The sequence below is a fragment of the Microtus oregoni genome, unplaced genomic scaffold (genome assembly GCF_018167655.1).
Source record: "Microtus oregoni isolate MIOR12 unplaced genomic scaffold, Mior012 000052F_ref0000163, whole genome shotgun sequence".
NCBI lineage: Eukaryota > Metazoa > Chordata > Mammalia > Rodentia > Cricetidae > Microtus > Microtus oregoni.
The window spans coordinates 14905747-15194104 of NW_024543828.1; the positions used below are offsets into that span (position 1 = coordinate 14905747).

A 288358-nucleotide genomic window follows, 5' to 3' on the forward strand; every position below is an offset into this window, starting at 1 on the left:
TCCGGTTGCCTCTACGAGCCAGGACCGAGAGTGCACTTCAAAGATCTGGTAAGATTTACCTGAGAGGGAACCCGGACTGTTCTGTGGACTGGAGAGGGAGGGGGGGGAGAGGAGTGGGGGGAGGAGGAGAAGGGTGGGAGGAGGGGGAGAAGGGTGGGAGGAGGGGAAGGGAAATGGGAGGCTGGGAGGAGGTGGAAACTTGTTTTTTTATTTGTGTTTTTTTCTTCTTTTCGCAATAAAAAAAAAATTAAAAAAAAAAAAGATTTACCTGAGAAAGGCTGTTCTTTCCTAAAGGCAAAGGGCACGCCAGAACAAAGAGCGGTGGACCTTTATGACGTCAGGCGAAAAATCTCAATCCTATCAGGGAAAGATTTGTGCTATTCAAACAATGCCTTCTGCACAAGGTCTAAGTAGGTGTTGGGGGTTTTTCTTTTTCTCAGCAGACAACAATTAGACTTGGCAACCTCCAACCTACCCTGTTATCCGGGGGTCTGACTTTTTGACGGAGCCCAAGGGTGTTTATATGCAAATGTGTAGGGGGCTCAGGAAGTGTGCCAGACGCGCAGCAGAACTGGGGGGGGGGGGGAGGGGCGGGGACGGAACCCCTCCCCGCCCAGCAGAGGTCCCCGCCCCCCACCCTGCAGCCGGTAGTCATGGGACCCAAGGCCACAACGGCTTACTCCTCCCACTCCCTTGCTCGAGCCGACATTGGCGTAATTGGCTGACGTCACGTCCGCTTTAGGAATTCCGAATCTGGAACCCGCGCGATGAAGAGAGCATTCGTGACTGTTGGGACCACCAGTTTCGATGACCTCGTCGCTAGTGTGGCCGCTCCGGACTGCGTCGAGGTAAGTCCGGCCCAGGGCTCGGCTGTCTCAGCTCCGCTGCCCTTCTCTGGCCGCCGCGGTCAGAAGGAAGCATGGCAGCTGTTTCTCGGGTACCCGGCGCCCTGCCCCAAACCTCTTTAGTCCCCCTCGGGTTTCCTTCTCCGTCCCTCCGCGACCTCAGTGTCTCGTCCCCTACAGCCAGCTCTCCACCACCGCCAGGCCTCCTTTCGCTCTTTGCTGTGTTCTCACAGCCGTTCTCCACTCGACAGGCCCCATCTCAGCCTCTCTCCACCACCGCCGTGCCCCAACCCCTGCGCTATCTACCGCTGCCCTGTCCCACTCCCGGCGCAGTCTCCCCTCTTCCCCCACCGGGCACCCTACCCCGTTCGCAGTCTCCCTCACCCCCAACCCCGTACCCCTCGGCCAGGCCTTGTCCCCTCCACTTTAGTCTCTACTACCCACGCCTTCGCTCCCGTGGCTGGGTCGCTTCCCGAAGCCCTGTCGGGCCCCTCCGGACACCTTGGTCCGCGACCCTTCACCTCTCTGGCTACTAATGGCTCATTCCTTGTTGCCTCGGCCCGCGGACCCCACCCACAGCCCCTCAGACTGGACACAGGTTTTCCTGAGGCGCCGGCCTGTGGACCTCACCCCTGTCAGGCAGGGTACGGTTTTCCCCTTGGTGTCTGTCCAGGCTTCTTCATCTTAAGCCGATTATATCGTTCCCAGACCCCCAGCGCCTCAGTTCCGAGACTCCCGCCCCTCCACGGCGGGTAATGGTTTCCCCGCAGTGTCTTTGTGACACACCCCCAGGTTGATAATGGTTTCCCTGCCACATCTACGTCTGCGACCCCCCTCCCCCAGCCAGTAATGGTTTGTCCGCAGTCTGCAACCCCCCTCCCAGCTAGTAATGGTTTGCCTGCAGCGTTTTTGTCTGCGGACCACCCCCTCTCGCCGGTAATGGTTTGCCCACAGCCATCTCTGTCTGTGGATCCCCCACCCAGTAATGGTTTGCCCAATTTGTCTGCTGACCCCCCCCCCGCCGGTAATGGTTTGCCCACAGCCATCTCTGTCTATGGATCCCCCCCAGCCAGTAATGGTTTGCCCAAAGCGTCTCTGCGGACCCTGCCACCAGTAATCTCTCTTTGGGACCCCCTACTCCAGCTCGTAATGGTTTGTCCACAGCACCCCTAGTCTTCTCTCTGTCCCCAAACAAATTGCCCCGACTCTTTGAGCAGGTAAAGAGGGTCTTCCCCTTGGGGTGGCTCCCTCCGCCTAGTGGCTCCTGTCCTACCCTACTAGTTTGTCCCGTCCCTGCTCAGCTTGTGAGACAAACAGGCTCTTCCCAGCCAGGCGGTGGTGGTGGTGGTGCACACCTTTAATCCTAGGCCTCGGGAGGCAGAGGCAGGCTGATCTGCAAGAGCTAGTTCCAGGACAGGATCCAAAGCTACAGAGAAACCCTGTCTTGAAAAACAACAACAACAACAACAACAACAATAAATGAAACAGGCTCTTCCCTTGATTCCCGCCTGGTTTCCGACTCCTCATTCAAGGTATATTGTTTTTTTCTGCCCTCTGTGAGCTGGCTGGCAGTGAGGTTCCCTGGTGGTACCTGGACAGGGGCGGGCAGGGAAAGGACTAATTTTGAACGCTAACTGGTCAGCCACAGTTAGGTTTTGTATAGTTGCGCCCTTCACTTGAGCAGCAATTTGGAGGTTGTTTAACTGCTGTTCATGAAGGATTGATCTCATTTAAAAGGACTGCATTTTCTTATTTCCTGTTCTAGATCCTCAAGAGTCTCGGTTACAACCAACTTGTCCTCCAAATTGGGAGAGGCACAGTGGTTCCTGAACCATTCAGTACTGAGTCATTCACTCTGGATGTTTACAGGTATAAGGATTCTTTGAAAGAAGACCTTCAGCAAGCAGATCTTGTCATCAGCCACGCAGGTAAAATGTCTGAGCATCTTGGGTTTTTTTTAGATTTATTTATTTTCTGTATATGAATGTTCTATTTGCATGCACACCTTTAGACCAGGAGTGGGCATCAAATTCCACTAGAGATGGTCATGCGCCACCATGTGGTTGCTGGGAATCCAACTCAGGATCTCTGGAAGAGCAGTCAGTGCTCTTAACTGCTGAGCCATCTTTCCAGCCCCAGAATCTTCGGTTTTTATCTTTGATTAAAAAAACACTTACCGGGCGATGGTGGTGCACTCGGGAGGCAGAGGCAGGTGGATCTCTGTGAGTTAGAACAGCCTGGTCTACAGAGTTAGTTCCAGGACAGGCTCCAAAACCACAGAGAAACCCTGTCTCGAAATACCAAAAATAAATAAATAAATAAAATAAAAAACAGACACTTTAACCTTTTCAAACTGAATTTACAAGGACTAGAGATCTAATTCAGGGTACATGTTTAGCATGTGGAAAGACCTGGTTCCAGTTCTTACCACCACAATTAGGAAAGCCAGGCCCCATGGCTGTAATTCTTGCCCTTGAGAGGAAGTGGTGAAGGCTAGCCTGGGCTACTTTCTTAAAAATCTGTAAGTTAATTACACAGAATAATTCATAGCAGCTTCATTTTAATATAATTATTTGACTTGAATGTATCCATTGATAACTTTAGTGGAGAGAAGGATATTTCTAGACAAGAGTGTATAAAGCTATTTTTGTCCACTTTTATAGTACAAAACTCTAAACAGAGGGGAAAGATAATGTATTCAATGATCATAACAAATTGTGAATTTGTTTTTTTGGTTTTACCGAGACAAGGTTTCTCAGTAGCTTTGGAGCCTGGAACTAGCTCTTGTAGACCAGACTGGCCTCAAACTCACAGAGATCTACCTGCCTTTACCTCCCAAGTGCTGGGATTAAAGGTGCATGCCACCGCCTGGCCAGATTGTGAATTTAAAATTAGTATTTAGGCTTAGACCTAAAGGACATTAAGCCTTTTCAGTGGTAGGTGTGGGTTGTAGTAATAACCATTTAAGGATTGTCTTTTTAGCACTTCTGTTGAATATATGTAAAATAGATGCAGTAAAATATTATTTATTTTTGAATAGGATATGGTAAGAAAATTAAAAATTTTAGAGTTATAAATTGTGTATTCAGAGACATAAGCTAATAGATTTAGAAAGTATATTGTAGCCTAGCCTTAAGAGATCAAACTAACGGAGTTCCTGAGATTTCCAGTACTTTTAGAAAAGATGTTTTGGGGGAACAGTGCAGTTTTGTCTGCTATGGGTATTTGTGGGTGACATGCTGGTTTTTCTAAAGACTTGATTTGAGGAGAGAAAACTCCTTAGAGATAGACATTACTGCTGGGCAGCGGTGATTTAATCCCAGCACTGGCAGAAACAGGAGTTCAAGGTCAGCCTGGTCTTTGGAGGAGTGAGTTCCAGGCTAGCCAGGGATACTGGAGAAACCTGTCTCCAAAACCAGAAAAACAAGAAAAGTCATTATTAACATCCACATTTTGTTAGGTGTGAGGTAACTGAGACACATGGATGTTCAGTAATTTGTAGTTGTAGAATATAACAATTTAGCAGCAGAGTCTGTCTTAATTACTACCCTAACACTTACAAAAAGGGTTTATTTACTCTAAATAATCTCTAATAGTCCTCCTAAATGTCATTTACTTGTGTGTATGGTTGCAAGTGTGCCATGGCATGTTATGTGAAGGTCAGAAGGCAACTTGTGGGAATTGATTCTCTTTACTCTGGGGTTTCCATGGTGGGAGCTCAGGTTTTCAGGCTTTGTGACATGTGTCTGCTCAGCCTTCTCCCTAGCCCTCTAAGGAATTTTAAATCTCAAAGTAGAAGTGATCATAAAATTTGCATATTTGTGGTGATCTAGTCATGACTATCTTGGGAATAGCCTTCAGGGGTAAAAGCATAAGGATTGTTTTCTGTTTTAGTACTTGTCCTATTATAGGCTAGCCTTTAAAAATGTAAGAAAAATTTAGTGCATTTATTTGTTTTCTTCCTCTACCTACCTCTCTTCCTCTCCCCTGTCCTTTCCTCTGTGTGTGTGTGTTGTCTTCTACCATGTGGGCTCTGGGGCTATCTTAAAAACTCAATAATTTTTAAAAATCACCTTTATTTTTTGTATCTGGTATGTGTGTGTCTGATGTCGGTCCGTGCATGTGCATCTGTGTGATTGTGTGTGTATGTGTGAGTAATACATCTGTGTGTGTTGAGGCTAGAGGTAGACAATGGGTGTCTTACTGGGTTGTTCTCCACGTTTAGTTTATATATATAGTCTCACTATGTAGTCCTGGCTTGCCTAAAATTCAATATGTAGACCAGGCTGGCTTTGAGCTCACAACAATCTGTCAGCTTCTGCCTCCTGAGTGCTGGGATTAAAGGTTTGCTCCCACTGTTTTTTAATATGTATTTTTTAGTTGTATGTATTTGTACACCCTGGATGGAACTGGAGTTACAGGTAGCTATGAGTGACCCAATCAAACTTTGGTTTTCTGAAAGAGAGCAGGACAGTATATGCTCTTGATTTCTGAGCCATCTCTAAGCTTTCCACATTATTTTTTGAAACAGGGTCTCACTGAACCTGGAGTTATCAGTTCAGGTCACCTGATAGGTTAATGAACTCCAGGGATTTCCTGTCTCCTTCCTCCCTTAATTGGTGTTACAGATTGAACTCAGCTTTTAATATGGGTGTCTTCAGGGCATAAACCTGCCTTTTCTGTTTATATTTGGATAGAAGTGAAGTTGTTAATGGTAGCAGCTAGGGATTTGGTAATCTCAGAGCTCTGGAGGTTGTATGTATACAGGACAGTATGGTAATGGTAAGTTCAATGTCAGCCTGGACTTTTTGTAGCAAGTTTCAGGCAAGAATAGGCTGTAGGCTTTCTATTCCCCTCCCCTCAAAAAACATTAGAGAAAAATTAGTTGGTACGTTTTCTTTTTGTTGTTGATACAGAGTCTGCTTGTGTGACCCATGATGCTCCTGCTTTAATCTCCCACATGTTGGAATTTGGGGCATGTGCCACTAAACTTAATGTTTGTCATTTTTATGAAATAAGTAAAAGGTTTGGTTTTATAATTTTACTAATTTTAGAAATAAAACTATGATAGTGTACCATAAGTTAAAAAAATTGATTTAATAAGTTATTTTTGTAGGTGCAGGAAGTTGCTTGGAGAGTCTGGAAAAAGGCAAGCCACTTGTGGTAGTTGTAAATGAAAAGTTAATGAACAATCATCAATTCGAATTGGCAAAGCAGTTGCACAAAGAAGGACATCTCTTCTATTGTACCTGCAGGTATACTAGAGACTGATCAGTTGAACTCTTGCCTTTAATTCCTTCCCAGCTGTTACCCACCTGTCTAACCTTTTGACTTTTACACTTTTCACACACTAACCTCTTATTTGTCTTAGCTTTGACTTGGTTCTGTGTTGTCTTTTTCTGTATTCATGGCCAACCAACTCTGTGTATGGGAATTTGAATGTCTGAAAGTGCGTATGGGTGTGCAGATTTCCAAGAAACAAAGTTTTATAGTTCACTATTCAGGTTTTCAGTGTTCAAAGAAGGTGTATGCTTATATTAAGGACTAATTAATTCAGTTATTTGGACAGTTTCATATATATGAGTTTTAGTTGTTAAAGTTTGACTTTTAGTAAATCCACTGGAAGCCCATATATTCATTCACATATTCTCTTTTATTTAATAAAAAGTTGGTACTTTTTTAAGTGCTTGGGTTACAGTGGCAAACATAATATTTACATTATGGTGCTAGAGTTTCACATGATGAACTATGCTAGAAATAAAAGACAGGACAATATTGTAGCTGGGATAAGTAAGAATTAGGTAGACTTCAGGAGAGGCTTGACAAATGACCTGATGTTTGAGGTTAGTCCTGAATTAGAAGGAAGAACCAATCATATGAAATTTAAAGACAAGGGAGCTTGAGTTACAAAACCTTTAATTTAGGAATGAACTTGGCGTTTGGAATGCTTGAGGAACAGGGAAGGTTGGTATGGTAAAAGCATAGTGACCAGGGAAGAATGAATATGAAGCTGGGAGGGCATAAGCTCATTTAAGAGTTCTAATTTTATTTTATGTTTAATGAGAAGCCATGGAGCACTTTAAGCAAAGGGATCTTTGGTAAGGAGTATTGTTTTATCAGCATCACAGTAGAAGCTTGAAGAAAAATGCTGTTTTTCTGTTAGTTCTTCTTTGGGACACTAGAAGCTTGCCAAAGGGCCAGGTCAGTAATTCCCAGTTGCTTAATTTTAAAAACTTTTCTAACTTGATATTTTAAAAAAAGTAATCTCATAAAGAAATTAATTGTATGTCTATGTCTTATATTAAAGTTAGAACATGGTAAGTGTGTCTTTGGATTTTATTTTTGTTTCTTTCAGACATTTGGTGTATACCTGTGCATTCATTAAGTATGAAACACTTGTTATGACATGCTTTTTTAGACATTTGGTATATACATACATATATATCAGTGAACTAAGCTTGATGTTTTCAGTGGGAGAAGACAGATTTAGTCAGTGATTAGTATTCAAGCAGTAAAACTGGTAGTGTGCTTAACTATAATGATGAAAGAAAGGAAATGTTGTCTTGGTAAAATGACTCAGAAGAAAAGCTAGAAATTAGTAACAGTTCAGATAATTGGTGTATCTGCCTTTAAGTACTTGATACTGTTAAAAGATGACAACTTCATAGGAACAGATCTTCCTAAACAATGTATCAAAGTTAATATTTCTAGGGGCTGTTGAAAAGGAATTTCATTCAAAATGTGTTCACTTCTATTATTTTTGGAGATGATCTCTGTATAGCACAGGCTAACCTTGAGCTCCTGATCCTTCTGAGCTTTAGTGATGATAGATAGGTATGGGCTACTGTCCCCAGCTAGTTAGCTCTGAATTTTTTTTGTTAGTATATTATAAAATACAAAAAATAGATTTTTTAAAAAATATGTATATAAAGACATCCTAACTTTTGCAGGATGAAATGACTGTATGCTTCCTTTTTTTTTGAAAAAAAAATATATGTGTGCTGTATTGTGGGCCTTAAAGACAGAGGACAACTTTGAATTGTTCTCTCCTTCTACCATGTGTGTTCTGGGGATTGATTTCTCCGTTATCAGGCGTGGTGATAATTACTTTTACCCTCAGAGCAGTTTCTTTGCCCTCCCCCTATCTTTTAAACATTTTTAGAAACTATTAATTTTAGAAAAGTCATTTCTGATAGTATCAAGAATCATTGATTATATTTTACCCAAACCTAGGTTGGATGGTGGTATGTCTGTTCAAATTTAGTTCACTTGTTTAAGTTTCTGAAGTAAGTTTTATGCTGTTTAGAACCTTATTTCCAACATACATGATGACTACATATTGATTAGTTATGAATTCATGGTAATTTTCAGTAAGTTTTCTTACAGTCGATATGCATGTTATTTAGTATAATAACTCTAGCTTTCTTTTCTGATACCTATTGTTTTGGTTTCATTTATTCTGTTTCCATAAATTTACTTTGCTTTATTTTATGTTTGTGTGGTTTTGGAGAGTATTAAAAAGCAGTATAATTAAAATTTCATTGAAACAACATTTCTGAAACACTTCATTTGACTGAACTAAAAATGTCTATTCAATTTATCCAATATTTTATGGTACTCTTTGTGTTGGCAATAATAGTGTGTATATCCCCATGATATTAAAATTACAAAAATTCACAGTTCATTCATCAAATGGGCAGCAGAAAAGCTAGGGAACTTTCTCTCATGCTACCTGATATTTTTCTTCTTTTGTTTTAGCACGCTTCCTGGGCTGTTACAGTCAATGGATTTATCAACACTGAAATGTTATCCTCCTGGCCAGCCAGAAAAATTTTCTGCATTTTTGGATAAAGTTGTTGGATTACAAAAATAAACTCTCAACACTTTAAAATACCCCTAAATCCAGTTCATGAAATGTGATAAAATCAAAATAAGTTTATGAAATGCATTTGTAGAACAATACAAATTAATATATTTACTATAAAAATAGAATATATAGAGAATTTTGTGGCATAAACATTGCAGTTGGGTCCAAATCCTAATCAGTAAATTTATGAAGCTTCTCTAACATTGAGTATGTAGTGATGTAGTGAGTTCCTAACTTTGAAAATGTAGTCTTCACAGTTTTGTCCTAGAATCTTAAATGGATATCTGATTGCTTAAGCAACAACAACAAAACCCAGCAAAAACAACCTGGGCACACCTTTGATGAGGCTTAGGCAGGTGGATTTCTGAGTTCAAGGCCAGTCTGGTCTACAGATTAAGTTTCAGGGCAGCCAGGGGTACACAGAGTAACTCTGTTTCCAAAAACTGAAACAAACAAAAACACAAAACTGAAAATATTGAAAAATGTTAATAGAAATCAGATATTAGTAACATGTTACTTTGAAGAAAAGAATAAAATGCTAACAATGTAACATTTGGTGAGAAAGTCAGCATCTGTTGGTTTATAATCTTGAGACAGCTTTTTTTGTATTATGCAGAGAAAAATGGGTTTACTTTGTGGGAGCTAATAGTTATCTGAAAAAGATGATCAAAGTAATTGATCTACTGTACTTCAAGTAAGTTTTATTCTGAAGAATAAAGTAGATATAAGTTCACCTTTTGAACTTCTGATCCTTCAAGTGTTGAGATTACAGGCACACACTACCACACCTGATAATATTTGTTCCTCTGAGAAGGGCTGGGGAGATGGCTCAGTGAAAAAAGTGTACTTGGTGCACAAGTGTGAGGACCTGAGTTTGCATCCTCATAATCAACATTAGTCAGGGATGGTAGTGTATATCTAGAATCCCTTTGCCCAAGATGAGATGGTAGATGGAGACAGAATCCCTTGAAGATATTGGGCTAGCCAGCCTGGTGTTCACAACAGTGAGTGGCAAAAAGAGATCCTGTATCAAACAAGTTGGAAATTAACCATTGAGCTTGAGGTTTTCCTCTTATTTCCACCAGCTGACCATGGCACACATCCCTACATTCACATGAATGAATGCATACACACATGTAAGTAGAATGTGATAATCTTATCAGTGCTTTAAAGAATAGAGAATAAATCCAAAGATATAACAGTATGACTTGGTTGTTTATTTACATTTTTAATTTTGTGTGTGTATGGATATGTTCATGTGTAAGTCAGAAGACAACTGGGATGTTTCTGTCCTTCAGCCATGTTAGTCCCTAGGATCAAATGTGGGTGTCTAGGTTTGGCAGCAGGACATTTGCTGGCGATCCATGTCATTGGTCTATTCATTTGGATAGACATAGTAGGGTTTGAACTTACGACCTCACACATGCTGGGTAATAGGCTCTACCACTGAGTTACTTTAATTCACATCTGGTGGCCGAAGCGAGCTCAGTAGTTGAGTTGTATTTCAGAGGACATAAGTTTGGTTCTTAAAATATATGTTAACTTAGAGGGCACGGGTTCTATTATCAATATCCACATGGCGGGGTATCCTACCCCCTCTGCCTTTGTGGACACCAGGCGTGTGTGTGGTGCACAGGTATACAGAAAAATAACTATATGAAAACCCAAAATTAAATACCTTCTACAGTGATGAAATGTATGACAGAATTTGGCAATATTTATGTTTTATAAAAATTTTACATTGTGTGATATGTATAATTGCTTAAATGCATAGTTTTTAAATTACAAGAACTCAATATATAAAATTTCTGAGTTTGGTCTCAGAACTTTTAAGATAATATATTTAAGACTAATAGTTCATTGGTAGAAATTTTAGATACAGTTTATCCATAAAAATAGAAATTTGAGAGTTTGGCATGATGGTGCTGTAATCCCAGCACTCTGGAATTCAGCTGTGCTACATAGTTTCAGGTTCTTCTGAGCCTATGCAGTAAGAAATTAAATCAGGTGAATAGATGGGATCGTGACTGTTAAAGGCATAACTTTTGTTTCAAACATTTTACTTGGCAATGTATTTGCATATATTAGACTTATTTTCTTGATTGTCCCTTACTTGGGTTAATACTAAATTTTACTGATGGTAAAAGTAGGTTCTTGAGAAAATACTCTGAATTAAAATTTTGGTGAGAATTAGATATCTAAGTGTAAATAGTTCACATTTCACATCTTCATAGGTGAGAATTAATAGTAATTATGCCTTTATTATATATAGTTATCTTTTTTAAGAAAATGTGCCTATTTATTTGCATGCCTGTGCTTGAGGAGGCCTGAGAACAAACTCAGGGTTTATCTCCAAATAACATCTACTTCTAAGTTGATTGCTCCCTGGCCAGGTCACTTACTAGACTAGATGGGCTGGCCAGTGAGCACCTTGTTTATACCTCAGTTTTGAGCTTATAATCCCATTGTATCATGTATTGCATTTTTATGTCCTTGGTGGAGCACTTGCTCAAGTCCTTGCAAGGCACACACTACTAAGTCACATTCTTAGCCTTTCACCAGCTCTATACTAATTTTTTTAATAAATTTATTTTATTTATTATGTATACAATATCCTGTCTGTATGTATGCCTGCAGGCCAGAAGAAGAGGGCACCAGACCTCATTACAGATGGTTGTGAGCCACCATGTGGTTGCTGGGAATTGAAATCAGGACCTTTGGAAGAGCAGGCGATGCTCTTAACCCTCTGAGCCATTTCTCCAGCCCCCTATACTAATTTTACAAAAGGTTTTATTTAACATCTAGAGATAAAAGCCTAATGTTTAATTGGTCTTTTATTTTTTTTTTATTTTTTTATTTTTTTTGGTTTTTCGAGACAGGGTTTCTCTGTGGTTTTGGAGCCTGTCATGGAACTAGCTCTTGTAGACCAGGCTGGTCTTGAACTCACAGAGATCCGCCTGCCTCTGCCTCCCGAGTGCTGGGATTAAAGGCGTGCGCCACCACCGCCCGGCTTTAATTGGTCTTTTAAAATACCTTTCTCATTTGAGAAAATTGTGGTCTGATGTTTATGTTGGTCACAGCCTTTTAAATGACTTTGTGGCTTGAACGACTAACCATAAAGAATCAGAAATAGTCTATTCAAATATACCTGGAAAAGCAACAGGCTTCCAATTCTTTAATACTTAATACTAGACCACATAATGTAGTTTTAGTTTCTCAACAATCCTTTGTGGTATGTGGTAATATTTCTGACTATACCTTTGGTATTTTATATTATGAGATTTTAAGTCAAGATAATTTGAATTTTGCTTGACAAAATTTTTCAACATTTTAAGTTGTGTATTTTCTCAACTGAGGAAAAATACTAGAGGTGACAATTTGCTTAAGAAAACAGCCTTTTGACAGAAATACCATGAGAAACAACTTGATTGAGTCCTGCATTTTTTCTTACCATGGCATAATATTCGTTTTAAGCTTTTATTTGTTTTGTTTCATAGCTAACCCAGGGATATTTTTAAATTTAAATTGTTAAAAGTTATCCTTTTTTTCAGTAGTAGTAATTCTATACCAGGAGTTTCCTTGGTGCATGATAACCCTACTTAGAACTAAAACTTGGGATTTGCATTTTGAAATTTATAAAAGTTCTCTGAGGATCAAGGGCAGAGGATTGTCTTATTTTGGTATTTCAAAGCAGGGTTTCTTTGTGTTACAGCCCTGGCTCTAGCTTGAACTAGCCTTTCTAGAAATGGCTGGCCTTGACTCAGTGCTGGGATTAAAACCCTGAGCTACCACTGCCCGGCTTAGAGAACTGTTTTAATTGACTTAATTCACTTTAAGACAATTATATAGACTTTTAGAGATAAAAGATATTTGAAAATAGTACTGGTGTGTAAAAAAGGCTATCAGGTTTATATGTTACTATTTCTTATAAAAAACGATTTTACTTGAAATATCTTTGAATAAAGTTAATTTTAAAGTCAATGGATAAGTGGAATGCTGTTTAATACTTTTTTATTAGTGTTATTTAGATTTCTAGATATAAGGAGGCAAAAAAAATGATTTTTGGGAAATTGATGCCATGGACAGATTCAGAAGTGACTTTTCTGGTCCTACAAAATTGAGCATATGAGAGGTTGATGTTATGAGATGATCTTGGAAACTGGGAATTTTAGATTTGATGGCTTATAGTTGGGAGTGAATGAGCTGGAATGGTTGGGAGGTCTAACCAATGAACTTGTTACAAGGTTCTGAAGCATAAAGTAGTCAGGTGTTTGTTGATTTCAGATACAAAGTTAAGTCAAAGGGCAATATAAAAAAAAGTTAAGACTAAAGTCAGGAATGACTAAAAGTACTGTAGGCATTTTTCTTTTGCTGTTAGTGAGATAATAGCACTCAATTCATGTTCATGTAACAATTCGCAGAGATGTCTAAATCTGCATATGCTCTGGTAAATGATGTATGGGCAGATTATTTGAAATTGGCTTTTGGAGAATATTTGGGAACATGTAATGATGATAAACGTGATGAGCCAATTTTGTGCTGAACAAAATGATACCACATTTTTCTGGGGAGACTAGGGAAGAAAGAACAATAGTTATGTTTAACACTTGTTAAGTGCTTATATATTGGTACTTATTCAGTTTACTTTACATTTGAATTTATTTAACCTCTAGTAATCCTAAGAAATAGTTTCATTTTGTTCCATTTTGTAGATGAAAGGATCCAAGCAATGGGGGATAATCTGGGAATGGTAATTGGAGCACTGAATTCTTAGTGCATGTTCATCATTTATTGGTATAATAAGATAGTATATTAAATTATATCAATATCCCCCAAATTGAACATTTATATTAGTTATAGACACAGGGCCTGTTTTTACATTGCTATTTTAAAGTGTACTATTATTCATAGACTTCATGGGGAAAAATTCTCCCAATTGGTTTACCTGATTACAAGTAAGTTATATGCTGTTGTTTTCCTTAAATATTTGTGTTTTGAAGTTATCTTCTGATACTATTTCCTTCATGTCTTTCTTGGTATTTTCATCATTCTCAAAGTCTTTATTTCTATATCTTCTGATAGCTCAACAAGCTTTCCTCAAGCACCTTTAATATTGCTTAAATAGGGATTGTGAATTTTAATTTAAGATGGCAGTGTTTATTAAAGTTTTGGATTTGCCCTAAAATAATACTTCAAAGAATTAGTAATAACTTGTAAAACACCTTGTCTTAGAATGATGGTTTTTAAAATGAACTCTGCTAAGTATAACAAGTGAGGGCCATATAAAAATGTATGGTTACATTTATTAGAAATGTTCAGAATAGGTAAATCTAAAGATAGGCAGGCAACTACTGAGCTGGTGAGATAGGGTAATTAGAGGATAATAGCTGTAAGATAATAGGGTTTCATTTTCAAGTGACAGTGTTCTCAAATTGTGATGGATGTGTAACTGAATATATGAAAAATTATTTTAATTCTACACTTATGATGAATATTAGAAATTAACCAGGTCCTCCCCTCAGTGTTTGTGTAGCACTGGTTGTCCTGGAACTAGCTTTGCTGGCCTCGAAATTACAGAGGTACACCTGCCTCTACCTCCTGAGTGCTGGAATTAAAGACATGTACCACCACTTCCTGGCAAAATTAACCAGTTTTTTAAAAGAGTATAATTCCGTAATTTTTAGTGAAACTGTTGGGAAAGATTTTCAGATTTTTATCTTTCTAAATGCTTGTTTGTTGCCAATGCCTGTTCCACCACAGCCCCAGGTAACTACTAATGTGATTTTTATCTAGATTTGCCTTTTGGCATATTTCATATCACACCTTTTGTATCTGGCTTTTTAGGGCTGTTTTTTCCACACTCTTGTTCACAGTTATTTTATAGCCTTCCCAGTACCTGTGTAATTGTCTCATTGTGGTTTTAATTTGCATTTTTTATGACTAATTATGCTGAACATCTTCTAACTACTTATTAGCCATTTTTACTCATTTCGCTTTTTAGACAGAGACTCTAGCCCAGATGGGCCTCAAACTCTTGTTTAGTGGAAAATAACCTTAAAATCCTGGTTTTACAGCTAGCTTCTAAGGCTGGGATATTATACACAAGACAAGCATTCTGCCACCTTAACTTTATTGTAACTTCCCTTTCATTTACCTTTAGTAAAACATTAAGATGTTTTGCCCATTGAAAAAAACTAGATTGTTCATTGCTAACTCTACATGTGTAGTAGAGACCAGCCTCAAACTATCTATGTAGCAGCAGGTGGTTGTAAATGTCTGAAATCCTGACTCTACTACTGGAGAGCTGAGGTTAAAGCCTTGTGCCTCCATGCCACTTTTATGTTTTCCTGAGGATTGAACTTGAGGTTGCTAGCATGCTAAGCAAGCAGTGTATCAGCTAAGCTACATCCCTAGTCATTTTTTAATAATAATATATATATATATATATTCAATACAAATATTTCTTTGATAAATATATGATATGCATGTATTTTACCCTAGTTTGTAACTTCGGTTGTCACCTGTCTGACAATTTCATTTGTAGAGCAAAAGTTATTTTGTGAAAGTACAATCTGTATGCTTTTCAACAACTTTACCTAACCCAAGGTATTGAATGTTTTTTCTTAAAATATTTTTAAGAACTTTGATTTTATGTATTGATTTCCAAATATTTGTAGGTCAGAAGCTAAAATATACAATACAACAGGGCACAGAGGGGCTCCCTTGCAGCTTTTCTCTTACTGTCTTAACCCTCCCTTGGGAAGCAGCTATCCGGATAAACACAGAAACTTTATATATCTAGTCTGCTTTGCATTAATAAAACAAAGCCTGAGATTTAGGTCTAGGGTTAATTTTTGTATTACAAATGGCCAATTCTTGCACCACTTGATATAAATATTGTATTATTTATTGTATTGCCTTTGTTCCTTTGTCAAAAATAAATTTTGTCTGTTGCTTGGTTTCCTAGGACATACTTTTCTTTCTCTTGTCTTTTTGTTGAGGATTTTTCTGGTCTTTGTTTCTTGGTTTCCTCTATATTTTTATTGTCTTTCTCACCCCTTCCCCTCCAGTTCTTTTTTCAAATTGAAGTATATGAATGAATAGGATTTGTTGAGGTTTTATGTATCCATGTTTAAAGTTCAGAAGATGTAAAGAATTTGTATTTTGTCTTTACTTGTAAAATATGACAAAATGAATCAACTTTTTAATTGTAATCCTAAATATGTCTTTCTTACTTGAACTAGTGATCTTAAAAAATGATGGTTTCCCTATAACCAAACAGTATAGTTCAGAACTTGTACAAAATTCCTGTATATTATGGTTTCTTTAGAAAAGAAACAAGGTAATATGAAATTGGTATGGTAAGGAAAGTCAAGATTTTATTCCTTATCATGATTTTATTTCTTTCTTAAATTATAAGTGATGGTCCCTGTTTCTTCTATAGATAGCAGTCTTAATTACTGCTGACTCACATAGAAGAATAACAGTTTTGATAGCTACTTTACGTTACGTCTTTAAAGTCAACGTTTTTCTTTGATTTAGCGTATACTACTTTTTTGTCAAACCCATGTAGCTAGGACCTTACATATTTAATTTAGTGTGTTATCACTGTACAAATAGGAAAAGTACAAGTTTAACATTTCTAGATCAATAGGAAAGAAAAGCTGTTGACTTATTTATTTGGGATGCTGGTATTGAATCTAGTGTACAAGAACCTAGTATGCAAGCTTTATTACTGAGCTGTATGCCCCTAAAACTTACTTTTTAAGGGTTGTATTTTGGCATTTAAGTAAAAATAGTACTTGATGTCAAAACAAAATAATAAAAATGGAGCCCCCCCCATGATTCAGAATTTTTTCTGCAAAGTACACTAACATGTAACAACATGTCAAATATGTTAATGTGCCATCAAATCCTAAATGTACATTTTTAAAAGTTTCTGTTTAAGGTATTTCATTTCATGCTGCTTTCATTGTTTCCATTTTTTGAAGATTTATTTTTTAAATACATATATTTGTGTGGGTATGTGCACTGTCTGAGTGCAGATGCTCATGGGTACCAGAGGAAGTACAGGTGGTTGTGACCCACTTGGTGTGGGTGCTGGGAACTGAACTCTAGTCTTTTGCAGCACATGCTTTTAGCTGCTGAGCCATCTCTAGCTCTCATTGTTTTCAGTTAAAAACTCCCTGTTTTTGTTAGTACTCTGCAGCAACTTGACATTCTTCAAGAATTATATCGGGATTTCCTAGTAGTATGAGTGGTAGACAATTTTTTAATCTAGAATTGACTGAGTTGACTTTATTCTTATACCTGAAACAGTTACTTGGCATTTTTACTTTTCTTTTAAGTGATCTTTGTCCCAGCAGATGGAGGTCCCTCCTCTTCTCTTTGTCTTTTAAAAAAGATGTTCTTAGTACTAAAGAGAATTAGTTAAATACCCCACCCTTACTTCCTTTAAACTCTGGAGGGCTTCTGAAGGACAGAAATTATTTGGAAATTCTGGGAATGCTCTCAGTACTTTTCGTGGAGTAAGCTGTTTTACACACGTGAGGCTTTTTATAATCTTTGCAGCCTCCTGAAGTAACTTCCCCAAGTTTTTCTTCAGATCCCCAGAGTTCAGCTGCTTAGTCACTTTTTATGCCTTTAGCTGATTTTGATAGTCCTACCTTTCTGTAACTGTTTAATTTTTTTCTTCCCTTGTTTCTCAAGTTTCTTATTCTTTGGAGCATCTGCTCTTCGTTTTGTTTTTCCACAGGGTCCTGTCTTGTCCTGCGCCAGTCAGCCTCTTGCTTCTGCTTCTGGAAATTGCCAAGATTCTTCAGCCCTGCCGCACCTGCCTTCTGCCTAGACCTTGAGCTGTTTCGGATACCTGCCTACACAACTTGCCGCCATTGCCTAGTCCTCCCTGCATTCTGTGTTTTCTTCTTTTTCACCCCTCTGTTCCTTTCTCCTCATCCCATGCACAATGAATAAAGGATGGAAAAACTGCGGCCAGAAGTCTTTGAGTGAGGCATCAATGGATGAATATTTAGGCAGTTTAGGGCTGTTTCGGAAGGTGATTGCCAAGGATGCCTCTTGCCTTTTCCGGGCTATTTCCGAGCAGGTAAATATAAATATGACAACTGGATAATGTCTTGTTTGTAAGTTTTCAGAGTGAGATGTGCCATGTTCGAGTAGCTCCATCTGTAGCATACTGAAAGAAACAAAAGCGTTACTTTTTCTGTTTTTTCAGTGATAATATCCAGGCCTGCCTGAAAAGTACAGTGAAATACTGTGCTATTGCTGATTAGAGCAAATACTGTTTTCCTGTGCCTACTTTTCTGCTTTTCATTTTCAGTTTGTAATGGGGGAGGGGTAAATTAATGTGGGGTTAAAGAAAACTTTGAAATGAATCTCAGTTGTTTGTAAGCGTGTCCTCCCTTTTGTTTTATGCATAAGAAAAAGATTAATAGGTTGTACCATTATGGAGTTGAAAGTCTAGGAGAGAATTATTAGCCTTCAATCTTACTAGAGATGACTATTTGTAAGATGAGGCATGGCTTCTTCGCCTTTGGTGAAGACCAGGTGTAGTAACAGATGGACTTAATTTTTCTGTTTCCAACATGTGTTCTAGATTAGGAAACTAAATGTCTAAGTTCATTGTGTTAATTGAAAAGCTTCTATTTCAAATGACATGACAGTGAGCTAGTCTTATCTTTTATAGCTGTTTTACAGCCAGATCCATCATTTACAAATCAGGAGAGCTTGTGTCTCATATATGAAGGAAAATCAAGAAACTTTTGAGTCTGTAAGTAGAATATATGCACTGAACAGAGTTGTTGGTAATGTGTATAATAACTGGGCAATTTTTTTTTTTGCATATTTGCCTCCTGCTTTTGGAGGTTTGTTTTCAATTTTCTCAACAGGTTTCAGTGAACTGTAAAATAATGTAAAGGCTTCTTTAAATCTTGTTGATCAGTTTTATCCACACCTGGGAGAAATACTGTTCCTGACATTGAGATGCAAGACTTATGTTCTAATGCAGCATATCTCAAGTATTTTGTGCATACACATAACACTGGGGCTTTTGTTAAACTATACATTCTGATGCAGTAGGTTTGAGCAGAGGCTTCAGATTTCTGCATTTTAATCAAACTTGTAAATTAAGGGTGCTGTTACTTCCTAGACCACAGTTTGCTTAACAAAAGATGTGTTAAACATACTTTTCAAAGCTTGATCTTCCTCTCCCATCCCCCTAGAAAAGTTTATGCTGTATTTAAGTGTCTTTTCAGTAAAAATTAGAAAAAAATACCAGCCAATTTTAAGGGCACAAGGGCACCTATGAGTGCGATAGATAAATTCATTATCTTAAATCTCTGTTATACATTACAGTGTATAATAATATGTATTATTATAATATAATAATAACTGAAATACATTACAGTTCATGGTCAATTTGTGCTATTTAAATTACTCTATTTAGTTCATGCTAGGTATATATCAGAACTATAGAGAACGTGAGTTTTAATTCAGTTTTTTATGGAGGCATATTTTACTTACAATAAGATCATTCATTTTAAGAATAACAGTTTTAGTTCTGAGCCATTTTAAAAGTCATTGCAGCTGCCATCAAAAGCAAGGTAGACCATATCCACCACCAGCAAAAGTTTGTTGTGCTCAGGGCTTTTTTTTTGATACCAGTGAAATTCTCTTTATATTAGTTTAACTTTGTATACATGTCTCTTATCAAGATTTTATCCTTAATGATTGTTGGTCTTGCTTAATTGATTAAAATTGTAAAGTTACATAAAGTTGACATTTTATGGGTTTTTTTTTTTTTCCCGAGATAGGGTTTCTCTGTGGTTTTGGAGCCTGTCCTGGTACTAGCTCTTGTAGACCAGGCTGGTATCGAACTCACAGAGATCCGCCTGCCTCTGCCTCCTGAGTGCTGGGATTAAAGGCGTGCACCACCACTGTTCGGCTAAAGTTGACATTTTAAAAGAAACTGGAAGGTAAAAGCATTTGATGAAATCCACTAATATGTAGACAGCTTCCGAAATACCTTTTTTCACTCAACTTTTGTGTATCTGTTGATCTGGAGGTGCTGTGAACTAGTCATTTAATCCCATGTACAGACTGCAGATTATATTTAAGACTATATATGTCTACATACATATACATAAGAATGTGATAAAAAAGAAGCCATGAATTTGATAGAGTGGGAAGGGGTATATGAGAGGGCTTGGAAAGGGAAGGGAGAAATAACCGAAATATAATATCAAATAAAAGTCATTAGATACTGATATCTGTAGAATATAATCAGATTGCAGTAAAATCATTTATTTGGTTAAGTCAAGTTTTTTTTTTTGTTTTGAAGTATGTAGAGGGATCTTTTGAGAAATATCTTGAACGGTTGGGAGATCCCATGGTAAGTTCAAATATGAGAATATCATCTTTTCGTGGTTGTTTGAAATAGTAAGCCAAACATACTTTTAAGTCTATAATGCCTCAAAGTATTTAAATATTTAACTGTATTGAATAACAATTATTGGATAAGAAGCGATGGCCTGTTTGTGTTGATTATTGAGAATTGTGTTGACAGTTTCTGTAGCCTGTTGAGTGTACACAGTGCTTGGGAGGACAATGTTGGGAAACACTTAAAGCCTTTTCGCTGTAATGGGAAAGAAGGATGGTAATGTTTACTAATTTTTAAAAATTAAAATTTTCCTGATTGGTAGTTCTTTTTTGCAGAAGGAAGATTCATAATAATTTAGAAATACTTTTATTTGATGATAGTAATCAATTTTTAGTTAAATGACATTTAGTAAATACTCTGCCACCTTTTTTAAAATAGTAGTTATACTTTTTATACTTTTAAAATCATGTAGTTATTACCTTATGGCTAAGTAGAATTTTGGGTCCATTTGAGTTTATATCATAGAGTTGCTAGCTTTCTTAATTTTCTCATTCAGAACAAATTACAGTGTGTTATACAAATACTTTACTTGAAATATCAAATAGCTGAAAAATGTTGTAAACACTACTTAAGAGTTCTGAAAGTTTATCAAAATTCTGTATTTATATTTAGGAGAGTGCTGGCCAGCTGGAATTAAGAGCTCTTTCTCTAATTTATAAGTAAGTTGTACCAGAGTGAAAATGAAAGAGGGAAAATATGAACATGAGTGAGAATGACTGTGTATAATTAAGATTTCTGTCAGGGTCCCTTTAGGACAGGTTAAATTTAAAATCCATTTGATAGAGTTCTTGGGTGAAGAACCTTATTACTGGTTCTGTCCTAGAGTTTGTGTCTCTTTGAAAGGAAGATTAAATGTAAGCCAGGTGTCCTGGGACTTGCTTATAATAGTAGAACTGAGCAAGGGAGGCTGAGGCAAGATGATGCTGAGTTTAAGACCACCTTGGGGTACACAAGATGTTATCTCAATACAAACTAAGAGGCTAAAAATGCTATACTGGTAATATTTCCAGTAGGAAACCAGGATAGCTGTCTTTTAAAACTTATGAATGCTTGACTTTTTAAAAAATATGTTGTCACTAGGGTAGTGTCATTTCTATTGTAAAGTTAGAACGAAAAATTTTAGATACTTCAATAATTGAATGATCCTTCAAATGTTCACATTAGGTTTTGATAATAAAACTTCATGGGTAAATTAAGAAAAGTCTTACAGTTATAGCTATCTTATGTATATACTAAGTAATCTCTTCCCACCTACCTTTGTTTTCTACCTGTAGTCGAGATTTCATTCTTTACCGGTATCCTGGAAAGCCACCAATACATGTCACAGATAATGGCTTTGAAAAAAAGGTAAGAAAATGAATGTTGACTGAAATATAGTTGAATGATGCTGCTGGTTTACTACAATACTAAGAAATAAGCCTTCTGACATAATTAGTGAAACAGTAAACCTAATCTTGAAGCCCAATGTGGTACCATTGTGCTATTGAGTCACCTAATAAACATTGTCTAACTGGTAATAATGTATGCTAGCAGCCTTTTCCTCTTTAGTTTGTCATTCTCATTGGTATTAGCTACCTTTTAAACAGATTGTTCTTATCACCCACAAAACTACATAAAACCCTAGTTGGCTCCTCATTGACCAGAGGAAGTTAGGAGTTCAGTGTCATTTCATTATCTTTTTTTTTTTTTTTTGGTTTTTCGAGACAGGGTTTCTCTGTGGCTTTGGAGCCTGTCCTGGAACTAGCTCTGTAGACCAGGCTGGTCTCGAACTCACAGAGATCCGCCTACCTCTGCCTCCCGAGTGCTGGGATTAAAGGCGTGCGCCACCATCGCCCGGCTCATTTCATTATCTTTTATCCTTAGTCTACATGACATAAACTACATGCTAGTTTAACTTTCCCACAGTCCATTGTTTCATCCTTTAATTGTTAATTTCTTGGAAACATTCCCAACTTCCCTGAAGCTCTTTTCTTCTGTTTATTCCCTGGTTGGTTTCCAAGTCATGTAGTTTTATCTCTTCATTTTTACATTTCTATTTTCCTCACCTGCAAAGTATCTTGAGGGTTTTACATTGTAGTAAAGTGCTTAGAAAATAGCCCAAAGTAGTTGTGTTTCAAAATGCTCAGCTGGTAATCGACTTTCTTTTCCAACAGAGTATCCCAAAAGGTTTTTAAGAAAAGGGTTTTAAGGCCGGGCGGTGGTGGCGCACGCCTTTAATCCCAGCACTCGGGAGGCAGAGGCAGGCGGATCTCTGTGAGTTCGAGGCCAGCCTGGTCTAGAAGAGCTAGTTCCAGGACAGGAACCAAAAGCTACGGAGAAACCCTGTCTCGAAAAATCAAAAAAAAAAAAAAAGAAAAGAAAAGGGTTTTATGTACTCAGTCAGTAAATATGGGACTGCAATATTTCAGTTTTGAAATCTTATTTCAGACCATGAAACATAATTCTGGCAATAGTTTACGATGACAAGAATAGACATGAGAACTTTGGTGTTATAGTAATTTAGGCAAAAGATCTAAACTAAGGAAGTGGTATTAGGATTAGAGATAACTGACTGGAGATGGAGATGCCTTAGAAAAATATAAATGGGGTCACTTATTTTACCAGTGGCGATCATCTAATCCGTTCAGCAAACATGGTGCCCTTTTAGTATTAACAAATGTTTTTCTGGACTTTGAGGATACCGGTACTTGATTAATAAAATCTTTTTCCTAGGAGCTTTAGGGGGGTATAAAGACTTTCATGAAATAGTTAATTACAATTAAATGATTAGTTTCATACTACAAGTAATGCATAAAATGGACATAGAAGGAAGATACCCACTTAAGCAAGTTAGAATGCTTCATTGTGGTAGTGACACATTAAAAAAACTAAGTCCATCAAACGTGAAGGTCTGTCTCTTCATGGGGAACCTTATATGCAAAGGCATGGAAGCAAGATACCCTTTGGGGATTTAATTAATTGAATGTGGAGGGGAGTGCACAGAAATATAGGCTAGAGCTGAATAATGAGGGGTAGAATAGGCCTTGTTGAAAATTAGTCTTTTCATTGTACAGAATATTTAACCAAATGAAGCTTTTCTCGTTATTATGAAAATTTTCAAACTTAGACAAAGGAATTAAGAAGCATTCATGTGCCTGCCACGACTAGTCTCTTAACGCATATATTTCCCTCTCGATAAATTCACCAATCCATTTTTTTTTAAAAAAATCTTAGTTGAAGTAAATTTTGGACATCAGTGCACTTACCTCTTAATACTAACTTTAAAAATTTTAAGCGAAAGTATGAAATAATCAAAATTGTTGAAGAAATAGCATGTTCTTGTGTATATTTGAGCAGTAGACAGCTTCAGATGAGATTTGGAAATTTAGATCCTATTCAGGGATCTTCAAACTTTATATTTCCCTATGCTTGATTCTGAATTTTTTCTTAGAGCATAATTCATAGAATAATATTGTGAATATCTGTATATTCACCATCTAGTAGTTCTTATCATTGTACTGTTACATTTTTAAATGAGTCTTGTTCATTTTGTGGATATCGACATAGTGGGAACTGTTGTCTGTTAGAACCGTAAGAATATAGAAATAATGAGAATGTTGTATGTACAAGCTTAAGTAGCATATTTGAGACATGCATACGGTTAGTATATAATTAGGAAAATGATATATAATATCTAATTTCCATTGCTGTATTGCATTGCTTTTCATTTTTTAATGTATCTATATAAAATCTTTCTAATTATGCAATGTACAGAGCTGGCATAATTTTTATTTTATGTATATGTTTTGCCTGAGTGCTCTTCATCTCTAATCCATTTCTGGAGTCCCTTAAATTCACAGTGTGTAAATAATCAAAATGTTTGATAATAAGAGGAAACATTGCCCATGGAAAATGCGGTATACTTAATACAGAAAATAAATGAGTGTTAAATAAACAGTAAAATAAATTTGAGATCCATTCCAAAGCCTACAAAATTAACATAAATAAATGAAATTAAGAAAACTTGTCTGGTTGAACTCCAAAGAACTTTTCCATTCATTGAATTTTTTGTTAGCATCCAAAATGTGTGATTTCATTATGGTATTTTCATGTGTGTGTTTCATGATAGCTTTTTTTCTAATTTATTCCCATTCCCTGCTACCTTACATCTTCCACTTCTATACTGTACTAGTGCGCTTCCTCATGCAGAGTGTCTCCTGATTTTATTTCATATGAATTTTAGCCTCATTCTCCCCCCACTCTTTTAAGCTTTCTTTCTTCCTGCTCATGATCTCCTTTCTATTTTCATGACACACACATATAAATCGAAATCTAGATTCTGCATATGGGAGTAAATGTATTTTTCTTTCTGAGTCTTGCTTATTGTGCCTAATGTAACAACCTCAGTTATACCCATTTTCCTAGAAATTCTATGATTTCATTATGACTGACTAAAACTTTGTGGTATACATGTACCACATTTTCTTTGTCTGTTTTCATCTATTGGCAGATGTCTAGGCTGGGTCAATTTCTCAATTTTGTGAGTAGTGCAGAGTAAACATGGATGTACAACTATCTGTAATATATTTACTTAGAGTCCTTTGGGTATATGCCCAGGAGTGATATATAGCTGATTCATATAGTAGTTTAGTGAAGGCGTAAGTCACAAACAATGATAAGAACTACTAGATGGTGAATATACAGATATTCACAATATTATTCTATGAATTACGCTCTAAGAAAAAATTCAGAATCCCACACCAGTTTGGAATTATGATTAATAGGGTGGTATTTATTTAAAGGGGAAAAAACTTACAGATAACCGTCCCAGACAACAGCCCTCTGCGCAATCAGGAAGGAGTCTAGTTGCAGGAAACGCAGCAGGAAGCGAAGCGAAGAGAAGAGAGAGAGAAGGGAAGAGTAGCCCCTTTTTTAAAGGGAGAGAGACCACGCCCCAATGGGCTGGTATCTCAGCGGCTATAGGCTGGAGGAGCAGAAGGACCTCCCGCAACAGTTTAGTTTTAGTTTTTTGAGGATCTGCCATACTGATTTCCGTAGTATTTTGTACTGGATTACATTTCCACTAGTATAATGTATGTAGGTTCCTTTCTCCCAGCATGAGGAAGCGCACTAGTAGGAATGTAGAGTTTAATCTTTTTTTTCTTTTTTGAAACAAGGGACAAGGTTTCTCTGTGTAGCCCTGGCTGTCCTGGAACTCACTCTGTAGACCAGACTGGTCTCAAACTCACAAGATCAAATATAAATCTTACAGATTCTGGGGCTAAAGGTGTTGCTTAAATGCACAATATTTGCCTACCATGCTCTCGAGGCTGGAGAGATGGCTCAGCAGTTAAAAGCACTGACTGCTCTTCCAGAGGTCCTGAGTTCAATTCCCAGCAACCACATGGTGGGTCACAACCATCTGTACTGAGATCTGGTGCCCTCCTCTGGCGTGTGGGCATACATGAGGCAGAATGTTGTATACATAATAAATAAATCTTTAAAAAAAGCCTCTAAAATGGGAAAAAATGTGGCCAACTACCTATCAAACAGAATTAATATATAGACTATATGGATTAAAAAATTCCCATTAATAAATGGACTAATGAACTGAACAGATAGTTCAAGAGAAGAAACACAAGTGTCCAATAAAATATTTTAAAACATGTTAAACATCCATTGCCATGAGATAAATGCAAATTACAATGGGTTTGAGGCTCCATCTTATATCAAGCAGAATGGCTATCATCAAGAAAACAATAGATGTATAAATGATTCCATGAGTAACGTGTTTGTTCGGCACACATGTATACCCGAGTTCAGATGCCCCATGTTTACATAAAACCTGCCAGTGTATTTTGTTGTTTTCTTTTTAAATTTTAAAATATCATGTGTATGTGTGTGTATGCATGTGTTCATGTTTGTTTGTGGGTACATTTGCCAATGTACTTGTGATGGCCAAAAGATGATCTTAGGAATCTTCCTGTTTCCATGCTATTTTTAAAAGAGACTTAAATTTTAATTGTGTTTATGTGTGTACATCTGTGTGGTTTGTGGGCAGAAGAGTGCCAGTGCCTGCAGAGGCCAGGGGTGTCAGATCTCCTGGAGCTGGAGTTAATAGGTAGTCAGTTGTAGGTAGCCTGATGTGCATGCTGGAAACTGAACTCAGGTTCCTTTGCAACAGTGATAAATGCTCTTTACAACTGAGTCATTTTTTTTAGCCCACTCTACCTCATTTTTGAGAGACAGAGTCTCTTACTGAACCTGAAGCTTGTCTTTTCAGCTAGTTGATCACCACCAAGCTTCTGGATCCTACCTATTTCTGGAAATGTCCTTTCTCCATAGTATATTCTTCATATTCTATTCTGCAGTGATTTTTCTTTTACCTTTTTTTTTATTAAAAATTTCTACCTTCTCCCCTCTTCCCATTTCCTTTCCCCTCCCCCACACCCCCTCTCCCTCCCTCTCCAGTCCAAAGAGCAGTCAGGGTACACTGCCCTGTGGGAAGTCCAAGGTCCTCCCCCTCTCCATCCAAGTCTAGGAAGGTGAGCATCCAAACTGCCTAGGATCCCACAAAGCCAGTACATGCAGTAGGATCAAAACCCAGTGCCGTTGTCCTTGGCTTCTCAGTCAGCCCTCATTGTCAGCCATATTCAGAGAGTCCAGTTTTATCCCATGATCCATCAGTCCCAGTCCAGCTGGCCTTGGTGAGCTCCCATTAGATCAGTTCCATTGTCTCAGTGGGTGGACACACCCCTCGGGGTCCTGACTTCCTTGATCCTGTTCTCCCTCTTTCTGCTCCTCATTTGGACCTTCTTTTACCCTTTTGAACAAATTGTTTAATGTTTGTCCTTTTTCACTCTGTCTAGATTTTGGATAGTTGGATATTTTACATAATTTCTCCAGTTATTCCGAGAAATTAAGATTGGGCTTCCGACATCTATTAGGCTTTCTGTTTTGTTCAGCAATTGAATTTGTGAAAAATTCTATCTTAATGCAAATCTATCAGTCAGGACTTTAGTGAATTTCAGGAATGTGATTGAGGCTGGTGTTTTCAATCTTGTTGCATAAAAGTCATAGTTTCTTTTTGAAGTGTAGATTGTATTTTCTTATTTCTATATTTGCTAAATGTCTTTTTAGAATAAAATTCAATTTAGTTTATTAACTGCTGATTTCCATCTTAATTTTATGGTTACAAAAGATATGTTAACAATAACAATTATTCTGTATGTTTTTCTTTAGATTCTTCTCTGTTATTCAAATAATGGCCACTATGATTCTTTGTACTCAAAAGAATTTCAATCAACTGCAGGAATTTGCCAAGGTATAATAAGTAAATGTATGGGTGTGATTTCAGATGATTTGTTACCAGTCTTTAAACTGAAGGACTTTTAAAACATTGTTGCCACCTATAGAACCTAAATGCTGGCTTATGAATGTTTTAACATTGTTATGACAATTCTGATTTTGGTTCTTTTTCTTCCTTCAGCTATATTATATGAAATGCTTTATAAAGATGTATTTGCTGTGGATGAAGAACTATTGAAAACTGCAGTTGATTTGTTTCGAATTGGTTCCAGGAGAAACAAAAATCATGCTTTGACTGGAAATATAGAAGCCAGTACTGATCAGAAAAGCTCAACTGAGGATAGGTACTGAAAGAAAAAGGTTGTCAACTCTTATGATTAAGGGTTGTCAACTCTATGATTTCATACTTCTTTGAGTTAGCATCTGAAAGTAGAAATAGCCCGATTACATATGTGCACATTTATGTATGCGTGCACATTTATGTATGCTAGGTATAAATTGTTTTTAATTGGAAGACAAAAGTTTACCAAATTGTATTGTAAGAAATGCTTAGACTTAGAGTTCAGTTAAAGTTAGAATCATCGTTTTTTTCTAGAAGAGACTTTAGAATTAGTATTCTCCAAATTTAGTTATATATAAGTTATTTGTTGATTAGACAGATTTCTGTACCTTTTGTCATAACATATGAGGTCAGGCTGGGTTTAAGAATCTGCTTTAAGAAGACAACATAACATCCAGGTCAGGTATCTGGCTTAGCAGCCAGTACTTGTACCCACTGAACCATCAGAAGAATATTTTTTTTTAAAGCTTATTTGGGAGCATGAGCAGTGGCAACAGTTTTTTTGTCCAAGTGAAGATTTCTTCATTTTTTGCTAATTTTTAAGGGCTTTGGATTTATGGAAGCTATAGTCGTTAAGAGGCAATATTACTACAAAGTTGCCAGCTTTAAACAACTCATTGATGCTCATGTGGTTTAGAAATAATGTCATGGCTTAGCTTATACTTCTATTAATCATGTCACAAGATTGTAATGAAGAAGCTGTCCAGGACTGAGTTCTTAACTGGATTTGGGAAATACACACTCAAGGTGCCTGGTAGCATTTTATTCTTTCTGGTTAATTGATAGGTTTAGTTTTTTGTTGTTGACTGATAGGAAGAGTGACCTACTCTGAATTTTATGAACATGGCTACTTTTTTATACTGGCAACAGGGGAAAAAGATAACATCAAAATGGGTGGGCAATATGGGGTGTTTGTGTATGTGTCTATTTGTAATGCGATTACATAAGTTCTCTATGATTAGAAGCAGCTTGATGGCAGAGGAATCAGAAGCTGTGAACATTTAAAAGTGAGGATCACAGGACCATCTTAATAGAAAGTAATCTGCTAAGTATTTTTTAATACACACTTAACATAGAAACCTAATGAGGATGTGTTGAAAACTTGCTTCATTTTTTAGAATTACCACTGAGTGGTGTGACGTAGGTGAGACATAGAGAAACAGTTGCTGCATTTATATAATGTTTTCTCTGAATCTTTTCAATTAGAATCAAAGAGATTGGTGCCAGCTCCAGTATCGAAAATACACCAGAAGACAGTAAGCAAGGAACAGAAGAACAGAAGGTTTGATACTTTCTCAGGCAGAGAATGTTCATACACTTGTCTTAGAGCACCATAACTTAAAATAATTAAAACAAAATAGTCCATTCTAATTATCTAGAGCCAAGAATAATATTTTTTCCTCTGTGGAAATCCTACTTTTCTAAATATGTAAAATATGTACTTTGTGATAATTTTTATTTTTTTTAAAGGATTTTATTTATCTATTACGTATACAGTATTTTGCCTGCAAGTCTCCCTGCAGGCCAGAAGAGGGCACCAGATCTCATTATGGATGGTTGCTAGCCACCATATGGTTGCTGGGAATTAAACCTAAGACCTCTAGAAAGGCAACCAGTGCTCTTAACCACTAAGCCATCTTTCCAGCTCGATGATTTTTATTCTTAAGTAGTAGAATTTTCAAAATTAACTCTGAACACTCAAAGTATTTTAGAAACTTTTATTTTGAAATTAAAGTATTATAAATTTAATACTTTGTAGTCAATATTCTGATATTGCTTCATTTTTATCAAGTGACCTATGTAGTCAATATTCTGATATTGCTTCATTTTTATCAAGTGACCTATAATTACAAAATTACATGCTAATCATCTTAAAAGTTGAAGAAAGAGAAGAAATATTTCTATATGTAAAACCTACTTGATTTTAGACACATTTTGCTCTTTTAGTCTCTTGTTTTTAAATACATGGTAAATTTTTGTGCTTTTTTGTTTTAATGACAATGGAAAGGGGAATTATGTACACTTTAAAAAAGAAGAGATGAACTTTGATTCATTTTTCATAAAAGGATGACTTTAAAGATGATGAGTTTATAGCATTACTAATTTTGTTTCAGTCTCCAGAAACTCCATCGAAGATTCCCTTTCCTTATAAAGTGCTGAAAGGTCTAGCTCCAGAAATCTATCGCAATATAGAATTTGATGCTTGGTTGGACAGTAGAAAAGGTAATAATGTATCAGCAGGGTAACTCTTAATCCCAATAGATACAAGAGATCATATTGTAAGTTATTTCTTAGAAGACATGCTTTCATCAAACAGTTTGTCTTAGTTGGGGTTTCAGTTGCTGTGAAGAGACATGACCACAGCAATCCTTATAAAGGAAAACATTTAATTTGGGTGGTTTGATTAAAGTTCAGAGGTTTAGTCCATTATGGCCATGGTGGGGAGCATAGTGGCCTATAAGCAGACATGGTACTGCAGAAGGAGCTGATACATCTTGATCCAACAGATAACAGGAAGTGATCTGTCTCATTGGTCGTGCTTCAAGCATATATGAGACCTTAGACCCGCCTCTAAGGTGACACACTTGCCCCCAAAAAATCACACTTCCTAACAGTGCCACTCGCTATGAGATTATGGGGGACAAACTAAATTTCAAACTACCACACTGTTTAAATAAAAAAGATCAAAGGAGCCTACTACTACTACCTGTATGTGGTTTAAATCTATGAAAAGTAGGTTTATAAATGGAGCTATATATTTACCTGGGACTAAAACTATGATAATGTACAGGGAAAACCTGTAGGTAACTTCAAGAGTACAATGGATGTTTAGTGAATGGAAAAAAACTTATCCAAAATTTAAGTATTATGATTATGTTGATTGATAAATAAATCAGGACAGTGAATGAGTTCTGACCTCACACATTTTTGTTTGTTCCATCCATGAGCTGAGAATGATATTTGCAATTTTTATTTTTTATTATTTACTTTTTTTGAGACATGAAAATTATATAACTCAGTGTTTATTAAATATTTTAAGAATGGAATATTTTTATTAATTTTATTCATTTTCACCTACATATCTATGTATACTCAGTACTAAAGGTGCATTGCATGGGAAGACAAATTTTGTACCCTCGTTATTTGATTTTTCAAGACAGAATTTTTCTGTGTAGCCTGGCTCTCCTGGAACTTGCTTTGTAGACCAGGCTGGCTGTGAACTCAAGATCTTCTACCTCTACCTCAAGAGTGCTGGAGTTAAAGATTTTTGCCACCATCATCCAGTCTAGAGGACAAATTTTAAATGTTCAATAACAAGTGCCCTCACCAACAGAGAATTGATTCATTTTGAAAGTTTAGTGACGCAAAATATCTAAAATTGGCTGTCTGGCTCTTTATAGGACATATTTATGAAAATAACTTTTAATAAAAGTAACTCTTAATGTAAATTGTTTTGTGTAGATTATATATAATTGAATTCATCAAACTAGCTGTTAATATACTGCTTGCACGGGATAATATCTCACATTCAACTTCTTGAAGTTTGATGAATTCAGCATGGTTAATTAGAATGAAAGTTAAGACCTTGTATAACATAAAGTAAAAGAAATACTTATAAGTACTTACACACATGTGCATGAGGCTTCTTGGTATTACTTTCAAATTGTGACTTTTGTGTTTAACCAAATCTGAAACTACAAATTTTTACCTAAGTGTGCTTTAAATTTAAATTGCGGAACTGATTTTGCAGGTCTGTTTAATAAATTGACCATAGCAATAACCCATCAAGGGTGTTAGAATGACCCTTTGGGACATTTCTTCTACTAACAGCATCATTAAATACATTGTGTTAAAGTAAATGAGGTAATTAAATAATGTGCAGTAAGAAAAAGAATTCAATTAAATTGAACTTTTAATCTTTTTCTTTAATAGAACTTCAAAAACCTGATTGCATAGAATATGCTGGAAGACTTTACCATTTAGGGGACAAGTGTCAGGTCAGTTCCTTCTTTAAAGATAATGATTTGTATCTTTAACCATTAACATGAGTTGATTATCCTGGGCATTGTGATGCACGTCTGTTATCCTATCTCTCAGGAACCATAGAAATGAGAATAATACATTCAAGGCCAGGCTGAGCTTTTTCAGACTTTGTCTGAAAAAACAAGGGTTGAGGGTATAGCTCTCAGTTGTAGAATACTTGGCCAGCCTGTCTAAGGCTCTCGATTGTATGCCCAGCTCAACAGCAAAAACGTTGATGAAGACTCCTTTACAAAATGCTAGAAGAAAGATTTCTTTGTATTGTGTTAAATTTTAATTATTGATTTTGTGATAATTTGATGTGAATTGATATATGTCTCATATACTGGCTATGATCTCAGTTACTTTAAAAAAGCAGACATTGGGGCTAGAGATGGCATAGCAGTTAAGAATACTGCTCTTTCAAAGGTTCTGAGTTCAATTCCCAGCAACCATGCAGTGGCTCACAATCATCTGTAATGAGATCTGGTTCCATCTTCTGGTATGCAGGCACACATGTAGGTAGAACACTGCATGCATAATAGATAGATAGATAGATAAATAGATAGATAGATAGATAGATAAATCTGCAAAAGTAGACATTGAATTACATTTAGAGAGAAATGGTTATTTGGCTAAACACATTTGTCAGTGGATAAGACCAGATGAATTACTATATAACTACTATTTCCTATCTTTCAGGTTTGCTTGGAACCAGATGGAAAATATTATAATGCTCATATTCAAGAAATTGAAAGTGACAAAAACTCACTAATAGTTTTCATTGAGGAACTGGCAGAAAAGTAAGATTGTATAGTAATTAAATTTAATAGGTGTTTGCTCATTAGATTGAGAATTATCAGGATTCTAGTAAAGAAACTCAATTGTATCTGCTAAACTAATTATTTTGCTTAATCAAAGTCAATGTTGAGAAGTAAAATATTAAAATTTGTTTCATATAAAAATTCTCCATTCTAGACATTGGACAGTTTGATAGATCAAGTCCAACAGAATTTTGATGTAATATTCATGATAATTTGAAAAGTGAGTTGTTGAGTTTCTGTCTGTGTTTCTTAGTTAGGCTTTCTATTGCTATGAAGAGACACAATGACCAGTCTTGGAAAGCATTTAATTGAGGTGGCTGCTTACATTTCAGAGGTTTAGTCCATTATCATCATGGGGGTGTCAGGGATGACCATGGCTGTGTACAGGCAACTATATTGCTGGAAAAGGAGCTGCTACATCTTGATTCATCAGGCAACAGGAAGTAATCTGTCTTACTGAGTATGACTCGAGCATATATGAGACCTCAAAGCCCACCTACAGTGACACACATCCTCCAACAGTGTGTATTAAACCTGGGACCTTATACTTACTAGACAAGCAGTTTACCTGACTATTTCCCAGCCCTTACTATTTTTAATTTTTTTGAGACAAGAATTTAATTACATCATTTCTCACTTATCTCACTCTAAACTTGCCCATATACTTTCTCTTCTTTTTTTATTAATTGTTACATGCACATATGTATATATTCTTAAATATATTACATTTTCAGTATTTGTATGTACATTACTACTTTTTATTTTGAGACAGTAACTAGTTTTCCATTCTGGTCTTGAGCTTGAAGGTCAGATTCTTGCTAAAGGTTTTGTTTTGAAACATGCTTTCATGATCACAGATATAGAAAATAAGACCATGACATGGCAATTTGATACTCCAAAAACATTTCACTTTTTAATTGGTCAAAGTAAGTGTAATTTATATACCCACATCTGATAGGAGTCTGCTTAGTAAATAATGATCTTCTTTCATGGAAAGAAAGCAGATTTTTGTGAGTTAATACAACCTATCATCATATTCTGGATGTGATAGACACTAAATGGCTGTAAAAGTATATAAACTAACAAGTGTATAGGAAAGCTAGTGTAACAAAAGACTTAAAGAAAATGCACTTGAGTCAGGGGTCGAGGCTTGTGCCTTATTTCTCACACTCAGGAGACTGAAGTGGCAAATATCTCAGCTTGAGGCAGTGGGTTCCAGGCCAGCCAAGGAAAACTGAAAAAGGAAATGTGCTTAAAACTGAAGCAGGAAGGCTACATTGTTTACTTGGGTGAGAGCTAGGTGTGTGCTATAATGGCTTCATGATATCTTTCACATCAAGGCATGCAGTTCCGATGACTAATGTAAAACCAGTCAACCAAGTGGCACTTCTTCCTTCCTGGATTACTATTCCAACCCGTAAAGGAAGAGGTTACCAGGCTATAACTGGAGGCTATTTCCCACAAATAGGTTTGTATCCCAACTGGTTTTCTTTTTATTTTTTAATTTTATATTTCAGTTTTCTTACATTATAATTTCCAAAGGTATGTCATATGTTCCGTTGTAGAGTAACATTTCTTGCACAATGCTGTGCTAGGATAGCTAATGCTTTGGTGGAGAGAAGAGTGGTATCCTGTATATTCTAGATTGATCCTTGATGCCTATACCATTGGTACCAATAGGCTATTTTGCTTAGTCATAACAATAAAATTGTCTCTGGACATTAATAGATATACTCTTGTAGGAGGCAGGTGACAGCATTGTCCTTGTTTGAGAAACCACTTTTTAGACTACCTCATAAACAGAGTTTAAGTATTTTCAAAGAGTTAGGAAGACATCTCATAAAAGCAACCAGATGTATTCAACGTATTTTTTTAGAGAAAAATAATTTGGGTGACTAGATGACTAATTTCTGATGACCAAATCTGCCAGTATTAAAGAGAGGGTTGAAATACTATTTAAAACACCCATCAACACAGAAGTGAACTGTTTCTTTGGCCCTTCCAATTAATATCTTTGAAAAACTGCATCAATTTCTACTTCATACTTCCATACTTATTTTGTTTCTAAGAAAAGTATCTATGTGACAGGTTTTTTTTTTTGGATTTTTTTTTTCCGAGACAAGGTTTCTCCGTAGCTTTTTTTGTTCCTGTCCTGGCACTAGCTCTTTTAGACCAGGCTGGCCTCGAACTCACAGAGATCCGCCTGCCTCTGCCTCCCGAGTGCTGGGATTAAAGGCGTGCGCCACCACCGCCCGGCCTATGTGACAGTTTTAAGGTATGATGAGGATAGATGAACATAACCATTTACTTTGGATATAATGCTTATTTACTATTCATTTTTTGAAAGTTTTGACAGATATGAACATGAAGCAACGGAAGAAGATGTCCAAGAAAGTTCGAGGAAAAGAAGTTTATATGACCATGGCTTATAGCAGGGGAGACCCGCTTATCCCACCCAGAATTCAGCATAGTATGCATTTTGGGCATGACCCACTATTGTACTATTCACAGACAGCTGGCCAAATTTTGTCTAGTGAACATTTCTACCCTCAACATTCATCTCAAAGACAAGGTCGGGGATATGGGATGCCCAGGTAAGAATTAATTGATTTTCATGATAATGTATGCCATTGTTTTGGTTTTTAGAAATAATTACCATACAGAATTATAGTATAATTGACAAATATAGCTTCTATAGTTTGTGCCAAAAGATAGCATGGAGCTGACACATAGTTATCCTTGTCATCCTTTGGCATAACTATATATTCATTGTCTACAAAAATGTGAACACTTAGATGCTTAAAGATAGAATGCCATCAGAAACAAGTGTCTATATGAAATATGCCTGTGTCTCTATTAGTATTTGATAGGCCCAATACCATTACAAAAGTCTTTCTAGTTGAATGTTTTCAGATACTATGTTAATTCTACTTAACTATTGAGACTTGCAAGAGTTAGGTATTTCTTTTTTTTTTATTTATTTTTAGGGATTCGTCTCACTTAGTAAACAGGCAAAACATGCCAAATCCTAAAGTTGGATTTTACCCTGGCCAAGGTAGAAGGTGCTGCCAGAACTATGATAATGTCTCCTATAGGTCTCGGTAAGAATTTGAAGTATTAAAAGTTGAGAAAAAATTGGTGTGGGTAGTTTTTTTGCTAAGCAATGATAATATGTACCATCTTTCTAAAACCTTAGTTTGGGGCTAGAGAGATGGCTTAAGGAATAAAAACATTAGTTGTTGTTCTGGAGAACAGGATTCAAATCCTAGGGGATCCTCTGATCTCTATAGACACCATACACATAGTGTACAGATATACAAGTGAGCAAAGTACTCATACCCATACACATAAATTAAACCCAAAAGCATCTGTTAGCAGATACTTGTCTTCACTGAAAAATTAGAAGCAAATTACTGTCATATTTTAACTTATTCTCCCATTTTGATTTCCAAACTTAAGTTCTTTTAGGCGTAGCCACCGTCAGATGGAATGCATGAATAAGGAATGTCAGTATGGTTTTGTTCCTAAGAATGGCGTGGAAGAAAATGTTACATTTTATGCACCTGAAGGGAATGAGAATGCAACTTTACCTGTAAGTGTGTGATAACTTTACTGAAAAAGATTTTTCTTTTTTTTTTAAAAATGCTATATGGTGAAATGTGTTTTTTTTTGTGTGTGTGTGTATGTGTGTTATATATCATATATGATTTCTACACTTAACCCCACCCCTAGGATCAAAACTAGGCTTTGCATATGTAAAGTATTCTACCTCTATAATACATCCACAGCCCTAATTTTAACATTTTTCATATGAAATATGAAATAAAATAAAATCTTCAGAAACTATGAAGTCATTACCTTAGCGATTTATAGTTAAGAATACATATTTTGGAGCTGTTACTGAGAAGATAGTGGTTTAGACCGTCTGCGGTATAAGGAAACTAACATTTTTCTTTTATTGCTTCACCTCTTTTGGACTCTAAAGTATTAAAGTAGCGACATTAATCTTACGGTATTAACTCAAAATTTAGTGTCTTTCACTGACGTTTAGAATACCCTTCCAAACTTTTCTCTGACAAATACATGTGCATTTGTCTTTCTTTGGTACAGAGCAGTGGTGATTCCACTTCAATGGTTCCTGTTACTTCAGGATACCGTGTTGCAAGTCAGGGATATAACTCATGCAAACCAACTTTGAATTCAGAAAACAGCACTGACCAGTGTGGCAACGGTGAGTGAATTAGTGCTTAGTAATTTTTGAAAAGTTGATTGTTGCATTTGTTTATCAGAACTTGGAAATATTATTTTGGGAGTTTCATACCTTTCTGATAACTTGAAAGAAGTATTAGGAATGGTGAGATGCTTCAACGGATAAAGTGCTTGCCAGGCAATCCCGAGGACTGGCGTTCAAATCTCAAGACCCATGTGACCCCAAAAGTTCTTACTTGAACTGAAAACATTTTAACATTTATTGAATGCTATCTACCATCTATTCTAGTAAATGATTATAATTTATTCACAGTCTTTATGATAATTATGGGAAATACGGCATTTCTTTATTATATGTGAGGAAATTGAGGTTCAAAAGTCGACGAAATGGTAAAGGCTATACTCTTGATAATGGCACTGACACATATTTAACTTGATAAAAATTTACATACCAAAACAATTTACTTACTCAGTGTACAATTCAGTGTGTGTGTGTGCATGTTTGCATGTATTCATATAATCTGCTCTACAATCTCATCCTTTCCCAAAGACCATTCCTCATTTATACCCAAACTATGATTTGTATTTGTCTCTATGTATACTTAAAATAGCTACTTTTCTTTGTTTGGCATTTGTTTATTTTTACTATTTACCCGTCAATGACACATTATTATTGAACTATTCTGGAGAATTATGTACTGTAAGGGTGTGTGAGACATTTTGAGTGACTTTATTAATAAGATACTTCTAAAATTGTCTCTGCTACTTATCTCAGGGAATTTTGAGGAGAGATTTGTACTATTGACAGCTTACTTTGTCTTTTGTTGACTACTAAGAAGGCTCAAATGACTAAGTCATATATTTTAGTTTTGAAAATATGCCCAAACTGGACATTTTACTCTGCCAATTTAAAAAGATCTGTGTACACACATTTCTGTTTTCTAGGAGGATATCATGGAGATTATCTTTATTCTTCAGGTCAGTGAAATATAGATTTAATTTGATATTCTTCATTGTTTATTTATGTTAAAGTAAAATAATGCTCATTTTTTTTGCTTTGGCTATATCCTCTAGAACAAGGCTATGAAACTTCCAGTGTATATACCACAACTGTATCTACAGCAAACCTGGTAGGTATTTAATAATAATGTGTATGAATAGCTTATATACTGTATAGTTAGGGCACAGGGGAGGTCTGTAGGAGAGCATGCTTAGGGACTCAGATGTGGCCTTCATTCATGATTGCAAGGCAGAAACTGTATGGTGTGCTGGCACTAGAGAGAACAATTAACCATTTTCCTTTTCATTTTACTTACCACAGCAAATCCCACTAGAGCCTTTCAGTGTCTAGAAAATAGAAAGTTGGAAATACTTTGATAGGACTAAGAATAAGAACTGTGTTCAGTGTTATCTCCTTCCCAAAGTTAAACTGCTAGCACGAGCTCTTACTCCAAAAGAGGTAACTGCAAAGCCCAATATTTCTGGGTAATATGTAGATACTGAATCCATATACATACATGTGTGTATGTATGTATATATATGTGTGTATACATACACACACATAATCTTGGAGGTCTAAAACTAAAAGCCTTCATACCATGCCTGCAGCTCAGTTTAGTCATGGAGTAGATGAAAAGTAATAATAAGGGGGCTGGAGAGATGGCTCAGAGGTTTATGAGCATTGACTGCTCTTCCAGAGGACCTGGGTTCAATTCCCAGCACCCACATGGCAGCTCACAGCTGTCTATAGTTGATAGTTCTAGGGGATCCGACACCCTCACACAGAGTATATACAGGCAAAACATTAAAAGTAAGTAAGTAAGTAAATAAATAAATAAATAAATCTTAAAAAAAGTAATAATAAAATTCCCGCTTAGAATATAGGAATATAGAAGAAAAAAATTACTGATCTGTAGCATTTCTGAGATCTTGAGGTCATACATTCTATTGTTGGTCTCTTAGCTATTTATGGAACTATCTGGGGACTCTTAGCCAATGATTCTAAAGCTTTCTTTTTCCTTGGCCATATTTGACGTTGGAATTAATGAATAGTGAGTGACTTTTTGTCCTGCATTGTTTTTGGTTTTCTTATTTGTTTTGGTGTTTTGAGATAGGGTCTTACTATATAGCTCTGGTTGACCTGAAACTCACCATGTAAATGGGCTGGTCTTGAACTCACAAGAGATCTGTTGCTTTTGCCTCCTGGGTTCTGGGATAAAAGGCAAATTGACACCACACCTGGTATACATTCTAAAGAAAACTGGAGAGCCCAGAATTATTATTTTTTTATTTTTTGTAGTTCTTTAGTTTTTCGAGACAGGGTTTCTCCGTGTACTCACTATGTAGACCAAGCTGGCCTTGAACTCAGAGATCCACCTGCTTTACTTCCGAAGCACTGGGATTAAAGGCATGTGCTACCACTGGTTGGCCCCCAAAATTATTTTATTTACTTGCACAGATTTAGTTTTTGGCTTATGAATTTTTTAGCTGATTAATTTATTTAGATTTTGATTATCAGTAGCCATATTGCTAATTCTTTTTGTAGATTAGATGCACTGCTTATATTTGCCTTGCTTTATTCTTCCATTTGATTCCAAGTAAATTTAGTACATCAAGTGCTAGTGAAGGATCCATAAATTTTCCAGGAAATAATTACGTGTGTTGAATCCATTCAAGTCTTATTTTGAGTCATTCATCATAATGTACACAGAGATCTTAATTATTTTTATAGAAAAGTTAATGAAATAATAAAAAATTAAAGGTACCTATATTGATGCATACTATGGAACTGAGTTTTAACTGGTTTTTGTCATTCAAAGCTTTTAGTCTCTTCTGTTGCTGAAGTTTACAATAAGTGTTTCTTAACCTTATGATTCCTATATGCAAGAGATTTTATTCCCTTTCATTCCAGTCTACACACTACTAATGGTGTCCGTATACTTCTGTTAAAAAAGTCAAAACATCTCTTCGGGGACGGTGCTTAGAGGCACTCAGGATGGTCCAGCGTTTGACATACCGTCGTAGGCTCTCCTACAACACAGCCTCCAACAAAACTAGGCTGTCTCGAACCCCTGGCAACAGGATTGTTTACCTTTACACCAAGAAGGTTGGAAAAGCACCTAAATCAGCATGCGGTGTGTGTCCAGGCCGACTCCGAGGGGTTCGTGCTGTGAGACCGAAAGTCCTCATGAGATTATCTAAGACAAAGAAGCATGTCAGCCGCGCCTATGGTGGCTCCATGTGTGCCAAGTGTGTTCGTGACAGGATCAAGTGGGCTTTCCTTATTGAGGAGCAGAAAATCGTTGTGAAAGTGTTGAAGGCACAAGCGCAGAGTCAGAAAGCGAAATAAACGTGCGGCTTTTTTAATAAAAAAAAAAGTCAAAACATTATTGACATTCATTTTTTAAACAACTGCCACAAATCATAATCTCCTTCCCACTTAGTTTTCTTTTGCTGCAGCATCCTGTTTCCAGTTACCAGTTTGTGTTGAGCTAAATTATGCTTTTGGATTCCTCCCCCACATCTTAATGAACATTTAACTTTATTTTTCTTTTCATTTTCTTATGATTGTTACATGTTATTTTTACACATTGAGTTTTTCTGTTCCATTTCTGTGCATGGAAGTATCATTCATTACTTATGTCCATTATTTCCCCCTTTTTTACTTTTTTTTTTTTGATTTTCGAGATGGGGTTTCTCTGTAGCCTTTTGGTTCCTGTCCTGGAACTAGCTCTTCTAGACCAGGCTGGCCTCGAACTCATAGAGATGCGCCTGCCTCTGCCTCTGCCTCCTGAGTGCTGGGATTAAAGGCGTGCGCCACCATCGCCCGGCAGCAAGTAAAAATTCTGATTTAATTTTTTATCCTTTGTTTTTCCTTTCTTCCATTTAATTAAAAGCTTTTTCCACCCAAACTATTCTTATAAGCTTTTAAAAATATGATCTCTTGAAATAGCTGAAATGAAAAGGGAAATAAAATCCTAGCCTTGGGGCTGGAGAGATGGCTCAGTGGTTAAGAGCATTGCCTGCTCTTCCAAGGGTCCTGAGTTGAATTCCCAGCAACCACATGGTGGCTCACAAACATCTGTAATGGGGTTTGGTGCCCTCTTCTGGCCTGCAGGCATACACACAGACAGAATATTGTATACATAATAAATAAATAAATATTTTAAAAAAAAAATCCCAGCCTTAAAGATGAAAAGAATGAACACTTTGTTTTCTGTCATTTTAAATTCGCTTTTCATGTTCAAAAGTTGACTTTATCACATACCCCATAGCAGTCAGTGCCTCTATGTTATGTTCCATTTTGCCTTCTTTTTTTTTTTATTTTATTTTGACACAGGGTTTCTCTGTGTAGTTTTAGAGCCTGTTCTAGAAGTAGCTTTTATAGAACAGGCTGACCTTAAACTCACAGAAACCCACTGCCTCTGCCTTCTGGGTGCTGGTATTAAAGGCGTGGGCTACCACTGCCAGATGCCACTCTACTTTTCAATCACCTTGTTTCATATATGAGACATAGCCTTTCTAAATTATATCTTACAAAGTCAGGATCTTATACCAGAGGTCAGGATTGTTTGGATCCTATTCAATCTGTTAACATCCTTCCTAGCTACAATTCTTTAAAGTTACTGTTTGGTCATAGTATGTTTGAAGGTGTATTTTTATTTTTTTGGTCAGAAAGTTCACCTTAAGTGCTTACATTTCGATCTTCATTTGCATTTTCGTTCTTAATTGTTCTACAGGAGGATGTAGTGACTATAGATAAAGAGATGAGCACCTAAATCAGGAATTAGTATGATCATTTTTGTATTATTTAGTTATTTCCAAACTTAAATGATTTTAGGAAGATCACTTTTATTTAGTTTTTGACATTAAAGCAAACTAAAATATTTTACTTATTTTCTATTTATTTTTTATAGAAAATAACTTTTTTCATGCCATATATTCTGATCACTATACCCCCTTTCTCATCTCTCAGATCTCCCATACCTTTCCAGAAACCCATGTCTTCTCTCTACCTCTTTTTAGAAAATAAATGGGCAAATAAAAACAGAATAAAAAAAAGTATGGGCAACAAAAAGTCACACACTCACACGTCATAAAAACACAAAATTAGAAACTGTAATAACACAAGCAAAAGCCCAGTAAAGTAAATAATTACCAACTACAGCAATGTGAGACACCTTCTCCTCCTCTAAAAATACCAATGAATTTGTTTTGTGTTGACCATCTACTGCTGGGCATGGGGCCTGACCTTAAGTGTGCTTTGTGTACTAAGTGAAACTCCATTAGAGGAAAGAAATTTTTCTTTGTAAGTTGTTGTCAATTGGAAATAGCTTCTGAGTTATGAATGGGAACTTCTGTCTACTTCCTCACTCAGCATTGGGACCCCATCTGGCTTGAATCTGTGTAGGCCATGTACATGCTGCCACTGTATCTATGGTTATAAGAATTGTAGCATGCCTATCAAAGGCTTAAAGGTTGTCATCCAAATATACAAGAATACATAACATACTTTTGGAGTTTTAGATACCTTTTATTCAGGATAATTTTTTAGCTCCATCCATGTTTACTTGCAAATTCCGTGTTTCTTTTAAACAGCTGAGTAATAGGCCATTTTTTGAATATACTATATTTTTGTTATCTATCTATCTGTTGGTAGATATTTAATCTCCGACCATTTTGAGTTGTATAAGATGAAATCTCAAAGTGCTTTTTCCTGATGGCTAAGGATTTTGAACATTTCTTTATGTGATTCTCAGTCATTTGTATTTCATCTTTTGAAACTCTGGTTCTGAACCTTATATTGGTGTTATTTGATGTTCAGTTTTTATAATTCTTTATACCTTTTAGATATTAGCCCTGTCACATGGTAGTTGGTAAATATCTTTTCCCATTCTGCTTTTTGCTGCTTTGTCTGAATGATGGTGTCCTTTACCATTTAGAGGCTTCTAGATTTCATGAGGTCCCATTTGTTATTCTTAGTGTCTGCTAACAGTGTTCTCTTCAGAAAGTCTTTCTCTGTACTAATGAGCTCAAGACTTTTTCATAATAGCTGTTTTGAAGTCTTTCCTTGTCTTGTGCTTCAGCTATATTGCATTTCTTGGTTCCTACTATACTATAAGGCTACTGGGTTCTGATGGAGGCATATTGTCATGGCTGTTGATGTTTGTGCTTTTGTACTAGTGTTTAGATATCCGGCATCAGTATAATTGAGGTGATTCTAGGTGGTGATATCAGGTCTTTTATTTGTTGAGTAATTATTACATTCTTTGGGTTTTTTTTGCCTTTTTTGGGTATTAGGAAAGTGTTGTATCTGTGGGTTGCTTGCTATTCAGTGCTTCTGCAGGTTGATGGGTTGCTGAGAGGAATGGAGGGTTGACCGGGACTAAAGGTTGAGAGGGAGGGGCTTCAGGAAAAAGGCAAGGGTATCCTGTTCACATCAAGAGGTGGGGGTCCTAGGGAGTAGGTTGAAGTAAGGCAAAGAATAATCTGGAGAGACAGGGATGAAAAGCTTGGGAAGCTTGGTTCAGAGTTGGAGTCTTTAGTTAATGGAATTGGAGGTGGCAGGAGGGGCATCTGTAAGCAATCTGTCTGAGGGTGAGAATGGAATATGGAAATTTTAATGGAGGGGGAAGGATAGTGTAAATTGCATACCTCAGTCACTGCCAGGTATACCCATTGGGGGAACTAGGTATTAAGTGTTTTTCAGGTTGAGACTGTCAGAAAAGAATAGGAATTGGCTGTGGCTGGGAGAGAGGGCCCACAAAAAGGAGGAAAGCTGGATCCACATCTAGTGTTTCTATAGTCCCCCAGGCATGGGGGTAGTGTGGGAAAAGTGTCACCTGCAGGCAGGCCACTACAGCTGTGGCTGGGGATGAGCCTGCAGAGGCTATAATGGAGGGTAGAAAGGAGAGTGAAAATTGCCTTTTGTTTCTTGGTTTCCCTTTATATTCAATTATATTTCTGTATTTATTAAAGTCTCTTCAGGACAGTGAACCATGTTCTGTGCCTCAAGACACAATTACCTCATACAACTACCCCCAGAAGGTCATCTTCATAGTATTACCACTCATTTACAGTGAACTAAATACAAAAAATGAGTTTTTTTCTTGGCCTTTCATCAAAATTCTGAGCAGCTGCCTATATTCCATTAAGTATTATTTTGTCTTCTGTTCAACCTGGCACAGTGATTAATATTTATTTTAACAAGTCACTTAAGTGCCTACTATTAAGATACTGTTGTATGCTTTACTGTGAGCTTCTTATGAATCAGTCAATAATAAATTACTTTTCAAGTCTCTTAATTACTGAGATAGGAATTAGAAGTTGGCATTTCCAAAGGTAGCTGAATTTGTAGTGCTGGAAAAGGAAAGAGTATGAGACCAGCATTGAGAACACAGGCAAAATTTTGAAGATGAGTAGATAAGGAATAGTCGAGAACAGGGCAAAAGTAGAACATAATGAAACCCTGGAATGAGAACATTTCCAGGAGGAGTAAATATGACTCTTTACTAAGAGGTCAAACAATGTAAAGATTAACTAGAGTCTAGTAGGATTTGATTGATGTCTTTGACATTTTAGATGATCTGACTGGTAAGAGCCATATTGTGGTACTCAGAAGAGAAATGGAGGCTGCCAGTAAAGACATTGTTTAAGAGTCTGTTATTTGATTTATGTATTTTGCTATTTGTTGTTGCTGTTTGTTTGATTTGGGGTTTTTTATTTGTTTCTTTTGGTTTTTTCTTTTCTTTTTTGAGACAGTTTCTCTGAGTAGCCCTGGCTGTCTTGCCTGGCACTTGCTCTATAGACCAGGCTGGCCTCAAACTTAGAGATCCACCTGCCTCTGCCTCTCAGCATCTAGGATTAAAACTTGCACCTTCACAGTCCAGACTGTTACTTATTATATTTATACATGATACTGTATACCATACACCCTGGGTAAGTAGTATGTTCTTTTAAATTTGCACCCAAATCAGGAAAAAATTAGTTTCATTAAGTCATTCAATTACACTTAAATACAAAGCAGCTTTTCTACATAAATGTTTATGTGGATACACGCACACACGTATACGTATATATGTCTTATAGATAGACATAAGTGAGAATGAATATATATTACGAATCTGTGGGGGTCAAGAAGTTAGCGTTTTAGAAAGATGACACCTAGGCTTATAGAGAATAAGAGTTGAAGGGAAACTTTCCACCATGCACAACTTTTGGCTTTATTGTTTTAATATTAATGTGTTATCTTTACAGAAAGAATGATAGCTCTCAATATAATCAGAGATCCTGCAAAAGAAGTAACTTTATACATGGTTTGCATACAGATTGTTATCTCAGTGCTTTGTCACCAGAAAGATTATAATTTCCTAAAGTTCAGAGAAGAAACAAATATGATTTGAGAAATCAAACTTAAGAATTTTAACCTTTATTCTACTTAATAGGTGTTAGAAAATTCTACAGCAATTACAGGTTCCTGGGCCGAACATGTTCCTGTTCCAGTCTTACCTAACTATACAAGAAATAATCAAACAATAAATACCTCTGATGTTTCCTCACAGGATACCATACAGCCTGTCTTTGTACCTCCTTCTGCACAAGATAGTCAAGGTAGGTTATTAGTTTTTATTTGCTTTAGAAACCTCTTTTTCTACTCATGGATATGTACGTACTGTTACTCTAATTATTAGGTGGCATTATAGTTTCAAGAAATAATTATGTTAATTATTCTTAAGGTTGTTTTATCGCCAAGGAATCTGTAAGATATGAGTCAGGAGTCTAAATTCTGGTGGTTTTGTTTTTGTTTTTTGTAATAGGGCTCTATAAAATTTTTTACCTGCCATTTGCTATTCAGTGAATAAATAGAGCTCTTGCATTATTTCAACAATTTTGAGTTTTGTAAATTTTTCGTTTTATGTGTCTATGAGGGACAAGGATGAACATTCTGAGACTAGAGGGAATTAATGAGATAATTCTTTCACTTTTATGTGAATCAGGAATCAAACTGGTCACTAGCAATTTCTTGTATCCAATAGCCATCCATCGTGCTAGCCCCATGAGCTATGTTTTTATTACTTGAGGATTGACATAGAGATGTTATTTTATGCAATAAATTTCCTTAAAGTTTATTATAAAACCTATACTCATGTAATAACTCCTTATCTTGTGAATATCATAATTAATACCAAGCTCTAGAATTTAAGAAATCTGAGATTATAATCCTGGTTTTACTACTCACTGGCTGTGCAGTTTTAGACACGTTATGGACACAAATTACTGTGAGCTTGGGAATGCCAACAGCACCTGTTTATGGAGTAGTTACTGAATTTTAAAGAAGTACTATAATTTAAATTTTGAGAGTTTTAGAAAAGTGGTAGCCAACAGCATAGCTTTTCCATCAGAGTCACCATATAACAATGGAAAAATAAAATCCAGAGCCATAGACAGCATCTGCAACAAAACTAGGTGACCTGGTTTTCTTAAAAATCCTAACAGAGCTAATATGGTGGTGGTGGCTCATGTTTTTAATCCAAGCTCTTGGGAGGCAGACAGGTGGATCTCTGAGTTCAAGGCCAACCTAGTCTACTGAGAGGGGTGGACTTCCAGAATAGCCAGTGGCTACACAGAGAAACCTTGTCTTAAAAAAAAATAGTCCTAAAGACTTACTTAAGTTGTTAAAATTTCCTGTTTAGGTTTAATAAAATTTACTTCTTGGTATCCAGTTCTGTAAATTTTTCACAAATGCATTGTTAATGAAAGCAACACTCCAGTCGAAAGACAATTGTTTCTTCATCTCCTCAAATTGCTTATGAGTTCATTTTTGCTTTGGTGTCATCTGTAGACACATCCTTCTATTACTATTAGCATATAACTGTATTTAAAGGATGAATGTATTATTAGCATTGCCAGTGAATGAAGGCAAAAATAGATCCTTTCTTTCTAAATTTCCAGAGTAACAAATTCAGCTTGTGGATTGTTTTTAAGCTAAACCTCATGTGTTAGGACTTTGAATTTAACTCTTTATTATTTATTGTTAAAAATATCATGTATCTAGCACAGCTTTGAAGTTTGATACTTTAATTTATAAATTGACTAAAATTGTTCAATTAAATTTGAAGGATTGTTTCATTTAGCATTTGTCAAAATATCAGTTTTAACCTGGTATATTATTTACATGTAGATATTTTTACTATGTTGGAAACATACTGTTTATCATCATAGAAGTTTAATACGTAAACATAATTACATTTCAATTTTGTATTAAAATTGAAACTCCTAGATGAATATTTTAAAGCTGTTGTAATAGATACAGGATATTACAAGGATACAATATTGTATCTATCCCATTTTAAGTTCTTTGTCTTTTTAGAATTGAATCTTGATAATTTAAAGTTCCCTACATTCTTTGGAGGCTGTCAGGAGAATTTGTAAGGTTTGCTAAAACCTCTGTGTGTAATTTTTGTGACAGGTTGCTGGAAACATCTTTAAATTTGCATTCGGTGATATCCAAGTGTATGTTTTTTAAGTCAACCCATGAGAATTCAGAGTTCTGTTATTATACAGGTTGGGGGTAAAAAAGCAAGTCAGCTATTGCTTTATAAGAAGCAACAGTTGTGCATTACTAACTATTTCATGTTTTGTTTCTTTGTTATTGCCATCCTGTCCCTAATAATTCTCCCATTTCTTCTACTGCAGCCTATCTTCAGCCCTCAGCAGCAAAAGCAATGGCAATACCACTACCACCACCTCCTCCTCCACTTCCTTCTCTAACTTCTTTTGAAGCAGGAGATGCTTCAGGCTTACCTCCACCACCACCACCACCACCGCCACCACCGCCACCTTTTTCCTGTGATCCAAGTGGAAGTGATCTGCCACAAGGTAGTGTATTTTGAGATTTGGTGCAGGATATTTAGGTTTGAGGTGGTTTTTGAATCTAGAATATTTTCTGGTTAATTGATGGGTACAGAACTAAATGGGAGTGATTTTGAGCATATAATTCTAAGTGATGAACAAGGAGCAACTGTGAGAATCTTGTAGATAGCTGAATTGAATCTTGACTATTCCTCTGCACCCCTCTTGTAACTCGATGTCTTTCCTGACAAACAGATACCTTGTTTTTTTCTCAAGTATTTTATTTTAAATTGGGATTTAGTCTTAAAAGCTTTCTTCTATTTCTTAAAGTCTTTCCCCAAGTGTATGAAATTGTTAGCTTTTTGATACTTGGTATACCAACTGAATTTTGAGGATGTGGAGAAAACTTCTATTCATCTGATCTGCTTTGAATATCAACCACATATTTCTGCTTCCTTAAACAACGGAGGTTCTTTGTTGTCCTGAGTTTGGTAGTATTACTCAAAGAGAATTGTAGTTGAAAGTTGTTAGCAGCTTACTTATATTTTCTTGCTTACAACATTTTCCTGATTTTTTTTCTAGCTGCTGCTTTTCCCCCCAAGATCTTTCCATTCCCTGAACTAGTTAACAAGATTTTCTCCAATTCTGTTCTGTTCTTTTTCCATACAGTATGTCTTTGTAGTCTATTCTAAATCTAGGTAGCCTTTGCTCAGAAATTTTGGTTCTTACTACTAGACATTTTCACTTAGCTTTTTGACTTTCAGACTTAAATGATCTCTAATGAAATTCCTCATCTTTTTCCTCTTGTCTTTCACCAGTCAACACAAAACATTTATTCCTCTTCTTGGTTTCATATTTTGTAAGTATTATTGTTGTTTCTACCTAATTTAACCCAATATCTAAATCCTGACTCCTTTATTCTATCCACCATTGGCACCCAAGTAGTATTCCATCATCACATAATGTTGATTTTCTATTTTTTTAGCATATTATTGTGAAGATAGCCAGATAAACATTGTTGATTTTTTTTAATTGATAGTATAATTGCTAGTGAGATTATGTTGTTGATGTTTGTATTGTTTTATCACGTATTTGCTCATTGTTCCTTTTGTCCATGTGACTGGAAATTAACCCATCTTGTTTTTTGATAGCTTTAAAGGTAAATTGTATTTATCAGTAGACCTCCCAAACCATAAAGGATAATGAAAATGAGTATATATACACAAGGGAATATTTCTCATGTATATATAACAGACAAAATCCTCTCATTTGTGTATTAATCTAGAAGGCATATACAGTATTTGGTAAAATAAGTCAGGTAAAAAATGACAAATATTACATGTCTCAACTTATTTGAGAAGCGTGAAAACATGCTTTTATCTCATAGAAATACAAAATAGGATATTAATCCCTAGATGTTGAGAAGAATATATGAGGGTAAATTAAGAAAGATTGGTTATTAGGTACAGAATTACATATATATGAATGAGGACTATGTTTTGGTGCTGTATTTGCACAGTAGGATGTATATATTTTATATTTCAAAATAAGTAAGAAAAGATTTTAAATGTTCTTATCACAAGGGAATGGTAAATATTTGTAATGAAGACTATGTTTATTTACTTGGGGGGTGGGGGTGTGGCACACATTTTTAATCCTAGCACTCAGCACCCCTTTAGTCCCAGCACTCAGGAGGCAGAGGCAGGTGGATGTGGATCTCTGTGACTTTGAGGCCAGTCTGGTTTACAGAGCGAGTTTCACACAGCCTCCAAAACAAAGCAGAAACCCTCTTTTGAAAAACAAAACAAAATAGAATGTTTAATTCAACATATTTTATCATTGTACAATTATTGTACAATGTATTCATGTCTTGAAAGATTCTGTAATTTAATATTTGTACTCATGTATTCATTACAACACAAAATCATAAGTTATCTATGTAGCTCATTACCAACTGAGTTGTAAAATATTGTCATTGTCTCAACACTTTGGTTTTTTTATTAATTTTTTTGGTTAAATAAGTTTTTTTCCTGAATGTGCACATTCGTGTATGTGCATGCCAGAGAACAGCCTCTGTGGTTCCTCAAGACATTCCTTTTGTTTCTCTTTAGATTGTATATGATCACCCAAGAACTTTAGCAAGTAGGTTAGACTATCCAGCCAGCCAAACCAGTTCCTGCCCCAGTTTTTCCAGTTCTGAGGTGACAACTGTGCATCATCATGCTTAGCATTTTGTACACGAGTTCTGGGGTTTGGATTTATGCCTTTATGCCTGCATGGCAGATACTTACCTTCCTTGTACTGTCCCACAATTTACTTATGTTACTTCCCTGTCTTTCCCTTGGTCATTTTCATTTTTTCCTAGATATCATCATTGCTCAGCTATTTTGTTTTCTATCATAGATTAGTTTTACATATAAATGTAATCAGTACAGTGTGTAACTTGCACGGTGCTTCTTAAACTGTGCATAAGTGTTTGAGTTCATCTATGTTCTTTAGTGATTCACTTGGTTTTTCTTCTATGATTAGTATTTAATTGAATATTCCAGTACTTTTTTAAAACATATTTTTTATAAATTCTTTGAGAATTTCATAAAATGTCTTTTGAACATATTCGTGCCCCTCAAGTTCTTTCCTTAGCACCTCTCAACCTTCCATCCTTTTCCACACAATCTTGAGATTTCTTTTTTCTTCTTTGCTCATAGAATCCAGTTTGTGTTACCCAAGCTGCTATTTATGATTGGAGCCTGCTCTATAGTGTGGTAACCTACCAGGGTTCACACCACTAAAGAAAACTGGCTAGAAGCTATTAGCACTATTATCCCTTAAACTAGTGGTGGAATTATGTATCTATTTTCTCCTTTCTGTGTTGGGATTTTGTAAGGCTGGAACTATGAGGTTTTGTATCACCATACCATAATATAATGAATTACATTGTGACATTTTTGTACTGTATATTATATTTTGACCATATTCACATTCCCACTATCAGCCCCCATACTTGGTGCCTCCACTGGTTCTTTTTTTCTAGATAGTTCCCTTATGCTTTCATGTCTTTTTATAAATTTATATGTAGTTAAGTCTAGATTCACATGACAATATGTGGTGATTTATTATTCCCAACCCATTAGTCTTTATTGTTTTCCTCTCACCCTCATTTTAGAGCCTTCCTGTCATTCTCTAGTACTTTGATATTTCATTTTCTAATTTTATTCTTTTAGTGCATCAAATACACTTGGCAGTAGGGTGTTAACCTTGGCATGAATAAAGATAAGGAGTTCTAGGCTAGGTGTGGTGGCACGGCACACACTTTTAATTCCAGGGAGGCAGAATCAGGTAGATCTCTTGCTTTTGAGGCCAGTCTGGTCTACAAGGGAGAGTTGCAGGAGAACCAGGGCTACACAGAAAATGTTGTCTTGAAATCCCCTCCCCAATACAAAAAAATAAGGTTCTAAAAGATAACCTTTCAAACTAGATTTTCCATATGAGAGCAAACATTTTCTGAGTCTGGCTTATTTCACATACTATCTGTAGTGCCATCTAGTTTTCAATAGATACAATGACCTTATTGTTTATGGCTGAATTAGACTTGTGTATATATACCACCTTTTCTTTATCTATTCAGTTATATAGGTATTTAGGCTAGTTCCTTTGTGAATAATAGCATGTTTGTGAGGTTCGTCCTTCTTGTATATAGGTACCAGTACTTCACACTATGTATAGTTGAATAACACTCATTGTATGGTTGTGCCACTTTTGTTATCTATTAGTTGATGGGGATTTGGGTTGTTTTTGCTTTTGACTATTAATGATACTGCCATAAACATTGGTATGGTTTTTGTGTTCATGTTTATGTTGTGCTGGAGAATTTACTTCCTATTTTTCTCATAGTCTTTAACTTGAGCATTTGGCCCTATATATTAGTCAGAATCTAAACTGATTCTTTCAAAATAACAATAAATGAATGCATTTCCATAGGAAGGCTATGGCTTATGAAAGAGACATTTTCCACAAATTCATCTTGTTAGTAGAATTTGGGCTATATTTATAATGGACTTAGGTCAGTCAAGTTAAATACACTTACAGATACTATTAAAATACTCACAACCATCTGTAATGGGGTCTGGTGCCCTCTTCTGGCCTGCAGACATACACACAGACAGAATATTATATACATAATAAATAAATTTAAAAAAAAATAAAATACTCAGAATAGTGATGAAGATGTTGCTCAGTGGTAGAATTTCTATTTAGTATTTCCAAGGCCTTGGGGTCCATTCCACACATTAAAATAATACAAAAAAAACCCCAAGAATGTTGCAAACTTTCCTTCTGCTGTGCATCTGGTTTTGGTTAATTTATGAACTATTCGAGTTATATTCTTGGAGAAGTTTTATCATTTTTAGGCTTTACTTCATTTTCACCTGCCTTGGTTACTGTCCCCTCTTTGGAGTTCTGGTGGTAGTGTGTTATGATAAACCAAAACAAGGTGAGTATGCCAAATTTCTTCAGTGGGCCTCACTCCTCAGCATTAGTAGAGCAGCAGTTTGTGCTGTGTAGTAGTGCTAGCAACTGAGGTGTAGTTGTAGTAAAAATTTTCATTTCAAGACAAGCAAGAAAATGCCTTTTTTAGCTATTTTCTTAGTAACAGAATGGCATTTTAGTAGCATCAGTCTAATACTAAGAACAGAAATGAAATTTGTGTTGAGTGATTAAATCTTGTGTCACAAAATGATCATAGCTATGTCAAGTGAAAAAGTAGTCCTTTAAAACAGAATTGAGAGTGGTGGTAGTGCGTGAGATGTCTATGTCTATAATCTACTTTAGTAATGTGCAGGGAAATGCTTTTAAGTGATAATTTAAATTGTTTGTGTCAATCTAATAAAAGATTTATTTTGTTTTAGATACAAAAGTTTTGCAGTACTATTTTAATCTTGGATTGCAGGTAGGAATAACATCAAATAATCTTTTTTGAGAAATCAGACTTTTGAACTTTACAAGCCATACTCTGAATGTCTAAAAAGGTCTTATTCCTTTCAGGAAATCTCTGAAGATGATGTTGGTCAGTTTTCTTTAGCATGTCTCAGTTTGTCTTAATATGAAATAGTGTTCAGTTGAAGAGAATGAAGACTAGGTTCTAAGCAACACAACTTCATATGTATTAGGTTATGCTTCATATTTAGCATTATATGCCAGCCCTTCAGTGATATATGCCCAGAATGAATGAGTGATTCATTGTTTACTTAATATTTTATGGTTATTTCTATATTCTGTGTGAAAATCAGACTTAGTTCAAAGACATTTAAATAACCTTTTAAAGCACTAACTTTAGATCTTGCCAAACACCTCCCTGAGTGTGAGAGGTGTACTTGTGGAGCCAGGGATCATTTTTCTCCTTTAAATACACTTTAAATACACTTTAAATACACTTCACTTCTAACTAATGTAACCTATAACCAGGTAGCATTTCCTGATAATTATGCAGATGAATATTTAGCAAATGACATTAAACTAATAGTCTCTTCAAGATGTTTCAGTTAATTCTTAGCCCATTGCTATAATTTCCCTGAGAAAACCTTCCTCCTTTAACATACAGCTAAATTAAGAATAGTAGGGTATGTATTTGTTCTTTGATACTATCTTTTCAAATGTAGTTTAAGACTTGATAATTACTTGTCCCTTTAGTTATTACACACATATGGAAACTTTTATATATAATTCACAAGACTGAGGTATTTAAGAATAATTCTCCTAGCCAGGCATTATGATATGTGCCTCAAGAAGCTGAGGTGGAAGGATCACTTCAGCTCAGGAGGGCAAAGGTAGATTGAATAACATATAGAAACTCTTCTCAAAAAACAAACTACAACAACAAACAAAACCATCAACCAAGCCAGGTGGTTGTAGTATATTCCTTTTTAGGAGATGAATGATAGATAACATAATACATTTTTTCACTTTCTTATATTAAAAGTGATAGTGTTTTAGTGTTCATTACAGTATATTTGGAAACTTGTAAGGTGCTAAGAAAAGGAGAATTAGAAATTTTGCTCAATCTTAAAGATTTTGAATTTTTATTAAAAATCTGCATCATTATGTAATTTTCTAATCTTTTTTCTTAATTTGAGTACCTTTTTGTCTTTTTAAAACAATTTATTTATGTATTTCATGTATATGAGTGCTCTGTATGTTATGTCTGCACACCAGAGGAGGGCATTGAATCCCATTATAGATGATTGTGGGCCACCGTCTTGTTGCTGGCTATTAAACTAAGGACCTATGGAAGAGTAGTCAGTGATTTCAACTGCTGAGCTATCTCTCCAGCCTGGTTTTTTGTCTTTATATATTTAATAGCATGACTTTTTGCCTGTGTAGTATTCTGCCATGGATAGATAATTATCTCAACTCCATTGAATACTTAAGTTTTTCAGTAGTTTTTACTTTAAAAATAAGGTTACAAGTGATATCTTTGTGTATAAGTCTGTTTATATGTTTGGTTTCCATGATATGATTACCTAAATTTAACCCTAGGTGTAAATATGAACTATAGGTGGTATAAATATGAGCTACAGGTGGTGTAAATAATAGCTATAGTTGGGTATAAATGAGCTATATAGCTGGTGTAAATAATAGCCATAGTTGGTATAAATGTGAGCTATAGGTGGTGTAAAAGATCCATATCCGATGTTACAATACCTGAGAATTGAGACCTGATTTCTTTAAGCTAGGAATTTTCCTACTTTAAGAATTGAGAACAATAAGGGCTTTCAAGTTTTCAGTTGTACCTTTTCCTTCTCCAGTGCTATCATCATAATTACTGGCACTCCATGGTGTATGTGCCACATGTGCAGCAGCAGCAGCAACAGCAGCAGCAGCAGCAGCAGCAGCAGCAGCAGCAGCAGCAGCAGCTTCATGTAGAGAGTTATCCGGAGTATACTGAGCAACCTCTTGTAGACCAAAGTGTTTCTCATTTGTACAGTGATGTAGAGAGGGCAGATGACACACAGGCGGGGGTATCAACAAATGGTGAGTATATAATGAGATTGCTAGCAAGAAAGTCAGTTGGATTTTATTGTGTATAATTAGTTCATCTTCAGATATTTCATTAAATCCATATGATTTTAGACTATCAGTTCTGAAAATATAATTTTTAGATGCCTTGTGATCCTTGAGGCTCTTTGAAAGAATCCATGCATGAAGCCAGTAGTCTTTACAAATGATACTAAGATTTTATGTGTTCTTTCTCTTTGTGGTACTGCAGATTGAACACAGGGCTTCATGCATTCCAGGCAGGAGTTCCACCAGAGTTGTAGCCCCATCTCATTCTTTGACTATCTTAGTTACTTTTCTGTTGTTTGAAGAGATACCATGACCAAGGCAACTTAAAAAAAGAATTTATTGGGAGCTTGCTTACAGTTCCAGAGCATTAGTGTGTGATCATCATGGTGTGGGGAACATGATGACAGTCATTCATGCATGGTACTGAAGCAGTAGCAGCTAAGCGCTTACATCTGATTCACCATCGTGAGGCTCTGTGTTTGTGTGTGTGTGTGTGTGCCTGTCTGTCTGTGTCTGTGTCTGAGAGAGAGAGAGGGACGGCGGGAGGAGGTAACTCCAAGGAGGTCACACCTCCTAATCCCTCCTTAATAGTTCTACCAACTCAAATGTATAGCCAACCCTATAAGGGCCATTCTCATTCAAACGTCCATATTGACTTGTAACATTTACATTCATGGTACTAAAGTCAATGATGAATAAAACTTCTGGTACCATATCATGGCACTGGCAACAAGCTGTGCTAATAAATCAGTATGTTTATTACTACTATAGTTTGTTTAAAATGTGGATTTTTTTGTTTCTTTCTTCAGAAAGGTTCATTTATAAAAATCAGCTTCATTCTTTCTTGCTAATAGTATTTAGTTTTTCTTCATGATAAATATAGAAACTAGTCATGAAACACTTCTATAAATTGAATGAAGTTTGATTTTATTTTTTAAGATTTATGTATTTCCTGTAGATGATTGTTTTGTCTGCATGTATGCCGACCTGTACACAAGAAGATGGCATTGGATTTCATAGAAAGTTGTAAGCCAATATGTGCTTGCAGGGGATAAAACTCATGACCTCTAGAGGAGCAAGTAGAGCAGCTAGTGATCTTTACTGTTAAGCCATCACTCTCTTTTAAAATGTGTAGCCTAGGGCTGGAGAAATGGCTCAGTGGTTAAGAGTACTGGCTGCTCTTCCGAAGGTCCTGAGTTCAATTCCCAGCAACCACATGGTGGCTCACAACCATCTGTAATGAGATCTGGCGCCCTCTTCATGCAGGCAGAATGTTGTATACATAATAAATAAATAAAATCTTTAAAAAAAATGTGTAGCCTAGGACTTTTATTTTGGTTTTTGACACAGGCTTTCACTATGTAGCTCTAGCTGTCCTGGAAATCACTCTATACCAAGCTTGGTTTGAACTCACCAAGATCCGCTTTCCTATGCCCCTTGAGTTCAGTGATTCAGTGATTAAATAAGGCATGTGCCATCACCATTTGGTACCTAGGACTTTAAATGTGGTCTCACACTCATGATCCTCCTGCTTCCTTCTATTTTGGCAAATCCTTCCTATATGTGTCACCACAAGTGACAAGTTAGGAAAAGTACTGTGGGCTGTTAACATGTAACATTTTTTTTTTACCTTGAGAGAATGATAGACAAACATGGTTGGCCTGACCAACATTTTCTCAAATGAAAATATGGGCCTGTCATTTTAGGGGGAAAAAACAGCTTGCTGAATTTACAGCAAAAGAAAATTCTGTTTGAAATAAAAATTAGAGGTTTTGCAAACTTGAACCTGTTATTATGAGTTTAACAGCTTTCTAGTAATCTAAAACTCTTAGTAAGCCAGTAGGAGCTATTTGTGAATCTAGTTTCTTCTAAAGATTTGTTTCTATGTTTTCAAGATCTTTGTAACTTAAATAAGTACTGAATTCCCCAGTTCTGAACAGATAATGTTACCCATCCTGATTTATTTGTATGTATAAGCTCATGTACATACAGCTTTTTAATTTGGAAGATTTCAAACACCTTGTAGAAACTATTATTCATATCTAAAATGATCCTGCCAGGTGTGGTACTCTCCTTTAATTCCAGAACTCAGGAGGCAGAGGCAGGTGGATCGCTGAGTTGTTGGCTAGCCTGTTCTATGTAGCAAGTTCAGGACAAGCAGACTGCGTAGAGACCTTGTCTCAAAAGAACAACAAAAACCAAAACCAAGAATAAAGCATTCCTCTTTGTAGTTGCTGTGATCTTTTCATGTAGGGGCATTTTTTTCTGAAGAGTTCAAAAGAGGGTGTTGTGGATTGTCTTTCTAGAACCGGAGTTACAGGTGGTTATAAGCTACCATGGTGGGTGTTGGGTATTGGACCCCAAGCCCTTTGGAAGAGCAACAAATGCTCTTAAGCACTGAGCCATCTCTCTGGCCTCTGTGATCTTTAAAAAATATTTGAATTACACTTATTTATTTAATTTGTGTGAGTATGAATGTATGTCTGCCTTTGTGTATATGTGCTTGCCGTGATTCACATGCAGCGCTCAGGGGACAGCCCAAGAAAGGAGTCAGCTTCCTCTCATGTTGCTCACTAGACCGTCAGACTTTTCAGCAAGCATCTCCACCCGTTGAGCAGCCTTGCTGACAGGTCTTGTGTTCTTTCTTATAATTAATAATATATTTAATTTTTCTTGTATGAATATTCATTTATATTTCGTGAGTTTTTACGATAGAGTATGTGTGTGTAATAAAACCTTTCTCATTTCAGATACTTTTCCCGTTGCTGATGCCGTACCTGTCCCTCATGGAGCAGTCTATTATCCAGTAATGGCAGATCCCTATGGGTCAACTTTGCCAGGTTTTGATCCTTGCATTCCTGTGGCATCAGATTATCCCAGTGTTGCCATGTGGCATCCAGTTGGTCCAGCATATGGTGGTTCTGCCCAAATGCATGGTGCTATAAATTCTGGACCAGTTAACTATATGCTTCTACCTAACACACCTCATTATACACCTCAGAATTAAAATTTGGCAATATAAAATATTCTTTGCTGCCATTTTTACTTTTATGGTTGATAAATGTCTTATTAGTTCTTAAGTGGTGTAGGTGGTAAAAACGTTGACTATTGTATCTCTTTAAAATTATTTTACTTTTGAAGTAAAATATTTCTTTAAAAAAAGGGAATATCTATTTGTTATGAATAAGAAAATTGAAATGAATGTACTTCTAGTGCCTATAATGAGCAATTTCATTGTAGGCAGTTTTCTGTTAGCCAGCTTGTGAACATTATATTAACTGATGGTGCCAATTGCTAAGAGAAAGAAAACATACAACTTGTTTTCTTAAGGTATGGTGCACCTTAATCAACTATTTGAAATTGATAATGATTTCCACTTTTCGAGAAATTTAAGAAACAGAAAAAAAACAAGAACCTATGGTCCTAAGCATTTGTTTGTATTAAATGAGATTTCTTTAAGAATTGTCAGAACCAAATTGTAGTCTGATATTAATAAGTTTTGAAAGCACATGGTGTTCTGCTTTACATTTGCCACATATGGTATTCTTTATACTGGATTTATATAACTGTCCTACTGCACAGTATTATAGTGTCCTTTGCACAATTTCCAGTAAATAAAAACTAGCATTTAAAATTGCCAAAATGAGTGGAGTTTTCTTTTTGCAACAAAGAGGATACCAGATGTTTGATTGTTTCAACATGTTTCTGCAGACATTGTGGTTACAAAGAATGAATTTATAGCTTGAATTGGTGAGGAATAGTTGTAAGACCACTTAAAATATTATTTAATTTCAGCCCCATATCAGTAAATACTAGCATATCTTTCTTTTCTGCTGATAATGTTCTATTCAGGTTATTTTTCCAATTGAAATTAGTTAGTTAGCCAAGAAAGTATTAAGTTTCCTTATGGCATTTAAAAACATAATTTGTTTTTGTTGGACCTCCTATTCCCATCTTCTCTGCTGTCCTCTCTTGTCTCCCTGGCCCCTTATACATTCCCACCCCCAATAGTCTGCTTTTTGCTTTGGCAGCACATACATTCTTTTATCTATCTTTTCTTCCTCAGCACTACTAATATTTTTAAGGCACAGTCAAGGTTTATTAAAGATATTTTAACACAGATTTTAAGCATATGGTCTAAGAAAGGGATGATAGACATACTAGAGCATGAATATGAGTTATCATATTTCTGTTCGCCTCCTTAAGAAACTCTGGTTTCTTGTTTTAATTTCTGTAAGTCAGCATTTGTTATGTCTTGGCATTTTGTGTTTTCAGGTATGTATTCTCTCAAAGCATGCTTGTCTGTGATACTCACTCCATCATCCCTTTTAATCTCTGCCCTTTTGTGTATCCAAGCAAGTTTCCTATTGACCAGCCCTTTGGAGCTTAATTTGTTCTAAATACTTTGTTTACCAGACACATGGCAACAAAAATATTCTTTGATTACTACAGAATGTGTTTATAAATAGTATCTTTTAATTTTGAAGTTTTCTTTAAGGGTTGTGTGTGTATGTGTGTTGGGTGAGTGTTGTTATCTATCCACATGTGTAGGTTAGAGGATAACTTGTGGGAATCCGTTCTTTTTTCTAATCTGTGAGTTCTAGGGATTGAACTCATGGAATCAAATTTGGCAACAAGTGCTTTTATTCACTGAGTCCATGCCTTGACTCTAAATAACACCTTGTTTTAAAGGTTAATTTTGCTTCTGAATAAATCGAGCTTTCACTCTTGAGCTATGTACCAGACCCAAGCCAAACCAAACAGAACAGCAAAATATTTGGGACATTAAGGCATGAGGTGCTTAAACTGTGCTAGAATGGAATCCATTACAAAGAAAGATACCTAACAGCCTTCAGTCTGCTGTTCTCAGGATGATTGAACTAATGAGTTCCGAATGAATCAGTATATTAGAGTTGTATTTCATAATGGACACAGTACTAGTTGGGATTTTGGGTTTAGGTTCTGCAAGAAATAAATCATTGTGGCCGATTTTCATTATGGGGTGTGCTTAGAGCTCACTATAGAGTCACAGATAAGCAGGAGACATTAGGCTCTTCTCTCCTTGCTGGAAACTTGCACCCGCTTGTCTTGGAACTCTGAAAGTTGGCAAATTGCAGGCAAATTGAGTCCAAGCCTCCAATCAGAAAAGGGGTTAATCTCAAGCCCCAAGATATTCATTAGATAAAGCTTTATTTTCTTAACCAATAGAATGTGGGAAGAGGATTATGCTAGAAGAATGTAAAGCTTGCCATTCTGGAGTAGCAGCCTTTGGGAAAATGGGCCAATATTTCTCGCAATTAGGATTTTAAGAACTACTATCTCATGCCAAATCATTACACCAGCCCCCTTTTTGCCTTTTGTCTATGCTGGTATCCTTTTCTGTGGAATTGTATTTTAGAAACACTTGCCTGGTTCAGACTGGTCCTTGCATCCTTGTGTGATTGGGTGAGAGATTTCTCTCACTTTTGTATTCTCAGATATTTAATATATAACAGGCACCCAAACATTAATTAGCACAACTGATGCCATGTTGGAGACATCAAGGCACCATTATGACCTAAGAGCCCAGCACATGGATCCCAACACCTGCCAAAATGAGAACAAAGACCTAATCCACCTTACATAGTTCTGGTGAAGTCCCTACGTTTACCAGTTTTCCTTTTTTGGCCTCTTTAGCTGTTTATTGTTCTTGCTAATTGAAGTTTGTTGACTTAAGTACATGTTTTTTGTGCATAAAAAGCAAAAAAATATGGCTATATGATCTGGGCAAGTTTCCTGTGTAGTCTGCTGGCTAGGGAATAAAAGACTATTGACGTAAAACGCTGGACTGGGACTGAACGAGCCTGTGATTGGACTGGACTCTGAATGTGGCTGACAATGAGGGCTGACTGAGAAGCCAATGATAATTGCACTGGGTTTTGATTCTACTGCATGGACGGGCTTTGTGGGAACCTAGTCTGTTTGGATGCTCACCTTCCTAGACCTGGATGGAGTGGGGAGGACCTTGAACTTCCACAGGGCAGGGAACCCTGACTGCTTTTGGACAGGAAAGGGAGGGGGAGTGAGGGTAGGGGAGGGGGAGGAAAATGGGAAAAGGTGGAAATTTTTAATAAATAAATTAAAAAATAAAAAAACCCGAAAACAAAAAAATTAAGTTCTTGTTAGAGTTTTTGTTCTTGCTTGCTCTTGGTAAAACTACAGTGGCATCTGAAACCTTCAATAAAGGAAATCGGATGACAACTTAAGCAAGGTTGTATACACCTGCAATTTCAGCAGTCAAGTGCTTGGAAAAGAATCAGTGGCTTATAGGCAGGACTCACTCACATAGTTGTAGTCCAGTGTGGATGGCCCAAGGAAGACCCTGAAACAAGTCAAATGATGGAACACTGGTTCATGTAGCATAAAGTAACCATTCTCTGATGTTTTGAGTGTCCCAACACTTCTAAACTAATACAGCAAGTCAATTCATGTTTCACTAAGCTTCTAAAGAGTGTTTTAGAATGTATTGACACATTTTGAAAATAGGGTCAGGGATTTATGTGGTTATGAAATGATCACTTCTGCCATAAGTTTTCTGTTGTATGCTTTTATTATTGCAAACTTTAAGTTGTAGTTGGGGAATATTTTCACGTGTGTGACTTTTGTTTACACTACATTTGTTTAACTTTGAAGCTATGTTACTATGTTTCAAACACCTGATGGTCCTAATAAAGAACTGAATGGCCAATAGCGAGGCAGGAGCAGGGGTGGGGAGGGGCTAGCAGGTAGAGAGTATCAATAGAAGGAGAAATTTGGGAGGTGAGAGAATGAGGGAAAGAACAAGGGGAGGAAAACATCAGGCCAGCCACCCAGCTACACAGCAAGCCACAGAGAAAGAAATAAAGAAAGGATATAGAAATAGAGCTAAAAGGCCAGAGGCAAAAGGTAGTTGGGGATAATTTAAGACAAGCTGGCAAGAAACAAGCCAAGCTAAGGCTGGGTACTCATAACTAATAGCAAGCCTCCGTATGTGATTTATTTGGGAGCTGGGTGGTGTGTCCCCAAAAAGCCAAAGGAGTATGAAACATTACACAACATGTTGCCTTGTCTTAAGAACATTCATTACCAGTCGATGCAGCATAATTTGATAATTGTCCTTAAAAATTTAAACCATTGTGTAATGAGTTGAACTTGTTATTAAATCAAGTATACAACATTTGTTACTTTAAACCACATTGCTTATGTTGCTTATGTATTCCTGTTGGGGAATATTTTCAGGTGTGAGACTTGGTTATGCGGCATTTGATTAACTGAAGCTTTTTTTTTTTTTTTGGTCTGTTTGAAACACCTGATGGTCCTAATTAAGAGATGAATGGCCAATAGCTAGGCAGCAGCAAGGATAGGTGGGGCTGGCTGGCAGAGTATAAAAGGAGAAAGAAAGAGAAGAGCAATAAGAAAACTAGGGGCCAGCCACTGAGCCAGGCACAGAGTAAGAAGGAAAATAAGATATACAGAAGTAAGGAAGATAAAAGCCCAGAAGGAATAGGTAGTGAAGATAATTTGAAATAAGAAAAGCTGGCTAGAAACAAGCCAAAGTATGGCTGGGTATTCATAATTAAGAAATAAGCCTCTTTGTATGATTTATTTGGGAGTTGAGTGGTGGGCTCCTCAAAAAGCCAAAAGAGTAAAATATCACACAGTAATTTTTGCATTCCATTGTGGGGCTCAAAAATATATCTAGAGCCTGTGAAAGCTGAAAAAAAATAAAAAGAACTTTAAGAGGTGCTAATGTTCAGCTAGCAGCACTAAACTAGAAACAAGTTTAAAAAAAAAAAGGCTTGTGACAATTCAAGTTCTGGCTTCCATAGCTAGCAAGGTTTAAAGAAATTCTCAGGAACCTCAGACAAGCTTTGGGCTTGTCTCTCATGACCTGATCTGAGAGTGGGCAGAGCCAGTTGCTAGAGCACGCAGAGGATCCAGGTATAGCTTAGCAATCTAAAGTTTGCTTGTGCAGTCAAAAATAGCTAAAGATAAACAGCAAAAGAGGTCCAGATTGGGGCGGGGGAGGGGGGAGGACAAAACAAAACTTCTAAACTGGTTCCAGTGTGTTTGACAATGTGCTTAGGCTAGAGAAAATGGGTATAGGCAGTCATAGGAAGAAATAGATTAAAAAATAATAAAAAAGTAAAGTCTTTAAAGAGACAGTACAAGTAGTGTAAATGAAAAAAGCCATGTAAAGATGGGAAACATGGGGAGTCTGGATCCTGTATGTTATTGTGTTGATTTTGAAGTTTTTCAACAAGAAGCTGTGGATTCATTGCAGGTTGATATGGATCTGGTTTGATTGGGGGAGAGCTCTTGAAACTTGACAGATGATAGCTATCAACAAAGGTTATAACTGGTCTTTCCAACTTGGCCATTATTTCAAATTTTCTTTTGGGGATCCTAAAAGTACTTTGCCCACATTCCATAGGAAGTAGTCTTTGGTTATTTTGTGGGACATGGATGTTTGTTATATTTAGGCTGCTGTAGAAATATAGGATAAAATAACTATCTCAAATATTTTGCATTGGCATGGGTTTTGGTATATAAGTATAAATTCAGTCAATTTTGTTACACTGCTGAAATTTGTTACACTATATATGTTTTTCCTCTTGTTTAAAGGACTTTTGTATATTGATACAAATTTAAGGTAATTTTTGTTATTGCATATCATTTCTACTCTTTAAAAGATTTTCATATGTTGATAAATATTTAAGGTTATTTTGTTACAACATATTGTATGTTTCTGCTCTTGTTTAAAGGATTTCTGTATGTTAAGTATTTAAGGTTATTTTTGTTACAACATATTGTGTATATGTTTCTGCTCTTGTTTAAGGTTTTGTATCTAGGTTATCTAGGTAGTTCATTTAAAAATGTAAAGTAAAATTCTAGTTTTTGAAAGCTATCATGATGAACTATTTAGGATAATAAAGAAATACAGGTCAGTAGTTAATTCATCTATAACAATCAAATTTGTAGATATATGCTAGGTATGCTTTCCAGATCATACATAGTTTGATTTTAGATAGATGGCTTTCAAACCTTTCAAAGATCTACAGTATATGGCATTTTAAATGTTTTTTATTTAAGCCTTTACATGACAATGAGACACATCTGCTCCTGACAGCACCAATTTACTTCAGAGATGATGGGTGTAGTAATTGGGGCGGCAGTGCTGCGTTCTCAGCACCCCCGGCCGCCTGCCCGGCTAGCTTATGCCCAAAATAATTACACAGACACTGTATTCTTTTAAGCACTGCTTGGCCCTTTAGCTCTAGCACTTACAGGCTAATTCTCACACCCGATCAACCCATCTCTAATAATCTGTGTGTAGCACCCCAAGGTGCGCTTACCAGGGAGATTCTAGCATAGTCCATCCTGGGTCGGAGCTTCATCCCTGGAGCGGGGCATAGCGTCTCTCTCTGAGGCATCTGCTCCCGAGAGAGCTGTGGAGTCTCTGAGCTCACTTCCTCTTCCTCCCAGCATTTTGTTCTGTTTACTCCTCCCACCTATCCTCTAACCAATAAAATGGGCCAGGGCAGTGCCTTTATTAGCCAATGACCTTCCTCCATCATTTCCCCTTTTTCGGTTTAAACAAAAAAAAAAGCTTTAACTTTAACATAGCAAAATTACATATAACAAAACAGTTATCAAGTAAAAGTTACAATAATCTTTATCATAACTAAGGAAAACTATAACTATAACTAACTATTCTTAACTCCATCAAAGACTCCAGAAAGATACAATACTACCTAAGCAAACAAGAAAAAAGCAACTTTTAAAACTCTAGAAATGACAGAGACATCTCGCTGCCTGGACAGTCACCCAAAGTTCCTCTGTACCGTTGGGGCATCCATCTTCAGCCTTTAGGCCCATGGTATCCAGCAGACATTTCCATAAAGCAGGAAAATTCAAAGTCAATTCAGTCACTATCTGTTGTGTCCTGCAGAATGTCTCGCAGACTCTTTCATGAATCAGGAACCCCGAAAGATCATCTCACCTTAGGCAAGTTCAGTAGTCCTCTCTCTGCGGGTTCTCTGTGTCCAGTTTATGCAATAGTCCAGGCAAGAGAAGTTTCTTGCCCAAATGGGTATCAAACTCCATAAGGTGCCTCTTCGATGCCCATCTTCCTCTTGAAGTAGATTGGTGCTGCCAGGAGCAGAGTGTCTCATTGTCATGAAAAGTCCTATTCTTATAAAGACATGAAGAATGTCTATCTAAAATATATCTCTATATATCTAGAAAATCTAACTAACATGACTACAAGCTTTACTATTATCAATGATTATCCATTAACAAAGTATATTTCTTAATTATACAGTACGTATTTAAATGAACTACATAATCACAATACCTTAAACAAAATCAGAAACACTTATACATATAACAAAATTGACCGTAAATCTCTATCAATAAAGCAAAATCTATACTAATGCAAATTATTCATACCTATATCATATCCCCCTTTAAATGTAAAAGAACACTTATAAACATTTTTTGGGAATATGGGCGCAGTTATTTCTCTCCAAACTGCTTCCTGCTGAATGGGGGCATCGTTAATTAGGTCTTTCATGGTATAACCTGTGTGCTAGTTTCATCTCAGTTGGCAGTTGAGCGAAGCAATTTTCTGAAGGCGTGCACAGGAACCATTCAGGAGGACGTGGTCCATCATACCAAATCGGAATAGAAGAAATGAACAGCGTCTCATCCTCTGTGAAAACAAAATAAGAAACTCCTTTCCAAAGTATCATATCCTTAGATCCAAATTCATAATATCTATGTTGGATTAGTTCAGAAGTATTTATAAATAAATATCTTTTAGCATCTGTTTCTCCTTCCTCAACATTTAAACAATTCAAAGAGAGCATAATAGCATACAGTATCAAAATTCTCTGTGTATTTTCCATCTTTGTGCAGCTTTGTTTTAACCTCTATTTTGTTTATTTTTACTTTTAACTCTTTGCTTTTTGAGACAGGTTCTCTGTATCTTTGACCTGAAGTAACTCTGTAGACCAGGCTGTCTTTGAACTCTCAGAGATCTGCCTGTCTCTGCCTCCCAGGCATTCAGGATTAAAGGTGTACACTACTACACCTTGAACTCACAGAGATCTCTTTGTCTCTGCCTTCTAGGCACTGGGATTAAAGGCGTGTGCTACCACACATAACAACTCTCTTCCTTTTTTTTGTTTTTTACTTTAAGAACTTCAACTTTTAGTCTGCATATATTTTTAACACAGTGTAAACCATTTAAAAATTTTCTTTGTCTTTGAATCTCTCTTTACTGTATATCTCTCTTTTTTTGACCACATGAGTCTTTAATTTACCAAGCAATCTCAGTAGGACTAAAGGCGTGGCTTTGCCAGCTAGATCCAGTCCATTCCTTAGCTTTCCAGCCTCATGGCGGATATACAGGCTGTAGCCATGTTTACTGCCACAACTGTATGGCATTTCAAGGTCCCTGCCAGCAAGTGAGCTACAACAGACAACACTCAAGTCCTCTCTAGGTAGCCGGCAATCCTGCCTCAAACAGTCAGAGTTTGCCCTGGCAGGATGGCCCAGAAAGCCAGCATTTTTAAACAACAGGTTTTTTCCTGCTGCTGCTGAAAACCGAAAAGCATGTGTTCAGCTTTTCGTCAACACCATTTAAGTGTTTCGTGGCAGGACCTCTTAATGAGCTGCAGGCTTTGCAGCTAAAGCTGAGTCAGGAAGCTTCTCTTAGAAGAAAACGCATGCTTGCCTCTAACAAGCAGAGCAGACCCGAGAACACAGCAAGTCTAGTTGTCATCAAACAAATCGTAGCACTTTACTCCAAATGCTCTATTCAAAAGCTCTGTCTCCTGTAGGAGCCAGACAGAGATCGCAATGGCAGCACAGCCCCAGGAAGTCGCGCTTTAAAATGACACAGCATTTTTTCTGCTATTGTTGCCGAATCAGGAAATCTCTCTACAGCACGCCACCAACAAACAGCAAAAATCTGTGTTAAACTCTCTTTCCCTTATTTTTAAGCCTTTTCAGGTTTTTTAAGTGGGTTCAGTTGTCCACATGTCTGGGCGCCAACTGTAGTAATTGGGGCGGCAGTGCTGCGTTCTCAGCACCCCCGGCCGCCTGCCCGGCTAGCTTATGCCCAAAATAATTACACAGACACTGTATTCTTTTAAGCACTGCTTGGCCCTTTAGCTCTAGCACTTACAGGCTAATTCTCACACCCGATCAACCCATCTCTAATAATCTGTGTGTAGCACCCCAAGGTGCGCTTACCAGGGAGATTCTAGCATAGTCCATCCTGGGTCGGAGCTTCATCCCTGGAGCGGGGCATAGCGTCTCTCTCTGAGGCGTCTGCTACCGAGAGAGCTGTGGAGTCTCTGAGCTCACTTCCTCTTCCTCCCAGCATTTTGTTCTGTTTACTCCTCCCACCTATCCTCTAACCAATAAAATGGGCCAGGGCAGTGCCTTTATTAGCCAATGACCTTCCTCCATCAGATGGGCATTGAAGAAATTCCTTTTGGAGTTTGCTATCATTGTGGCAAGATTAGCTGTTTGGGAAAGAAGCTGCTCTTGCTTGGACTGCTTGACAGTATGTTGTATAAACTGGACATGCAGGACCCACAGGAAAGGGACCACTAGTGAACTTTGCCAGACTGAAAAAGGTGGAATGATCTTCAGGGTTTCTGACTCACAGAAGAACTATCAGACATTCTGCAGGTCACAGAGGAAAGTGAATGAAAAACTGCCAATATAAGTGGGACAGTCTGTCAAATTTCCTGCTTCATTGAAAAGTCTGCGAGATCGTATTGGTCTGTAGGCTGAAGATGGCCCCAACTATGCCAAGGAACTTTGGGTGACTGTCCAGGCAGTCAGATGTCTATTTCATTTCTAGACTTTTTAGAAGTCGTCTGCAATCCATTTTTTGTTTATTTAAGTAATATTATTTTCTTCTGGTGCGTTTGATGGAGTTGAAGACTAGATAGTTATAGTTTCAGTTTTCATACCTATGATAACAAGTTAGTTAGGTATAAAATTTTGGACTTGTGACCGGGCGGTGGTGGCTAAATTATAGTGCAAAACCCAATGCTGTCCATCAACATTTATTAATAGGTATAAATGGTTACATTGGAAAAGGAGGAACAAAACATCTTATTTCTAAGTAGCCATACATTTTGTGGGAGGGGAAGTAAATGCTATATTTTTCTTTATACTGGAGCTAAAAACACACAAAATTATTATACAAGATTCTTTTTCACACATTTCAGGTTGACACTAACTTTGCACTTGTTACAGAAAATATTTAAATAAAGTAATTACTCAGAGGTTTTAGCTTTTAAAATAATCTGCAGAGTCAAAATGCCATTTGTACAAACACTGAAATTTTTCTTTCACAAATTAAACTCAGGAGATATAATTATAACCTTAATTTTGACACAAACATTTTCTCTATGACGATGTGTGAGGGGTCACTGACTACGCTGAGAAAATTTATCAAGCATAGCCTCTATTTTCTAGTTTTTCTCTTTCCTATATCAACTGTTAAGTCTGTAGCTCCAAATTGCATTCACTATTTTGACTAGGAAGAAATTCTCTATCCCCATTTCGTAAATTACCGAAGAAACAGAATCTGTAAGCAGTTAAAATATTTCTCTCTTATTATTACCTGTAGTATACACATGAAAAGCAATAAAAACAAATCCATTTATTTTTCTTGGAAAGGTTGTACTTAGTCTTATCTGAACCGAAATAATCTGGACAAGGTCTGTTACTGTTCTACCACTGAAATAAGAGACCATGGTCATACTGTGTTTAAAGGGGGGGGGATTCAAATAGTTAAGTCTAAACTTAGTACTTTAGGAAATTCTATTCCCTTTAACATTAAGTAAACTAATGAGGTTGATGGCCTGGGTTTAGAACTCTCCTTGTGTGCCCACACTAGCATTGATTTTAGTGCCATTGCTTGTAGAATCGATGAGAAACATTTAAATTCTGACTGCTTCTCCTTCCTAAATATGTCATTGTCACTTGTTCGACTCCAGGCAACTAAGTGCCTTGGTTGTGGAAGTGTGCTATGGGATTGATGAAGCTGTATTTTAAATAAAATGATTAGATCTTGTATGGAAGCTCCTACTTTGGACATTATATTTTTCAGATGACCTGAGAATTCAGGTAGCTGCTTTCATATTTCTATTTGAGCCTCATCTTACTACATCTGCTGCTATGAATGTTGAGTCCAAAATTTTACCTTTCATTTTCTTCCTGTAGAATCTCCAGCAGTTTTTTTTGTTGTTTGTTTATCTTTTTGTTGTTTGTTTGCCTTTCCTGTTAGACCTTCTTGCTAACAACCCACATAGATTGTTAATAGTCCATATATTTGTGAGAAAGATGTTTTTACTATATGCTTATATATTGGTTTTGTTGGTGGTTTTGTGAGTTACGGTTGTAGTAGGTTAGTTTATCATTAAGAATAAATTTTACAGTTGGAAATGCTGAAATTAGTTTAGAACTCTTCCTTTTAGAAAGTAATCTGTCTCAGTATTGGAGCTATTTGTGATAGTCCCTCAGTAAAGTAGGGCAGCAGTTGGATTTGAATATATGAGCACTTCAGATAAGACTAAGATTATTTTGGAACAGACCCTTGCCAAATGTGTGTTGGTTCATTTTGCTCTCATAATTCCTTTTTCTGTGTATCTGAGTTGTATTCAACACCACTTCCTGCCTCCCTTGTCCTTGATTTGGCTCATTTCCACAAGAAACAGTTTTACCATCATTCACCAATACTAGGGATAGAGGTGGAAAATCGGTTTAACATAAACTACACTGTCAAAAGCAAGTCTACAGACACATTTACATTAACAGTTCCTTATTTCACATCCAGCAGACATTACACAAGAATGTAGATGGATTCTTGTTGGTGTTGACATTTAAAAAGAACAGGTGGGCCCAATGAACAGGTTTACTTTTCTACCATATAAATTGTTAATCTCCACAAGCAACACATATGATGGTAAAACTATGCTTGCTCAGTAGGCCATTGTTTAGTGGATATCAATCCCAAGATGGCTACCATATTCATCCTAAATTCATTTGAACTTGTGTTGTAATTAAGTACTCCTGGACTATGGGAAAGAGTTTGAATGTGTAAATGTAGCTTTCTTTGAAGGCAGAATTGAGTTCTATGAATCCACTAGGATTATTACATTTTATCTCTAACAGTTCACACATGCAGATTCCACTGTCCCCCAGTGGATATTGCAGCTGCAACCTGAATTAGGTTATCTGAACCTAAAATTGTGTCTGCTAGGTTTTCTTTCCAGAAAGCAATTAATTAAATTGAGGTGCTCTTTCCCCCCTATATTTAAACACCTCGGTAAAATGTCATTTTTCTGATATAAAATATTTCAAATCCAGTCTTTAATCTTAAAAATGCCTTTATATCAATGATGATTAAAACTATCCACAGTAGATAGGACCCTATAAATATACCAGCTAATTATCTTTTTTCTTGCCAATGTTTGAGCTGTAGTAACTATTGGTTAGAATGCAGTAGAAGATTTTTTTTTTTTTGGAAAAAAGTACACATCCTAAACACTAACTTTGATACTCTCAAAATTTAAAATATATAAGTTAACCAAAATATACAAACACGGGAAAGCAAAGCAGCTAAAAATTAGCTGTGACACACCCTGTAGAGTAAATATCTCATTGGCACACGTTAAAAAATTAACACATCGTTAAGAAACAAAACCTCAACAGTCCCCACAATTAGAAGTTATGGTGTCTTGAAACAAAACAGAAAGGCCAGGTCTACCTAGAAACCACAAGCTGACAATTCTTTGGAGTCCAGTCTCCCTTTCATGCTGTTCATTGTGTTTATTGAACCAGCATGGGCAGCGTGAAGCACTGTAGAGCAACAAAGACAGGCAGGTTGATTTGCCTTATCTGATCGCTGGTAGGTACTGCGGACCATATCCCTCAGCTCTGTCGGGAGATGGGTGTGAGATCCCGAGGAAAGTCAGGAATCTGTGCGGCAGCTATTGTAGCAAAGTGGCACCAGGAGCTTCAACAAGACAAGGATAAGAACAGCAAAGCAAAGGGATTAAGCACGCAACTGCATCTCTGCTGACTGGGGCAATTCTGCTTCCGTTGGTTTTGTGATGGATCTAGTATTTATAGTTACAAAAAGGCAAATTATAATAGCAGTAAAACAGAACACGAAGAATGTGGCTATAAAAGACGGAAAATAATAAGAGTTCCACTCCTTGGCGGGGGACCACGAGGGAACCATATTTGCGGTCACCTCTGAGAATGAGGAATTACAAATGTTCTCTTGAATTTCAGAACAGATGATGGTGGGGGGGGGCTTGACTTAGAGCCGAGTTGTAACTTGTTCTTCCTGTTTATCACCCCATTTGTGCATGATCAAGTCACAAGCCTCTCCCCAAGTTTCAAACACATCCTCTGATGAGTCTAAAAGTTTAGAATTTGAGGAGCAGATGCTGGGTACACAGTGAAAAGAGCTGGAACAGGCTAGGGGGCATTCACTGCTCCGAGCAGCACCCCGGATTTCACCTAACTCTACCTCACTGAGGTTCAAATCGCTTTTAGAACAGGCCTCTGCCTTCCCTTTCTCCATCTGAGAATATCTGATGTCCTCCCACATATAATGCTGCTGGGCAATGGCATCGGAGATGGTGTATATTGGCTCTGACGTAGTAGGTTCAGAGCTCTGACCATTAAACTTGGAAAATAGGAGACCCAGTTTCTTGAAAGAGGGGCCCATGAAGGACCGTTTGCTTGACGACTCTGCTTTTGACTTCTCGTGAGTACCACTGGCTCTTGGCATGGTTCTGATGAGAGGTGCCTCATGGCAGGCCTTTCTCTTGCAGCCTAAATTGAAAGAGACGCTCTTAGATTTGGCCCGTGCCCCACCACTGCCATCATTGGTATCATCCCTTTGAGAGAATTCAGCACTGCTAGTGGAAAAGCTTCTTCTTTGTTGTTTTCTGTTTCCCAAGAGGTCAAGTACTTCATATCGAAAGCTTGAGATGTCCTGTTTTAATTCCTAGCAAAAGAAAGAAGACATGTTTTGTTAGGAATAAAAAAAAAGGTCTTTAAAGAAGATACTTGGAATTTTGGATAGGCTGTTTTACATAGTAATAAACCAATAAGCACACATTATACTGTAAAAACCTTTCATTAGTTAAGCACAGAAAGACTTCTGTGACCAGTGGAAAAACTACAGTGGGTAAGGTTTATTTCAGAACCTGTGGAACAAAAACATAAACTAATCCCTAACAAAGTAATAACTGGGATGGAAAAATGGCTTAGCAGTTAGGAGTACTGGCTCCTCTCCCAGATGACCTGGGTTCAATTCTCAGCATCCACATGGCATCTCACAACCACCTGTAACTCCAGTTCTAGGGGATGCAACAACACCCTCTCCTGGCCTTTACCTGCATGAGTGCACACATGGTGCACATACATATATGCAGAAAAATGCACATATAGGCACAACACTCTCACACACAAGATGTTAAAAATAAAGTGCTTGCTCGCAAGTTATTTGATTAGAAAACTGGCTCTCCTGAGTGTCTGAAGGAAAAGGACAGCTGAAGAAGAGAAGACCTTTAGGATCCAGGAAGGAAACTGAAGAAATGAAGTATCAGGTGATGAGACAGTTGCTTGCATACTATTAACTTGTTCCTTTAGAGGTTTTCAATGTTTAAATCTGATCAAGTCATTCACATGCTTAAAATGTCTTGGTAATGTGTCTTGTCTTAAGGAAACACTATAAATACTGTATCATGGACTACAGGGCTTTTCGGTACCTGGTACCTCTCCATCTCCATTATCCTTTTTCTAACTCCCCTAGCTTCTATACTCATGAACTGACATGCAATAATAACTTAGTAAAGTGATTGGCACATTGGTCTTCAACACCTAATTTCCATCTGTGGATTAAGGTAATAGAATTCCCGAGTGCCTTCCAGGGATGTTATATATCTGTGTGTGCATGTGTCATGGATCCTGGGATAGGGTTTTTATTCTAGGCTCTACTGATATGTCTGGCAGGATAGTTTTTGTTTGTTTGTTTGTTTGAGACAGGGTTTCTCTGTGTAGCTTTGGATGCTGTCCTGGCACTAACTTTTGTAGACCAGGCTGGCTTCGAACTCACAGAGATCCGCCTTCCTCTGCCTCCCAAGTGCTGGGATTAAAGGTGTGCACCACCACCGCCCAAATTGGTAGGATAGTTTTCTATGATGGAAAGCTATCTTGTTAATTGTGGGATTGTTAGTAGCAACCCTCTTTGTACCCACTAGATGCCAGTATGACAATTTAAAACATTTCCAGATGGCCAAATGTGCCCTAACTACATAAATGCCCCTGTGTGAGAATCACTCTTTTAGGTTGATACCAAGAGTGGAAAAATTCTACTATGTAATTGTAGTTTCTTTAGACTTAAAATTTAAAAATACATATTCTGGATTTAATTGCCGATCTTTTAAAGAAGGCATTTAAGGCCTCCAGGCATTTTCTCTTTGCTGCCTTATCCCTTAGTATGCATTCTTGCTATATCAGTTAAGTAAATTATTCTCCACCCTGATATTATCAAAGGAAAGAACAGGTTCACTTTGGTAGTAAAACTGATTGTAACAGACATTGATAAAAACCTCTCAACCCCAAATTGTGTGTGGCCCCAATCTGAGACAAAAAATTATAGATAATAGTGACTATGAGGAGAAGAATGAACCTCTCCCCCAGAGATAAGTTCCCTAAATGGTTGTTCAGTGTAAAGTGATCAACACTGAAGCCATGTAAATGTAAATAACAAAAACACAAAATGATGTGGGATGTCCTTCTGTGTATATGTGTTGCTTTTATTGGTTAATGAATAATGCCATTTTGGACAATGGTTTAACAGAGTAAAGCCAGGCAGGAAAACCAAACAAAGATATATAGAGAGTAGGTGGAGTCAAGGAGATGCCATGTAGTTGCTGAAGGAGAAAGATGCCAGAACCTTTCCAGTAACCCACAGCCTCGTGGTGATACACAGATTAATAGAGATGGGTTAGTTTAAGATGTAAGAACTAGCTAGGAATATGCCTAAGCCTTTGGCCAAAGAGTGTTGTAATTAATATAGTTTTGTGTGATTATTCAGGTCTGGGCATCCAGAAAACAGCACAGTCTCTGTTTATACTCAAAAAATTGTATGTATGTGTATATATATGTATATATACATATATACATATATGAAACAAAAAAGAAGCTATGAACTATAGAGTTGGGAATATGGGAGAGATATGGAGGTGTGTAGCTGGGAGGAGCAGGAGGAAGGATGAAAAGTAATATTCTATTTCAATTATAAGCATAATTTTTTTTTTAGAAAAGGAAAAATTTTCTCCACTTACTGGATGGCAGATAATTCCAAGACAGAATAAGAATTGCAGGGACTAGAGACATGGCTTAGTGGTTAAGAGAACTGTGCTCTTCCAGAGGACCTGGGTTCAGTTCCCACTACCCACATGGTGGCTCTCAACAACCTGCTTACCACTACTCCCTGGGGCAATCTGACACCTAGACAACAAATGTGCAGGCAATGCACACACACATAAACTCAATTTTCAAAAAAAATATAAAGAATAATTTTTAGACTAATAAGACTTGTAATTGAGTTTTTCTTGCACTATATGAAAATATAGGAGAGAGAGAGAGAGAGAGAGAGAGAGAGAGAGAGAGTGAGAGAGAGAGATATTTACCCACTTCATGATTAAATTACCTTAAAGTTTTCTTCTGTTAATCCCTCATTTGTTTTGGAGTTTCTTGTCATTGCAGCCACATATCTCTTGACTAAATTTTTGATAACTTCCTGGAATTGAGAAAGCATGATGAGGTATTCAGTTTTCTGTTCAGACTATCAGGTAAATAAAGAATCCGCGCAGAAGACTCACTTAGATCATCTTTGCCATAGGAAATCCTCACTGTACCTAGAAGTTTTCTGCCAAAAAACTTAAGTTCATTGAGTTACTAAGTCATTGCATCTCTGAATTTTGGTGGCAGAGTGTGCCAGTTACCATTAAATTTACCCCAAAGGAAGAATTTCTACTCAAGTATAAAGTAAGCATGTAGTGTGTGTGTGTGTGTGTGTGTGTGTGTGTGTGTGTGTATGATGAAAGTATTATATCCCTTGAATGCTCATATTCAATTCAATATCCATTCCTCTGGGATGGATTAAACTTTAGTATTTTTAGTGAAATAGGGGGTTTTTCTCTTCATGAAGTTGGGAGTCACTAAGTGAGTTAGTAAATTTTTTGTTTGTTTTGTGTTTTGAGACAGTTATTTTTCTGTGTAGCCTGGGCTATGCTGAAACTCATTCCGCAGACCAGCCTGGCCTGGAACTCACAGAGTTCCTCTGCCGCCCAAGAGCCAGAATTAAAGGCATGTGCCATCACCACCTATCACGAGCTAGTAATTTTATGATCAAGATATGTTTTATAGAATCAACCTACACTTCACTTTTACAGGGAATGCCTCTATTAGCCTCAGGTTTAATGTTTAATGGAACACACATGGCTGCCAGGTTGGTATTGACGATTGCTGCTGCTTACTGCAATGTGCCAGGCGCCATCCCCACTGAATTTTCCCAGCCCCATAATTTAGCTTTTACTGTTATTCCTGGTTTAAATCCCCACTGAATTTTCACCACCCTGTAATTTAACTTTTATTTTTCTTCCTGGTTTACAAATGAAGAAGCTGAGGCTTAGTGTTGTTAACTGGCGTCTTCAGGATCACAGTGCTAGACAATGGAAAAATTAGATTTCAGTTCTACTTCAAGCTGATTCCAGAGTCTATAGTAATAGTTAATAATGCTGTGGCTACCGTTTCTGCTACTCGGTGAACTTCAATAAGTCAGTGAGATGCCCAGGAAATGTCCTGTTAATGATGTTTGAAGCAGAAAGTAAAAGCAATGAATCTTGCCTAGGTGTTAGCATTTTCTATCATGATTAGAGATGGAGGTAGACATAGTGAGGAAAGGGTCACCTATGAAACACTGTACTTTGTGTTGCTCATTGCTATTTGTGCCTAAGATGAATAAAATTTGGGAAACCATTTGTGGAATAAGGTTGAGTTTCCTTTCCATTAAACCTTGTAGGATATTTTTCTGTTTGGGTTTCTTAAGATAAAGTTTCATGTAACTCAAGATGTAAACTTGTTACATAGTTGAGGATAACCTTGAACTTCCGATCTTTTTGCCCCCATCACACTGTTTAGATGGCATTGGGGATCATATTCAGGGCCTGATGTGTGGTAGGCAATGAGTCTGCCACCTGAGATATGTCCCCTACTCTGCATTTATTTTGATCTAGAACGTTAAATATAGTCTTTTATCTGTGATTTTCAAAGATTACTTTCCATAAATATCTCACATATCTGTGTGCTTAGTTGTCTTCTGGTTGGTCCCATCAGAAGCACATATCTGCTCCTTTGATTAAAGTCATGTTTATAATTTAGAAAGATCTGTGTCCTGATAAAAGATTTTACTTCACTGAAGTTGCTAATAATTTCCTCATATTCTGTATTTGCTACTTATTGTGTATTCCCATTGCTGTGTGTGCTTTTTGTTCGCAGTAAGTTTTTGCCCATCTGGTCAGTTAATTTTATTAGCTTTAATGAAGTAATATCTCTCATTCCTGAAAGATGATAGGCTTCTAAGGTGTCTTGCTTTTACACAATGATTTCTCTAATGTGTGTCTTAGTGTCTTGTGTGCAATAGGTACTCATTTACTCATTGACTGAGCAACTACTCATCTGCTGCTTAATCTCAAGGAAGATAGCTTTCTAAGGTATGGCTGACTCACATCCTTATGAGGTAGTGTTAAAGGGATATCAACAGAGATATCAAGCAGTTGACTCCGACCTGATGAATTACTTCAGTCTTGAGTGAATTAGTCTTTCAAGGGTTCCTACCCAAGTTAAGTTTAGACATAGCTAGAGTAGAGTTTGCTTCTCTACTCCCACAGAACTGATCAAAAACTGTTGTGTTTAGCCCCCAATGGGTAAGCAGTACCTGATAATGTTGATTTTGGACCAGGCTATCAGCATGGCGCTCCTGTAATTCAAAATGGACAGAGAGGTTTTCATCAGTTGGCTAGCACTTAGCCATTTACCCACCCCAAGAATTTGGTAAATATTAGGATTGTAGAATGATACAATAGCTCCTCCCTGACAGATAGCAAGAACATTAGTTGGAATTATTTTATAATATTTATGATAGGAACTGTCATAAAGAAGGGGAAGGAAGAAAACAGTTTCTTGTAAAAAGAGACAGATTTTTTTTGTCTTACTGTGAAGCTTCTCAAGTTGTGTCTCCGTCTTCCATCAGGGTCTCTTTTTGGACAGAAGGTGTTATTGAACCAATTGCCAAGATACATAAATGATTTGGGACTGGGGATAATGTTGAAAGGAGGTGGCAAGGTACCACCTTCATCAAAGTAACTCATCCATAGCTTTGTTCTTGCAAATTTCCACTCAATGTCAGCATGATCCTATGAAAGACACAAATGCAAGTTGGGAGAGACAGAAAACCAGGAAATATAGATATGTCTAATTTTAGCCTCTGTAATTGCTTCTGTAGAGGACAACCCGGAAGTAGCTATATAAACTTGAATTACATATACCCTGTAAGTGCAAATCACATTGATTTGGCAATCCACTTTGAGAAATAAATCTTACTGGGCTTGGTAGTACATGCCTCTAAACCCATCTACTCAGGGAATTGAGGCGGGAGGATCATGAGTTTGAGACTGGCCTATGCTATATAGTAAGATCCTACCTTAAAGTACAAGAAAAGTTAATAGGGGTATGACTTCGTGGTAGAGCATTTGTTTAGCATGTAGAAAACCCTGGGTTCAATTACTAGAAGTGAAAAATCAAAAAACAAGATGGTGGAAGAATGAAGGATGGCATAAATGGAGGGGGTTGCAGAAAGATTATACACAGGGTTCTTCAGTATAGTATAGTATAGTGTAGTATAGTAATAACAAATCACTGTAAACAACCTAAATATTCAATAGTAGAAGGCTATTTAAATAAATGATATTTCAACAACAAAATGACTTACAATCTAATTCTAAAATATAGGTAATACTTTATGTATAGAATATATATGAATATATGCATCTGTTGAAGATCCTGAGTGTAAAAAATATATACTGTGAGCAAAAATCTCACTTAATTCAACTGAAAAATTACATATTTACATATTTTGGCAGATGTGTATATACCAAACTATAAATCATGGTTATTTTCAAGAGGTGAAGATGGGGTTAAGAAAGCTTTTTTAGTTTATAATATTGGGAGGTGTATGAGAGAACTGAATATTTTTATTGTTTACCAACTAAAGCCATTAGCAAATGGAAAAAACGATTTTTTTCCATCTTCAACTGAAGGTTCTTCTAAAATTCTTTAGTGCAACAAGGTATTTGTATGTCACTTTTCCCCAAACCAAATTCTTTGCCATTGAATTTTACAACCAGCCTCAAGCTGACAGTGGCATGCATGTTGTGAAATGTTTACATGTACTCTTGCACATGTATATGCACATGCGCACCCCCACACCCTTAAATAAATGAATAAGTGAACACAAAAGACCAAAATCTCTGTAAATAGATATTTTTCAAGGGGCTGCTGTGCAGATCAATTGGCTATCTGAAGAGGAATTGCAAACCTATTCCACTTGCTTGTGTGAATTTCAGGATGTTATTTTACATATACCATGGACTGCTTGCTTTCAAGGCTAGGGGATGATCTGTGCTATTATCAACAAAAAGGCAGCATGACTTTGAGTTTAAAATAAGCTGAAATAATATGATGGTCAAATGCAATAAATGATCCTCGATTATCTGTAAAGGACATGCTTGAGATAGAAAGGGAACTCTAAGTTAGTAACTACCAATATTAAACTTCTCAGCTGTGTTATGGTCATTGAATATGTGACACAGCATTTTTGAACAAAATGTCATGATATTTGCAACTTTGGAATTTTCAAAAAATTTAAGGCCTTTCCATTTATGCATTATGTGAAGCTTTATTTATTTCAAGGGCCATGATAGTTTAGAATTGATTGTTCATACCCATTAACTTTTATCTTAAAATAACATTAGATAAAGAGTTCCTACTGTAGGAGTTGGGCAATAGCTCAGTAATAGCATACACATTTAACTTCTAAAGACTTTGCATTCCAGCATTTCCACCAAAATACAAGACAAAAACTTGGTTCATCTGGTATATGAAATAATGGATTCTTTAAAGTCTTTTTCTGAGATAGGGACACACTTGTGGCATATTAGTTAAAGATATGTTACATTTGTTTATGCTGTGGAACGGTTGTTTAATGATGCAAAGATGTGCTGCATTCTTTATGTTGCATTTGTTTAGCTCTATGAAGCTGTGTTACTTTGCGTGCCTAAAACAACTGATTGGTCTAATAAGGAGCTGAATAGTCAATATCTAGGCAGAGAAAAGTGTAGGTGGGACTGCAAGGCAGAGAGAGTATATAGCAGAAGATATCTGGGAAGAGAAGATGGAGGATCAAGAAAAGGAGAAGGAGAAGAGGACATTAGGGGTCAGTTACCCAGGTACACAGCAAGTCATGGAGTAAGAAGTAAAGAAAGGCATATGTAGTAGAGAAAGATAAAAGTCCAAAGGCAAGAAGTAGAAGGAATAATCTAAGTCAAGAAAAACTGGCTTGAAAGAAGCCAAGCAAAGGCCAGGCACTCATAACAAAGAATAAGTCTCCGTGTGATTATTTGGGAGCTGGGTGGCAGACCTCCTTAAGAGTAAAGAGTAAAAAAAAAAAAAAACCAAAAAAAACCCAAAAACCAAAAACCAACTACACTCACTAAATAGTCTTGGCTTCCCTGGAACTCTTTTTTTTAATGAATTTTTTTAACATAAAATTAATTACTTATAATATATTTTGCATGAAAATACACTGTGACTGTAGCTGAATGAACCAATGAATGAAAATTCATGTTATGGTCCTGTAGGAGACACAAAGGGGTTATATTATGATCTGGAGTCCCAAGGAAAATTCCCACGAGAGATTTCATGTGAATGAATGATGTCAGCAACAGAAAAAAATTACAGAATGAAAATATCTAAAATGTATACAGTGTGTCCCACATGTGATGTATTCTTTTTGAATGATTTACATCTATTATTAGAATTAGGTGTTTTAGGCAGGCAAAGTAACACAACTTCACTGAGTTAAACAAATGAAGTGTAAACAAAGGCAACACATCTCTACATCGCTAAACAAAGGGTCCAGAGCACAAACAAATGTAACACACCTTAAAATAATAGTCTACAACAGGGAGAAACGAAAAGAGAAGAAAAAAGAAAAGAGAAAGAAAAAAAGCCAGATAATCAGATGGAGGAGATGCACACCTGTCTTCCAAGTGCTCAGGGAGCAGGAGAATTGTGGGTAAGCCCCACCCGTGCAACAAAGCAAGAGCCCATCTAGTCCTAGGTCTGGATTTTTGAAGACAATCAATGAAGAATGTCAATAATTATTGCTCAAAACAAATTTACAACTTCTTGTAGATAGCAATTTTATACAAGGATCATAAATAAAAAAAATCATTAAAAAATTAGTCAAAGAATTTTACACTCGGCCTACACTTCCTGGTCATCCTACAGGGGCTATACTGCCCAATACCTCCTCTCTCTTCCTATCCCATCCAGCTTACATCCAGATCCTCCCAACCCCTGTCTCCCACCCTCCCTCCCTTCTTTGGCGGCATAGCACCTCCCTGCTCAGCCTGCTCGGGCGCTGGGACCGAACCCGAATCGGGAGGGCAAAGGGGAGGGCGGTAGCTCCTTTGTCTCCATAGCCTGCCTGATGCAAGCAGGGTGGGCCCTTTGTTTGTGAGCTAACCAAGCAGCACGGAGATCCGATCTGGACACCAGGAGAAACATCACTGGGGAGTGACATCACTGGGAAGGTACATCAGTGGGCAAGAAGACCTGATCCTGTAAAAGAAGATCCATAGGGGAGTATTGGGAGGAAGAGATGGGCAGACGCCAATGCAAGAATTCACCCAACAATCTGAAAAACAACACGAAACCACCAGAAGCCAGCGACCTCACAACAGGAGGACATGAACACCTTAATCAAGAAGAAGTAGAAAGCCGGGCGGTGGTGGCGCACGCCTTTAATCCCAGCACTTGGGAGGCAGAGGCAGGCGGATCTCTGTGAGTTCGAGACCAGCCTGGTCTACAAGAGCTTGTTCCAGGACAGGCACCAAAACCACAGAGAAACCCTGTCTCAAAAAAAAAGCGCTTTTGGCTCGTCGGCCATCAGTGAGGCAACATGGGTCACCAGCAGCTCTACTGGAGTCACCCGCGGAAGTTCGGCCAGGGATCCCGCTCCTGCCGCGTCTGCTCAAACCGCCACGGTCTGATCCGGAAATACGGGCTGAACATGTGCCGCCAGTGTTTCCGGCAGTACACGAAGGACATCGGCTTCATTAAGTTGGACTAAGCGACCTTGAATGGGTTCTTCAATACTCTACCCAGTGGAAAAGATGAACGCCAGTCTTTGTACATAAGAATAAAACAAAGTGAAGACCTTCAAAAAAAAAAGAAGAAGTAGAAAAAACTGACTTCATGAAAGTGATTGACACCCTTAAACAGCATATAAAAAACGCCCTTATAGAAATGGATGAGAAGTATAACAGAAAGTTCGAGAAATTGAGTAAATCAGTGAATGATACCGTAGGAAACCAAGGAAAAACAATCAAGCAGATAATGGAAACAGTTCATGACTTGAAAACTGAAATGGAGGCAAAGAAGAAAACACAAACAGAGGGCTGGCTGGACATGGAAAATCTAGGTAAATGAATAGAGACTAAAGAAACAAGCATAACCAGCAGAATACAAGAGATAGAAGAAAGAATCTCAGATTCTGAGGATAACATAGAGAAAATAAACACACTGATCAAAGAAAACAGCAAGTCCAACAAACTCTCATCACAAAACATTCAGGAAATATGGGACACAATAAAAAGACCAAACCTAAGAATAATTGGAGTAGAAGAAGAAGAAGTGCAGCTCAACGGTCCAGAAAATATACTTAATAAAATTATAGAAGAAAACTTTCCCAACCTGAAGAAAGATGTACCTATGAAGGTTCAAGAAGCATACAGAACACCAAATAGGCTGGATCAAAAAAAAAAAACATCCCCTCACCATATACTAATCAAAACACAAAATATACAGAATAAAGAAAGAATATTAAGAGCCGCAAAGGAAAAAGGCCAAGTTACTTATAAAGGTAAACCTATTAGACTTACACCTGACTTCTCTTTGGAAACCATGAAAGCCAGGAGGTCCAGGATAGATGTACTCCAAAAACTAAGAGACCATGGATGCAAGCCCAGACTACTATATCCAGCCAAGCTTTCGTTCACTATAAATGGAGAAAACAAAATTTTCCAGGATAAAAACAAATTTAAACAATACGCAGCCACAAATCCAGCCTTACAGAAAATAATAGAAGAAAAATCACTAACCAAGGAGTCCAACAATGACCACAATAACTCAGACATCTAGAGACCCTTCACCAGCGCAACTCCAAGAAGGGAAACACACAAACCCTACTACTAAAAAAGTGACAGGAGTTAACAACCACTGGTCATTAATATCACTTAATGTCAATGGACTCAACTCACCTATAAAAAGGCACAGGCTAAGAGATTGGATACGAAAACAGGATCCAACATTCTGCTGTCTACAAGAAACACACCTCAACCATAATGACAGGCACCTACTCAGAGTAAAGGGCTGGGAAAAGGCTTATCAAGCAAATGGACCTAAGAAACAAGCAGGTGTGGCCATACTAATTTCTAACAAAGTTGACTTCAAACTTAAATCAATGAGAAGAGATGGAGAGGGACATTTTATACTCATAACAGGAACAATTCATCAGGAAGAAGTCTCAATCCTGAATATCTATGCCCCTAATATAAAAGCACCCACATACGTAAAAGAAACATTACTAAAACTCAAGGCAGCCATCAAACCGCACACACTAATAGTAGGAGACTTCAACACTCCTCTCTCACCAATGGACAGGTCAATCAGACAGAAACCTAACAGAGAAATTAGAGAATTAATGGAGGTAATGAAGCAAATGGACTTAACAGACATCTATAGATTATTCCACCCAAAGAGGAAAGAATATACCTTCTTCTCTGCAGCTCATGGAACCTTCTCGAAAATTGACCACATACTCGGTAACAAAGCTAACTTACACAGTTACGAAAAAATATTAGTAACCACTTGTGTCTTATCAGATCACCATGTATTAAAGTTAGAATTCAACAACAATGCTACCCCCAGAAAGCCTACAAATTCATGGAAACTGAACAGTCAACTGCTGAACCGTACCTGGATTAAGGAAGAAATAAAGAAAGAAATTAAAGTCTTCCTTGAATTCAATGAAAATAAAGAAACAATATACTTGAACTTATGGGACACTATGAACGCAGTCCTAAGAATAAAGTTCATAGCACTAAGTGCCCACTTAAAGTAAACAGAGAAAGCACATATTGGAGAATTAACAGTCCACCTGAAAGCTCTAGAAAACAAAGAAGCAGACTCACCCAGAAGGAGTAGAAGACTGGAAATAATCAAACTGAGGACTGAAATCAACAAAATAGAAACACAGAAAACAATCCAAAGAATCAATGAAACAAAAAGCTGGTTCCTGGAGAAAATCAACAAGATTGATAAACCCCTATCCAAACTAATCAAACGACAGAGAGAGAATACGCAAATTAATAAGATCAGAAATGAAAAGGGGGACATAACCACAGACACAGAGGAAATTCAGAGAGTCATTAGATCTTACTACAAAAGCCTGTATGCCACAAAACTGGAAAATGTAGAAGAAATGGACACTTTTTTAGATAAATACCATTTACCAAAATTAAACCAGGACCAGGTGAACAATCTAAACAGACCTGTCAGTCGCGAAGAATTAGAAGCTGTTATCAAAAACCTCCCTACCAAAAAAAGCCCAGGACCAGATGGTTTCAATGCAGAATTCTACCAGAACTTCCAAGAAGACCTAATACCTATACTCCTTAATGTATTCCACAATATAGAAACAGAAGGGTCATTACCAAATTCCTTTTATGAAGCTACAGTTACTCTGATACCAAAACCACACAAAGACTCAACCAGGAAAGAGAATTACAGGCCAATCTCACTCATGAATATCGACGCAAAAATCCTCAACAAAATACTGGCAAACCGAATCCAAGAACACATCCGAAAAATTATCCATTATGATCAAGTAGGCTTCATTCCTGAGATGCAGGGCTGGTTCAACATACGAAAATCTATCAATGTAATCCAGCATATAAATAAACTGAAAAAAAAACCCCATATGATCATTGACATTCAGCATGTCAAATGCTGAAAAAGCATTTGACAAAATTCAACATCCATTTATGTTAAAAGTATTGGAGAGATTAGGGATACAAGGGTCATACTTAAATATAATAAAAGCTATATACAGCAAGCCGACAGCTAACATCAAATTAAACGGAGAGAAACTCAAAGCCATCTCGCTGAACTCAGGAACACGACAAGGCTGTCCACTCTCGCCATACCTCTTCAATATAGTGCTTGAAGTTCTAGCAATAGCAATAAGACAACATAATGGGATCAAGGGGATTCAAATTGGAAAGGAAGAAGTTAAACTTTCGTTATTTGCAGATGATATGATAGTCTACATAAGCGACCCCCAAAACTCCACCAAAGAACTCCTACAGCTGATAAACAGCTTTAGTAATGTGGCAGGATACAAGATCAACTCCAAAAAATCAGTCGCCCTCTTATACACAAAGGATATGGAAGCAGAGAGGGAAATCAGAGAAGCTTCACCATTCACCATAGCCACAAACAGCATAAAATATCTTGGGGTAAATCTAACCAAGGAAGTGAAAGATCTATTTGACAAGAACTTTAAGGCATTGAAGAAAGAAATTGAAGAGGATACCAAAAAATGGATGGACCTCCCTTGCTCTTGGATTGGGAGGATCAACATAGTAAAAATGACAATTCTATCAAAGGCAATTTATAGATTCAATGCAATCCCCATCAAGATCCCACCAAAATTCTTCACAGATCTGCAGAGGACAATAATCAACTTTATATGGAAAAACAAAAAACCCAGGATAGCCAAAACAATCCTATACAATAAAGATTCTTCTGGAGGCATTACCATCCCTGACTTCAAACTCTATTACAGAGCTACAGTAATGAAAACAGTGTGGTACTGGCATAAAAACAGAGAAGTCGACCAATGGAATCGTATAGAAGACCCGGATTTTAACCCACAAACCTATGAACACCTCATTTTCAATAAAGGAGCTAAAAGTATACAATGGAAGAAAGAAAGCATCTTCAACAAATGGTGCTGTCACAACTGGATGTCAACCTGTAGAAGAATGAAAATAGACCCATATCTATCACCGTGCACAAAACTCAAGTCCAAATGGATTAAAGACCTCAATATCAGCCCGAACACACTGAACCTGATAGAAGAGAAAGTGGGAAATACCCTACAACAGATGGGCACAGCATATCTCTTCCTATGTATAACCACAGAAGCACAGACATTAAGGGCAACATTGAATAAATGGGACCTACTTAAACTGAGAAGCTTCTGTAAAGCAAAGGACACTGTCACTAAGACAAAAAGGCAACCTACTGACTGGGAGAAGATCTTCACCAACCTCGCAACAGACAAAGGTCTGATCTCCAAAATATATAGAGAACTCAAGAAACTAGACTTTAAAATGCTAATTAACCCAATTAAAAAATGGGGCACTGAACTGAACAGAGAATTCTCAACAGAAGTTCAAATGGCCAAAAGACACTTAAGGTCGTGCTCAACTTCCTTAGCAATCAGGGAAATGCAAATCAAAACAAATTTGAGGTATCATCTCACACCTGGCAGAATGGCTAAAGTCAAAAACACCAAGGATAGCCTTTGCTAGAGGGGCTGTGGAGGAATGCTGGTGGGAATGCAATCTTGTGCAACCACTGTGGAAGTCAGTGTTTCGGTTTCTCAGGAAATTCTGGATCAACCTACCCCTGGACCCAGCAATACCACTCTTGGGAATATACCCAAGAGATGATCTATCATATGACGAAAGCATTTGTTCAACTATGTTCATAGCAGTATTATTTGTAATATCCAGAACCTGGAAACAACCTAGATGCCCTTCAATGGAAGAATGGATGAAGAAAGTATGGAATATATACACACTAGAGTACTACGCTGCGGTAAAAAACAACAACTTCTCGAGTTTTGCATGCAAATGGATGGAAATAGAAAACACTATCCTGAGTGAGGTATCCCAGACCCAAAAAGATGAACATGGGATGTACTCACTCATAATTGGTTTCTAGCCATAAATAAGGGTCACAGAGTCTACAATAGGTGAACCTAAAGAAGCTAAGAAGAAGTTGAACCCAAGGAAAAACATATAGTTATCCTCTTGGCTAAGGGAAGTAGACCAAATTGCCGGGGAGAAAATTGGGATCTTGGAGGTGGGGTGGGATGGGGGTAAGGGGAGATGGGGAGAGAAAAGATAGAAGGGAAGGAGGGGGGACATGGGGAAATAGGAGGATTGGGATAAAGGAAGGTTGGATCGGGGAGCACGGAACCACAATTCTTAGTTAAGGGAGCCACTTTAGGGTGTGCAAGAGACTTGACCCTAGTGGGGCTCCCAGGTGCCCAAGCTGAGGTCCCCAGTTAGTTCCTTGGGCAGCTGAGGATAGGGAACCTGAAATGACCCTATCCTAGAACAATACTGACGAATATCTTGCATATCATCATAGAACCTTCATATGGTGATGGATGGAGACAGAGACAGAGACCCAACCTGGAGCCCTGGACTGAGCTCCCAAGGTCCCAATGAGGAGCAGAAGGATGGAGAACATGAGCAAAGAAGTTGGGACCACAAGGGGTGCACCCACCCACTGAGACAGTGGAGCTGATCTACTGGGAGCTCACCAAGGCCAGCTGGACTGTGACTGAAAAAGTATGGGATAAAACTGGACTCTCTGAACATGGCGAACAAAGAGGGCTGATGAGACGCCAATGACAATGGCACGGGGTTTTGATCCTACTTAATGTGCTGGCTTTGTGGGAGCCTAGCCAGTTTGGATGTTCACCTTCCTAGATATGGACGGAGGGGGGAGGACCTAGGACTTACCACAGGGCAGGGAACCCTGACTGCTCTTTTACTGGAGAGGGTGGGGGAAAGGAGTGGGGGGAGGGGGAGAACGGTGGGAGGAGGGGGAGGGAAATGGGAGGCTGGGAGGAGGTGGAAACTTGTTTTTTATTTTTCTCCTTTTCTCAATAAAAAAAAAAGAATTTTACACTCCTTGTCCCCTGTCCCTTGCGGAGTTCGGAAGGGAGGTGCAAAGCACACACTGTGTGTAGCCCTGTTCCAGGTGCTGAGATCCCTCGACTGTGGCCACCACTCTGAGGCCGTGCAGCTGAGCGCTGTGTGATTGCACCATGAAACCAGGCCATCCTTGAACTCATAAAGATATTCCTGCCTCTGCCTCTTGGTACTGGTATTAAAGGTTAAGTACCTCCACACTCAACTTAAAATCAGCTTTCCAAATGGTTAATTAACAAATACAAGTTCTACACTTTTCAGGACTACAGAATGATGTTTTGATATATGTATGCACTGTGATATGATTTGATTAAACTTATCAGCACATCAATTGCTTCACATAGTCAACAATTGTGGTGAGAACATTTAAGATGCTCCAATCTGATGTTTGTAAACTATGACTATGCTATAGCACACAAAAAGGGAAAATTAAAGTTGCCTATAAAATTAAGGTTGCTACTTAGATGACCCTTGAAGAAATCTTTTTCCTAGATTATCTAGGTGGGTTAAGTATAATCATAAATTTGTGTTTTAGTGAAAGGAGACAGAGAGAGAGTGAAAATCGGTAAGATAAGAGAGACTCAGCTAGTTTTTCTTGTCCTTAAAGGAGAAAGAGTGGTGTTAACCAAAGAATTCAAGAAGTTTCTAGAGGCTTAAAAAGAGACATGGACATGGATTTTCTGAGCATTTATCCAACACCTTTATTTTATTTTATTTTATTTATTTTTGCTTCAAGCCAGATGACTATTTCATTTTGCATAGGCTCTCTCCAATTGCTTTTTATTGAGCTCTCCATTTTTCTTTGCTCCCCCCTGGCTCTCCCCTCCCCTTTAACCCTCTCCCAAGCTCCCCATGCTCCCAATTTACTCAGGAGATCTTGTCATTTTCTACTTCCCATGTATATTAGATCCATGCCTGTGTCTCTTAGGGTCCTCACTGTTGTCTGAGTTCTCTGAGATTGTGGATTGTAGGCTGTTTTTTTAATACTTTAAGTTTAAAAACCACTTATGAGTACATGTGATAATTATCTTTCTGGGTCTGGGTTACCTCACTCAAAATGATGTTTTCTAGCTCCATCCATTTGCCTACAAATTTCAAAATGTTATTTTTTTCTGCTGGGTAGTGCTCCACTGTGTAAATGTACCACATTTTCCTTATCCATTCACGGGCTGAGGGCCATTTAGGTTGTTTCCAGGTTCTGGCTATGACAAATAATGCTGCTATGAACATAGTTGAGCACATGTCCTTGTGGCATGATTGAGCATCCTTTGGATATATACCCAAAAGTGGTATTGCTGGGTCTTGAGGAAAGTTATTTCCTAACTTTCTGAGAAATAACCACACTGACATGCAAAGGGCTGTACCAGTTTGTACTCCCACCAGCAATGCAGAAGTGTTCCCTTTACCCCAAAACCTCTCCAGAATAAGTTGTCATCAGTGTTTTTGATCTTGGCCATTCTTACAGGTGTAAGGTGGAATCTCAGAGTTGTTTTGATTTGCATTTCTCTGAGGACTAAGGATGTTGAACATTTCCTTAAGTGTCTTTCAGCAATTTTAGATTCCTCTGTTGAGAGTTCTCTATTTAAGTCTGTACTCCATTTTTTTTATTAGATTATTTGTTCTTTCAATGACCAGTTTCTTGAGTTCTTTGTATATTTTGGAGATCAGACCTCTGTCTGATATGGGGTTAGTGAAGATCTTTTCCCATTTTGTAGGCTGCTGTTTTGTGTTGTTGACCACATCCTTTGCTTTACAGAAGCTTTTCAGTTTCAGGAAGTCCCATTTATTAATTGTTTCTTTCAGTGTTTTTGCTCCTGGGGTTATATTTAGGAAGTGGTCTCCTGTGCCAATATGCTGTGTGCTTCCCACTTTTTCTTCTATGAGGTTCAGTGTGGCTGGCTTTATGTTGAGGTCTTTGATCTATTTGGACTTGTTTGGGCATGGTGATAGATATGGGTCTATTTTCATTCTTCTACATGTTGATATCCAGTTATGCCAGCACCACCTGTTAAATATGCTTTCTTTTTTCCATTTGATAATTTTTTTTTGTCAAAAATCAGTTGTTTGAAGGTGTGTGGATTAATATCCATGTCTTCGATTCTGTTCTATTGGTTCTCCTGTCTGTTTTTATGCCAATACCAGGCTATTTTCAGTACTGTAGCTTTGTAGTAGAGTTTGAAGTCAGGGATTGTGATGCCTCCAGAAGTCCTTTTATTGTACAGGATTGTTTTGGCTATTCTGGGTTTTTTTTTTTTTCATATGAAGTTGAGTACTGTTCTTTCGAGGTCTGTGAAGAATTTTGCTGGGATTTTGATGGGCATTGTATTGAATCTCTAGATTGCTTTTGGTAAGATTGCCATTTTTACTATGTTAACTCTACCTACCCAAGATCATGGGAGATCTTTCCACTTTCTGGTGTCTTCTTCAATTTCTTTCTTCAAAGATTTAAAGTTCTTGTCATACAAGTCTTCCATATTTTTGGTCAGAGTTATTCCGAGATATCTTATGCTATTGGTGGCTATTGTGAAGGGTGATGTTTCTTTGATTTCTTCCTCAGCCCTTTTATCATCTGTGTACAGGAGCACTACTGATTTTTTTTTAGTTAATCTTGTATTCTGTTGCATTACTGAAAGTGTTTATGAATCGTAGAAGTTTCTTGGTAGAATTTTTGGTGTCACTAATGTAAACTATCATATCATCAGCAAACAGTGAGAGTTTGACATCTTCTTTTCCAATTTGTATCTCCTTGATCTACTTTTGGTGTCTTATTTCTCTAGCTAGGACTTCAAGAACTATATTGAATAGATACAGAAAGAGTGGACAACCTTGCCTTGTTCCTGATTTCAGTGGGATCACTGTGAGTTTCTCTCCATTTAGTTTGATGTTAGCTGTTGGCTTGCTGTATACTGCCTTTATTATGTTTAGGTATGTTCCTTGTATCCCTGCCCTCTCCAAGACCTTTATCATGATGGGATGTTGTATTTTGTCAGAAGCTTTTTCAGCATCTAATGAGATGATCATGTGGTTTTTATTTTCAGTTTGTTTATATGGTGGATTACGTTAACAGATTTTCATATGTTGAACCATCCATATCAAGCTGACTTGATCATGGATGATGGTTCTGATGTGTTCTTGGATTTGATTTGTCAGTCTTTATTTAGTATTTTTGCATCAATGTTCATGAGTGAGATTGATCTGTAATTCTCTTTCTTAGTAATGTCTTTCTGTGGTTTGGGTAGTAGGGTAATTATAGCTTCATAAAAAGAGTTTGCCAATGTTCCTTCTCTTTCTATTGTGTGAAATAACTTGAGGAGTATTGTTATTAGTTTTTCTTTGAAAATATTATAGAATTCTGAGCTGAAACCATCTGGTCCTGGGTTTTATTTTATTTTATTTTTTGGTTGGGAGACTTTTGATGACCGTTCCTATTTCTTCAGCAGTTATAGGTTTGTTTAATTTTCTTATCTGGTTTTGATTTAATTTTGGTAAGTGATATTTATCCAGAAAGTTGTCCATTCCTTTAAGTTTTCCAATTTGGTGGAGTACAGGTTTTCAAAATGTAACTCTGTATTTCCTCCATGTCTGTTGTGATGTCCCCCTTTTCATTTCTGATTTTGTTAATTTGGATATTCTTTCTCTGCCTTCTGGTTAGTTTGGATAAAGGTTTGTCTATTTTGTTAATTTTCTCGAACCAACTCTTTGTCTCGATTCTTTGTATTGTTTTCTTTGTTTCTATTTTGTTGGTTTCAGCTCTCAATTTGATTATTTTCTGCCATCTAGTTCTCTTGGATGAGTTTGTTTCTTTTTGTTCTAAAGTTTTAAAATGTTCTGTTATTTCACTAGTGTGGGATTTTCTAGTTTCTTTATGTAAGCATTTAGTGCTATGAACTTTCCTCTTAACAATGCTTTCATTGTGTCCCATAAATTTGGATATGTTGTGTGGTCCTTTTCATTGAATTTTGGGAAGTCTTTAACTTCTCCCTTTATTTCTTTCTTGACCCATTGATGACTCAGCTGAGCATTGTTTAATTTCCATGTGTTTGTGGGCTTTCTGTAATTAGTATTGCTGTTAATTTCTAATTTTAAAACATGGTGATCTAATAAGATACATGGGGTGGTTCCAATTCTTTTGTATTTGTTGAGGTTTGTTTTGTTACTGAGTATGTGGTCAATTTTTGGGAAGTTTCCATGAGGTGCTCAGAGGAAGGTATATTCTTTTATGTTTGGTTGGAATATTCTATAGATGTCTGTTAAGTCCATTTGAGTCATACTATCTGTTAGTTCCTTTACTTTTTCTTTTGGAGCCTGTCCTAGAGCTAGCTCTTTTAGACCATGCTGGCCTCAAACTCACAGAGATCCGCCTGCCTCTGCCTCCCGAGTGCTGGGATTTAAGGAGTGCACCACCACCGCCCGGCGTTCTCTTACTTCTCTGTTCATTTTTGTCTGACTGACCTGTCCAGTTGTGTGAGTGGAGTGTTGAAATCTCCCACTGTTATTGTGTGCGGTTTAATTTATGATTTAAGCTTTAGAAGCATTTCTTTTACGTAGCCCTTGTATTTGGGGCATAGATGTTGAAATTTCCTCTTGATGAATTTTTCCTGTGACTAATATGAAATGTCCTACTTTGTCTCTTTTGATTGACTTTAGCTTGACGTCTATTTTGTTAGATATTAGGATAGCTACATCCCCTTGTTTTTTAGGTCCATTTGATTGGAATTTTTTTTCAGACCTTTACTTTGAGGCGATATCTATCTTTGAGGTTGAGAACACCTTGATTTTACTGTTGGGAAGTGGTGGTTGATAGGCTTCATATTGCTCACTTGCATAGTTGTTGGCAGGGTTCAGTATTTCATTGTCTATTGGACTGAAGGACTTAGCTGCTTATTGGTTGTTGATTGCACAATCTCTGTTCCTTGTCACATGTTCCAGGGCAACTCAGAGCATTGTAAATGTCTTTAACCAGTAAGAAAAGAGAAAAGCCAATATGTTCATAGCCTAATCTTGCAAATTCTTTTTTCTCATTTATACCCAGACTTTGAAAAGTGTAATTGACAATTAAATGTTGCATGTTTTTATGGTGTGCAGAATATTTGATAAACATATGCATTGTTAAATGAGTTAAACAAATTAATACATCTCTCATTTCATACATCTAAGAGAGAACATTGAAGATGTTCTCAGTGACTTCAAACATCCAATCTCCTATTCTTACTTGTAGTCCGCATATTGTTCATCCCAAAAGTGGTTCCGTAGGTACTGTCCATTCTCAAGGAAAGAAAACTGCTTAAGGAGATAGTAGCCAGGGAGTTCATTTCTAACCCTACCAAACACAGGATCATTTCCATAAAGTGAGAAACCAAATGACTGTGATACTAGATAACAAACCCTTTTCATGTCATTCTCTGTGTGTGTATGTGTGTGTGTTTCACGTGTACATCTGTGCATACATGTGGAGAGTAGAGATTGATGTTTGGTGTCTTCCTCAATCACATTTTTTAAAGACAAAATCTCTCTGTAGGCCCTGGAGCTGGCTTAATTGGCTCTGTTGGCTGGGGAGAAAGCCCCAGAGATCCTCTTCTTTTGATCTCACTATCTCTAGCCCACACCATAGTGATTAAACCCAGGTTCTTATGCCTGCAGGGCAAGAGCTCTTCCCAGGGAGTCCTCCTTGGCCCCAACAAGTCTTTTCTAAGTCAGATGGTTTCTAAATCTTTTAAAATTATTCTCTCATGTGTTAGATTTCAGCCACAGTGTCCCCTCCCTCTACTCCTCCCAATGAGATGGAAAGAGCTCCCATGCTCACGGATTAGTAGAGTTAACAATAAAAATGACTGTCTTACCAAAAGCAATCTACAGATTCAATGAAATCCCCATCAAAATCCCTACACAGTTCTTTACATACCTTGAAACAACAACACTCAACTTCACATGGAGACACAAAAAAACCCAGGATAGCCAGAAGCCTCCTGTCCACTAAAGAACTTCCCCAGTTATCCGCATCTCTCATCTCCAGCTGTACTACAGAGCTATCGCAGTAAAAAAAGTGCATGGCTTCTAATTCGTTTAGGTTTGTAGCCAACCCAGTCAAGCTGTCAGATGACAGACTGTTAACAATATTATTTTATGAAAAATTTATTATATGACAATTTGACATAAAACTCTGAATGAATTGACAATAGCTTAATAAAACTATCTTACAGATAAAAACTATTTCTTCAAAAATATAATTGATGCTGACTCCTCTTTCTGAATATTATTGTGTATTCATCAGTGAATATAATTACTAATTGGAATAAAAGCCCCATTCATATCTTTAAGAAATACATTTTCAATAAAAATAAATTATGTCTGGTGACTATCAAAATTTGTATAGTATTTGTGTTTCTTTGAACATTTTCATATTACTTGAATGATAGCTAAATTCAAAAGAATAATTTTAACATTACCTTATGATTACTGAGAGTAAAACTTAAATTTTAGTTTATAGTTTGTCATAACAAATGACAAGGTAATCAAAAATAAGAGCCTCTAAATGTAATAAATGTGGTTATGTGTAATGCAAATAAAAATTCAAGGAAAAGGGTAATGGAAACTTTTTCCCTTTCAGAAGGAGTTAAACCATTGATTTTTAAACATGTGGTTGGTTATGCATAACAAGTAACTATGGCATTCTGATTCCATTAGAAATACTCAAATGAGGAATTGAAAAGTTTTATTTTAAATGTGAGTCTACCATATTCCATAATTTATGTCCTATATTACTGTTTAAACTTATATAAATGTTAAATCTCAACTCAAAAATTTAAGGGAAATATGTAGTTTTGTTTCTTCCGATTCATCAGTGAAATGAAAGTCTGAGGGCTCTTCAGCTGTAAAAGAAAAAATACTGAAATCATTCAATTTTTCAGAAAAGTGGATGGATCTTGGCGGCATAATCTTAAGACTGAGGGGACCAAATCTTTGGAAGATAAAATTAAAAAACAAAACAAAACCTCATGCTCTCTCATATGTGGATCCTAACTTACAGTGGTTTAACTATACAAATAAGGGGCTGCGAGAGTAAATCATTGACTCTAAAACTAGTTGGGAGTCCTTGAAAAGAAGACAAAAGAGGCTAAGAATGGGGAGTGGTCACGTGTGACATCAAAGTCAAAAGGAAGCTACTGGAATTGAAGTGCTCAGTGTTGCGTGGGAGATGAACAGAACAGAACAAGGAGGGAGAGAAACAACAAAAACGACTTTTGTTGACAATGCTATCAGAAAGCCTGATTCTCTGTAAACTAATAGAAAAGTGAAAAACAAAAGCAAGTGCCCTTCATGGGAGCTTGAACTGAGAGAGCTTCAATAGACTGTGGATGCGAATGTGCACAGACTGTGATGAGATTTGACTATGGTAGGCTGTGTTGGTGCGGTTACTTTAGGATGCAAAGACAGGAAGTTGTAGTGGTATTTCATTTATAGTTTAATAAAGCTTGCCTGAAGATCGAGAGTAAAACAGCTCCACTGGTCAGCCTTACAGACCAGGCAGTGGTGGCACACACCTTTAACCCCAGTAGCCACACTAGTTTGCCATAGAAACCAGGTGGTGCATGCCTTTAATCCCAATGGTGCACATCTTTAATCACAGCCCTAGAGAGGAATATGAAATGGGACAAGATAGCTTACAAACACAGTTTCATTCTGAGATTCCTGGAGGCAGGGTCGCCATTTTGGACTGAGGTAGAGCTAAGAACCAGTGGCTGGCTGTTTCGTTTTTCTGACCTTCTGGTTGAACCCCAATTTCTCTCTCTGAGTTTTTATTAATTGTGCTACAGGAGGTAGCAGCATGATGAGAAGAACCCTGCTATTGTGAAGTGAGCAAGAGTTTGAGGATTGAACAAGGGTTTGGAAGAAAGCTCTGCCACTTACTAGTTGTATGCTTTCAGACCAATAAACTTAAGTCTTTGAGTTCTGGTCTTCTCAACCATTAAAACTGTCGGAAATAGGTACTAAGCTAAAATGTTGTTAAAGTCAATGTAAAGTTCATATGCTACTTACTACCTTACTGGTATGAAGGAAGAGCTATTTCATGTGTTAGTTCTGAGCATAAAATACTGAAACAAACCTTGAGTTATCGCATATTTTGACATCCTAGAGAAGAGACCCTGCCAATCTTGGAAATACATCTGTGTATCTGGCATATTTCTTTAAATGAAGAAGGCATTCAATAAGTGTTTCTTCAAATGAACTGAATTGTATTTCCAAATGCAAAATTTTATTCCTAGACATCTTCAACATGGGAGAATATGAGGAGTTGTGAAGAAGGGTCAGTGGGTAAAGTACCTGTTGTACAAGCATGAGGACGCACACTTGGATTCCAGGACCTACATAAAATTGTATGATTTTTGCCTGTAATCCTAGTGCTGGATTTGTGGAGACAGGCGAGACTCTGGAGTCCAATGGTTGGTCAGTCTGGCAGACTTAATGAGCTACTGGTTGAACGAGTAACTTTGTCTCAAAAAATAGATGGAGAATGATCAAGGTCTACAGTTGACAGCAACCCCCTAATCTCCACATGTGCTTGTGCAGTTTGCATGCTCATGTGTACACACCCATGAACATACATATATATGTATATATATACATATATATATGTATATATATATATATATCATGTGAACACAAGGAAGAATGATGCTATGATTCCTGTGCATATTCAGTTACTTTGATATAATTTGGCTAGACACTCTGATATTTGGAAATCATTTGTCTTACTGTTTGTTTGCCCTAGTAATTCCTATGTGAGTACAGCTCTTTTGGGGGGTATGTGTTGTATTTTTATGTATGTCTCTGTGTGTGTCTGTTTATGTGTGTTTAGTTTGTTTGAAACAGTGTCTCTCTGTACCTCAGGCTGGCCTCAAACTCCTGATCCAGTACTTTATGCCTCCTGGGATTTGGTACATGTTTAAAAATATAAGCAGCTATGTCCTTTAAAAAGTAATTTGCTTAATGAAAAAGAGAGGTTATAAATTTGAAATAAGAGCAGGGAGGATTACACTGGAGGGTTTAGAGGGCAAAAAGGGAAGAGATAAATGATGTTATAATCTCAAAATTAAATAGAAAATGTAAAAAAGTAATTTGCTACAAGTCTATGGAGAAATATATTTGCTTTTGACAAAGAATGCAAATATGTGATGGGCCAAGTTCTAAGTCACAATCAACTTTTGTTGAGTTTAGGGGTCTTTCTGATGTTCCTTCTTGCAGCTGCTCCTCTCATAATTTCAGCTAAGCATTTTGGAGAAAAGATGACAGAACCCCATTCCTATCACTGTTGTCCCATCCCCTGAGCGCTCAGGCAGCCTCATGTTGGGAATTACCAAAGATGCTGGGAAGTGACGGAGAAGTTATTATAAATAATCTTTGAACTAGTTTTTTTCTTCTCATTCATTTATTGTATACCAATTCATACATGTCCACCGGGTCAATTTTCAGTTCCAGTATTGAACAAGTAGAATGTAGCAAGTAACTGGGCACACTACTTGGGGTTGTCGGGTAGCCCCTGAATTCTATACACCAGTAAAGAATAGATCATAATGGTATGAGCCACTGGTTAATAAAAAAGGTGAGTATTTACATACTGATTTTGTGAACAATGTGGTGTATAGATGCTGATTTCATTCTCAGCCTTGGTACAAATTGAGCGGCAGGACTATTAGAGATGTGACTATTGTCCTCACATTCATTTAAACCTTCCCTAACTATGCCAAGGAGTTTTTTCTTTGTCCAGGACAGGACTAGTCTTTAACCTTATATGGTAGACTAATTATATATTGAATCTCATCTTGTTTATTTCGTATGTCTGCTGGTCATGCCCACTCCTCTTTGCCTTCCTCCCTCAGACTCAACTCTGACTTTGGAACATTTTCAAAAATCAGTCACTCAACCGCATAGTGGTCCATCCCTTTCCAACTTCCCCAAACTTTTAGGACTGTTGTGCTATCATCATGTGGACTCCGTGATAATTTAATGGTGTGTTATAATCCGTTTGTGTGCCCTGCTTTGTCTTTGAGATCATGATCTCCTGCAGAGCAGGTCAGAGTTTCTATTCGCTTTCCCTTCTTTTGCTGTGTGGATCCAACATACTCTGACGCTAGAACATTCCCTCTGAGGTTACCGACTCACTCAGACTGGAAGCACATGGAGCTCGGTGGAATGAATGTATCTGCTCAATTTCACATTTCTCAATAAATACAAGCTCAAGGTGATTTTTCTTACAATCAAAACTATGGGGCCAGCTTCTTTCTGAGTTCTTGACAGTCTCAAGCACTCTCTCAGATCTCCTGCCAGCTTGCTTAGCAAAGTGGAAAAGTTCTAACATAATGCAGAGGGGAAAACAGCACAAACCCAGGGAGAGCAGAGCTAATAACAACCCCTAAAGCAAAAGGCTGTTCCCAGGAATCTTTGGCCTTAGGGACAACTCATCAGAGGGCTATTTTGGGATCCTTTGCACTAATTATCAATTGCTACCTTCATTTGAACAGATAACAATCTCTGTTTCCCCTTGATAGAGAAAGCTACAAAAATTACTGTGACATGCACACCCTAAAAAGAAATGAGAATATTCATTTGCTCTGCCATCTCAAGGGATGTCGATCTCACTTGGGATGCCCTTTTCTCCTGGTAGAATTTGGGATTTGTGTCTTAAGTATTGCCGTTCATCAGAATCATGTGGGCCAACTGTTAAAATGCAGATTTGTGGACCTTAGCAAAAGTTATACCTTGCATCCTATAGGGTAAAATGCAATTTAAGATAGTTTAAAGGTATTGTAATTTTAACTCTCTCTCCCTTTCTATACATGCTCTCTTTCTTTTCTTTTCTCCCTCTTTCTTTTCTTTCTTTCTGAGATGAAGTCTCTGTAGCCCAGGCTGGCCTGGAACATGAGGTGTAGCCTCGGCTGGTTTCACATTTACAGAAACCTTCCTGTCTCAAGTGGTGAGATTTCTAGCATGGTGGCCCATGCTGGATTTTCACTTTTGTTTTAATTCATTAAAAAAAATACTAGAATATTCAAAAATATGGTTCTCAGTTTCTTTCAAGCCCAGCCTCCCTCCCTTAACGTATCACATGTGTGTAGTAGTCTAGGAAGTGGTTGATTTCCTGTTCAACACTCAATCAGCCTGTCCTGTCTGAGGTTTCTAGGTGATTAGAATGAACTGTTCATTTTGAAACCTACTGGGGATTAGTTTAAACAGTTTATTGACTTCAAATAAAGTGCCTATACCCAGCTACAGAACATCAGGGGCAGAAAGCTTTCCAGCTATAACTCATTGCCTGCCTACAGCATCCTTCGCAATCTAGTACTGATGCCCTATGATAGCCTATTTTATCCTTTCAAACTACATGAGTGCTTATAACAATGGGTCTAACCCCATGAAACTGCCGGTTATCATGTTCCCCAGCTATGGTTACTAGGTTGTTTTGAGAGAGACTGTCTCAAAATATAACTCAGGATGACCTTGAACTCACCCTCCTCCTCATTTCACCTCCCTAGTGCTGGGGTTACATTTGTGTGCCATCATGACAAGAAAGGAGATTTGTTTTAAAAATTAATCTATTCTTTGAAAAACGAGTGTGTGTGTGTGTGTGTGTGTGTGTGTGTGTGTGCATGTGTGTGTAGTATGTTCTGGTCACATTCATCTCTCAGCCCCATCTTGTCCTCCTCTCACCTCCCACCACATCCTCACCCCACTTTTATGTCTTTTTTTATTATTAGTTTTGACTTTCTTTGGCTTTGTAAGCAAATGGATTTAACTAGAGCTACTTATGTGCACATGGGTGTGAAGTTATCCAGTGGAGCATGGATAACTCGCCAGTGGCTGTATCACCAAAGACAATGACTTCTTCTTCATTGGCTCTCACGTGCACTTGTGCGAAGAAGGAAGGGATGAGCAAATTTGCCACATGAACTCAGCCATGTCTCAACATCTACAAGAAGCTTGTTTACCGGTAAGATGAAGATAACATTGTCAAAGTCATATGCAAGCGTGTTTTACAAAGTGGACAGCACTGGATTAAGTATAAATGATTTGTGTATTATTGATGCCAGGGACTAAAACTGGGAACTGTATTCATTATTATCATGAAATCTAAAATTGAGGTAGATTTTCTTCTAGTTAGATAATTCCCCTAACATTGCTATTGAAAGACTTGTAATGAATATAAATCCATTTATCCATTTTTTAAGCTGGGCTAAAAAATTATAAATCAGAGATTGCTCAAAGCATTTTTCTATCAATTCAAAAATATATTTACTTATATATTTACTATTTATTTTATATCAATATTTTATATTATATTTACAAAAATACATATTTACTATATGTAGGTAGAACCTGTTTTTTTCTAGGCATCAGTGGAATATGAAGAAAACGTAAGCCATGATCCCTTTGATCTGCAAAGGTTGAAGAGACATGTATTTTGAAATCAGCCATGTAATTGGAAAACTGGCTACTTAGTATTTGTATATCTCACAAGCTAAGAATATTTGTCTTACACTTTAACATACTCAATAATCAAAGGTATAATATTTTGCCCCTTCAGATTTAAAGAAAAATGAAAAACTACTGGCACACAGCTATACCCATTAGTTTATGTATTGCCTTGGCTACTTTTGTCTTACGAGAAAAGAATTGAGTAGCTGAGACGGAATATATGGTCCACAAACTCTAAAATATTTACTAACTGGCCCTTTACGCGAAAGTTCTCTGCAATGCCTAATATTGTCGGTTTGATAGAATATAGAGTTACCTAGGACACCAGTCTCTTGTTATGTCTGTAAAGGAATTTCTAGATTAGGTTAAGACGCAAAGACACAACTTCATATTAGAAACACCACTTCTTGGGCTGGGGTTCTAGACTAAAAGGCAAAAGTGATCCTTTTCTTCTTATGGACTGTAGATACAATGTGACTAGCTACCTTAAGTCCCTGTCTCCATGATGGATCCCAAATAAATACTTCCTTAACTTATTTTTTTTCAGATGTGGTGGTTTGAAAGAAAATGGCCCCCAAAGGGAGTGGTATTATTAGAAGGTGTGGCCTTGTTGAAGTAGGTGTGGCCTTGTTGGAGGAAGTGTGTCACTGTGGGGGTGGCCTTTGAAGTCTCTTTTGTTCAAGCTTTGCTCAGTGGGACACTCATTCTACTTCCTATTGCCTGCAAGATGTAAGACTCTCAAGTACTTCTTGAGCACCATCTCTGCCTGCATGCTGCCATGCTCTACTGTGATAACGGACTGAACTTGTGAACTGTAAGTCAGACGCGATGAACTGTTTTCCTGTTGCCATGGACATGGTGTCTCTTCACAGCAATAGAAACCAGGTATTTTGTCAAAAAAAATATGACAAGTAATTAATAAAGTCACTAGCCCCTGGCTAGAGGATAATACGATGAGTTTTGATCAGCTTTGTCTAAAATGTTCTGTGCTTCAAAATAGTTGGCTTCAGGCAGGGAACCCTGACTGCTCTTTAGACCAAAGAGGGGAGGGAGGGGGAGGAGAAGAGGGGAGGGAAGGGAGAGGAGGAGAGGAGGTGGAAATTATTAATAAAAAAAAATTCGGCTTCACTGTGTACGAAAAGCACAGTGAATTCGTTTACTCATGTTCCAGATACATTTACATTCTTTTAAATTTATTTTTATGTGTACTTGGGAGTTTTTCCTACTATGTATGTCTATACACCATCTGAATGCCTGGTGCCTATGGAGGCTAGACAAGGATGTCAGAAGCCCGGAGACTGGAGTTATAAATGCTTGTGAGCTGTCATGTGGGTGCTGGGAATTGAACCCAGGTGCTGTAGGAATTCCTACTGCCAGTAGCCTTTAAGTTACCTACCCACTTGGGCGGGGCCTCTTCTACTATTTATACAGATGTAAAGTGTGCATCCGCCCTCTTTTCCCACTGCAGGATTAAGTTGCTGTTCTCCTTTCCAGCAGAGGATTGTGATTTGCGAGTCTACCCCTAAATACATAGCCCTCTATTATTCTCAATTCTCAGCTAGTGTGGGGTTTCTTTTAAGCGTCCTTCTTCACCCAGGTCCTCTGGAAAAGCAGTCAGTGTTCTTAACTGCTAAGCTGTCTCTCCAGTCCTCAAACACATTTAAAAATGAGAGCCTACAATATTTTAGAACATGCGTCCTGGTTAGAATGGAGACCCTCTGCCTTAAAAATATCTCTACGTCAATTTGTTTGCCTGTACGAAATGTGTGAAAGAGCTTGTATGAGCAAAACCCCATGGCATTATCTCTTAGAAGATCTACCAGGAAGTCCTCTTTAGATCCAGGCCATGGACACTGGATGGAGGGAACCGAGAGTGTTTAAAACCCTTTAATTAAGTCTTGTTTAATAAGTGTTGATTCCTTAATGAGTGAAGAAGCCTACAATGCTTTCTTTTCTGCCACTCTTGGAGATTTCTGATGTGCCACTATTATTAAAAGAGCCTTTGAGATAACTATGCATCTCATCCTCTTTATTACCCAGGGAAAAGTGAAAAGGAGAGCAAAAGACAGCCAAACTTTGTGATGCAAACAAAGAGATAAAGGAAGAGGAAGGGCTGGGAATGGAGAGGAGAGGAGAGGAGAGGAGAGGAGAGGAGAGGAGAGGAGAGAGAGGTGTTATTCTTTTCTTATTTTATCATGATATTTCCCTTGTCACTCTTTAAAAGAGCAGATTTATCTTGTGCTATGCTCAGTTGATGTCCCTGGGAGGCCTGCTTTTTTTTGGCGGGGGAGGAGGGAACAAGGAATAGAGTGGATCTGGTGGAGAGAGGAGATGAAGGGGAGAGGCTGGGAGGAGAAGAGGGAGGGGAAGCTGTGGTCAGGATATATTATATTGAGAGAAGAATAAATAAAAATAATAAACCAAATCCAGCAGCTTAACCATAACAATTGAGGTAAGATAAATCTGCGACATCTCAAGTACAAGGCAGACAACATCCCTGATGTTCCTTTGGGTATTTTTACTTCTGTGTTGTTAACACTCCCTGCCCACTTAACTGCCTGTATTGGGGAAGGCTATGCCACTGGGCTCTGGTGATCACAGGAAGAGAAAGGCTTTTCCCCCCCAAGACAATGTTTCTTTTTGTAGCTTTGGTTGTCCTGAAACTCACTCTGTAGATCAGGCTGGCCTCAAATTCAGAGATCCCCCTGCCTCTGCTTCCTGAGTGCTGGGATTAAAGACATACACCACCACCAACTTGGCCTGAGAAAGGCTTTCTTATTGGTAACTCAGAACTGAACATTTTATATTTTCTAAACCTGTTTTAAAGTGTGTGTGTGTTCATGTCCACGGAGGCCAGAAGAGGGCATCATATCCCCGGAAGCTAGAGTCGCAGGCATGAGGATCCCCCATTTTGGATCCTCGGCAAAAGCAGTGATTCTCCCAGAGCTGCTGATCCTTGGCCAATACCATATTTAGTTTCGAAATCCCAAACAGACACTGGATTTGTGGCCACACAACTGCAACCCGAGCACATGGGTGACGTGGGCAGGAGGATGAAAAGTTCAAGGCCTGTCTGTGGAAGCAACACTGTGAGTTCCTATCTTAAACACTGAAAGAGAAAGCGAGCAGCCAAAAAAACAAAAACCCTCAGGCCAATCAGAAATAAAAGAATATTTGTATCATTTGTTGTTCTAGTCAAAAGATGCTTGGCACCCAAAACAAGGACTGTGAGAGTAGGCAAAAATCTATGAAGAACCACACTCTTTGGTAAGGACCTCTGGGCCATGGGCACTTGAACTGTCTACCAATGTAATTTTTAACTTATGACTAGAACACCCTGAGACCAATGTCCAGGGAGATGCGCTTTTTTTTTCTTAATTTCAGCCTGGAACTCATCTGAAATGCCTACTACCAGTTGCTGTCTTCCATGGAGGCTGCTGGCATCTTTGGCTCGGGAACTGGTAATATTTCCGGTGTCTCCAATCACTTTTTTCTTGCTCTTGTCTCTCCCCATGCTTCTTCAGGCACTTAGGGAGAGGCATTGGGACTAACTGGTGACTGGCATAAGCAGTCCTATTTCTGTTAGGTGGATCCAAGATGAAATTTTTATGAGAATTATTTCTGCTACTGATGAACACCCAGGACAGGCAACCTGTTGGGTAACGGAGAAGCAGCCTGAGTGTCTACCCTGTTAGGTTGCCTTTAAATAGCAAGAAAGAAAATGATGGCTGTTTGTGTATTCTTCCCATTCCTCCTTGCCCCTCTGTCAGTCACTAAAATTCTTATCATGCAGCAGCAAGCACCACAGGCTACACTTACAGTTGGAAACAGTTTGGTGCACAACAGGATCCTGCTACCCTGTACTGTGAGAAATTCAAGGTGAATTGTTCTGGTCCTCAGCAGATACCCACCCTCCCAATGGCTAGCAGACAAAATCTGAGGCCAGGCAGCAATAGGACGAAGAAAATGTTGTTCCTAAGTTAGACCACCAGGGGGAGATCCAAACCAAGCCCAGGCAGAGACCGGCGGTCTGGGCAGATAACAGTGACCGCTGACTCTATGAACTTTGCTGAGAGTGCCTCAATCTCCAGTCCTGGAACACCAGGTTTGACGGTTCATTTACTAGTGTGGGTATAATTTCCAGAGACGTTTTAGGCATGCAAGATCTGTTTGGGAAAGAGGGCTGAGGTGTCTCAAGGCAGGATGTGCGAGATAATGAGTCCTTGTCATGAGTTTGGTGGCCTGCTTATTCTCTGTGGCTATGGGCTTTGTTTTTTTTTTTTTTGACAGAGTATGATTTTTTTTTTTAAGACAAAGTATCACTATGCAGCCTTGGTTGGTTCGGAACTTGCTGTGTTTACCAGGCTGACACTGATCACTAAAATCTGGCTGCCTCTGCGGCCTGAGGGCTGGGATTAAAGGTGTGAGCCACAGACTGGGGAGGCGCAGTTACTACAGGACCAGCAGCACTTCTTGTTTTTTTCAGAGGACCCCCGTTCTACTCTGGCTGTTAATAACTGTCTGTAACTCCAGTAACTTCTTTTCTAGTCCTTGAGGGCACCTAGAGTGCATATACTGCACATATATGTATATAGAACCAAACCCATACACATAAAACCAAAAGACTGTGTCTTAAGAAAGTAAACATGAGATTCACCTTAGCGGGCCATATGTCTGGCAGAAATAAGGGCAGAGTAGAGGGGAAAGAACTTGCTTGACATCTGGTGGCCACCTTAAAGGAGAAGAAGAAAGCTGGAGGTGGAGGCATGGTGCTGAGCATACAGGTGTATCAAAGACGACACTGTTTGCGGAAACAAGCAAGTCCCCCTACAGGATCCCTTTGATTAGAAGCCAGCAAGCCAGCCAAGGGAAAGGAGGGCTGAGCTTAGATAGAAGCTGAATATCCTGTGTGCATCAGGGCCTTTGATCAGGATGTAGGCCAAAAGGAGGAGGTATGATATTGTTAATTTGGATCAGGAGGCCTTACAGTGAATTTGTCCTTGGCTATTAAAACAAAACAAAACAAAAAGACAGAAACTAAAGGCAAGAAATAACAAATGCTGTTGTGAAGAAAAACATGAATTCCCTTGCACTGTTGATAGGGATGAAAATTAGCATAGCCATTATGGAGAACAATATGGAGGCTCCTCAACAAAAGAGAAATGGAATTCATAATATCCAGCTGTCTTACTTTTGGACATATATGCAAAGGAAATAAAATCAGCATACCAAAGGGATATCTACATCCAGATGTTGATTGTGGCATTATCACAATAGCTAAAATACAGAATCAACCTAGGTGCCTATCAACACATGAATGGGTAAAGAAAATGTGGTGAATGTGCACAATGGAGTATTATTCTGCAACCAAGAAAATGAAAACCTTTTATTTTGCAACAAAATGAATGGAAATGTGGGACATTATGTTAGGTGAACTAAGCCAGATGCAGAAATGCAAGTAGAACATATCCTCTTTCACAAGTGCATGCTTTTAAAGAAAGGGTGACCCAAATGCAGAATAGTGATTGCTGGAGATGGAGGAAGGGTAGCTTAGATAGAGAGGCTGGATTTGTATAGTGTATGCCATGCCATGAAATATTATCTGAAACTCACTAATGTGTATAACTTAAGCACGCTAATCAGAAAGGAAACAGAGTATTCCTCCTTAGACAAGTCACTTCAGTCTCTTTTCCTCAGTTTCCCCATTTACAAAGTGAAATTAATAACAACACTTCATAAAATGAGTGTGATGATTTAATGAGATAACATGCACTGAATACATTTATATAATGTGTGGCCCATGGGTGAATGGTGAACACGACTATAATTACAGAGATAAAAGTATGACCATATGACCATATTTATTAAATGGTAGCTACTGAATTTTGACATCTTAGAAAAACTCTATTCTCTTAGCTTTGGCTAAGGATGAAAAAATGGGACTTGGCAGGTCAGGCAGTTAGCTCAGGGTTCTGGGTAGAGTCTCTGTACATAGCAGTAATAGAAAAAGTAAGTTTTGATGAAAATAGATTACTAACAGCTATTTACACATTCCACATTACCCAAGGGCGGGAACACTTTCTATGTATTTGATGGATGGGCATATCTTCTTTCTCCTTCATGAATGTGATAGTCCTGGATCAGGTCTCTCAGTGTGGTTTGGTATCATAGAAAAGCAGAAAATGGGGTGAGAAAGAGTCAGTTTCTGGATTGCTATGCACTCCCTAATGCATCTTGAACCGAACAAGTCCTTCACTTGGAAAGGGAGTCCACTGCTACTTAATTTCAGCCCAGCTTTCAGAGTTTGAACTCTTTGGTGGGACTGATGGCCAGGGGGCGGGGTTATATTGTCTTCTGCTCTCTGGAAATACAAATAGAGCCATTTATTTCGTCCCCAGAAAGTCCACTGGTAGTTGTTATTTTATATGGAGGCTGGTGATATCTTTGACTTGGGAGTTGCTGCCCAGACCTGAGCCCTTTACAAAATCATAATTTTTTGTGCTTCTAATCACGTTTTCTTGTTGGTATCCCTTCTGACTCTTCCTCAGGCACACGCATTGCCCTCATGAAACCTTTCATTGCTTACTTGATCTCAGGAAGAGACAGGACCTATACCTTTAAACTGTCATTAGGTAACTAACAGCTCAAATCACATTTGTTTCAGAACTGGGAAGAAAATGTTAAAGGAAGAAATACATGGGCCACATGGCAAAACCTGACTCTGAGTGCTGGCATTTTATGATAAGTTTATGTATGTTTTTCTTATTTGTACATTTTTTCCTTGTTTAGATTCAACTGACTATTAAAATAGCCACTTCCTCAGTATCTTAATCCTTCATGAAGCACTGATAAAGAGCACAACTTTTCCTGGGTTAGCTGTGGCTCTTAACCTCTGAACTAGAATAAACACGGAATAATTTTCTAGTGATATTTGCTGACAGCCACATTCCTACCAAGGCTGAGGCAGCTTGTGGTACCCATTAAAGGAGAAGATAAGTGTCTCCAGTGGTTTCTCTTCCTAAAGTCTTTATCCCTATAACAGAGGCCTTCTAAAGGGACAGTTCTAAAGTAGAGATTTCTTTTTCCAAGACAGGGTTTCTGTGTATCCCTTGATGTGCTGGAACTCGCTCTGTAGACCAGGCTGACCCTGAACTCACAGAGATCCTCTTGTTTCTACCTCCTGAGTACTGGGATTAAAAGTGTGGGCCACCATCACCTGGCTGAAGTAGAAATATTACAAATGAAATGAAATGTATTTTCTATTCTTTACTCCTTGGAAAAACTTGGGTATTTGTGCCATCAGTTTGCCCAATATTAACACCCAATTGGATTCATTTCCAATCCAATGCTGTAAATATACAAACAGGAAATTCCAGAGCAGCAGGGAGGATTCAGCCTGGTTTGCTTCGACTGCAGATGTGTGAGATGATGTAGGCCCCATTCAGGCCACCTACTCAGGCCCTTAGTGACAGGAATCAAGGTATTTTGTTCAGGTGCGGAAGTAGGGAGTATTAAAACTCAACCTGCTACCAGCAGGTGGTGACGAAAAGCTAGAGTTGATGATTCTTATTCTTGCTAGAAAATGTCACCCCGCTCAGTGGGGCACCCTGAAACCCTGTATTAGATGACAAGAAAATTTTAACTTTTTTTCTGTCACTAGGATTAATTAACTGCTAGATACTAAGTGAGATAACTACAACTGCCTTTGCAGGCAGAAAAAGAAACCTTTTAGATCCCATGTGTGTCTTATCCCTGGTAGAGAACAGACTAGGTGTGAGCATAAGTCATCTCTAAGTTCTTCCTCTAGTTGGATTTGAATGAAGGTGGACTTGGAGGGGAGAAAGGGAAAAAGGGAGAATAGGAGAGAGAGAGAGAGAGAGAGACTATGAGAGGCAAGAAATGAAGCTGAACTATATTGTATTGTTCTGTTTCCTGACACCAATGGGATTGAATTTCAGAGCTAGGACGGACCTTGCTGTGCTATCCTGATTTGTAAACATAGGCTCACAGCGCTGGCAATGGTATTACTCACCACCAATGCAACACATCACTTTTGAGATGAAGAATCAGAGGTCTAAGAAGGGGAAATAAGGTACCCAAGCTGACTTGATGATAAAAGACAGCCCCAAGACTACAGTCCTTGGTTTTTAATTTTTTCTACTATACTCCCATTTCCCTTATAGTTAGTCATTTAAGCATCTATGACCTAAAGTACCCTCGCAGACAATTTTACACCTTAAAAAAAATCCCCAATGGCAAAAATTCTACAAATTCACCTTTGTGTCACCGTGAGAAAGTATAGGAGAAAAATCAAATTATAAAGAGAAAGATTTATTGTGGCTCATGACTTCAGTCAATGGTTGCTTTCAGCTGGTGGCAGACCAGCACAGCAGGGCAGGTGACCATGACAGCAAGAGAGCAAGGAGGAAGAGAAAGGGGGTAGCATCCTATAATCCTTTCCAAGAGTATACTTCCCAATGACCTAACTTCCCATTAAACCCCACTTACTAAAGGCTCTATTACCTCCCAATAGCACTAAAACTTAAGCAATGCAAGATTCAAAATGTCATGGTGCATGCCTACAACCACAGTACTCCAGAGGTTGAGGCAAGAGGACTGGGAATTAGAGACCAGCCTGGTCTATACAATGACACCTGTCATAAAAACAATAAGCTCAATCGAAGAAGATTGATCTGACGGTAGAGTACACTTACTCATCTCTACTTTAACAAGAAATAGCTCCTCTTATTAACTGATTATTATAGTGCACTTCTGTAATTTCAGGACCTGAGATATGGAGGAGTTCAGGGTCATTCTCAGCTACACAGTGAGTTTAATGCAACTTTAAACATTATGAGACATTGTATCAAAAACAAAATGGCCCCTAGTCTTCCTAGAAGGTCATCTTCCCAAACTCCAAATCTGGGGAGGATGTTTGCAATGTTATTAACAGATTAACTGGATTTACCCAGAATATAAGTGAAGTGCAAAACTGAGTAGCCCACTGTAATATATCCCCTGAGGTTTCCTTACCAAGACAAAAAATTGTCTCAAATATGTTAAAACATTTTAAACAGATAGCAAGAAAGTCATCAAATCCAGTAACGCAATCTATACTACTGACTTTCTGTAGACTAAGACTGCAAACAGCATTGTTCTAGAAAGAAGGCAGATGAATAATTGACTAATGTATATTCATTGAGGCGATCAGACTGTTTCATTGAGCTTGCAATGGGCGCCACATCACTGTGCCTTCTCTAGAAACCCAAGGAATCCCCATGGTAAAACAATTACTCACGGCAATAAGCTGGTAGGAGTTATTCATCATGGCAATGAGCATGTTCAGCAGCACTACCAGAGAGATCACATTGTATGTTCCAAACATAGTAGCTCCCACAAACTCGGTGAACTCGTGCCTGGCCTTCACATTAGTGACATAGAGATTTAAAAGGCCAAATACAGACCAGAAGAGTGACTGGAGGGTTTCAAAGAGCCTGAAAGAGATGTGAGAACAAAGTAGTTCTATGAATAATGTGAGTAAAAGAGGGAACATGAGGTATTCTATGCGGGAAGTCAGATTTGGGGCAGGTGACTGGCATGCTCTTGCATATTAGTCTCTTTGTTACCATAACAGTGTAGCCAGGACATTGCATTTGAACACTTTGTTCTTCTTTCTGGGATATTATCTGTCCCCTCTCAGTGTACTGGCAACCTAAAAATGCTCAGAGTTTATTCCACGGGCCACTTCCTCTTCTAACCACCTTTCCCACCTTCAGACCATGTTATTGACTGCTTTCCTAATTATTTGGGGTCAGCACATTCAGAGTGAAAGAGTATGGAGCTTTACAAGTTGGAGGTGGTGGGGCTGGAAAGATGGCTCAATGGTTAAGAGCACTTGCTGCTTTTCTAGAGGACCCACATTCAGTTCCTAGGGCCAGACCATGACTGCCTGTAACTCTAGTTCCAGGAAGTCTGTCTCTGGCTTCTGTAGGCACCTGCACTCATAGGTCTACACTGACATAAGGACACACACATCACTACGTGTAATTAAAAATGATAAAAAACTTTTAAAGTAAAGCTATGTTGAGCTATACTGCACTAGGTTGAAATCTCAGTTGGCTCTTGCTTTCTCTCACTCATTGAGTAAGTACATGAGGGCAAGTTGTCTTCCCCCTCTATTTTTTTTTTGGTCCTGGGGATGAAATGTAGGGCTCTACATATGCTAAATATGATCTCTACCGCTGAGTTTTACCCCAAACAAAACCTGCCACTTTATGGTTCTTATGGGGCTCAGTTGGTACTAAGCTCAGTGGAAGAGCTTGATGAATCTCAAAATAATAAGTTATATATTTTAATGGTATACACATTAAGTATTCTTAAGATCTCTCTATAGAAGCAGTTTTTACATGTTCTTTTAAAAAATCTTCACAAGGTCTTCTGGCTCACTTGAACTTCCTGTACAAAGTGGGCTCAAACTCAATGAGATTTGCCTGCCTCGTCCTCCTGATTGCTAGGATTAAAGGCCTATACCATCACATCCTGGCATGTTTTCCATTTTTATGACTACATTATCATGACTCATAAAACTTTACTGTAAAAAACCGTAGCTTTTATAATAGAATATTGGTTACTAATCTATAAAGTGATGTGGCACTGCAAATAAAGGGGAAAAACAGGTGATGGGGACCTTAAGGACAAACCCTAAAGAAGGTTTTTTATATGATAACTAGAGGATTTCAAAATCTGTGGAGGAAATATCAACTTTTTAATAAATAAGAAACCAATATATTAAAACTCTTTATTGTTATTGATGATGTTACATTCAGAGATTGATTGGCTCAAGGACACTCAGCTAGCAAGTCCTGAGCCAGAATTCAAGGGCAGGTCTTCATGACCTTGCCAAGCCATTACATCAGTCTCTATTAGATGGCTTTGCAAATTATTGCTTCCTGTTTTAGTCTCCATACCCAAATGTGGAACTTTGCAGATATATTTTTGGCACCTGGGGTTTCATCTCTCTTGAATTCAGAAATCTGCCTACAGCAATACAGTGCAGTTAGCTCACGGGGGGCACATAAGTCATTTCCCAAGTCCAAAGAATTGTAGAACATAAGAAACACGAATCTAAGAATGAATACACTTTTTTCAGTTTGCTCAAAGCATATGGTTCTTCATTTGCAAGGTGGAGTCAGGAGTATCGGGAGTATCAGGTGTTCAGTGTTATCCACGACTCCATAGGGATTTGGAGGCAGCATGATCTATGCGAGATGGTCCCAAATTGGAAATAGGAAAGTTACACTCATAGTTCTTCATCTTCTTTTTTTTTTTTCATTACTGAAGATGGAACCAAGGCCTTGCACATGCATGTAAATGCTTTCCCACTAAACTATACCTCAAACCCAGGAATTTGTTTTCTTTTAAAAAAAGATCTTATCTCTTTGGGTTGTTTTAGTGCATCTGTAATGTACATATAATAATTATTCTAATTTGTGGGATAAAGTTTTGATCCAGGTGGATTCTGTGTGGTGACCACGTCAGGTTAATCACCATCTTTACTGTCTCTAGCATCTGTCATTTCTTTGCGGTGAAACATTAAAATCCACTCTTTTAGCCAGTTTGGAATATACATTAGCTTTATCTAGAGTCACCCTACCGAGAACAAGGACCCCAGGACATTTTGCTCCTATTTTAGTGCACCATTGTTCCCATTGACCAAGCTTTCCCCTCTCTCCCTCCTCCCTCCTTCTCTTCCCAATCTTTGAGAGGTGCCATTCTGTTCTAGTACTATACTTCTAGAAGCTTACATTTATCCCCATTTCAAAGCTTACATTTTGTTTGATGCAAGTAAATATGAAATGATGAGGCATTTGAGAATCAATAGTAAGATGGGAGTCTATAGTTCACGGGCCAGGACATGAGAAGCAAAAAAATATGGCAAATGCTGGGATTACAGATCTATGCCACTGTCCTGACTCATGCAATGCTGGGGGTAAAGAACCTAGGGCTTTATGCAAACTAGGCACACACTCTGCCATCTGAGCCTCATTCTTACCACCTCTTCTGAATTTCCAGGAGACTGGAAGTCAGAACTAAGCAACATGATGCATCCCACAGGCCATCAGAAGACTAAAATTATAGAGAAGATACGGGGCGCAGAAATCTAGTTCTGCTAAGAGGACACAGCACAAGTGATTTTTACACATTAGAAGCTAGGACCACGAGGACACCAGTAATGGAGCAAAAATTTAGCAGAGCAGTTAGATGCTATAAGTTAAGGTATCTAGGGCTCAGAAAAAAGGAAAATAACTATGATACATAGAAATTACATCCTGAAGCATCAGAGATAGTAAGAAACTGAATATACTCAAATAGAGAAAATATTCAGTATCTGTTGATTGCACAACAGACAATAATGCCATAAACAAGGCATTAATAGGCTCTGAGTTAATTGCTTCTCCTGAATGGACTATGTTAAGTTCCTTCACCTACTTTTACATCTGCAAAAAGTAAAATTTCAATGGTTAATATTGACACACAATTCACTGCTACTTGTTCTATTGGCTCATACAAAGATTCCATAAAAGTATACATTTGAGAATGTAAAATCCACCTTCTGGATAAAGTGGTACAAGAAGAGGAAAAGGAGAGTAATGAGGAACATTATTCCTCAATGGTAGATAGAAAGAACTCCTCAACAGGGCACACAAATTGTCACAGTGTGATCTGGTCACCAGCAGAGGCTGGCTTATTGAATGGCATGCTCAAGTAAAATAAAGGACTTGACTAGGTGTGGTGGCATGTGCCTTTAATTCTAGCAGTTGGGAGGCTGAAGCAGAATGATCTCTATGTGTTTGAAGCCGGCTTGGTTTACATAAGAAGTTCCGTGACACTCAGGGCTACAAAGTGAGACCCTGGGTCCAGAAAAGTTAAGAGGGCCTGGTATATACAATGGACAAGACTATTTTAAAAAGATACTGGCAAGAAACCCCATGACTTACAGAAACAGTTGAATTGTCGGCTGACTTTATAGGGGCATTACTTATTCTATAACAAAATCATCACAGAAATGGATAAACACATTAACCAAGTTCTAATACCAGTGGGAAAGTGTTGGGGACTATTATTTTAAGGTGTGTGACCTGTGTGTATGCTGCATTTGTTTAACTCTGTGAAGTCGTGATTCTTTGCCTGTCTAAAACACCTGTTGGTCCGAATAAAAAGCTGAATCGCCAATAGCAAAGCATAGAAAGGATAGATGGGGCTGGCAGGGAGAAAGTATAAGTATAAGGAGAAATCTGGAAGTGATAAGAAAGGAGCAACAGAGAAGGAGAGAAGGATGCTAGAGGCCAGCCATCCAGCCAGCCATGGAGTAAGAGTGAAAGATATGCAGAAGTAAGAAAAGGAAAAAAGAACCAGAGGAAAAAGGTATACAGGTTAATTACAGTTAAGAAAAGCTGACTAGGAAAAAAGTGAAGCTAAGGTCGGGCACTTATAATTAAGAATAAGCCCCCATGGCCTGGAGAGATGGCTCAGCTGTTAAAGGCTAGGCTCACAACCAAAAATAGGAGTTCAGTTCCCAGCACCCACAGCTGTCTCTCAAGTCACAAAAAAGAAGAATAAGCCTTCATGTGTGTTTTACTTGAGAGATGGGTGCTGCCACCCCCCCCCCCAACAAAAAGCAAAAAGAGTGAAATATCACACAGCAGGACAGCCTTTCGATTTCAAAGGAAATACTTTTGGAGAGGTCAGTCAGCCAATTTTTGTTCAGCAGCAATAAACATATGGAAGGGGCTAGCTCAAAAAGGGGCACATGCTGAGATACAAAGGTTCTAGGACACATGATAGTGAAGGAATGGAAAGCAAGCCCACACTAGGTGCTTGAGGCAAAAAACTAGCATGTGAGGAGCCAGCCACAATTAGATTACACAGCTAGGAGGGCACAGGCAAAAGAGATGGCAGCTGCAGTTCTCGGGACATTTGCTGCATATCTTTCTGAGGGGCAAATCTTCCAAAGGAGAGGAGTGTGGAGAGAATTTATCCCTCTGAACCTAATTCCAACCAGGAAAGAAGAACTAGAAGGTGAGTTGGAATAGAACAGCTGCTTGGGAAAAAGAAATGACACCCTCTTGTGTTTCACCATTTAACTGGATTTTGCTAGACCTTATAGAGGAAAGGAAGGTTGAGGCCCTTTGTCATCAACCCATATTGAGCTCATGGGACCTACTGTTTCTCACTTCACCATGCCCCTGACAAACTTCCTTCTCCGGAAAGAATGTGCTTTTCCTGTAGCCCACTTGGTCCAACTTTTGTTTGACTTCCTAGGCTTGGATAAAGCCTCATCTCCTTTGAATGACTGCTCTAGCTACTTTTTTTTAAACAAGATAGGCTTGGCTATTCCTCTTTTGTGCTTCCAGGTACTCTAGTATTAGCCCACAGAGGGACAGAACATAGTGGAAAGACAGTAGAGGAGAGTGGCTAAGGTCAAACTTTACAGTTCTCTACTTATTGGCCATATAACTTCGAAAATTACAGAGCCTTTGTAAGTATTAGTTATTCCTAAAATGGTCACTGGTGAGAAAAATACTAATTTCTAACGTTTGTTGTACTAATTGTGTGATAGCAAATTTTTCTTTTCTTTCTCTTTCTTTTCTTTATTTTTTGTTTTAATTTTCAGACAGTGTCTCTTTTATCTCAAGCTCATCTCATATTCATTATGTAGCCGAGAATGACACTGATCTTCTCTATCAGCCTTCTGTATTTCCCATTCTGAGATGACAAGTGTGGACCATCACACCCAGCTGATGTAGTTCTTGGGTTAGCACACAGTGAACTAGTTAGCTATATCCCCAGGTCTTCTTTTTAACTTTAAAATCAGCATAGAAAGTAGTAGGGACCATTGTGGCATTTTCATATATACGTACCGTACTTTATAATTATTTGTATGGTGGTTAATACTGATTGTATTGAGAAGCACCTACCAGACTGGTAAGGCACTTGCATTCTGGGTCTTTATTTTCAGTTAGGATTAACTCATTGGGAAAAGGTCTGTCCTGAATGTGGAGAGCACTATCTCTTAGGTTGGGGGCTTAGATATAATAAAAGGAAAAGGAGAAAGTCCATCAGCACAGATATTCCTTTTCTCTGCTTTCTTGTTTCCATGGTATGGACTACTATGCTTTATCATGACTCTGTTATGGTGTACTGAAAATATAAGCACAAAGAAATCTTGCCCCCACATCACAATCCCTGACTTCAAACTCTACTACAGAGCTACAGTAATGAAAACAGCCTGGTATTGGCATAAAAACAGACAGGAGGACCAATGAAACCAAATCAAAGACCCAGTATTAATCCACAAACCTTTGAACACCTGATTTTTGACAAAGAAGCAAAAAAAAAGAAAATGGAAAAAGAAAGCATATTTAACAAATGGTGCTGGCATAATTGGATATCAACATGTAGAAGAGTGAAAATAGATCCATATCTATCACTATGCACAAATCCCAAGTCCAAATAAATCAAAGACCTCAACATAAAGCCAGCCACACTGAACCTCATAGAAGAAAAAGTGGGAAGCACACAGCACATTGGCACAGGAGACCACTTCCTAAATATAACCCCAGGAGCAAAAACACTGAAAGAAACAATTAATAAATGGGACTTCCTGAAACTGAAAAGCTTCTGTAAAGCAAAGGATGTGGTCAACAACACAAAACAGCAGCCTACAAAATGGGAAAAGATCTTCACTAACCCCATATCAGACAGAGGTCTGATCTCCAAAATATACAAAGAACTCAAGAAACTGGTCATTGAAAGAACAAATAATCTAATAAAAAAATGGAGTACAGACTTAAATAGAGAACTCTCAACAGAGGAATCTAAAATTGCTGAAAGACACTTAAGGAAATGTTCAACATCCTTAGTCCTCAGAGAAATGCAAATCAAAACAACTCTGAGATTCCACCTTACGCCTGTAAGAATGGCCAAGATCAAAAACACTGATGACAACTTATTCTGGAGAGGTTTTGGGGTAAAGGGAACACTTCTGCATTGCTGGTGGGAGTACAAGCTGGTATAGCCCTTTGCATGTCAGTGTGGTGATTTCTCAGAAAGTTAGGAAACAACTTTCCTTAAGACCCAGTAATACCACTTTTGGGTATATATCCAAATGACATGTGCTCAACTATGTTCATAGTAGCATTGTTTGTTATAGCCAGAACCTGGAAACAACCTAAATGCCTCTTGACCAAAGAATGAATAAGGAAAATGTGGTAAAAATAGCAAGCAATAAAAAAAGAAATCTTGCTTCCATTGTTGTTTTCCAGGTAGTTTTTCACAGTGATGGAAAACTAGTGAATATACTGTATGCCTAGCATCTTGCTATGTGCTTTGCATATACTAAAGTATTCTACTGTAACCTTATAAAGTACCTACTCTTATTCTTCATTGGACAGCTAAGAAACCGAATACCAGAGAGACCACATGTGCAGCAAGTAGCAGGGTAAGATATATAACCAACTTCTTTGAGTCAAGCTCCAACACTTAGTCACCTTACTCTAGTCCCTTTGATGCTTTATGGAACATCCTCATTAAAATGTTTAGTATATGGTAAATGTGAAAGATGCCATTGAATGGGGTTGGGATTGTAGCTTAGTCATTGAACATTTGACTAGCATGTGGAATGCCCTGAAGTCAACTCTCAGCAACACACACACACACACACACACACACACACACACACACACACACAGAAACTGTATTCATTTAAACACTGCCTGGCCCATTAGTTCTAGCCTCTTATTGGCTAATTCTGACATCTTGATTAACCTGTTTCTAATAATCTGTGTAGCACCATGAGGTGGTGGCTTACCAGGAAAGATCCTAACCTATGTTCATCTTTGGCCGGAGCTTCATGGTGTCTGCTTGACTCTGCTTTCTTCCCCTCACAATTCTGTTCTGTCTTTCCTGCCTACCTATGTTCTTTGCCACCTACCTGTCAGGCCAAGCAGTTTTCTTTATTAATTAACCAATGAAAGCAACAGATAGATAGAAGACCCTCCTACATCAGGTATTCTAGGTACTTATGTTCTCCATTACACTATAAATTTCTTTATTATAATGAGTTCATCTTATTTAATATCCTCATTGCCTGTTTCATGGCAGTGACTGAATATACATTTTTTATTGATTTTTATTGAGCTCTACATTTTTCTCTGCTCCCCTATCTGCCTCTACCCTCCCCCTTCAGCCCTCTCCCAGGTTCCCCATTCTCCCAATTTACTCAGGAGATCTTGTCTTTTTCTACTTCCCATATAGATTAGATCTATGTAAGTCTCTCTTAGTGTCCTCATTGTTGTCTAGGTTCTCTGGGATTGTGGTTTGTAGGCTGGTTTCCTTTGCTTTATGTTTAAAAACCGCCTGTGAGTGAGTACATGTCATAATTGTCTTTCTGGGTCTGCGTTTCCTCACTCAAAATGATGTTTTCTAGCTCCATTCATTTTCCTGCAAAATTCAAGATGTAGTTATTTTTTCTGCTGTGCAGTACTCCATTTTCACTTAATGAATTTATAAAAGATTACAGAACTGCATAACCAAGGCAAGTTCAAATGATTGACATTATCTATAACCACAGAAACTGGAGGGATGGGAGGAGAGCAGGGAACAACTAGTAAGAACTGATGTGGGATTCCCCTTTGTATGCTGTGAATACCATTGGTTAATAAAGGACTGTCCTGGGCCTGTGTATGACAGAATAAAGGTAGGTGGGGGAAAACCAAACTAAATGCTGGGGGAAAGAAGAAAAAGTCAGTGAGATGCCCTGTAGCCGCTGCCGGGAATAGACATGTCAGAAACTTGCTGGTAAGCCACAGCCACATGGTGACACACAAATTAATAGAAATGGATTAAATTAAGATATAAGAGGTAGCTAATAAGAATCTAGAGATAATGGGCCAAGCAGTGATTTAACCAATAAAGTTTCTGTGCAGTTATTTTGGGGCTGATCAGCCGAGAACAAACAAGCAGCCTCCTACAACAATGAACCCTTAAAACATGAGTAGAACTAGAACTAGAGAAGAGCCTTCAGTCAGGACTAAGTTTGTGGCTAAGTGAATAGGGTAGGAAAATATACACTAAATGACAGATGGGGAAATTTCCACTGGTTAAGTAGGAATAGGTGCCAATAAGTGGTCATTGTATGGTGGAAGGAAGGTGGGACTAGCCTGCTAGGTAATATACCTTTATCCTCTTTAGCACTGTATCTCTCCATGATTATTCTACTTTCGTGTGAGAAATCCTTTTCTTTCTTTCTTTCTTTCTTTCTTTCTTTCTTTCTTTCTTTTTGAAACAGCCTCATGATATCACTCAGGATAACATGGAACTAGTTAGGAAGTCCAGGCTGGTCTTAAACTCACTATCCTTCAGCCCAAGCTTTCTAAGTACTAGAGGTATATACCACCATGCCTGTTCTACAACCAACCTTATATACCTCCATAGAACCAGTTATATTCCAATATCTCTGGACACAAGTGCAGACTGGAGCCTGTATGTCTGTATTGGTATCATGACTTTGTCACTTAGGATTTGCAAAACTGGAAGCAGCCTGTTTAATTGCTTTGAACCCTAGTTTCTTCATCTATACAGTGGATTAAGACTGCCTACATCATGGCTAGGGAGGGAGGATCGAGTGTGTTTGTTCATGTAGATCTGATTTAAAAGATTACTCAGATCTCAAAGCATTCAGTAAAATGCTAGCTATTTTTATTACTACTGTGAAGCTCTCTGTCTTCATGTTCCTATGCTCCTTGTAGCTTTTTGGGTCTTCATAGATTATTATTCATTCATGTCTCTAGTGCTTCATAGTTGTGACCACAATACATCCACTTTTTATGTTTTAAAGTTTTTATATTTGCCAGTGAGATGACTGAGCAAGTAAAGGTGCTTGCCCTCAAACCTGATGACCTGAGTTTGACCCTAAGAACATACATGGTGGAGAGAGAGAGAGAGAGAGAAGCCACTCCTGTGCATTGTCCTCTGACTTCTGCATACAAATTAAGGCCCATGCTCACCCCAACATGTAAATAATATGTAAATGAAAAAATGAATAAAATAAATTTTACAAATTTTGGATTTAGACTTTTTTTTGTACAATCTTCATATGTATCATTTCGATATAGCATCCCAATACTCCACTTAGCAAAGACAGAGACTGACAAAATTACTAATGCTTTGGGTGAAAATCAATGGCAGGCTTCATAGATCTTTAGATGACACAGGACTGGGAAAGATAGCTAATACATTGAAATGAAGAATCAAGATTAAGAAACAAAGTAATCCTCTGACCTCTACACTCATGCCGTGGCACACATCCCTCCCCCTGCCCTGTAAAATGTAATAAAAAAGATTAGAAACATTTCATCAGCTTGAAACAATGGGCTGAAACTCACAGATGGAATATAATAGAGATACATGTATAGCTTTGCTCTTAGGCCAAGTGTCCAAGTGCTGGATGAGAGAAATAGTGAAAAAATCCAAGGGGTTTTGTAGAAAGCTAGCTTAAAGCGATCAGTAGAGTGGCAGAGCTGGATAGACAACTACCTAATGGGTAGAACTTGAAGCAAGAGATATACAATTAATAATGGGATTGCTTCATGTCCATCCATGTTGCAAATGGCTTCCTTGTAGAATTGGTGACTCTAAATGAGTTTGCTACACTCACCAATGCTGATTTTCTGGCCTTACTGCATATTTACATGAGATAATGCCATTGTGGAACATCAGATAAAAACTCCATAGGTTATCTTATATTATTTCTTATGTTTGCATGCATGTAAATCTATCTCCAGATTAGACATGATAGTTATTACCAGTCTTCATTGTTTCAGCTATTGATGGACCTTTTGAATACGTTTATGTTCTGGGCCCCTGTATGGTAAGTACAAACCTGGTTATGATGGACGTCTCAGTTCAGTGGAGACAGAGACAGATAACTAAAATACAGATGGTTACATATTACAGAAGACGTCTTTACAATACTGTAGTGCAATACAAGAAATCCACAGTTGAAACGGGGTGAGAAAAGGCTTTAGAACAAGTGACACTGTTAGATTCTATAAGGCTAGAGAAGAGCCTGCCGATTTGGCTAGGTAGGGGCGATGGCTAATCTTAGTTGTCAGCTTGTCACAACTGGGAGGAAAGAACCTCAGCTGAAGAACTGCCTCCATCAAACTGAATGTGGGCTTGTCTGTAAGGACATTTTACCAATTTCTAATTAATGTAGGAGGTTCTAGCCCACTGTGTGCAGTATCATCCCTAGGCAGATGGGCCTGGGCTGTTTAAGAAATGTTATTGAGCATGAATATGGAACCAAGCAGTAAGTATCATTCCTCCATGGTCTCTGCTTTAGTTTCTGTCTCCAGGCGTCTGCCTTGAGTTCCTGCACTGACTTCCCACAATGATGAACTCTGACTTCAAAGTGTAAGGTGATATAATGCCTTCCTTCTCCAAGCTGCTTTAGCTCAGAGCCACTTATTACAGCAACAGAAATCTAACTTGGACAGTGGGGACAGGCACTCCAGGCAAAGGGAGTGATGCATCATGTATGAGGCCCATGCAACTGAGACAAGAAGGTTTTTTTTTCCTATCTGGGGAGCAGAAAATATTGACTATGAAGGAGAAGAATGAAAGCACGTAGAGACCCGTGTAAACTTCCACTACGGTAAAGAGGCAGGATTCACAGAGAACAGCAGACGTTGGATAGGCATGGAGCCAGGGGGTGATGAGATGATACTGGGACTCACAAAGAAATTTCCACAAGGTGTGGAGATTATTATGAGGGGGAGATAAGATTGCAGGCAGAAAGACCAGTTAAGAGGCTATTGCTGGAGTTCTTAGGATTTAGACCTGAACTTTCTCCCCGCCGCCTCCCTCTCCCTCTCTCTCTCTCTCTCTCTCTCTCTCTCTCTCTCTCTCTCTCTCTCTCTCTGTGTGTGTGTGTTGCAGGAGCTTTAGAAAGTACAACTGACTGGCTGAGTTGAAACCCTGGATGTTACGTGAAGAATATGAGAATAGTGTATGAATGTCAAATGACTGTTAGAACCCTGGCTGCTGTCATTTACTGAGCTGAGGAAATAAAAGGAAAATAAGTTAGAATGACAACATGAACATAAGTGATTTAGTTGTGGACATTCAGTATCTTGAGTATCCTGTGGAATGAAGAGCCAGGGGTTTTCAGGAGGCATCTGTAGGTGAGTGTCTGGACCACTGAAACCAGACGCAGGACTTTCAGGTTAGCATATTTACACTATCACTCCGTAACACTCACAAATGCTATGCCCAGAGAGTGAAGGTGCCTTCCCAACTGCCTCTTCCAAGAGCAGATGAAGGGCTGGTACTCCCAGTGTGGAATGTGGAGCTCAAATCAACAACAGTGTTGCCATGGAGTTGTCAGCAAGTGTATTGTGTTCCTCACAAAATACGTTTCAAGGGGAAAAGAACTTTTGCCACATCTTAAAGAACAGAAGCAATGGTATTCCTGGAGAATCATAGGGGAAAGGAAACATTGGGCAGACACCAAACTTTTCATGAGGTATCTAAACAACCTCACGTTCCCCTTCTGTAAAAAGCTGTCTTTCTGATGTTCCAGCCGAGCAGCACGCATTTTAATAGGTATTATTATCAATGTCAAAGTCAAAGTGTTTAAAAAAATTTGAATCAGAAAACCAATCCAAAGATAGGGGGAAAGTTGAAGTGACATTACTGCTAATTTGGGTCTAACATGACAATGTGCCTTCATACCTGATACCTCAGGGACATAATTTCATGTATGGCAGATGCCCATTCTTGTTGATAGTTTCTGCTAAGCAAATGATAGGATGGGAGCAACATATCCATTGGCTACACATGTGTTAATAATGATTACAAACTTGCAGGGAGGCATTTCACACACTTCCTTGGCAGAACTCACAGGGATGGAGAATGGGTGAGAGCCCAGCTTCCTGAGAAGCACCTTGCTTTCAATTGTTCTGTGCTTTGGAACATTTTTATGGGAATAATGCTGTCACTAGGTGCAAAAGACACTGCAGAATTGTGCTTTTTAATGAAAGTAGGTTGTTATGAGTTCTGTCTCCAGAGTCCTGCAAGAGAAGAAGGCAAAGTTCCTAGTGAAGAAGCTTCAGCAAGATGCTAAGTTACTGTTTTAGACTTGTGTGGCTTAACAACACAGTGCTAATTCTTGACCAAGCCACTCTGGGAGATTTTGTTCTGGCCTCTGGGAGGAGAGGTGGGCTATAGCCTGGTGGAGGTGAAGAGTGCTGCAGTGTCAATGGAATGAGCCAACATGCTTCACTCCAGCATGTTCACTGGAGAGATCATGTGGAAGGTAAGAGGGAGGAAGCATGTCTAGAGACAACATATTTGGGAAGACCTCTTCCTCTTCCCATGAGGGAGATTCACAGTGGAAGGATGCTGAGACTTCCCACAGTGAAGAGAACTTCCAAATTTTGTCTGAACATTTCTAAAATACATCTCACCTCAGATTCTATTTTCATGCCTATTACCAATCGATTGAACTGAGGGATTTTTATAACTCACTTTAGGAAATACAGCTAGAGGCAAATCACATGGGGAGGAGAGAAAACATTGATTTTTTTTCCTGTGAATATATTTGATCAAGTTAAAATACCTTTGCAAAACTGGGTATGATGGCGAAAACCTGTAATCCTAGCACTCGGGAGGTGGAGACACGAAGACCAGGAATTGAAGGTGATCATCAGCTATATAGAAAGTTCAAAGCCAGTTTGGAATAACATGAGACTTTGTTTCCAAACAACAGCAGCAGGAGCAGCACAGCAGCAGCAGAAGCAGCAGCAGCAGAAGCAGCAGAAGCAGCAGCAGCAGCAGCAGCAGCAGCAGCAGCAGCAGCAGCAGCAGACTCCTTTTATCTCTGGCCCTTTTTTGTTGTTCTTGAAATAGAGAGTTGCTGGGTAATCGAGGCTGGGCTCAAACTTGTATTCCTCCTACCTCATCCTGGAAGTGCTGAGATTCTAGGCATAAGCTACCACCCCTGACCTGGCTGTGGTTACTAAAAACTTTTCTAGAATGTTAAAGTTCACTGAACTGACCTATAGAGTAAAAGAAAAAAAATAAATCAATGAAATGGACAGCAAGATGTCCCAGTGAGTAAAAGTGCTTATCACCAAGCCTGATGGCCTGAGTTTGAGCTCCAGAACTCACATACTGGAAGGAGAGAATCAATGTCTAGAATTATGCCTGCATTTATGTGATCTCTCTCTCTCTCTCTCTCTCTCTCTCTCTCTCTCTCTCTCTCTCTCTCTCACACACACACACACACACACAAACACACACACACACATGTTTAAAGGACTCACAAATTCACTGGAATGTTATTGGCCATAAAATATTAAAATTCTAACATCCGTGGAAACATAAATTAATGCAAAATATATTAATGTTAAGTGAAACAAGCTAGCCATACCAAGACCGCATGATCTCCCCAGTATATGAAATGTAAAAGAGTTGATATTGTAGAAGCACAGAACAGAACAGTAATTATTGGATACTGAGGAAGAGTGGCAAGTGGGAAGGGTGGGAGCGGTTGGCCCACAAAAACAATGTTGCAGTTGGATCGGAGCAAGAAGTTCTGGTGATCAGTTATACAATAGGGAGCCTACAGATAAGAATAGCACATTGTACATTTTAAACTGGCTAGAACAGTTTTTGCGTGTTTCACCACAAAGGAATGAGAAATACTTGAATTGATGAGGATGCTAATTATGCAGATTTGATCATTGTACTTTGTGTGTTCATATATCATAACTTCACCCTGTACCTGCAAGATCTGTATAAATTTTATATGTGCAATTATTTGTTAAAAAACAAAAAATTGTAAAAGACGAATTCTTTGTTTCATGACTGAGAATTACGAACAAGCTTTGGGTCTCCATAATGGATCATGAGATGGACAAAGTTAATGCACACTGATGTACAATGCAGCTTCTAACCTAAGAAAATTGCATGAATTATCTGTCCTCCCTCTGCCCTTCTTCCCTCCTTTTTTTGCTTTTGCTCCTTTTAGACAGGGTCTCACTGTGTAGCCAAGGCTCTTCTCAAGCTCACGAGCCTCCTGCCTCAGCCACCCAAGTGTGTCACATCATCTAGCTGCTGCTTTCCCCCTCTTCTCTATTTCCACTATCTTTCTCAAGCTGTTTAGGGAGTGAAAAACTTCCAAAGGAAGTCTTCACAGAAGGAAGGAAAGGCACAGACTTTATCTGCCTAGAGACTGTGAACTTCTGGACAAAGAGCGATAAACTTCCTTTTACACCCAAAATGGGAGCACAGGCATTTTCAATCAATCCCCGCCTCCATCCCTAAATTGGCCTAGTAGGCTAGCTGACTATAATCTTGCCCCAAGCCTATCCACTCTATCCTAGTGTACTGATGTATTAAGACACCTTTGTCTCCTTTGCTTTGAGCTTGACTTACAGTTGTCAAGTTAATTTTGTGGTTGTGAGCTTCTAGGAATAGTCTTGCATTTTCACTTGTTTTGTGACTGCCACTCTTGCTACAAAAAGTACTCAGAAGTACATTTTTCTGGAGTTATTGCAAGGCTCTCTCTGTCTCTGTTAAATCTCTTTCTCTTCTCGTGCTACTTTCCTAGTACTCTGTGTTGAAAGAAGAACTTTCTCCTACCCCAGACCCTTTGGGTAGATCTGCAGAGAGCCCTTCTAGCCCATCGAGAGATACTGATGAAATTGCCATGGAAAATAGAACAAGAAGACAGAAAGAAGGCAAAAGAGAGATGTGAGTCTTACGTGGAGAAGGCGTTGTTCTGTCTCTCACACCGGATCCCCTTGCAGTTGTTAGGTTCATCGATAGCTTTGGTCTCATAGTAAAAATAAAGCTGGTTCAGTCCATTGGCAAAAGCCAGCAGTACTAGGCAGTAGATAAAGAGGAATTTGAGTATATCGAGCAGCATGCGTCCCAAAGAGATCTGCAGAGGCCCTAAGTGGGAGTTGGCTGTGAACAAGGATATGAGACGCAAGGAACTTAAAATGTTGGATATTGCAAAGAGCGCCTCTGCAATCAGAGTCGGGTGCCACATTTCCCATTCCTCCCTTGGACGAGAACCATTATACTGAAAAAGAAAAAGAAAACAACAGAAGTGCACAATATGAGAAGTACAGTGAGCCTTTCCAAATCTTCCCCTTTGTACCCGTCCACACACAAAACATGCACCCGACACCCAGCTTACATAAAATTCCCCCGTGCATGGCACTATTTGTTTGTCGTTTTTGCCCCATTCAATCAGTACACGGTGCTAATAACTCTCTCCCTCCTACTCTTCTCCAAATATATACCAAGCATATATACATAGCAGAAGGAATTTCGGAGTCATCATCTGCAGCAGCCACCTGGGGTTTATCAACAGACATTTCTATCTGTGAGTTTACCAGACTGTTGTTGTGTGCTGCTGAAAAGGAGCCATTGGGGTGCTCAAGCTAGGAGGGACCAATTATTCCTCTTCTTGGTGAGATTTCAATTCAGATCTATGCTCCCCCCTCATTGACTCGAACACGTGGTCAATTTGAAGCTGCTTTAGGACAATAGACAGATACAACCTCCTCAGTGTTCATTCTCGAGGCTCTGCTGCCTACAGTTTAGGGCTGATAGAGAGTCCTTAGGGAGCCTTTCTTCAGAGCTTTCTGCTGCATTTTTAGCAGTTTGTAATATATTCTACACCATTGCAAATGGCATGTCAACCTTCCAGGTAGCAAATTTAGTACTTCTCTACATAGCAGCATATGGATGTATTTTACTGTTTCTTTAACAACCTTACAAGTTAGAAAGGCCTCCCAGTGCAAATGAAGAACCAGGAAGTTGAAGGAGAAGGAATAGCCAGGAGTTATAGGGTTGGTTGCCCATTTCCAGCCTCTTGAATGCCTCTAGCTTTTGAAATGTGGAGAATAGCCTCATAGAAAAGGGTGGGATGGTGAAGTCTGGACTCCAGTTTGGAAATTGTCACTTAAAACTGCCTGTAACTTTACCTTCACAATAAAAGGCGGCTAATGTCACTCCTTCCTGCTGTATTGTTTGTGGTACTGTGTTTATGTGCAAGAGTCTCTATACTCCAGGAGGTAGGATGGTATGGAAATATAATGGACTAATTGTTAACCCTTCCCAGGGACAGAGGTGGGTTTTGCCTGGAATTCAGTCTGAAGCACCATTACTTTATACTCTCATTTAAATATCCCAGATTTCTCTAGGACTAAATGTAGATGACTTTCCTGAGAAAATGTGTTGGGGCCCAAATTATCTTGTATTTCTCAAGTGTGATTCACTTCCAACAATCAATAAAATTGATGGTGTTAAAATCAATTGTGTGTGGCCAATATTCTTCATTGTCAGAGGAATAAGAGAGACCACGACACATGTGTGCTCCTGTTTCACATAGTCCTTTTGGTGACTGAACAAGTTTGTATAATCATTGCCAAATTTTCCATATTTTCCACATTTTCCTTCAAAGAAAAAAAGCAAACTAAAAACAGTTGCTGCATCTCCGTTAGCAAGTGGGTGTTATGCTGGTCTCACAAACGGAGAAACTGAAATCCAGAGAGGCTGAGTGACTTGCTAAAGATCACACAGCAAATTTGCTGATAAAGCCAGAACCCCACATATCTCGACATTAAGTCTAGCACTGTTTCCATAAAATGTCAGTCACATGGGGGTTGATCTCACAACACAGATGTTACAAAGGTTGCTACACATTGTGAGATCTATGTGAGAGGTGGAGATTATTTGCTGACAACCAAACAGTGCCCGTGTTTTAAAATGAGAAATAATCAGATGGCATATGTACAGTCTATAATTTATTTTACTTTTATTCTGTCTCTTCAGCACAGGGAAATCTGTTACCCACAGGATGGCGAATCTGAGTGTGTAGGATACTCAGAAGTATGAAAGACAATTCCCCCGAGACATTTCTAGTTTGCATCTTATATCTCTGAAGAACAGCACCTTAGCAGGGGGATGATTAGCTCAGAGTTCATCTAGCCCAGATGTCAACAGCATTTTTCGGTCAAGTGTCAGATAGTGCATAGTTTGAGCTTTGTCAACTGAGGGTCTCTGTTACAACTTCATAACACTTGCTTCCTTTGTAGCACTAAAATGGCCAAAGACAGTACATAGGCAAATGTATGTGACAGTGAGTCAAACTTGGTCCATTGACCATAGTTTAATAACCCATATTAATTTTGTGATATTGTATTGTAAATTTTAAATTGTAACTTTTAATTACATCTAATATTGTAAATGTTACACTGTATTTCTTAGACCCTCAGGGTTTAATGGAGGCATCTCATGGCTGTTGTTGGAGTCAAAAAAGTTGACGAGATGATACATTGCTCATGCCAAACTTAGCCCTTTGGGCTGTTTTATATATTGCAGTTCTGTGTAATCTCTGCTTGATGAAATGTTTCCATAGAATACAAAACTTGAAAACCACTAATGAAGTTTAATTTGCTTATTTTTCAGAGGCAGGACTGAGGCTTTGAGAGGCAAAGGGATTGGCTGGTGGTGATCTAGCTCACAAGTGTGAGCAGGGACCAGATCCCTGTGTCCAGAGGCTAGATTTTTGATACTGGGAAGTAAATGACTTTCCTTATATTCTTTGAAATGGATTGTCATTTGAAATTGGCCTCATTTTTTTTCAAAGAAGTGTGGATTACAATCTTTTAATCCAAAAATAAAATCTGAAGGGGAATAGCCTGACATGGGAACTTGACTATGGTGTGAACATGGAGAGGCATTTGCACCTATAGTAAAGTAAATGTTGAAGAACTACCCACAACTCAGTAAAGTCCAGATTCAGTCTGTGTCTGGGTCATGGTGAAGGAGGGATAAGACCTAAGTGATATGCTAGAAGCTGAAATGCTGATGCTCCTCCATTTGAAGGGGTGTGTGGGCACTGAGGGTCAAACATATGTAGAATTCTCATGGGTTACGTTGGTGAACATCTTTTGGTTCTTGTTGCTTTAATTCCTGTGAGGTGAAGTATGTGTTGTTAATGAATTTTTTTTTACTCTAATAAATAAAGAAAAATCTGGATCTGGGAAACGGTTTAGTGGGTAAAGTGCTTACTGTGACAAGAGCACCTGCGTTCAGATCCCTAGCAGTCATGTCAAAGTCAAATGCAGTGGTACAACCCTGCTGCTTAGGAGGGGGGTGGAGACAGATAGATCCCAGGGTTGTGCTGGCCAACCCTGCTAACTGAAGTGGTGAGTTTCAGGTTCAGGGAGACACCATGTCTCAAAAAATAAGGTAGAGAACCATTGAGGAAGACATTCAACAACATCCATTCACAAATGTGGACATACATGCACACACAGTTAAAAATAAATTAATAAATTAAGGAATTTTAAAATGCCGATTCATCTCATTTCAATACAATTCTGTATTGACTCCAAACAACTGATTTGAAGTTTTCTAAGGGGCCTGTGGAATGTTTTTTGTAACTTTTTTTTTCAAGACAGGGTTTCTCTGTGTAGTTCAGGCTGTCCGGGAATTCACTCTGTAGACTAGGCTGATTTCAAACTCACACAGATCTGCCTTCCTCTGCCTTCTGAGTACTGGGACTAAAGGTGTGCACCATCACTACTGGATGTGACTTCAGTCTTCATGGTTGTCTCATCCTTCTCGGGTAATGTCTAAACTGATTGCATTTTTGTGGATGAGAGGACCACACTCTTTCCCCTTACAAGTTCTGGGGGCTAGAGAGATGGATCAGTGGTTAAGACTACTCACTGCTCTTGGAGAAGACCTGCATTCAATTCCCAACACCCACATGGTGGCTCATAACTAATTGCCTGTAATTCCAAGTTTAGAGAATAGGACCACCTCTTCTAGTCTTTATGGTCACTAAACATATGCACACAAAACACTCATACACATAAATATGTTTTAAAAATCCAAATTCTGGCTGGGTGTGGTGGTACATGCCTTTAATCCCAGCACTCAAGAGGCAGAGGCAGGCAGAACATTATGATTCAAGGCTAGCCTGGTCTACAAAGCAAGTTTTTGGACAGCTAGGGCTGTTACACAGAGAAATCCTGTCTTGAAATAAAAAAATTCAAATTCTGCATGTGACATGTCTTATTTATGCTTCCTTAGAGTGGTAAGAGGCAGACTTTCTGGGCTTAGCAGAGTGAGTTTAGTATGCTTTGTGATGGAGAAATATTTAGCTCTTTGGAAGCCTTACCAGTGAAATTGGGAAGATGGTATGATTAACTGATGCTGAGCATCTGGAGACACGTTTTAATACCCCAGATAGAAAGAATTTTTTTTCATCAAGCATTCTAAACTTTCCTGCTTAAACAAAACCTAGCAATGTCAAGATTTATAAGTTATAGTTTCTCTACTTCTTAAGGAAATATAAAAATATAATATTTTTATTAATTTTATACATGCATAGAATGTAATTTTAAGGGAAAACTATATGACTTAGCTAAAGAGTGCCATGGAGTTAACCCAGGCAGCATTAACCAGAGAGTTAAACATTGTCTTCACCAGGCTTTTCTTCTAAGAAAGTTGTAAGTATGTGTTAAATGATCACCATACACATAAGGCATACTCTTGGGCTCCTTTCAAAAATGTTTCATGAATGCATTCAATATTCATGCTCTATATAACTCTCAAGGTCTTGCAATTTATGCAATATGCATATTAGGGATATAAAAATAAACTAAGTTGTTGGAGACTTGGGGGACAGCCATATTCCCATTCTCAAAGTCCTCAAAGTGAAATTTAGTATCAAAAGCAGGACTGACTAGACATCTTGGGGAATGAATTATCAGTCTTTACTGATGGGGAAAAAACTCAACTCTAGGTAGAAGGAGCACAGCCACACATTCTGTTAAGTACCAGACCTGAACTCAGACCTGTGATTATCCCCAAATACAGGGGCTTGTGAAGAGGTGCCTGGAACATTTTTTCCTTCACACTTGTTTCATTTGGCTTGGGGAAGGGCTGTATCTCTGTGGATGAGCAACCAGACATTACCCACTTACAGATGTCATTAAAAATTGAAATTGTGCACATTTTAAAACAATTTTCTGGATAACCTAAGGTGCTCATGCACAGGGAAAGGATCAACGTGATGGGGTGTGCACAGTATATATATTTTCTGAACTGGTAGAGGGATACTGAAAATTTGGGGTTTGTAACTGATCAAATGGTTATCTTGACAGAAGAAGTAATAAAGAAAGCAGAGGCTACTGTAGACCTATGTGCCACACAGCTTCTGTGGTTTTGCTGCTTCTCATATGAAGAATGGTGAGGGAAGTGGTGATGTTTGGCTTTGCGAACCAATGACTCCGAAGGTAAAGGAGAGCTGAACTTACCTATACCAGAGGTACAACTATAGAGGAAAAACCATTTTATTCTGTATGTCTCCATGGGGAGGAGGAGTTCCCAATGGATATGGCATGGGAAAATGTTAATTACATATGCAATAACTGGTTTTACTAAAGTGAAAACAGTTAGAGGCTTTGGGAGGAAATGGATTTAGTGAATTCCCTGGCCCTACCTCTATCAGCGTGCCATCTCCTTCAGAAGAACGTTTTTGATGTTTAAGCACTGAAAGGTGAAGACAGCTCTACCATGAAGTCTGAGAAGCTTAAGGATTCATCTGAAAAAAATTTTTGTTCTTCACTGCTTTGCTTAAGTAGACACTACTTAAAGACTATTGGGTCTCTGTAGGATTTTCTAACATTAATGGAACACTCATTCATTTTTCTTATTAACACTTCCTGCTCCAAGTTCAAAAGTTTATTGACACAACACATCCAAAATAATTGAGGAAGAAAAATGCTACACATTTCATTTTTACCTTGACATAGGCCACAATCTTCAAGGAAATAGTTGCCAGGTAGAGGGAGTTCATTGCAAAGTCCATTAAGTTCCACCAATCATGGATGTATTCCGTGAATCCACCATCCCACATTTCCTTTATCTCCCCCCAAATAAAACCTGAAGAATGGAGGCAAGAAGTTTATTTATTACTTTATCAAGGCAGTGTTGAACATCACAACAGGAGTCCCCCAAGTGAATAAGGAGGAGGTTCATGAATGAACTTGACTGAGTGGGTGAGACTCTGAGAGGTGGAGATCACTTAGGTCTCTTTTTGTCTACTCAACCTCCCAAGTTTGAATTTGTCAAACTTATGCTTTTCACTCCTCTAGGCACTCTTCACTTTCATTTTTCAAAATTTACATATGACGTCTTAGGTTTCATCGTGGCATTTTGAGACACAAATTATAATTTGCTTTTGTTGTTCCTAACCCCGCTTCTCACTCACCTCTCTTCCTCCCTTACTCTTCTACTCCTTTCTGCTTTCAAGTCCCATGTGTTCTAGTTCCTCTTCCTCAATACCCTTTTTCCTCACATGGTTTTCTTTCTATTTTTATGACCTCTATTCACACCCAACACTCATATATTTATCAGACCATTAAAAGTAAGGATCTGCATATAAAAGAACATGAGGTACTTATTTTTTCTTAGTCTAGGTAGCCTCATTCAATGGAATATTTCTGGAATCTACCCATTTCCTTTAGAGTTTTCAATTTTATTATTCTTCTCAACTGAATAAACTTCCATTATGTGTATGTACTGTGTTTTTAATTATCTACGTCGACAGGCATCTAGGTTGGTTCCATTTCCTTGTTGTTGCCAACAGTGCAGCAATAAACATAGAGGTATAAGTGTAAGTGTCTCTATGGTGGGATAGTGGGTCCTTTGGGTACCTGAGCCAGGCATAGTACAGTTTCATGAGAAACTGACACACTGATTTTCACATTGCCTGCTTAAGTCTCTCACCATCAGCCAATGAGGCTTCTTCTTTTCCCACACCCTCGACAGTACACGACATCCCTTACTTTTGTGATGACAGCCATTATGAGTAGGATGAGAAAAATTTAAGAGTAATTCTAATTTTTATTTCCCTGATGGCTAAGGATGATGAATGCTTCTTGAAATATTTATCATCCACTTTGTCCTTAATTGGATGCTGTATCAATTTTGTCTTAAAGTTGATTTAGCTACTGAAATTTAAAGCACTGTACTCTACAGTTTTCCCATTTTGGAGTGTAATAAATTGGCTTCATTAGTATTATTCCATGGTCCTTACTTTCCACTAGGTGCTAAGGAGAAAAGCTCTCCATGGGTTTTGAGGTGAGTAGGTCGACCAGGGACCAAATTGCCAGATGTAAGTGATGAATCTAGGCATTGTGGACCCAAATAATTTAGGATCCTGTTTTCTCTGTGTTCCTTTCATTATGTTGGCATTTTGTGGAGTTTTGCCTGATGACAGAGATATTTCAGTAAAAGTATGTGGTTTTGGTCAAGCTCGTCATTTCCCAGACTTTACATATGAACCTCTAAGGGGATGCTATTAACTTCCAGATCCAGGGTAGCACTTAAGCTGTCTCTGAGAAAATCCCAATGATGCTCGTAATGCTAGCTTGGGGTTCATAGTCTGGTGATAAAGACTTAGAAGACGGCATGTACCGGATAGTCTGATAACATCGAATTAGGCCTAGAGACACAAGTACATCAACTTCACTGTTGCCAGTGGGAATTTCCCAGGTTTCTCTGCTGACTATGGGATCAGTATCCAAATAGAACATGGAACCTGAACAGGTGCTAGGATGGTGTGAAGTAGACACAATCACAAGAAATCAACAGAATCCACGTGCTTCCTGGTTATGGGAGAGGGCGCTTTAAGAAGAATGCTTAGTGCTTGCCCGATCCAGTTTACCTGAAGCCTATATGGACGAACACAAAGCTTTCTCCCCTAAACCATAACAGGCAGTTTTCCTCCATCCTAAGAGATGTTATGTGAGCAGATGTAAACACTGAGAACAAGCCTGGTTTCCAGTGGCCCATGCCTAGGATCGAAGAAACCACATTTCTTAGATTCTCAACAAAAGCCTACTGTGGGGGGGGGGGGGGGCTCCTAGCTCAGAGCTACTCTGAAGACATGTTCCAGTGTTTTTTTTTTTTGGAGGACTAGAAGACAGCCTGGTCATTATTGTTGTTCTGTTTCACACACCTAGAACCCAAGGCAGAATCATCCATTCCACAATAGTTGGGGGAGGCCCTTGTACATGGAGGTCTGTCCTGACGATATGCTGAGAGGCCAGGAGGAGCATGAAGAGGAAGGTCAGATAGGAAGCTGTGTGGCAGATGAACTTGATAAAGGGCTTCTTGATGAAGAGCCCAAGGTTGCTCCTGGGTGAGATCAGATAGGCAATAGACAGCATAGGAAACAGGAAGCCAATGGTCATACAGGTCACAAGCTTGACTACCCAGTGCTTTCTCCGCCATCCAGGGAAGCCATCATACCACAAGGTGGCAAGCAATTGTTGGCAGTTTGGCTGAGCAACAAACTAGGGGAAAAGAAAAGAGAGACAGAGAAAGCAAACACGTTAGGCATCTAAGATGTCCAGGAAATACTCAATGTTCATATGTTCTTGTCTTCTCCAGCAAGAGACAATGTAACCAATCACAGTGGAGGCTGAAAATCATGAAAAGCACATTGAAAAATTTAATTCCCAGGTCCATTCCTGACGGAGTCCTTAAGGTGTGGAGAGATAGCGCCTGGACATCAGTTTTCTAAATTTTCCTGGGAATATGCGTGCCTCTCAGCTGAGAATCATGGGGATTTTTATTTCAGACTGATTTGCTTCTACGTATTCCCATCACCTACATGTGGTCACCATCAAGTGTGCAGTTGGTTTAGGGAAACACAAACTGCTGGAGAATAAGCCGTGCCTGTGGCTATGGTTTGAAATGGAAATTAGTCCCCTTTTAATTTCGCCTCTTTCCCATTTTGTTTTGGGTTGCAACAAATCGTGTTGCTACTTTGCTATCTACTTAATACCCTTTCTAGCTTAGATATACAACACGGGAAAAATATTTGGGGGCCAACACTATAATATTGTATACTAACCCAGCTGGGATTTGACTTAAGGCCATTTACAAAGTGTCACTGATTAATAATTAAAGCATAATCAGCAAGGCAAGTCACCCTGCAGCTGCTACTTCCTGGTAAGTGACTCAATAGGGAGCTCAGCTGGCAACCAATGATTTGAAATACTGCCTACATTTGACTATTCAAGCTTCCCAGTGGACAGATTAACATAGCTACATGGCGTAGCATACTAGTAGAGAGGACAGAAACCTGTTCCACCATTTAGCTAACACCTAAGGCAAACGATCCCAACCCTACTATTACATTTCCAATGATCAGAAATTTTCAGTTGAATCCTTCTCCTTGAGCACATGGGTAGACAATTTCCCAGCATTCTTGGCCCTGGGACTAAATCCTCATTAATGGCATAGGAATAGAAATGATGTGTGACAGTTGAAGGATTGGCCCATAGACGGTTTCCATTTGTTCCTGTGACCTTACCCCATTTGGGGACTTTTGTGAGTTCATGCCCCTCATTATCCATGAGGAAGATTACTGTCATGCTGACCAAGAATGTTTATATTGAACCATTACATGTCTGAGAAAATTCTCTTGTTTTTAAGTCACCATATGTTTTTAGGTTTAAAGCAGATGAAAATTATGAAACTATGAAAAATAATCTCTATGACTAAAGAGACAGCTCAGTGTTTGAGAACACTTGTTGTTCTTGCAGAGGACCTGGGTTCAGTTCCAAGTCTCAACGTGGCAACTCACAACCATTTGTAACACTCTGGTTCTAGAGGATTTAATGTTCTCTTCTCACCTCTGTGGGCACCGGGCACATATGTGGCACACATATACAAACAAAGGCAAAGCACTCTCATACACAATTTATCAAATGCTTTCTAATTTCCAAATGTTTTTATTCTCTGACATCATTTCACCCAAATATGTTTATAATTTATATTATGTACCTATAACTCCTTTCCACAATTCATACACAAAATCAAATAGACCCTTTTTACTTTTCTAGGCATCACAGACTATGCTAAAGAAACCCAAGAAGATATAGGAAAACTGGAGGGTAAAGCTAGAACTTCAGATGCAATGAAAAAAATTTAGTCTCATGAAGAGCACAGTGTATGAAGAGTGGGATGCCTTGTTTTTTAAGTTTTTAGTTTATTAGTTCTCTCTTTTGAAATGTGCCTCATCATGGCAGACTAAGTCACTGCAGGATTTTAGTCTTCTTCCTTTTTGCTAGCTCTAATGTTGGCCTTCGCAAACGCCCAATCCACGACCTTTGTTCAATGTGACTTTGTGTTCCTTGCACTGTTTTTTTTTCTCAAATAGATTATGCCTTACAATCTGTATTTGGGCACATTCTGCTTGCCTATTTAAAGGATTCATAAATCATGCCAAATCCAGTTGTCTTACCACCATAATGGGTTCTGAATCCAAATGCAACAATGACATCTGGTATGGTCTTATGTATTTTGGCTAGCAGTGGCCAAATTTCTTTCTTCAGTGCTGTTGGTTTTCCAGAGTGAAGGGCATAGACAACCATTTGTTTCTTCTGAGGTAGATGGTTGGCCATCAATTTCCTGATCTTGACAATTACAGTGCCATTCATGATGATGGCTGTCCTCAAGCAGCCAAGGAGGAATGAGGGACACTTTTGTGATGGACAGCAACATGAATGCACAAGGAAAGACTACCCTCCCAAGACAGTTTTACAACCGTGCAGCACAGGAACTGCAAGGGGTATGGATGGGGCATTACAGGGAACACAAATGAGGCTTCCGGAAGGGTAGGGCAGCACCTGAGTGGAGTATAAAGGATGTGTAGAAGATGGCTAGATACAGGAGAAGAGAGGGAACAGGAGAAAACAACAAAGGCAGAGTGGATGATATATCCAAAGGCATCGAAAGAGGTGAAGAAGAGTATTATTCATCTTGGGAACAGATTTGGTGTGGCTGCAGCTTGTATTGTGAGGCTGGCTGTAAGTGATAAAAGATGAGACTGGGGGTAGGGAGGGGTCAGACAGCATATCAAATGATCTAATCTTGAGACACCATAAATAATGCAGACTAGCACTAAGAGCAATGGGGAAACATAAGGAGTGTAAGTACGTGTATGGACACACAGGCACGCATGTTTGCATGTTTCTTTAATAGTTTGTAGAACAGAATACTGGTATCATTTTCATTTTACAGATGATGACAATGATACCAAGATACATTTGTTGGTAGAAGGTAAGCCAGAACTGATACCTTAGTCCGGCTGACTTTATGGGCTAAGCTCACAAATACCGTGTTCTCTGAGACTCCTTGGGTAGTATGGTATGAGACAGAGAAAACTGGATTTCTTCATATCTTGCTCGTAGGCCTTGCCACACTGATAGAAATGCCCACATCACTTACTGCTGTGGGAGAAGCATCAAAATTTTACTCACATATTTAGAAAGTGGAATATATGGAACTATTAAATACTGTTAACAGTTTCCAGTTAGCATATTATATTATCCAGTTAAGGAACCAGCCTGCCAGTAAAGACTAGAGATGAGTGTAAAATACACCTAACAGTGGTTTAGACTATAGTATTCTATAAAATATATTGGTTCAACTCCTGGCTCTGCTATGTATTAGTTATATAATTTTGAACATTACTAAAATTTTAAGTTAATCATTATGGAATATCTTTTCATTTATTTGGTCTTTATTTCTCCTAACCATGTCTTATAATTTTCACATCTTACATTTAATTCTTTAATTCTATTGGTTAGCATTTTATTAATTTCGATGCTATTTCTTTTCAAATTTAATTTTGGATAGCTTAGTGATACTAACTAGAAACTATTTAGAGATAAAATTTTAACAAATTTAGTTAAAGCACTGAGCTTTTAGTCACGATTCATAAATTGAGACAACCTGTATTCTACAACTAGAAATGAAAGCTCCCACTAGACAATGGCAGAACAATGGACTACATAAAGGAGGGAGAAGAAAATAAAACAAAAAGAGAAAAAAGCAAATTGCTAACATCAGGTTACTTCTGTTTACTTTTTCTGCTATCAAAATACAGAGAACTTCATTATTATGTGGACTCAGGTAGACTGAACCTCCTGTTCTCCAAAATACTCATCTACTTTGAGTAATATCCGGATCCTTAAAGTGTTTGTTTGATTATGTGACAATCAGTGTAAGTGACTATTTTGTTTTGGTCTAGTCTGTTGAAGCCTAGTTTCTGAGCTCAGTTCAAAACAATGTCTCCTCCATGGTTATTGTTCACTGATTTTGCATATTGATATTGTATGTTGTAGTTGTAACCATCTTACTTATTAGAACTAATAGTTTTGGTTGTTGTTTATTCCTTAGAATTTTCTTGATACCAGATTATGTCATCTGGGAATAGAGTTTTAATTCTTCCTTTTTGAATTGGATGCTGCTTTGTTCTTTTTACCTAACTGAACTAATGACTATCTCTAGTAAAGTGATGAAATAGCGAGGGTGTGAATATATTTGTCTTAATTTAGATCTTGGGGCAAAAAGCCTTTCATAGTTTTCCATAGTTAGCTTTTATCTGGTTCTCTTCTAGTTACACTTTTCACATGTTTCAATCATGACAGATTGTAGGATTTTATCAAGAGCTATTTTGTGTGCCCACCAACGAGATCTTATTTATGGGCTTTATCCTTTTCTCCACTACTACATTAGATTGGTTGATTTTATGTTGAATGGCTTTCACATTCCTGGGATACATTCCATTTGGTTAGGTGTGTGATCCTTTTTATACATTGTTGCAATCAGATTGGTTTTGTTGTTTATTCTATTATTATCCCCAACTATTATGGTCGGCCTCAGGCAGACTAGTTTTTAAACAACTGTTGCTTATGCTTTCCAAAATGCCCCTGAAAGGGCTGCTGGTGTAAGAAGGCAAGGGCTGTGACTGACACTTATCTTTTTAGAGAGTTGCCTAACAGTCATACTGACAGTTCTCTAGGGATAGGTTTATTCAGAGCCATCTATTATCATTCCGCTCACTCCAGTGGATGCCAGGTGCTGACTTTTCACAGATACTGTGGCAACAGGGATTTTGGCTTTCCGTGTTGCTATGGGCTGGGTAAAGGAAGATGAGAACAGGATCTGTTAAAATGCTGCAAACCTTGCTGTTCTTCCTGATATTCAGCTGGTTTCTTTGGATAAATTAATCTCTGATTGTTGGAAGCTTTTGGGTCATATCTACAGTTCTAGGGGAAAACGTCAATTTTAAGGAAATTCTCAAGGTCTTGGTGCTATTTTGTAAGAGTGAATTTTCAGAAGTCCGGACTTTGCCATTCTGAAAGTGTTTCTTGTGACTTTTTAACTTGTCATGTGTGAGAATTGGGGGAAATGGTACATTTATTTCCCAATTCTTCTGTTCAGGAACATCAAAAGAAATAAACGAAACCAATAAAGCAAAGCAAAATGAAGTTTAAGGAAGATAGGAGCTTCTGAATAGCTTCCTGGATTCAGAACATGCTTTATTCTTCAATAGATTCTTAATATTTTGCAAAACACCTTACATAAGGTTGATGCTAAATAAATATTTTAAAATAGTCTCATTTATTCTTTGACAATTTCACAATATACAAATTGTACTTTTTTTATTTGCCCCCTACTCCTCCCCAACTAATTCTCCCACTTCATGTTCTCTGTCTTTCTGTCTCTGCTTCTGTCTCTCTCCTTTTAAAATAACTCAGAACTCAATTAGTTCTGCATGAACATCCATGGGTTTGAGGTCATCCACATTACCATGTGGACCTTGGGTAATCAGGAGCCAAACTATTGAAGAAAACTGACTCCCCCTTCCCCAACTGCCAATAGCTCCTCAGCTAGGGGTGGGGCCACATAAATTCCTTCCCCATTTATGCTGGAATGTTGACTGCTTTGATTTTGTGCAGTAGGAGGAGGGTCATCTGTCTGTGTTACTCTCATTGGTTAATAAAGAAACTGCCTTGGCTTTTTGACAGGGCAGGATTTAGATAGGTGGAGTAGACAGAACAGATTCTTACCATGGGGGCATTACTGAATCTTATAAAGTGCCTCATAATGAGATTTTTCACATGCACCAGCTCACAATAACAGCAGATATTGGTATCATACTCATTTTATGGATGATGCCAATGGTGCTTGTGGTGATACTTTGTGATCTAATAAAGCCTGCCTGAAGATCAGAGTTAGTTAGTCATAGAAGCCAGGCAGTGTTGGCACACACACCTTTAATCTCAGCACTCTGGAGTCAGAGGCAGATAGATTTCTGTGAGTTTAATGTCACCCTGGGCTATGCTAGATTGATCCAGTATCAAAGAGAAACAGAACCAGGAAGTAGTGGCTCACACCTTTAATCCCAGTACTAAGATGGTAGAACAGGAAGTGATATGGCTGGGCAGAGCGAAGAATACATGGTGGGAGGAGACAGGAATTTGTTGCATCCAGTCTGAGGATTCGTGGAGATAGGATCTTGCCCATTTTGGTCTGAGGATTTGGTAGATGTAAAAGTTCTCTCTACTGGCTGACTCCTTTACTTTTCTGATATTTTAGTATTTACCCTGATATCTGACTCCAGATTTTTATTATTAATACCAATTAGAATTCACACAACAGGTGTTAAGGTACATTTGTTGGTAGGTAGTAGAGCCAGAACCCTAGTTTGATTGACTCCCTGAGCTAAGCTCACAAACACTGTGCTCTCTGACAATCAAAGGGTAGTATGGTCTGAGAAACACAGAAAGATGAATCTCTTCACATCTTGCTTTTAGACCTTGCCACCCTAATAGAAATGCTCATATCACTTACCATAGTACATGGGTCATTTAAACAGTGTCAACAGTTTCCAGTTAGCATATTACATTAGCCAGTTAAGGGACCTGCCTGCCAGTAAAGCCTAGAAATGATCAGGCCCCTGAGTAGCATGTAGGGAAGGTGAAAACAGAAGGGGCCTACTTAAGAACACAGAAAAGTACCAAAGATAGGGGGCTGGAGAGATGGCTCAGAGGTTAAGAGCACTGATTGTTCTTCCAGAGGTCCTGAGTTCAATTCCCAGCAACCACATGGTGGCTCACAACCATCTGTAATGAGATCTGGTGCCCCCTTCTGGCCTGCAGACACACATGCAGACAGAACACTGTAAACAAGTAAATAAAAATCTTAAAAAAAGAAAGAAAGAAAAGTACCAAAGAGCTGAGCCAGATCTGCATGTGATCCATCTTTCCAAACTATGCAAATCTGCACAAATTTTCCTCACTGCCATTGTCCTGCTCCTTTGGACTGCCTCATTCCCCAACAATTTCGGGCAATGGTTGCAATTTATTAAAAATGTGTCTGACATAATACACGTTAGAACCCTTCTGCACAAATTTTCCTCAGTGCCATTGTCCTGCTCCTTTGGACTGCCTCGTTCTTCAAAAATTTCAGGCAGTGGTTGCAATTTATTAGAAATGTGTCTGACCTAATACACAGAACTCTTCGAAAGTCTTGCATTTCCCCCTTCAACATTAAGCTCCTTTTGTTCACTTACATTTTTAAGATGGGGTCTCATTATGGTGCTCAAGCCAAGCATGATCTCACTTCCTGCCTCTGCTTCTCCCATGCTGGGATTACAGTTGGGAGCCACCATGCCTGGTCTAAGATTTCTTTCTTTCTTTAAAAATTGAATTTTGCCAGCACACATGTGATAGTCAGAGGACAATCTTGTGCAATCGGTCGTCTCCTTCCACCTTTACATGGATTCTGGAGATCAAACCGAAGCGGCCAGGCTTGCATGACTGAGTTCTTCACCTACTGAGTCATCTCAGCAGCCTAAGGTTGTGCTTTAAGTCAGTAGTTTTCAACTTTCCGAATTCTGTGACCCCATAATACAATTTCTCGTGTTGTAGTGAGCCCCCAACCATAAAATTATTTGTTTTGTTACTTCATAACTGTAATTTTACTACTGTCATGATTGTAATGTAAATATCTGTGTTTATTTACTGATGGTCTTGGGCAACTCCTGGGAAAGAATTGTTTGACCCCCAAAGGGGTTCCAGGTTGGGAACCGCTGCTTTAAGTGGAGTGACGTGGTTACTTTTTGCCCCTTGCAGGAGTACTTCTTGGCAGGAATGATGCAAAGTTGGATTGGCAAGAGCTTATTCTTTGCTCAGAAAACTGGAAAGTTTTCTTGGCTTTCCTCTTAGTAGAATGCTGACTTAATTTATAAAGGGAGAACCATCTCCCTAACAAAAGTCACATACGAGAGGCTTGTTTCTACAGCTGTCTAAATGGTCAGTTGGCTTTAGTAGCTCGGCACATCAGAAATTGATTTTCTTATTGCAAGGGATGCATATGGAACTTTCAACAAGTATTTATACCCACTCCAGCCCAGTGCTGACTAGTGCTTGCTGGAGGAGCATGACCGGAGAAGACTTGGGATGTTTTCCAGCCTTCAAGAGCCTAATTACTAGGAAACTATTAACAAGGCAAGCACCTGAGCGCTAAAATGCTTGCAGAAGCCACACAGAGGGTAGACAGGCTAGGTCCCCAGATGGTTGGCTTCTACAGATAATCAAGACCACTCCCCTCTCGAAATCCAGAGATTATTTTGCCAAGTAAAGGTTAGAGAAAAGCTCTTGCATATTTTATTTCCTATCACCATTTTATAAGAGAAAGAGCTAAAATGAAATACACTCATTCAGTGTAGATCCATGTAATAGCTTTGGGGAAATCTCACAGCTTTGTCATGGGAACTTAGGACATTCATTAGAAAGGAGGAAGATTTATGCAGTATGAAAAGGAAACAGCATAGGTTATTCAGAAGCAGGAATAATCAGCAGACACCAAAATACTAAGGAAAGGCTGGAGAAAATCATAAAATCAGAGTATGATACTTCTTTCTGGAAGCCTTCCTTGATTTCTCCAGCCGGAGGTGACCTGTCATTCTTCCTTAAGCCCAGGTGACTTTGCTTCTTGCTGGTCCTCATGCTGTACTTGCTCTGAGTGGAGACTGTGCCTGTGACTTGGCCTTTATATTAGACTGTTAAGCTGCTGAGGGAGGAACACTTTCACATGCGTCATTTCCATCTCAGCGTGCTTTGTGGCTTTTATGGCATTTGACAATATGAAGCAATTTCTCCCTCTTCTCCCTGCTAAATTTCTGACTTAAATGATCAACTGTCAGAAATCTTTCCCTTTTGGCCACTCAAGCACATAACTCATATAGCACAGGCCCCTGCCAAGTTCTCAGGAATGCAGACACCATTTCTCTTTTCATCTAAAATCTGGAGTCCCTCAAGGCATGTCTCTATCAGTAGTCATAAGAGTCAGAGACAAAATATGCACAGCATTTCCTGTGCTTTGGGTAATTTAAAAAGCTCTATATGTGTACAGATGGTCCCTGATTCATGATGCTTGGACTTCTTATGCTACAAAAGCAATATGCACACAGTATAAATTGTACTTCAAATTTAAAATTTTGTTGCTGTGCATTTGAGGGCATCCTGGGTTATATTAGTGAAGCAGTTCTCAATCTGTGGGGTCTCAATCCCTTTGAGGGTTGAATGACCTTTTCATAGGGGTCCCATATCAAATATCCTGCATATCAGATACTTATATAATGATTCATAACTAGCAAAATTATAGTTATAAAGTAGCAAGACAAATAGTTTTATGGTTGGGTGTCAGCATTAGGAAGGTACAGAACCACTGTATTAATGACTTTCATGCCAGCTAGGACCAAAGAGTGAGACATATCCTCATAGAATCAAAATAAATAAAAGAACAAATAAAATGAAATACAAATCTGAACTTTTTCTTGGGCTAGGCATATGCCATCTTATCCTCACTGGTGATAATGGGCAGTGGCAGTAGCATTGCTCCTAGTCAGTCACAGGAGCATGAAGGGAAACAATGATTGTCTAGAGTAGATGGGGTTGCACAGAAGTTCCAAATAAAGATATTTACAGTGTACAGCAGACTTATGTGTGTGCGTGCCCACCAGAAGTGGAAGAAAGCTACTACAACATACCTAGGAATTTGGTACTATTATTACAACCAGTTACAGGTAAAGCAATTGAGGCTCAGACAGATGAAATAATAATAATCATAGCCATAACTAACATTTTAATGCAAGCACTCACTGAAGAAGAAAAAGGTAGGGACAGATTTCTCTGGATATTCACTTTCCATCATCTGAAGAGGCAATGGAAAGTGTAGCATAATTTCCTTGGAGAGCAGAGGACCTGGGCTCAGTAAACTTTTAAGAAGTGAGCTAGGTTGTGAGACAGAACAAGTCAGCAGGCATGGAGCTTGTGTGGGCTCTGTCAGGAATAAACAGTAACTCCTCAGTTCATCCTGGTCCTGCCATAGAGGCTGTAAGAAAGTAAAGAAGAAAGAAAGGAAAGAAGAAAGGAAGGTAGGTAGGAAGGACTAAATCTTTACCTGGATAAAGAATGTTGGTCCCACATTGAACCATCTCACTGGCTATTTTCAGATGGTAATGTACATAAAATTCAATAGAAGAGACTGGAAGGAAGGTTTTTTTTTTTTTAACCATGTGTTGAATAGCTAGAAGTTTGTGAGATAGTGTAGTTGGCATTCCCTGATTCATGCATAAACTTTTTTTCTCTTGGTATTCCCTAAACAATTCGGCCTAACAGCTATTAAATAGCACATACATTGTATTCAGTATTATTAGCAAACTGAGGATGATTTAAAGTATTTATGATAATATGCAAATACTGGAGAACTTTATGTAGGAGACCTGAGCACCTGAGGGTTTGGGTCTCCAAGGAGGAACAGTTGCTGGAGTAGAGAGCTCACTGTTCTCTGCAGTTACTGCAACAAATTGTCTTCGAATGCTTATAAAACAAACTTGTTTCAAGCTGGCCAGTTTATAATGGATACAAATATTTCTTTCTATACTTTGAAAGTAGAAAGATTTGAGAGGGAAGAATTAGTGATTCTTTTCTAAAGGCGGGAAGATGCAGGTCAGCAGGGCGGTGATGGAGCACGTCTTTAATCCCAGCACCAGGGATCTAGAGGCAGGGGATCTCTGAGTTTGAGGCCAACCTGTTTACAGAACAAGTTACAGGATAGTCAAGGCTACACAGAGAAACCAAAAGGAGAAAGAGAGAGGAAAGAGAGGAGAGAGAGAGAGAGAGAGAGAGAGAGAGAGAGAGAGAGAAAGGGGGGGAGGGAGAGTGAGTCATCTATTTTTTTCATCAGTAAATGGCTGCACACTGAAATGGGCCAGACTTCTATTGTATCAGAGGTCAGCTGCAAAAGATGGTTTGTGAACAAGAGGGTGTTTGAAAACTAGCTCAGCTGAAATGATTTAAGATGGAATTGCTTTTGTTTCCTTTGTGGCTGCCAATCAAGCTGAGCTCAAGAAGGCAACCAATGGCAATGCAAATAGAGAAATACATTCTAGGGCAGTGGTTCTCAACCTTCCTAAATGCTGCAACTCTTTATTACAGTTCTTCATGTTGTGACCCCCAACCACAAAATTACTTTTATTGTTACATCATAACTGTAATTTTGCTACTGTTATGAATTGTATTGTAAAATTTGTGTTTTCCAATGGTCTTAGGCTCCCCTACCCTGGAAAAGGGTCAGTTGACCTCAGGAGTCAACAGTGGTTGAGAACTACTGTTCTAGGACCAACCTTCAACCACAACAGTGAGTTTGCAAAGCTGTATCTTCATTAAACATGCCCCTTCTATCATTACCAAGGAAGCAGGCACCTGACACCAATATTTAGTAGGGAGTTTTAGCCCAGTGTATAATTGGAAGTAGCCTTGTAGTCTCTTTTTAAGGGCATTTTTATATTTATTCAACTACATCATAAATCCTTGGTAAACTTTATGCAAAAAGGAGATGCCTTTTAATCTCAGCATTGCTGAGATATTCTATACAAGGCAACAACTATGTTGTTGCCATTAACTTGCAGACTTGATCCTGGAGCTGGGCTACTAGTTTAAAGGGAAAAACAGATGCAGGTGATATGGGATTTCCCTCTGTATGCTGTGATTACCATTAATGAATAAAGAAACTGCTTTGGGCCTATAGCAGGGCAGAACTTAGCTAGGTGGGGAAAACTAAACTGAATTCTGGGTGGAAAAAGGCAGAATCAGAGAGAAGCCATGGAGCAGCCACTAGAGACAGACACTGGGAACTTTACCTGGTCAATTACAGCCATGTGGCAATACACAGATTAATAGAAATGGGTTAAATTAATATGTAAGAGTTAGTCAATAAGAAGTAAGAGCTAATAGGTCAAGCAGTGATTTAATCAATACAGTTTCTGTGTGATTATTTTGGGGCTAAGCAGCCGAGAATGAAACAAGTGGCCTCCTCCAACATGCAGGCTTGCAAAAGACGTCTTTACAAAAGACGTCAGTAGGAAAATACACTTCCTATATCAAGCTAGACCTGAACTCCACTAATATGAATTAAATGGAGCAAAATGGCACTAGAAACTATCTCAAAACACATATTTTAAGTACATTTTTTTTAATTTGAAAATAATTACACACAGTGGTCAGTGTTGGTTCAATGGGGTTCCCTCACAAATACTCTAATTCTCTTGGGTTGGATATGGTAGATGGACTTTTAAAGAAATTATAACAGCTGGATTATATCTTATACAATGATTTCTTCTGACATGAGATGGTAAGCAGAGGCTGGTAGGAATAAATTCCTTCTTTGAAAGAGCCTTCTGAAAGGAAAGGGACCCTGTATTGGAAAGTTGCTCAGCAGGGAGGGAGCGAGTGACACAGAGCATGAAAGCTAGGGAAAATGGAAAGCCTCATAGCTGAGTAAAGCCATGCAAGAATTCATATAGGGCATATGGCCAGGGTCAGGTCACCTCAGAATTGCAGCCCTGCTGGCTTAACTTGAAAAGCTAAAAGGGGAAATACTTTGAAGAACAAGCATACCAAAGCAGAGAACTATAAACTAGCGGTCAGACAAATACCACAAACCCAGCAGGGAGTTAGGAATCTGATGAGAACTAAAGTTGTAACTGATCCTGGTGGCATGTCTTAGATAGCTGGTTGTTCTTTGAGGGCTGGAGCATCAAGCCCAGCCCCTGGGAGGATGCAAGGGGCTCTGGTGCTGACAAGTCCCATCTCAGCCCCATTCCTGCCTCTCCTCCAGGAGCAAAAGCATTTTGGAACTCTAAAGTTTGTTCACTTCTAGAACAATAGCATGTTGTCTGTACCATCGGTCAGGTAATTCTCAGTGGGAAGGCAGCACTCACCACTATGTTTGCCAAGCTTAACATGTGCAAATCAGGTTGCCCAATTAAATATAAACTTCAGATAAGTAAAAATAATGACTTTTAGTAAATACATTGATAATACTCAATTTATAACTCTTCAAACCAGGTGTGATGGTCTACCCTATAATTCCAGCACTCAAGAGATTAAAGCAGGGAGATTGCCATGATTTCAAGGCCAGCCTGGGCTACTTATGAGTTTGAGGTTAGCCTGGCCTACTGACTGAGGCCTCATATCAATAAAAACTCCACAAAACTTAATGTCTAATTTATGACTTTTTACCTTTATGATAGTCTGAAGGCTGTACACATTCAATAGGAATCATATTTTGAATTTTAAAATTTTTCTTTGTGGGACAGTCCCTAATGTGGTCTGAAACTCTTATGATGTTGAACAGTAGTGGTGAACCACAGCTCCAGTTAGTCCCATGGTCACAACTGGAAGTGATGAATACACTACAGTGTACTATGTCACTGAGCTGGGACAGTCTACAGGTTAGCTGTAGTAAATGCAGTTTTGACTTCTACTTTGAACCAGCCATGGATTTAAGGACAAGCTATATCCTAAGTGGAGGGGCATCTATACTGAACTTTTAGTCTGACTTGACCTGTGATTTGCAATGGAACGCAAACGAGTCTTAGGGTTTGTTTCTTTTTCCGTGTAACAGTGTTGCCTGCTTCACAGAACTGTTAGGACAATTATACAGATCATGGGTGGGAAGTACTTTACAATGTTCTCAATGTTGGACAGATGGATGTCTCTTTGATCATATGGCAGAATAATACAAGCTGATGGCCTAAAGTATGCTCTACTAATGATAATGTTGCAAAGCCAAGGGCATAGTCTTTCCTTTATCATCGGAAGAAGAAACTTGGTGTTCAAGTGACAGCCTCTTTGCACGATGACCTTGGACAAATTACTAAATGTTTCTGGCCCTCAGTTTTCCTATCTGCAAAATGAGGATTATAAAGCAACCCATATCTTACTGTCATTATGAGGACTAAGGGAGTTAATTCAGTTGCCAGGCAACTAAGAAACAAGTATTTTATTTAATCATGGATTATTATGAGTATTAAATGAGCCCTTCACTCAATAAAGGGTAGCTATTTTCATCATTATTGTTATTGTGAAATAGATGGAGAAATAGCTGCTTCATATATATATATATATATATATATATATATATATATATATAGTATTGAGGTGATGAAATGTATGATTTAACCAAGTCATGCTTAGACATAATTTGTATGCATCGTGTTTGCTTCCATTATCAGTCCCTGTGTACATTCTGTGGATGTGTCCTGTTATGTTAATTTTCGGCTTTGAATTCTGGAAAGGAGTTTGGTGGTGGTGGCAGAAGAGAGAATAGATGGTGAGGTACAAAAGTGCTATTGTATTGGAAAAGTACATCCAATTGGAGTCAGCAGACTCCTTATTATAGTCAGATCCGATGAAAACCTTCTAATAACTGAATTCTGGAATGGAAAACGGGATTGTTATGCAAGACACATCAGAGAGGATGGAGGGTAACTTGGTAGATAACAGAGAAATCTTTCTTGTGAGAGACTGGGAAATCAGGCCGGCAAAAAGGATGGCTAAGGTATCTCAGGGCTGATTTTAAAGCCCGGATGAAAGATTGCATGAATAGGGTTTTCACTCAAAGTAAAAACTTGAGGGCATCTTTCTCTTGGAACCCTTCCCACTCTTAGGAAAATTTCCCCCTAACTTTTCTTTAACAAATCTAAGTATTCCTTGCTGACACAAACAAGAAACTTACAGGGTGACTTTTACTGGGTCACTTTTTTCAGAATCATAAGACAGCAATGGAGTGTGGCTCCCGTGTGTTTAATGCAACCCAGGAACAGTATGACATTTGCTGTTATGTCCTCCTAGCCATTGTACTCATTTCTCCACCTTTTCAGTCCATCATATTCTCCTGCTCTGGTATATATAGGAGGGCTTTCAATGCTTGGAAGTCTTCTAAGAAGTCACTTTCCAGTTTGGGGATGTGACTGAGAAATAGGGTTCTTCCTTAGGATGCACAAGGCTTTGATTCCTTTGATTCCAGTCCTCAGCACTGAAATGAAAACTTTCTGTCTAGGCTATAACACTTAAGTAAGCAACCTTTATAAGAACCTACATCACCTAGAACCTTTAGTATCTTAATTAGGACACAGTCATCAAGACTCATGCTGCCAGAATGGAATTCCTGAAGCAGAATCCTAACATTTGTAACAATCAGATTGCTGCCTCCCAGGATGGGATTCCTGGGGTGGGGCAGAGCTACAAGAAGCCAGAAAACTTTCTAACCAATGATTAAAACAGAAAGGTAAACTCACAAGAACCCATTGTTTCTGCAGCTGAAAAGAGAATCAAATTATCTGGAAATCCACGGGAGTGATAATTCTTCTAAGTACAGGGACCACTAGGGCCTTGGTGGCTTGTGTTAAGAGCAAAGGAAGTATCCTAACCTATATCCTTTTCCTTCCTTCTAGGGACTGGCCTATGGTGGGCTTTCCCACCAACCTTCCTCTTTTCCATTTCTTCTGCAGGGCTGATGAACTCTAGGCTAATGTTCTACCACTCACTTAATCCTCCAGTCCCAGTGGTGGACTTTAAATAGTAGTGAATTATTGGGAGCTTTACCGTAGGCCAGATAATTCACAATTACTCATTCCTTTCATTCTTAATTCTCCCAATGATGACTCCGAGAGGACACATTATTTTTTGTCGTGCTGATGAAGAAATTGTGACAGATACATGTGGCTTGTCTACAGCGTAGGAACCGGGTCTTTAAACCAAAGTCGCCCTCATCACACCATTAATACACTAACTTAGAGGTCATCTGAATATCAGAGCCTATGGACCAAATCGAGTCTATTATGATTCCTTCTTTTTTGAAAGTACAGTTTGTGGAAATGATGCTCATTCATTACATGATACCTAAGGTTTCTTTGGTAATGAGGGTGGCAGGAGTGAGTATCTCAAGAGAAAATGTTGCCCTACAACATCAAAAATATACTTATTTTTTGGTCATGGGATAACCACTATCCCACACAGTCTCTAGTGTGTAAGCTCTGAGATAGACCTGAAGTTATACTCTGCTTTTGCCCCTACTTTGCAGGATGTGCTTGACAAATTTTTTTACATTTTTTTGTGGCTCGGTCTCCTTATTTGTGTAATTGTCTCAGAGTTGATGTATGTGAGATTCTACATATGAAAGTTCCTAAGATCCTGCCAGTTGCTGGCACATAGTGAATTCCTTCAACTTGCCAGTTAAAGTATTTTCAGTAGCAATGAGGACAGATAGACTATAGTGCTGTACCGGGCACATAATGAATGTTCACTTGAATACCAATTATCTGTAGTTTTCATTTTCTTGTTAGTGTTTGCTTTTTTAGGGCTGTGGGTTGCTGAGGAAAAGACAAAAGTTTATTTACGGTTAGAAGTAGTTAGGAGTAGGGACAGGGACATTAATGGAAATTCGGGCTGGGAAGGGGATTAGCAGCAGGGTACCTATTGTGGAACAAGCTGTTGAATACTTTCAGCCTAAGCTACATAGGAGAGAGTTGTGGTATGTATGGGAGGACAGAATCTTCAGCTCCAAGTTCATGATTCTTGTGTAATCTTCAGAATCCCTGTCCTTGTGTGGCACATGAATGGACTCTAACTCCATCTTGAAGGATGGGAATGCTTCAGAAACATTCCAGTGGATGCTGATGTCTGCATTCTCTATGTTCCTGTAGCAACTGCGGAGAACAAATGAGTGTGTTAATTTTATTCCTAGTTGTGCTTGGTTGGTTTCCCTAATGAGACTCTAAATTTCTTTATGCTGAGATGCTGTCTATCCCCTCCTGTTTAGAAGAGCTTTACCGGTATTAAATAATAAAGGGGGCTAGGAGGGCAGCTGAGTGGTAGAGCATGTGTGTACAAGAAGGCCTTAGGACTTGGTTCACAGTATCCAAACAAACAAACATCGAAGGGAAGCATGTTTATTTGTGATATGTGCATAGGTGTGTTTCCATCTGTCTCTGGGTTACCTAAAATAAGGGGAGAATTGCTTTGAGAAATAAGATCTTTACGAAATAAAAAGTGTGGTTTAATTAAGCAGTAGAGAAAAAGCTAGGGAAAAATGGCAAGACAGCAGATAGGGGAGTCTTCTGTGGGGAGAGGATGTACCTCTTTATTATGGTGAAAATTCCCACTGTTATAGAAATAAATCTTTGGTGACCGTTATGCTGGTGACCATCTTTTTCTCATGCCTCTGTGGAAGTCAGTGAATTTTCTCCAAAGTTCTTTGTTTCTGAAAAATGTAACAATGAGTTGAATTTGTTTCAGATGAATACCAAATCTATAACTGCTCTGCACCACCCAGAGTTTCTTGGCATTTGCCTCTTGCCTTGCCTGTGGTTGTCTTCCACGGCTCCGAAGATGAAATAGGAAGACTGGAAGCTATACCTGACAAACTCAGAGTTCCTGCCTTCTTTGAGGTATTGTATCCCCACTCCCATTTTGCTTACAGCCCAGATAATTTATTTGGTATATTAAATAGGTCTTAATGATATTTCTTAGTTAGCATGTCATACAGTCATTATGCTCAAAGGCTTGAGAAACTTTCTTTAATGCTGTTCTTTGGGTTCCATCTACATGACCCCCATACAAGTGGAATGGTGATCACACATGCATCACGATCAGATTAGTGTACCAGAAGGCTCACTCTTCAGAGCATGAAAAATAGTTGGCTAGACAAATGAGAGTGAGGTGATCAAACAACTGGAGGAAGAGGGACTGAGTAGGAGTTTCTTTGACTGTCCAGGTCACAGCCGGGGTTCAAAAGAAGGGATGTGAAAGCAATATTTGGGGATAGATATGACAATATTTTGCAGTCAGTAGTATGATGAAGTGGAAAGTGAAGAACTAAAGATTATTCAGAAAGATGATGGCATATTCCTATAATCATAAAAATCAGGCCGGGACAGGAAGATGTAGAGGTCAAGATGATCTTTAGCTACATAGTAACTTTTATTTTATCTTATGTTTTAAAAACAAACTTTATTTTACATACCAATCCTGGTTCCCTCTCACCCCCCCCAACTTCCTGCCACCCCGTTTCCCATCTATTCCTCAGAGAGGGTGAGGTCTCCTGTGGGGAGTCAATGAATTCTGTCACATCACTTGAGGCAAGACCAAAGCCCTGTCCCATATCTAGACTGTGCAAGATATCCCTCCTAGGAAATGGAATCTAAAGAGCCAGTTCATGCACTAGGGATCAATACTGGTTCCACTGCTAGTGGCTCCACAAACTGTCCAAGCCACACAACTGTCACCCACATTCATAGTGCCTAGATCAGTCCTATGCAGGTTCTGCAGCTGTCTGTCCAGAGTCAGTGAGCTCCCACTAGTTCTGGGCAGCTGTTTCTGTGGGTATCCTCATCATGGTTTTGACCCCTTTGCTCATATTATCGCTTCTCCCTCTCTTCAACGGAACTCTAGGAGCTTGACCCAGTGCTTAGCTGTGGATCTCTGCTTCTGCTTCCATAAGTTACTGGATGAAGGTTCTATGATTACAACTAAGGTAGTCACCAATCTGCCTACAGTGGAAGGGCTGTAAGGAACCCTCTCCACTATTGCTTAGATTCTTAGCTGGGGTCACTCAAGTGGATTCTTGAGAATTTCTCCAGTGCCAGGTTTCCTGTTAACCCCATAATGGCTCCCTCTATCAAGATATCTCTTTCCTTACTCTTGCTCTATGTCTTTCCCCCCAACTCAACCTTACCAATCCCTCATGTAAATTTGAAGCCAGCTTGGGTTGCATGTGCCCTTGCTCAAAAAAAAAAGTAAAAGCACTTGGGAGTCAGAGGTGGGTGGATCTTTGAGTTCAAGATCTACCTGGTCCACAGAGTGAGTTCCAAGGGAGCCAAGGCTACACAGAGAAAACCTGTCTTGAAAAGAACCAAACCAACCAACCAACCAAACAGAAACAAATAATCATAAAAACAAACCAATGTATCCAGGGGCTTTATCAAACCTCATAGAAGAAAAGATGAAGAAAAAAATGTACAGACAATTCAGTGGTCAAATAGAGCAGAGACCCTGAGTTTTTGGTATTCATTCATCTGGTTGAACTTGAAATGTGAACATTGCAGAAAGGAAAAAAAGAATAAGGGAGATGGCTCTGAAATGTGTCCCTGAAACTGTAATATGCCATCTTAATGGGGGCCTGTGGTTTCTGGAAGGTGTTTCTTTGTTATGGTCACAGAGAATGAATGCAAACAAACTGAGCTGGATTGGGAGAAGGACTGGGAAAAGAACTCAGATCTCTTGTCCCGTTGCATCACATTTTGCAGGCTTCATAAATTCCTTATTATTTCCTTGCACATCTTCCTACTGCTCTGTGGTTAAGTCCAATAAATCAGTCAACAGTTGAAGAGATTAATGAAAGAAAACATGTGTTTACCTAAAAAGTAAATGCATAAAAACACTTCTAAACCAAATAGCACAGTGGGGATTTGGAACAAATTATCAGTCTTTTGTCACTAAGAATCCATGAAACCATTAGATATGGATGACTGCTCATGCTCTGGTCTGGTTTTTATCATCTTGTTCCTTCGGGATCAACAGAAAACTTCAATATCCTATAATAAGCCAAGGTTGTACACATCAGGCCACCCACTTCCTTACAGTGGGACTGATATGCTAACTTCACAGGGTTCATAGGGTCTACAAATCATAGAGCTTAGCCTTGTAAAAAGTACAGAATCCCCTTTAGTGCAATTCTAGTCTATCAGATACCTTTCCTCTTAACTCTGAATTGCACATCCAAGCTCTAGCTAGGTCTTGTGTTCATGGGAACACTTCCTTCCATATCTGTTACAAAGTTCTTACAAAGTATAAAAGTCTTACAGATCATGTGACTGGGCAGGACAAAAATATACTTCCAGGTTGGGTGTTGCAAGCAATCATATCCCTTGGTTTCTTGAGGGATAACATAAGCATAACTGCTTCCTGTGGCACACTATAAATATGGCTAGGGGCAGTGGAGCTGGGCGCAGTGGAGCCGGGAGCCCTGGAGCTGGACACAGTCTTCTTTCCTGCTGCGGTGCGGTAAGATGGGGTATATTCTTGACTTGTCTGGGATTCAGAGAGCAGCCTGAAACTGCAGACTTTCGGAGGTAAAAGAGGATAAAAATTGTGGCAGTTCAGGGCTAGAAGGGGTCAAACTGGATTTATCCTTAATGAAAAGTGACTGCAAGTTAGGCAAAGTCGGTCTCAAACCTGGGAACGCAAAGTACTTAAGTCTACTTAGAGCCTACTTAAGAATAAGGTCAAGCTGAACTTAAGGTGTAGGTATCACAGTTCAAAGTTTAGTCACCTATTTTAGGTCTAAGTGGGTTCTAAAACGTAACTAAGATTTTAAAAGGTCATAGGGTAAAACTGGAACCTCAGCAAAATTAAGATATTTTTAAGTATTATTATTAATCTGTAGTAAAGACGCATATTTAGTTAAAAACTATTTCTCTAGGCATGATTTCATATACATTTGCAATATCAGCCCCTGGGAGGCTGACAGGGTAAGAATGCTGGAGTTTGAGTCCCATCTAGCATACCATAGCACGTACCAGCCAGTTAGGGCTACATAGAAAGATCCTAGTTCAGAGAGAGAGAGAGAGAGAGAGAGAGAGAGAGAGAGAGAGAGATTCTTTTCTTTCTTGGTAGCTCAGTGGTAAATTATTTGCCTAGTATATGCAAGACTCTGGGTTTCATTTCCAGTGCCTCAAAGAATAGAAGGGATGGGGGCAGTAAGGGTGACACACACCTTTAATCTCAACACTCAGGGCAGGGGCTGGGGCCGGGGCAGGGACAGGCACATCTGAGTTTGAGTCTGGTTTAAGTAGTGAGTTGTAGTTCAAAGAGGGCTGTATAATGAACCCCCTTTCCTAAACAAATGGACAAACAGACAAAAATAAAACAAAAAACATGAGCAGGAGCAGTGTGGCACGTGCCTTCAGTCTGAGCATACAGGAGGCAGAGGCAGTCAGCTTGTGAGTTTTTTAGTCTGGTTTTCTAGCACATTTTAATTCAGCCAGATATAGTGAAATTCTGACCAACCCCACCCCAGGAAAAAAAATCAAACAAAACCCCAAACAACAACAACAAAAGGGGCAGTGGTGGCACATGGTTTTAATTTCAGCACGCAGGAGGCTGTGTGGGAGAAGCAGAGCAGGCAAATCTGGATTTCAGCCTTCTCTACACAGTGAGTCCTTGTTCACCATGGGCTACCTTCTAAAACACTGTCTCAAAAAGCAAACATAACCTGAAAAAAGTAAATCTTAGAGTTTAGGTTTAGGTTTTAAGAGTAGTTCAGATCTACTCACTGCCAATGCTAGGGAAGCCTTAGCCAGTGCCTGTTAACTGTCCAGTTAAGCCCTTGTTAGAGTCTTAGTATAGTTAGGTCTCTGAATATGCTGTAGTTCATACACATAGTTATAGCTTAGTTAACACGTGGCTAGGACCCAAGTTGATTAAGATACAGTAAAGCCTAGTTAAGGTGTACGTGGGGATATTTTTAATATTACTACCATGTTTTGGATAGCATTTGTTTTATTTTTAAGTGTGTGTGTGTGTGTGTGTGTGTGTGTGTGTGTGTAGGTGTGTGCACATGAATGCAGAAATGGGCATTGTATCTCCTGTAGCTAAAGTTACAGGCAGTTTTGAGCCATCTGATGTGGATGGTAGGAACACAAATCGGGTCCTCTCTAAGAGCACAATGCAATCTTTAATTCAAGCTGTTGCTCCAGCCACTGGCTTTATTATATGCTAGTTAAGCTTGGACTTTTTTTTTTCAGACCTTAACTAGTCTTCAGGCTCAATAGGGCTCTGTCTCAACCTAAACTCTGCTTATGCATTACCTTGGCCTTAAATGGACTTTGATATTTTAGTAGGTCCAGATCATGCCTAGAATTCAATTAGACTTGATTACATCTTAACAAAGCTCAGGCTTTGATGAGTAGTAACAAATCTAATTGTTGTCAGAAAGATTCCTGACAAGCACCTGTCCGGGTTTATGCCTAACTCAGGCTGGTCATAGCCCAGCTAAGCCCTAGCTAACATCTAAGTCTATTTTAGCTTCATTCAGAAGCTAGTTGAGCTCTCATCAGGGTCCAATCCTACTTCCACTCACGGTCCAGACTCTCTAATGAGAGTCTAAGACTATGTTGGGTCTAGTAAGAGCCTTATTACTTCTAGCCAGGCTGTAAACATAGCTAAACTCTAATGAGTACATATAAAACCTAGTTAGGACCGAAGATTAATTGAGTCTGAGAAATACAGTACTTAAGTCCTAGCGATGATATAAATGTTTAGTTCTATTAGATGAACTTAAGAGTCAGCAAAGGCCTCAGACTAGTGAATATACAACAAAATCTAGCTGAAGTCTAGGCATGGCCTAAGCCTATGTAAATATTACTGATCAAAGTCCAGAGAATGTGTAGCTAGTACCTAAGTCTAGTTTGGGATGTTATAGATCACAGTTAAGACATGGTCTGTGTCTAAACCTTATTTAGGTATATAGAGGGACTAGTTAACCTCTATGCAGGAAAGAAGTTTGTTTCAGGTGTATTAATATATTAGTTAAAACAGTTTGGGGCTTCAGCCTTATTCAGATATAATTAAGTCTAACTGTTCTTGGCAGGGATTAAGACTAGTTAAAGGTTAGTGAGAGCACATTTAATGCACAGGTTTCATTTAGTCCTACTTAGAGCCTAGTTCAGATCTTCCCAGGATCTATTCCTGTTTTAGATTCTGTTAAAACCCAAGTAGTGCAGGTTTAGTTAGAAAGAACTTAAGCTCCTTTGAGTATATAAGGCTAGTTTAGGTTTAGCAGGAGCCCAGACAAACCCTCTCCCTGAGAATAAACCTATTGTTATTCATAATATAATTAATTAAAGAGTTATAAATTCATAAATGTAGTTTAGTTCAAGTGTCAATTAGAGGCTTACTTAGAACCTAGCTGATATTTAATCCTAGTTTAAATATAACTAGACACCAGTTATGACGTAGGCAGGGCCCAAACTTTGTTCAGTCTAAGTCAGAGCTTAGATAAGTCCTTACCAAAGCCTAAGCCTAGTCAATTTCTAGTTGTAACCAAATTATGTCCTAGGAAAGTCATACAAATCACATAGTGTTATTGAACTTACTTTAGACTTAACCAGAGCATAGGTGTGGCTATGATGTAATTAAGTCTAGTTAATTCCTAAGCAGACCTTCAAGATAGTTAAATGTTAGATTGTACTTCAAGCTTAACCAATAACTGAGCCCAGTCAGAACCCAGTTAAGGCCCACTGAGAGACCAAACCTGGTACAGGCCTAGTCACCTCAGTTAACACCTAGGCAGAATATTTCTTTACCTAAGTACTAGTTATCTTGGTTAAAATGCTGTCAACTCCATTAAGGCATAGTCAAGACCCTAAACATACTTGTAATGTAGTCACAGTATAATCAGCCAGACCTCAGCAGAGTTGAGATCTGTCAGAGTCCTATTAGGGTATACTCAAAGTCTTGTTCTAGTTAAAAGCAAACGAGTTTGGTTTAAAACTCACCTAAATTATTTAAGTATTAAAGTTTATTTTGTCCACTTGTGGTGTAGTTGAGTTTTGGGCAGCTCTAAATAAAGACAATGTCAGCTTTAGCTCCAGTTCAGCTCGCTGAAGCCTACACTTAAGTTGATGTGTAGCAAGCCCTAGTAGTGCCTGCATAATTGGAGACTGGTTAAAGCCCAAATATTAAGTTTGAGAAAGAAACTATTTATGGCAGGGCCCACACCCATGCCTATGGTGAAGATGTAGTCAGAACACGGTTAAGTCCTGTGAGAATCTTTTCTTAAGGTACATGCAAAGTTTAAGATTACTTCCAGATTATCCATCTTGATAAAGGCCTCTCTGAGTTATGGTTAAACTATAACATTATTCCTGCCCAGCTAAAACCACAACAGCTCTGTTAAAGCCTAGCCAGGGCAAAGCCTTGTTAATACCTCTGTAGGGACTAAAGTGAAAATCTAGTTAGAACCTCAGTTTATATGACGCCTTGTCACAGTCTTGCTAGAATACAGTAAGGGTCTAAAACTTTTTCAAGGGCTAGTTCAGTAAGATAAGGCCTAGTCCGGCCCTTGAGGGTCTAGTCAGCACCAAAGTCTAGTAAGAGCTTCATCGGTTCAGCCAAGTCCCAGTCAGGCTTAGCTGAAGCCTAATCAGCCTTTAATTTTGGTCTAATCAGAACCTAAGACATTTAAAGCACTAGCTAGCCCTATTAAAGTTTGACTAGGATGTAAACATAGTTTAGACCTGTTCAGAACCCACTTTAATCCCACCCCGGTCTAAATCTCAGTTGAGATCTTGTGAAAACCTTGATAGTCCCCAGCTGGGCTATAAATCTAGAGAAGGTGTTGTGGGAATCTTTCTGGAATAAGCCCTTTGACACTAATGGGAGAGGAAGAGCGGAGCTGTTTTCACCCGGGAACCGAAGCCAGGAGAGTTCCAGAAAGGCTCCCGTGCCAGGTCCAGTTGGCCTTCTCATTTTATACTCTAAAGCCACAAGGTGGGGTGAGCAAGCAGCTGCTATTTCACAGACGCTTACGTGGCAGTCAGCCTTTTGCTTTTAATGTTATATTTGAGAGTTGACGGGTGTAAGCTTGGGTGGCCAGGTTGTTAAGGGCAACAACTCCTTGTTTCAGCGATTTCTTCAGGTCACTGTGTTCTAGGTAGCAAGTGAAATCATGCTTAGAAAGGAGCAGTACAAATAGTGCTTTAAATCAATCCAGTAATTGCTCTTTTCTGCCTTATTCTACTTCATTTCCCCCTCCTCACCTCTGTAATGTTTTAGGAGTCTATCTTGAAGAAATGGTTTGGTACTTCTGATGTATCATTTGTAGTTTTTATTGCTTTTATTCTAGTTCTGATGAATCTGGCTGGACAGGGTATTCAAGGTGCAGGGTCCTAATAGAAGCCCTGTCCTAGCGTTATTATTGTTAGAGGCACTATTAGAGGAGCCGGTCAGGGTCACCGTGTTGTCTATATCGTACTTCACTGACTCTCATTTGTACCTCTAATCCTTTCTAATAACTTTTTGGCCTTTTCTCATACGATTCCTGACTTACTAGCATAAAAACTGCGGTCCTCATTTAAAATCATGCCTTTTCTGTGGTCACCAAATCTAATCCTCTACAGTTTGGGAGGGTCACTGCTGTCAGTGAATCTATCTGATTTTGAATAGTTGATTATGATTTCCTGAACAATAGGGAAGCCTTTTTTTGATCTGAGTCAAAAGCTGGCTATGCCGTATTTTTTGATAACCTATTGCAGCAGCACCCAGTGGTCACGGGCCCTGTCAGAGCCATTCCCAGCAGGACAGATAAAAGTATAAGAGCTCTCTTACTGTTTGCAACTAAGGGATGTTAGTTTCTGATCCTTGCTTCCTGGGAACACTTCTAAATCAGGGACTGAAACAGTCTGCTACTGTCTCATGCAAAGCGAATGCGAATATCCTAGGGGTCAGAAAGCATGTGTAATTAGGAGCTCCGGCTCTGTTAACTAGTCTGGTACAGCCCTTTTCTCTGTCTGTCTGTCTGTCTGTCTGTCTAACTATATATCTAACTATCTATCTAAGTTTTTCAAGACAGGGTTTCTCTATGTAGTCCTGGTTGCCCTGGAACTCTTTCTGCAGATCAGGCTGGCTTCAAATCCCGAGATTCACCGGCCTCTGCCTCCTGAACCATTCACTGCCTGAGCCCTTTTCATTTTCTGCAGCTTGGGCTTCTCCTCTGTCCTGAACAGGTAGTTCAGTTAAACTGTCCCATTTGTGTTGTTAGGTGGAGTTTGGTAAGTCATTCCTACTCCAGTATAGGTAGCCTGGCCTGTACACCATCATACACAGCAGTCCTGTCCTAGAGAAGGCCCAGTTAGGTAACGCAGCTCAAGGCTGGCATTTAGTTTAGCCAGCATTTTGAGAAGAGGTGTGTCAGGACAGAATTAGTTGGCTTTGTCTTGTTTACCTTTGTCTGTTTACAGATGGGTCCAAGGGTCATGTGGGAGCCCAAGGGTTTAAGAGTCTGAACTCTGTTAACCTGTACCATCACACTGACTGCTAGAACCATAGAGTTCATACAGGGTTCTTATGCTCATGCCAGATCAACCCATTCTGAGGTCATGGCTTCTTCACACAGAGGAATTTTCGATAGTCAGTTTCTCTACTATTCCTCACAGGTTGTCCCATTCAAGGTCTGTTACAGCTATGGCTACTTGTTCCTCTGTGGGAGTTCCCTTTCAGGCCTAGTGAAGTTAACACATAGCTAAGCCTAAGCCTGGGTAAGCCCTAATAGATCCCAGTTAACCTAGTCATAGGCCATGCCTGGTTAACATCTATTCATAGTATTCTTAACATCTTGCCAGGACACAAACCAGAGAGAGAAGGCCTATTCAGAATCTAATTTCAGATACAGGAAGTTTGAGCCAGCATAGTGGGTTTTTGTCGCGCACTGCGGCCCCCAATCTGCGCTCTATGAGCTAGACCCCAGTTCTTGAGCTTCCGGCAAGGGGCTGGAGGTTGAGAATACACACACACATGCAGAGACAGACCGACACGCAGACCTTTAAACACTGATACCAAAGCCCCTCTTTATTAGCACCACGTAGGCTTAAATGCACTGCAGTCAATGGCCAACAAGTGAAAATCCCATCCTCTGATCCTCTAAGCTAGGCACAGCTTCTAGTAACTTTAATTAGAAGGTTCTAGGAGGGAAGAGCAGCTGAAGACCAGGACTCATTAGTCCCAACATCCAGCTGAAGGCCAGGACTCATTAGTCCCATCAGGTTTTTCTTTTTCTCCCCCCACCCCCAAGAGCTAGTCTTAGTTAAATTCTAATTGGAGGCTAGTTAAAACCTAGCAAGGGTCCAAGAATAGTGAAGGTCTACTCAGGGACAAGGTAAGGTTAAACTAGAACCTATATCTGCTTAAGACCAGTGGCAGCCCAATCATGGGCTCAGTCAAGTTAAGGTCTTGTGATAACTAAGGCGTTCTAACTATTCCAGGCTGCTCGAGATTTTCTTCATTAAATATCAAAAATTCTGAGTCCTGTAAAAGCTTTAATCCCTGGAAAACCAGATTGGTTGGTCACTCCAGTCCAGGTTTTTTTTTCCCTTGAACTCCATGACTTACAAAAGACCTTTCGGAATTATCCCACTTGATGATCATACCGCCCCTTGAGACAGGTGCCCTCACCATCCTCAGCATATAGAAGACAAAACACAAGTTTACAGGAAGTGAATTCTTTCCTCAATGAATGTCAAGGAGACAATGCTTAAGTCTATGCCTGAACTGAGATCACACACTTTCATGTTTTACCTAAATTGTTAGGGTGTCTTCCAACAATTAAAAGTTGTCTCTCTCATGGTAAGCTTAATTGAATGGTTAGGGTAAGGAAACATGTAGGTTTGAACCTAAATTTCTCTGTCTCTGATGTCTATCTTCCTTAAATCAATGTTTCTTTTCTACTCCCTTCCTTCTTCCCCAGTCTCAAATACTTCTGTACATGTCTGTGTGGCTGTGGTAGTCATGCCTTCATGGCTCAATGATGCTTGTATCTCAGTGATAGGCTTCTATCAAACATTTATCAGTTTATATTTATATTGATACTTCTACCCTTAGTGTGAGGTTTACATACGAAACTTTTCTGTTTCACTATGGCCATCAGAGATGACATGGCAGTAGATCTAACTTCCAGCCATTTAATTTACTGTGGTTTGAGAAAAAAACATAGAAGACAAATCTGGCCTACTTCAGTCATTTTCGGGACAGTTACTGTATACCTTCCTGTATAGTAATGCTCTGGTACCCAAGAAAAAGATCCAGGTCTTCTTCATTGCTATTGTGGATTTAGCTACCAGAAGGCACTAACGACTTGGCTTGCCTTTTCTTGGCTGTGCCATTTCTGTCACCTCATGTGAGCTTACCAGGGGTGACAGGCATTTCTATTAAAAAGTCTGCACATAAATATAGCTGTATCTTCCACTATGTTATCCCGAGGACAAAATAGTTGCCACCCCTGCAGAATGCAGCAGCTTCTGGATCCAATGCCAATGGTAGCAGTATGCCAAGCATGAAGTATCCTGTTCTCCTCCTGCCAAATAAATACCAGTTTTCCCTTTAGTGGTGCATTTAAAAAGAGTTTCCACTCTTCTTGTGTGGCAGTGGCGATAGGAAAAAGCTTTCAACATCAGCAATTAGTGGCCCAGTGGAAGCGGCCATTGGGATTTACTTTAGGTCGCAGTTTCTTACTTGCACTGTAATTTCCTCGTTTGTGTTATTACGTTCCCGTAGAGAACTGTTTGGTGTTGTGTATCATTCAAGAGGAAGGCAGAGTGGCTTGGAAGAAACAGGTGATTCATTTAACTGGATAGCCTGGATACTCAAATCATATTTTCTTTCTTGAAGGGAATGACGATGGGAATCCTAGTCTCTGAGGTTCACTTGGCAGTTCCCCATCTAGGCTCTATAGATGATTTTGTGGTTTGATTCTCATATATTAGCAAAATACTTTAGATTTTTAAAGCATTGGGTAATGGCATATGCAGGGTATGTGTCTGTTCTAAGAGGGAATTTGGAAGACTTTTCTTCAAGGATTAGGGACTTTGCAGTGTATTATTGGGATCTATGGGAAGAGCAGCAAATCAGGTTTCCAGCTGAGCACTTGCATCATTTGGCTTTTAAGGTTTCTGATTTTCTTTGATACATAGTGGAGATATAGCCCCCATGCTACCCTATCGACCTCACAGCAATGAGATGTGGGGTGAAATATGTTTCCGTTTCCACTCCCTCAGCTGTGCAATACAAATCTTTGTCAGATAGGACTATTGTAGTTCAATATATGGGAATGTGATTGAGGATATGGTTCCAGAAGGAAGAACCTGTAAAACCCTGGGATGAGTTAACTGAGTGGAATTATGGAATCATATTTTGAAGCCACTAAAACCAGAAAGGTGCATTCTTTGTCAGATGGCGTAAGCACATTTTCAGGCACAGAGGAGGACTGTATTATCTCTGATCATTCCTGTTAAGAAAATGGATGTGCCCTCTTTTGGCCAACTGACATTTGCAGAAAGAGAGAGGAGGTCAGAACTCCAGGGCTCAGTCTTGCACTTGAAACTTAGAACAAAACCCAGGCCGGATGGTAAGGGTAAGAGGCTTCGTGTTTCTTCCTCTTGTTACTTAAATGAGTCACATAGGAAGATTTGAAAATCTGTTATAGTTTTGGTGAATTCGTGGTAGACATACGGTAAGAAGCCTTCAATATCTAGAGAGTGTATTCACCTTTGCATCTTTCTCAAAGTCTAAAGTCGTTACGTAAAGTTTGTTTGAGTTATGAGATGAACTATATCTCTACTATTTTCTTCCAGTTTCTGCAGGACCTGCAGTCATCTCTCTTACCTTCCAGAAGTCACTAGTAATGACCAGGATTCACCACACATTTTTTCCTGGATCCAGGAATTCCCCTAGCAAGACTGTACAGCTAGCATTTATACAGCACTTACTATAAACTGGGAACCATTCATGAAATAACTCATGCAATCTTCCTGCTATTCTTATTCTACAGATAAGGAAATTAAGGCAAATGTAGCTTAGGAACATTCCACTTAGTAAAGTCAGGATGAAAATATCAGTCTGTTTGTCACAATATACAACCTTTTTTGTCACTACCATCATTTTGGTGTCTCTCCTAAAGAAAGTATTTTTTCCCATCAAACCCCTCCAACTTTTCTTTTTCCCTCTCACAAAACGGAACCTCATTTTCCTAGCCCCCTCAGTTCTGTTTTATCCCTCAGTTCTGTTATCACCCTAATTTTCAGCCTTTTCTTCTGCACTTAGTACTATTTGAGGGTCCAAACTCTTTCTGGAAGTATTACATCTTTTTTTCCCCCTGGGCTCTGGAGTACTCTTATAGCAGCTAAGCTTCAGAGACAAGCCTGTTTATGTCCGCCTAAGTCAAGATAAGGTAGCTGACCCCGTGGTTGGATAGCGTTTTGAAAAGCTATGTGTCTGTCTAGGAAAAGAACTGAGACATTTTCAAGTTGTTTTTCTTAAGGGTAAGTAAGTCTAAGATAGTCTTTCAGCAATGAACAAATCAGAAAGAGGAGGAAAGAAAGTCAAAGCAACTGGCTTTAAATTGACTATAAAGGCATTCTGCTCCCCCTTATTTTGGTTTCTGTTTTGATTTTTTTTTATATTTTTCAGACAGGGGCCATGTTTAGCCCTTCACCTGCACACCTCTTTCTTTTATTCTTAATAAATTAAAGATGGTTCATGGACATTTCAAATGTCAGACCCTATACCAGGCACATGCCTTATTGCATGTAGTTTCTGTAAAAGCAACAATTTCTACCTTTCAAAAAGAGGTATAAGTGGCAGAGGACAGCAAGAGCAGCAACAGGATGTCCAGGAAGAGTCCCAGTGAGGGTCCAGCATCGATAGTATATCAGAGACCGGGGGCCTTGAACCAGACCAATGAGTCATCGTGATGAACACCCACATGTAAAAATGTATGGACAAAGGGGTGTACCACGTGACTCACTGTGTCACACTGCAACTTCCATGATGAGATTTCCCCTTCTTTCTCCCTCCTTTCTCTTAAATTTTATTTTATTTTATTTCATTTTATTGAGGGGGAAGCTGTGTGGGTTTGGGAGGCATGATGTGAAAGACACAAAGAATACATAAAAAAAATTTAAAAAACAGGTGTAGAGATAAATCCTGTTGATTATTTTTACTATATCCCCCCCGAGATGCTCCTAGTATATAAAAATTATGGGATAGGTCTTCCTGATGTTTCCCTGGAGGTAAAGAGTACAAAGAGAAATTATATATGTCTAGAAGTGGCTTTTAAAAATAAGAATTTCTTAGTAATTCTTTGAGACTCGCATACAATGTATTTACTCCAACTGCTTCTTTTACCACATTCAAAAATCTCTTATCCTTTCCCATCCACTTTGGAGATTATTTATTTACTTTCCTTGTCTCCCTACCAAGTGCTGTTTGTATTGCAAAAAACCTGCAGGGTCTTCAGATAAAGCTCCCAGCACTGAGGGCAGGGAGGTGTAATCCCAACACCAGCTGAGGAACCATTAACAGAAGCGTTGTTTGTTTAGGCATTTAAATTAAATGCTTGTGTCCAAATGGCACTGCAATGCTGCAGAAGGGAGCACAAAATAGTCCTACTTGCGAATACAGAACTGGAACCTGTACTCACCAAAGGCACATTTTAATCACTGCCATATAACTCCCTCTGTTCCCCTTGGATATAAAGTAATTTACCTTGCCTGATGCAGGGAAGCTTATCGACTATAAACACTGGCCCAGTGGATTTGGATTCTTTTGCTCCTTTTCTGTCCCACCGTTAGATACTTATTGCCAGATTTCTAGTTGGAACTCGTGCCAAATAACAGGCTACGAACTCAGAAGAAAATGGTGGGTTTCACTAGTCATGCTGACAAAAAGTAAGACAAACAGACAGATTCAAGTTATGAGTTAGATAGCATCACCTTTCTTCTAGCTCTCTCAGCTACTTATGAGAGGCAGACTATGTCACATTGCATCAAGTAAAAACTGTTTGGCAATCAGGACCTCCTGCCTTTGCATTGACATGAAGTATCTACACCAGGCAAAGAGAGCCCTCACTGAATATTTATGCTTTGTTTCTTTAGTATTAATGACAGGCTGGTCAAACAATGCTGGCAACACTCATCATTGTCTTAAATTTCATCTAAATGGCATGAGGTGATTGACATACTTTTATGCTTCTGGTTTCTTTTGACATTCTTTTACAGGTATTCTGGTAGATGTTCACACTCTAATTTGGATATGTATGTACTTAGCAGTAAAACTACAGGTTCATGCGATAGACGTAGATTTAGCTTTAGGAGATACTGTCGAGCAGTTTTCGAAAGTAGGTGTACAAGCCAGTGCTTTCACCTGCAATGTATGTGAGTTCCAGTAGTTCCGTTGTTCTGTTTCTTATTATCAGTCCTTTCAAATGTCCTATTTCTGGTGGGGTTTGATATATCTCATTGTGGTTTGTATTAGCGTTTCTCTCATTTGACAAATACCTATTTGTGTATTTGTAGGTCATGTAGATAGTCTATTCTACAAAATAGTAGCTAACTTTTTCTTGCTTTGAGATTTGCATTGTCTTGTTCTTTTTGATTTGTAGGGGTTCAAAATATGTGCACAGAATAAGTAGGCATAAACCTTCTATTGAGAATATTTTCTGAATATTTTCCTACTTCATTATTGACCATTTTACCATCTTAAGGTATCTTTTTGATAGATAAAAGCTCTTATTTTAATGAAAAGAATAATTAGCTAATTTGGAGGGTATGAGGCAAATCTTTGTTTTCCTAAAATCATGAAGCTTTTCTCTTATGGTCTAAGTGACATACTTGTTTTATCTTTCAGATTTAAGTCTACCATCCATTTCAAATTAGTATCTGATGTATGATCATGGTCATGGTTCCATTGGTTTGTCTATCTGTGTACCAGTACTATGTGGCCTTAATGTCTGTAGCTATACATTTAGCTTTGTTATTCTAAAAATGTTTGCTTATGTTGATGTGTAATATTGCACAACTTCATGGTATATGACATTGTGTTTCTGTATGTGCCTACAACATGCACTAATAGAATCAGGGTAGTTAACATGTCCTTTCTTCATGATTGGCATCTTTGAGTTCCTATCTCTGGTTACTCAGAAAATATAGTTTGTTATTGTGAACCTATTGTGTCATGGAAATACAGAAAATAATCATTATATTTAATTTGTTTTTTTGTTCCCATTTTCTAACCTTTCTTTATCCTTCTTCTCTATAGCCCTTACCAGTTTCTAGTAATCAGTATTCTGCATTCAAATGGACAAACTGTAACTTCCACATAGGAGAGAGAATGTGAAATGTTTGTCTCTCTGTGCCTCAGGCTTGATATCTGGTAGTATAAATCCTCTAGTATTGCCCTTATGAGGCATGGTTCTTTATATGTGCTTATATGTTTTAGAAGAGGTTTGCCCAGAGTGTCCTTCAAGAGTAGTATTGATCTTATTGATTCACTGCCCTCTTCTATGTCCCTCCAATTTCAAAATCTAGGTGTCTTTTTGAGGAGGAGACCAGCAGTCTTTTTGTGGTAATACCCATTCCTATCGTGAGAACTTCCTACCCAGGGGCCAGCCTAGAACTCAGCTAATTTCAGGTAAGAAAAACTAACCCTGCATACCTCAAAAAACTAGCCTTGTATACCTCAAAATTCCATTCAGTCCATTATACTGATCTCCTGCAATTGGCAACAGTTACGCTGGCATTTCTCACTCCTTGGTAGAGACCTTCTACCTTTGGACTATCTTTATCTTCCAGCTGTGCCCAGAATTAGCAAATGTCACAGAAAATGCCTGCTACCATCAGCTCACATTAGGAAGGTCTCTGCATTTTTCCTCTTTCCAGCCCTTTCTGATAGCCTTAGATCTACTAATTTTGGAATTTATCTTTGTTTTTCTTTTCTCTGAGTGTATGTGTTATTATTATTTTTTGGTTGTTGCAGGAGCATCTGCAATCTATTTGAAGGCAGAACTCCAGCAATCATTTTCTAGGTACAGCTGTAAGCCCTTTGTCCATCTTGATTCTATTAGAGGTGAGTAACTCTCCACAGTTTAAATAAATTCAGCACATCAGAGGAGGATTGAATGGACACACCTGTAAATCTCCATGAAACAACTGATAATGACATGAACCCTATAGGAGAAGGATCCACTTCTCTCCATCAATTTGTGTTAGACACATTCAATTCAGAATTTAGCCGGTTTCAAGGGATTACAATTGTAAGGAACATTCTCATTCTATTCCTGTTTAGGAGAATGAAATGTCAGCTATGGACCCATTAAAGTAAACATGCTAGTATAGGTACACAAATGCGTTCCCTTTGACATAGATCTTTGGAAGTAATTTCCGAGCTCCACCATGTGACTGACCATAAATAACACAGTTAAAACCTATGGTTCTCAATTTTCCCAATCATAACTTCATATAGTTATTTTATTGTAAGTATTAGACACTAAAAGGTAAATTTAGGTTACTTGGTGCTTTATATGTTATAGGCCTTCCACAAATTTGATAATTTATTACAATATTATGGGTATGCCATCTCATCTAACATCTGTTTTGCAGGTAGGGGATTGATTATGTTTGGTTATTTTAGGAGTGGTGATAAAAGTACAATAGTAGTCAATGAGATCCAGCAATTTCATATTATTATATAACCTAAAACTCTGTAAAATATAACTATTAATACCACTCTAGATAGTTCACTTATGATTCTCTTAAATACTTCTCATTTCCCTAGATACAATTATTCTTTTTTTGCATCATAGATTTTCTAGCATTCTATGGGAATAGTATACAGTATGTATTCTTTTATGTCTAATTTTCACTAAATATAATATTTTTATATTAATACTTATTTCTATTAGTAGTATACTTCTTTCATATTTATTATTAGTATCTTACTCTGTCAATATTCTACAGCTATTTAATCTTTGGCAATTGATACAATCCCCAAATACCATCAACAAGTTCTGCAGCACCATTGGCCTCATGCCACAATTGGTCACCATCATAATCAAATTAAAATCCTCATTTCTCATCTAAATGAATGGAGTAACCATTGTCAGCTCTACAGGATTCATTATCATCAAAAGACAATTTGCTATAGCTTTTTTAGTAATGTTTTATCTATTGAGAGGACTACTGAGATATGGAATCAGTGTCAGTTCCTCTAATAGTTAATAGAGTTAATGACTGCATAGAATAATTAATAAGAACAAACGAAGAGCTTTTACAATTTATCGCAAGTAACATCTGTCCCCAGGATGCAGGACAATTGAAAACTTTAATGAATTAATAACTAAAAACATCAAAGCGTTTAACCGTTCAGATATAAATGGCAATGAGGCAAAGATGCTAATATATATAGTTAAAGGCTGAGTGATGGGGTATCTTTTCTCAATGGAGATGTTCAGGAGAGATATAAACACCACCTATGCTCATTTTATTCTGAAATCCCTGAGCAAAAATAAATATCATGAGAAATTCAAAGGAAAAGGGAGGCAATAGATCCTCATTGGGTGTTCAAAAAGGAAGAACAATAGCTAGAGGTCTCCTTTAACTCTATGGACAATTCTTGTGTAGCTGTATTTGTGTCAATAACTTGGAGTATGGATAAAAGGTCAAGGATGCTGATCTTTGTATTTGTCTTTTTCCATTATTAGATCTGATTTGGTGTGTTGTCTTGGATGTGACAATCTTGTGATGATTACAATAGTAATCCACTACTAGTTCAGACATTTTGTGAGAGATTAACCAACATCAACAAAAAGTTCTGTAGTTCTACTATACTCATTCCATACTTGATTATCATCATCATAATCACACCAACTGCCTCATTTCTTCTCCACGCCAACAGAAGGGCCATTAATCGGCTCCACAAGATCCACTCTTATCAAGAACTCATTTGCTTTCAGTAATATTTTATCTCTTGAGAAGAGGGCTGAGCCATGGAATCTGTGTCGATCCCTGCACTGGTTGCTGGACTTATTGATTGCGTAGCCCAGCTAATAAGAATAGCCGAGGAGCTGTTGCAGTTTGTCTCACAGGAACAAGCTCCTTTGGCACAACAGAATGATACAGCGGAAGCAGCGGCAGCAGCTGCACCTCCTCCTGATGAAGATTCTCTACCGGATCTTGCTGATCTTTCTGACTTAGAATCAATACTTTCAGTAAAAGAAGATGAAGACCTAATCCTTGATATGGATGACACTATGATAGATATGACTGACATCTATGAGGATATACTCCCTGCAATAAAGGATGATACAGAAAGAGAATAAGATTCAGCATATTAAAATCATTTTTCTATTTCAAATATGTTCTGTTTTCTAAGCGTTAGCATTAGGCGTTTTTTTCTAGTTATGCATATTTTCATTATTAAAACCATGTAGAATAGGGAAGCTTTGATTTCATTTTGGCAAAACTATTTTTTTCTAAGTTTTAATTCAAAAGACTGACTTTAGTTATGTAGTTCTTCCTTTCCTTGTACTATTAGGATTCTTCATATGGCTGAATAATAGCAAGGGACAGAATTTACCTAAGAATAGAGTGAAGAACTGATGAACTTTACCACATAGCGATTCTTAGTGTTACTATTCTGGGATTCATGGAAATTCTAAGGGTAATCACGCCCATATTACAGTGAATATTTTCACATGGACAGCACAACGTTGAGACATTGCATGTTAAAAAGACAGGTTTCTATGGCAGAGTTAAGGTAAGTAATTCTGAAAGTGCAACATCTTCTAGACAATAAAAGTATAGGAAGATGTTCTAGGTATAGAAAGGTTTTCCAGACCTACTGGGGCCAAACCTTTGAGAATTCTGGGGCCAAGATATTCCCATGAAAGACTGCTTACACAAATGCTGATGCATGCTGCAGCTTTGTTACAATCCTTTTCTCTGATGGAAACTGAAGCTTGTACCAAAGACCAAAGAAAGACGTTCTAGAATGGCAAGACAAGGCCTGACAAGGACTTCATCAACAGCAAGTCAAATGCTTAAGTCATCAGCCTGGAGGTTATGGTCTCCAAGGGTAATTGCATACCTTCTTGTGTATAACTGAGTTTAAGACATATGGACAGAAAGCCTAATGTAGTAGGATGGCTAAACCTTACCATAGTAATATTTGTGACACAATAATCTTCCACATGTCAGAAAGGTGAAATATGATAGTTGAAGAACCTTCTTGCTGAAACAGAGATCAACTAGATAAATGTGCAAGAAATGCACAGATTAGACCAACCTATGCCATCCAATTCTTTCACCTTCATGGACAGATAGTATGGTCTTCTTACCAATTTATGTAGAGTCCTAAAGCATGTCATAGTTAAAAAAATTAATATGGCATTTAATATAGATCATAATACAGGCCGAGCTAACTAACATGACAGATACAAAACTAACATGACAAATGTACAAACAGAATAAATGAAGATTATAGTAAAATGCAAATGCTGAGGTCAGTTACATATCATAGTAAGACTATTGCTATAATAACTTTGTATAAGCAAGCTGAATCTTATTTACCCATTAGAAAAAAGATTCTAGGCACATAGATACAGCCAAAGAAGCAAATAGGTGATGCCCTTAAAATAAACCTAAGCAGATTGGAGAAAAAAAGAAGAAATAGTTTATTTTTCCATGCCAGTAGGAAATGTTAATGAGTAGTAATAATTGTAATTAGTGAAACAGTTAAGATTCTTTTCACATTCAATAAGAATATTTACCAATAATGATAACAATCAAAGAACTGTAGGACAGCTAGAAAACATAGTCTACACTTTAAGTAAGGGTTTAGAAACAACTAGGGGAAATATATATTGCTGTGAGGGAAATTCTAACTGTAGGATACGGGGTATAATTTTCTGTCAAAATAAAACTCAAATCATAAATAACTAGACATATTTAGGAAACATCTAGAGAGAGGCCACCAGTCTACTGTTAATTCTATTTGGTGAGCAATTTACCTGAGAGAGAGAGCAAACTTGATGCTGCACAAACATGATAGGCACGCTAAATAGTAGACAGCAATCCAAGTAGAACTCGAGAATATAGGCTTTAGAACCATCCCACAACTGATTAATAAGACTTTGTTAAAACTGTTAGTGTTGTAGAGAGCAAACAATTAACTGAAGCAGGCCCTAATAAGAGAGGCCTGTAAGCCTACTCTAGACTTGGCAATAGGACAACGCCTTAAACAAGACAGAACAATAGTGAATGGAGACTGTGATTCTTAGACATCAGAACAAGGAGATGGTGGAAGCTCGTAATAAATGGATCTACTTAGCCTCTTATTTACTTGTAACACCTGGAGAGATGGAAGTGTAATAGCACCTAAGAACTAAATGTAATTTCAGTATCTGCTTTGATTGTATAATCATGTGCATTTAAGAACTGCTATGTTGTAATTCTACTTCAAGAAATAGATTCTTGTATTAAGTATGGTTGCTGTATGGAACAGGGTTAGAAATAGAGCTAAAGGTGATAAGGAGAAAGTTTAGTAGTAAGAACACACTTAAGCACAAGAGCTGTTGGGGAGGCTATTTTCAGTAGAGAGAACATTTTAAATTGCCAAGAGTTGCACAGTTGTTTGAGATGGGCTTACTTCCTAAGTGAGTTAGTCTGTGCCTTATGAAAAATTAGTCAACCCTAAGATATTGCTAGAAGAAGCTAGATGATAGTTGATATAGATTAAATAGATAGTTAAATTAAAAGGAGCAGTATTAATAATATGCTTATGGGACGTATCTGATTGAGATGTTGAATCTGTTCCAGGAGTGTGGAGTGAGTGGCTGGTTCATTATTCAAGTAGCCTTGTTTTGTATCTTCTTGAGGTTAATGCCAAAATCAGATTTTGTATTGCATAGAGAAGTGGAGAGGGCGCAAGGCTATATATTTTGAGGCAAATTTAGAGGTGTTGAGATCAAGAGAGACCTAGTAGATGGCACTGAAGTAGAAAGTACAAATCTAAATGCTTTAGCTAAAGTAGGAAAACTATATACCTGCATATATTCTATAAGCTACATATCTGCATCCTTATATGTAATCATTTTTCAAGTTATTATGTTATAATTGCTTATGATCTTTATTGACTAATTTTCCAAACCTCATTATTGTTTTTAAGAGATTTTAACTAATAAACTTTAATTGAAAATTCAAAAAACTTGTAGTCACTTTAAATTACCTAGTAGTAAATTTCTAGGCTACCACACTGCCATGAAAAGTCTCTGTTCAACAGAAGGTCATGGAATATAACCAATGAGAATGTTGTACCACAAGCCTGACTGTCTACTTCTGACTTGTCAGATGATCTCCAAGAAGTAAATGAACATGGTGCTTCATCTTTTGTAAAATGAAGATTACACATTTCTGCATACTTGGGAGCCTAGTCTGTTTGGATGCTCACCTTCCTAGACCTGGATGGAGTGGGGAGGACCTTGGACTTCCCACAGGGCAGGGAACCCTGACTGCTCTTTGGACTGGAGAGAGAGGGGGAGGGGGATGGGGAGAGGGGGAGGGAAATGGGAGGAGAGGAGGAGGTGGAAATTTTTAATTAAAAATAAATAAATAAAAAAGAAACAAATGAAATAACATGGTTTTTAAAGGCTTTGGTGTATCTGTCAATGGACTAGAATATATGAAATTGTGACATTTCCAAAGTCATTCCATACCAACAAATGTCAATATGAAAATACCTGAAGATTTAATTGACATGTAAGGACAGTCCAACAGTTTGCACCTGTTACTAAGAGACAAATGCTTCCTCATTCTACTGTTTTATGTAAAAATTATAATTCGGAACTGGCTTTTGTTTAATTCTTTGGAGCATACTTTTTCACCAAATTAAATTCTTTTGAAGATCCTATTTTGAATCGTAGTAGGAATAATTATGAGAAAACTGCAGTGAAAAAGCCCTTTAGGGAATAATGAATTATCTTCCATTTTAGGCTAAGATTTTGTTTCTGAGGGCAATATTATACCAGTTTCTTTTCTCTTTGCTGTTTCCAAATATATGACAGAAATACCTTAAGGGACAAAAGGTTTATTTTGGCTCATGGTTCATGGTTTTAGAGGGTGGCGGTTAACCATAATACGAAAGACATGGTGGTGAGAGCAGCTCTGTCTATGGTATTGGGTGCTCAGTTGCCTAGGGACCAGGAAGCAATGACATGGGCAGATTGAGTGGTAAGTATAACCTCATAAGACCTGCTCTAGAGACCTACTACCCAAGCCCTGTTGCCTAAAGGCTCTACAACCTTTCAAATAATATCATGAGCTGGAGAAAAAGCACTCAAAACACGATCCTGTGGGGGAACATATTACCTTTAAGTCATAACACTCTGTCTCTGTTTCTCATAGGCTCATAGCTATTTGATAATGCAAAATGCATTAACTCTACATATCCCCTAAGCTTTAACAATTTTAACGTTCTTCAAGACTTCAAGTTCAGAATCTGCTCTCATATTTAAAATAATCTTCTATGATCCAATATAAAATAAAATAAAAAAAAACACAGAGGTCCATACTTAAACACAGTGTTACCTACTGAACATTCCCTAAAAGGAGAAATGTGGATATACCAAGAGAAGATTGAAACTGCAATTACAGGCATGCACCACCATGCCTGATTTACTGTTAAACACTTTTTCCTTTTTGAGTACTCTCTCATTCTCATGTAGAGGTTGTTACTCTTTGAATACCTTTGACCTATGAGAGAGATTTTTGCTCATCCTTTTTACCAGCCTTCTTCAGGGTCTTAAGGTCATTAGGAAAGTTATCTTTTTAAAATGTCTTCAAATTGTTTATGAGCTCTGAATATGTGACTCTTGATTGAATTTGCTGCATTACATCAGGAGATAGGATCCATTTAAACTAATAATTAGGCTGGGGAGACGGCTTAGGATGTAGGAGCACTTGCTGTGTAAACATGAGGACCTGAGAGTTCAAAATCCACAAACCCATGTCAAACACTGGGTATGGTTGTGCATGCTGTAACTACAGCGCCCTGTGTAGGGGGGAGGGATATGACAGGTAGAAACTGGGTATGGTTGTGCATGCTGTAACTACAGGTAGAATGATTATTGGAGTTTCTTGGCCATCCGCCTAGCTTGAAGTTCAATGGGAGACCCAGTCTCAAGAGAAAAAGCAGACAGTGGAGTAGAACACCCATTGTCCTTCTCTAACCCCTGGGCATATTGAATGCGTGACTATGCCTGTACACACATGTGTATGCATCATATATCACAGCTGGATACACACACACACTCAGTTATGTGCACACTTAATGATACTATTAAGGGTGTAGAAGGGGAAAGGACAAAACACAAGGGACAAAAGTAAAAAAAAAATAAGGACTAGGCTGAGAAGTTGTGGCACATGCCTTTAATCCCAGAACTCAAGAGACAGAGCAGGAGGATTGCTATTAGTTCAAGGCCAGCCTGGTCTACTGAGTGAGTTCCAGGACAAGTGAAGGCTACACAGAGAAACCCTATATGGAGAAACCAAAACCCCAAATGAAACAACTCCCCCGCCTCCATCCCGTAAGCAACTACTGAAACTAGTGGAACATATCTGTAAACTCAGTCCTTTGGGAAGAAGATCATGTGTCCAAGGAGCTTCCTTCATATGACCCTGTCTCAAATGCCACAAATGCATTCTTAGGTGTGCATGTACACACACACATGCACACACACGCACACACACATATACACCACACCACCACCACTACCACCAAAACTAAGGAAAAATGTATATAAGAATAATAAACAAAAAATTAATATGTCATTCTCTTCAGTTTATTAAGACAAATAAACCACATGACTTTAAGAAAAAGTTTTAAAGTTTTTGAATGATTTATGTGTATGGGTGTTTTGCTTTCATGTATGAATGTATACCATATGTGTGCTTGCTGTCCACAGATTTCAGAAGAGATCACTGGATCTCCTGGAACTGGAACTACAGATAGTTGGGAGCCACCAAGTGGCACTGAGAACCAAACCTGGGTCCTCCGTAAGAACAACAAGTGCTCTTAACCACTGAGCCATTTTTCTAGCCCCATTTCCAAGGAATTTAAGGGATTCTTTTTTATCATGAAAATGCTAAATTCACTTTGTGTAGGTAATCTTGTGAAGATAAAATTAGATTTCATTTACTTATGTTCAAACTAGAAACTAGCTGTATTGTTTCATATCGATCTAAAGAAAGCTTTTAACTGTAAAATAATAAGTGATCAGGTATATTCATATTATTATATAAATTATGAAGATCATTATCTTTATAAATTTTGTTCCCAAATATAGTAAGTTAATCTTGTAAAACATCTTCAAACCAGGAGGACTGCTGTTTCTCCTCTCCTCAGTATTCTAAACCCAGAGAACAGTCCTTGACAATTATTGGTTGAATGATAAAATGCCTCCCTTTCAAAGAATCAGGTGACTACTTTTTTGGTCAAAAAGAAACTACACAGAAGCTGTCTGTATCACAGATAAATGGGTCTAACTGGAAACCCTAGCCAACCATACGTGGTTGAAGTCTTATGTGATAGAAAAATACTGAGTCTTGATTTGATGCTGTGGACCCTGAAAGCTTTAAGCTTCCAGGAACCAAAGATGATCTCAGCTTACCTCTTTCTGGTGATATTTGATTGCCACCTTAAGCTTGGCTAGGTCATGGTACTTCTGTGGGTCAAGGTCTTCACTGTGGTCATCTCGATGGTTGAGGATGATCTCTAGTTCTCGGGAGCTGCGTGCTTGGTCTAGCAGGTCCTTGGCAAAGAGCTTACATTGCTGGGAGAGCTCCTCATACTCGGCCTTGAACTCATTTTCCACCTTGCTTAGCTCATTGAGTTCCCAGCCCAGCCGGAAGGCAGTGAGGATGGGGTCCTCGCTTGATAAGGCAATCAGTGAGGGGCTTGCCAGAGCCTTGTAGATGTTCAGTCGGGACCTTGAATGGCGCAGGCTGTCTACCTCTGAGCTGGACACACACTCCACACAGTTGCAGCGGGTTTGGTGGGGCCGTGGAATAGTGACCCGCTTTTGGACGAGCAATTTGATGATTTCATAGTTGTTGGTGTGGGCGGCCAACATGATGGGAGTGATGTCTGGTGTGAACTCAGAGAACTGGGTGTCCATCAGCAGAGTGGGTATCTAAATGCAAGAAATGAGAAACACAGAGGGGCAGGGTTATTGTTAGGAACACAAGGAGCTTCAGTTGGTAATTCAGAAACTGAACTTTCTAGTCTCTTGTGACTTCTTACCCAAGCAGGTAATGTTTGTGGGCTGCTGTGTGGCACTTCCCTAAGCACTTTCCTTGCATTTACTTATGGAATATTCACAGCACCTAATTGGTAGTTATTCTTCCCATGGGAAGAAGCTGTGAGAGGCTAACGGATACACCTAAGATTACGTAGTAGTAGTAGTAGGGCCAAAATTCAACCCAGGTAGTGAAATTGTCAAGGTCCGTTCTTAAAATTAGGCTATCATGATATGTCCAGTTTTATCTAACAGAACAAGGAAAACAAAGAAGGAGAAGATCTTGCTTGTGGTCTTCTGGCTGAAGATCATAAAGTCCTAACGGTTTATGGTGTTTCATGTTTAGCTTTAATTGAGCTGTTGAAACTGCTGAAATATTGACTTCAAAGACCAAAGACAAGAAATCATTTTGAAGACCATGCAACTAAATAAAGCCATAATTGCAACAGAAAAGACTCTTACAAATGGTATTGACTTTGCATGCATACAGGACTTTAGAGGATTAATTCAATTTCTTCCAAGTCCAGGAAGGTAGAAAGAATTAGGTATTGTTAGGGAGAAGTAATATTGTAAATGAGGAATTTCATGCTTCAGGCAGCATTGCTAAAGACAAGGGGCATTTGATAAAACTGTTGTCTAGAATGCGATGTTGGTGGAAATGGTATCTATAGCCAGAGTACATTATGTATTCCGGATCACACCTAGAGAAGAGCATAGACCCTAATAAATGAGTTAGAGTAGTCTTCCAACTTGAAAATAAATCTTCAGGGACTTTGTTTTCAGGCCAATAAAGAAAGCAAGAGGGTCTGGAATCACAGTTGGGTTAGTAGACTGTTTGTCTAGCATGCACAAAGTCTTTGTTTCGGTGACCTGGACCATAGAAACTGGACAATGTTGAGAATACCTGTAATCTTAGCACCTTGGAGATGGAAGAAGGAACATCAGAATTTCAAGGACATCCTTTGCTATATCTATACAGGTCAATGACACTAGCGAAACAGGAGATTCTGTCTCAGAAATGAAAATAAAATGGAAGCCCAGGGAGCTCCCTAGACTCACATAAGAACCAGAAGATTGAGGAGAACAGAGACAGTGAGGGGAAGGTTTTTGGAAGAAAAATCTGAGTGTGTAAAGCATGGGTAGCATTCCAGCAGATGGGGGAAATACTGATCTGATTACATTTGAGGAAAAAAATTACATAGTGTCAAAACTCACTTTCAATGGGGAGGAAGACAGTTGGGAGTCTCATTAAGTAGAAAAATATTGTTTTCATCAACACTCTCTTTCTATCTTTTAAAGACTACAACAATAACAATCTATCTATCTATCTATCTATCTATCTATCTATCTATCTATCTATCTATCTATCTATATAATAATGACCTTGCAAAATCATGAGATACTGGTTTTCATCATTTTTACCTTCTTTCTTGCCTTTTATTTTTTCTAATTCACTTTGTATAAGGGATTTCTAAAACAGAGAAGTGGCAATAAAAGGGGGAGATGGAGTAAAATTAAGGGGAACAGACTGCAAGAAACCCCACTTTCCTCACTGAGTAGCTGCATCGGCCTCTGAAGGCTGTCAGTCATTGCTAGGCTAGAGAAGTGAGTAAGCATTGGAAAACATTGGGAAAGAGAAGCTACAAACAAAACCAGGGGAAGTGAACAACTCTGCTCATAAAGTAAATTGGACACAGGAAAGAATAATCTCAGAAATTAACATAAGCCTACAGGCTTCGGAAGAAATAGGTCTGAGTGGGCCATGAACATAAATACAACTGCTGTAAGGCCATGGAGTGGGGAGAGATGGAAAGTGAGCAGGTTGTCATCGTCTGTCCAGGAAGAAAAGAGCTCATATCTGGAAGATCTGTCCTTTCTCTAGGCAGAAGACATTTTCCAAACTTCGTCATTATCGCAAGTGGTTGGGAGAAGGTGGAGTGGGTGTCAACCTGTTGGATAGTTTTCTCTGGGTGATCAGACTGTAAAGTCCAGGAATTTAGTAAAGCACATCTTTGGATATCTATGATGGTGTTTCTAGAGAGGCTAGGTCATGAAGGCTCTGAAATAATTAAAGAATTAATCTACTGATGGATTCATAATATGAAGACATTATTGAGGGTGTGTGGTTTTTGATCATTCAATGGGTTATGGATATTTGTTATTGTTTAGGAGGTTTGCTTACACATTGTGAGTTGTTACAGTCAGGAGGAAAGTTGAACAAAGAAGGTCAGAGATAGAGTTCTTGTTTTGAAAGGAAAAAAGGGGGATATAAATATAATAAGATAAAAGGGTAGATTATTGAATCTACTCTGAAAAGAAAAAAAGGAGGATATAGATATGATGAAATAAAAAGTTAGATTATTGGATCTCCTTTTAAAAAGCAACTACTAGTTTTAAATGTTTTACATTAGGTTGGAATTTTGTATATTATATACAATTTTATATACTGACACAAATTTGAGATTAATTGTTTAGAACATACTGTACATACATTTCAACTCATGTTCAAAGTATTGTACCTATACAACTCATTTAACAAAGTAATGCAAATTTCTTACCCTTGAAAATTATTATCAATTGTTTAGAATAATAAGGAAATGCAGGTTAGTAGTTGATCACCTACTATAATCTAACTTGTCATATTAAGAATGTTTTCAAGGTCAAACAAGGATAAATTTTAGATAGACAGATTATCTTTGAACACTTCAGAGATCTACAAAATATGGCATTTAAGATGTTTTAATATAAAAATGAATTAAAAAGATTTTTTTAATAACATCAGTTCTTTTTTAAACGACAATGAGATATGTCTGCTCCTGGCAGCACCGATTTACTTCAGAGAAGATAATGGACATCACAGAAACTCCACATGGAGTTTACTTTTCTTTGTGGCAAAAGTAAGCCATCGGGGAAGAAAATGCCCTTGCCTTGACTTCTGACAGTATGCTGTCCTAATTGAACAATCAGGACACAAAAATAAGTGACTGCCAAATTTTCTCAAGACAAGGAGGGAGAGCCCTTCAGAATTTTCTGCTCCACAGAAAGGAAGGTCTGTCCAAAATGCTAGGCCTGTAGGATGAAGATGGATGCACCAACGTTGCAGAAGAACTTTGGGTGACTGTCCAGGCAGTCAGCTGTTTCTGTCATTTCTCACATTTTTTTGGAAGTTGCTTGCTCGCATTTACTGCTTATTCAGCTAATATTATTTCCTTCTTGGGTTTCTGAGGGAATGGAAAACTAGATAGTTGAGTTTTCCTTGTTTACCAGATGCAGAAAGCAAGTTATGATAGGAAGTAAATTAGGTACAAGACTTTGGACTCATCAAGATAGGATATATAGCCAGGCAATGGTGGTGCACGCCTTTAATCCCAGCACTCGGGAGGCAGAGGCAGGCGGATCTCTGTGAGTTCGAGGCCAGCCTGGTCTACAAGAGCTAGGTCCAGGACAGGCTCCAAAGCCACAGAGAAACCCTGTCTCGAAAAACCAAAAAAAAAAAAAGATAGGATATATAGAAAGTATTTTCTCTGAAGTTGTCAAATGCAAATGGACTAGACATTGTTGGTATAGTTATCTCCTGTATATATTGTATATAGTTATTGTACTAAGTGTTTATAATTTTTCTTATGTTAGTTATAGTCTTTTTATTTTAGAGAAAAGGGGAAATGTAGTAATATTTCATTTTTATTTTAATAACTAAAGCTTGCCTAAAGATCAGAATGCAAAACAGCCATACCAGTCATCCATACAGGCCAGGCAGTGGTGGCACACACCTTTAATCCCAGCAGCCTCTCTAGTTAGTCATAGAGGCCAGGAAGTGGTGGCTGTATGTCTTTAATCCTAGCACTAGAGAGGAATAAGAGGTGGGATGAGCCAGGAACTTGCTCTCTTTCAGTCTAAAAATTTCATAGAGGTAATAGCTTTCTAGTGACTTGCTGCTTTGTTTTTTTGATCTTTAGCCTGAACCCTAATATCTGTCTCTGGGCTTTTATTATTTGTGCTATAGTGAGCATCACCAGTACTGTCTTCTTGGAACTGTTGTTATATTTTAGTGTATTTCTGTGCAAGTCTTATTATCTAAAGTTAATAAAAATTTCATGGATGTCCTTAGACCTTTGTATCCTTATAAGTTACCGACTGATCAGCTAGTCTTCGGGGGGAAAAGTCAATATCAAGTCATTAAACATTAATTATTGACAAACATATCTGGATCATCTCTGATGGAGGTTATTTATATTTAATTGATAACATCCAGAACGAACCCCTGGGTCTTGTGTGAAAGCTGCAGTTTTCCAGAACTGAACTGTTAGTTGTCTTAAAGAGTAACTGTAGCCTTTCCCAAGGCCTTACACTTTACCATAGAGTATTTATTCTTCTCATTTATAGATAAACTTTGCTACCTGTAATGGTTCTTTAGCAATTGGCAAAGAAAGTTGAGAACAACTTTGCAATGTGCGAAGAAGGAAATTGGAAGTCCTACCTACTACATTTTTTTGGGTTGTTTTTGCCTTTAATTAAAAAAAACATACTGCTCTCTACATTACAATGCAAATATTTCTTCTCTGGTGGGACACATTTAATTGTGCAGATAATTGATCCGCTGCATATGCCGATGAATTTATTTCCACATTCTTGGCAGTCTAAAACATTTTTCCCCCTGTCAAAGACCAGAGAGTGAGTATTTCGGCATTGTGGGACCTTACAATGCTACCATTGTAGGACCAAAATTGCCACAGGCAATGCTTTCAATGATTGGATATGACTGTGCTCCAACAGAATAGTATTTGAAAAAGCAGATGATGACCACAGGATTTTGTTTATGTGCCACAATTTGCAAAGTCCTGTTTACACATTTTCTTGTTAATTTATAAGATAAACTTTTTGACATATCTTCATTTTAAATTTGTGTGAGGATCAGACTTTATTGTTGACCTTTTAAATATTCTGTAACTGCTGTTTTTGTTTAAATAGAGGTCAAATGCAAAATTCAATTTTATTATCTTCTTACCTAACTTGCCTTCTCTTTGAACTATAAAATCAAGCCGAATGATCTTAGGCTTCCAGTTTAAAGCCATATCTTTTTTAATGAAATAAAAAAGAAGCTGGCAGGGATTTTGGAAGAAGAGAGGGAAATCATCAGGCTAATAAATTAAATTTGGCTTATATTATCTGCAAGAAACCTGGTACATCAGCTGACTTGATTGAATTTGAGAATTTGCAATGATGTGTGCTAAGGACATGACCACTAAAGAAGTTACATTGCCTGCCTTTCTCTGAGGTTTTGCATTTAGACCCTACTGAGTTTGTTCCTACTATTCCCCAAGGAATCCTTGTTGAAAACTAAGGATTATACTTTGGGATCCTTCTAGATTAGTCAGCATAGGATAGGATTGCTCAGCTAAGAACTTATCCAAGCAGTTCAGTGAACAGAGTGAGAGAAAATCATCTTCCTTATATTTTTCTTAAATTTTATTGACAAAGGATGGCGCAGAGGGATAGGTGATGACATAGTCTCCTCACTTTTAAGAGTAGCTCAAGCTTTTATAGAGCTTCTGTTCATAAGGGACCCAAGTGATAAATCAACTTCCTTTAACCTCAACCCTGAATAGACTGCTTGGCAATTTTCTGGACCCTATGTTTTCTGACTTAGACAGGCATTCTTGGTAGAATTTACCACAGCCTTCTGAAATTTGAACTACCTATTTGCAACTAATAGGAAGACCCATTTCAGTAGCCACTTCATTCATACCCACAGCACCATCTGTTCAGACTCATTCTCTCTGATGGCCATTTCCTCAAAGAAGTAGCCTGATAGCATCATGTTGGAAATTAATCTCCTGCCTTATGTCTAGAGTGATTGAAATTGCAATCCTCCCTTTCCATCTGCTACGTCTTTCCTCCCCCGTCCAAATATATCAGAGAAAATCAATGTTCAGCCTTTTCCAGAAACTATTAGAAATGATATTTCATTTTTCTGTATTACACAGAAATAGAGAACACCAATATCTAATCACATCCATTACTATTCTTTGCTGCCTACACAGAAGAATAGATAGCAAGTAGTTGTGATGTATGAGCTAGTTTGGAGACAGGCAATGGCATCAGATGGGGAAGAATCTGTTTTCCAGACTTGAAAAAACAAAGTCATAAGAATTCAAATTTTCTGGATCGTGTCAGCTGATATTAAGGCTAGTGTATGTAATAATTTGGGTTAATAATTTAGCTCGGACCACTACAATGAACAAAACAGGAGTACATCACTCAGCTTCATGTTACTACAAAACTATAGGAGATAATCCATTCATAAAGGGGAAAGATTTAGCTGATAGTTTGGAGGTTCAAACCCATGATCAGATGGTCAATTGGTTTGGCCCCTGGAGAAGGTGTCAGATGGCAATGGCATGAGTTCATATTGGAGCAGGAGAGAGAGAGAGTGCTGGCTCTGATGCCAATCATGTAAGGACCTCCAATTAAGCCTTATCACTTAAAGGTCCACAGAACCTCCCCAAAATACCATTTTAGGGTCAATCTTCTAACATATGGGACTAGAGAGGGTGTGCCCTATATTCAAACCATAGTAAGGAAAAAGCCACAGAACTCACCTGATTTTTAAAAAGCTAAATAAAAATCAATAATATGGGCCTGAAAAGATGGTTCAGTGGGCAAAACAGTTTCTGTGGAAACACAAGGAACTGAGTTTGCATAGCTAGTGCCCATGTAAAAAGCTGTTCATAGTGACATATACCTGGAGCCACAGTGCTGGTAGGGCCGAGGCCGGAAGTTCCTTGAACTTCGCTGGCCAGCCAACTTAGCCTAACTGGCTCATGGAGAGACCTTGTCTCAAAAAATAAGGTGAAGAATGATAAAGAAGACACCAGAGATCAGCATGTCTCCTCTACATGGCACATGCACCCCATACACACATATACAGTTGTGCACTTATGTGTGTACATAAATAAAACACTATTAATTAATTCAAAAGAGAAAGTTAAAACAGATCATTAACATACATAATAGTGGCAAACATCACCTTAGCGAGGATAAGCCTGACACTAATGGTTACTATTTAGTGAGTACGCACATACAAGGAACATGCTGAAGAATACAATTTAGTCTTCATGATTACTCTTGGCTTTAGGTATAATAATGTCTTCATGTTACATTTGAGAAAACTTAGCTGAAGACAAGTTAAATGTCTTGAACAAGGTCACACTACTAGAAAGTAATGAAGTCAGAATTTGAACCCAGGCAACTTGTGATGGGGACTATTTCAGGAGTGAAAGTCTCACCAATGTATTTTTTGTACTTTACAAAAGAATGAAACCCTATTTTGCCAGTGTGACTTGGGCTTTAGTTACCATTGCAGGAGGGGTTGGAGCTGAGTTTGATGTAAACAGTCTTTCAGGGAGGCCATGGTTCTGGGTTCATTTTCCACAGGGCTTTACGTGATTTTTTTTAAAAATTAAATCCCTTTGCAGATTCTTTGTTAGACAGAGGACGGTATCTATTTCTTCTCAGCCCTCTAGTGACAAACTGATTATTTGTTCACGTGACTAATCATCACACAAGTAGTGTTAGTTTAGCTAACATAAATATGGCTTCTGGTTATGGTGGAGAACTCTGGTACAGACAAAAGACCATGGTGGTACATGGTAACCAGTTTGCCATCAGCTATATGATAGGATTCAATATAAATAACCATATATTATTTTACAAGTGTTTTTAGCTACAGATCTTCCTAAGAGCATGCTTGCCAGCAAAATCAAATAAGAAATGAGTGGAAAGAGGAGCTTTTTGTGGGAATAGAGGAACTGGGAGTCTCTATTTTGCTTAGGCAGCTTAAAGCCATATAGTTGGAAGATGGATATTATCACAAGGTATTCCAATTCAGGCTTAGAAGAGCTTGGAGGATAAACAAAGTGAACTATTTGGTTCATATTGTGTGGAAGGAAAGTTATAAAACTATAGTGTTCTCACAATCACTCTCAAAAGCAATGAAAAAGAAAACAAACTAAAACAAACTATTACTGTCTGTCAGTTAGTCCCGTTTCAGAGGGGAGAAATAATTGAGAAGAAAGTAGTTAACCATTCCCACTCGTCTCAAGCTCCACAGGACAAATCAGTCTTAAACACTAGAATAATCAATCACTATTGACTCCACATACTCCTTCTTAGACATATTGGTTTTAGACTCTCAAGGCCTTGGAAAGTCACTCCTCACTATAGTTCTACCAGTTTGGAGTTGCACCCTGGCAGCCTTACAGCTCTAGGGTCTCCATGGCAGCCTTACTTCAGGTCCAGTAAGCACTGTCTTCATGGAGAATCTCTGTGACAGCTCTAACCGCACACTCCTGTTCAATATTTATCTAATCAGGGCTATCTGTAATGACTCTCAACATGCAACAATTCTCTGACGGCTTTTCCAGGTTGTCTGTAATATGCTTTGAAATCCAGATGGAAGTCTCCATGTCTCTGTCCATTGTATTGTGTGCACTGGCAGAATTAGCACACGGTAGACGTTGCCAAGTACAGCTTGCTCTTTTACAGCAGGAGGTTGAGCCACCCTTTGTCCTACTTGACTTTTAGCTAAGGAGGATAAGAGGCATTGCAGTCACATTTGTGATTCAGTACTTGAGGCAGTCTTGCGCAATGAGAATATGGACATGTCCATGGCCTGTCAGTAAAACCATTCTGTCCCCTGGAACTTTGAACCCGGAATGGGAGGGGCAGACTTCAAGATTTCTGAAATGCCTAATGGGCTTTTCTTCCTTTATTTTGATGATCCCTCTGTCCTATTTGTATTAATGTCTCCATCAGACAGTTGCTCAGTTACACTCTTGGTTTCTTCTTTCAAAATGTTCTTTTAGTCTCTAACACATGGCTGGGCTGCGAATTTTCTAAATCTTTCTGCTCTGTTTCCCTTTTAATTATAAGTTCTATTTTAAGTTATTTCTTTGCTATCCCATTTCACTGCAAGCAGTTAAAAGTAGCCATGGAGGCTGGAAAAAGCTGTTCTTCGAAGCTGAGGGTTATTAAACAAGAGTCTCAGTGCTAGAGGTAGACTACCTCCTTGTGAGTTGTTGCTCAGGGAAGGCCTAGAGCTCCCCCTCACAAGCATTACACATTCCTTCCATTCCTCTTGATTGCCCGTGCGAACTACATGATAGGACCCTAATGCTGAAAACAGCACACATATTAGTCGCAAGATAGAGAAGTCAAACTGAAACTGAGCAGGAAGCTTCCTTTGTAGTCCCAGAAGGTGCTGGGGAAGATAAACGGCCCCAATAGTCTTTTCTAGCTGTTAACAGTATGAACCAAGAAACCACCCTGCCAGGTAAGCTATACCCATTTCTGTAGTACTGGCATTACTGTTATGAGGGTATTCTGATTGTATTTGGAGTCCATTATAAAGGAAGGAATTTATGTTTGGTTCTGTACACCAAGTCAAAAACCCATGGCATGGGAGGTTATTGGTCTCAGGGAGAAACTGAATACTGTCATTAAGTTAAATGGATACAGCATCAAACTGCATTCTAAATAATTACGTCTATACCCATAGATAGAAGATAATCATAGCCTTAATCAGTGAAGTTTCTCTACTCAGTGAACCTTAATGAATGCACATACTCGTGGCTATAAAAAGGTGCTAAGAGTAAGTGGTGGATGAATGATCAGCCCTAAACAAGACATTTACACCATCTCCAATAAGGTCCAGGGAACACTGTGTGAAAGAGAGGGCAGAAGGAATGTTAGAACCAGATGTTAGAAGAATGGCTTGGGAATGGCGTGCTCTGTGCAGGATACATCCATTGCAATCACAAACTTGGCATCTGTGAAGGCCTATATGCATTGAGTCTGTATAAGAACGGGCCTGTCAACAGTCAGGCATGGATGAAGGAGAGGCTTGGGGTCTTTACCTCTCGCTGCTGCATATTTACTAGCAGTAGATCAAAGAGAGGGGAAGTCATTTGTAGTGATATTTTATTTGTATTTTAATAAATAAAGCTTGACTGAAGACCAAAATGCAAAACAGCCATATTAGTCAGCCTTACAGGCCAGGCAGTGTTGGCACACACCTTTAATCCCAGCAGCCACACTAATTAGCCATTGAAGCTGCATGGTGGTGGTGCATGCATTTAATCCCAACACTTGGGAGGTAGAGGTAGGTGGATCTTTGTGAGTTCGAGGCCAGTCTGGTCTACAGAGCTAGTTCCAAGACAGCTAGGGCTACACACTGGCCCAGGCACCACTCCCTGGCCTATATGGTTGACTTATGTGGCTGGTTTGCATTCTGATCTCCAGGCAAACTTTATTTATTAGAAGACAAATGAAATATCACTACAGTCATTGAATTGAGCTGTGTACCCACTGGTGACTCCACCAGGCTCCAGTGGATAGTGCTAATCCAATGGTCAGATTTAACTAGGTGGTCCTGGTTAAACTAAATGGGTTACACAACAAAACCAAAAGTCATGAACCTAAGAAAGGGACTGGTGGCAATGGAAGGATCAGAGGGAGATAGGTATGAGAGGGTGGGGGAAAGAGCAGTCAGAATGCATTATATAGCTGTATAAAGTTGCCAAAAAAATTAATTAAAATTTTCATGAACTCACAAAATGTAGTCATTCACTAACTGGAATGCTTTATTGCTTAGAACTTTCTCCTTTCAGCCTCATTCATTGCTCATTGCTCTTAAAGTCTACATTCCATATTGTCCCAGTCCATGATACACAATTTTTAAAAATTAATAATAAATACGGCTTTCACTCCAGTTTCCAATATTTCCCCCCAGTTCCATCTAGGACCTTATCAGAATAGCATTTTCTCTCCATATTTCTGTAAGTTTGTATCCCACATTTGTGTTGACATTACTTTCATTGGGAGATCTCTGATGGTTCTAACCCTTAGTGGTTCATCAGTACTTAATCTCTAGGGAGTTACAGAACTTTCTCATTCTTGTTTTCTGAGCCTTTACAAGAACTAACCTTAATGCTCTGTCTGTAGTAATATAATTCTTTTTGTTCTAGTCTGGATCTTCACATTCTTCCAGCTTCTGCCCATGACCCTATCCCAAAGCTACATCTACATTCTCAGGTATTCCTTGTTAGGAATGGTCTCCCTTTTCTATAGCATTGTCTTAGTCCATTTTCAGTTGCTATAACTGAAAACCATGGTAATTTAGAAATAGTTGTATTTGTCTCATAATTCTAGAAGCTGAAAAATCCGAGTGCATGAAGCCAACACCAGCAAACATCACACAGGGCCTTTTTCCTGCATAAGATTGAGAAAGATATGACATCTGTGCAGACAGAACAAGCAAGTCAGAAAGAGTTTGCTTCTATAACAAAGCAAACAAAACATTTGCCTCTATAATAAACCCATTAATCTATCAATCCATGTACAGATCAATCCATGGGTGAGCCGAGATCCCTTATGACTCAACCACTTCCCAAGGATCCTGACTTTTAAATATCATTAATAGATGATTCCAAGGATTAAGTTTTCAACACATTAAATTTGGGGGGAGGCATATTTAAACCATAGCATTAGATATTACACTGGGTGAGGCAAAAATTTCCTGTCATTTAGTACATTGAATGGAGTAGAAACAATTAATAAAGAAACACACACATGAATAAATAAGATAGAAATTTGATCACACACCATCAAGGTAAGGACTCAGGCATTGTCACCAAAACATAAGATTCAAAAGAGACTGAAGTCTATGTGGTGGTTCATGCCTGTAGTCCTAGAATGTGGGAAGAAGAGACAAGAGGATCAGATCAAGAGTTCAAGATTATCCTCTCACTATATGAGACTGAAGGGACCAGAAGCTTGGGAGACTAGATGTTGTCCTGCTGAGCTCTGATTATCTCTAGTTCTGATAGTCCTCAAGACTAGGAACAGGACTGGTTCTTTATTATTTGTTTGTTTGTTTGATTGATTTTGAGACAGGGTTTCTCTGTGTATCCCTGGCTGTCCTGAAACTCACTCTGTAGACCAGGCTGGCCTCAAACTCAGAGATCCGCCTGCCTCTGCCTCCTGAGTGTTGCAATTAAGGAAGTGTGTAACCACCTGGCTACAAGACTGGCTCTTGATCTTGGATAACAAGTGTCATTTTGTGAGAATAGGAGTAAGAGTTACTCCCTGAAATTGAAGCGTTTTTTGCTGGAGGATAGGGGAAGGCTGGGGCAACAGAGAAATGGGGAGGTCATAATGGTGATTGCTTTAAAGGGCCATGATGGTATTATATTCACTTATCATGTAAAGGAAGCGTGGATATATCATTGATTTTCATTTATTTATTTATTTATTTATTTATTTATTTATGGTGGCATATGCCTTTATTTTTTTTAAATTTATTTATTTATTAAGGATTTCTGCCTCCTCCCCGCCACCGCCTCCCATTTCCCTCCCCCTCCTCCGATCAAGTCCCCCTCCCTCATCAGCTCGAAGAGCAATCAGGGTTCCCTGACCTGTGGGAAGTCCAAGGACCACCCACCTCCATCCAGGTTTAGTAAGGTGAGCATCCAAACTGCCTAGGCTCCCCCAAAGCCAGTACGTGCAGTAGGATCAAAAACCCATTGCCATTGTTCTTGAGTTCTCAGTAGTCCTCATTGTCCGCTATCATTGATTTTCATGATGGAAACTCCATGAGGGGAAAATATGAGCCAAAACTACAATGGCACTCTTAGTGGCAAGAAACATTTTTAAAACCTCATTTTTACTGATTCTTTGGGAATTTCACATCATGCTCTCCAGTTACTCTCATTTCCCAGCCCTTCTATGTCCACCCTGCAGGAAACTTTTGTACTTGTTGGTATTGCCAGAGACACATTGGGAACAATTTTGTAAACAGGATTTGGGGATTTAATTCCTATCTGGGATATTTCCAAAGGGCTTTTCTTATAAAATGTTCATGGAACTGTAAATTCGTGTCTCTGGAACAAGACTTGAGGAAGTCTCTGAGGGAAGCCTCATGAGCCTGAAGGACGCCAAGAAGCTTAACTTCCCTTGCATGTCTCAGTGGGATACACTGCAGAAATATTTGCTTCTCTGGTGGCCGTGAAAGCACATATCAAGAAAGCAACTGATTTTCAGCATACAGTGGCTAAGATTAGATGAATGTTTCACTGATAAAATAGAATCCACTTGAAGAACATGTAACTGTGGTGTGTGTTTAAATAACTTATTTTTTCTTTAAAATTTTCTCTATATTATGATCATAGTCTTTCCCTTCCTCCAACTACCCCCAGATTGTTCCCACATCCCTGCTCCTCCAACTTCATTGTTTAGTTTTATTTGTTTGCCTTGATGGTTTTTCTGGTTTATTCTTTTGAGAGAAAGAACACGTAACTTTTGATGGGTAGAAAAAAAGTTACTTAAGTCATTTTGTGATTGAACTGTTAATCTATCCTGTTGACATTATTCAGCTATACGCAAGTTTTTCTTGAATCACAGTTATTGACAAGCAAAAGTTTTCTCTACTCTGATCATGCATTACCTTTCCTCATTATACTCAAATATGAAATGTTCCCCAAAGGATCACCTGCTGAATACATTGTCTCTAACTGGCGGTTCTGTTTTGGTAAGTGGTGGTGGAAATGGCAGGAAATATGACATAGCTGGAAAAACTACATCACAGGAGGCCTGACATGGAAAGTTTCATCTTCTCCTCAGTCCTTTTTCTCCTGAATGCCATCTTTCCTGAAGTTGAGAAGCTACTAGGTCGCAGGCTTCAATAGCACATTTTGCCCGAACACATGGAGCCAACAACTGTGGACTGCAGCCTCTGAAAACTTGAGTCAAAGTAAATCCTTCCTCCCTTGTTTCCTGAGGTGATTTTTTTTGTCAAAGTTATGCAAAAAGAACCAATAGACTTGTGGGTGTATTGTATACGTGTGTGTTCCTTTATCACAGTTTGAGCGGGAATAACGCAACAGTGTTCCTACCTCACAATCTTTCTTTCCCTCTCTCTCACTGCCTCCCCCTCCCCCTCTACCCTCATCCCTCCCTCCCTCTTGCTCTCTTTGTGCCTCTTTCCTCCCCTCTCATCACTCTTAGATGTATTGTCAACACTGCTATCTCAGATTTCAAATGCCATGCCTTGATGCCTTCTGTTTTTGTCAGTACTGACTAAGTGTTAAAGGATCAGGAGCTTGTGTGGTTAGGGATGGAGAAAGAAAGCTACATTCGCTTCTAACTGCTGATACTGCCTGTTGTGGTTTACTTCCTCTATATTCCCCACAAGGGGTGTAGGATACTGTCTCCACCCAGAAACAGAAGCCAGCTAGGTACTGATTATGACAGAATCATGAAACTGAAATCAGATGTCTCGCTTGTCCTTATTTCTCTGAAGTCAAATGTGTCCCAATTTGAAACTTGCAAAGGCAAAGTATTTTAAATGCAATGATGACATTTTAGTCACTTGTGAAACATATGCCTCTATCTGAACAACACGTGTATGGAGATACCATCCAGCTTCAGGGTGCTCTTTCGCTCTGCAGCAATGGCTTAGCAGCACAGACCAGTGCTAAGCCAAGGGAGGTCTTCAAAGGCAAGGGGCTTCAAAATTAAACATACTTAGTTTTTCCTTCCATTTTCTGTTAATACTTAATAAAGACCTCAAAGACGGAAGAAAAGTGGACCTGGAAATACTGTGGCGAGCTCTTGGACGGCTCATTAGGTATGAGGCTAGCTTTTCTTTCGTCAGAAAAGGGCAGCAAAGGGAGCCAGATGTATAAGGAAGCAGTTCAGCTTCCTCTGTGTTCACATTCACAAACTAGAGATCCCACAGAGGCCCCAAACATACATGTGAGAATTCTGAACAACTGACAGTTGGTACAGAATTGTCGTGGGTTTTAGTTCATACTCTGCCAAGGTTCTGTTCCATCAGAGCAGCATTGGGGTGTCTTATAAGTCTTTCAGAGGTTAGAGGTTAACACATCTTAAGTGGATTGCAGTGACGTAAGAATAAACTGCCGGTTTTGGCAGCCAAGCTCCAACTGTCTCTTGAGCTCTGAAACTCCTGGCAAGATGGAATCCTGGGTGGGTGACCAGCAGACTGTCATGTGGTGCCCACGTCCTCTAAAGGGATGTTGTGCAGACCTCTGAGGATGCCTCTTGGACCTTAAAGGTGCAGGTGGAGTTAAGCCTCCTCCTGAAGATGCTGTGGAGTCTTCTGCTTAGAGAAGTGACTGCTCTTTTCCCACTGCACTAGTATTCTGACAGAGCCCATGTGCTTAGGAGGATGTGAGCATGTCTTCCGTAGTGATGGTATGAGTGACTGTTGTTGGGTGAGGATGTCCAGTTTGTTGCAGCTCAGCCTGGATCCTAAGCCTCGAGATAAACAGACCACTGGACAGCATGATCCAGCTTTAGTAAGCTTGAAAGTTTGCTATGTGACAATAAAGTTTCAGATCCAAAAAAAGACACATCTAGGGCAAACTTATTTGGTGATGCAGAAGGGCAGAAGAATTCACTAAAAAAAAATGAGGTTTAGTCCTCTGAGTCAGATATGTTGTGAATAAAGTATCAGTACAAACCCAGACTCAAAAGGCAAAGGATGGCAAAGTCTGACAATCCTCAATTTATGAATTTGCTTCCTAAGTCTCCCTAAAATTGTTTCTAAGAGGGCTAAGACAACTTTGAAAACATCGGGAAAGAAAAAAAAAAACATACGCAGCAAAAGAAATCTTCAGAGGCAGCCAACCAGGAGGGAACTTAACATCAGAAACAGAAGAGAGTAGACTTAATTTCACAGAGGAACTGAAGGAGGAGAGGCTTGTCTCCTGTATCCAACCATCACTTAGGAGACTCCATTGGTTAATGGTGAAATAGACTTATTAGCCCGTGGCTCTGTTGCAGAACTGAAATGTAATGGTAGCTTGATTGAAATCTCTTTATCATTGTACAAGCCTATCATGCTTCCTGACTCTGTTAGCAAGAGTGAAGAGACTCCTGAGAAGGAGGTCTGTCTGTATAAAAGAGCCTTGTTTGGTAGGGCGCAATGGAAATTCCAGAGGTTGCCGCGGGTGGGCCCTCCTAATCCTACTTTTAAGACCAACATTCCAAGCACTTGTCTTGTTAAGCAAACAGTGCTTGTGGAAAATATACTGGTGGTCGACTGTTCTTCACTGCCTTGAGACTCATTGCTGCAACAGGGGCCAAGGTCCTCAGCAGATAGCCCAAGACAGACAGTGACGTGCGTCCGAGCATCAGCAGCATTGCACATTATGCTAAACCTGATTCTGATCAGCGCTTCTGTACACAATACATCATCCATGAAGACCTGTTTTATTGTCACCCAGGAAGGGTACTGCAGGACAAAGTCTGCAAGGCTCCTTCCCCCTGGCTTAACAGCTGGGTAATAGCCTTTGAATTGCTTTCTCTTGACAGCTGGACGTCACACCAGGCAAACATTTTAAGTTGAGCAAACCTGGTTTGTGAGAACCTCTGCACAGTGATATGCTTGGCCATTCACATTTTTATGGATACTTAGAGCCGTTCACATTTCCTCCCTTTGAGTTGCAAACTAAAACAATTTATGCTAGATTAGGAATTCATTTAGATGCCTAAACTGTCTTTATGATTTTTTTTTGTTCTCTTGAGAGTGGGACTAGAACTCAGTGTGGAGTCTTCAGGAACCATGCAGGAGGCACTGGGAACTGCAAGGAGAATTCCATTTTACAAGTGGCCCGTGGCTTTTCATGTGAGATGGCATGAGAATGACTTGTAATCTGTAAATGGTCTCTCTCATTCATTCAGCATTCTTTACCACAGAGACTCGCCAGTTGATTTGTTCTGCCTCTGTTATGATAATAAAGAATTTACCTAAACACACCACTACAGGTGAAAACATCGCTCTGCAATTACCTTTTTCTCACGCTGCATTTTAGATCCTCCTATTTGCTCGGCCTTCCTTCTTGTTTATTCATCTTCATAATCTCCTGTGTGCATTAGGAAATCGTGTTTTGCACCAACGGGTGGTAGTTGCATAATCAGCATTGTGCTTGTGTGCACGCTTTATTGCGCATATTTGCTCTCGGTCTGCTGTGCATCAGTGCACGCCTCTATTTTCTGTAACGTACTTTAGTGTCGCCATGTCTTAGAAGGTCTTATCCGGTTACATTATTGTCAAATGTCAGTTCAGTAGATTAGATTAGGAGCAAACTATTTGTGCTAAATCTTTCAGGGAATCACAGCAAGAAGTCTCTGTAAGAATTCAATCCCTTCCCCATTCCTTTATCTCTTTCTTCTTTCCCTCCCTTTTTACTCTCCTCTCTTTTATTCCTGATCCTGGGTCTGGATGTCAGGGTCTTGGGAATGTTAGGCAGATACCCACTGCAGAACTATAACCCCTGCCCAGTTTTGATCTTTTGTTGTGTGTGTGGTGGGGTTGGGTGGGAGAGCCAGGGCACTGAATCGAGTTCCCAACCCCACACAGTCTTGCCGAGTTAGCCAGCTTGGCCTTGAACTCACCCAGTTTAATTTCTTCAAATGAAGTTTTTGGGTTGGTGGTAGGCAAAAGTTGGAGATTTCTCAGTTTATACCGTTTTCAACACATCTTACACAAAGGCCACGATAGCACATATGAATGTATGAGAGGGAAGGGCTTCCTCTTGCTATGGAAGCAGCTAAGGCGGAGAAGTGGGGCGGGCACTGCCCGAGCATGCGCACACTGACAGCTTAGCCTGTCTCTTCTGCAGGTTCTCATTGTGAATGGACAGGGTCTACACGTTGAAAAATGCTGTTAAAGGAGACAATCCTCTGATGAATCTTCCCAGAAGGCAAGGTGTTTGTAGCCCTATGGTTTGCAGCAGGAGTTGCTGAAATAACTACCCGTTTTGCTGGCCGTCGCAAAATGGGGCAGCTTTGCAAGCATTGGATAGAAGGGCCCCAGCTCCATATACCAGAAGCCAGTAAAGTTAATCATTTCAAGATCCACTACTAAGAAAGTCTGAGATTTTGCTGATCACTTGATAAAAAAAGATAAACCTTCCATTGGCATATTATCTTCTCATGTCAGCAGGTACATTCTGTGAACAAAGTACCTTCCTGACGTTGGCTTTTCAGGGCGAACAGTTCTGAAAGCCTGCAGGTCTTACCTGTGTTTGATTTACTTGTCTTTCTGAATCTGGGGCTCGTGGAGTAGCAGCTGGATTAAGCCATTTAAAATCAGGGGATTTGAATTGCAGATTTTTTTTTAATTCCAGCTCTAGGTTGCCTTCTATCACATCTAGGGTCTCATTCCTGGTGAGGTTCCTGTCCCTCCCTGTTAATCCTGTTTCTAAAAACGCACTTGAGGGCTTCTATTCATGTTTCATTAACTTGTTTTATCTCCTCTCTCATTTTCCCCCTTTTCCTACTAGTATTCTTTTTTCTAAGTGCTCTCAATGCTGATTTTTATGCAGTAGACTTGCATTAAGCTTTTAACACTTGAGGTTGCACTTTCTCCTACAGAAACGCTTGTAGTTTTAATTTTCCCTAATGGATTTAGGCTTAATTCTTATTTACCACAAATATTTAAAATTATTTCTGTTTATAAAGAATAGACTGCCACTGTTTTCATTAAATCCTAATGATTCTGTAATTAAGTATACTACCGGCAAACAGACATTCCCTAGAATGCTAGAGGTTCTGTGTATAGGATTTTAGTGAACTCCCAAGAAGGATTTTATTTAATGTGGCTTTGCCCTCTTGCTCCTTTACTAAGCCAATTATGCCAGTCAGACCTCTTTATTGGGGGTTTATCAAATACACTTAGAGTAATGTGGAGTTCTGCTCCTGTTCTTATAGCATTCTTTTGAGATCATTTAGCACTATCTTTCAACTTCTCAGTGGGAAGAGGTGAAGCTATAGCGAGGTTGAGTAATTTGCTTCTTGCTCCCTAAGAATTGCAGGAGCAAACACGGAAACACCACCTGAGTTTGCTCATCATGGTCATGTGTGACAGCTGATAAACACATTGCAAAATCGGTTTGAGGAGTCTTCAGAGATGACATGGTCTTATCTTATAATGGATGATTAACCCTTTTAAATGACATTCCTACTTGTTTACCACTGCCTCTTATAACATGTTCCTCAGTTTCTCCTTTATTGTGAGATTATCCTTTTGAACTTGTATGAACAAGCACACTTCATTTTTCCCATCAAATTCAACACCCTCAGACTCCACCCTCTGCCATTATAAAACTCTTTTAAAGGAATGTTTTCTTAGCAGATATATTGATGCATGCCCGTAATCACAGTACTTAGAACACAGAAGTAGGCAGGAGGATTGCAGGTTCAAGACCAGCCTGGGCTAGCTAGAGAAACTCTGTCTTAAAATAAAAGCCCCGCCACCTTTATTACTACATCTGATCTCTACAAATATCTGGTCAGTCCTTAGAAATAATGTTATGGTTTCTGACTTGTGCTGGGTGAGAAGTCAGGCTAATGAAGTGGCCAAGTATGAAATGGAGAGGGAGAGGAAATGGTAGCTGTACCAAGAACTAGGTGCTACTGCATTACTTCATCAGTGTTGTATCCACCTTCAATAAGAAGCTCCCCAATGTTAATTCTAGAGTGCTTTGTAATCGTGAATTTCTAGAATAAAGTCAAGCCACTTAGTATAGTTCCCTAAATAGTGATAAAGCTTTCCTATCTTGACATTCATTGCCTCTAGGCATTAGGGTGGCTTCAAGCTTAGCTTCTCAGTCCACGGGCTGCAATGCTCAAGTGTCTGTGAAAAACTATTTCAGCCAGGTTGAAAGGCAAGAACTTAGCACTGAGTGCTAGTTCTGGATTTTATCAGGCCATCCACTTCTGCCTGATGTATCCTCTAATCTTGAAGATAAATGAATTGGCTAGGAATGACTCCAGCAGAGGAATCCTTTCATTCAGCATTGCTCCTGGATTGTTTAAGTAAAACAGTAGTAGCAATAGCCAAATAACAACTTCCACTAAAGTTTAGCTTCACTTATTTTCTTCCAACTAAATTCCAGGATCCAGAAATCACTATCCCCTGATCAGACAAGCAATTACCCAGAAGACCTTACTATCGACACTAGAAACTGCATGCTTACCTTGTATCATTCCCTGGTTTACAAATAGAAATAATGACACTCTGACTTTAGTAAGATATTTAACGAGGAGAAAAATCATTCTTCACACAGGAAAGCCAGAAAGATAAAGACACCAAGGCGAAGCCAGGGCTCTCCACTAGGTACTCCCTTACTATTTTCAGTGGAAGGAAGGCTACCTGGTTAGCAAACAATCTGAACTACGAATACTTCTGCATCATAATTGAAGGACTCTAATTAAATGCCAGGAGAAGCTGACTGCAAACTTAATGGACTTGGCTTTTAAACTTTATAAATGTGTTTCCTTATTAGAGTACATGCTTTTAGTAGTCTTCTGCCCAGACGTCACTGCTGTGGAATCAGTGATATTGTGACTTTTTTTCTATCATATGATCCTAGACCCCTGTCATGGAATTACAGATGTATTTTATGATGTTGATATCTTTTAGGGCACCATGGAGACCAAAATCTTGCTTTCAGTTTTATTTAGAGAAAGTATAAAAAATACTGTTTGTAAGGTTTGTATATATTTAGAGTGCCCCTCCAAGAACTGAACTAGAGAATATGTTTTAGTTTGTACGATGCTGGATTTGGAGCTGGAGGGATGGCATAGTGGCTAAGAACACTCACTGCTCTTAGAGAATCTGGTCCTCTTATCGAAGAGCTACTTATGACTCACAACTGTCTTTAACTCCAGTCCCAGGGGCTCCGTCTCCCTCTCCTGGCCCCTATGGACAGTGCATGCCTGTAGGAAAAACATCCATACACATAAAATAACATGTAAAAAAGATGTAGGATGTAGGTTAGATACAAGGAACATAACTCACAGTGGTGAGGAGGATGCCATAGACTTCGTTCAGAATGGATTTAATAGTAGAATAATTTAATTTCAGTGTCCTGGGTATAATAATCAATTCAAAGTCAGACGTTTTGTATTTCTTCGCTCTGCTATAGAAGTTGCACATTGAACCTTGACAGATAACTTTTTATTTGTTACTTTCACAATAAAATTAAGATATGAACAAGACAATATTTCCAGGTCTAGCATTCTACTACTATTTCTTCTCTATTCATTCAGAAATTATTTACGAAAAGCCTACCATGTTATAAAAACTACTGGAGGCACTGGAGGCTCACAAGTGAAAACAACAAATAAAGTCCCTTTAATAGAAGGTGACAGAGGCAGCACATATATGTCTGTCAGGTGATGATAATGTCAAGAAGAGTCCTGAAGAATAGAATGATGGTAGGAAGAAAAGGGGGTGTCTGTCTCATAAATTGTTATTGGAATGCAAATCTAAAGGACAATGAAGAGCTAGCCTTGCAGCTACCTAGATGAGAATCACTTAAACAAACACTTGAGCTACACAATTCTTGAAACAATTGAGTGTGGTGAGTGAGTTAGAAGCTCAATGGTAGAGGATCTTCCTAGCATGGAAGTAGCCCTGTTTTCCATTTCTAGAATTACAAATCAGCAGCAACAATAACAATAAAAACAACAAAAATGATTCATCAATGTCCTCTGGATATAGTTTACAGGTGGAGCATTTACCTATCATATATAAGGCTCTAGGTTCCATCTATAGCACCTAAACACAACAAGAACCCAAGGAAGTGAGAATGGCTAGAATTGGTTGAGAAAGAGAAAGAGCTAGCGAATGAAATCAGACGATAACAGGTCAAATCATGCAGGGTTTCTTAAGCACTGAAGAACTTTGGTTGGCTTTGAGCAGAATGACTACTTTTCTTATATTTGAATTGGTACTGGAAGGTACTCTGCATGTTACCAGGGGAGTAAGGTAAACACCAAACCCAGCCACAAAAACCTGCAGTCTACAGTTGTGATCTGTCTGTATGATATGCTGGTGAAATTGTAACACAAAGGTTGTGAGAGTAACCAAGCAGTCTCTGCTTGGATTTAAGGCCCACTCCAGAAGATGAAAATGATGCCTGACACTGCTTGGGTAGCTAAGAACCTGAGACTAGATAAGCCATGGGTCTAGTGGCAAAAACAAATGCTATTATTCTGTTAAAGGATTTATAGTAATAAAATGACTCCTAATAACATTCTGATTAGTGTCTTGCTCAGTCATCATCAGAAAAACTTCTCCATGCAGTAAATGGAAACTAACACAAAGACCCACAACTGGACAATTTATGGAGAATGAGATATTTTGGAGCACTCAGTCCTAAATGGGATGTCTTCATTGAACCTGACTTGGGGCTCAAGAAGCTATGTGGAAAAAGAGGCAGATAGAAGAGTCAGGGGGATGGATGATGCTTAGGAAAACGTCTTCCAGACCCAACAGGACTGATGCTGATATGAATTTGCAGAGATTGCGACACGTTGCACAGGGTCTGCACAAGTGGAAGCCAGGTGGGGCTTCAGCATTAAGAGGAGGCAGTGGACATGAACTCCCATCCCTAATCAAGATGCTATCTCCAATTGACCTTCTAATTGCAAAGGAAAAACTGTGTTTCTCCAATAGAGTCCCACTTACCTCTACCACACTTAAGGGCAGTCCCCGTGCTCAGTAGTACATAGCCAACATAAAATGGCAGTGAATCTGTAGACTTTTTGTCTCATATTGCTTTGTTTGGGCATTTTGTTTGTGTATTATGGTTTCTGATTTTGTGTTTTTATTTGTTTTTTTGTGTGTTTCTTGTGCTTTTTGTTTTAAATATTTCATTGTTTTTGTTTGTTTATCTGTTTATTTTCTCTAAAGAGAGAAAGAAGGTGTGGGATTGGGCGAGGGGGAGGTGGGGATGATCTGGGAGGAGTTAGGTGAGGGGAAACCCTGAGCAGAATATAGTGAATGAAAATTGTCTTCAATAAGTATATATATTAAAAAGATAAGTGGTTACAGGTTGTGGGGAAAACACAGTGTGTGAGGGTAGAGTGAAACAAACTGACAAATGAACAAACAAAAACTCGTTTAGGGGGGCTACTGTAACTGATCAAGTGGGTGGAGGATGGGCAGTGGTCAGTCGGGAGTGGTGTGGTGGTCAAATTCTTAGACTCTCCTGAATGATTGCAAGTCTAAAGATTTTTCTTGTGAATATCTCATGCATTCCCCTATTGTTTGAGTTCCTTTCAGACATTAAGATTCTATAATTGCTGTTTTTACCTTCAAACAAGGGAGCACAATTTATTCCTCTTGTGAATTTCCTAAATTTCCAAAAGCTCCTATCAAAGCAAAGTACGAAAATATGACAGTAATAAGCTCACTTAGTGAAATACCAGGCAAATAAGCATGGCACACTTGTACAAGGCAATATTGGTTGAAATAATGCAGTATGGATAAACATTCTAACAGAGAAGGCAAAAATGTGTTCTTAGAGGTAAATCTTATTGTAAAGCATCTGTTTAAAAAAAGTCTCTCTCTGTTTCTGTTTAAATAAGTACTGACAGTATCTAGGAGGACCTACGTATGTTGTTCTTAATCATGACTTTTAGGGAGTTACTTTTGGGAATCGGAAACAGGAAATATTTTCCTTCTAATATTCATATATACTGTTATACTTCTTATAGCTACCATATATTACTTTTATACCAAAACTCAAAAATGAGCAAATGAATATACACAAGGGTGCTAGTGCCCCTGAAGCCTAATAGCTGAAAAGGTTTGCATCTTGCATCAAATATTTAAGAAATCCCGGTGTGCCAGGAGAACTTGAATAAATTAAGTAAAAAAAAGTGACACGTTTGTTTTGCTTGAGCAGACAAAGCATACAGTGTTTGAGACTTTGGCTGTTGGTCTAAGGTATTATGTGGTGGAGACATATTATCTGTCTGGTGTCCGAAGTATAAAGCCTATTTAATGATAAGGGCAGTGGGGTGTCTCTGTTCATAATTTCTAAGCCAGAGTTCTACCCACAGTCCTAAGATGGACAGTGGAGCTAGGTGGTAATATCTGTAATGCTGCCTTGGAAGAGCAGAAAGGAATTTCGAATTTGTGCTCTCCAGCTTCAGAAAGTTTAAAGTCATCACTCCATTTTCCATGGAGAGAAAGGGAAAGGGGAGAGAGAAAGAGAGGGGATCTGTCATTGGTACCAACTTCCTCTTCCTTACATTATACCATTATTTGAATCTATTTGTTTTAGATGGCTCTTTCTGTATATTTACTTATGCTAAAACAATATTTTATTTATTAGTTGAGAATTTCATACACTGTATTTTGATCATTCTCTTTCTCTTTCTCCCTATCCACCCAACTTCATACCCTTCCCTTTCTCCATCTCTCTTTCCTCTCTTTCTCTCTGCCTTCTTTTTAAAAACAAATAACAAAAGCCTCGAAACCACTGAGTTCAGTTTGCGTGGCCAACTACTCCTGGGTGATGGAGGAAATGATGATCTGTCTATATGTTACTCTCATTGGTTAATAAAGAAACTGCCTTGGCCCTTTGATAGGACAGAAAATTAGGTAGGTGGAGAAAACAGAACAGAATTCTTGGAGGAAGTGAGGCAATTGCCATGCTGCTCCTCTCCGGAGTAGATGTGATGAAGCTCCAGCCCAAGATGGACGTACGCTAGAATCTTCCTGATAGGTCACCACCTCGTGGTGCTACACACATTAATGGAGGTGGGTTGATAAGGATGTGAGAGTTGGCCAGTAGGAGGGTGGAGCTAATGGGCCAAGTAGTGTTTATATGAATACAGTTTGTGTGTTGTTATTTCAGAGCCTAAGCTAGCCAGGTGGCCGGGAGCTGGATGGCAGGAACACAGCCCCAGTTCCATCTACACCTGGGTATGGGGCCTGCCTGGGGTTTTGGTCAACATGCCAGGTGTCGCTCCACTGAGGAAAACTGATTTGTCCTCACCCAATAGCAATCTGATGCCAGTAGTTGCTCAACTAAGTGGAACCATGAGCCTGCCTTCTCTCTTCTGTGCTGTGGGGAGAGAAGATCGCATGTATCCCAGGCTGTTTCCAAATTCACTTTGATTTTTGATATTCATTCCTCTGTTTCATGTGCAACCATATCCAGTGATATTTTCTTTTTATTATTTCGTACTTGTTGTCCCAGAATGCAAGTCTGATGATGAATTCAATCCCTAGGACTCCATGAGGACTAAACCTCACTCCACAAAGTAGTATTATCTCAGTGAGCTCATGATCCCTTTTCACTAATTAACTGATGACAACAGTCCTTGGAGATCAGAGTGAAGCACGAAACTGTCACTCATTGAAGTTCCTGCGAATCATGCTTTCTTCATTCTACTGAGAACTTCACGGAGCTGGCATACGCGTCAGACAGAGAACATTGTGTACATCACACTAACTTAATCTTGTTTGAGTTTATCAGTAGGAACCAGAATACAAGGAACAAATAGTAGTCAGAGAAATCTAGCTGGGAGGGTATGTTTGGAAGCCAGGAGATAAAAACAGGACACAGTCAGAATAGGGGAGGCAACAGGAAACGTTCTGAAGTGATAGAGTTGTTTATTATGCTTATTTATTATGTTTATTACGCTTATGTCCAGATCCCAAGCCATACCCATTAAATATATAAAGCCTTATGTATTAATTTTGTCTCATTTAAGTTGCTGAATGTGCTAAAATATGGTACATAGACACTGAACTGTGGGGTCAGAGAGAGGAGAGAGTGTTGGCTGGAGAAGAGAATAGAAGAAAGGTAAGACTGTTGGAGGAGTAATATGGAAATGAAAGCAAATAATAAAATGAGTTATTATTCAGATTAATAAAAAGATAAAAATTCATTACTCTAACCCTGAGAAATTTAGGCAACACAATTGATTGAGACATTAATATTATCTGATGATTAATAATGGCTACATGTGACAGAATCTAGACTCATGAGTGAAGGAGTTTCTAGACAGAACTAATTGAGGTGAGAAAACCCACTCTCAACACTGACAACATTATTTCATTGCGAGAAATACTGGACTGAATTAAAAAGCACGTGAATTTATCTCTCTCTGCTGTTTGAGTGCAGATGCATTATGACCAGCTGTGTTCAGCGCATGTTCCATGATTTCCCTGTTCTAATAGACTGTACCAAACTGTGAAGCAAAATCAAGGCAGTTGCTTTTTCAGGTAATTTGTCATAGCAAACTATTATTTCAAAAGTTTAATGCAATGATCATTTAGAAAACTCTTCTACCAGTGAGCTATTGTGTGTGTGTGTGTGTGTGTGTGTGTGTGTGTGTGTGTGTGAGAGAGAGAGAGAGAGAGAGAGAGAGAGAGAGAGAGAGAGAGAGAGAGTTGGGGGGTAGAGAGAGAGAACAGAATCCTTGAAGCTAGCATTATAGGTAGGCAGTTGTACGTTACTTGATGTTGATGCTGGGAACCAATCTCAGGTCATATGCAAGAGCTGTAAGTGCTCTTAACTGCTGAGCCACCTTTCCAGCACCTCAAATTGAACGTTTAAACCACTGTGTACAATGTGTACTTAATGTGCATGCATGTGTGCCCTTTTCTTGTGTGTAGTGTATTCAACTTGTTCATGGGTGTGCATGTGTGCATGTGTGCATGTGGGTGCATATGTTTGGCAACCAGAGGTTGACTTTAGGTGTCTTACTTGGTGGATATTCACCTTACTTTTTGAGGCAGAGTCTCTTATTGAACCTGGAGTTCATTGATTTGGTGAGGCTGACTGGAGAGTGAGCTTTGGGGATTCACTTATCTCTTTGTCTACACCCAGTGCTGTGTTACAGATGCATGCTCCTAAATCTAACTTTTACTTGGATGGATGCTGGGAATCAGAGCTCAGGTCCTCCTCATGCACAGGAGACACTTTGCACATTGAGCCCTGTCCCAGTTTCACTTGAGAAAATAGGTGGCATTAACCTGCAGATGACATTAGCATGACTTAACTAGTCAGAGCAGGAGCACTACTAGTTTAGTGGGTGCTTAGGTCATGCCAGGGACCATCCTAGTTAAATGCTTCCATACTTCATTCCACTTTTACTATAACTCTATATAAAGTCCATTCCCTCATTGTTCTGAGTCACAGATAAAAAGACCGAGGTATAGAGAAAATAAAGTGACTTGTCCAAGGAAACACATCTAAAAAAGGCTGAATCCAAAGCATAGATGGTCTATAAATAGAAGGGGATTTTTTTCTACAATCTCTCCTTTACTTTCTGCTCTATCTCACTGTGAGTTAAATTGATGGTCTCGGATCTTTAGGTCCTCTCCCTGTGTTCAAGTAACCTTTGTGCAGGTTCTCAGTGTCTGTCCTCCAAACTGTAAAATCTCATCCTGAGGTCAAGAGCCAGACAGAAGCAGGGGGTGGGTACCAGTGTCTTGTCGCTGATTTTCTATACCCTCAACACAAACACTTATCAGTGCTGTTGAGATTTAATCTCTGTAGCTCATCTGTGAGACCAATTTTAATTTGGAGCCATCTGCCACAGACAAATGAGTAATTATGGCAGAGCCCAGAGGGGTAAGCCACAGGGAAAAGGTTGGCTTAGCCTCTTTCTGGATGTCTGCAGTGATGCAAGTGACCAAGAAAGAAAATTACTTGGGTGGACTGCTGGTACAATGACTGGAAGCACTACTTATCCATTGTACAAACCTTTAAACTCTTGGTACAAAGGAAGGGTGCCTTTGAGGTTATGCAGCTTCTTTGGTAACAGAAGGAAGATTGTCGCCATCTAGGCCAGATAGGGGGAGGTGATCTGTGAACCCTCCCACATACTGTACTCACGGTGCCTTGTGACCAGGGCCACGGGCCATCTGTCTTTTCGTACCATATGACAAACGCAAGTAAACTAAAGCAATAAATCAGAAAATGGTCATCACTGACCTCCGTCTAACATTCAGAGTTTTCCCAAAGTCTTTCACATATTTCAATCTTAATTCTTCCTCAAAACAGACCTCTGGGTTAGGTAGCAGGTAGCTGTTATTAGTGTCTTTCTTGATGGAATTGAACTGGCTAGCATTGAACGGTGAGTTGAACTCTGCTTTCTGTCCTCTACACTGACAGTATTCAAGTTGTCCTGATTCCTCAAAGGTCAAGGAAAAGCAAGAATGAGAGGGAATGAATATAAGTTTTGGTTCCAATCTGCAGTTAGATGAAAGAAGCTCTGGTTGGTTCTAGTCTCAGTGGGATTTTATGAATGGCTCTATTGCTATAAAACCATGAAAGCCACTTATCTGAACCAGTATCTCTCACAGAGTGAGAACTGTGCATCCCTAATGCTATGTTCAAATTATAGTAGCCTTGAGTGTGACTGTATTTGGAAAATGGGTCTTTGTAGATGCGTTTGTACACAATGATGCGATTATCCACTTAGGAAGAAGGCAATTGGGATGAATGCAGAGGAAAGGCAACGGAAGAGCACTTTGTATCTGTAGAGGCAGAGACTGGAGTGATACAAATATAAAAAGCAGGAGGGATTGTAGGCAACCCACACATCTTATCAGAAACTCCCCCAAGAAGGAATCAGCCTTACTATTACCTTCATTTGTTATTGCCCTTTTCCTTGTGAAACAATACATTTATTTTGTTTAAGCCATCCAGTTTATGATAATTTTTAATGGTAACCATAGAGAATAAATACAGAGAGCCATATAGACATCTTATCTAGATACTAGTGGAGACAAGATTGTTAAGGTGTTGGATTCAGGCCAAAATCCTGAGGTGCTAATATTGGAGGCATGTACCAAGGAACCTGGCTTTTGACAAGTTTCCCATAATCACAACAAGCGATTCAGAGTTAGTATTGTACATTCACACAAATACCAGCCTCTTCTCTGAACTATAGCTGAATCTGCCTTCCCTGTTGACAAGGCTCCTTTAAGCGGTCCCAAAGTCAGTGGCCGGAAGGCAGTAAGCAGTCTACATAAGAAGTAGGCTGGCATCAGATGTTTAGTTGTCCCTAAATTTTGTATTCTGTGACTAATTCTAAGAGTGCTTATCTGAGAAAAAAAAAAGTAAAAGAAATCACAAAGCCCCTAAATTGTCAAATTTTACTCCCAAAGAAATAGTCTGTGGTAGGTTAAAAAGTTGGCCAAAGGGTCAGAATCTGGAGCAATACACACACACAAACACACACACACACACACACACACACACACACACACACACTCACACATATACCCCGACTACATCTTTTGGGTGTGGATAGTCTACCGGAAACCCACAATTTTTATTTTAAGATTTGGTTCCTATTGAAAATTCAGGTCTCTGTATGAGTACTGATACTAGAAGCCAACAACAGCCATTTGTGCTGGGCCTTTGATCTTTATTGTAAAGTAGTTTTAATATGGCTGAGTAGGGGAGGAGTGTAGGAAGCTGTAGCCTACCAGGTGCTGTGAAAGGGCCTGATCATGCCTAGCCAATGAGGCACCAGGCAGACTCTAGGTTGGCTCCTCTGGGCCTGGTAGGCCTTAACTTCCTACAGCGGAGCATAAGGGGGAATGGGGTAAAGGAGTTACAGAGGGAATTTTGCTGCCAGCCTGGAACTTAAGACCTTGTCTACTAATGCGGGAGATGGCTCTGCTTTATCTTCCCAGTATTGATGGACGTCAGCTGTGCCTTATTTTCCAGCGTGACGAAGGGCAGCTGGCAGTGGTGCTCTGTGCCAAAGGTTTGCTGTTGCTGTTCAGATTGTGTGTGGAGGGGTGCCTTCCTGCAAATGGTCTGCCCCGCTGAACTCAAGGGCCTTAATGGGGCCTGCTTTGCTCACATTCCCGATTGCTTCCAGGTAAACCAATCTTGTTTCTGTCTCAAAGAAAGATAGGGTTCTCAAACACTGTGGCAACCTGGTAGAGTTACTCATATATGACCTATCATAGTGACTCTCGGAATAACGGAAGACAATGAAATAGTAGAAGTTCATTGTTGAGCCTGGGGCGGAGAGGACAAAGCTACTGAGGAGACTTGTGGATGGAGTTGAAGGTTCTGTACGGTTTAAACTACAGTGTTTATTTATGAGAGTGGAGCACTGACCAAGGAGGGATTATTTATGGTGGTGCATGACAAAAGGTCCCAACAAAACTGCGGCTGCACGAGTCGCCTATCCTAGGTTTCATATGTCTCATTTTATCACCATGAGCAGTTTGCTTCTGTGAGCTAAGTTTTGCTTCTGACAAGGAGAGGTCACGACGTGCACGTTAGTATAAGTTGACATGGTGCCTCCCTTCCTGACTGGCAGATCCCCAGCATTTACTACAGCAGACAAAAAGATGAGAGAAATTGGACCAGCAAACATGGATTCAGTCTACACTCACTACCCAGCTAGGAAATTGTCCTGTGCTCCCCTCTTCCTCTAGACAGTTATGTGACTAAATGTGATTGATTGCAAACCCCCCAAAAGTCGCGTTTCAAAGAAAGTCTTGTGATTTTTCTGGAAGATACCTTTAAATCCTTCATGTCCCTCAGAAAATATTCATATACCATCCCTTATCTTGTGTGCACTGGTTCAGTATGGAGAGGGTAAGCATGTGTGGTGGCTTGAAAGAAAATGACCCCCAAAGGGAGTGGCACTATTAGGAGGTGTGGCCTTGTTCGAAGAAGTGTGCCATTGTGGGGGTGGGCTTTGAGGTCTCCTTTGTTCAAGCTACATCCACTGACTCAGTTCACTTCCTGTTGCCTGCAGGTCAAGATGCAGAACTCTTAGCTCCTTCTCCAGCATCTGTCTGCCTGCGTACCACCATGATGATGATAATGGTCTAAGCCTCTGGAACTGTATGCCACCCCAATTAAATGTTTTCCTTTATAAGAGTTGTAATCATGGTGTCTCTTCACAGCAATAGAAGCCCTAAGACAGCATGGAAAGACGTGGGCATTAGACTGATAGTACACAGTAAGAGGACTAGATGTTCCTAGGAATGAGGGCACCCACTAGTACAAGGTGGCATGAGATTGTTTTCAAATAAAGGAAACAGCCAGTGTGGTACAGGAACTTAGAGGTTTGTAGCTGAGAAGGCCTTCAGAAGCCTCCCAGGTGCTTAGCTAGGAGAAGGGGATACAAAACAAATCAGTTTTGATGACCTTGGTAAGATGGACTGAGTAGGAAACAAACTGAACTTCTTTTCTAAATTTCTTAGGCCTGTTGTTACTAGGGATTTCATCTGTCTTCTATTCTTGGACCCATCTCATATTCTCTGTGCTAGGATCCTAAGATTTCCAGAGAAGCAATGAGGCCAAGTATAGGGCTTTTAAAACTCCCTTTCACCCAGGAAATTTTTTCCAACCCAGGTGTACAGGTATATAATATAGGTATACATATATTAAGTATTTACTGATACTAATGAATAAATTTATTCTAAAAAGATCTACTTTATTAAAGATGAGACCTAATTTGCATACTAATAAGATGAATGTCCTTGCTTATATTTATATAAAGAATTAAATCTTTACTGAATGTTTGATGCTGCAGAATATAGATCATTTTTGGTGATTTTGAGGGTTGAACGATATTTTAATTTTATAACCACCAGTGCTGAGAATGCTGCTATCTATAACTATATAGTATGCAATGGCAGAATTATGTTTAGGACTATTTAAGAGACTTGGATATTCTGTGCTGATCCCAAGCTAAAATCCACTAACAGATTTTTTTTAATGAAATAGCTCAGTGAACAGCTCTTAAAAATCAAACATTTTAACAATCTAATCACAAGATATACTAATTTAATGCTTAACATGCTGAGGGATTAGGAGAAAAATATTACTGAGTCTTTGTTTTCCATAATTATACCATTATGCTTCCATAATACCATAACCCTTGGTATGTAAAATAAAACACTGCAGTTCGATCACCCAGCCCAGCCTATCTGGGCGCTGGGTCCGAGTACTCGGGGCTCCCGGGCGGGCAGCAGTTCCTTTGTTTCTGTGGCCTGCCTGCACCAAGCGGGGTAGGCGCTTTGTTTGCGAGCTGCCCAACCAGCACGGAGGCCAGCGCCAGGAGACCCAGCATTGGGGTGAGTTTCTCGCCCACGGCGCCAGCCTGGGACGGGGAGCTCGGGGGTTCCTTGGCCCCCTGTCCTTCTTGGGCTCTCTGCAGGGCCTCTACTCCCTGGGTGCTGCCTCTTTCTTCCTGGCCCAACCAGCTTCCGTCCAGAACCCTCCCCACTTCGGCCCCACCGCCCTCTTTTGGCGTGTGGCATCACCCAGCCCAGCCTATCTGGGAGCTGGGTCCGAGTACTCGGGGCTCCCGGGCGGGCAGCAGTTCCTTTGTTTCTGTGGCCTGCCTGCACCAAGCGGGGTAGGTGCTTTGTTTGCGAGCTGCCCAACCAGCATGGAGGCCTGATCTCTCGGCGCCAGGAGAGCCAATATTGGGGAGAGCCAGCGTTTGGTAGGCAAGGAGACCTGATCCGGTAAAAGAAGATCCATAGGGAGCATTTGGAAGAAGAGATGGGTAGACGCCAAGGCAAGAATTCGCCCAACAAGCTGAAAAGCAACATGAAGCCACCAGAAACAAGCGACCTCACAACGGGAGGACAAGAACCCCTTAATCAAGAAGAAGGAGAAAAGATTGACTTCATGAAAGTGATTGACACCCTTAAACAGCATGTAAAAAACGCCCTTATAGAAATGGATGAGAAATATAACAGAAAGTTTGAAGAATTGAATAAATCAGTGAATGATACCCTAGTAAACCAAGGAAAAATAATCAAACAGATAATGGAAACAGTTCAAGACCTGAAAACTGAAATGGAAGCAAAGAAGAAAACACAAACAGAGGGCCGGCTGGACATGGAAAATCTAGGTAAACGAATAGAGACTACAGAAACAAGCATAACCAGCAGAATACAAGAGATAGAAGAAAGAATCTCGGATTCTGAAGATACCATAGAGAAAATAAACACACTGATCAAAGAAAACAGCAAGTCCAACAAACTCTCATCACAAAACATTCAGGAAATATGGGACACAATAAAAAGACCAAACCTAAGAATAATAGGAGTAGAAGAAGGAGAAGAAGTGCAGCTCAATGGTCCAGAAAATATATTTAACAAAATTATAGAATAAAACTTTCCCAACCTAAAGAAAGATATACCTATGAAGGTGCAAGAAGCATACAGAACACCGAATAGGCTGGATCAAAAAAAAAAAAAACATCCCCTCGCCATATAATTATCAAAACACAAAGCATACAGAATAAGGAAAGAATATTAAGGGCTGCAAAGGAAAAAGGCCAAATTACTTATAAAGGTAAACCTATCAGACTTACACCTGACTTCTCCATGGAAACCATGAAAGCCAGAAGGTCCTGGATAGATGTACTGCAGAAACTGAGAGACTATGGGTGCAAGCCCAGATTACTATACCCAGCCAAGCTTTCATTCACTATAAATGGAGAAAATAAAATTTTCCAGGATAAAAACAAATTTAAACAATACGCAGCCACAAATCCAGCCTTACAGAAAGTAATTGAAGGAAAATCACTAACCAAGGAGTCCAACAATGACCACAATAACTCAGACATCTAGAGACCCTTCACCAACACAAAACAAAGAAGGGAAACACACAAACTCTACGACTAAAAAAAAATGACCGGAGTTAACAACCACTGGTCATTAATATCACTTAATGTCAATGGACTCAACTCACCTATAAAAAGGCACAGGCTAAGAGATTGGATAAGAAAACAGGATCCAACATTCTGCTGTTTACAAGAAACACACCTCAACCACAAAGACAGGCACCTATTCAGAGTAAAGGGCTGGGAAAAGGCCTATCAAGCAAATGGACCTAAGAAACAGGCAGGTGTGGCCATACTAATCTCTAACAAAGTTGACTTCAAACTTAAATCAATCAGAAGAGATGGAGAGGGGCATTGTATACTCATAACAGGAACAGTTCATCAGGATGAAGTCTCAATCCTGAACATCTATGCCCCTAATATAAAAGCACCCACATACATAAAAGAAACATTGCTAAAATTCAAGGCAGCCATCAAACCGCACACACTAATAGTAGGAGACTTCAACACTCCTCTCTCACCAATGGACAGGTCAATCAGACAGAAACCTAACAGAGAAATAAGAGAATTAATGGAGGTAATGAATCAAATGGACTTAACAGACATCTATAGAACATTCCATCCAAATAGGAAAGAATATACCTTCTTCTCTGCAGCTCATGGAACCTTCTCGAAAATCGACCACATAGTCGGTAACAAAGCAAACATCCACAGTTACAAAAAAATATTAGTAACCACCTGTGTCTTATCAGATCACCATGGATTAAAATTAGAATTCAACAATAATGCTACCCCCGAAAGCATACAAAGTCATGGAAACTGAACAGTCAACTATTGAACCATACCTGGATTAAGGAAGAAATAAAGAAAGAAATTAAAGTCTTCCTGGAATTCAATGAAAATAAAGAAACAACATTCTCAAACTTATGGGACACTATGAAAGCAGTCCTAAGAGGAAAGTTCATAGCACTAAGTGCCCACTTAAAGAAAACAGAGAAAGCTCACATTGGAGACTTAACAGCCCACCTGAAAGCTCTAGAAAAAAAAGAAGCAGACTCACCTAGGAGGAGTAGAAGACTGGAAATAATCAAACTGAGGGCTGAAATCAACAAAATAGAAACACAGAAAACAATCCAAAGAATTAATGAAACAAAAAAGCTGGTTCCTGGAGAAAATCAACAAGATTGACAAACCACTATCCAAGCTAATCAAACGGCAGAGAGAGAATTTGCAAATTAATAAGATCAGAAATGAAAAGGGGGACATAACCACAGACACAGAGGAAATTCAGAGAATCATTAGATCTTACTACAAAAGCCTATATGCCACAAAATTGGAAAATGTAAAGGAAATGGATACTTTTTTTGATAAATATCATATACCAAAGTTAAATCAGGACCTGGTGAACAATCTAAATAGACCTGTTAGTAGCGAAGAATTAGAAGAGGTTATCAAAAACCTCCCTACCAAAAAAAGCCCAGGACCAGATGGTTTCAATGCAGAATTCTACCAGAACTTCCAAGAAGATCTAATACCTATACTCCTTAATATATTCCACAATATAGAAACAGAAGGGTCATTACCAAACTCCTTTTATGAAGCCACAATTACTCTGATACCAAAACCACTCAAAGACTCAACCAGGAAAGAGAACTACAGGCCAATCTCACTCATGAATATCGATGCAAAAATCCTCAACAAAATACTGGCAAATCGAATCCAAGAACACATCTGAAAAATTATCCATTATGATCAAGTAGGCTTCATTCCTGAGATGCAGGGCTGGTTCAACATACGAAAATCTATCAATGTAATCCAGCATATAAATAAACTGAAAGAAAAAAACCATATGATCATTTCATTAGATGCTGAAAAAGCATTTGACAAAATTCAACATCCATTTATGTTAAAAGTCTTCGAGAGATTAGGGATACAAGGGTCATACCTAAATATAATAAAAGCTATATACAGCAAGCCAACAGCTACCATCAAATTAAACGGAGAGAAACTCAAAGCCATCCCACTTAAATCAGGAACACGACAAGGATGTCCACTTTCGCCATACCTCTTCAATATAGTGCTTGAAGTTCTAGCAATAGCAATAAGACAACATAATGGAATCAAGGGGATTCAAATTGGAAAGGAAGAAGTTAAACTTTCGTTATTTGCAGATGATATGATAGTGTACATAAGCGACCCCCAAAAACTCCACCAAAGAACTTTTACAGCTGATAAACAGCTTTAGTAATGTGGCAGGATACAAGATCAACTTCAAAAAATCAGTCGCCCTCTTATACACAAAGGATATGGAAGCAGAGAGGGAAATCAGAGAAGCTTCACCATTCACAATAGCCAAAAACAGCATAAAATATCTTGGGGTAAATCTAACCAAGGAAGTGAAAGATCTATTTGACAAGAACTTTAAGGCATTGAAGAAAGAAATTGAAGAGGATACCAAAAAATGGATGGACCTCCCTTGCTCTTGGATTGGGAGGATCAACATAGTAAAAATGGCAATTCTACCAAAGGCAATTTATAGATTCAATGCAATCCCCATCAAGATCCCATCAAAATTCTTCACAGATCTGGAGAAGACAATAATCAACTTTATATGGAAAAACAAAAAACCCAGGATAGCCAAAACAATCCTATACAATAAAGGATCTTCTGGAGGCATTACCATCCCTGACTTCAAACTCTATTACAGAGCTACAGTAATGAAAACAGTGTGGTACTGGCATAAAAACAGAGAAGTCGACCAATGGAATCGTATAGAAGACCCGGATTTTATCCCACAAACCTATGAACACCTCATTTTTGATAAAGGAGCTAAAAGTATACAATGGAAGAAAGAAAGCATCTTCAACAAATGGTGCTGGCACAACTGGATGTCATCCTGTAGAAGAATGAAAATAGACCCTTATCTATCACCGTGCACAAAACTTAAGTCCAAATGGATTAAAGACCTCAATATCAGCCCGAACACACTGAACCTGATAGAAGAGAAAGTGGGAAGTACCCTACAGGAGATGGGCACAGGAGGTCGCTTCCTATGTATAACCCCAGAAGCACAGACATTAAGGGCAACATTGAATAAATTGGACCTACTTAAACTGAGAAGCTTCGGTAAAGCAAAGGACATAGTCACTAAGACACAAAGGCAACCTACTGACTGGGAGAAGATCTTCACCAACCCCACAACAGACAAAGGTCTGATCTCCAAAATATATAGAGAACTCAAGAAACTAGACTTTAAAATGCTAATTAACCCAATTAAAAAATGGGGCACTGAACTGAACAGAGAATTCTCAGCAGAGGAAGTTCAAATGGCCAAAAGACACTTAAAGTCGTGCTCAACTTCCTTAGCAATCAGGGAAATGCAAATCAAAACACCTTTGAGATATCATCTTACACCTGTCAGAATGGCTAAAGTCAAAAACACCAAGGATAACCTTTGCTGGAGAGGCTGTGGAGGAACGGGTACCCTCATCCATTGCTGGTGGGAATGCAATCTTGTGCAACCACTGTGGAAGTCAGTGTTTCGGTTTCTCAGGAAATTCGGGATCAACCTACCCCTGGAGCCAGCAATACCACTCCTGGGAATATACCCAAGAGATACCCTATCATATGACAAAAGCATTTGTTCAACTATGTTCATAGCAGTATTATTTGTAATAGCCAGAACCTGGAAACAACCTAGATGCCCTTCAATGGAAGAATGGATGAAGAAAGTATGGAATATATACACGCTAGAGTACTACGCTGCGGTAAAAAACAATGACTTCTCGAATTTTGCATGCAAATGGATGGAAATAGAAAACACTATCCTGAGTGATGTGTCCCAGACCCAAAAAGATGAACATGGGATGTACTCGCTCATAATTGGTTTCTAGCCATAAATAAGGGCCACGGAGTCTACAATAGGTGAACCTAAAGAAGCTAAGTAAGAAGGTGAACCCAAGGAAAAACATATAGTTATCCTCTTGGCTAAGGGAAGTAGACCAAATTGCCGGGGAGAAAATTAGGATCTTGGGGGTGGGGTGGGATGGGGGTAAGGGGAGATGGGGAGAGAAAAGGTAGAAGGGAAGGAGGGGGGACTTGGGGAATCAGGAGAATTGGGATAAAGGAAAGGTGGATAGGGGAGCACGGAACCACAATTCTTAGTTAAGGGAGCCACTTTAGGGTGGGCAAGAGATTTGACCCTAGAGGGGCTCCCAAGTCCCCAAGATGAGGTTCCCAGTTAGTTCCTTGGGCAGCTGAGGATTGGGAATCTGAAATGACCCTATCCTAGAGCAATACTGACGAATATCTTGCATATCATCATAGAACCTTCATCTGGTGATGGATAGAGATAGAGACAGAGACCCACACATGAGCACTGGACTGAACTCCCAAGGTCCCAATGAGGAGCAGAAGGATGGAGAACATGAGCAAAGAAGTCGGGACCACGAGGCGTGCACCCACCCACTGAGACAGTGGAGCTGATCTACTGGGAGCTCACCAAGGCCAGCTGGACTGTGACCGAAAAAGCATGGGATAAAACCGGACTCTCTGAACATGGTGAACAATGAGGGCTGATGAGAAGCCAAGGACAATGGCACGGGGTTTTGATCCTACTTAATGAGCTGGCTTTGTGGAAGTCTAGCCAGTTTGGATGTTCACCTTCCTAGATATGGACGGAGAGGGGAGGACCTAGGACTTACCACAGGGCAGGGAACCGGGACTGCTCTTTGGACTGGAGAGGGAGGGGGAGAGGAGTGGGGGGAGGGGGAGAAAGGTGGGAGGAGGGAGAGGGAAATGGGAGGCTGGGAGGAGGTGGAAACTTGTTTTTTGTTTCTGTTTTTTTCTTCTTTTCTTAATAAAAAAACAAAAACAAAAACAAACAAACAAAAAAAAAACCACTGCAGTTCACATAAGTCAATAGTCCCCAGTCTGGGCTGAGAAGTGTCACTGTATATAGTGTTAGCGTGTGCAATGCAGAGGGTGCATATTGTGTGTTCAGAACCAAGGCTGCAATGAGGTTGTGTGACAGATACACCATGAATGGGCATTTCCAGAAACCCCTGACATTCACTGAATGTGCTGAGTCTGAGTCAGTTTTTACTGTTGTGCATTCAGGCGCCTTGTGATGCTGCTAATTTTTAAAAGACTTAGGTTATCATTTTAAATTATGTGTGTTCGTCTGTCTATATATGGCTGTGCAAATGAGTGCAGGTGCCTGTGGAGACCAAAATAAGGGGCATAGAATAATATCCTGGAACTGAGTTACAAGTACTCACAAGGCATTCCACTTAGGTGCTGGGAACTGAACTCAGGTCCTCTGCTAGAGCAATGCATGTTCTTTTCTTTTCTTTCTTTTTTTTCTTTTCTTTTGGATTTTTTGAGATAGGGTCTCTCTGTAGCCTTGGAGCCTGTTCCGGGACTCCTTCTGTAGACCTTAAACTCATAGAGATTCACCTGCCTCTGCCTCCCAAATTCTGGGATTAAAGGCATGCAATGCTTGTTCTTAAAGAGCCATCTCTCCAGCCTTTGTTGCCAAACTTTTAGCAACAGCCTGATTTAGTTGAGTGATCAGAGCCTAGCAAATAAAAAGGTTTAGAATCTATTAACTCCAATAGTTAGTGGGATCTTAAACAATTGACTTAACAATCTTGTTTCTCACTGGCAAACAGGGATGATGATGTTGATAATAATAATAATAATAGTAATAAATAATAATATTCAGTTTATAGAGTTCCCTAGAGGATTAAATGAATAAGTCATATTAAGATGCTAAGCTCAGTACTGGTTACATATTACTCATTCATTAAGTAAACATTTATCAGGCATTTTTCTCTGGTAGTGTGATATAACAAGGAACAAGAAAGATGAAATCCTTCTTTTTGTTGGGGGTATTATAAATGCTGAAGGAGAAGGGGATGTAGGCATTTTAGTCAAGGAATTGTTAATCTGTCCATTCCAGATTTTCCCTCCATTTTCTACTCTGAAAATCCCAGTGCTTTGTGAGTTGTCACTTAGTTTATTTTCATTGTTCTCTTCCTAAATGCATCTGTATTAAAAGCTATGGATTTTCTTCAAGCCCAGCTTTGGTCATATTTCCTAATGCTTGAGGATGACAGATTTTCATTGTCCATGTTCATCAAGGTGCTGGTTTGTCTCTTTCTATATTTGCCCAGTTCCCTTTCCATTTTCTTTATCATGCTATAATGCAAGCAAGGTCAGAGGTTTGGCAGCTAAGCCACCTTGTCTTGGACATCCAGCCTCCAAAAATGGTTAGTAAAACAGACCCCTGCTTCATAAAGTACATCACCTCGAGCATTTCCTCCTAACAATGGAGGACAAACTAATAGAAGACATTGTAGTACTAAAGTGACAGACAAGAATAGTAAGATAATTTTCCTAATTCAGAAAGGATAAACCAGACTCTTCAGGATGGCTTCAGATCTACAAAAAGAATTGATGCAGTAAGACTAATGAGAAAAATTTTTATGTTAGGGTAGAACAGTGATTCTCAAACCTGAGCATCCATCAGAATCCCCCCTGAGGGCCTGTTAAGGCACAGCTTATTGGGCAACATCCCAGAGCTTATGATTTAGTACCCTTATAGTGGGGCTCTAAGGCTTTGCAGTTTCCCTCAGTTCTCAGGAAATGCTGCTGCTGCCAGTCTAGGGGCTGCAATTGGAGACCCTCTCATCTAGGAGAGTGATGACAGAGCAGGCAATACTAGTGGGGACTGGCTTAGAGAGGAAAGAAAGATGGAGGGAGAAACCATGAAGCTTGGGGATTGAATATGGGGGCAAGATTTGACTGAGAAATCAAAGATAACTGTACAAAGATACCAACTTTTGGTGACTTAGAGATTATGAGATTCATGGAAGCAAACTTGCAAACACCTGTGAGTAGAATTCAGTCACATAGCGTGTACTAGGAAAACAAGTGAGGTTTCTCTTCGTCTTTGCACTACGGCACTCAAGGATAAAGTCTTCTTGCCTTTTTCTGTGGAAGAACAGCCTTTCAAGGAGAAAGCGCAGGTCTGGATTTGCTCTCTTTTCTAGAATGTGACTTTTGAGTACGGGAAGGAAATGAAGATATAATGGGAGGTGGTAAAGAAAGTGGAAAGAATTTACATATTCTAGACATGAAGAGCATGTCTTCGCACTGTCAAGTGTTCAATATGTATAAGTAACTAAGACCAAGAGACACAGCAAAAGAGTAAAACAGCTGGGACCGCCCAAGGAAGCTACCGAGACAACTGATAACAGTTTCTAAGACAAGCCCTCTCAATTCCAGGCTGCCAAACCTTTCCTTTGGACTCTGATGCCCTGATATTCTGACTGGTACCAACCTAGTGTGAATTCTCTTACCTGCTTCTCTCTACCGGGCTTCCTGTAGCTAAGCAGAAGCTCCACAGCGCCCACCACTTCCTTGCGGATGGCATAGAGCAATGCATCGCCCACATACACGCTATGGTTCAGCAGTAGCTCCATGATCTCCAAGGTCTCGTTCTCGATGGCAATGAGCAGGGCGTTCCTGCCCAAAGGATCCACGCAGTTGATGTTGACATTGTAGTAGATCTCAGCCTCCTGCAGTGCCTGCTTCACGGTGCCATAGTCCCCCTTCTCCACGGCACTAAGGAAGGCCTTCTCCTCAGCAGAGAGCTCCGTCTCAGCCCTCATGATTTGCAGGGGAATGCGGTCTCTGTAAGGTGAGTAATTGACCTTCTTGTAGTACAGCTGGGCCATGGCTCACATCAACTTAGAAAGCTAAGTTTGGAGGGAGAGAGAAAGAGAGAGAGAGAGAGAGAGAGAGAGAGAGAGAGAGAGAGAAGATAGTTTTAGTTACCTGAAGGTTTCAAATGGCCGCTCATCAATCCCTTTCAAACGGGATTTCAAAATTTCGAAGCGTTTCAATGACATCAATGTTTCACTGTTGCTGAGGAGCAGAGCAGCAGAAACCCAGGCTTTGGTCAGAAAGACTTGGACTCGAACAGTTATTTAACACTCACCAGCCCTGTTATCTTGGATAAGTTACTCAAACCCTCTACTGCATTTGTTCCCAATATTATCCATACTAATGTTATTAGCAGTTATCAGTTATCATCTAGTGCTTACCAAATCTCATGCTAGAGAACAGCCACTACCCTGAAAAGCTACTCTGATAGTTTAAGGAGTTATGGATTATCAACCCCCCTAAAATATAGCACAAAGTCCACTGTTCTTTCCTTCCTTTTCACTGTCGAAAAATATCTCCGGGAGTACTTAATACTGATGATCAGTGCTGCTAAGTTGCTGCTTGCGTAGGGCCAGTTACTTTTGCTCTCCCGGGTTTGTGGATATTTTTGCAATCTAATTTCCAAGATTATACTTGCCACTGTCCCGGAGGCACATTTCAGACTGACATGCTGTTGTAGGAGCTGGGAGTACAGTTTAGTTGGTAGAATGCTTGGCTAACATTCACAGAACCCTATGTTTGATTGCTCACTCCACATGAGCTGGATGGGTGCATAACTGCAATCCCAACACTCAGAGGGTGGTGAAAAGAGAATCAGAAGTTCAGGGTCATCCTTGGCTTCACAGTGGGCTCAAGGCTGGCCTAGGATACATGAGACCATGTCATATATATATATATATATATATGACACACACATACACATATATGGTTTAGTGTTAAGTGCAGCCCTGCTCCTCGATGATGGTCACTGGAGAAGTATTGACTTCCACAGGACAAAGCCATCTGCAAAAGATAAGCCTGGACTAGCTCCTCAAAGCCACCCCTTATTTCTTTCTGCCACCACACCAAACTCGGAAGCTAACAGACTGGAGAATCAATTTGACTTAATTCTGAGAAATGAATGGTCTGTTTTGTCTGTGCCAGATCTAAGGTCAGATCGCACTTAATAGAACTGATGCTGAGGTGAAAACTAAATAGGTTTGTACTGAGCTCCGGCAATGTGGTTAAATTTTCTCTGAGAGACCAAGAAAAGAAAAGCACCTGTGCCTGCAATCATACGGAATGAATCACAGGGTAGAGCTCTTGTTTTGCAATTTACAGATCAATTTCACTCCCATTCCTCATTGACTGCTTGCACTGGCCCTGTGAGGTGGGAATGATGGTACTCTTCAGGGGCAGAAAATGAGATTAGATCTATTAGCTGATTGGCTGTTCTGTCTCCACGGTCTCCAAGCCCCTCTGGAGTTAAGATGGCCTTATTTTAGTACTTTTCATTAAGGAACCATTTCAGTAGTGGAAGGAGATGGAAATGTGATAAAGAGCCCCTTGTCTCATCTCCTGGCTGTAAGGGAAGGCGAGGAACTTCCACAAACATTTACCTCGCTCTTTCAGTTAATTACAGCCCTGCTTTGGCAGAGTGAGAAGCATATATTAGATCAAGTAGCATTTGCAATTCATATCCTTGTGATCTTCTGGGAAGTTAGTGTTTGAAGATGACTGCTGGCTGCCTTTGGCCATGAACAGGCCCAAATGACGAATTGTTTCTTTGTCCAGATCTCAGAAGAGCAGGTGCTGGTTGGCTCTCTAGAGAGACTCTGCTATGTCTTTCACTAGGGTGTTGCTTAGGTTTTGTCAACTTGACACAGACTCCAGTCACCTGGAGAGAAAGGGACCCTCAAACGAGGACTAGTCTCCGTCTTAACCGAGGACTGACCTCCATCACATTAGCTTGATTGCAAATTAATATCAGAAGGCTTGGTTCACCGTGGGTGACGACATCTCTAGGGAGTTGGGCCCAGGAAACATAAGAAAAGTAGCTGAAGCTGGGTGGTGGTGGCATACACCTTTAATCACAGTCATCAGGAGGCAGAGGCAGACAGATCTTTGTGAATTCCAGGCCAGTCTGGTCTATAGAGTGAATTTCAAGACAGCCAGGGCTATATAAAGAAATACTGTCTAGAAAACAGAAAAAAATTAAAGAAAGAAAGAATGGAAAGAAGGAGGAAAGGAAGGAAGAAAGAAAGGTAGGAAGGAAGGAAGGAAGAAAGAAAGAAAGAAAGGAAGAAAAAGAAAGGTAGCTGAGGAAGCTGTGCAGAGCAAGCCAGTAATCAGCTGCTTCTATGGTTCCGCCATCTGTACCTGCTTGTTTGAGTTCCTGCCCTGACTGATGGACAGGGATCGACAAGTGTAAGACAAATACATCTTTTCTCTTCCAAGTTCTTTTTAGTCATGGTGTTTTTCGCAGCAACAGAAAGAAAACCAGAACAGCTACTTTCAAAGAACTTAGCAGAGTCTAAAGGAAATTGGCACTCGGAGAAAGCACTTGCCACTGAACAGCATATGACTTTGATAACATTAACTTTAGCCTGCCTCTCTGCATCTGTGTCGGCATCAGAAAGTGGGAGGGGAGAACAGGATGAGCCACCGAAGACAGACTCAGGAGCTCTCAGGCTTCTGTCACAATAACTTACTTGATCGAAGCACTTCCAGTGTGTCCGGTATCTGCTAATCCCTGTGGTGGGGGTAAGATGGCAGAACAGACCCTGTCTTCACCATTTTCACCTTCACTGCTAAAACATGTTGGAACTTTTGATCAGCCTGACTCCACTGTTTCCCCTCCACTTCCAGTCTACCCCTAATTTATTCTATGAAGCACAAATCTGATTTCATTTTGCTAATCTTTCATCATTTCTTGATTCTCTCTCTCTCTCTCTCTCTCTCTCTCTCTCTCTCTCTCTCTCTCTCTCTGTGTGTGTGTGTGTGTGTGTACACGTGGGCATATGGAGGACCAAGATTAATATCAGATGTCTCACTTTGTGACCATCCACCTTAACTTTTGAGACAGGGTATCTCAATGAACCTTGAACTCATGAATTTGATTAGACTTTCCCATCAGCAAATTCTAGAGGTTCTCTTTTCTTTGCCTCCTAAGTGCTGGGATTATACATGTGTACGCTCATGCTCAGTTTTTTTTTTTTAATGTGGGTACCTGGAGATGTAAAATCAGGTTCCCATGCTTGGATGGCAAGCACTTTACTTAGTGAGCGTCTCAGCCCCTCCAGCTAGTCTTCTAATGCAATTACCACCTTTTATAAGGCCTGCAGAGGCTTGGCTCTTGTTTACTTTACTGACCTCTTCTTAAACTACTCATCCTAGCCACAAATGTTTAACCTATGATGACTCTTTTGATTCTTCTGTGATGCCAAGATTTTTCCAACTTAGAGACCTTTAATTCCAAATTAAATCATTTTTTTCCATGTCCTTCCATCTTTTAGTTCTTACAAATATATCACCCCTGGAGCTGCCCTCTTACGGCTCTCCAAATTAGTCCCTACCTATCCTTCTCTCTATGGCCCTGTCTTCTCCCTCTTTAATGCTTACCAAAATTTCTACTTATTTGTCTTATCAGTTCATTGTTCTTTCTAAATAGCCTTAAAGCTCAAGCTCAAGAATTGTACCAAGTCCTGGTTTTCTGTGCTTTTTTTTTTTTTTTTTTTTTGGTTTTTCGAGACAGGGTTTCTCTGTGGCTTTGGAGCCTGTCCTGGAACTAGCTCTTGTAGACCAGGCTGGTCTCGAACTCACAGAGATCCGCCTGCCTCTGCCTCCCGAGTGCTGGGATTAAAGGCGTGCGCCACCATCGCCCGGCTCCAAGTCCTGGTTTTCTGGTGCCCACTCCCTATTCAGTGACTGGCACAACCTGGATACTAGATTGATGCTAGATGAGTAAATAAGCCAACCTTACATACTATTTCATTATCTCTTTTCATCCCTTCTCGAGTTCTAGCCACATTGAACCATGTTCTGAACTTGTTCTTTTCGACAAGTTCTCCGCATCTGGACTTCACCTTATTCTCTCCACTTAGCTAACTTCTCCTCATATTTCAATACCTCCTCAATCATAATTCTGTTCTTTGCAAAAGTTTACCCAGTGCCTGCAGGAATTCAGCCAATCTTCCCATTCTCTACTGCTAGGTTAATCACATTTCTTCAGTGATGCCAGCTACACATTTGTCTTTCTATGACTAGGGTAACAGGACTTAAATCTCTGTACTCCCAGCACTCACATGGGTTTAGAACACGGCAGGTAGTAGTTTAAATAGTCATTTAAGGAACAAAACCAATTGGAAGTTAGCAGAATTAAGTACTAAGTAGGTGGCACTAATTTGATGCTTTGTGATCTCAGCAAGGACTGGAGGCCTTGGAAAAGGGTTCATGGAGCAAATGTTGTGCTAATTTTGGGGAGGATAAATTAAATATAGAAATGTGAGGGTCATTCTGCTCCAGAGAGGGAAGACTAAAAGTGATGAGGTTGATCATGGCTTGGCTGAGAGATTGTTGGGGACAGCAGGGAAGGCTATTTTTCAAGCTACAGCAAAATATAAGTATTAGAAGTGTAATTCATAACCTCAGTTTTCTCAGCTGAGTAGTGACCTTAAAGATTTTTGACTTTTAAGAAACCACAATAGACAAAAAGGTTGGATGAGCATTTCAGGGAGCTTTATGACCATCTTACCAAAATACCACTGTGGAGGAAACAGAAGATACGTGTATCTCAGGCAAAAATAAAATTGAAGGGGGAAAAAACCCCATTCTGTTCTCTATTATGTGCCAGGCATTCTGTTGGAAGTTTGGACAATAAAGATATAAAAATAAGCCGGGCGGTGGTGGCGCGCGCCTTTAATCCTAGCACTCGGGAGGCAGAGGCAGGCGGATCTCTGTGAGTTCGAGGCCAGCCTGGTCTACAAGAGCTGGTTCCAAGACAGGAACCAAAAAGCTACGGAGAAACCCTGTCTCGAAAATAAAAAAAAAGATATAAAAATAATCATTATAGTTTTGAATAGTTAATGTTTCCTGGGCACTGTGCCAGGTGCTGGGTCTGCACCATCACTACAACCGCTTCTAATAGTAATGAACGCAGCAAGCAGTGCCATTCATTGCATTCTTACTATGTGCCAGGTGCTAGGTACGTGGATTAAAATCACAAAGGAAGATGACACTAAACTCACGATAATTTGCGGCTTGAAGCAAGCATAATTGGATGATATATAGTCAAACCATACTCTAGCTTTTCACGTTGTCTCTGGCATTTGAACTAATCTGCTGTGTTTTGTTTGCAGTAATCTGCGGTAGGAGCGTCATCATAGAATCCTTAAGTTGAAAAGCTCACCTCCAGAGTTTAGTTTGAGATTATGATATTACAGAGTGATTCTTTTGTATTAAGTCACTAAATCTCCAAAACAACCACTGGAAGCAATAAAGAATCTCATGGCTAAAATCTCGTCATAGCTTTACATGCATCCCATCATTAGAAATGTTATTATCTTGTAAATAAAAGTTTATCTGACTAGAAGGACAGAAAAGATGTGAAAAAGGGAAAAGGGAGAGGCCTCGTGTCTGACCTTGGAAAAATCTTTATGAGCATATCATTTTTAAATTTAATTAATTGATTTTTTTAACCTGACTGAAGTTTCCCCTTCATCCTTTCCTCCCATTCCCAAGACTCCCTTCTCTGCTCCCCTCAATCCACCCCTTCTCCATTTCTGTTCAGAAAGGGCCAGGCCTCCCATGGGTATTAAGAAAGCATGGCATATCAAGTCATGGTAAGACTAAGTACTGCCCCCCCCCCCCCGCTTGGGCAAGGTAATTCAGTATGAGGAATAGGCTCCCAAGAGCCAGTCAAAATCTTAGGGATAGCCCATGTTTCCATTGTTAGGAGTCTCACAAATAGACCCAACTATAGAACTGTTAAATGTATGTGCAGAGGGCATAGGGCAGTTCCATATAGCCTCCCTGCTTGGTGGTTCAGACTCTGTGAGCTCCTATTAGCCCAGGTTAGTTAATTCTGCGGGTTTTCTTGTGATGTTATTGACCTCTGGCGCCTACAATCCATCTTCCCAATCTTCAGCAAGATTCCCTGAGCTCTGCCTAATGTTTGGCTGTGGGTCTCTCCATCTATTCTTGGGAACCTCTTCTAAGGAGCCACACTTAGCTCTACACTATGTGCTGAGAAGGAAACAAAAGCCACTTTCCTGTGTTACCTGTTGATATACAGGCCCATGCAGATGCTTAATGACTTGCTACCCCCTTTGAACTCTTCTAGATCCCACCATTGGAGCCACCCGACCCTCATAACTTTTTCCTCACTTTAGCTGGACACTGATCTCCTCTCCATATGCTTACTACTAGTTTCTCTTCACCATTATTAAGGAATTAAGGAGTTGATGATGAGAGTGTCTGGGGTCTCTTGAACTGTTAGCGGGTAGATTCCTTCCTGTTACTCTTTACCTTTAGACTTGCCGGATTGCCCCTCATTAGCTTAAGGCAAGTGTTTGAGGTCCATTCTTAAATAAAGAAAACAAAACCAGCCTGTATTTCATGGCATTCTGCCAGTAAAGCGCATTGTCCATAGAGTTCTCCAAACATGAAAGATTAAGAATTCTCTAACAAGCTGTCTCAGAGGGCTTATCATGTTCTCTCTTTCCTTTGATGCTGACCAGAGGAGTTTGTCTAATGGCATCTGTGACATTTGTGGGATTAAATCATGTGATTTCAGGAGCTAAATCGATGGACTGGGCAGAAGGCCAGAGTACAAAGTTGACTTGCCAAATCTCAGCCCAGATCACTGCCCAGCACAGGTCCTTTTTTTTTTGTGAAGAATACAGTCTGGCTTCCACCTAATTAAAAGTTAACTTCGTTAGAGGTATCTGGTACACACACACTGGTTAGATTGTGTGCCGGGTGGATTGAGGTTTTACTATTGGGAACTCTGTGACCTCTCATCATTATCCATGTTAAGTATCCAATAGAACACACCTTCATTGACATTCTGATGCAAAGAAATTTAATGGTGCATTTTTGCCACCTAAAGTATGGATACCTGACAATGAATCTTGCTGTATGCCAAACACTGTGATGTCTATAGTGTGTATTTCATAGACCAAAGTCCCTTTGTGAATTAGTCAGAGGAGGGTTGTGGGTGTAGAGTGTCAGAGCACTTTGGCTTCTTTCCAACTACAATTTTGCTCAATTCCTACTTTTATTTCATTTTATTTATTATTGGACTTTTGAAGCAGGATCTCACTATGCAGCTCAGGTTGGCCTTTAACTCATTGTTCTACCTTAGCTTCTAGAATGCTCGAATTATAGATGTGAGTCACCACTCTCAGTTCAAACTTCCTAAACAGGAAAGTAGTAAAACAATAGTCATCCTCTGTCAAGTTCATATGATTATTCTCCTGCAGAATATTCTGCAGGTCATCTATAATATGCTCCAGTCAGATGAAAGGTTCCTGTGACAATGTCCTTGATAATGACCATGTGGTTACGGAGCACCTGTGCTGATAGGAAACTAATCTCTCTCTGAAATCACATGCCTACAACTTTCAGTTCCCAGCATGTGCTCCCTCTAGAGCAATGTCCAAAAACCCATTTTTTTCCCTCCACTGATTTCCTGGAAATACTTGATGTTAGTAATCATGCTTTTCTCTTTTCAATTATTTCCTTATCTGAAATTGATATTCTGTTTCATAAAGTTATGATAGCAACCAATCATTTTTGTTTAGGATTAAGGCCCACTCTATGAGATGGAACCAAAACCTGATACTGCTTAAGTGAACAAGAACCTGTGGCTAGCTTGGTCATGGGCCCTAATGGAAAATCTAATGCTATTATTCTGCTAAAGGAACATATCAATAAATGACTCCCAATGACATATTTCTATACCAATAGATCAGGGCATCTCTGACTCCTCATTGGAGAAGCTTCTTCAATTGTCCACATATTGTTTATTATTTAAGCACTTAGCTCTTTCATATAAATACCATATGAACAATAGCGTTATACATCATGTGTGCTTGACAGTTCTCAGAAGTCAATACATGGTAGGTTCTCAATAAATATGCATGGAAACACCACATAACAGAGTAGTAGAGATAGACAGGGAAATGCTCTGTTGGTAGGACCCTGCTTTTGTTTGTATGTATGTCACCACCATAACGTCAGCCAATAGCCACTGAGATACCAGCGGCTACTTCCCTTCTCGCTCTCTTTGCTTCCTGCTCTGGTTCCGGCGACTAGACTTCTTCCTGATTGCGCAGAGGGCTGTTGTCTGGGACGGTTATCTGTAAGTTTTTTCCCCTTTAAATAAATACCACCCTATTAATCATAATTCCAAACTGGTGTGGCATTGTTTATGACTTATGCCTTCACTCCCTCACCACACGGAGTGTCTTAATCACTATAAAGCTAACCCAATATTGGTAATTTTGTTTCTTTGGAGAGGCAGAAAGCTAGATTTGGGGAATTGAAATAATTCTGACCAATGAGATGTTCTGAGAGATTATTTCCTCCCCCCCCCCATGTCATTTGAACATAAAACCAAAGACGTCAGCAGCCATTATGTGCAGAAAGACAAACATTAAGCCATGTAGCATACATGGTAATGATGCCCTAAATTGGGTCTTTGAATTAATCCTCGTGAATCTCACTCAACTTCTGTACTTCTAGGTGTAAGATGATAGCTCCCATTTCCTAATAATCTACTTTTATCCAATTTTGTTAAAAGAACTAAAAACACCACTCACATAATAGCATTTTCTCTCAAATATAAATTACCAAAATGAAACCTCTGAGATAGAAAATGTGAACAATAGTTCCATTAAAATAGTCTGAAATATCTACCTATTCAAAGTCACTCGGTTCAGATGATTTTATATCTGTGCATAGAACTTTAAAAAGACACCTGATTTTCTTGATATTAAGAATATTTCAAAAAAGGATATTTCAGATCACAAAAAGAATGAGCAATCTCAAACTAACTCTGTGGAGCTAGAATAACGTAATGTTCAAACCTAATGAAAATGCCCTAAATCAAAACGGTATACCATTTTTAATCATGACAAAACCTTTGAGAATTTTGAATCAAATATTAACATTCAGCACTCATTTACTTAAGAAAATCTAAGTAAAATTATAAAGTAAGTAAAATAATTCTACAAAATTTATTATTTTTCCAAATTAATAAAAATCCAACAATTTATGAAATAGTAAACTCATAGCCACTAAAATCTAACAACAACAAAGAGATGGTACTGTAACTACTGGTATTCAGAATTTTAAATTCTGAGTAATATATTGGAAAGCACATGAAATAATCATGAATATTTAGACAGAAATAAAAAGCATATTTATATACACAGTGTATATATATATATATGTGTGTGTGTGTGTGTGTGTGTGTGTGTGTATGAAAACATCCAAGAAACTAACAAAAGACTGTTAGAAATACAAGAAATTTTGGTGGGGTGACAAAATACAAGAAAATTATTACCGTCAATTAGAAATTTCCATGAAAACATCCAGTTCATCATAGGAACATCATGTAAAGATCCTTAGGAATAAACTTAACAAAAAGGAATACTAATCATGTAACAAATTTATTGGAGAGTATAAATCTAGGCCTAAGGGAATAGGAAAACATGTTACTGAATAGACGGATTTTATCTACAAAATACAATTTCCCATATCATGATATACATTCAAATTTTCCACACTAGGATATATATTCTAAAAAGTACCAAATATTCAGGGTTTATACAGAACTGGGCAAAATGATCTTTAAATGGAATGATAACTGCATAAAAATTATATGAAAATTTTGAGCAAAGTGAAGGAAAGATACCCAAAAAAAAAATGACACACTAAGGAATTCCAATTGTCACTCCACTAACCATCAACCAACCCGACAGAAATTAACTTTGCATGTGTTATACTCCCAGGCCGAGTTCCATTCACCCAGCATATACATTGGCCTAGGCTGGTCAATTCCCTAGAACCTTGTTTGCTAACACTGGTCCCAGTCTCTCAGGCTTTGCTCTGCTCATGTAGTCTGTGCGCTAGTTGAGCCATGACTGCCCCAGATTCCCACCCACTTGCGCCCTCCCCACATTACCTGAAGGCCCAGTTTAAGTTGATCATGCAGCCCAGCCTGGTGACCAACTTGGATTCCTTCCTGCCTTCTCACTTCTCACATTGCCCAGGCCCAGCTAAAGCAGCACAGCTGGCTCAGCACCCAGACTACCCAGCAAGAAGTCACATTTGCAGGTTTCCTTGGTTACCGCTGAATTGGATTCACACCCTTTTCCTCCAATCAAAATCCGACACTGAATATCTGAAAGATTGACCTATCAATGTTTAATAGACAAAATGAATCTATACATTTGAGAAATACTCGAAGATACTAACTGTAAATTCTAAGGTAGATAATAAGAAAACAACCAAAGCCAGCCATGGTGACCCACATCTTTAATCCCAGAACATGGGAGACAAAGGCAGGCAGATTTCTGTGCTTTTGAGACCAGCCTGGTCTACATAGTGAGTTTCAAGACAGTGAGAGCTGCATAGTGAGACTCTGACTCAAAAGCTGAGAGACAGAGACAGTCAGAGACAGCGAAACAGAAAGAGCTAGAGAGATACAGATATATAGAGAGGGAAGGAGAGAAGGAGTTAAAGGAGGGAGGGAGAGAATAATGTAAAAATACACAGAAAGGGAAATGAGAAAAGCAGGTCATGATGAACTGCGGAACAAAGACTGTTTATAAAACAAATAGAAAATAAATATTAAATATGCAGAAGCCCATGGATTACTGCTTGAAGGATTTGGACAAGGGAAATGAAAAATAAGTTTTAAGATGTTTGGAGGAGAAAACTTGTCAACATTTGAAACTAAGCACTGAGAAGGACAGAGATAGAATTCCCAGCAGCAGTATACTGTTCAAAGGTTCTCAGCTTTTGCTGTACATTGGAACCATTTGAAGAGTGTTAAAAAAAAAAGTACCCATGCCTGGGTCATCCACTCCCTTACATTAACATTTTAAAATAGCTCCCCAAATGAATTTATTCACATGTGAGACAGACCACCATCATTGTCAAAGACATCGAGTGCTGTTGGGAGTAGATGTAGTCATCACAGAGAACAGAAAGAGATTAGAATTGTTGGGAAATTTTCTTTCTTTTTTTCTTTCCTGGTTTTTCGAGACAGGGTTCCTCTATGTGACTGTTCTGGTGGCTATCCTGGAACTGGCTTTGTGGACTGGGCTTGCCTTGAACTCACTGAGATCTGCCTGCCTCTGTCTCCCAAGGAGAAATTGTCTATAGAGGATGGAGAAAGGCTTAGATCTTTGTTTTCAAGCACAGTAGCCATAAACCACAGGTGAATATTTAATGAAATAATTCAGCCCCTCTGTTGTACCAGCTACCTTTTATTTTTTTTATTGGTTACTATTTAAAATGTTTCATTTATTTTACATCCTGATCTCAGTTTCCCCTCCCTCTTCTCCTCCCATCCCCTCCTCTCCCACTGCCTCTCCTCTAACTCTCCCCCATCCACTCCTCCTCCATCTCTGTTCAGAAAGAGGCAGGCCTCCCATGGGCCTCAACAAAGCTGATCTAGGACCAAGCTCCTCCCACCACATGAAGGCTGGGCAAGGCAACCCAGCATGGGGGAATAGTTCCTCAAAACTGGCTTAATTGCCAAGGACAGGTCCTGATACCTCTGCTAGGAGCCCTACAAACACACAAAACTATACAGCTGTCACACACATGCAGAGGGCCCAGGTTGGTCCTACTACCAGCCACATTTTACACACTTAACAGACACATGTCCATAATATGATGCTGGATTCTGGAGGAATAGGATGTTTTCATGCTTGTTGGCCTAAATGCCTTCTTCACCTTTGAAATGTCTATAGTAAAGAAGATTTCTCCAAGTCTACAAAAAATTATACAGCATATGCGATCAAATTTGGGTCCTTTGATTTGTAGAATGCATTTTCATGGCTTTGGGGATGTATGCAGTACTCTTCTCCATATCGGATATTTCCTCCACTTGATAATGTCCAGGGAAGTTTTGTCACACCCGTGGAAGCTAGATTAAGTCAATACTGTTCACTTTGAGCAAAATTATATATTTTCTCCTTCATGTCACTTCTGCTGCACAGGGGGCTTTAAATCTCTTGCTCGAAACTCATTATCACCATGTCTTCAGGATGTTCATTGAAGCAGTCAAGGGAAGACAGAAAGCAATGACACTGACTGTAGAAACTAGAAGGCAGTATATTTGGTTAAAGGAGCGGCATCTGGATATTAGGCTGAGAGCTGCTTTTACCCTTGATTGCGTAGGTCATGACAAATCGGTGTCATCCTTCGCTTACCCCTTAAATTTGAAATCTGAAGTGACAATGTTCACAAGGGAGTTTATTGGCAAAGTCTCTTTAAATGGGGCGGAATGACTTCTTATTAATTGTAAGAACATTTAGAGGATATGGGCAAAGGGTACATGAGAGTTCTTTAGATTTATTTTTGCACCTTCTCTACATCTATGAAATTATTTCAAAATAAAAATTAGATGTATGCATATGAGTAACTTATGAACACTTTCTCATAAAAATTCAAATGATATTTAAACTAACCCTTTATCTTTCCCCTCTGTGTATTGTTAATGTGTTTGTTCTTAACCTAGGTTTTTCTACCCAGTGTTTTTACTTAATATTTTGTAGGAACATTTCATACATCACTTCCTACATTAACATTTTCTGTATCTCCATCCTCAGCACTATTTTTCCTTGTAGGAGAGTGGCCTCAATTTAAGAGTGAGATATTGTGTTTCATACAGTCACATGCTAACACATCATGCTAAGTGGCTATATAATAGTTTTTTAATGTTAATAAACTTGACTATTCTCCATTTTAAAGACATTTAAGGTTGCATTCATTTATATTTATTGCTATAAATTAGCCTTTGACATTATACATATATTTATATATTAAGATATTTATATATATATTCACAATTATTTTCCCAGTACAGCTTCCCAGAAGTCAAATTACCAGGGCATTAAAAAAAAAAAAACTCTCACTACATACTGATGAATGTCCTAATATTGGTTTCCTTTATCAGCAGTGGTTTTTACATGGGGAGAAAAACACAAGAAATCCCAGGTAACAAAACTTAACCCTTCATGTTCAATGTGAATGATAGTTCAAAGTTCTTTCTTTCTCAGCCATTCCAAGAGTCTGTGCTGCCTTAACAAATGGACACTTTGGCGTGGATGAAATCCATTTAAGGGTTTTCAACTTATGGTCCTTTGATCTTGTGAAGATGAGACATTTGGAGCCCTTCAACTGATGGCCTATCATTCCCCATAGTCACAAGGAATCATCTCTCTTTCAGAGTAGGAGATTACAGAATGGGTAGCAGATGTTAACAGTTCTTTTTTCTACCATATTTCTTTGTTTTAATACAGTGTCTCAGGTAATCCCAGCTGACCTTAAACTTACTGTGCGGACAAGAATGGCCTGAACTCCTGATGCTACCCTGAGAGGCTGAGCATCTACATCTTTACTACCATCCCAGGCAATTTTTCCATCTCTAAAAGAAAACAAAAACAACAACAACAAAAAACAAAAACAAAGCAGAGATCAGTGCCCTGAGCATAGCTGTCAGTAAATAAAATCCTAACGGTTAATATTAAGTTGAGGTATTGGGCATAATAGTTAGGAAAATAACTAGAATACTAGAGCCTGGGTTGAATCTTTATGGTTGGGTAGTATTTAAATAGGAATCTATAGGAGCTGGAAGAATGTTTATTATATCAGAAGTCAAGGATAGTAATTTACACTCTCTAAGGTAGGACTAGGTTTGAAAATAAAGGGAATAATATAGAAATAGGTAAAGGAAATAATATAGGAATAGGTGAGGTGTGTCCAGCCATGTGTTGAAAGATTGAAAATCTAGTTGAGAAACTAGGTGTTGGGAAGCCTTCTTAAGTCCTCAAAGAAAAAGAGGTCAAGAAAGATATTTTTTCCCCTTGTGTTTTTTATTATTTATTATTTACTTATTTTACATCTTCACCTCAGTTTGATTCCAATTGCTGAACCAATAGAGAACCAAACTGTGACAGAATAGAACTTTTGCTACAAATGAGGGGAATCCATTTAGAATGGAAAGGAGGAGAATTTTAGAGTTACTTAAAAGGAAGGACAAAACAGGACTTGATAACAGATAGAGGAGAGGAGACATAGGAAGACGCACAAGAAAACACCCAAGTCTATGCTGAGGAATGAGAGGATTGCTTTCTGAGTAACTAAGAAAGGTCACACAGTAGGCTGATTACCAGGTCCCTATTATTGTCAAGGTAAACCGAATTTCTGTTAAAGAGATTCCATTTCCTCCTGACTTCCACTATTACTTCACAGATGCTTATTTCATCCTTTTGGTCTTCATTTGGTAGTGGATCTTTCTATTTAACTTTGTTTCTCTGTACCATAAGGTTCTGCCGAGTAATGATCTTAAACACTTAAATGCATATAGGAAGTTCTGCTGAGTGCTCCCGTATAAATACAGTCACCTTCCATGTGAGTTTCTCATTTTGCATATTGGGATCTCTAAAACCATTGCAAACTTGTTCTTACCTAAAAAAGAGTTTAGTTTCCCACAAAATTGTTGAATTCTTTCCTTCCTTGTCTGGCCCAACATGCAACATTTGAATTTGGGATGTCACAATAGTTTAGCTTCAAAATCAAAAGAGAAAAACACATCACAGTGACTTAGATGGAAAGACTAGTATATGCTGCTGTGTGTCAAAGAGTACAAATAAAAAATACATTCTAGAATTGGTTATAGTCCCAGCTCTTCACTCACTGGAAGTATGAATCAGCTAAGACTTATGTCTCGGGGCTGGAGAGATGGCTCAGAGGGTAAGAGCACTGACTATCTTCCAGAGGTCCCGAGTTCAATTCCCAGCAACCACATGGTGGTTCACAACCATCTGTAATGAGACCTGGTGTCTTCCTTACCAGCAGTACATTGTATGCTTAATAAATAAATAAAAAAAAGACTTATGTCTCCATTGTCTTCACTATAGTTTGAAGAAGATAAGAAGAACTCTTGTTAAGATCAATGCCAGGCCTAAAACCAACTACTTATTAATGTAATAAATATTTTAAAAGCTTGAGCAGCACTTAAAGTACTTTGAATTCAGTGGGTTATGTGCAGCACCAAGTGAGGGTACAATTGTCAGTCATTTACATACTTGATACAGAATGGCAAATGGGATAATTCAGGCCAAAAGACAGGAATCTTGGAGGCAAACATTCAAGCAGTGTATGCCTCCGTTATTGATTAAATATACTAGCTAATCCAGATAGAATCCCCATCTCCTGCACTGAATTCATTCTAATATCATGAGCCTTTTGCAAAGGTAGAACAGAGCTAGCCTAAAAGAAGGGATTACTCTGATTTTCTGTGGTTTGTGACTATAGCTTTTCAGTGCTGACTTCCAGAAATAGCAGTCATTTTGCTCAGCACCATCTTAATGGATCATTGTGACCTTTGATTTGCATCATAAGGGGAATCAGACAAGGTCTTTCTTCTACTTGAGTCTAAGGATTACTTTGTTGGAAGAGATAGTTTCCTCCTTTGTCCATTTCAAGAATGAATATTATGCCTATTATCTCTGTTATTCATGGAACACATATCACTGTCATCCACCAATAACTTCAGCATTTCTCACCACTGGATGGCAGATCATGTATTAGTCAGGATGCACTCTATAGGCCCCACATAATTACTGATGGAGGCTTGTTACATTTTTAAGCATTTCACCTAGTTCTTCAATATGCACACAACCTTATATAAATAGCAGGCACTAACATGTGCAATGGCCTGCTTACCAAGTGCTTTGTATTCTGCTCTTCCTCTCATATATTTCTGATTACCTATCCAGTTTGTACCCCGTTCTCTTCATTAAATGATGATGCAAACTGTTCTTCTTGGCTGCAAACTTTGGCTTCTTTTCACTTTATTTTCACCTCTATCATAGACTATTTTAGGTTACAGTTGACTTGCTTTGTATCTCCTGTCCTTTGTCCCACCAGTTTCCTTGTTGGGAAGTATCTTTTGCTGGTGAAATTGAGTAAATATGTAATATTATACTCTGATATGACTATAGGAAGTTCTTACCAGCATTTTAAAATACGAACACAAGTTCGAGACCATAATAAAAGCAAACCAAGCCGCCAATGACACCTTGAGTGTATGCTAGTGGTCACTAAAGTCCTAGGAGAAATTTATAATTAAAACCCTGAAATAGACAAAATCTACCGATGAGCTAAATTGTTTTCCATTTGTGTACATAAATTAATGGCTTCCTCATATTTTTTTCCTGGCAGGCAGCTTGGTGTAATCTGCACATCACCAGGGATTCACGGAATTGTCACTTGACTAATATCAGTTGACCTGAATCTTTCTGAAGTAGGATGTAGCTAGACGCCTTGTGCTACTACTTTTTATAGTAAGCAGATCAGCAAATTAGATTCTGTGAGTTTTGTAATGCATTGTGCACTGTGGAACTTTTATTTCTTTTCAGATTTTCTTGACTACTGCTATCTTGGGATTTTGTGTCTCTCATTAGAAAAGTCCCTCTTGGCCACTGGCACTCCTAGATGAAAAGTCTCTAGAGTCAGCAGGCTTTTATTTTTCTTAGAGCTTTATAGTTAACCAATTTCTTTTGCATACATTGTCTCATTAATTCTCTCACTTATCCTTGCCTACATCACAGAGTCATCATCTGACTTGAGTATTTTTAGCATCATAGAAATAAATGACTGTAAGACTCCAGCACTAATAGGTGGTAGAGTCAGGATCATAATCCAAATTTCTGGATTCCACATGTCAGGCTTTTCTCATTTACTGGAAGATTATTTTGTCAATGAGATGTAGTGATTAAAGCAGAAACCTTTTTTGTGAGTTTTCTCTGTAGACATTCCAAGGCTTCACTTCCTGTTGTGTTTGGAGACCAGTATGCCATTTAGGATCCAGAGAAGATTTTGCCCTTGTGGATTTTTATGAAGTTGCATGATGCTTACACAACAAATATACTCACACTCGGTCATTTTGGTAGAAGAAACCTTCCCCCATTTTACATTTCTTTACCGTTTAGAATGTTGGCAGAGGCTGCTCATTCGTTTTCTGGCTGCCCAGATCCAAAATAATCATATTTAAAAAATTCAGAAATTCACAGGATGGGAATAAATCCATTCATCGATTTCTTTTTAGAATAATACAATTGATATCACAAACCTCTACCTATGGTAGGCAGTAAAAGGTTGGGTAAGATTTGGTGTTAGAAGGGGTTAGAAAAATCTGACAGGTGTGAGCTCCGTGACATGGGTGATGGGAACTGAACCTGGGTCCTCTGGGAGAGCAGCAAGTGCTCTTAACAACAGCGTCATCTCTCCAGTCCTGTCAGTTACTTTCTTACTGACTGCTGCTGTGACCTGCTTGACTTTGGAATTTACCTGACTGGGATGGAGGGGAGAAATGACAGACACACACTGAAAAAAAAACCTGGAATTGAATGGGTCCTGTGCTCTGATGGAGATGCATCTGCAGCCTGGAAACTCAGCTTATTATATACAGCTGAGTGAGGACATAGGTTAGCCGACATTGGTAGGCATGCTCAGTAGAGGAGCAACTCAGCCTGCAGTCATATGAAAAGAGAAAGATGTGGTTGATACTTTTTCTATACACTCTCAACGTCTTTACTCAGACCAGGGGAGGACCATTCTCCTGAGCCCCACCCAGAGAAGGCCTTCCCATTTCTATGGTTCTGAGGCCCTGGGGTCCTGTCCATGACTGTGTTCATGTCAACAATACACATTCACTTAGGATGCCATTCTCTCGCCACAGATTGCCATTCTGACTGGGATGAATTATAATTTCAATGTTGTTTTAATTTGCATTTTTGATGGCTAGTGAGGTTGAACACCTTTTAACTATTTACCAGCCTTTTGTGTTTCATCCTTTGAGACTGGTTCATTCACTTCACTGGCCCCTTTACCAATTGGATTTATGATTTCTTATTGTTTACTAGTTTTGAGTTCGTTGGATATTTTAGAAATTATTCCTCTGTCAGATACATAGCTAGCAAATATTTCTTCTATTTTATAGATTGTACACTCATTCAATTAACTCTTTGCTGTGTGGAAATTTTTTAATTTTTTTGAAATCCCCTTTGTCAATTATTGACATTGTTTCCTAAGTGAGTAGAGTTCATATATTCATAAATGAAGGCGTAATTCACAAACAATGCCACACTAGTTTGGAATTATGATTAATAGGGTGGTATTTATTTAAAGGGGAAAAAACTTACAGATAACTGTCCCAGACAACAGCCCTCTGCACAATCAGGAAGGAGTCTAATCGCCAGAAACGGAGCAGGAAGCAAAGAGAGAGAGGAGAGGAAAGTGGCCGCTTTTTTAAAGGAAGAGAGACCACGCCCCAATGGGCTGGTATCTCAGCGGCTATTGGCTGGAGGAGCGGAAGGACCTCCCACAACACATAAAGTCATTGCCTTTGCCTGTGTCTTAGTGATTCCCCTAGTTTTTAATCTTGTTATTCAAAGTTTTGGGCCTTCTATTAAGATTTATAATCCAGCTGGAGTTGGTTTTTGTAAAAAGTGAGGAAAAGACCCAGTTTCACTCACCTTAATGTGGTCATCTAGTTCTATGAGCACCATTTGTTGCAGAAGCTGTCTTTTCTCTAATATATCCCTTTGGCCTCTATTCTATTCGTCCAATCTTTGGATCTGTTTTGGAGCCATTTACAAGTTGTTTCAGTACTATGTCTTTGTATTATAGCTTAAAATCAAGTATGCCCCAGCATTGTTTTTCAGTCAGAATGGCTTTGGTTATCTAGAACCTTTTGTACTTTCATGAGCTTCCGAAAATTTTTCTTTGACTTTATAAATTTACATGGTGTGCTTGTGTATGAGCGACAGTGTGCGACTGTAGTATGTGTGTGTGTGGTCAGAAGACAAATTGTGGGAGTTGGTCCTCACTTTTCAACCTGGGAGTCCCAGTACCCACTGAGCCATCTTCCAGTCACTTCCATGGGAATTTTAAGAATTCATTTTCTATTTCTGTGAAGAACGTCGTTGGCATTTTTATGAAAATTGCACTGAACTTGTAGACTGCTTATGGTAGAATATAGCCACTTTCACAATACTAATTCTTTCAATTGAGGAGTATGGGAAGTCCTTTTATGTTCTAGTATTTTCTTCCATGTTCTACTATCTTCAATTTTATTCTTCAGTGTTTTAAAGCTTTTTTTTTCCTGTAGAGGTCTTTCATTCCCTTGGGTAGGTTTATTCTAAGGCATTTTAAGGGAATTATGAATTGGATTGCTTTCCTGATTTCTTTCTCAGTATTACAGGAACAAATTTCCTTGTCATATCAATCATCCACACTTTCCTTTGGCTTTTCACTATGAGTTTTCTGCTATTATATAAACTACTGTACATCCTTCACTTTTAAAATAGTTTTTGCTCCTATTGTAAAGTTACCATAAACTTTTAAGGTTCTTGGTGGCCTTATTATATTTTTATTCCTTAAATTAATATGTTATCAAGGTAGGACAGATAGCTAGCACACAATGTGACTTTTCCCACAGTGAATAATTAGGTCCAGAGAAGGGGATACAGTTATTATTTTGCATTCTGTAATATATTCTGATATGTGAATATTTCAGAACTGACTTCCCAAAATCAAGTGCATGGGATACATTTTTAATTTGTGAATTTGTACTTCTCATTTTTAATTTTTCTTCTACATTTGTCTCTACTATACCTTCCAAGCACATACCCTATGGGCCAATGCTATTGAAAGGTGTTAGGTGACTAAAAGGTTTAAGGTATTGCTGCTCACAGGAAGTACTTTATCATCCTGAAAAGTGATTCTTGGAAATAGAAAAAGGCATAAAGATCTATCTTAATGAACTTTTATTTTAAAAGTTTTTGTATAAATTGTAGTGTGGATTCTTGATAATTAGTCTTAATAATAAAATCTCCTAGTTCTGGGACTAAAGGCATGAGATCCCAAGTGCTGGGATCACCTTTGTGTGAGCTCTGCTTCTCTTTTATTTTTTTATTCATTTATTTTTTTCTGCTTCTCTTTTAGACTGGTTAAATCTTCTACCTCCCAAGTGCTGGGATTAAAGGTGTGTGCCACCAGTGCCTGGCCTCTATGGTTAGCTAGTAGCTAACTCCACCCCCTAATCTCCAGGCAAGCTTTATTTGTTAGAGCACAAACAAAGTATCACCACAATAGATTTTGTTTTTGTAGAGTGAAATGCATATGTGTGTATTTGTCAGGATAGCCAACCACACTGGTGAGCAGGGAGCAAGGATAAATGAATTCTCTTCTTTGATTACTGATTTCCACAGTGATTCTAACTCCCAGACATAGAGGCAGTTGTATGATACAGATGGCTACGTAGCTGATTTTTAAATTTGTAAGAATGATTTTTCAATTTGGTTACTATTGAACTGAAATTATATCCATTTACACTTAAATATGTAAAAACAAAGTAGTAACTTAAATATCAGATCCTATTTCTTTTTTGCTACATTTTACTGTTATTTATGCTTCTCAAGTTAATTTTTCTTATACCTATCTTGTAGAAACATTATATATTTTTAAGAGCTTAAAATTGGCTATGGAAAAAGGTATTTGTGATTCTTTTATACCTTGTGGTTTGGCAAATGCTTCAAGTTAGGGCTAGATTTGTTATTTTATTGGTTTCTATCAGAAAGAAGTGGTGGAATGTTAAAAGAGTTTCTAGAACATATTTATGCTTCTGGTCCAAATGAAGTGAAGTAATAGTTGAATCTAATTTTCTGCTTGAAACAAAGAAAAATAAAATAGAACATATAAGCCAATGAAAGTGGCCCCTGAGGGATGGAAAAAACAAGTGAAAAGAATCCTATAATTGTCCAAGCTTGTCACCTTGAGTTTTAAGGCCATGGTTTATGGATAAGGAACTGAATCAGAGACTGCTATTCACTGTGATGAACAGACAGAGATGAAGTGAAAATAAAGGCAACTAGAGGTCACAGGACAGACCAATGGGTTGGGAAAAAAGAGCCCCAGATATCTGGATAAGATTTCATGCTGGCATTAAGGAGGACAATGATCACAACATGTATGTGACAGCAGACAACTAGAGAGAACTAGCTTAAATATTTAAAATACCATTCCCCAGTACTCATGCAGAACAATCATTATAGGTCCCATGGTTACTGTCTTTACTGGAAATTTCCAGAATAATGAGCATGAGTTGAGAAGTCTTGCCTTGGTAGCCTCCAAAATCAATCAGTCTGTGATCTCATCTGAAAATTTTACCCTCAAGGTAAACTTATTTTTAAGTGTCTTGCCTCTATTTACAGATAAAGAAGAATATTTTTGGGAATGCGAATATGCTCAGCACATAAGACTAATTTCTCATACACCAGTGTTTAAAAAGTCATGTGACTCGAATCCCCCATGAAAGCTATGAAAATTCTGGGGAAAACTGTCAAAAATGTTTTAAATTCTTTTTAGAATCCTGGAAATCAAGCAAAGTCTTGTAATAATCCAAAAAGTATTTATTTAAGAAAAAATATTTCATTCTTGATAGAAATAGGAAAAATTGTGACAATTTTACCTTCACTAAAACTCTAACCCACTCTGTAGATTTTTGGTAGCCCCGAGATCCTGCAGACCTAAAAATACAATCATTGAAATGTTCTGAATCATTGTAGTAACTAGAAAGAACAGAATGGATTTTAACCTCCACCAAGACCCAGCCAACACAGTTGTATTTGTCCTGCCTGAAAGACATCTCTAAGAAAACTCTATTCCCCTGACTTATATTCATTTTAATATTGCTCTTGAGTTTTATTAATTGGAAAACTCTCCTAACATTTATTTTATTTTTATGTGTGTGTTTTACCTATGTGTATGTCTATGCACCACATGCATATGGTGCTCTCTGAGGCAAAAAAAAAGGGGGGGGGCATTGCACCAGATTCTCTGGAAACTAAAGTTGCAGAGGGTTGTAAGCAGCCATATGGGTGCTGGGAACAGAACTCAGATCTTCTGCAAGAGCAGAACGTGTTCTTAGCCACTGAGCCATCTTACTAACCCCATGAACTGGGAAATTCTTGTTTCTAAGTTGTCTATTAAAAATTGTCATTTTAAAGAAATACTGTTCTTTTATGTATCACTTTGTGAGTATGGCAGAGAAAATGAACCACATGCGGAAATTTGACACAGAATTTACATAAAAAATGTATATTCTAAAACACATATGCTCATGCATGCTCATGTGTATATGTGTAAAGTAAGTTAAGTCACCTGGACTGACATCGCTCCCTATAAGAACCAGAGACAAACACAAACCCTAGTGCCTGATAAGAAACATACTTTCAAAGGGTTGGTCAGAGTAGTTCATGTGATTTTCAAAACAATATAAATTATCAAGGTAGCCCTCGGTTTCCTCTCAGGGGTTAAGAGTAAGCCCCTATTGCTGAAGACATCACCCTCTCGGGATACATGACCCAGATGACTTGAGCTGGATCTGATCTGAAAGCTTCTTTTCTGGGGTCTAGCCCAGCATAGCCCAGAAAGCCACATCTTAAAATGGCACAGCTTTTTTTCTACTATTGCTGAATCAGGAAGACCCCTCTTAAAGGAGCCACACCTTTGCCTGCTTCTAGTAAACAGATCCCAGCCAAGAAACTGCTGCTACCAAACCATGCTTAACTCTGTTCTTTTGTGTCTAGGATTCCCTTTTAATCTTTCTCAGGTTTTTCATGGATTTAGTCGACCACGTGGGTGCCAATTTGTTGGAGGGAGGCTACTTTCTGGTTCCTGGCTACTCTCCACTTGTTTGTCCTGGCCTCCCAGAACTGAAATAATCACACAGAAACTGTATTAAATAAATCACTGCTTGGCCCATTAGTTCTATCTTCTTATTGGCTAACTCTTATTTATTAATTTAACCCATTTCTAATAATCTATGTATCACCACATAGCTGTGGCTTACTAGCTAAAGTTCTGGCATCTGCTGCAGTGGGACTACATGGTTTCTCTCTGAGTCTGCCTCCTTTCCCCGAGCATTCAGCTTAGTTTTCCACACCTAGCTCTGTTTCCCAATAGCTGTGCTATAAGCCCAAAGCAGTCCCTTTATTTATCAATGGTAATCATAGCATACAGAGGGAAATCCCACATCATACTACCTCCATTTTACTAGACTAACATAATTCCTTATTGCCTTCTAAATCTTATATTTAAACACAGAGGTAAGTGTGGCTTGCACTTTTCCTCAGAGAAGCTTCTCTCTACAGCAAATGGAGAGCATCACAGAAAGCCACAAGTGGATACACTGTAGAGATCAATAGACTATGAAGAGCCTAGCCCAAGCAGATTAATCTACATCACAGCTCCTGCATCGATGGCTCAGGGAACATCTTGAAAGAAAGGGCAGAATTTCAATTTTTCTAATTTCTGATTAGACAAACCAGAATATTAGGAAGTCTGCTATAAAACAGCCTTTGCTAGAAAGGCCTGCATCAACAAGACCTGAAAAATAACAGTATCTATATTTATGTGGAAAGGAAAAATTTTTCATGGTGTCCTACCTCTAGACAGGTAATGACAGACAACTATTAACTGCTGAGAGAAGAAGTAATCTCACCTGGGGATGATCCCCTTTGTTGGTTGTCCAATGTGGAGCGGTCAGTATTGAAACCATATACACACAAACCACAAACACAGACTCAGTAGGTTCAATTTATACATATCTCTACACACACACATTTAATGCAACTAAAGATAAAAAGGCTATACTTCAGTAGTATGTGGGAATGGGCAATAACTGGGGGAGTGTGGAGGGAGAAAGAGGAGTAGGAAAGGGGTATAATTCTATTTCAATTAAAACTTAGAAATAAAATAAAATTTAAATTTAAATGATATATACACTTATAAACAATTAATTTCATAATATAAAATTACCCATACTAAAACAAAACAAACCAACCAACTAAACATAAAGAACAACCCAAATCTTTGTGGTACTAGAGGTTCAACCCAGGTCATGTACTGACTAGGAAATTGCTTTACCATTGAGATAAATCTTTAGCCCTCTTTCTATTTTCCTTTGAGACACATTCTCATTAGGTTGCCCAGGCTGGTATTAAAGTTATTCGGCAGCTCAGGCGGGCCTTGAACTTGTTTGTGAGCCTGCTGCCTCAGAATGTGCCATCAGCCCCAGCCCCAAATCGATTTGAATATAGCTACAGTATATATATACACATATATACATATATCAGAATGCATGCTCAGTAACAAAAACACACATCTTTACCTTGGATTGGTGCTTTCTGCCAAACCAAGAAACCATGTAACTATAGCTTCATAAACTCTGAAAAAAAAAATCACCCCACAAGCAAAACAACAAAAACACTAGAGGAAAGACAGCACCTTCTGTGGTATGAATTCTAGTTGGTCTTAATAATAAAAACCCAGAGTCATATAGGGGTTAATGCCAAAGAGCAGAGAAGCAGAGAGGCCAGCCACTAGAGAGTTCTTTTGTTTCTACCAATATTCAGACTGAAGTGGTGGTGCTGTCCTCAGACTGCATCTCCAGACTCCATCTGTCTTGACCAAATTTCATACTGCACTGAGCTCCTGTCTTCTTCTGCCTTATATTCCTCTCTCCATCCAGCCATATCACTCCTGTCTCTACCTCCCTAGTGCTGGGATTCAAGGCATGTGGTCCCAAGTGCTGGGATCACTGTTGTGTGAGGTCTGTTGCTCTTTTAGACAGATTCAGATTTGTGTAGCCCAGGGTGACCTTGAACTAATAGAGAAGAGAAGAGAGATCCCTCTGCTTCTCTCTGTCTACTGAGTTCTGGGCTTAAAGGTGCATGCCACCACTTCCTGGCTTCTAGTGGCTTAGCTCTGCACTCTGATCTTCAGGCAAGCTTTATTTGTTAGATCGTAAACAAAATATCACTGCAATCTCCATTCAATGATGGTTGAAAAACTGGATGTCTACATACAGAAGAGTGAAATTAGACTCATATATTTCATCCTGCAAAAATTCAATTGCAAATGGATTAAAGACCTTAATGTGAAACTTCTAAAAGAAAACACAGGGAAGTACCCTTCAGGTGTGGGAAAGGAAAGGACTTTCTGAATAGGATACAATTTCCTCGGGAATTAGTATCAACAATTGATAATGGTACCTCATGAATTAAAAGAATTCTATTCAGAAAAGTAAAAAATAAACCAATGGAAGAGTAATTCTACAGAATGGAAGTGAATCCTTGCCAGCTATATACCTGGCAAAGGATTAATATTCATAATACAGGAAGAACTCATAAAAACAAAGAATCAAGAAAGAAAGGATCCAATTTAAAAATGGAGTTATGGATCAGAACAGAGAGCTATTAAGAGAAGAAATAAAAATAACCAAGAAATATCTCAAAAAAGCCATCATCCTTAGCAATTAGGGTAATGTAAATGAAAACAACTGAGATTTCATCTCATACCAATCAGAATGGCTAAGATTAAGAAAACAACCGGGAAGAGGAACCCTTATATACTTTGGGGGATTAAAAACTGGTGTATGCACTTTGGAAACCAGTGTTCAGAACTCCCAAAATGCTAAAAAGAAATATGGCATATAACCCAGCTATATGACTCCTTGGCATATGCCCCCAGGTCTCAACAAACTACTCCAAAGATACTTGCTCAGTCATGCCCATTGCTTCTCTATTTTTAGCAGCCAGGAAATGGAAGCAGCATAAATATCCATTCGGTGATGAATGAATAATAAAAATGTGCTGTGTGCATACTATGGAATAATGTTCAGCAGTGAAGATAGGTGAGATTCATAGAAAAATGGATGGAAGTAGAAAAATATTATATTGACTGAAATAGCCCAGATAAACAAAGACAAATACTGTTTTATCTCTCATTCTATATTTACCCAGGAATGGCCTGAGAAGGCCTTACTGGCCCATGTAAATAATGTTGAGTCTCAAAACAATAGAAAGTGGAGGTTAATACATAAATATTACCTGTCTGCTGGAACATTGGTGCTTGTTTCAACACACAGTGGTTCAGAAAGGACTACTAGCACAAGACATTTAAAGATATCTCTTTTGAACATTTGCCCATCAAGTTAAGTGAACACTTTTGTGGCTACAAAGGACAAAGGATACTGGCACCACAGAACTAGCCTGAAAAGTCATAAAATAAACAACAGTAATAAAAATAATAAAACAAATAACAAAAGAAAAAAAGATGGATAACAAGCATAATATGACTTGCCGAGGGACCACATTTAATAACTTAAAATACACAACTTCAGAGAAAATGCTAGCTGCATTTAAGCAAGAGGAAAATCTGGTCTAACAGGAGTGGAAACAGAATTGGAGATGGATGTTCTGTTATGCTCAGTTCAGCATTATCTGTAATTGGCAAAACATGAAGACAAGCTACGTGATGATTGACAGCAAATGAATAAAGAAAATTCAATCTATACAATTTGATATTAATTAACCAGTTTAATATTATTCATCTTAAAACCTAAAAGAAATTCTTTATTTACAAGCTAAATGATTATGCCAAATGATGTTAGTAATATGCCAAATTGGAAATCCATAATATCATACATCCAGCAAGTCTAAAATAGTCAAAATGACTGAAGCAGAATAAAGAGACGATTACTAAGGACTCTGATCAGGGTAGATATAAATAAAAGGGTTCAAAGTCTGAATTACAAAAGATGAGTGGGTGCCAAAATCTAGTATCCAATAGCAGGTTTAGTGTTAAGAGTATTATATTGCATTTTTAAACATATGCTTAGAAAGTTGGTCTTACATTAAACATCCTCATCAAAAATAATAAATTAGGAAGAAATTTTAAAGAGAATGGCTATGTTCTTATTTTAAGATACATTTTATTTTTATTTATATGGGTATCTGTATGTCTATGAACACCTGCATGTACTTACTGAGAAAAGCAGAAATGGGCTTTGGGTCCCCTGTAACTGGAATTAAAGGTGGCTGGGAGCTTCCTAATATTGTTGCTGGGAATCAAACTTCAGTCCTCTTTTAGAGCGGCAAGTGCTCTTAACTGTGGAACCATCTCTCCAGACTCTGGATATATTTATGCTATAAATCACATTAATTTCACAGGTATGTTATATATTGAAAAATCATTAAGTCATCAATATTAAATATTTATTGCTCTTTGTATACCAATAATGTCTTATGAAAATAAAAAATGAATTGATCTAATTTATTATATCAACAGGCTAGGGATGAAAACTCATATGACAATATGACACAGAGAAAATATTTGACAATAGCCCCTCTTCCATTTGAGACTAAAAAAGACTTTCAATAAATTTGTAATAGAGGTAGAATTCATCACCTTTATTAAGAATTTCTACAAAAATTCTATAGCTAACATCTCGCTTTATGGGGTGACATTTGAAGCTTTCTCTTTTTGCTTCATAAGACAGGGAAGTCTATCTGACTACTACTTTTGACTGTCATGCTAGAATGCATAATTAATGCAACAAAAAGAAAAGGAAATGAACTATATGCAAATTAGAAAGCAAGACAAAATGTCTTTGTTCTAAAAAAAATGCAATTATCTATGTAGAAAATCTGGAAGTATCAGGAGGCGAAAACTTTCTTGAAACTAAAGCCAAGGTTACAGGAAACAGTATTAATAATATAAATCTGATCACTTTTTTATATACCAAAACTAAATATGCAGCATTGTAAATTAAATACCACATTACAGTTTGTACTACCTCCACCAACAAATCAAGAATAGAGGTGTAAGTCTAAGAAAATATAGACAAGAAGACTAAAATTTTGTTAAAATAACCTTAAAATAATGGAAAAAAAGATATCTATGAGATTGGATAAGAAAACTAAGTGTTGTTGAGATGTTAGTTCTCAATTAGAAGTATAAATTCAACATAAGGTTTGGTTTTTTTTCTGGATATTGCCAAGCTGGTTGTAGTATTTATATAAAGAAACAAAATACCTTCTTATTTAGCTTCTTTAGGTTCACCAATTATAGACTCTGTGACCTTTATTTATTGCTGGAAACCAATTATGAGTGAGTACATCCCATGTTCATCTTTTTGGGTCTGGAGGGGGGAGGACCTTGGACTTTCCACCGGGCAGGGAACCCTGACTGCTGTTTGGACTGGAGAGGGAGGGGTAGAGGAGTGGGGGGAGGGGGAGAAGGGTGGGAAGAGGGGGAGGGAAATGGGAGGGTGGGATGAGGCGGAAACTTTTTTTCCTTTTCTCAATAAAAAAAAATTAAAAAAAAGAAACAAAATACAAAAAATAGTGAACTCAGAATTGAAGGGGAAGAATAAATTGAGATGCCTGCTGCCACCTTGAAAAGATTTACTTAAAGATAAAGTGATCAAGGTAGTATGGGGTTGGCAGTAGAATGGACAAGCAGATCAATAGAATAGATAAGAGAGTCAAAAGTAGAGCATTGTGAACACTGACTCTTTATCTTTGACAAAAGAACAAAGGCAGTACAGTAGAGCAGAGGTTATCTCTCTATCAAATGGTGCTGAAACAACTGGAGATATACTTTCAAAAATTTACCTAGACAAACCTCACACCACGTTTAAACACTAGTTCATGATGATTATAGGCCAAAATAAAAAAAAATTACATACTCTAAAGGTAAAAGAAAATCCTGATGAACATGGTAGTTTTATAGATATAACAATGAAGGCTTGAATCTCAAAGGGATGCACTGATAAACTGTACTTCATTGACCTTAGAATCTTGTGCTATGTGAAAAACAATGTCAAAAAACAGTAAGACAATTTACACACAGGGAGAAACTACTCACAAAGGATCAAAAAGCATTGTATGAAAAAATGTTTAAAGAAAAAAGACATAACTTATGATGGACTTTTCAAAGATGTCTTAAAATTCAACATTAATAAAATAAATACTCCAAAGTAAAATTGAGGTTTGTCTTAGTTATAGTGTAGATGGATACTACTCTTTTGTTCTTGGCTGCCCAGACCCAAATAATCATACAGAAACTATATTAATTCTATCATTACTTGACCTATTAGCTCAGAATTCTTATTAAAATAATTCTTACATCTCAAATTAACCCATTTCTATTAATCAATGTACCACCACAAGGCTGTGGCCTACTGTTAAGATTCCAGTGTCCTTCTCTTTTGGCAGCAACATGGTGTCTCCCTGATTCTTCCTTCTTTCTTTTTGTATCTTTGTTTGGATTTTCTGCCTAGCTATTATCTACTAAGCCGTTGCCTAAAACAGCTTTATTCATCAACCAATAAAATATACATAAGACATCTCACATGATTAGGGTTTCTATTGCTGTGAAGAGACATCATGACTACAGCAACTCTTACAAAGGAAAACATTTAATTGAGGTGGTGGCTTACAGTCAGAGGTTCAGTCCATTATCATCTTGGTGAGTCATGGCACCATGCAGGCAGAGATGGTGCTGGAAAAATAGCTGAGAATCTTACATCTTGCGGGTAAGAGGAAGTGGTCTCAACACTGGGTGGTAGCTTGAGCACATATGAGACCTCAAAGCCCACCTTCACAGTGACACACTTCCTTCAACAAGACCATGCCTACTCCAAGTCCACACCTTTTAATAAAGCCACTCCCTTTGGGAGCCATTTTCTTTCAAACCACCACAATGATAAAGCCAGTGATACACTGCTGTGATTACCTGCATGAAGACCTGCAGGTTGGGTATATCAATATTTCATCATTAATGGAGGAATGGATCATGACAGCTCAGCCCTCACTGAGAGACTTAATAGCTGATAGTGACTGGAGGAAGAAGGGTTTCTTTATTCAGTGGTGTAGCCACTAATAAGTTGCCCATGCTCCAGTAAATAATCTTACATCTGTGCTCATACAGGCAACCCTAAGTAATCTCGGTAGGTTATACACACAGGAAAGGTATGGAAGCAGGAATGGGACCATGTTAGAAAGAAGAAAGAATTTGGAAGGAAAGAAGAGAAAATAAGACAAGAGATTAGGGAGTGAAAAAGTGCTGCAATCCACTATATACATGCATGAAACTGTCAAAAATTAGAAAATATTCTAAATGGGAAAAGGACTTAAAAATTTTATTTTTCCTCAGAAGACAGATGAATGGCCAGAATCATTACTTCTGGGAAAATGCTAATTTTAGCAATAGTGGAAAGTTACTTCATATGTACTATGATGGCTGTAATTAAAAAATACCTTACATTTTTGAGTCTATGAGGATATTGGACTCTGCACACAATACTTCGGCAATACAAAATGTATCATCCACCTTGGAAATCAGTCTACTACCTCCCCAACAGACTTACCCCTTGATATAGCTATTCTACTCTTAGACATGTACTTGAGACGTGAAAACATATCCCTACACGAGAACTGGTGCATAAATGTGCATAGCATTTCTTTTTTTTTTTTTTTTTAGTTTTTCGAGACAGGGTTTCTCTGTAGCTTTGGAGCCTGTTCTGGCACTAGCTCTTGTAGACCAGGCTGGCCTCGAACTCACAGAGATCCGCCTGCCTCTGCCTCCCGAGTGCTGGGATTAAAGGCGTGCGCCACCACCGCCCGGCCCTACATTTCTTTTATCATAACTAAAAGTTAAAAATGACCTGCATGTTCATTGACTGATGAAAAGATAAAATTTGGCTCAGCTATAGCTTGAAATATTATTTGGACACAAAAGAAACTGTGGTACAAGGAAATAGAGCAACATGGATGAATTTTGAAAACAATATGTTAAGAAAAGAAGCCAATTGTAAATACCCTCAAATTTCTGAATTTATTTTATGATATGTTCAGAATAGGCAGATTTATAGAGATAAAAAATATATATTCTCAAGCTGTGGGTCCTGACCCCTTGGGGGAGTCGATTCACAGGGGTGGCATATTAGGTATCCTACATATTGGATACTTTCATTATGATTCATTACAGTTATGAGGCAGCAATGAAAATGATTTTAAGGTTGGGGTCACCACAACCTGAGATACTGTATTCAAGGTTTGCAGCATTTGGAAGGTTAAGAACCACTGTGCTGAAGGAAGATGCACAAGCGTTAGCTAAAGGGTAAGTGGTTGCTGAGTAGAAGAAAATGTTCTAAATTGTGCTGTAGTGACTTTTGCACAGATATATAAAAATCATACAAAATAATGGGTTTTATTGTGGCATTTCTACACACTCATGCTGTGTCTGTATACATGACAGCCATTGTTTTTTCTTGTCCCGTTTCTTCCCTCCTCCTGGTCCCTTATCTATTCCCAAATAATCACCCTCTGCTTTTCACATCTCTTTGTCAAAATCCCTATTCTGCATGTAAGAGACAACTTGCAATATTTATTTTGTTCTGCTGGTTTATTTCACTCATATGATTTCTAGTTCCAAACATTTCCCAGCAAGCAACATGATTTCATTCATTTTTATTTCTAGATAATACTCCATCGTGTATTGATGCCACATTTTCTTTATGCATTTATTTCTTGCTGGGGACTTTAGGTGACTTTGTAACTTAGCTATTATGAATATTGTCACCATAAACATGCATGTAGGATTTTTGATGTATGCTGCTTTTGATTCTTTTGGATATATACACAGGGATAATACAGCAAGATCATATTAGATTGTCGTTTCAGTTTTCTGAGAAACATCTATTCAGATTTCCACAGTGGTTACACTAATTTTATTCCTACAGCAATGTCTATAGGTTCTTTCTTTCCACCCATCCTCACTACCATTTACCTTTTTTATTTTTTGATAGTGACCATTCTGATTGGGGTGCCATGGAATCTCAAAGTAGTTTCGATTTATATTTTTCTGATGCCTAAAGACATGTTTTGTCCATTTGTAGTTGCTTGGATTCTGATTGTTTCACAGAATCTACGAATACACTAAAAGACACTGAAATACATTTTAATTGGGCAATTAGTATGTGTGCCATATATGAATCACATACCAATATCCAGCCATAAGACACAATTAAGCAGGCACATTGAAAGTATAAAAGATCCAAGTTAAACATTTAGAGATGAAAAGTACAATATGTGATTTCATTGTGCTACAAAAGTTCAATGGCAATTACACAACAAAGAAAACATAAATATATAGCAATAGCTATTAAAATGACACACAAAAAATGACAAAGATGTATCAACAAATTGAAGGGCGTCTTTGAAAGAGACATCACCATTTGTGACTGAAATTCCCATAGCAGAAGAAAAATAGGGCTGGCAAAGAAAGTCTTTGAACAATAGTGGTTGAAGTACATATCAGTTTTATGAAATAAACATACATATGTATAGATCATGAACATGAAAATAAGAAACATGAAGGGAACTCTGCTGTGAAGACACATCAGAATCAAATTATTCAGCATTATTGATAAATAAAAATTTGATAGCATTCAGAGGAATGGAAAACTTAAGTTCTCAGCTACAAGTATAATTGGACTGAAGAGTTCTAAGAAGTCATACAGCAAGAAAGAAGTAAGGCAACATCTTTACATTGATGAAAGACAATTAGGTAACCTAGAATTCTATACTCAAAAATACCTTTCAGAAATAAAGATGAAATAAGTTTTTTGATGAAAAAAATCTGAAAGATGTCACAAGCAACAGATCCATAGTAGGAGAAATACTTCAGTCAAAGAAAGATAATATAAAAATATGGGATTGTAAAAGGGAATGATGAAGACTAAAATTGGAAACTCCATGGGTATATCAGATGCTTGATATCAACTGTCAGCTTGACAGGATCCACAGCTACAGAGTAGACAAGGTCCTGGGCATGTCTGTGAGCAGTTATCTCCATTAGGTTAATAGTGGACTTGGGATGGCCATCCATAAATATTGATGGAAACATTCCATGAGAGAAGGTCCAGGACTGAATAAAAATGTGAATCAAAGATGAGCATTAGCAATCATCATGCTGACTCCTGACTGGATGCAATGCAATCAGCTGCAGTTAGCTTCTGCTGCCATGACTTCCCTGCCATGGTTGATTGTATCCTTTAAATGTGAGCTAAAATAAATCATTTCCCATTAAATTGCTCTTGTGAAAATATTTTTTCACAGCAACAGGAAATATAACCAATAAAATATATAGAAAGAGAAGTGGTTTTCCTATTTAAGTCTCTTTGAATGTAATGTGCTATTTAATTAAGCAAAGACTCGAGGCATTTAAAAACAAAACCAGAGACATTAATATCACAAAGACTGGAATATTAAAAAATGCAAGCATTGTATTTTTATTTTATATGCAACACATGAAAGGGTACAATTTTAATCTAAGGTAAAATGTTATGAGTTTAAACGTGCACTGTAAGTCATAAATAAAACAGAAAATAATACAATAGAGATAAGAAAGAAATAAAAGCAATACAGTGAAATTATAGAAAGTACTCTATTCAGTGGAAATAAAACAATGGAAAAGACAACAAACAATAGATAAGATAAATAGAAGTATCAAGATGACAGAAACTAACCCAACCATATTAGTAGCCATATGACAGAAAGTCATTTTCAGATGAGATGTACAAAGAAGTCTCAACTTTATTCTGTTTATAGTAAAGTTACTTAAAATATAAAGACACAACTGGATAAAGTAGAAGGATGGTTGAGATATACATTTTAAGATTATGAAAAGGAGGAGACAGCATAGGACCAAACTAGTCCTATGAATGTGGGTGACAGTTGTATAGCTGGGACCGACTGCGGGGCCACTGACAGAGGCACCAGGATTTATCCCTAATGCTTGTACTGGCTTTTTTGGATCCTCTTCACTTTGGAGGGATACATGGCTCAACCTAGATATAGTAGGGAGGGTTTTGGACCTTCCCCAAAGTAATGTGCCTTACCCTCTCTGTGGATGGGAGGCTAAAGTGGGAGGAAGGTGGAGGGAATGGGAGGAGGGGAAGGAGTGGGAACTGGAATTGGTAGGTAAAATTAAAAAAAAGATAGTTGTTTTCTTTTTTAAACAATAAAATAAAAAAGATTAAGAAAAGGAAAATGGAGTGGGTATATTAACATTATACAAAGTATACTTTAGAACATGGGATATAATCAGTGATAAAGAAGGTCCTTTCTTATTGCTAAAGCATTAATGCATCCAGAAGTTACAGCAGTTTCAAACACGAACACCAGTCAACTTAATATAATTGACATTTACAGACTGTTCCATTCAATAACAGCACCACACACATTTCCCCATATTCCCAATGGGACATTTATGAGTGTATTCTAAGCTACAAAATTTGCCCATACAACTCAGAGGATTCAAATTAAACAAGGTATGTTTTCTTGCCACAAATAAATTAAAATAGAAATTAATAGCAAAAATATGATTTAGTAAACTCAAATACTTGGAACATAAGACTTTTTTTTCTAAGAAAATTTATGTTTCAAAGGAGAAATCAAAGAGAAATTGTTATGAGCTGATCAGTGTATTGAAATTTTGGGACTGTTATTAGAAGAAAATTCACAACAATATTACATGCTAGACAAAAATACTTTTAAATATCTATCAATATTCTTTAATGGTGTATAATTTATATTTTAAAAGTTTAATTTGTGCAATAATTAAGAAAATACTCTTAGCACGAAAACGTTCTGAATTAAAAAAAGAATGCATTTATGTTACTGTTAGATGAACAAAATTCCTACATGTAGCTTGGTTGTTTCACATATTAACTCAAGTGCAACTTTCAAAGCTATACCTAAAATTCGTAGTAAGTAGTCATACACATTTATTATTTACAAAGTGTATCAAGAAATGTGTATTCGAGGTATGTATCCCTAAATGTTTCTCCAGAGAAACAGAACCAACATGATGAAAAGGGTTCTGGTGATGTTTTATCCACATAGCTGGAGAAGATCCACTTGCAATCAGTAGTTGCATTCCTGTGATAATGATGTGATGGTTTCTGTTTCACCTGGAGAGAATCTGTAATTGTCTGGGAAATGGGCATCTAGATATGTCTATGGGTGAATTATCTTGATTACATTTGATGTGATCAGACTTATTCACTGTGAGTAGTAGATCCCTGGTTTGGACTTTGGACTGTATAAATGAAAAAAGGGAGGAGAGTAGCAATATACATTAACTAGTCTCTGCTTCCTAGTTAAGGATGTCATTTGATCAGCTCCTTTATATTCCTACCTCTTTGACTTTCTCACTATAATGGACTGTACCTTTGAATTGGGAGCCAGAATCAATCACTTATCCCTCAATTTGTCTTTGTCAAAGTATTTTATCACTGCATCAGAGAAATTAACTCAGAGGGGGTGTATTAATTTGTTTATGAAATGAAACTATATCTAATGCAATGGCTGTAATGGGAATCAATATCTGCTTCAATTTATTATAATCCACTGCTATTCTCCATGATCCAACTATTGTCTAAATATGCCGAGAGGATAATTTAAATGGTGATGTGGCAAGAATCACTACACCTGTACTTTTCAAGTACTCATTAGTCAAAATTTATGTTTGTTAATAAAGAAATATTAACAGTATAGACTTTTCTAGTGAACTGAGATCCTTTATCAAGGAACCTAGCCTCTTCATCATTCAAGGTGTTCTGGGACTGTAAAATGATGGAAGTCAAGGAGTTCACTGACTCTACTCTTAGGATTCTTACACCTTATTAGCATTTCTCTTTGCAGTTCTTACAGAAATACAATATGGCATTTGCTTCACTGTTTATTGAAAAACACATGGTTCTAGTGGGATCTGTTTCAACTCATATTTCTCAATGTACAGGTGAGGGACTGAATATGGTGATTTTTCCAGCTGCCAAGTGTGTATGTATTTCAATTATGCGGCCTGAGTTTTGGAAAAAGCTACCTGAAGGGTTTGGGTAAAACTGTGTCCACCTTGGAAACACTCCAAGGCTGACTTCCATAAGCTACTACTCTGAACAGTGAGCCACACTATCCCTTTAGAACAATACACATTTCTACTGTCAGAAACCTATGGATTCTTTTAGGAAGGCTAGGAGAAAGATGAACAGGATAGAGTTATCTAGTGTGTAGGGATAAGCCCAGCCCATCAGGGGGCATGTTTGCCTTGGGCTAATGTTTACATATAAATCTGGCTAGCGTGAGCCCCACCACTCTGTTTGTATTTCCTGCTCATCGCTGGATCTAGATCGCTGGTGTTGTAAGATATCCCTTCATTAAACTAGCCTGGTTAACATTTTGGCGCTCCAACGTCGGGCAATTTTCCCCCACCTCGGCACGGGGGGGGGGGGGGGGGGGGGGGGGGGGGCTCAGGAAGTGCTACTGGACTCAAGCACTTCTCACAGCCGGCTCTAGCTGGCTTTCCCTTCCCCAGCTCCTGTCTCTGCCCAGGCCAGGGTACAGTCGCAGCTGGGCAGATAGGCGACCCCACTCGGCCCCACCTGCCATACTAAACAGAGCAGTGGCCCGCATGAGTCTGTGCGGCCCCAACCTGCCTACTAGAATTGCTTGGATCTAGCAAGTGGTGCAAGCACCTCTGTATTCAGCTCCCCCCCCCCCCAGCACCTAGCAGTAAACAGCATGATCAGTACACAATGCTACTCCGCGCACTTGACTGCTCTGCATCCCCTCCCCAAGGGTGGCTAAGTCCTGCCTTGGCTCTGCCCCATTTCCGGGCCCTCCCCCCTGCTGCTTACAGTTAACTTTCAGTTTTGGGTTTTGAGTAGACTTTTCAGACCTGCTCTGACTTCGGCCACGTGGACTCAGGTGCATTTCTTTCGCCACCACTGGCAGGAACTGGTCATTCCATGTAAAAAATTTTCGTTTACAGATAAAAATAAATACTGATTTGATTGAAAATGTCTGAAAACGTTACCATTTAGGACTTTAACAGACTTTTTGATTGTACCATGTGGGAGATTTTACAAGAGGTGTCTGTCACCCCACATCTATGGATCTTTCTGGGAGTTGTAGTTTTCTTTGGTACTATATGGTTTGATAATAGAAATATGATAAAGTCTTTATGAGACGAATCCAGGATTCTTATGTCAGAGGTTGAATGCTTAAAAACAATTGAGAATGACAACAATCTTCTCAAGAATTAGTTTGAAGTTCTCCAGGAAGAGAACAGATCTTTGTTTAACATGACTCAATCAACTGAGCAAAATTTAGAAAAGGTACAGGGTGATGTTAAGGAGAAATTCATTACTATGGAAGAGGGAACAGCTGATTTGGATCGTAAGCTTCAGTCCCTTTCTGTAGGAACTGAAACATTAACTGAGAGAATCAAAACTGCTGAATGTGACAATCAGATTTTGTCTAAAGCTTATGACAGATTGGCGGAAAGATTGTCAATACAAGAAGGCACGGTTTATGCCATAAAAATTATGTCCAAAGATGAGATGTTATCTCTAATGGACAAACTTCATACGTTAGAATCCTCAATGAAGGCTTTGGAACATAATTCTGGACAGGAGATTCAGACATTGCAGAAGGCAATGGTGAATAGAATTGAAAAGATTGAGGAATTTCTAAATTCTGATGAAGAGGAGCAAAGGGTAGAAAGGCAAATTTTAACTCCATCTGTGGGTAAATCTCTCTGGGACAATTCCCACAAAGCTCTACCTACAGCTCTACCTGCCTTTCTAGTAATAACAACAGAGAAAGTGGTTGGTTCCAGAAAACCTAGGGTCACCAAGGAAGATACAGGGGAGCCTGTCCGTATGAATGATCTCAAAGAAATTAAACAGGCTGTCATGAATTTTGGGGTGCATGCCTCTTTTGTTAAAGAGATGCTAAAATCTTGGGCCACAACAAGCAGAACAACACCCTCTCACTGGCTCCAGTTGAGTTCTGCGGTACTTGAGAGTGGACTGCAATTGAAATGGAAATGCTTATTCAGGCAAGAGGCTAGACTTTTACAACAGCAGGAAAGAGCGAAGGGAATTGACATTTCCCTAGATAAAATTCTAGGTGAAGGGCTCTTTTCCGACCCTCAGGAACAAGCTAACTTTGATGAAAACACACTCTCTGCATGTACTACAGCAGCCTTAAGGGCTTGGGACAGGGTACAAGACCCAGGACAGAGAATGGAATCATTTGTCAGAGTTAAACAGGGTCAGAGAGAAGCCTTTATTGACTTTTTACAAAGACTAACTAAAGCTGTGCAAATAGGGATATCTGACCCAGAAGCAAGATGTATAATGATTGACTCTTTAGCTTATGAAAATGCAAATGTGGAATGTAAAAGGATTTTGGGGCCTTTAAAGCTCAGATCAGTGCCCTTGGAAGAATGGGTCTTGCATACACTGAATGTTGATGCATTTGACTATGGCACTGAAGCATGGGTAGAAGAAGCAATTTCCAATGGTAAAAGGAGACACCAGAATACCAAATGTTTTAATTGTGGCAAAATGGGTCATATGAAAAGGAATTGTAGATAATGGATTTTCAGAAATAATAATAATGCATCTTCTAGAAATAACAGAAATAGGAGGACTCAGCCTTCAGGTTTATGTAGAAGATGTGGGAAAGGCAGACATTGGACAAATGAATGCAGGTCTACAAGAGATAGACAAGGCAACCTGATACAGATGGGAAACGTGAGAGGGGGGGCCTCATAGGCCCCCATGGCAAACATGGTTCAGTCATTCCCAGTTACTGCAGAGAACATGCCTCGTCAGGACAATTAGGAAGCCCCATGCCTACTGTTACAAGCATTAATGATCAGAAAGATGAGTTCCGTGTGTTTTGGCAAACTTCTATAAGTGATCAAAGACCTAAGCTGAGAGTGTGTGTAAATGGCATTTTTATTACTGGCCTGTTGGACACAGGTGCTGATGTAAGTATTATTACCCCAGAATCTTGGCATCCATATTGGCCTCTTCAGAATGTAAATGTTCAGCTCCTGGGAATTGGAACCCTATGTCTAGTAAGGCAGAGCATGAGATAGGTTGAATGCATAGGGCCAGAGGGACAAATAGGAAAATTAAGGCCATATGTAGCCAATATTGCAGTGAATTTATGGGGTCATGACCTATTACAACAATGGACTACTCAAATTAACATTCCTGCTACTTCTAGAGCATATATATCTGAGAATAATACTAAAAGATATTACAAATGGAGAAAACCGGCCATTCGGGCTGTACAAGAACAAGCAATTGTTGTCCCTTCAGAGGTACCAACAGCCTTGCCTCTAAAATGGTTGACTGAGAAACCAATATGGACAAAGCAATGGCCTTTAGCTGAAGAAAAGTTACAGGCTTTAGAACAGCTGGTACAAGAGCAATTAGATGCTGGACATATAGAAGAATCTACCAGCCCTTGGAATTCTCCTGTATTTGTGGTTAAGAAAAAATCAGGTAAATGGAGAATGGTGACAGATCTCAGGGCTATCAACAAGGTTATTCAACCTATGGGCCTCCTGCAATCTGGAATTCCTTTGCCCTCTTTATTACCAAAAGGATAGCCTCTCATAGTTAATGATTTAAAGTACTGTTTTTTCACTATACCTTTACAAAAAGAAGATAGAGAAAAATTTGCCTTCACAGTGTCTACTTATAACAATTCTCAACCTTCGAGGAGGTACCACTGGACCGTCTTCCCCCAGGGTATGTTAAATAGTCCCTCCCTGTGCCAATATTTTGTGAATCAACCATTGCAAATAATCCACAAAAATTTCCCAAATCGATAGTTTATCATTACATGGATGACATTTTGTTATCCAATTCAAACATGGATACCTTGAACAGAGTGTTTGAAGAAATAAAGATACTTTTACCTAAATGGGGATTGCAACTTGCTCCTGAAAAGATTCAGAGGGGAGATTCTGTTAACTATTTAGGTTATAATATAGGTTTGCAAAAAATTAAGACACAAAATGCAAAAATTAGGGGAGATTGCCTACGGACTCTTAATGACTTTCAAAGATTGTTAGGAGACATTTCCAGTCTATGACCAGCTATTGGGATAACACATGATCTAATAATTCATTTGAACAAAACCTTGGATGGTGATAAAGATTTAAACAGTCCCAGAGAATTAACAGCTGAAGCAGAAAAGGAACTGACAATGATTGAGGAAAAATTACAACAGGCACATGTGGACAGGGTGAATCCAGAGCTCAATTGTATTCTTGTCATACTACCATCAAAAATTTCTCCTACAGGAATTTTAATGCAGAGAGATGATATTATCTTGGAATGGATATTTTTACCACATAAACCAAGTAAGAAACTGAAAACTTATGTGGGAAAAGTCTCTGAGTTAATTATAAAAGGCAAGCTGAGACTTCGTCAACTAGCAGGGATAGACCCAGCAGAAATTATAGTGCCTTTCACTGCTGATGAACTAAAGAAATTATGGGAAGATAATGAACCATGGCAAAGAGCTTGTGCTAATTTTTTTGGGAGATATTAATAACAACTATCCAAAAAGCAAGAGGCTTAACTTCATAAAGAGAACTTCTTGGATCCTTCCTCAAATCATCCGTGATGCTCCAATAACTGGAGTCCGTACATTTTATACTGATGCCAATAAATCAGAGAAGGCAGGTTACAAATCAGAAGACTTGGGTAAGGTGGAACAAAGTCCTTATGATTCTGTCCAGAAGGCAGAATTATATGCCATTCTTATGGTGCTAAGGGACTTTAAACAACTTATTAATTAAGTTACTGATTCACAATACGCAGAGTTATTTTACATATTGAAACTGCTGAATTTATATTTGATGATACAGAACTAACCTCATTGTTTATCCAGGTACAAGATATGATCAGGAACAGGCTTTGCCCTATGTATATAACACACATCTGATCCCTTACGGGTCTGGCAGGTACTCTAGCACAAGGTAATACAGAAATTGATCAATTATTAGTGTGCTACAAGCCTCTGAATTTCATAAAAAGCATCATGTTAATAGCAAAGGTTTGAAGAAAGAGTTTTCTATTACATGGCAACAAGCTAAGGAGATTGTAAAGAAATGCCCTACTTGCTCTTTCTATAACCAAATGCCACTGCCTGCAGGGGCTAATCCAAAGGGCACCCAAAGAAATGAAATCTGGCAGATGGATGTGTTCCACTTTGCAGAATTTGGCAAATTAAAATATGTTCATCATACCATTGACACTTATTCAGGCTTTCAGTGGGCAACTGCTTTAAGTTCAGAAAAAGCTGATTCAGTATTCACTCATTTATTAGAAGTCATGGCTATCATGGGTATACCTACACAAATAAAGACAGATAATGGTCCTGCTTATGTCTCTAGGAAAATGAAATGGTTTTTTGATTATTACAATATCATGCATGTTACAGGTATACCAGACAATCCTACAGGTCAAGCAGTCATAGAAAGGTCAAATCGAACTATAAAGGATATGCTGAATAAACAGAAAGGGGTGGAAAACACCCCCAGAAATAGGTTACATAATGCTTTGTTAACCTTGAATTTTTCTCAATGCCAATGAGAAGGGAACAATGGCTGCAGAAAGGCATTGGATAATGGAAAAGTCTACTGAACTATATCAACCAGTTTATTTCAAGCATGTGATGACCTCACAGTGGAAGCCAGGAGATGTGCTGCGTTGGGGAAGGGGTTTTGCTCTTATCTCCACAGGTGGCGAAAAATTGTTGATACCGTCAAAATTAATAAAGGTTCGGTTTGAAGAAGAGAAGCCACTTGGAAAAGATAAATAACAATTCATTCACAAGGATGGCGAGCATACTGATGGTAAGAAATACAGATAGGTATTTCTTACATATATACATATATATATATATGTCTTATTAAACATTTCTTATAAGACATATATATATATATATGTCTTATTAAACATTTCTTATAAGACATATATATATATATATCTCATATATATATATATATATATATATATATATGTGTGTCTTATTAAACATTTCTTCATATATATGTAGAGCTGGTTTTGGAGTTGGACTATGGCTCAGTCCCTCTTTAGTTCCAAGCCTGTTGATAAGAGATATCTCAGAGTTTCTGTCTCAGGTCAGGAGATATGAAATGGGACAGAATAAGAATAATTATGTTCTTAATAAACTTTCTTTGCTTTTCTTCATATCTGTTTCTTTCTTTCTATGCCAGTATATGTCCTTGTTGTTAATGTTTAAATTTACCATAAAAAGCAACAAATTTTCCTACAGTAATCTTTGAAGTTTCCAGGATGAAGATGGGGCCCCACCACATCAACTCAATCTGGGTTTTATGACGTCATGAATATTTTTTAAGCGCTAAAATTAGACCTGTTTTTTGGTACCAACTGCACAAGACAATTTCGAATGGTGCACATTTTTGACAACACTCTGGCAGGACCTTCTCAAAACGCTCAAGACTGGTTACAATTTTCTCAGGTCAAAGGTTAATTTGGGAATTTTACCATCATTTGCTTTCACAGGGGCCCCTAAGAAGAACGTCGCCCCCATGCCAGCTAGAAGCAATCTTAGAGGACAATGTCCTCTCTCCCAACAGAGTTTGCCCTCAGGATTAGGGACATAATTTAGTGGTTGGTTTAGGGTTGAGGTGATGGGGAGATATTTTATGGAATTAGGGGTATTTTCAAAAAAAAGTGGGGGATTAACTGGTTTGATGGGATGATTGGTATTTGTGAATTACTGTTTTTAGAAAATTGTATTGGTACTGTTTTTTGTATATTGATATATTGAATATTGAATGTGAGTGTTCCTACCTCTATTTTTGTATAAGAGTATGCTTATAACTTTGTCTATATTGTATTGATACATCTACCATATTACAATGTACATTTCTACCTCTGATACTATTTATATAATAACATTGTTTACATTTGATATGTAATGACATTGTTTACAGTTGAAGATCATTGTCTTCATATATTGCACAGTTGTTTATTCTTTTAGTCTTCAAGTTAGATAGGTATTGAGAATTATATGTTTGTCATATTTATTTTTAGGTTAATCAGGTGTTTTAGATACATAGAGATTATATTTAGTATAGATAGTATAATCTTCAGCCTCTTTGAAGAGCTGTAGAAAATGGCCTTTAATCTAATCTAGAATTCTGTGCCAACGAGACACAATTACTCCTGGCAACGCCACTCTACTCCCGAGAGAATGTTGAGCACCAAAGACACTCCACTGGGAGCTTGTCTTTTTGGCAGAACTGTCCTTTGGGTTAAGAAAAGCCCATACCTCAACTTCTAACAAAGATACAGAATATCCATAAGTGGACGAAACAGGATTGTCTTATCCTTCCAAGACAGGGTAGGATAGTTCTAAGAAAGTTCCTTGCCTTTAATAATGGTATGTCAGTTATGTTAGGCCTTAGTCAAAGTTGGTTGACTCAACATTGCAAAGGAGACTTTGGGTGATTGCCCAGGTAGTCAGTTGTCTCTGTCAATTGTTGCACATTTTGGATATCTCTCGTTTGTTAAGTAATATTTATTCCCTTCTCAGATCTTTGACGGAGTTGAAGATTATATAATTGTAGTTACTCTCTACATTATTTAGACTCCTTGAGATAGAATGTTTAGCAAAACTTTTGTTCTCAATATTGTTTGTTATATTTATTATTTGTTATTATTGTATATAGTTGTATTTTGTTTAGTTCTGTCTTATTTAGACAAAAGGGGGAGATGTAGGGATAAGCCCAGCCGATTAGGGGGCGTGTTCGCCTTGGGCTAATATTTACATATAAATCTGGTGAGTGTGAGCCCCGCTGCTCTCTTTGTTTGTATTTCCTGCTCATTGCTGAATCCCTGGTGTTGTAAGATATCCCTTCATTAAAATTTGCTGTTTCATATTAAGCTAGCCTGGTTAATACGCCGCCTACACTAGTGGACTGAGATCCTTCATTAAGGGACCTAGTCTCTTCTTCACTCAAGGTGTTTGAGTCTGTAAACTGATGGAAGTCAGGGAGTTCACTGACTCTACTCTTATGATTGTGTCTAGACCTTATTGCTCATTTGACACAGGACCTTTTAAATTCTGCAAATCAAACCATTGATTAGACTTCCTGTGCATTTCACTTTTCAGGATTTCCATAATCAGCCAATTAATGCCATAAGTTTGCCTATATCACACCATATTGATTGCTGTTTTGGCACCTTTATATTACCACACACGTACTTTGGTCGTGGTTGAGTGTTACACTTGCCCCTGGCACTCAGCTATGTTCATCACTTTGACATTTCGCAAGGTCTGGGACTAAGCAGTCATAGAACTTGTAGTGACACTAATGGTCAACTTACAAATTATTTTTCACAGTCATAGAGAATCATATTTTCTGGACTTTTCAAGAATTGCTGAGGTGGTCTGAAGTGATAATTCCCCTCAAAATTCTCTTCTCACTACACTTTTGGATCTCTTCCTCTTCGTTAATGTAAGAGAGCTCTAACACTTCTAATTCAGTCATGGGGAATCTATTGCTTCTTGGTTTACCTCACCAACCAATCAACCACACTTTTAACATCTTTTCAAGTTCTATAAGCTACAATATTAAATGAAGAATCTCTCATAGCAAGCTGATATAAATGGATTTCTCCAGTCTTCCGTTTTCACCCTATACCCTTAGTGTACATTGGCACACATGCTCCCAGGATATCTGACTCTAGTTACTACTGGAAAGCATGAGGTTTTTGTTTTTTATGGGGGTGAGTATTGAGGCAATTCAGCGCTGTCACTCTAAATAACAAATGCCACAGCGGAGGCCATTATATAATATAATTGTTTTTTTTTGGTTTTTTTGGACAGGAAAGATTACCTTTAAACAGGGTTAGAGAGACATTCCCACTGGGAGTGGCCAGGTCTTTCTCACCATTGAAGACTCGTTGGAATTTAGAGATTTTTCTTTTTTGTATGGAACATCACCAATGTCTTTCCACATATTTGTTGAAAAAATGGGATTCAATTTCTACCTAGTCAATGAAATACAAACAAATATTGTTCTCCTTAGTCCTTTTAAATGATCTTTTCGTTTTCTAGACCACTGCATGAGTTACAACCTGCCTTCACTGGAGAAATTGGGCATTGGAAGTGCTCAACTCTCAGATAGCCTACCACGTAAAGGTTGGAAATTGTTCCAGCCATTTCCTACTATGGAATATTTCTCTATTTTCACTGATGAAGAGAGGGGGAGTATTTTATCTGCACAATTTCTTTTTCCTGATTAATTTTTCTATTGTGCTAACTTCTGTGGCTTACAGACGTTGCCTAAGTGGGATTGCTTTATCTCTGATGGGTAGACAAGGATGTGTCTGAAATGAAAAGACCCAGAAATCTGACTGCCATTGAATGTGGTAGAAAGACAGAACTAATTGGAACTATTGTCTCACTCCCACCAGTTGCCTCTCTCTTCCCCTTTTTTATTCTTTCTTCCTTTTTGTTTTGGTGGAAGGGGTGCCTGTCTCTTTTAGGTCAGTAGTACAGTGCGCTTAGAAACAGCTAATGCTGGAAATGCTTCTTTCCCCTCAATGCGCACTGCAGAGGCTGCTCTCATTTGTTTTGCTCTCCCTGGTGGCTACATGGCGTTTCTAAGGCTCCTCCTCCTTCTTTGGCCCTGTATCCAAATACCTCCTTAAGAATGCTTCACTCTCCATGTTAGTACACGGAACTTGCTCTTTTCATCTTAATGCTATACTGCTTTAAATGATATTCATCTTCTTTTCCCTCCATCAGATTTTATGAACAAGACTGTAAATCAAACGGTTGGGTAAAAGTGGCCCAGGGCAGTGGTTTGTCATGGTCCAGATGCTCAAGCAATCCTTCTTCCGCCTCAGTTTTCCTCTCCATTTAGAGTGAAAATGTTATAGCAATGTGGGAGGTGCAGGCTGTACTTGAGCAAAGGTGATTGATAAATCAGTTTGATAAAGAAAAACCCTTCAGGGACCCTGGGCATAATTTTCTAAGAATTTGGTTGTAATCTATCACTACTAGGCACATTCATCAAATAAGCAGGTGTGTAGATTTTTTCTTTCTCTTTCTTCCCCTCTCTCGGTCTTTTCCTTTTAAATGAGTTTAGCTGCTGTCTGGCTTTGCACCTTTGTCATAGACTGGAAATATCTTTGCTAGGTAATACAAAGATTTTTCAAAAGCTTATAAACACCAAGCCCATATTTTCTCATATATAAAAGCCCAAAAGGATCACTAAGATTTCATTTTATCTGATAAATAAGCCACATATTTTATTTCTAAAAAGAAAAAATCAATCAGCCTCACTGACTCCTTGGACTGATTCTCTAACTCAAAATTTATCATCTTTTTGCTTATTGTACTTAGGTTGGGTATCAGGTTGATACTTGAATTTGAAAGTTTAGTATTGAAAATCTCAACTTACAGACTGACAAACTGTGACATGAACCAAACAAGCATATTAAGTATAGAGTTGATATGATTAGTTGAAACTCTTGAAAATGATTGTTTAGTACACTTAGAAAATATTTTTCTGGGTTTAGGAGTGCATACCTGAAATCCCAGTACTTTGGAGGCAGAAGTACAAGATTTCTACAAGTTTGCCAGTCTGGTCTATACAGTAAATTAAGATAGTCTTGTCTGTATGGTGAATTGGAGACCAGGCAGGGCTATTCAATAAGACCTTGTTTTTTAAATCCAAAAAAAAATGTTAACCAAAAATATCCAACTTTGGCCCAGGAAAATTTGCATGTGATCATATTTCCATTCTCCTTTATCTTGATCATGATGATGATCCCATAGGTGCATACAGATGTCATACTTAAAATATGCAAAGTTTATTATAATTCAATCATGTACATTTATAGAAAGCTATGATTGCTCTTTGGGCTGACGAGGGCGGGGGACTTGATTGGTGGAGGGGGAGGGAAATGGGAGGCGGCGGAGGGGAAGAGACAGAAATCTTTAATAAATAAATAAATTAAAAAAATCTAAAAAATAATAAAACAATAAGACAAATGAAAGATTAAACAAAAAAAAGAAATCTATCTTTATATACTTTATAAAGCTGTTCCAGAAAGAATTTGAAGATAAAGCTTTTTAAACTGCATTTGTTGATTAAGAGGAACTGGGGGTCAAACTGAGGGGTTGCACATATCAGATATCTTGCATATCAGATATTTACATTACAATTTATAACAATAGCAAAATCACAGTTATGAAGTAGCTGCAAAATAATTTATGATTGTGGGTCACCACAACATTATGAACTGTATTAAAGGGTCGCAGTATTTGGAAGTGTGAGACCCACTGTTCTAAATCACGTAGTTTAACAACTGTTAATATGGCCCTTACATTTCATTGGGGTTTATAAGTAATGTAGAAATTATTAAAGGCATTTAAGAAGATATGTATTGCTTCATACAAATATTATATAATGTTATATAAAAGGCTTGAGTGGCCCTGGCGTTTTGTTTCTGCGTCCTGGAACATATCTTCCTTAGAAACTGAGGGACAACTATATATGTAGTTAAAAGTACTTGTTTCTGAACACAAATTGGTAGGCTGCACACATATTTGGCCCAGTAAGTACTTTCTAGACTGTCCTCTCTCTCTCTCTCTCTCTCTCTCTCTCTCTCTCTCTCTCTCTGTATTTGTGTGTTAGTACAATGCTCAAGGACACTTGGTATCAATAATGATGAATATTAAGTGCATATCAAAAGGGAGGAAGCTCACTAGGTCTTCTGATAAGCTGACACACCAACAGCCAACTCCAGAAATTTGGGACAGTAATATCACCCTGGTATTCCTCTATGAAAATTTCTATCACACAGCAATAAGAAATATGTAGGCTAAAAGTGGATAAAGCACCCTGAGAGGTGCAACACTGTGAAAATAATGGCGTGGCAAAAAGGTAGTCATGAGGCAGAGTGACTTGTTCTTGGACATTCAAGTTGAAGTTCTTGGGTTTCTCTTTATCAAGTTGTAAGCTGTCAAGGAACAAATTTTCCTTTGTACTACTTTACTTTAATCATCTTTTAAAGAATATTTATTTTTATTTTATACATATGGGTGGTTCCCCTGCACATATGTATGTATACCACTTGCATGCCCGGTACCAATAGAGACCAGAAGAGGGTGCTGAATTTCCTAGAACTGGAGTTGCAGACTGTTGTGAGCCAACATTTGGTTGCTGAGAATTGAGCCCAGGACTTCTGGAAGGTCAGCCAGTACTTGTCACCGTTAAGCCATCTCATCAGTCCCAATTTCATCATCTTTTATGTGAAGATAATACCCATATATTCTTATGTGGTTGGGTTGTGGTGAGGATCAAGTGAGTTAAAAAAGCAAAATTGTTAGAACACAGGAAGTCCTCAAAAACTGTTGGTTATTATTTTAGAAAGCAAACCCTATGAAGAGACTGTGGTTTGTTTTGTTCAATGCTGTATCCAAACACACAGATCAATGCCTGGTATATAAAAGGCATTCTGGATATTTCACAATGTGACTAGAACCTGATCAGTGTTAATTGTCTTTTCTGCCATTATCTGGTCTACAGTAGCATCTCCCTTCATTGGATATATCAAGATAACCTCCTACCTTTCCTGACTGCACATATCCTTTATTCCTCGCAACGTGCAAAGCTCCTCCATCTTATCTTCAGAAAACACCCAAAGTGACCTTGAAAGGGCATAAGTTATATCAGGCTGTTTATCTGTTCAAAGATCTTTCATGACTCTGCTTACAGGAATGGGATTTGCTGTTTTTTAAATCTAATCGTAGTGATCTTTTTAATCTCAATATTCTATTGCTTTTCTCCTTGCTTATTGTAATCTCATCATCATGGTTACTGGATCAGAATCAGCTTGTAGTTTTAATATCCTAGTTGATCATGATGTTTGTTGCCTCACTGTAGTTATCAAGTATTTGGGAGACTGAGGCAGTAGGATCAAGTTCAAGGGCTGCCTACTCTGCACAGTAAAACTCTGTCTCGAAAAACTACAAGCTGAACTTTGGAATTCAGTTTGGAAGTTACTAAAACAAAACAAATCAAAACAAAAAGTAAAAATAGAACTATTATGGGACGACCCTTGGATACACTTCTGAAAGGTTCTAAGTCAATATCCCACAGAGAAACATACACATCCCTGTTTATTGGTATATTATTTACAACAGTCAGGAAATAGAAACAGCCTAGATGAACATATGAAGGCAATATGTTAATATATACCATGGATATTTATTTAGCTTTAAACAAAAATTAAGTCATGTATTTGCACAAAAATTGATAGGATTTGAAATCATTGTTAAATGGAATAAGTCCAGCTCAGAAAAATAAATGCTACATTGTTTCTTTTATATACAGAACCTAGGTTTAAATTTTATTATATGTGTATGTATACATACTTGTGTGTGTTATGGAAGTACACGGGGAGGTATGATATATTATTATGTAGACATGAGGTATGAATATGAGTATCTGATATCTATAGAAACAGATGTAGTTCAGTAGATAGAGGTTGCATAGTTTGAGGTTGCAGGTTCAATCCTCAGCACAGTGACTAGATTATAGACATAGGAAGAACAATCATATATTTTTAGTGTATTTATGGGAAGAAAACTGAAGACTGATCTGGCCAGGATATGCATTTTTGTGTGCAAAACTATATTACATTTCCTATGCTAAAGTATTTTTTTAATGTAAGTAGAGAGATGGCTCAGTGTTTAAAAGCACTGGTAACTCCTCCAGAGGATTTGGTTCGATTCCCAGCACCCACATGGTAGCCCACAATCTCTGTTACTCAAGTTCCAAGGATCCGATGCCCTTTCCTGGACTCCAAATATACCAAGGATGCTCATGGTGCACAAGCATACATGTAGACAAAACACCTATATACATAAAAGCATTTTTAAAAATTAAAAGGGAGGATAATAAAAGGGGAGGAAGTGATCTTATGGGAGGGGCATAAAACAAGAGTAATATAGTATACATGTGACATGAAAGCAGATGAGGGAAAGGAAGGGAAATAGTCGGTGGGCTGCTAGGGATATGGGGGGTAATGGATAAGATAAAAAATGATAATGAAGTATAATGACATGTAAGTATCAAAATATGAAAATGCTATAGTGAAACTCACTATTTAGTATGGTAACCTAAATGTAAGTTGAAAAGCAAACAGAAAACCCAGCAGGGTTTTGGATACAGGTCAGTGATAGTGTATAAGCTAATTGTTGTGTTTGATCTTCAGCACAAAAAACATGCTATTCCTCATTAGACACCATAGAGATCCATAGCAGAGCCCTAGGTTGAGCTCCCAAAGTCCAGTTGAAGAGTGGATGGAGTGAGAATATGAACAAAGAGGTTAAGAACATAATGGTTGTACCCACTAAAACAGCTTACCTGGGCTAATGGGAGAATGCCAACTTTGGCTTGATAGTGAAGGAACCAGCATAGGACCAAACTAGGACCTTTGAATGTGGGTGACAGTTGTATGACTAGGGCAGACTGTGGGGCCACTGGCAGTGGTACCAGGATTTATCCCTACTGCGTGTATTGGCTTTTTTGGGAACCTGTTCTCTTCGGAGGGATACCTTGCTCAGCCTAGAAATAGTGGGAAGGGCCTTGGTCCTGCCTCAAAGCAATGTGTCAGACTTTGTTGACTTCAAATAGAAAAACGTACCTTCTCTGAGAAAACGATGGGTATGGGGGGGGGGAGTGGGATCTGGGATTGATATGTAAAATGAGAAAAGATAGATTTTTAGAAAATAAATACATAAAAACTTTATAGTAGAAAAGTGGTAGCAAAAATTTAGAAAATCTAAAAGCTATTGGTGACATTGTTAAAGCTTTGGATTATTTAAGATTGTGAATTTACAGCTCCAAATAAAATGGAATCCATAGATATTTGCTCAGAGATAAGAATTTATATTCTGAAAGAGAAAGGAACTAAAAACTAGGAAGGCTCTGGTAGTTCCATTTGTGTTAAATCCTATAACCACATGAGTCCCAAAAAGATTTAGTGGGGGAAAAGTTCTCTGGTTTTACAAACACAAGTTCTCTAGAACTCCAGTTCAGGAGCAGTGCCAAGTACTCGAGAAATTTAATCTTGTTTCCAGCCCAAATCTTAACAAAACCCCTGGGGAGGAGGAGCAAGAAGCATCTGATGTCTAGGAGGAGAAAAAAGAAACCAAGTGAGGGTCAGCAGTTCCAAAATTCTGCTAACGCTATGTTTTAGTGGTGCAGAAAATGTGCTCAAATCTTAGTGGTGATACACTCACACAAACGCAGTGTCTCACTCTCTGGCTAATGTGGTCTGTCAGGGTGAGATCTGTGCTGTGTGGCACCATATTCTCTCCTCAATGGCACCATTGTCGCCACTGAAGTTTGCTTCTGCTTGACTCTGCGGTTCCTCTCCCTTTGTCCGTATCCCATATTTCCATTTCTCATTCTTTCTGGTCACTTAGACTATGGCATTAAAAAGACAACACAACTGCAAACCAGCTAGAGCTTAAGTCACCTATTGGTTGCAATTTTGATGCAGAACTCACGAGATCTGGGATTTAATTAGGTCCAGCACATGCAGTGTCATGTTCCAAGATTGTTAGTCTCTTGACAGTGTAGTTTTCAAATTTTCCAAAAATTGGACTGTTGTCTTCTTACACGCCTGAGAAACATTAAAATAATGAAGGGACAATGTGCTTTAAATGTTCTCTTTGTTTAACTAAAATTCAGATTGAGAGTAAGCAATCAATCAGAGTGTCTCAGTGTAGCATTTTAGAATAAGGGAGAAATTGGAAACATGTATTGTGACCAAGCCTTGCATTCAAATATGCTTGAATGAAAACAAAATAATTAAAGGGAAGAATCATTCGACTCTAATTCCCCATTTCACATCAGTTTGTTCTATGAGAGCCTCCAAAACTAATCAGGTTGGTAGCTGCCGCCTTTCTTTGCAGCTTAGTAAGACTCAGTACTCACTGCACATGCTGGCATTCATTTCAACGAAGACCAAAAGGCCAACAAGAAGACAAGTGTGGAGCGAGGTGCTCTGTGCACAGTGGTGAGACAAAACAGATGTGGTTCCTGCTTTCTTGGAGGCTGTGATCTCATGGGTGAAACTGGCATTAATTAAGTTAATTGAATAAGTGAATATATAATTACAAACTGACAAATACATTGAAGGAAAGGCACACGGTTTGAAGAACATGCATGAAATAAGAGTTTATTAGTTACTTTCTTTGCTATTTTGATAAGATATTTAGCAAAAGCAACTGAAGGGAGAAATAGCTTTTGTTGGCTCACATTGCAAGGGTACAGTATCTCATGGCAAGAAGTCACTGCGGGATAGCTGGTCACAATGAATTCATAGTCAGGAGACAGGGAGTGTTCCGTTTATATTCTCCTTTTTCTTCAGTCCAGGACCTTAGTCTATGCAATGGTACCACGCACATTTTAGGTGGGTTATCTGAGGTCAATTATTAACTGACTTCATTTAGATAATCCCTCACAAACACTCCCAGAGACTTGTTTCCATGGCGTTTCTAAAATCCTGTGAAATTGATGACTGAGATCAACCATCACAACTAGGAAATTAATGAAGGCCTCCACAGAGAAATACCACTTAAGCCAAGATTTGTGGGGCTCATAAGACTTATAGGAATTCTCAGAAAGAATTGTAGTCTAAGACAGAATAGCTGGTCCAAGGTGCTGTGGAGGGATAGAAACAAGGCCAGGGCAGCTGGGTGCAGAGGACAAAGGAGTGGTGAGAGATTTAGTTGTAGTCTGACAAGGATGTTCCTTAATGGGAATAGCACTGGCTCTGGAGTATGACGAATCTGTTTGTGGGTAGAGAGAGCCACTTTGCATAGGCAAGGTTGCAGACCCCGACCCGCTAAATGCCCCTTTGTTATTTATGACATACAAAAAGTTCCTAAATGCCCAAGTACTCTCAAATAGTAGTTTCTGAATGCAAAACAACAAAGACCAAAGAATTTAGAGTTATGTCTCAGAAGCAAGAGCATTCAATAAGAAATAATTTAAGTGAGAGAAGATAGTGACTCAGTATATAATCTGAAAAGAATCATTCTATAGTCAAACATTAGAGCTCCCTCAGAGACCCTTCCTGATGACAAGTGGTGACTCAGAACGGCAATCTCAACACTCGAGTAGTGGCAGAAGAACTGTGAGTTCTAAGCCAGCCTGAACTACATAGTACTACGGTGACAAAATAATAACAGAAATTGCTAGTTCTGTGGAAAGGAATAGGAGTTCAGGTGGTAAGTGGTCAAAGTCTTCAGCAAGTAGTAATAGTAAAGTTTCTAATATCTTTGTAATGACAACTACTTATTTAACACTTCATATGAGCAGATTAGATGGTATGTGCTATACATACCTTTCTTAGGCATCATAACTTATGTTGAAATATATAAAATATCATTACATGACAGACGAATGAAAGCTTAGTATGTTCCTACTGTCATGTCGACGATGTATCCACCAGACTTATTTGACACTAGAATTATTGCTCTTAATGATTATGGGTTCTGCTTAGCTGTCATCCTACCCATAGAGCACCTTACTTAGTAAAGGACATAGATTGGAGGCCACATCAGAAGAGCGGAAATGTATGGTTAGAGTACAAGAGCCTTGGTTGTGGAACATTTTGAACAACTATCACAACCAGTATAAAAATCCTGACTGAAGAGCCTGAGACATGGTGCATAGATGAGAGCACTTGTCATGAAGTCAGGAGGACCCTGGTTCAGATCCAATGTTCCCAGGAAAAAACCAATTATGGCAACACAAGCACCCACAATGTTAGGGCTGGCAGAATAACTCAGCAGTTAATGGCACTTGCCCCTAAACCTGATAAACTGGGTGTAATTCTAAGGACCAGCATAATGGGATGAGAGAATTAATTCCTACAAGCTGTCCTCTGACCACCACATACACACTGGCACAGGCATCCTCCCAAACAAAATAAATGTAATTCATTTTTAAAAAATCCTTGAGAGTAAGAGGAAGACAGTGAAGAGAGGTGGAAGGTTGCTGGAGACAAACTTGTTCTATTAATTTTTCCATAGGAGGCAAGGTAGGATTAGCCTGTAATAGTAGTCCTTGGGAAGCTAAGCCAGGAAGACAATGAGTTTGAAGCCAGCTTGAACTACATAGAGAAAGCCTATATCAAAAAATAATACAAAGCTAAGGCAAAAAAAATAAAATAAGAATAAAAGGACACATATGAAAATGTTACAATGAAGCCATTACATTAAATTTTAAAAATTTAATTTACAGAGCAGCCTAGAACTCAGAGCACCTACTTGGCATGAGCCAAGTATATTCAATCACTGGTACGGTGTGAGCAAAACCCAAGAGCAGATCCTACTAGAATCATTTCTTCCTGGAATTTCACCGTCTGGAATCATTTTTTTCCTGAAATTTCACTGACTAGAACCATTCCTTCCTGGAGTTTCTCTGTCAATTTCCAAGAAGCTTTTTGGAAATTCAAGACAGGAAGAGCAGCTGCCTATTCTATGCATTCAATTATGTAACTCCAGTCTCATGACAGGGAATGATCAGATAAACCAAATTAAGAGGCGTTCTCTGCAGTGGCTGGCCCCGGATCTTCACCAGGGCCTCAGCCAACATGTCCCCCAATATAAGTATGTTTCAGATGGAAGATTGTGGAAGTGTGACCAATAATCACAACCTGTGATCCGCAACTGGATTCGCTCCCTTTCTCCTTCCCACTCTCTCTTTGATTTTTCATGCCTTCCTGGGCATTGAACCCAAGCCCTGTGCTCATGGGCTGAATGTTCTACTACTGAGCCTTTGAACTCTTGCATGAAGGGCACTGCTGGGATCACTGGTGCAACATGAAAGAGTTCTCTGTGGCAAGGTGGTGGGGGTAGTTATTTGTATGCTTCTTAAAAATTCTTCAAAAATTTGGTAAGTTTTCAAGAAAATGAATGTAATAAGTGATGATAATATAATATCATCACCACCCACTATCCTTTATACACATGGGGAAATAGAGAAGCAGTGCTCACTCTCACCTGGGGAAAAGTGGTGGGCAGTAAAGGAAGGCATTGTCCTGAAAGGGGACATGTTATGTTGTAAGAGTCACCCCCCCCCGCCCAAGGCAACTTGTTTTCCAAAGGTGCTGTTTTGACCAGCAGTAAGAACAGCAGCAAGCACTTGGGGAGTTGTTAGTAACATGCTGTGCTCTAACAAGTTCTCCAGGGAATTTGTTTGCATGCTTATGTTTGAGAACCGCTGTTAGCAAAGGGGTGGGGAGTGGGCGCATTCTAGGTAAGGGAAACAGGGAGAGAACTTTCTATGAGATGAAGGTAGGGGGTGCCTTTGTGGACAGGTAAAGACCCTTAAAGGTCAGAGTAAAAGACATGGATAAAGGAGACATGAAAATGACCAGAGAGTTACTAGGGACTTCTGAACTTTATTTTTTCAGTTTCCAGTAGTAGGTAACATAGTATTTAAGGAATATGGTGACATGGAGACGAGGCTATTGGCCTAGAAGCTATTATTCTCATCTTACCTTTTGGTTCTTTTCCCTCCTGAAACCATGTACACACAAACAACAAAAATTCAGACAGTTATACTTATAATTTGTGCATATGTATACACACGTACTTATATGTGCAAAAATAATAATCAAAGAAAAAGAGGCTATCAATTGGAGAGGGAGGTTCATGGGACAGGTTGGAACAGGGGAGATCTAGGAGGGGTTGGGGGAAAGAAATGGAACGGGGAAAGTGATATAATTCTGTTTTATCTAAAAATGCATGAAAATTTCAAGAAGAAATGCGTGGGGACTCGATATCTCCAATTCTGGGGGTCCTCTCCTAAACCCCATATCATCAGCTTTGATCACTTTTGAAGATGTCTCAACAATGGTACATTTCATATCTCTACAGATGATTCTGCATTATTATCTGGGTGGAGACTTCCATTTCTGAGAGCAGAATAAAGTACCTTTATCCTTGGGCGGAAGGAGCAGAGTGTATATTAATCCATTTGATGGGAGACAGACCACTTTATAAGTGCTTTATTTCAGCTAATGGCTCTAAGGGCACAAGGTCTAGAGGCCTCATATGGTATTGAACTTCTTGTTGGCTGGCTGCTGTGGTGATCCAGGGTATCTCTATGGAAAGAGACAGGGAATACACATGTGTCCTGGTTTTTCTTCTTCTTTTACAAGGCTACCAGTATTTAATTATAGAGGCCTCCACCCTGAAGAACTAACATAATCCTTACTTCTGAATGGCTCCACTTCTAAACATTGATAAATTTTCATCCTCTTAATACTACTAACTATGACTTTGGTAGTTAAAGTCTTTCATGAGTTGGGGGTGAGAAGAAATACTCTTGTCTTGGTCAGGGAATGATGCTGCCAGCTGTTGTTCTCCTCACTGCCACTGGGGTGTGGCAAAGGACTCATGCAGAAAGTGGAAGCTCTGGGGAAGTCCTATTTCATACATGGTGAACCACTTCTTCCTTGACTGTGAATGACGTCAGCAGTTCAGGATAAACCTTTGCTGTAAGATGAGAGTTGATCTGATACAACTGAGGTGGGGCATCCCAGAGCCATTTCACACAAATGCCTTAGACCATGCTCATCTGAAATTTGTGTTGCCCCAACGCCTTCTAGCAAGTACAGCAGGAAAATGGATAACCTTGCAAAAAAGAAGAAGAGTTCACATCCTGAACACAGGTTCCCTGAGTTTCTTTCCTCAAAAATCCTACTTAGCAAATATGCTGCCCCTCTTTGTGGCTGCCTCTGCAGCTTCTGCTAGCCCATGAGGCCTCTCCCACACTATCAGAGAGAGAGACATGAGGAGCTGGTGAACACAACCAAACAGCCTACAAATTATGGGCATCTACAACCAAAGAAGGTTATCTGACATTACAGGAGATGGAAGTTCAAAGACACAACAGGACTATGTGGTATACCAATCCATCCAACAATGTGGCAGATTAGATTGGAACAAAGAAAAGTGACTTCTAGAATGAGTCATCTCTGTAACTATGATAGCAATAAGCAATAATATTAGTATTGAGTATTTTTTGAGCATTTGTCAGGAGTCAGTCTCTGTGTTGAGAGACTTTTGTGTAGCTTGATCATCTCACTTAACCTTAGGAAATGGATACTATTGGTATCCCTTTTAACTCCAGAATATGAGCTATTAATGGCTTTGCTATTGTTAGTTTTGACAAAAATGATCCACAGTTGTAGAGTGGGTAGAACCTGTGTGGGTTGTATAGATGATTACATAAAGGCCAGGTAATAGAGGGCCTTAAGGGTCTGCCTGATTGGTTGTAGTTCTTTTCTAGAGGTACTGAAGAGACATTAGACATACAAGGGCACTATTTTCAGCATTAGAAAATGTGCTGCCAATACAATGGGCTCAGATGGGGAAAGTCAGGCACTGCTGGTTCCATAATGTACAGGACCCAGTGCAATATGCAAAAAAAATCTAGGACTTCTTTGAAAAGTATTGAGACTTTCATGGTGATACAGAGAGGCCTTTAAAGCACAAGCTACTCAGAGAATATGCCCATGCAGTCAGTCCTAGAGATGGGAAGCCAATGAAGAAGGTGTAGAGTAAGGGAGGTGGGAGTGGTAAATTCTGGGCATGGAGGAGGGGTGGAAAGATGCTACGAAGAAGAGGATGTGAAACTAGAACCAACAGGATTTTGTGAATGTCCCTGTCTCACTTCCCATGAGCGTCATCACTTCTTTGAGGTCAGTTCTGCGTGACCAAATGGCAGGACTAGAAGAGGTACTGGTTTGAGAAGCACGTGTTTGCTTTGGAGACTTTCACATGCTTCCTCCCACGTGCTTGCCATTCAAAAGACTGTGAATGTGGTTAGTTCACACTGGAGACTACCCTGAAAGTTATCTAACCTCTTGCTTTGTCATAAAGCTACATTTTATTTCTTCTGTTGAAGGGGAAAGATTTCTTTAAAGATTGTTCCTAGGTGGCAGAGGTGAACAGTCTCTTTGGACTAGAAAGTGAACTCCTACATGGACTTCATTTAGAGAGCACAGCGGGAACGTCTTCTGACCTCTGGATCTAAGATTCTTTGTGGATGCTGCCAATTATTTCAGCTACAAGCGAGTATGGTGGCATAACAGATGAATGATGCTGATCTACCTTCTCCGTGGCATCCCCAGCAATTCTCTGACCCTGTTCTCCCACATCTACCTTCTAGGGCCCAAGGACACCCTAAAGTATCTTTGAATAGGTTCAAAGCAGATAGCCTTGTTTTCTCTCTCTTTTTTTTGGTATTTTTTTTTATTAAATTTATTTATTTATTAAAGATTTCTGTCTCTTCCCAGCCACCGCCTCCCATTTCCCTCCCCCTCCCCCAATGAAGTCCCCCCCTCTCAGCCCGAAAAGCAATCAGGGTTCCCTGTCCTGTGGGAAGTCCAAGGAACCCCCCACCTCCATCCAGGTCGTGTATAGCCCTACTTCGTGCTATAACTCCCTGTGTTCTGTGTGTGGCTGCGATCTCTTGGTGTTCTCCTCTGATGTTTGCTGTTTTGTCTTCCTCAATATTATGGAATTTAATTCCTCCTCCTCTGGAACCTTAAGTCAAAATAAATTCTTCTGTAAGATGCTTTTGGTTATTCATGGGACCAAATTAGACCCCCCCTTTTTAAAAAATATTTATTTATTTATTATGGATACAATATTCTGTTTGCATATATGCCTGCTAAAAGAGGACACCAAACCTCATTACAGATGGTTGTGACCCACCATGTCGTTGCTGGGAATCGAACTCTGGCCCTTTGGAAGAGTACGCAATGCTCTTAAACGCTGAGCCATCTCTCCAGCCCCCCAAACTAGACCCTCTTAATGTAGGTGATAGTTAGATGACTTTATCTGTTGTCGAGGGGGCTGGCAGTCATATAAGGACCTATCCCAGGTGCATGAACTGGCTTTTTAGAACCCATTTCCTATGGTGGATTACTTTGCTCAGCCTTGATAGGGGGGTTGTGGAAAGGCTTGTTGACTCCCTAAGGAAGACCTTACTCCCCTTTGAGGAGTGAATGGGGCATGGGAAATGGAAGGTGGAGACAGGGATAAGGAGAGGGAGGGTAACTGGGGTTGGTATTTAAAATGAAAAGTAAATTTTTTAATAAAAAAGATGGTTTTGGTTATAGCGTCTTAGCACAGCAACAGAAAAATAACTAGGTGCTTTAGGTGATGTGACACTGGCTCCCCTCTTCCCTGATTCCCAAACTACTGGCAATGCCACAGACCTGAGAATAATTTATATTTCCAAATAAGAGGTGAAAATTTGATGGAGCCTGATGCAGGCGTCACATCCATTTTCATATCATATTTTGCTTTAAAGTACTTTGTACATTGTATTTATTTTTATTTGTGCCTTGAGATGTGTGGAGCTCAGAGGACAATGCATAGGAGCAAGTTCTCTTATTCCACCATGTGTGGATCAGGTTGTTAGGTTTCATGGTAGGTGCTTTTGACCACTGAGCCATTTCTCTGGCTGTGCAGTTTTGAATTTTAGAAGCAGAGAATGTCACTTTGGAGACAGAAAACTTTCAATTTACCAATTATTAACTATGCAACTGTTGACCATTTACTTCTCAAAACTGTTTGCTGTGTATAATAATAATAATTGCTCAATAAACTATTGTAATGATTAAAGGAGTCAAAACTTGCTTGATTTTTGTTTTGCATATTTTTGAGACAGGGTTTCACTAACTAGTCCAAGCTATGCTTGAACTAGATATGCAGTTCAGGTTGTCACTGAACTCACAACTCTCCTATTTTAGGCCCCCAAGAGCTGGTAACTACAGGTGTGTGGTACCATGCCTGGCTTTGAATGAATTAATTCCTATAAATACTATAAGTGTCTAAGATATCAAATGATTCAGAAATGGAATATAAATCATAATCTCAAGTGTGAGAGAAACCAAAGTCAGTTGGTAAGCGTGTTGGGCTGTGTGGCCATCTTTAGTTGGAAGTCTGGGCTTCAAGCTTTTCAGGAAGCCTATCACCTCTGGAGTCTAGAGCTTTGTCTTCTTTAGTCTATGGAAGGGCCTAAATTCTTTGCATGTTACCTTGTTCTATATGACTCTAGGGTCAGTGTACTGGAATCAGACTTCACTGAGGCGTGGCTCTTTTACTACAGCCAAGAAGAAAGAGCTTCTGTGTTTGGGCCAGACCATCTGTACCACCAGGGGCCTTCTTTGTAAGCTTGGGAGACTTTTCCACTGAGAACAGGACTTTCCTGTTGCCTGTCATGTTTGTGTTAGTCCTACCTTATGGCATAACCTCTGATGCCAGAGGAGGGTGGAATCACAAGTGTCTTAGGTGGAGTCTTACTTCTCTTTATGGGGGCTTGACTTCTAGATATCTAGTATTTTCATGAAATCTCATGCTACTTAGGGATGCTCAGGATGATCACCCTGAATCTTTTGTAGCCAAGGCAGCTCTGCCAGCCATTAGCATTTCCTAAGCATTGCTTTTCTTTTTCACAACTTGCCTGCTCAGGGGTCCAAGTCCTAATAATTTGCTACTCCACAGAGCTGTGGATATTATAATGTGCATTTATAACTGATGATAATTGGACTACTCATGCCTAAATTTATTCCCAATTCAAGAAGGACTTCAGGTGCTTCTGAAGAAGAAATAGAGTGTGAACTTCAACTCAGTAATACAAGGGAGAAGGATTTCACAATTGAAGTCTACATTTTTGAGTCACATTTTTTTTGCTGTATATTGAACATTAAGTATTTTCTGTCAGCACCACTTCATGCTATCAGCCACACCGTCCTTCACTTTTCTGAGGAACTTCTAAGTAAGCAAGCTTTGTTTTTGGTGGAGAGAAGTGTGATTTTATGTGGAGGTAATATTTCAATTGAGGGGCTTTCTTATCCTGGGAAATGATCTTGTGATATCATCAATGCACAGAGCAATATCTGCTCCTCTGAGTAGCCCCTTTAAGCCATGTTACAGCAGGCACCTTTAAGGCCTCTCAACTCCAGCCCTGGTGAAAATGGGCTTTACCACTAGAAAAGGCAAAGGTATTCTTATTATTTGGAGAACAGTTTCTGGAGTCAGTTATACTGCTGGGTCAAAATCCATCTGTCCTATTAACTAGCTCTTTGACCATGGGCCCATTATTTCGTCTTTTCTGCCTCAGGTTTTTCATGTGTGAAATGGGCTTAATAGTTGTACATCTATCTCAAAGTTATCATGAGAATAATAAATGACCTGGAATAGTACATTCTATGTTATCGAAATCAAATATTAGAGTTAAGTTCTTATTAAAGACAAAAGGCTTATTTGGTTCCCGATTTTGGAAATTTGGAGCTTGAAATTAGTCAACATTCATGTACTTGGCCTTTGATAAGTCCCCATTGTGTTATGGCATCATTTAGAAGCACATGCGTAGGGGAGAGATGGCAAGATAGGAGCCTAGAATTCTAGGTCAGACTTGCTCCTTATAAAACTCCTCATATGAGAACTAACAGGACTTCATGAGATCCCATGGTTTCTTTTCAAGAGCAGGGGTCCAATGACCTAATAACTTTGTAGTATGCCTGATTTCTTAAAGGTCACACCATCTCTCTTATTGTCATCCTGTTCTAATACATTAGCCATTGAGGGACAAACCACAACCTAACCATCACAATTACTGTTACATACATGTTAAATAAATGCACAACCCATAGATATTTGCCTGTGAGAGAACTAGCTAGATAGTTACCAGTTTGCATCAAGGGAGAAAGGAATTAGCATTCGGGCTTATAGTCCTAATTCTCTATGGAAGAGCATTCAGTTCTTCCCAGCGTGACATGGACAAAGAAAAGGCTAAGTCTGAGAAGGCTGTAGAGGAAAAGATTAGCTAACTTCTATATGCACGGAAGAATGGCTCATTGGCTGGAATTTGGCTCTATTTTAGAACTTTTGTCAGGAAAGCATCTTGCTGTCTCTTTAAGTTTAGAAGGACTTAATCTCTATGGTTGATTTTGTTGTTTCCAGAATAGAGGGACCTGTATTGGTAGTGCTTGAGCAAATCAGGATGTATCTGATCTTGTGGGTGTAAAACCCAGTACCCACCCAAAGAAAGGGAAAGTAAACAGAGATCAGCAGAATGTGCACAGATTTTTTTTATGATGGAAAGGTTACAGACATCATAATGATTGCAACTTAGAGTCATCTGCTGCCGTTTAGCAGAAACTGGCTCCATGAAACAGTTTGTTCCCATTGGAGGGAGGCTCACACAATCTCAAGGATCAAAGTCTGTTACCCATCTCAACTCCCTCTGACTGGGCTAAGCACTTCTGCCTGAATGGTGGGGCTCTGCGGTAGCACTTGCAGCTTGCTAGGGTCCTGCAATATGCTGAGACATCTGCAGTAGGAACTGAATATTTCTTTGCCCTTATATCCCTGTAGAGGTGGGAAAGGAAGGGAGTGGGGACATACGAGTGGCCAAAATGAAGAAATTTTGCAAAAGCAGTTAACAAAGTGGAGAGAAGAGGAGGAAGAGAGGGGGAAGGAAGGAGGGAGGGAGGGACAGAGAGAGAAGGCTCTGTTTGCCTCTAGTACCACCTGTTGGCTCCCCATATTGAATATTTAGTAATATATTCAGTTTAACACTCAAACATTTGGGAATTGCTATTGTTTTCCTGTGCACCAATAATTTCTCAATAGGTTCAGCTTTAGGAAGTGGAGCATTGATTCACATCTTCGGTTGAACCAAGCAACATTGGTGTGCTTGTCATTAAAATAGTCAACTAGGGCAATTCTGTGATTGTTCCCATGGCTTCTTAGCTATGCCCCATGGCATTCTGCATGAACCTCATTAATTGTTAATCCCTTTTTGCTTTTACATGCAAAGGTAATTTAAAATAATAATACCATCCTCACTGATGAAGTTCTTAAGATGTGTGTGTGTGTGTGTGTGTGTGTGTGTGTGTGTGTATGCACCAAAAGGTCTATCCCATAGGCCATTTTTCTACATAGCCGATCTTCAAAACCTTGTCAGACAGGTGTTATTGCCTGCTCTTGACAGATGATTATGCAATTCAGAGATGCTAAATTACACATTGAGGTTCACAAAGCTACTGAGCAATAGGAATTTGGATGCAGACTAGCTGCTCTCCGTTGTCCTAGTTCTCTTCTTTATTTGAGTGTCTCCTGATGATCTGTTTTTAGGGTTTTCTGAGATCCTTTATAAAATATTTTTCAGCTTCCAGTGTTAAAGAGTTGTCAAAATGTCTGTCCAAGCCTGAATCCTGCTAAGCATAAACAGCTGGCTTCAGTCATCTATGGAGAATGTTTCCCACCTACTCCACACTGCTTTCTCCCTTGAAGAGACTCCAGTGTACTATGTAGACAGCAGAAAGCTCTAATTATTAAATGGGTCAGTACAGTGTTTAATCAGGTGGTTTCAGTTGGTTGCTAGCTGCTCATTAATGATTAAGCTACCTCCAGTAGTAGTACTACAACTAGTAGTTGGAGCGATTTTCTGCCTGCTAGAAATTGATCATGTATGTAGAACATATTCTGAGGCAGCATCAGAATGTTTTATATATACACCTCTATATTTATTTTTTATTTATTTTTATTTATTTTTCCATTCAAAAATTTACACTTCCTCTCCTCCTCCCATTCCCCTCCCGCTCCCCCACTCATCCTCTTCTCTCCCCCTCCCTCCTTAAGAGAGGGTAGGGAACCTTAGCCTGTAGGAAGTCCAAGCCACTCCCCCACATCCAGGCCTAGGAAGCTTCATTTTATGTACCAACTACGTTCCCCCTACCTCCCCTCCTCCTGATTCTTCCCTCTATTTATTCCCCCATCCACTCCTTAGGAGGGTAAGGCCTCCCATGGGGAGTCAAGTAGGCCTTCCCTTTAGAGTTGAGGCAGGAAAAAGTCCCTCCCCACTGCATCAAGGCCGAGTAAGGTAACCCACCATAGTGAATGGGCTCCAAAAGCCAGTTCATGAACCAGGGATAAATCCTGGACCAATTGCCAGGGTCTCACAAACAGACTCAGCCACACAACGGTCACCCACATTCAGAGGGTCTAATTCAGTCCCATTCTGGCTCCCTAGTTGTTGGTCTAGAGCAGTGAGCTCCCACTAGGTTGGGTCAGATGTCTCTGTGGATTTCCCCATCATGGTCTTGACCCCACTTACTCATATAATCCCTCCTCCCTCTCTTCATCTTGACTCTGGGAGCTTGGCCCAGTGCTTGGCTGTGAATCACTGCATCTGCTTCCATCAGTTACTGGATGAAGGTTCTATGATGACAATTAGGGTAGTCACCAATCTGATTACAGGAGAAGGCTCGTTCAGGCACCCTCTCCACTATTGCTAGTCATCCCATTATTTATAAAGACTGTCTGGGCCACTAAAATTTGTTTCAGTATTACTGGATAGATTTTGAAACAAAACGGCTTAGATGCCAAAAATCCATTGGTAATTGTATTGTGTGTTTCTTATTCCTTGCCTTCCTCTGTATCCCCTTTCTCTGAGCGTATATGTGGAGGCCAAAGTCTGACATTGGATTACTTCTTTGATGGCCCTCTATCATATATTGTGAGACATAAGTATCTCAGTGAACCTGCAACTCAAACTCGGTCTTCCCAAAATTTACCTGGTTATCTCACAATTTTTAGAGAGCAAGGTTTCCAGAGACTATTGCTCAGGTTTACCCATCATTTTTCAGGCGAGAAACAGTTTCCAACCCATTCCTGTCATTACATCTTTCAAAACATTTCAGGAGAAATTTGGGGGAAAATGTGAGATTATTTATTTAAGCTTTCTGGGATGTAAGCCATCCTAAATGTATGATTGGCTCCCTTCTTTTTTCTCACCATGCATTCCTTCAGGGACTGTGGTGAGAAACTTCTCCGTGTATGCTCCTGTGAACTAACCATATTACCCTAATGTCTCGCACGAGATGCTCCACAGTGATTAGTTCCAGTTGTTTTATCCACTCAAGGAAATGTGGGCATAGTGTTTGGTGTGGGCTGGGTAGTCAGTCGTTGCCATCTTCCTTATCTAGTTGGTAAGACCTCCCAAATTACCCATGAGCCACTCTGGCAATCCCTGGACCTAAATAAGGACACGTATCAGTTGCTTACTAAAAACGTAAAGGTCTCCAGAAGAGATCTTATTCTATATTTCTTAAACGTGTAGTTCTCAGTCTAGGTTGCACGTTAGAGATACCTAGAGAGCTTTTAAGAAATAAGTCTAGGCTCGTGTCAAATCTACTGAGTGCCTCTGTGTATGGGACCTTGGTATAGGTATTTTCAGAGCTCTCCTGGAAATTCTAATGTCAGTTCATAGTTGAGGACCACTCTTAAAACCAAAGCCACTTCTTTTTCATTGTTTCTTCCTGTTATTTAGCCAGGGTACCTCTAACTCCAGGCTTTCTGTTGAGGAGGATTATGGAAGGCAATGGCACTGAAATGCAGCCTCAGGTCACAGTTACCTGAATCATATAGCTTTCCGTAGCCCCAGAATTTCTAGCGAATGATTACTACTGCAGTTGGTCTGGATTTCTAGTAAGTTCTCAGGTAGTGTGAATGTTGTCATTCTAGGTACTGCACTTTGGAAACTACTGTCTTGAGGGAAGAAATGTTGTTTTCTTCATCCAGGACTCTGTACAAAAGGCTGTGATGGGTGACTTTGTAAGCCCAGTTCTCAGAGGTTTTAAGCATTGTAAGCAATGCAAGGCTTTAAAGCACACCAGCGAGATATACAGGGGAGTCCTCTGTCAAAATTTTCAGGTGTCCATTTGCAATGACAAGTGAAAGACCAATAGAGCAGATAAGGAGAACCAAGCAAATGTTCCCCTAATAGGAGGCAGAAGGCAGTGAAAGAAAGAGTTAAATAATTAGGTTGTTTATCTTGATCTGGTGTCTGGAGGGCTTGGGTGATTTTTTTCATCTCCATGTGCAGTGCCGAGAGCTGTCATCTCACCATTTGAAGAGGAACGGGCATATTGTTAAAGCACAGGGCAAATTAGAGATCACAGGCTCCAAGAAAACAGAACAAAACAAATCAAATCTAGATCAAATCTAGAGTAGCAGATCAGGCAGAAGAATGTTTTGAATTGTTTTTGAATCTCACAGTCAACTTTAGAAAACACCGCCCAGTCCTTGAGACCTTAATTATTCTTTACAGAGACGGAAGTTTGGGACAACCAGACAGATGTTAAGGTTGGGAGGAAAATCGTTAGTCATTCTGTTTTCTCAGGGTGAGTGTCAATGCAGCTCCTGCATAATGCTACCCAACCTCCCCTCTCTAGAGGATCAAAGGCAAGAACAGGTGATCAATGAGCCGAGCAGTCCTGAGACATTGAATGCAGTACATCTTCCACAGGAGTACTTTGGGGAGGTTGGCGTGTGTGTGTGTGTGTGTGTATGTGCGCAGGCGCAAATGTATGTATGCAGATGAAACATGCCTAGTTGTACTGATTTTATTAGCTATTTAGTCTCTCTTACATGCATTCACGTTTCTTTTGGATAGCCCGTGGTAGAGGTAAGATGGCACAAATGCTGGCCTGTGTGACCAGACTCAGAAACAGTAAGTGGAAGCTCAGTAATGGTCTTTCTCTCCCACGCCCTACATGAGGCACTCCATCACCATCTACTCAAACTCTCTCTCCCAGAGTGACCACCATCTCACCTTCCTAAGAACTTTGCTGAAATTATCCATCTATTTGTCATGTGTGGTCTTGGGTAATTTGTGTGAAGGGAGGGACATTATAACAGTAGACAAGTGTTACCTATGCAAATTCAGTCTGCTTGGGTTTACATTGCTTCTGTCCCTCTCACTTGCCACACTCCCTTGAATAAATCATGTTGTTCTTTGAAACCTCGATTTTTATATGCAAAGGGTAACAAAGGAGTCAAACTATGACTGTAGTTAGAGCTAAAAAATGATGATTGGGACTGAGCACCATAGGATCTCTTCTCCCTATTTAGATCAGTTATGGTTGTCTGTAATCATCTCTGCTTGTTGCAAAGAGAAGTTTCTTTGAAGAGGGGTGAGAAGTACACTTATCTGTGGGTGGGCATATTGGTATCAGGATAAATATTTACAATATAGTTAAGAATTCTGCTGGTTTAATAAAATGGTGGTTTGTAGGCTCTCCTCCAATATCCATGACTTTACTAGTCCCAGGTGGTTAAGTTTCCAGTACCAGGCATTGTTTATCTCTTGTTGAGCAGGACTCGTTTTTAAATCTATTTATTTTTAATGTATACAATATTCTCAATATTCTGTCTGCATGTATGTCTGCAGGCCAGAAGCGGGCACCAGATCTCATTACAGATGGTTGTGAGCCACCATGCGGTTGCTGGGAACTGAACTCAGGATTTTTGGAAGGGCAGGCAGTGCTCTTAACAATTGAACCATCTTTCCAGCACAACTGAGCAGGACTAAAGACCAAGTAGAGTCATAATGATATATCTACACCATGATTTCTGTACTTAAGGTTCAGGGATCATTGCTGAAGAAAGGGTAGACAGATTGTTAGGGCAAGAGTAACAAGAAATTGTTGCAGTGTCAGGTAGGCGGGTGATATCTCGGATAGTAACCAGAAGCTGAACATGGTTATTGAGCCATTGAAATGTGGCTAGTTCAAAATGAGATGCATGATAAATGTAAAATGCAGAACACAGTTGAAGAATTATTACAAACAAAGCATGGAAAAAACATTATTAAGAATTCTGCATGAGAGCTTCCTCTTTCCATGGTCGTTTTGAGCACACATCAAAGAAAGTTGACAATAACAAATGTGATTTTAATTACATTTCCCTGGAACATGTTTTATTATACTGTCAGTTCCACAAGGTTAGATATTGTCTGTCTTATTCACCATGATAGCCCTGTTATCTGACATGCACCAATGCTCCACTAACTATAGCCAAATGAAGGAACTGGACTTGTATTGAATCCTAAAATTGTTTAAACAATACATGAAATCATTTTGGATTCTATGTAACTGGGCATTTAATTCATATTATTTAATTTTTAAAAAATTACACTTATTCATTTATGGATGTGTGCATGTGCAGATGTACATATGAACATGCCAGGGATCCTGTGTGGAGGTTAGAGGTCAACTTGTGTGAACTGGTTCTATCATACAAGATAAGTTCGAGGGATCAAGTCCAGGTTATCAGGCTTGGTAGAAAGTGTCTTTACCCACTGAGCAACCTCACTACCATCTTACTTCAAGTCTTTAATTTCACTAATGAGAGGAAGTTAGAGCTGTGGCTCATGATATAATACTGCTTCAATTAAAAATTATATATCTGGAGACGCACAGAGGCGCAGCGGCGGCGGCGCCACACGCACAGAGGCACAGCAGCAGCGGCGCCAGACGCGGCTGAGCAGAGGCCAGACCCAAGCAGCTGGGACAGGCGTGCAATAAGGAGAGCAGATCGCCCTACTACAATTGAATCAAAGAGGTAGGCCTTTGGTTGGCCAGGTCACTGGCACAAGGGGAGCCTGGTCCTGTCCTGAAGATCCTTCGGAGGGGTGAGAGGGTTCTTGGCCTGCAGCAGGAACCACAAAAGAGAGTGAGGGCATTTTGTAAGCGGAGCCCTTGGCCAGCAGGGAAACCTGATCCGGTTTCTAAAGGATCCATTGGATAGGATCAATAGGAGGAGATGGGCAGGCGCCAAGGCAAGAATTCACCCAATAATCCGATAAACAACATGAAAACATCAGAACCCAATGATCTTACAACAGAAGTATTTGAACAACCTAACACAGAAGAAGTGGAAAAAATCGACTTTATGAAGATAATAGAGTCCCTTAAACAACATGTAAAAAATGCCCTTATAGAAATGGATGAGAAGTATAACAAAAAGTTTGAAGAAATGAGTAAATACGTACATGATACCCTGGGAAACCAAGAAAAAACCATCAAACAGGTAATGGAAACAGTTCAAGAATTGAAAACTGAAATGAAGGCAAAGAAGAAAATACAAACTGAGGACCAGCTGGATATGAAAAATCTAGGCCAACGAGCTGAGTCTACAGAAACAAGCATAATCAATAGAATACAAGAGCTAGAAGAAAGACTCTCAGATGCTGAGGACACCATAGAGAAAATAAACGAACAGATCAAAGAAAACAGCAAAGCCAACAAATTCTCAACACAAAACATTCAGGAACTATGGGACACAATAAAAAAACCAAACCTAAGAATAATAGGAATAGAAGAAGGAGAAGAGTCACAGCTCAAAGGCTCAGAAAATATTTTCAACAAAATTATGGAAGAAAACTTTCCCAACTTAAAGAAAGATATTCATTTAAATATTCAAGAAGCATACAGAACACCAAACAGACTGGATCAAAGAAAAACATCTCCTCGCCATATAACAATCAAAACACAAAATATACAGGTTAAAGAAAGAATATTAAGAGCTGCAAAAGAAAAAGGGCAAGTAACTTATAAAGGTAAACCGATCAGACTTACACCTGACTTCTCGATGGAAGCTATGAAAGCCAGAAGGTCCTGGATAGAGGTTCTGCAGAAGCTAAGAGACCATGGATGCAAACCCAAACTACTATACCCAGCCAAGCTATCGTTCACTATCAACGGAGAAAACAAGACATTCCAGGATAAGAACAAATTTAAACAATACGTAGCCACAAATCCAGCCCTACAGAAAGTAATAGAAGGAAAATCGCAACCCAAGGATTCCAACACTGCCAACACTGCCTACAATAACCCAGGCATCTAATGACCCTTCACGAGCACATCTCAAAGAAGGGAGACACACAATCTCTACTACCAAAAGCAATAAGAATAACCAGAGTAAACAACCACTGGTCATTAATATCACTTAATATTAATGGGCTCAATTCACCTATAAAAAGGCACAGGCTAAAAGATTGGATACGAAAACAGGATCCAACATTCTGCTGTTTGCAAGAAACACATCTCAACCACAAAGACAGGCACCTACTCAGAGTAAAGGGTTGGGAAAAGGTGTTTCAAGCAAATGGTCCTAAGAAAAAAGCAGGTGTGGCCATACTAATTTCTAACAAAACTGACTTCAAGCTAAAATCAATCAGAAGAGACCAAGACGGTCACTTTATACTCATAACAGGAACAATTCATCAGGAGGACGTCTCAATCCTGAATATATACGCCCCCAATATAAAAGCACCTACTTATGTAAAAGAAATATTACTAGAACTCAAGGCAGACATCAAACCACACACACTAGTAGTAGGAGACTTCAACACACCTCTCTCTCCAAGGGACAGGTCAATCAGACAGAAACCTAATAGAGAATTAAGAGAATTATTGGAGGTAATGAAGCAAATGGACTTAACAGACATCTATAGAACATTCCACCCAAAGAGGAAAGAATATACCTTCTTCTCTGCAGCTCATGGAACCTTCTCAAAAATTGACCACATACTCGGAAACAAAGGAAACCTCCACAGATACAAAAAAATATCACTGTCCACCTGTGTCTTATCAGATCATCACGGATTAAAGTTAGAAGGCAACAACCACGCTGCCCCCAAAAAACCGACAAACTCATGGAAACTGAACAGTCAACTACTGAACCACACCTGGGTCAAGGAAGAAATCAAGAAAGAAATTAAAGTCTTCCTTGAATTTAATGAAAATAAAGGGACAACATACTCAAACCTATGGGACACAATGAAAGCAGTGCTAAGAGGAAAGTTCATAGCACTAAGTGCCCACTTAAAGAAAACGGAGAATGCATACACTGGGGACTTAAAAACACACCTGAAAGCTCTAGAAAAAAAAGAAGCAGATGTGCCCAGGAGAAGTAGAAGACTGGAAATAATAAAACTGAGGGCTGAAATCAACAAAATAGAAACCCAGAAAACAGTCCAAAGAATCAATGAAACAAAAAGCTGGTTCTTGGAGAAAATCAACAAGATCGACAAACCCCTATCCAAACTAATTAAACGACAGAGAGAGAACACGCAAATAAATAAGATCAGAAATGAAAAGGGGGACATAACCACAGACACAGAGGAAATTCAGAGAATCCTTAGATCTTACTACAAAAGCCTGTATGCCACAAAACTGGAAAATACAAAAGAAATGGACATTTTTTTAAATAAGTATCATATACCAAAGCTAAACCAAGACCAGGTGAAT

General features: G+C 38.8%; 5 protein-coding genes across 5 annotated transcripts; 4 read left to right on the top strand and 1 right to left on the bottom strand.

The window, feature by feature from the left end:
* Positions 1 to 767: 767 nt before the first annotated feature.
* LOC121437536 (putative bifunctional UDP-N-acetylglucosamine transferase and deubiquitinase ALG13) lies at positions 768 to 57897 on the top strand. Its single transcript, XM_041637406.1, is given in 27 exon segments — positions 768 to 848; positions 2611 to 2773; positions 5962 to 6100; positions 17468 to 17534; positions 17537 to 17815; positions 18416 to 18499; positions 20069 to 20119; positions 20780 to 20826; positions 21442 to 21514; positions 27389 to 27470; positions 27636 to 27798; positions 29001 to 29076; positions 29909 to 30017; positions 31728 to 31792; positions 32517 to 32617; positions 33979 to 34106; positions 34986 to 35232; positions 35626 to 35739; positions 36098 to 36230; positions 36749 to 36869; positions 37793 to 37825; positions 37922 to 37977; positions 45409 to 45457; positions 47543 to 47725; positions 52603 to 52643; positions 54499 to 54724; positions 57508 to 57897. Coding segments are annotated over 27 exon segments (3168 nt in total). The 3' UTR covers positions 57765 to 57897.
* Positions 39794 to 40217, top strand: LOC121437535 (60S ribosomal protein L34-like). Its single transcript, XM_041637405.1, has one exon. It carries the CDS (start codon positions 39843 to 39845, stop codon positions 40194 to 40196), a length of 354 nt encoding a protein of 117 aa, XP_041493339.1. The 5' UTR covers positions 39794 to 39842; the 3' UTR covers positions 40197 to 40217.
* Positions 57898 to 70735: 12838 nt separating the features above from the next.
* Positions 70736 to 217139, bottom strand: LOC121437522 (short transient receptor potential channel 5-like). Its single transcript, XM_041637388.1, has 10 exons — positions 216762 to 217139; positions 175309 to 175830; positions 132845 to 133181; positions 130625 to 130764; positions 124554 to 124876; positions 109022 to 109217; positions 77110 to 77310; positions 76833 to 76874; positions 74544 to 74633; positions 70736 to 71828 (listed from the first exon to the last, which is right to left on the bottom strand). Exons 1-10 carry the CDS (start codon positions 217137 to 217139, stop codon positions 71133 to 71135), a joined length of 2925 nt encoding a protein of 974 aa, XP_041493322.1. The 3' UTR covers positions 70736 to 71132.
* Positions 81111 to 81312, top strand: LOC121437521 (40S ribosomal protein S29-like). The gene has a single exon (XM_041637387.1). It carries the CDS (start codon positions 81138 to 81140, stop codon positions 81306 to 81308), a length of 171 nt encoding a protein of 56 aa, XP_041493321.1. The 5' UTR covers positions 81111 to 81137; the 3' UTR covers positions 81309 to 81312.
* Positions 168631 to 168963, top strand: LOC121437520 (putative uncharacterized protein TRPC5OS homolog). Its single transcript, XM_041637385.1, has one exon. It carries the CDS (start codon positions 168631 to 168633, stop codon positions 168961 to 168963), a length of 333 nt encoding a protein of 110 aa, XP_041493319.1.
* Positions 217140 to 288358: the final 71219 nt, after the last annotated feature.

Excerpts from the sequence above, each read along its gene's own strand:
- LOC121437535 (XM_041637405.1), top strand. The coding sequence starts at position 39,843 with ATGGTCCAGCGTTTGACATACCGTCGTAGGCTCTCCTACAACACAGCC.
- LOC121437521 (XM_041637387.1), top strand. The coding sequence starts at position 81,138 with ATGGGTCACCAGCAGCTCTACTGGAGTCACCCGCGGAAGTTCGGCCAG.
- LOC121437520 (XM_041637385.1), top strand. The coding sequence starts at position 168,631 with ATGGAATCTGTGTCGATCCCTGCACTGGTTGCTGGACTTATTGATTGC.
- LOC121437522 (XM_041637388.1), bottom strand. The coding sequence starts at position 217,139 with ATGGCCCAGCTGTACTACAAGAAGGTCAATTACTCACCTTACAGAGAC. Across the intron at positions 130,765-132,844 it reads GATTCTGCCTTGGGTTCTAG|GTTTTATTTGGGGGGAGATA; the intron begins GTGTGTGAAACA and ends TCCATTCTTCAG. Across the intron at positions 74,634-76,832 it reads TCCAAAATCAACATTATCAG|GAAGTTATCAAAAATTTAGT; the intron begins GTACTGCTTACC and ends TCTCAATTCCAG.